This window comes from Pelophylax lessonae (genome assembly GCF_965119305.1).
Source record: "Pelophylax lessonae genome assembly, chromosome: 3".
Taxonomy (NCBI): domain Eukaryota; kingdom Metazoa; phylum Chordata; class Amphibia; order Anura; family Ranidae; genus Pelophylax; species Pelophylax lessonae.
Window position 1 is genome coordinate 434718401 of NC_138770.1, and position 288358 is coordinate 435006758.

At 44.9% G+C, this 288358-nt stretch overlaps 1 protein-coding gene across 2 annotated transcripts; it reads right to left on the minus strand.

Annotated features, from left to right (window-relative positions):
* Window positions 1–6462: 6462 nt before the first annotated feature.
* HBS1L (HBS1 like translational GTPase) lies at window positions 6463–238906 on the minus strand. Of its 2 annotated transcripts, XM_082249434.1 has the most exons (18): window positions 238750–238893; window positions 222170–222235; window positions 196431–196571; window positions 188738–188938; window positions 88078–88186; window positions 75475–75722; window positions 72634–72799; window positions 72272–72389; window positions 70734–70880; window positions 67426–67500; window positions 60699–60816; window positions 58500–58568; window positions 52189–52293; window positions 40203–40293; window positions 19702–19810; window positions 16306–16406; window positions 11456–11600; window positions 6463–7120 (listed from the first exon to the last, which is right to left on the minus strand). In XM_082249434.1, the coding sequence occupies exons 1-18, from the start codon at window positions 238790–238792 to the stop codon at window positions 7109–7111; spliced, it is 2064 nt and encodes a 687-aa protein (XP_082105560.1). In that variant the 5' UTR covers window positions 238793–238893; the 3' UTR covers window positions 6463–7108. The 2 variants fall into 2 exon arrangements, with proteins under 2 accessions (XP_082105560.1, XP_082105561.1); XM_082249435.1 differs by lacking the exons at window positions 6463–7120; window positions 11456–11600; window positions 16306–16406; ... (9 more) ...; window positions 75475–75722; window positions 88078–88186 and adding an exon at window positions 172651–174440 and having other exon boundaries at window positions 238750–238906.
* Between the last annotated feature and the right edge of the window lie 49452 nt (window positions 238907–288358).

A 288358-nucleotide genomic window follows, 5' to 3' on the forward strand; every position in this document is an offset into this window, starting at 1 on the left:
CTTTCTCTCTCTGCTGTGGGAGATCGCGAGTGGCCGGCGGCCGTCGGTCACACGCGCTCGCTCCCCAGGTAATGAGCGGGGGCGGGAGCACGCCGCTGCCGGCGCACGCTCGCCCCTACAGTCTCCTGAGTGAGCGACATAGGGCTACGACGCTTTGCCCAGCAGCGGCAGAGTGCCGCAGTAAATGTATGGTGGGCATGGCTAAAGCGGTTAAACTAATTTTAACCCCTTTGCACCTAAGGGTAAAACTTAATCTAAATGCTTAAGCACAATTTTGCAACTTTGACATGTGTTAGTAAAACCGTACATATCATCACAACTACTTTGTGCATTCAGGTGGAATATACGTTTTGTTTTTTTCAGGACAAATTGGGCTTTCATTTGGTGGTAAATGGTAATGGATATCTCCTGATTTTTTTATCATCAAAGAAAAACTGTCCCAAAATAGTAAAAAAAAAATTGTTTTTTTGTCTTACCGTAAACATTTTTTCTCTGATGTTCATTGACGGACGCAGTCTCTGATCTTCATATCAGTAGGGTTTAACTGCCCCCTACAGGAGTAGGACACTAGGCAGAAAAAAGTTCTGGCTACCCCTATGGGCAGTCCCAGGGGGTATACCCTCTCTCCCTGCTATAGGATGTCAGTTTTGTATCAAAGCAGTGTTAGAGAAAACGATACAAACCCAACTCAATAGAGGGGTGGGTACTGCGTCCGTCAATGAACATCAGAGAAAAGGATTTTACGGTAAGACAAATACCCAATTTTCTCTATCGTTCATTGACGGACGCAGTCTCTGATCTTCATATCGGTAGGGATGTCCCAAAGCAGTGCCATAAAAATGAGGGGTGGCAACAGCAGAAAAATAATTCCCCAAGGCTAAACCAGGCAACATAGGACTCATCGGAAAAAAAGATGAGACCCACCTGAAAAACATTAAACACCCTCAAGGGAGACGAAAAACACCCTTAAACGGCAGCCTGCAAAACTTTGCGGCCAAAAGAGGCATCTGCAGATGCCAGCACATCCACCTTGTGGATGAAAGTGTGAATAGACGACCAGGTAGCCGCCTTGCAAACCTGAAGCACAGATGGCTGATGGTGAAAAGTCCAGGAAGCATAAGCGCCGGAGTAGAATGTGCCTTAACAGGGAAAGGTGGAACCCGACCCTTAATAGAAAAAGCCTGTACAACCGTCTGCCTCATCCATCTGGAAATAGTTGCAGCAGACGCAGGCAGCACTTTCTTCGGGCCATCCGTGAGTACAAAGAGCGAATCTGACTTTCGAAAAGACTCAGTAGACGCCAAGTACACCTTGGGTGCCCGAACCACATCCAAAGTATGTAGTGCAATTTCCTTAGGATTTTTAGGCTTAGGACACAAGGAGGGTAACACAATGTCCTCATTTAAGTGGAAACTGGAAACCACCTTCCGAAGGAATGACGAAAACGGACAAAGCACCACTTTATCCCTGTGAACCACCATATAGGGAGAACGACAGGATAACACCGCCAGTTCCGACACCCTGCGCGCAGAAGTAAAGGGCACCAAGAAGGCCACCTTCTGCAATAAGGTAAGCAGAGGAATCTCCCGAATACTTTCAAAAGAAGGTTTCTGGAAAACCGACAAATTAAGGTCCCAAGGTGGCAACGGAGGTTGCACTGGAGATGCCAAGTGTCGCACCTCCTGGATAAAGTTATGCACCAGGGAATGGGTGGCTATTGGCCTTTGGAAGAAAATTGCCAAGGCCGAAACCAGACCCTTGATAGTACTCAAGGCTAACTTTTGATCAACTCCCCTTTGAAGGAAAGCCAAGATCCGAGCCACCGAGTAAGAGCTAGGAGGAACCCCAAGATACTCACACCACGCAATATACGACTTCCATGTACGATGATAGATCTTCCTAGAAGTCGCTTTCCTCGCTTTAAGCAGAGTAGAAATCACTGAAGCAGACAAACCCCTGTCCTTCAGCACCTGGCTTTCAACAGCCAAGCCATCAAAGCCAGCGACTGTAAAGCAGGATGGAAGATTGGCCCTTGAGACAGTAGATCCTCCCTGAGAGGAAGTCTCCAAGGAGCTTCTGCAACTAGCCTGACATCAGCTGATACTGACCCCACGGGGCCACAGACCTCTTCACTTTCCTGTTGATCCGAGATGCCAACAGATCTACTTCTGGAGTACCCCAACAAAGGCACAACTCCGGATGGAGAGACCATTCCCTTTGATCCAAGGTCTGTCGACTGGGGAAATCCGCCTGCCAATTTTCCACTCCTGGAATGTGAAAAGCGGAGAGAGCTGGAACAAAGCATTCCACCTATCGAAGGATGCCTGCCACTTCCAAGGTCGCAAGGACACTTTTGGTGCCCCCTTGGTGATTCACATAAGCCATGGACGTGGCATTGTCCAACTTAATACGCACTGGACAACCCCGACGGTACTTGGTCTAGTGGACTAGGCAAAGTCTGATCGCTCTCAGCTCCAGTACATTTATAGGTAGCCTGGATTCTTCTAGGGACCAGACTCCTTGAGCAGAAAACCTGCCGAGAACCCCTCCCCATCCGGGCAGACTTGCATCCGTGGTTACAATTGTGCAATATATAGGAAGGATTTCCCTTGTTTGAGCATCGGGGACCGAAGCCACCAGATCAGGGACTCCCTGGTCACCTGGCCCAGCCGGATCTGATTGTCCAGGGAATTTGGATTTTTGTTCCATTTGAGAAGGATTTCCTTCTGAAGGATTCTCATGTGGAATTGAGTGAAGGGGACCGCCTCGAAGGACGACACCATCAGTCCCAGAACTCTCATACAGGTCTGAAGGGAAGACCATTTGTTGGACAGCAACAGCTGAATCGTAGTCTGTAGTTTTCTGAGTTTTTCCTGAGAAGAAACACCCTGGATGCTGACAGGTCCAAAGTCTTACCCAGATAGTCCATTCTCATGGAAGGGACCAGGGACGACTTCTGAAGGTTCAGGATCCACCCGAACTCCTCCAGAGTTTTTATGGTGATCTCCAAATTAGTCACCAGCACCGTGGGAGACTCCGCACAGAGAAACAGATCATCCAGGTAACCCAGAAAGGATATCCCCCGTAGTCGTAAAACAGCGCCAGGACCGGAGCCAACACCTTTGTGAAGACCCAAGGAGCAGACAAAAACGCCACAAACTGATAATGAAATGCCAAACTGATAATGATCCTCTTCCACGGCAAAACACAGAAACTGTTGATGTCCATCACATATTGGGATGTGAAGGTAGGCATCTTTGATGTTTATGGAGGCCAGGAAATCCCCCTGATGTAGGGAAGCCATCACCGCGTGAATGGATTCCATCTTGAACTCGCACAAAGCAATTCAGTGCCTTCAGGTCCAGGAGGACGCACCTTGCCTTCTTTCCAGGGGACCATAAACAGGTTTGAGTAAAAGCCCTGAAAACATTCCGCACACGGAACCGAAAGTATAACGCCCTGTTGGAACAGGTCCTGTTGTATCCGGGATAGCCACACGTCCAGGAACCGGAAAAGATGTCCCCCCACCCCAGATATGGGTGAGGGCGCACCTTCAGGCTGAAGGAGCCTTGTCCTCAGGTCTGGAGAAACTTGATTTTTGTTTGCCAGACCAGGGTCGATTGGAACTACCCAAGGGGGCCTTGAAGGACTTTGCCTTATTAACTGACCCTGAGGGACAAAAAAACGTATGTGCTGAAAAGGTGGGGCCCCGTCTGCGATGCGGGTCCTTACTCTTGTTAGCCTGTGGGAGAAAGGTACTCTTACCCCCTTGTGAGACCTTTGATAATGTCAACCAGGGTAGCCCCAAACAGGCGATCTCCTTGAAAGGGCAGATCAGTCAAGGCCTTCTTTGAGGTCTGATCCGCAGACCAACATTTTAGCAAGACAAGGGCAACAGTAAACACCGGTCTTAGCGCAGACCCCGCCAGGGAGTACATATTGCGGGCCAGAGACTCCGCCTTTCTAACCGCCGGATCCTTAAAAGGACAGGGAATCTTCCACTGGGATCATGGTAACCTTATTCAGTCTTGAGACCGGAGGGTCCACCGTAGGTGGCAAAGCCCACTTCTTTATAAGGGACTCCTCAAAGGGGTAGCATCTAGCAATCCACTTAGGCACCCCAGAGGATTGCTTTGGAGGGTCCCATTCTTTTTTTGAGCATGTTGTCAAAATATGCAGGGAAGGGGAAAACCTTTGCCGCTCTCAATGGCTTGTGAGTGGCAAACGTAACCTACGCCTCTTTTGCAGTTGCAGCTGTGTCCTCCATCTTTAGAGTCTCAAGCACCGATACAACCAGTGCATCCTCCAGTGCCTTTTCTTGCACGGTGGCGGAGGTAGAGATGTCATCCTCACTAACAGGGGAGATAGGGCGTGAGGTAGTAGACCCGGCAGGGGAGACCCACGTCTGTAGTGGCTGAATCAGACTCAGAATCTGACATCAGATGAGGCAGGGGTTAGGCGGAGGGCGTTTTTTGGCACCTCGTCCTTTAAAGGCCACCTCCATCCAGGACACAAAAGATTCCAGGACCGCCGAAAGTGCATCTATGGACAGCTGGGATCCGGAGGGCCCTGTGGCCTCCTTAAGGGGGTCAGGTTTTTTTTTTTTTAAGAATGTCCCACCGCGCTACAGCGCCCCCCAGAGGTCAGGCAGAGCACACTGAAGACCCCCCAGCAGAGAGATAGAGACCCCCCCAGACTCACCACCCTTCACCAAAGATGCACCAGGAGGCCCAGAACGTCTGCACAGCACGTGTCTTCAGCAATCTCAATCCAGAAAGAAAAATCTGAGTATCAGCACTAGGATAAAGGGAGGGGCTCCACCATCAGAAAATACGCCTCCAGGGACTCCCAAAAACTGTCCGTCAGTGATTCCTATTAGAAATCCACCGCAAAATGGCCACCGGGTGTACCAATATGGCCACCGAATCTTGCAGAGCACATGGGCTACAAGAAAATGGTGGCCCCACGCTGCCTGTGGAGCTACTAACGACCCTCGTGGGGACCCCCCAGCCTCCAGGACAGGATCGTCAGGAAAGGGGGCCCTGGGAGTGCAGGTAAACCCCCCCCCCCCGCAATCGTTCGTCCGTCACCGGCGATGCACCCCCCCCCCACCTTCGGGCTAAAACTCAGCCCCAGTCCCCGGGAGTAGTCCCATAGCCCCAGTAGTGAGGGGGGGGGGTGTCAGCCAGGTGAAGGGTGTGTGACAGGACAGAGAAGAACCCGGGGTTGTGAGGGTTTAGACCGCCCTAGGGAGGGGCCCGCGTCCACCCCAAAATCCACCAGGGGAAGAGGGGGGGAACATTTACTCACCATACCAGGAACAGGCGGGCGCCATCTCCTGACAGAACCCCTCTCCCCCAAAGTGAAAGGGCTGTCGGCCAATAGGAACGCTCCGACTCGGGCCTAGGTATGCGACCTGGCGAGATGTTTAACTTGCGGGGCCAGTCCCCGTCCAGTGGGACTATGTCGCGGCTGACCTAGCGAGGAGCTGGGGTCTGCGCGTGCTTGCTGGCCGGCTGGGGTGACCACTGGATCTATATATATATAATATCCAACCAGTCGCTCAGATCTGGCATAGTTGCTTGTAGATCTCACAGGAAAAAGCTAACTAGAAAAAACTATCTAGAAAAAAACTTTTGCCAGGACCAAAGATCCCAGCAAGAAACGAGGTCCTTACTCCTGACTAGGCAGAATAAAACTGACATCCTATAGCAGGGAGAGAGGGTATACCCTCTGGGACTGCCCATAGGCGTAGCATGAACTTTTTTCTGCCTAGTGTCCTACTCCTGTAGGGGGAACTATAACCCTACTGATATGAAGATCAGAGACTGCGTCCGTCAATGAACGATAGAGACATTTTTTTAAATTTAGCTGAATATTTCTTGCTACTACCATAACCTCTCACCAAAGAACAACCCAAATGAAATTCTCCTGCTCCTGACGATCCACGCATGTGTATGCTATTTGTTGTTTGTATCTGTATTACAGTGCAGCACATTTTGCTTGCTTTTTTTTTACCTACCTAAAAACACACTGACACTAATATTAATTAAAAAAAAAAAAAACCTGTCCAAAAAAATACTGACCCTGACCTTTGACCCAAACATCTATTTCCTCCATTCACAGAGAGCAAAAACACGGGGGCGGGCTTCACAGTGGCTGATGAGGTGTTTGTTAGTACGGGGCCGGGGGCTCTCGGTGAGACTCCAGTGTCTGTGCTGGAAGCGTGCCGCACAAAGGGAGATACGCAAATATGGCCCCCCCCACGGACAAAAGCTCAGTCCAGTAGAGCCGGATATTTTCGTACGCTCTGGGCTAAGGGGTTAAATATGTTGGATGATTTTTTATTAATCCACAATTGCATAATCAGAGTTCAGTTTGACTTAAACAAGTAATATTTGGATGCATAATAAAAAATGCCTGAAACACAAAGGAAAAGGAAACAATACATGTATGCTCAAACTAAAGCCTTTTAATTTCTCTATTTTAGATCCATTTTTATAATTGAATAAAATTGGCACATCCCTCACAGCAAATCTAAATACGCACAGCAAACAATCATCTTGTGGGAGGTTCAGTTCTTCTTAATGTTTGGCCATGCTCTAAAACGTAAAATAAAGAGTCCTTCTGTTTTGTTCTGCTTCATATAAGCAATTTATATTTAGAACTAAATATATTAACCTAAGTTATTATAAAGAAAAAAAAAACTGCAGACATTTCAGAAAAACTGTAAACATGTCTGCTATGATCAGAAAAGAATATCATGCCAAGTCAAATATTGTTATTAATATAAATTAATCTTGCGTCTTGCGTGAGAAAAGCTGCGGCATTCATGGCAGATTGAGGACGGTAGAGACACAATAAGGAGCACTTTATCACAGGTTGAACCATGTGAATGAATCACAGACTGAGGTCCTGGTTCTTTGTTCTGTTAGATGGAAGTGGTGGGAAGCAGTTCACAGGTGAGCTCCCGCTGAGGTTCCCTCTAGATTTGGATACGGTTTGTCCTTTAATTGCACTTCATGTCTTTAGCCAGGGCAGTTTAGGTAGAGAACTCTCCACTCTGATTGTGATCAGTTGGTGAAGTCCCTTTCGTAAGACTGTAGTGTCAATCTTTTATCTAAGAAAAAGAAAAGTGAAACGGTGAACCACAGGGTGACTTTAAAATGTCACATATACAGTAGATGTTATCATTTTTCACTATGCAGCAAACGGATTCTATTAACCACTTAAGCCCCGGAAGATTTGGCTGATTAAAGACCAGGCCCTATTTTGCGATTCGGCACTGCGTGACTTTAACGGACAACTGCATGGTCGTGCGACGCTGTTAAACAAAATTGACGTCCTTTTTTTCCCCACAAACAGAGCTTTCTTTTGGTGGTATTTGATCACATGTTCAATTTAAATTTTTTGCGCTATAAACAAAAAAAGAGCGACAATTTTGAAAAAATAATATTTTTCACATTTTTTTTTATATGAAAGTCTCAAAAAAAATGTAAAAATCTAAATTTTTTAACATTTTAGGCCAATTTGTCTTCTGCTACATATTTGGTAAAAAAAAAAAAAATCGCAATAAGTGTATTTTGATTGGTTTGCGCAAAAGTTATTGCGTTTACTAACTACGGGAAAGATTTATGTAATTTTTATTGTTTTTTTTACTAGTATGGCGGCGATCTGCGATTTTTTTTTTGCAGGACTGCGACATTGCGGTGGACAGATCGGACCCCTGACTGACATTTTTTACACTTTTGGGTGTACCAGTGACATTACTACAGTAATCAGTGCTATAAATATGCACTGTTACTGTCAAAATGACACTGGCAGGGAAGGGGTTAACTTTATTGGTGATCAAGGGGTTAAGTGTGTCCCTAGGGGCGTGATTCTACCTGTGGGGGGCGTGGCTTGTGATATAACCACAGAGACATACGATCCTACATAGCAGGATCGTATAGCCTCTGTGCTTACATCAGGGATAATGACAGATGGCTGTGTTTACATTAGCCGTCTGCCTTTCTCCCTCTCCTGCGGGAGATCGCGAGTGACCGGCGGACATCGGAGCCACCGGTCACTCGCGTGGGGATCTCCATAAACGAGCGGGAGCGCGCCTCTGGCGGCGTGCGCTCGCCCCCCCACAGGCGGCTGAGCGAGTGACGTACCCCTACGTCACTTTGCCCAGCAGCGGCTGCCTGCCGCAGTACATCTGCGGTGGGCGGTCGTTATGTGGTTAAAGCAAGACAGTGCACCAGGCAGCCAAGGTTTGTTTATATCATCAACCATTTAGGCTCTGGAAGATTTTATCCCCGTCATGACCAGCCCATTTTTTGCCATTCAACACTGCACTACTTTAACTACCGATTGCATGGTCATACAACACTGTACTCAAACAAAATGTTTATCTTTTTTTTTTTTTTACACAAATAAAGCTTTCTATTGGTGATATTGGGATCATCCCTGGGTTTTGTATTTTTTTTTTTTGCAATCTAAATTAAAAAAAAAAAAAAGACAAAAATTAGAAGAAAAAAAAAACCCCAATATTTTTTACTTTCCGCTATAAAACATATCCAATAAAAGAAAATCTCTTCATAAAGTTTGGCCAAAATGTATTCTGCTATTTTTGATAAAAAAATTCCAATAAGTGTATATTGATTTGTTTGCGTGAAAAAAGGTATAGCACCTAAAAACCATGGTATACTGGAATAATTTTTTTTTTCTATACTACCATTGGCGGCTATCAACGACTTATAACAGGACTGCGATATTGCAGTGGACAATCTGACAATAACTGATGCTGGGGGGAACTAACTGCCACTGACATCACGAGTGCCATTATTACAATGATCAGTGCTAAAAATATATGAGGTCACTGTACTAATGACACTGGCTGGGAAGGGGTTAACATCTAGGGAGATCAAGGAGTTAAATACGTGCCTAACTATGTGTAATGCATGTAAAGTGTGCTGCTTTTTACTAAGGATCTCTCAATTGCAGGGATAAGAAACTGACAGATCCCTTGTTGTGTACAGAACTGTGTGTTGAATTTCAACACAGAGCTCTCAGCTGTGAATGTATACAGCAGATAAGCCCGTGCCAGCCATGAAGCATTAGCTGGGACTTGCTGAAAGGCTCCCGCTGTGTCCAATCACAGTGGGAGCTGGCTGGGGGCGTGCATCCTAAACCTGGAAATGGGCAGCGACGTACCAGTTCATCGCTTTGCCTACAGCAGCTGCCCGTCTGCAGTACAATGCGGGTGGCCAGTCATAAGGTAGTTATTGTCTGTTTGCTACGACAGATTAAGTATTTTTTTTTCCTTGTTCCATCAACAACTTTACAATATTCAGTTTTAAACGTGTCATTGTATACACCCTATGTACCTGCTTCTTCTCTACATTTCTACTTGAACGGTTCTGCAAAGGAGGACGTCAGGAGCAAAAGAAAAAACGTTCTACTCTATACAAAATGAAAAGTTTTGGCTAGTGTTACATGTTCAAGCGGGAACATGTAACACTAAACCTGTCTTTGTAAAATGAAGTTGAATTTATTGCAAGAAATACCTGATACTTGAAATGAAAAAAGTAGGGATGCACCGAAATGAAATTCTTGGCCGAAGCCGAAGCCGAATAATAATGAAATGTTTGGCCGAAGGCCGAATACCGAACGCGGTGTTTCGCATTTTTTCCATTTATTTTGCCAATTTTTTGTCCTCTCTCTTGTCCTCTCATGTCTCTCTCTCTCTCTCTCTCTTGTCCTCTCATGTCTCTCTCTCTCCCTAAATGTTACTGTAGGGAATGGGATTCAGTGCACACTGCAGCCTTGTACCATAGGGTTAATGTTAGTGACACTGTAGGGATTGGGAAGGATGTTGGGAATGGAAATCAGGAAGCATGCAGGCAGCCTTGTAAATTTTAATTGCAGATACAGGGCACTGGGCAGGTCAGGGTTAATGTGGTAACATCAATTACTCAGTGACAGTCAGTCAGTGTGGACTCGATCAGATTATACAGTGACAGACAGGCACACGTGATTGGTTCGCTGTGCAGCTAATCACGGCGTGATTGGCTCCCTGAATGTGCCATTGAAAAAACTAGGGAGGAGAGTAAGGCTGGCCATACACTATACAATTTTCTTGTTCAACTTTCCTTTTGATTTACCAAAACCATGTAATATAGGGTCAAACCTAAACACTTTCAATTTGTATGCAGTCAGGCAGGACCTTGCACTACATAGTTTAAGGTAAATCTAAAGGAAATTGAATAAGAAAATTGTATAGTGTATGGCCAGCCTAAGACTCACTGAATGTGTGGGGCGGCTGCAGTGCACGAGTGAGTAATGTATGTATGCTCACCGCTGAAGTGTCCCGGCTTCACGGAAGTCTGTGAGTCCTCCTCCGAGTCCCTTCCCCCTGCCTATGTAAATATCATGACCTCGGCGATATGAATATCGCCTACGGCCACAGAACGATAGTCGATATCATATCGACTATCGTTCAGCCCTATTGTTCGGCACAAAATTATTCGGCCTTTTGACTTATTCGGCCGAACACCGAAAGTGCTATTTTTTCTATTTTCGGCCGAATAATGTTCGGCCGCCGATTATTCGGTGCATCCCTAGAAAAAAGGTAAAAAACTCCAGCTTTGCTCTCCCCATTTAGATTTTTCCAATAAAATGCCAGTGTCGTTAAGATGTAACTTGTGCCTACAAGTCAAATTAATTTGTTCTAGCAGCACACAAAGTGTCCCGTACTACTGCAGAACACAGCACTGCATGCTGTATGTAGCTAATGCTACTACAGTATTATAAAACACTCACATCCGCCGAATAACTATAATGGAAAACGTTTGTTTGGGCCAGCTTGGTGCAAAAGAACTATTTAAAGCTCCAGAAAAGCTGGACTTTGGCTTTAAAGTGACATTAAACCTTTTTTAAAAAAAAAATTCAAATCATAAGCATGTTATACTTACCAGCTTCGTGCAATGATCCTCCCCCTTCTAGGGTCCCCCGCTGGCGCTCCTGACTCCTCCTCTTTGGCGAGTGCCCCCATAACAAGCTCGCTCCTGAGCCGCCCTGTCTGCGTCTTTTGACACTTTTTTTCCCTCAGTGCTGCTATTCTTCTTTAGTGCCTTGCAGCTACTTTCCATTTACATGCACTTGGTCCAGCCTGTCTCCTTGATATTGACAACAATGACCCAAGCCTGCACAATGTGTGTTCAACATGGCCACTTGCAGTCTTCACCAGGTAAGCATGTGACAGGGTGACACAGAAGCAAGTTGTCACCCTATAACAAGTAGTGCCTGAATGAACAAGGACCTTCATGGCACGATTATCTGGTATTATTTTAACGAAAGCAGATTTAAACCTAACATTAACATATTAAAATTGTTATGAGAATTAAATGCTTGGATTTAGATTTACTGTAAAGAATAAAAGTCAGCAACTTTGAAAATACAAAAGGATTACCTCAGTGACAACTCCAGCAGCTATGGATGACCCACTGTAACGTAACATGAACCTCCCAAGTTCTTTAAAGTCTTTGTATAATTCTAAAGCAACCGGTCTCTGTGTCTGTAGCTCTATTACAGCATTCATTCCTTTTGTTAGACATCTGGGGAAAAAAAAGCATAATTTATTACTGTCAGAGGAGTGACCTAAATTAAAAAACGTACTGTATGCCCATATATTCTTTTAAAGGTAAAAAAAAAACAACTTTTGTTCATGCAGTGTAAAATTTTCTGGGATGCAGAACAACGGTAGCACTGTGTATTCATGGGATGGTTCCTGATTAGCCAGCTGCATGAATCCCAGGCCGGTTCTGCAACATAGTTGTCTGAAGTCCCTATTGAATGAATTTAGCTTCTAACAAGTGTCATTAAAGCAGAAGTCATTTCCTCCCAGCAGGGGATGGTTTATGCTCCCAGCTATACAAAAGTGATGAAAAGGCATTAAACAAGCAGCACCAGATTATCCCTACTGATGATGGGATATTATGATTACATGCAGGCAGGATAGATTCACTTGCCCCATTAAGCAACAGTTCACCCCCTGTTTCAATCATGCCACATCATCATCCAGGTTAACTAATCCCTGTCATAAGTGACAAATCAGGACTGACAACATAGACATATCCATTTATTACAACACCTACAGTATCTCACAAAAGTGAGTACACCCCTCACATTTTTGTTAATATTTTATTACATCTTTCCACGTGACAACACTGAAGAACTGACACTTTGCTACAATGTAAAGTAGTGAGTGTACAGCTTGAATACGTGTGCAAATTTGCTGTCCCCGTAAAATAACACACAGCCATTCATGTCTAAACCGCTGGCAACAAAAGTGAGTACACCCCTAAGTGAAAATTTTGTGTGGCCATCATTATTTTCCAGCACTGCCTTAACCCTCTCGGGCATGGAGTTCACCAGAGCTTCACAGGTTGCCACTGGAGTCCTCTTCCACGACGACACCACGCAGCTAGTGGAGGTTAGAGACCTTGCGCTTCTCCACCTTCCATTTGAGAATGCCCCACAGATGCTCAATAGGGTTTAGGTCTGGAGACATGCTTGGCCATTCCATCACCTTTACCCTCCACTTCTTTAGCAAGACAGTGGTCATCTTGGAGGTGTGTTTGGGGTCGTTATCATGCTGGAATACTGCCCTGAGGCCCAGTCTCCGAAGGGAGGGGATCATGCTCTCCTTCAGTATGTCACAGTAAATGTTGGCATTTATGGTTCCCTCAATGAAGTGTAGCTCCCCAGTGCTGGCAGCACTCATGCAGCCCCAGACCATGACACTCCCACCACAATGCTTGACTGTAGGCAAGACACACGTCTTTGTACTCCTCACCTGGTTGCCACCACACACACTTGGCACCATCTGAACCAAATCAGTTTATCTTGGTCTCATCAGACCACAGGACATGTTTCCATGTAATCCATATACTTAGTCTGCTTTGCCTTCAGCCAACTGTTTGCAGGCTTCCTTGTGCATTATCTTTAGAAGAGGCTTCCTTCTGGGATGACAGCCATGCAGACCAATTTGATGCAGTGTTTGGTCTGAGCACTGACAGGCTGACCCCCCCACTCCTTCAACCTCTCCAGCAATGCTGGCAGCACTCATACGTCTATTTCGCAAAGACAACCTCTGGATAGGATGCTGACAACGTGCACTCAACTTCTTTGGTCGACCACGGCGAGGCCTGTTCTGAGTGGAACCTGTCCTGTTAAACCGCTGTATGGGCTTGGCCACCGTGCTGCAGCTCAGTTTCAGCGTCTTGTCAATCTTCTTATAGCCTAGGCCATCTTTATGTAGAGCAACAATTCTTTTTTTTCACATCCTCAGAGAGTTCTTTGCCATGAGGTGCCATGTTAAACTTCCAGTGACCAGTATGAGAGAGTGAGAGCGATAACACCAAATTTAACACACCTGCTCCCCATTCACACCCGAGACCTTGTAATACTAACCAATCACGACACTGGGGAGGGAAAATGGCTAATTGGGCCCAAATTGAACATTTTCACTTAGGAGTATACTCACTTTTGTTGCCAGCGGTTTAGACATTAATGGCTGTGTGATGAGATATTTTGAGGGGACAACAAATTTACACTGCTATACAAGCTGTACACTCACTTCTTTACATTGTAGCAAAGTGTAATTTCTTCCGTGTTGTCATATGAAAAGATAATAAAATATTTACAAAAAATGTGAGGGGTGCACTCACTCTTGTGAGATACTGTAAATACACCTTGGTGGGTTCCTTCCTAGGTTCTGAGCACTTAAGGCTGACAGGAAATGAAGAGGCAAAGTACACCATTACAAAGTACAGCAAAACAGCTCCAAATGCTCTAATACGTATATGATCCAGTACAAGGGTCCAAATGCATTCACTTTACCTCTTGTCCAGCTTACAAAATGACTAATTAACATGAATATTAATTATAATCATACATGCTGGCTCGGCAGCTGCAATTGCCACCGAGCACCCGCTATTGCTCCCCGCTGAGAGAGAACACCGGTCAGCTGTTGTAAACACAGCCGACCGTTGCTCTCTCTGAAATGATCACAGAGTGCCTGTGATCCTTCTATATAGGATCACAGATCTCTGTGGTCATTTCACAAGTCCCTCCCCCATACAGTTAGAAAATACTCCCCTAGGCTCACACTTAACCCTTTGATCACCACTGTGTTAACCCCTTCCCTGCCAGTGTCATTATTACAGTAACAGTGCATATTTTTAGCACTGATTACTGTAGTAATGTCAGTGGTGCCCCCAAAAGTGTCACAAATGGCAGTTAGGGGTCCGATCTGTCCGCCGCAATGTCGCAGTCCCGCTAAAAATAGCAGATCGCTGCCATTACTAGTAAACAAAACAAAAAAAAAAAAGACAAATCTTTCCCCTATTTTGTAGATGTGATAATTTTTGCACAAACCAATAAACGCTTACTGCAATTTTTTTTACCAAAAATATGTAGCAGAATACAAATTGGCTTAAAAGGATGAAAAATTTAGATTTTTAATTTTTTTGTTTTTGGGAATATTATATAGCAGAATGTGAAAAATCAATTTTTCAGATTTGTCACGCTTTTTTTGTTTATAGCTAAAAAATTTTAATCGCACAGGTGATCAAATACCACCAAAAGAAAGCTCTATTTGTGGGTACAGCGTCACACGACCGCACAATTGTCCGTTAAAGCAACGCAGTGCTGAATCACAAAAAATGGCCTGGCCATTAAGGGGGCAAATCCTTTCCGGTCCAGAAGTGGTTAATACAGGTATTTATGTATGTTCATTTACAAAGCTCCTTAACCACTTAAGCCCCGGAAGATTTTACCCCCTTCCTGACCAGGCCCTATTTTGCGATTCGGCACTGCGTGAATTTAACGGACAATTGCGCGGTCGTGCGACGCTGTACCCAAATGAAATTGATGTCCTTTTTTTCCCACAAACAGAGCTTTCTTTTGGTGGTATTTGATCACCTGTGCGATTTTTACTTTTTGCGCTATAAACAAAAAAAGAGCGACAATTTTGAAAAAATAATATTTTTCACATTTTTTATATGAAATTCCCCCCCAAAAAAATGTAAAAATCTAAATTTTTTAACATTTTAGGCCAATTTGTTTTCTGCTACATATGTTTGGAAAAAAAAAAAAAAATCGCAATAAGCGTATTTTGATTGGTTTGCGCCAAAGTTATTGCGTTTACTAAGGGAAAGATTTCTGTCATTTTTGGGGTTTTTAACGAGTAATGGCGGCGATCTGCGATTTTTTTTTTGCGGGACTGTGACATTGCGGCGGACAGATCGGACCCTTGACACTTTTGGGGGTACCAGTGACATTACTACAGTAATCAGTGCTATACATGTGCACTGTTACTGTAAAAATGACACTGGCAGGGAATGGGGTTAACTTTATTGGTGATGCAGGGGTTAAGTGTGTCCCTAGGGGCGTGCTTCTTACTGTAAAGGGGTGTGGCTAGTAATGTAACCACAGAGACATAAGATCCTACATAGCAGGATCGTATGATCTCTTCAGTTAGATCAGGGAGAATGACAGGCGGCTTTGTTTACATCAGCCGCCTGCCTTTCTCCCTCTCCACAGGGAGATCGGGTCCGCCGGTCACACGCGCTGACTTGTTAGGGAACGAGCGGGTGCGCGCCTCTGGCGGCGCGCGTTTGCCCCCTAGAGGCTCTCAGGCTAGCCACGTAGTACTATGTCACTTTGCCTGTACAGGGCTGACCGCCACAGTAAATAGTCATGCGGCGGTCGGCAAGTGGTTAAGCATGTATATTGTAAATTCACATCAGTTCCTGCCATCAAGGAGCTTGCAATCTAAGGTTCCTAACTCACGTTGATTCATACACATACTAGGGCAAAGTTAGACAGGAGCCAATTAATCTTCCAGCATGTATTTTGAGTGTGGAAGGAAATCGGAGTACCCGGAGGAAACCCATGAAAGCACAGGAATAACATGCAAACTCCATGCAGGTAGTGCCATGTCTAGGGTTGAAACCTACGGCCGTAGAGCTGCTAGGCGAAAGTGCTAACAACTTAGCCACTGGGCTGCCCTCATCCATCTATCACTTTAGATGCCTAAGATGCAAAAGAAATGTATTGGAAGTTAGCTCAACCTCTCTTAATATGACCCAAGACTGCTTATGGCCTTATTTTAGACTTTGATAGAAGACTAAATGTGTTGATTTGGGACATACAAAGGTGAAGTGGTGGCTTCAGACAGTGAGTTACAATTTTTTATATGCAATGTTAATTGAGTCATAGATCACTACAACGTATAGGAAACAAAACCGTTCTCACTTTGGCTTTTTCTTTACAACCTCCCCTGTGCTCTTGTGTAGGACACTGATCAGCTTCCTGATAGTGACAGGCTCACTTACAGTTTGGTAGTGGATGATTACCTGGAATTAAGAAATTAACAATATTAACACAGAAAAATTAAACAAACAAAAACATATGTTTTCTATTCATACACAGTGGGATGTGGTACATTAAAAGTTGAAGTAATATTACATCGAAACAGAGATTCTGTAGAAAACGTCAGGGTCAACGGTTACATCCAAGGCTGCCCACTGTAAACTGATTGAGAAACTTTTTGATATACTAATTGAATTATTTCAATATCATCAAACAGGGATTTGTCTAATCCATTTAAACGTAAAAAACTCAGTAAGTATAAGTGTGCCTTACACCTTGCATTTGGTGCATACACCAAACAGCCAGAACATTATGACTACCAACCTAATAAGCAGGTCCCCCTTTTGCCACCAAAACAGCCTTGACCCGTTCAGGCATGGGCCTATGAAGGTATGCAGTGGTATCTGGCACTAAGCCATCAGTAGCAGATCCATTAAGCCACTACTGACTTGCCTTCTTCCAATAGTGCATCCTAATGCCATCTTTTCCCTTGGTAAGTGAAGCACACATCCACAACACGTAAAAGAAAATGTGATTTATCACACCAGGCCACCTTCTACCATTGCTCCGTGATTCAGTTCTAATGAGCATGTGCCCATTGTAGGCTCTTCTGGTTGTAGACGCTGGTCAGCTTGACCGGTCTGCAACTATACAGACCTATATGCAACAAATTGTGATGCAATTTGTTTTCTGTCACCCTTGTATTTGAACCAGCATTGTTCTTTTCAGCAATTTGAGCTACAGTAGCTCTTCTATTGAATCTGACTACACTGTGCAGCCTTCACTCCCCACGTGCATCGACGACAGCCTTGGCTGGGCAGGACCTTGTCGCCGGTTTGCCTTCCTTGGATCACTTTTAGTAGATCTTGGCCACTGCAGACCAGGATCATCCCACAAGAGCTGCAGTTCTTGAGTTGCTCTGACCCAGTATCTAGTACCTTCAAGCGATTTTGAAAGCCGAAGTATTGAAGAATGAATTTCATTATTGAACAACTACAGCGCTCTCGGTTAATTCAAAATGTTAATAAACCTCAAACCTGAATATTTAGGAAAGTAAAAGTGAGGTTTTGGCTTTCTTAGGAGAATATCTATGTGTGCAAAATTATTTGCCAACTATTAGTGTGCACAATTATTATGCAACTAAATTAAAAAACTAAAATGTTCCCATCTCACTTGTTTATTTTGATCTGTTAAAAAGAGATACCAGTCATAAGCCTTCAATTTGTGGAGTCTGTCAGTTTCTTGATCTGTTGACAATCAACTTTTTGTGCAGCAGCAACCACAGCCCCCCCAGACACTGTTCAGAAAGGAATACTGTGTTCCTTGACCATAAATCTCCCGTTTAAGAAGGGCCCACAAGTTCTTAGTTGGGTTTAGGTCAGGTGAGGAAGGGGGCCATGTCAATATTCTTTCATCTTATAAGGCCTTTACTGGCTATCCATGCAGAGGAGCACTTTGATGCATGCGATGGAGCATTGTCCTGCATAAATATCATGGTCTTCTTGAAAGATGCAGAGTTTTTCCTGTGTACTACTTGAAGAAAGTGTCTTCTAAAAACTGGCAGTAGGTTTGGGATTTTATTTTCAACCCGAAAAGGTCCAAATGGCTAATTTTTAATATTACCAGCACATACCAGTACCCCAACTCCACCTTGCTGGAGTCTGAAGTGAAGCTCCGTGCCCATTACTGATCCAACCACAGGCCCATCCATCTGGTCCGTCAAGAGTCACTCTCACCTCATCAGACCATAAAATCTTTGAAAAATCTATCTTCAGATATTTCTTGGCCCAGTCTTGATGTTTTAAATTGTTTGTCTTATTCAGTGGTGGTCGGGTTTTAGCTTACATTACCTTGGCCATGTCTCTGAGCACTGAACACCTTGTACTTCTGGGCACTCCAGATGGGTTGCAGTTCTGGCATATGACAGCACTGGAGGATAATGGGTTCCTGGTAGTTTCACGTTTGATTAATCTCAAATCTTTGGAAGTTAATTTGCATCTTTTTTTCTCTCAATGCGTTTCTTGTGACTATGTTGATTATTTGCAACAAAACGTTTCATGGTTCTGTGATCACGCCCCAATATCTTAGCAATTTCAGGAGTGTTGCATCCCTTTGAAAGGCTTTTTACAATTTTTGACTTTTCAGAGTCAGTTAAATCTCTTTTTCTGGCCCACTTTGCCTGAGGAAAAGAACCTACCTAATAATTATGCACACCTTAATATAGTGTATTGATCTCCTTAGGTCAAACCCTCCATCATTACACAAATACACAACACCTTTTATGCCTACATCCAATAAGAATTCAAGTTTATACAGCTTGGAGTCGGATAATATGCATAAAAATGATGCACACAGTGTAGATCCTACTCTGTACAGGATAGGTACAAATCATAAAGTGGCAATTGAGTGTATTTTGCTCATTTACAAAGAACTGACAATATTTATGCAATGCTTTAGAAAGCATATAGAAACAAGCACATCAGCCTTTAAGTGAGCTTTTATGCGTCTTACTTAACAGACAGTGTGGGGCCAATATGGGTTAAAGTCAATTAAAGAATTAGTAACAACCTGCTATGTGTGAAAGCACTGTTTTTGGGTTCGACATGGCACTAACAACATTCGTGTAGGCAGTTTAGTTCTACAAAATAGATGAAACCTGGCATCCCCTTTGCTAGATATATTAATGTCCACTTGAGCCACTGGATGGTGCTGTCTAAGCATACAGCAAGCATATGCTAAAGCACTATTTGCACAAGAAAAAAAAAAAAAAAAAAACGCCCTCTAAATTCTGCAATTCACGAATTCACATGCCCCCCTTCTTTCATTTTACTCAGACAATAGCCATGACTCATAACTAATTATTCTGGTTACTGGGTTTTATAGATATAACAATTTTATATGTCTAGTATACTGCATATAGCTAAAACGTTTTTTAAATTTTTTTTTTATCAGGTACATTTTTATTGCAATTTTTCAATTTGTTACATTCAAACTTAAACATTCAGCTATAGCTATTTTTGGTCGAGTCTTGTGTTTCTCTTAAAGGTGTATCGGAGGACACACTCATACAAGTGCAGTTGAGTAAGCAACCTTGGGACACCAGTACTGCAACTGAAAAAAAAAACCAACTACTTAGCAGATATGCAGATTTGTGTTACCAACAGCAAGTGCAGCAATTTTCCTATCAACAACTTTTTACATATGGGAACCAAGTATGATATGCACTTTAGTACTTCCATTTGTTCCAACAGCAAAATGAGCAAGAGATAACATACTTACAGGGAAACCTTGGGTTATAGGGACGTCAAAGTTAAAGATGAGAACTCTGGCTCGGAAACGGGTACAGGCTTTAATAGGTTCACTTTGACTGCAAAATACGTATCCTACACTATTGAGAAAAAAAGAGAATTATTTAGAATTGTCAGATTATTATTATTTCAGCTAACTTATCTATATCTGATGTGATACGTTGCAAGTCTCACAAACAGAACAAAGATTTATAATCAATTTGGATTACAGAATGAGTTTCCCTATGATCCAAAAAATAATAAAATGGAGGATGGAGAGGTGTATTTCTTCTAGACACACACACAAAACATTATGAGATGCTGTTTAACTATTTTTGGTGTAATTGAAGCTTGTACATTACACCCTATTTTATAGGTGAATTGTATTGTTCTAGTATTTTGTGCAGTTATAAGTAATGTCAAAGCAGGAACAAAAACCTACATCAGTTAAAGAACATTACCAACCTGGTGCCCAAGCCAATTCTGACATTCCTTACATGTATCAGCATTTTTTTTTTTGTATAAAAATCACATAGAACCCCCAAACTTTATTTCTTTATTTAAGCAGAAACCACAGAGAATTAAATGTTTTTTTTTTTTTTTTTTTTTTATGTCACAGCCATTTTTAAAATGCAAGTTTTTTTTTTAGGAAAAATACATTTTAATTTTAGCGCGCACAAACACAATATAATACTGCATTTTTTGGTAAAATATAAAAGATGATGCAGCATTGAGTAAATACTGTCGATACCCAACATGCCACAGGTTAAAATTGCGCTTACCAGTGGAATGGTGATAAACTAGGGTACAATAAATTATCCATAGGTGACACTTTAAAAGACTTTACACTAATGTTACCTTGGATCCCTTTCCAATAACGAATGGAACTCACCAGGGGTGCCCTCTATCCCCCATTACCTTTACAATGATAATGGAACCTTTGACCACAGCTATCAGGATGAGCCCTTTAGTGTCTGGGGTGGTGGTCCATGGGACTTTGCATAAAATTTGACTTTTCGCAGACTATGTCATTTTGACTTTGAGAAACCCTCAGGCGTCTCTGCTGAAAGTCCAAAAAGAGCTCCTCAAATTTAGCGAAGTGTCAAATTACAAAGTAAATGTCACTAAATCATCTATACTCCCACTGAATGTAAAATCAACGGCCCTGTCTAAATTAAATTATATATGGGAAAAGCACTCATTAAAATATCTAGGCATAACCCTTACCCATCCGTCGAATAGGACTTATGACCTTAACTTTACTCCCCTCTTGGAAATAATAAAAAAAGACAAATTCCATAGCGTCAAGGGAATTGTCATGGCTGGGAAGAATAGCGGCATTCAAAATGTTGACCTTGCCTAAAATATTGTATTTCTTTAGAACTATTCCTATCTCCCCTACCTAGTAAATTGGAGGATTCAAGACAATATTTAGACGGTGTATGTGACGGTGTGTCCTCTTGGACCCATTTGTCTTGTATCAGGGATAGCCACAGGTCCGGGAATCGGTAAAGACATCCCCCCACCCCAGATACGGGTGAGGGCGCACCTTCAGACCGAGGTGGCCTTGTCCTCAGGTCTGGAGAAAACAGATTTTTGTTTGCCAGACCAGGGCCACTTAGAACCAGCCGAGGGAGTCTTGAAGGGCTTAGCCTTACCGACTGACCCGGAGGGACAAAAAAACTTCTTGTGTGCTGAAAAGGAAGGACCCCATCTGTGAAAAGGGTCCTTACCCTTGCTAGCATGTGGGAGAGAGGTACTCTTACCCCTGTGAGACCTTTTATAATGTCATCCAGGGTAGCCCCAAACAGGCGATCTCCTTGAAAGGGTAGATCAGTCAAGCCCTTCCTTGAAGTCTGATCCACAGACCAGCACTTTAACCAAAGCATACGCCGGAGAACTACTGCCAAAACCTACAGTCGGCTCAATATGGGAGCAGTATCCAGTGCGGCATTGCAAACAAATTGCAGCCCCTGCACCAGCTGGTCCAACAGCTCCGCAAAGGCAGGCAGGACTTATTTCCCCTCCAGGACACGGCGTAATAACTTAGCCCATTCAGTCAATGTTTGCGAGACAAGGGCAACCGTAAACACTGGTCTTAGAGCAGACCCCGCCAGGGAGTACATATTGCGGGCCACAGACTCTGCCTTTCTATCCGCTGGATCCTTAAAGGATGGGGAATCCTCCACTGGGATCATGGTAGCTTTGTTCAATCACGAAACCGGAGGGTCCACCGTTTGTGGCACAGTCCACTTCTTTATAAGGGACTCAAAAGGGTAGCATCTAGCAATCCGCTTAGGCACCCCAGGGGAACGCTTGGGGCATTCCCATTCATTTTTGAGCACGTTGTCAAAGTACGCGGAGAAGGGAAAAACCTTTGCCGCTCTGGGTGGCTTGTGAGTGCCAAACGTAACATGCGTCTCAGTCGTATTTGCAGCTGCGTCCTCCATTTTTAAAGTCTCATGCACAGACACAACCAGTTCGTCTACCAGTGCCTTTTCTTGCACGGTAGTGGAGGTAGAAAAGTCATCCTCACTATCAGAGGAGACAGGGCACGAGGTATCAGGCCCAGCAGGAAGACCCGTGTCTGCGGTGGCTGAGTCAGACTCCGAATCTGAGACATCAGATGAGACAGGGGTAGGCAGAGGGTGTTTTTGAGCACCTCACCCTTTAAAGGCCACCTCCACCCGGGACACAAAAGATTCCACGACCGCCGAAATTGCATCTATGGACAGCTGGTACCCGGGATTGTGAGGGTCCGACCATGCCAGGAACAGGTGGGTGCCAACTCCTGACAGAACCCCTCTCCGCCGAAGTGGGGCCAGTCCCTGTCTGGTGGGACTATGTCTTGGCCAGCCCAGTGCGGAGCTAAGGTCTGCGCGCGCTCGTTCGCCGGCTGGGGTGACCACTGAATCTATATATCCAGCCCGTCGCTCAGATCCAGCATAGTTGCTTGTAGATCTCACAGGACAAAAATCCGGAGAAAAAGATAGCTAGAAAAAAACTATCTAGAAAAAAAAAACTTTTGCCAGGACCAGAGATCCCAGCAAGGAACTAGGTCCTTACTCCTGACTAGGCAGATTAAAACAGACATCTTATAGCAGGAAGAGAGAGGGTATACCCCCTGGGACTGCCCATAGCCATAGCCAGAACTTTTTTCTGCCTAGTGTCTACTCCTGTAGGGGGCAGCATAACCCTACTGATATGAAATCGGAAGACTGCGTCCAGCAATGAACGATAGAGAAAAGTCCCCTTTTCTTTATCGTAGAGACACCACTACCGTGTGGATGGACTCCATTCGAAACTTCTGTACCCGCACAAAGCGGTCCAGAGCCTTGAGGTCCAGAATTGGACGTACTTTGCCTTCATTTCTGGGAACAGTAAACAGATTTGAATAAAATCCCTGAAATCGTTCCCAAGAGGGAACCGTCACAATCGCCCCTAGCGACAACAGGTCTTGTATCGCCTCTCATAGGTCCCTTAACTCGCCTTGAGATAGGCGTATATTTGGACGGGAAGAACCTGTCTGACGGTCGAGACCGGAATTCGATCTTGTAACCCGAATGGATCAGTTTATGAGTTTATGGACCCATTTGTCCTGAATCAAGGCAGTCCATGGTTCCGGAAAGAATCAAAGACGTCCCCCCACACCAGAAACGGGTGAGGGCATCCCTTCATGCAGACGAGGATTTGACCGCAGATCCATACTGGCCTGTTTTTGGCTTACCCGACCATGTCTTCTTGGAACCCCCAGAAGACCAGAATGGCTTTGCTCCTTTCTCCTGCGACCCAGATGTACGAAAGGGCCTATGAGCAGTGAAAGAGGGCCCCCGTCTAGTACGTGGCAAGGGAAGGTCAGAAACCGCCTTTATGGAGGCCTGGTCTGCAGGCCAGCTCTTTAACCACACTATGCGTCTAAAAGCAATACCCACCGCAGACACTCTGGCCACCAGGGGAGCCGCATCCAGCGAGGCATCACATATACAGCAGGGCTTGACCCATCTGGTCCATTAGCTCAATCAGACCCAGAGAGAGCTGCTCCATTTACAAGTCACCTTTTAGTAACTTCACCCATTCTGTAATGGTCTGTGACACAAATGTGATCACAAACACCAGTTTTAATATTGAGCCCACTAACACGTAAATGGCAGGACAGAGACTCAATCCATCTTTCCATGGGGTCAGTAAAAGCCGAGGACTCTTCCACCGGAGCTACCGTAGACTTGTTTAGTCTGGAAAACGGATGATTCACCTTAGGTGGTACAGTCCACCTAGTGGAAACCGCATCCGCGAAGGGGTAACGCAGTTTAAAGCGCTTGGGCACCACTAACATTTGTTTGATGCGCCCTCACTGTTCATGGACAAATGTTGTCAAAAAGTTCCAGACAGGGAAATACCTTGCCCGACTTCTGGGATTTGCAGGTGCCAAAAGACACTTGCGTCTCGGACGCTGTAGACTCATCCACCATTTTTAATGTTTCCCGCACTTATACTATAAGTGCTTCCACCAGCGCGCTTTCCCGCGCAGCGGCTGACGAGGAATGTCCTATTCGCCATCAGAATGCGATGACACAGATCCACCAAGGTGGGGTGCGTCCGTGGCGGCCATATCTGCCTCAGAAACTGAGGATACCACAGAGGGAGGTGAAGGCAAAAGGCGCTTTCGGCTAGTGGCACTCTTTAAAACGAAATCCACTTTTGACAAAAGGCTTTCCAAAACTGATGTAAAAGCAGACAGGGGCTGCGAACCAGAGAGTTCCGCAGCCGCACTGAGGGGGTCTGTAGGTGAAATTTTGTCCTGGGACTCCATTTGCACTAAATGTAAAAAAATGCAGTGTCACTTTAAAAAAGTCACAAAAATGTGATCTGCACCGCTACACCAGCGGTACTACAAGTCCCAGCCTAACACAGCCTGCAGCAGTGAGAGTGAGGAATACCTACAGGGAGCCCAAAAACATTACCACCAAACTGGTCTGGAGAATTAGGAATGTTCCGTGCAGAAGATAAAACAATCTAGCACAGGTAATAAAAAGCACCTGGGTCATGCCTAGAGCCTTTAGTGTCTCCTCTTGCTGTCCAGTGATCGTGGACTACAAGAAAATGTCCGCCGCATTCATTTCTATGGGGAACTATCAAAACATGGCCGCCCATGCATTGCAATGAGAAAACTTTTTACATTAGTGCAGAGCAAAAAGTCTACAGCAAAAAGACGCCGACCCCCCCCCCACCCACGGCGCGCCATGTGGTCTCCAGGACCCCCAGGGGGGTCACCATACAAGAAGGCATCAGAGGGTACCCAGAAGGAGACCCCACCAGGACAGACGCCCCCCGCAGAACCGCCACGGTGGCCGCAATATAACCCCCCCCCCAGGAAGTAGGAACGTGCCGGGGGGGGGGGTTTAGGACAGGTAAGGGGGGCCTAGTATACCCGAGAGGCCAGGGGTGCCGAGGGATACCCGAGGATCCGGCTATTACATGGAGGGGGCCCATGTCTACCCCGAGACCACCAGAGATTTGGGGGGACACTTACTTACGGTATCAGGTGGGCGCCATTCCGAACAGACTACCTCCCACCCGGGGTGGGGATGCTGACAGCCAGGGGGTAACGCTGCGACTCAGGGCATCCCAGGTCGTCCTCGTCCCAGCGAGATGGTCCACTCGCCGACTCGTCCCTGTCCATCGGGGCACTGGCGTGGCGAGGCCTAGTGCTGGACTATAATCTGCTCACACTCGCTGGCCAGCTGGGAAACCTTAAGGATCTAGATTATCCAGTTTGAAACGCAGCCAACTGTTGCTTGCAGTTCTCCAGGAACTCTAACTAAAAGAAATTAATCACAAAAAAAGGTTCCCAAAAATGGACAGCTAAGACTGACGTCAAAGCAGGGAACTAGGTCCTACTCCTAAACTAGGCAGAAACAAACTGAGGGCTATAGCAGAGTGTGTGGGGCTATGCCTGCAGGGACTGCCCCATAGGCATGGTAAAGCTTTTTCCTGCCTAGTGTCCTACTCCTGTAGGGGGCAGCATAACCCAATGGTCAAGAAGATATGGAGCTGCGTCTGTCAATGAACGATAGAGAAAACTGGATTTTTGACTTACCGTAAAATCCATTTTTCTGATTCTTCTTAAACATTGGGTTAGACTGCCCCCTACAGGAGGAGGACACTAGGCAGGAAAAAGCTTGACTACACTTATGGGCAGTCCCAGGGTGTATACACCCACTCTCAACTATAGGCACTCAGTTTTGTTACAAGCAGTGTCAGAAGAAAGCCAACTCCACAGAGGGGTGGGTGCTGTGTCCGTCAATGAACATCAGAGAAATGGATTTTACGGTAAGTCAAAAATCCAATTTTCTTTTTCATTCATTGACGGACACAGCTCCTGATTCTTCTTAACCATTGGGATGTCCCAAAGCAGTGTCAAACATGAGGGGTGGGAAACAGCAGAAAAAAATGTCGAACCATAGCGAACCAGGTAAAACATGGAGCTCAGCCATAAACAACTGGAGCTCACCTGAAAAAACTATACACCCTTAAAGAGGACCAGGTCCTCTTAACAGCAGCCAGCAAAACCTTGCGGCCAAAAGAAGCATTCGCAGATGCCAACACATCCACTTTACAAAAAACTGTGTAAAAGTGTGCACCGACGACCAGGTGGCCGCCTTGCAAACCGGTGTCACTGACGCTGGGTGACGGAAAGCCTGGGAGATACTAAGCGCCCTAGTAGAGTGCGCCTTGACAAGTAAAGGGGGAACCTGACCCTTGATGCAATAGGCCTGAATCACCGTCTGATCCATCTGGAAATGGTAGTAAAAGAAGCGGACAACCCTTTGTAAGGTCCATCTGTGAGCACAAATAAACTGACTTCCTAAAAGACTCCGTAGCTGTCAGGTACACCCTAATTGCCTGAACCACATCCACGGCATGCAAGGCAATTTCCTTCAGATGTTTAGGCCTGGGACACAGGGGAGGCCACACAATGTCTTCATTCAAATGGGAAATGGCGGACAGAGGCAAAGCACCACCATATCCTTGCAAATCACCATAAAGTGAACGACAAGATGACACCACCAGTTCCGACACCCTCCGCACGGAGGTGATAGCCACCAAAGGCGGCCATCTTCTGGGGCAGCGAAGCAGGGAAACCTCCTGAATATTTTCAAAGGGAGGCTTCTGTAGAGTTGAAAGCACCACATTAGGATTGCAGGGCGGTAACGGAGCCCACACTGAAGGAACCAAATGTCGGACACCCTGAAGAAAAGGTATGCACCGGGTGTGTATGGCCAAAGGTCGTTGGAAAAAGACTGCTAAAAAAAACAATATCTGGCCCTTGATGGTACTCAAGGTCAAATACTGTTCAGCCCCCCGTTGAAGTAAGGTTAAGATCCGATCCACCGAGAAGGAGCGAGGATGAACCCTGAGAGACTCCACGCAATGTACATCTTCCACGTATGATAGTAGATTCCCCTAGAAGTAGATTTCCTAGCTTTTAAAGCAGTTGCATCCCCTGTGTAAAAAAAACAACCCTGCAGGACAATGGCATAATGTGCTAGTATTCGTCGCATACTAGTACATTATGAAATACTTCCCTTAGAACGAAGCCCCCACACCGCTGGGGGAGCTGATATGTTCCCTCGGCGTCTCTTCCGGGTTTGGCGGCTCCGGTGCTGTGAGTGGCGGGAGGTACGATGACATCACTCCTGCACTTTTCGGCAAGAAGCTCTGAAGGTCCGGCAAGATACACCGGACCTTTAGAGCACATGCGCCGCTGGGTGTCAGCGGCTGCACGCAGGGTGAATATCTCCTAAACCGTGCAGGTTTAGGAGATATTAATTTTACCTACAGGTAAGCCTTATTATAGGCTTAGCTGTATGTAAAAATTAAAAAACGGAGTATACTACCGACTTAACAGTGTAGGAATCACAGACTCAGACAAACCTCCATCCTTCAGCACCTGGCGTTCAACAGCCAAGCCGTCACAGCCAGTGACTGTAAAGCGGGATGGAAGATTGGTCCTTGGGACAGCAGATACTCCCTGAGAGGAAGTCTCCAAGGAGCATTGGTGACCAGCCGTACCAGATCGGTGTACCAAGACTGGGCAGAAGTTTGAGAGGTTGGAACGAATCATTCAGCCCACCTTAGAATGCCGGCTACTTACCGAGTCACCAGGACACTTGATGCGCCCCCTTGGTGATTGACAAAGACCACGGCCGTGGCCTTGTTCGAATGAATTTGTACCGTATACCCATGAAGAGGAATTGTCCAATGAGATAGACAAAGTCTGATCGCTCGGAGTTCCAGTACATTAATCGGCAGTCTGGACTTTGCCAGAATCCATACTCCCTGAGCATGTCTGTGCTGAGGATGCCTTCCCACCCAGACAGGCTGGCATCCATGGGGACAACCATCTAGTAAAGGGAGAGAAAGTATTTTCCCTGTCAAAGTGCTAGAAAACGAAGCCACCTATAGAGATCGTGGATCCTGTCCCATTTTACCAGAATCTCTTTAGGCGATCCAGGATCTTGCGTGGAATTGTGTAAACAGACCGCCTAAAGGATGGACACCATCAGGCCCAGTACCCGCATGCAAGCCCGGAGGGATGACCGTCTGCTGAACAACAGAAGCTGAACTGCCTCCTGCAAAGTCTGGAGTTTTCCCAGAGGAAGAAACACTCCGGCTGAGGCTGAGTCAGACCCAGATAGACCAGTTTTTGTGGACAGAGCCAAAGCAGACTCTTGAAGGTTTAGAATCCAAACAAACTCCCTCAGAATTTGCAGAGCAATCTCCAGTTGGCGACTCAAACAATGCCAGCACCGGGACCAACAAACCTTAGAAGACATGAGGAGCGGAGGCGAGACCAAGGTCAATGCCACAAACTGATAATATTCCCCGCCCACGGCAAAACAGAGGAAGCGCTGGTGACCGGCACATATTAGAATGTGCAGGTACGCGTCCATCTCGATAGAAGCGAGAAGAAATCCCCCTGGGGAAGGGTTGCCACTACTGTATGAATGGAACTTCTGTACTCTCCCAAAGCAGTTTAGCGCCTTGAGGTCCAGAATTGGACAAACTTTGCCTTCCTTCCCGGGGACTGTAAAGAGGTTTGAATAAAAAACCCTGAAAAGGTTCTGAAGTCGGAACCGGAAGTAACAAGTCTTGCACTGTCCCAAAGAGAAGTGAAGGTTGAAAGGTTAGAACCTTTCCAGAGAAGACACAAACTCGATCTTGTAGCCTGACTGAATAACTTTGTGGACCCACTTGTCCTGTACCAGGGAGATCCATAGATCTGGAAACCAGCGAAGACCTCCGCCCACCCTAGAAACAGGTGAGGGCACCCCTGCATGCAGAGGCAGCCTTGTCCACAGGTCTGAGGGCGCCCCTGCATGCAGAGGCAGCCTTGTCCACAGGTCTGAAAGAGCCTGCTCGTGGCTTGCCAGACCAGATTCTCTTGGAACCTCTGGTGGAGGCCCTGACTTTTGATCCCTTTTCTTGAGACCCTAAGAGACGAAAAGGCCTCTTATGAGCTCCTTGCCCTTGGTAGCCTTCAAAAGAAGAGTACTCTTCCCCCCTGCGAGACGCTTAACCACTTTACCACCGGAGGATTTTCCTGCTAAAAGACCAGGGGTTTTTTTGCGATTTTTTACTGCGTGACTTTAACGGACAATTGCGCGGTCGTGCGACGCTGTACCTAAACAAATTTCATGTCCTTTTTTTCCCACAAACAGAGCTTTCTTTTGGTGGTATTTGATCACCTGTGCGATTTTTTGATCACGCGCTATAAACAAAAAAATAGCGTAATTTTTGCAAAAACAACAATATTTTTCACTTTTTTTTATATGAAATTCCCCCCCAAAAAAATGTAAAAATCAAAATTTTTTAACATTTTCGGCCAATTTGTTTTACGCTAACTATGTTTGGTAAAAAAAAAATCGCAAAAAGCGTATTTTGATTGGTTTGCGCAAAAGTTATCGCGTTTACTAACAAAGGGAAAGATTTTTGTCATTTTTGGTGTTTTTTTTTTTTTAACGAGTAATGGCGGCGATCTGCGATTTTTTTTGCGGTACTGCGACATTGCGGCGGACAGATCGGACCCTTGACTGACATTTTTGACACTTTTGGGGGTACCAGTGACATTACTGCAGTAATCAGTGCTATATATATGCACTGTTACTGCAAAAATGACACTGGCAGTGAAGGGGTTAACAGTATTGGACAGGGAGGGGTTAAGTGTGTCCTAGGGGCGTGATTCTAACTGTGCAGGGACAGGTCTACTAGTGTAAAAACAAAGATCAACAGTTCTACATAGTAGAACTGTCTGATCTTCACTTTTACACAGGGAGAACTGACAGGCGGCTTGTTTACATAAGCCGCTCTGTCTTTCTCCCGCTGTACCGGCGATCGTAGTGTGACCGGCGGACATCGGGTCCGCTAGTCACACTCCCGCACTCCTCCGTGAACGAGCCGAGGCGGGCGCGCGCCTCAGCGGGCGCGCGCCCGCCCGCTATTGGCTCTAGAAGATGTGACAGGCGAGCGACGTAGACCTACGTCACTCTGCCTGGCCGGGGCCGACTGCCGCAGTAGATATACTGTGAGCAGTCAGCAAGCGGTTAACGATGTCATCCAAGGAAGCTCCAAACAGACGATCAGATAAGGCCTACTTAGAAGTCTGGTCCAGAGATGAGCAGTTCAGCCAGATAATACACCTAAGGACCACTGCTGATACTGGCACCCAAAAAGACATCATAGATAAACTGTAGCCCCTGGACCAACTGATCCCCCAGCTCTCCAAAGACAGGGGGAAGTTCTTTCAATTTCAGGTCCCGTCAAACGTTTTGCCCACTCAGTCAGAGTTTGCCACACCAGGGCACAAGTAAATATAGGCCTAAGTGCCAAACCAGCCACAGTGAACATATGGTGGGCCTGAGCCTCTGCCCACCTATCAGCCAGATTTTTTAAGGCCGGGGACTCCTCAACCGTAATTAAGGTAGCTTTATTTAACCGTTAAACAGACGAGTCCACTACAGGTGGGACCGTCCCATGCAGTTATCCTCATAAGGACACTACAAGCAAAAAGCGCTTAGGAACCACTGCGTTTTGGACAACCCCACTGTTTTGTGGCAACGTTGTTAAAGTGAGAAGGAGAGAAAACACCCTCACCACTTTGGAGGGTCTGTGGGTGCCAAAAAGGGATCGGCACCTCCGACGCAGCATCAGCCGCAACCTCCAATTTCAAATTGTCACACTGACACATACAGTGCATCCACCAGCGCCTTTTCATGCGCGGCTAGAGGAGCAGAGGAATCATCCTCACTATCTGAGTACTCAAGGGTGTGTGGACGCAGACGCAGTAGGGTCGTTATATACCAAGCTCACCCCAAAAACATAACATAACTGCGATCCTGCAAAGGGGACGCCGACCAAGGACCCACAAATGGACCACCTACTGGACCCCGCAAAAAAACAAGGGGGTCGCTCTCCGAGCCCTTCATAGAGGGCATAACAGGAAACATCACCCTTAAAAGGTACCCTGATGGTCCTGGGGCAGGTGACCCTCACAATAATGGTGGTAAGGCTGTCATTCACAAATGAAGCGCCCACACAGCGCCACCCGTTCAAAAGGAGGCACAAAGCTGACCAAATGGTATAGCAGACCGCAAGACGCAGCCTAAATGTTTGTGGAGGCCCAGGCACAGTGCACGGATCCGCAGTTCGGCAGATGCCCAAAGGAAGAGCGGGGGCTTCAGCTAAATGCACTGGGGCAGCCCCCCAACAGAGGTGCCAAACTCAGCCACAAAGCTGCCGCCTAAATGTTTGTGGGCGCCCAGTCATTTGGACGCGAGCCCCACCAGAGCCGACCACCCAGCAGCAGCGGAGGGGAAGGCGGATGACCAAACGGGAGGCAGTGGTCTCTGCCACGCTCACAGGGGCCGCCTCACAACTTTTCCAATGAGTGGGCCACAAAGCTACGCTCGCTGGCCAGACTTGGGGGGACCCTAAAGATCTAGATTATTCAGTTCATCGCACAGTCCGGCACTTGATTGTAGATCACAGAAATAATAAAAAGGAGGAAAAAAAATTAAATTTAAAAAGAAAAAATTTCCAGGACCAGAGATTCCAGCAAGGAATTAGGTCCTTACTCCTGACTACAAAGAAAAAAACTGAGTGCCTAAAGCGGAGAGTGGGTGTATACCCCCTGGGACTGCCCATAGGCGTAGTCAATCTTTTTCCTGCCTAGTGTCCTACTCCTGTAGGGGGCAATATAACCCAATGGTTAAGAAGAATCAGGAGCTGTGTCCGTCAACGAACAATAGAGAAAAACTGAATTTTTGTAAAATCTTACCTGTAAAATTCCTTTCTCTGAGTCCTCCGACAGTCGCCGCCTCCTCTAAGTCATCACTGTTGTGTATTGACTTCCGCTCCGTAGGAGTAGCTAGGCATATAGACTTAGTCCAAAGACAAAAGGCATTAGCATATACACACCCATGGGGGCTGTCCCATCTGGTTAATACCCCCCTGCATGACCACTCCCAACTCAATTTGGTAGCATAGCAGTAGGTAATAAGAACCCCAAAAGAGGGGCGGGGCGGCGACTGTCAGAGGACTCAGAGAAAGGAATTTTACAGGTAAGATTTTACATAAATTCAGTTTTCTCTTACGTCCTCCGACAGTCGCCGCCTCCTCCAAGTCATCACTGTTGGGATGTCCCAAAGCAGTATAGACATGAGGGGTGGGAGACGCAACCGTAGAAAAGGCAACGCAGTACCCACAACAGAAAAAAACAATGCTCAACAGGAGCAACAGCCCAGGAAAGCAAATGCCAACCGCCAGGGACCCAGAAAAAAACACAAGGGTCCATCATGGCACTGCCGCACTGAGAATCTTGCGGCCAAAGGAGGCATCAGCTGATGCCAGAATGTCTACTTTGTAGAATTTGGAAAAAGTGTGCACCGACGACCAAGTCGCAGCCTTGCACACCTGGGCCACCGAGTCCCTATGCCAACAGGCCCAGGACGTACTCACAGATCTGGTAGAGTGCGCCTTAACAGGGAAGGGTGGAACCCGTTCCTTCAAAGCGTAAGCCTGTTCAATGGTCTGTCTGATCCATTTGGCGATAGTCGCTGCAGATGCAGCCATGCCCTTCCGAGGTCCCTCAGGAAGGACAAAGAGGGAATCCGTTTTAAAAGATTCCGTGGACGACAGGTAAACCCTGATCGCCCTGACCACATCCAAGGAGTGCAGAGCAACCTCCTTAGGATGCTTAGGCTTCGTACAAAGCGAAGGCAGAACAATATTCTCATTAATGTGGAACCCAGAGACCACCTTAGGAAGAAAGGAGGGCTGCGGAAGCAAAACCACCTTATCCCGGTGAATCACCAAGTATGGAGAACGGCAAGATAACGCTGCCAGTTCCGACACTCTGCGAGCCGAAGTGATCGCCACCAAAAAGGCAACCTTCTTAGACAGCAGAGGCAACGATATCTCCCGGATGTTTTCAAAGGGAGCACGTTGTAATGAGGACAGAACCAAGTTCAAGTCCCACGGAGGTAAAGGCTCCACCCCTGGAGGAGCCAAATGTAGCCACTTCCAGGTGAACAACGTCGGCATACCAGGACCCGCGTGGCCAGTCCGGAGCCACCAGAATCACCAGGTGCGGTTCCGAGGCTAGCCTGCAGAGGAACCTGGACAGCAACTGAATCGGAGTTTCAAGGGCCAAGGGGCCACCAACGCATCCGAGGCGACTGCCAGAGGATCACGTGTTCTTGCCACGAACCTTTCCACCTTTTGGTTTAGTCGAGATGCGAACAGATCCACGTCCGGGGATCCCCACCTCGCACACAGCATTTGGAAGACCTCCGGGTGCAGGGACCATTCCCACTGGTCCAGGGTCTGGCAGCTCAGATAGTCGGCCTGCCAATTCTCCACACCCGGAATGTGAACTGCTGAGATCGCCGGGACAGGAGTCTCGGCCCACGATAGAATGTCGGTCACCTCCCGGGCCGCACTCCCGGTGCCCCCTTGGTGGTTGATGTAAGTCACCGCGGTAGCATTGTCCGTCTGTACTCGGACAGGAAAGCCCTGAAGACGGTCCGACCACTGGAAGAGACAGAGTTTTATCGCCCGCAATTCCAGCACATTAATCGGGAGGGAGGACTCCTCCTCTGACCAAGTGCCATGGGCAGACAGGTTGCCCAGGACTCCACCCCAGCCCGACAGGCTGGCATCCGTGGTAATCACCGTCCACACCAACGGACGGAAGGACTTGCCCTCCGCCACCGACGGGGACTGGAGCCACCACAGAAGAGCCAATCTGGTCTGACGACTCGAGGAGACACTCAGATCCAAGGACTGAGGCAGTCTGTCCCACCTGGCTAGGATCTCCTTCTGGAGAGCCCGCGTGTGAAACTGAGCAAATGGTATCGCCTCGAAGGCGGACACCATCAACCCCAGAGACCTCATACAGGTTCTGAGTGACAAGGACGGGTTGTCCCTGAGGGACCTGATCTCGTCCTGCAAAGTCCGGAGCTTGTTCTCCGGCAAGAACACCCTTGCCTGAGCAGAGTCCAGAATCATTCCCAGATAGGGAATACGAACCGATGGAGACAACGCCGATTTTTGAACGTTGATCGTCCATCCGAACTCCTGGAGCGTCTGTACCGTGGTGGACAGATCACGCACTAGGTCCTGGCTGGCACGTGCCCTCAGAAGGAGATCGTCCAGGTACCCCAAGACCGCAATGCCCTGTGCCCTCAGTAGGCCCAGAACCGGCGTCAGCACCTTGGTAAAAACCCTGGGTGCCGAAGCGAGACCGAAAGGTAACGCCACAAACTGGTAGTGGTCCTCTGCGATAGCAAACCGAAGGTACCGCTGATGACCTTCGAAAATGGGGATGTGCAGATACGCATCCTTCAGATCTATCGAGGCCAGGAATTCCCCTGGACTCAGGGAGGCCACCCCCGAACGGAGAGACTCCATACGGAACTTCCGAACACGCACAAAGCGGTTCAGCGCTTTTAGGCCCAGAATAGGACGCACTTTACCCTCCTTTCTGGGCACAGTGAACAAATTTGAATAAAACCCCCGAAACCTGGGACAATCACCCCCTGAGAAAGAAAGTCCTGTACCGCTTGGTGCAGGTCCTGCAGACGCCCCAGAGACAAGTGAAGATTTGAGGGAAAAAATCTGTCCACCGGCCTGGAAAGGAATTCGATCTTGTACCCCGATCGAATGATTTCCTGAACCCACCTGTCCGATATCCGGAGCAGCCAAGGTTGGAGGAAACGCGAGTGAGGGCGCCCCTTCAGGCAGAGGCAGACTGACCCGCCGAGCCGGCATTGCCGGACTTCTGCTTACCCGCCCAGGGCTTCTTCTGGCCGCCCTGGGACTTGAAGGGCTTGCCCTTGGATTGGTTCCGAAAGGCACCCCGATTGGTTCTAGGCGCAGAACCCCGCTTACCTCGAAAGGACTTGTTCTTCGGGTTCTGGGGCAGCATAGTGCTCTTGCCCCCCGTGACGCCTTTCACCAGGGTATCCAACGCCTTGCCAAAAAGGCGAGAGCCAGCATAGGGAAAATCAGCAACAGTTTTCCGTGAGGACTGGTCGGCCGACCAGCTCTTCAGCCATATCAGTCGCCGGTTAAGCACCGAGACACTAGAGAGGCGTGCCACTAAAGGGGCCTCATTCAAGGCCGCATCACACAAATACATGACTCCTTGGTGGATCTGATCCGCAATTTCCAGCCGGGCAGGCGGAACACCATCAGACACGAGATTGCTCTTAAGCATCTTAGTCCAATCAGCCATCGCCTGAGCCACCAAAACGGACGCGAAAACGGGCTTGAGCAACGAACCCGCCACCGTATAGGAATGGCGGGCTAGAGACTCCAACCGCCGGTCCGTGGGGTCCCGGAACACCGGAGTATCCTCGATAGGAACCAAGATAGCCTTGTTTAACACGGCCACAGTGTGATCCACCTGTGGAGGCACACACCATCGTGATTCCGTAGCCGGCGCAAAAGGATAAAGCAACTTGAACCGACTAGGCACCAGGAATGGACGTTTTAACGTGCGCCACATTTCATTAACAGTGTAATGAAACTCAGCGGGACAGGGAAAAACCTGCGCCGACTTGCGGGTCCTGTGCGTCCCGAATGAGGACACAACGCCCGGAGGACTGGGCTCATCCTCCAAATGTAAAGTTTCCTTAACAGAAACAATTAGCTCATCCATGGTCGCCCGTTCTTCAGGCGACCCCGGGGAGGAGGTATCAACCCCCTCCATCTCAGCCTCCCCCTCAGACCCCGGGGGGGTCCAAGGATGAGCGGGACCCTGAAAAGGGCACGCTCGCAGCAGCATCCATATCACCATCTGAATCAGAGGAGATAGATAATCTAGCCCTCTTTTTTGCAGCACGTTCAGCCATCAGCATTTCCATATTGGACACCAAAGTCGCCACTACAGCGGCCAAATCGGGTCTCAGCGGGGCCACAGGAGAACTGGGAACCCCCACCAGAGCTGGGGGGAATTTGCTATCCTGAGAATCCATTGCCCAAAGTTCACAGAAAAACACAGTGCAATAAAATGTGTACTGCCACTTTAAGATCGCTGCGGAATGCGAAGCCCACCGCTACAGCGACAAAGACCCCCAAAAGGAGAAGAGAAAACTGAGCCAGAAGCGATAATACAGAGGAATATTGAGAGTGATAACCTGCAGAGCCCGCAGAGTGTTGCCACCGATGTCCTGCTGCAGAGGGAAAGGAAGTGCTGCTGAAGTAGGCTGAACTTAAAGACTTAGGGAAAATGGCTGCTCCATAGGATTGCATTGGAGGCTTCACGAAAATGGCCGCCGAACATGCGGTCGGACCGATCATTCTACACCCACAAAAATGGCGGCGGATGGCGCCAAAAGAGCATGCAGTTTCGCCCACAGAGAAGCTTACCATACCTGCCCAAATCAAAGATGTCGGACCGCGCAAATTCACTCCGCTGCGGTCGCCACACAAAGTCTGCACCCCCAACAATGCACCGAAGTGACACAGGGAAAGGGACCCCCACACATACAGAATCTGCACAAGCGATCCCCGCAGGGGCCGCATCAGGGAGTCACACAGGCACAGACATGGGGGACACACAGCAACACAGACTGCCACCCCAGACAGAGGCCCCACACAGAAGTACTTACCTGTACCAGATGGCGTGGGGTGCCTCTATAAACGGAAAACCGCTGTCCTCATCTGACAGGGAGTGCCGTGAGCCAGGGACATGACACTGCAGCATCGCAGATGTGTCCTGTGAGGTAGCCACCTCACGGCTGCATCCCTGCTGCGAGCAGGGATGAGTCGTTCATAATGCCAGGGCGAACCATAACTGAACGCTCGATGGCGGGCTGGGGGTCCATCTGACCCTTCTGCCCTGGAGAACCAGGGTGATCAGTCCGAATCCCAGCACCGCATGATCCATCTTCATCTGAAGAAACGACTAACAACTAAAAGCTGACAAAATAAACAGCTAGTAAAGTAAGAAAAAACTGACATTTTCAAAGAAAATCAGATAAAAGATTAGGAAGGCTGAGACTGAAGACTCAGCACAGGGAAGCCTGACTACTCCTGACGCTAGGCAGATTAAAACTGAGTTGGGAGTGGTCATGCAGGGGGATATTGACCAGATGGGACAGCCCCCATGGGTGTGTATATGCTAATGCCTTTTGTCTTTGGACTAAGTCTATATGCCTAGCTACTCCTACGGAGCGGAAGTCAATACCCAACAGTGATGACTTAGAGGAGGCGGCGACTGTCGGAGGACGTAAGAGAAATATAATTTTTTAAAATGTAGCTGTATATTTCTTGCTACTACAATAATCTTACACCAAAGAACAGCTCAAATTAAATTCTCCTGTCCCAGACGCTCGCAGCAATAGCACATATGTGTATGTTAGCTGTTGTTTGTACCCGTAGTACAGCCCAAAAACAATAGTGCACATTTAGCTGTTTTTTATCCTTCCTAAAACACAGTGACACTGACACAAACTGATACTAATTAAAAAAAATAAAAATAAATCCTGTCTATAAAAATACTGACCCTGACCCAGACACTAAACCTGCCACTGACCTTGATCTAGTTATTTATTATTACTATTTATTTTTTACACACACTTTTTTTTATTTAGGCCCCTTTCACACAGGCTTTCCGATCCGGTCCGCCTGTCAGTTTTTCAGGCAGACCTGATTGGATGCTCCATGTACCTCTATGGAGCAGCCAATGTCAGCAGAGACATGTCCGCTGACACCCGCTGCTATCCCATCCGATCATGCCCGTGTAATCCATATATTTTCCATCCAACTGGAGGATCGGATGAAAATGGACAGGCGGTTCGTTTCCATCCGATCTCCCATAGAGGACAGCGGGGATCTGACAGCTCCGTCTCTGCACACAGAGCGGAGACAGAGCTGTCATCCGCTTGCTCAGCGGGGATCAATCCCCGCTGAGAAAACAGAGTCCCCCGAGCGCACCGCTCATGTGAAAGGACCAGAGCAAGGAGAGAGAGAGAGAGAAAGATATGATGCATCTCTCTTCCATTCATAGAGAAAAAACACGGGGCTGGGCTTCACAGTCACTGATTACTGTGACAACCGATCAAAGGCTATCACAGCGATTATGTGACCCGAAATCTCGAGTTCCAGGTCCTGATCATTAGTACTGGGGCCCGGGGCTCTCCGTGAGACCACGGTCTCTGTGCTGGGAGCTCGTGGTGCGGTGTGCTCTTAGCACAAAGGGGGATACCAAATATGCGACCCCACAGAAAGAAAAGCCTAGCCCAGTGAGGCCGCATATTTGTGTTAGGTTGGCGTGAAGGGGTTAAAGGCTTAGTTGACCTTTTAAAATAAAGGCACATGATTTTGCAAGTAAAAAATGTGCGTTCTTTTTTTAGGCCCCGTTCACAGGATTGAACCGATCTGGTCCGCCTGTCCGTTTTTCAAGCAGACCTGATTGGGCCACCCATTATACTCTATAGGGAGGTGGATGTCAGCGGGCATGTGTCTGCTGACACCCGTCTGGCATCCGATCTGACAAGAGCCGCTGAAAACAGACAGATGCCGATACGTTCGCCATCCGTCCAGCGGGTCAGGTCAGATAGGATCAGATGAAAACGAACACGCTGTTAGTTTTCAAACGATCTTCCCATAGAGGAGAGTGGGACTCTGACACGTCCATCTCTGCACAGTGAGAAGAGATGGACCTGTCATCCGCCTGCTCAGCGGGGATCAAGGGAGCGATCCCCGCTGAGCTAGTGGAGTCCATGAAAACAGATTGGCCCGTGTGAAAGGGGCCTTACACTGGAGCCTGAAAAGCATTCCAGGTTGCAAGGCCAGGCTCCTGTAGACACTCAGTACAGCTGTCTGTCAGTACCTCCATACTAGTAGACAGTTCCTGAAATGCAGGAAGAGTCAATGAACTAGGAGGAGAACTACAGGTAGTCTGCTGCGGTGGAAGATGGGACTTGTAGTTTACAGAAGTACGTGAATGAATAATGCAGCTTTGTAGGTGGAGCCCCACACAGTCACACTGTTTTTAAAATGTGACAGCAGGCACGGTGGATTTGGGGGGATTGCTCCAAAGTGACATGGCACACCCAAATATGGGTATAACATGCCAAAGCTACGTTTTTCATAAATGCATGTTATGGCACCTTCATGGTAGTCTTTTAGGCTCCTTGGTCTATGTTGAAACCAGAAATAAATGATGCCATGCCTGCCAGCCTAAAGCCAGCCTTACATTGTGTTTTTTTTTTTTAATCAAAGAGTGAACCATTAGAAGATTCATTGTTTGCATGTTATGTACATCCCCTATGATGAAGTATAAGTGCCCACAGGCTGTGAATGTGGTTCCAGGTTGTTCCTGTCATGTGACACCATTCATAGTGTGGAACAAAGAATCAGTTTAATCTTTTTAAAGCAACCAATTAATCCATTTTTTCATTTCATTTTCAGATGCACTTTTTTTCATTAAAGTGCATCTGCTATGGTTCCTGGTACAAATGCTATATAATTATCTTACTAATGTTGAAATCCCCACTATCAGATGAAACAGTTGATGCTTGGCCAGCTTAGAGCTACAATCCAAATGCCAATTTCCTCTTGGTGGGCAGAACAATTGGATAGTTAGATCTTATAGCTTTTTTAAAAACTTAGAACACATATGCAAATATATAACCCACTCAAGCAAGACAAAAGATCTAGTAGTGAAAATGGTGCACAGTACTGACAAGGCTACAAAATGCTCACAGCAATTTCGGATGACTGAGCATCTATTGTATTGTGCTAAAAAAAAGGCAGAACACCCTGTGTTCCTGTTTGCTGGAGGTTTGGTTTCAGTCAAAGTTTCATTAATTGACAAATTTGGAGTAACAGTCAAATCGGTGCAAAAATAAAACCACATGGCTGGCAGAGGCTACACCCTTTGACCATCTCTTGAAACTGAGGATGAGTCAGACATTAGCTTACTTGATTTTGATGATATCCATGCCGGTCAAAGTGAGACTAACTTGATCTCCTGCCGCGGCCCAATCGACTGCTTCATCATGTAATGTGATTCCTGGAAATGAGTAAGATCAGAACCTCACTAATGGATGCTAAACATAATTTTTTCTCCACATTAAAGGTGCTATTATATTTTCATGAGTCATCTTATTTCAGTTATATACCAAATCAAAAAAAAAACAAAAAACATTAAGTTAGTAACGTATTTCCTGGAACACACATTGTTAAAGCAAAGAGTGGCATTTAAACATTTAAAGACAGGGATTAAAGTATACCGGAAAAAAAAAAAAACATTTGCAAAAATTAAAAGCTATACATTCACAAAGTATTTGACCTGTCATGCCAACACACAATCGTAAATGCACATTAATGAGTCATTGTCTGTTGCACGGTGCCAACAGTTTCATTTCAAATACTATTAACAAACAGTATGTTTTGGTTTATTTAGCAAATTAACCAAAAGAAAAATGCATTATAGGCAATTTCTAGGTAAGCGGATAAGCAAGCAAATATCTTACACAGATGGAAGGCACAAAAAAATGAAAGCATATTAATTGTGCGAGATAACAGATGCTACCAACGCCTGCCCCTACATGGACAAGCAACTGCAATGGGTATTAAGACATGCATGTCACAAAGCATGAAACCAAGTGAACATATATGATTGCACTGGCTGGATTATTTTGTTTTATTCAAATCATAGTTACTTGTTATTTCTGAGTGTAGCTTATGCATTGACAAGGTTCAGAGGCTCAGCTTTAGGTCCCTTTTACTAATAGGCATGTTACTTTATTGGTGTCTTTATTCAACTTTTGGGCAAAGTTTGCTTACGCTGCATTGGACATGACTTTAACAATAACCTATTAATGTATTTAAAAATATTTTTTAATTTAAAAATCTGCCCCCTGCCAGATGAAAACTGAGCAATCAAACACCACTGATTGCTCAGTTCTCCCTGCTGTTATGAGCAGAGAGCAGGGGACTGTCAGTCATCACTCTCTGCTCTGCCCCCCCCCCCCCCCAGCACTCATTGGAGCACTGGGCTGTGACTCAGGCACTCAGCAGCTCGGTGAGGGGCTGAGCCAGATGTTGGTTCCGGCTCCTAGGTGGATCCCCAGCCTTGACGTTAGCTGACAGCAGGCTTTAGCCCACTGTCAGCTGAAAATGGGTCACACGATTGGCCTGTATTGAGCTGACAGCAGGCTAAAGCCCCCTGTCAACCAATGTCACTCTGCCAGTCCAGGCTCTGGAGAGATCCTGGCTTTAATGTCAGGATCCACCCAGATGCCTGACCACCAGCAGGCTCAGCCTCTCAGCAAGCCGTTGAGAGCCTGAGCCAGCCGCTCCTGCCCTCTCCACAGCCTGGCACTTCAGTGAGTGCTGGAGTGGTAGAGCAGAGAGTCGGTGACCGCTCACTAAAGACAAAAAACTGAGCAATCAGCAGTTCTCAGAGAGGTGGCGGGGGACATATGCAGCATCAGATCAATGCTGCATCCACCTAAGCGAGTATGAATGTTTTTGTTTTGTTTTTTCATATCCTGCACTTCTTTTAAGATTAAAAATGTGCCACTGCCAACATTGGAGCTGCAACTTCCATTTTTCTCATTTTTAGATAAGATACCATTCTTATCCTTATCGGGAACGTGTCCTAAGCATTTACTAGCATGAAGTCAGTGAAAGCTTAGTATGCATGTCCAGTAATCATTTTTAGTGATGAACAGCTAGTGAAGCTAGAAGAAGATGATACCCCTGAAGCATGCACTTTTAAATATGTTTACGTAAGTTATGACAGCTCCTGTTTATTCTATACTACCAGGTTCTCTTTAAGAAATATGCAATACGAAATGTCTGTCCTGTTTGGAAAATGTCCAAAAAATGAATTCAAGGTCAACTAATACTGCTCTACCATATTTTTGGTGCCCTTAGTAGTCATCTGTGGGATCTCAATTTAACTGCCTCAGTCTGGATCAAGTATGGGTTTGGCCACAGATACTTTTAGCTAAGTATGAAAAACCAGAAAGGAAGAGGGGAAGAGGCTAATCTAACCCCACATATATTGGGCTTTTAAATGGTGACTCCCAAATGAAAGTACAAGTACTGCTAGCTAAGACTGCAGGGAAAGCTGGAATTGCACAGGTTAGAAAGCTTTTTCCAATCTCTATACTTTACCTCCTGATACATTAGTGGCAGAGTAGTCGGCAGCACCCCACTCCTGCTTTTGTCCATAGATATAGATATATATAATTGCACATACAATATACTATATCATTCCACCATATACAGGCATCAGTGTATTTGGCTAGGACTAATAAAATGATCAGTTTAATCCAAGTGACCTTTCTCATTTAGCAAACTTTTTGCAGATGCCTGAGGGCACTTGAATTGCCCTTGCAAGTCTGACAACCAAACTGTCTTTGATCATGGTAAAGTGGACCTTCAACCCAGTATTTCAATCTAACCCACTGAACACCTTTCCCACAACCTGTTTTTTTCTTTGTAGCTACCTTGTTGTGTAGCCAACTGGGACTTCTGTTAACTCTTGCCTGGACGACATAGTTCCATCCATGCACAACCTCCTAGGAAACCACACAGCATCACAGGAGGCTTCACAGACAATTAAACCATACTGTGCATGTACAGTGCACATCATGAGAGGGCTGGCTGCAAAAACCCAGAAAAGACATCTGGCCCCCAAAGATGTCAGAAAGTATATTTGCAACTCAGAACCCAGTGTGCGATCAGCAGATCACAGAAGGACAATTTCAGGATTTGCTGGGAGGGTGAATATGCTACTAAAGTTCTACCAAAAGGACAAAGAAGGGGTTGAAGGCAAAATTACCTGTTGGGAATGGGGGAGGCTGAAGTTCCTCTTTATTTTAATTACAGTCATTTATAGAAACCAAACTAATCAGAATTTAACCTGTCCTTGCCTTATTTCAGCAAGAAGGCTTTGCAGAAAGTTTCCCACTCAAGTTGACACTAGCATAGAGCAGATAACTACTGAAAAGGTTTTTCAAAATGCTTCATTGTATAATTCCCTTTCAAGGATGAGTCATGTTTACCATGCTAACTTGCTGGCTCATTTGGCATGCTGCAAAGTGTGTCAAAGTGGAGCATGTTTGCTGAGAGTGCAAAATGCAATAAAAAAGAAAAAAAAAAAAACAGGTAGATGAAACTTAGTTTGAATGCAAAATATTTTGAAAAAGAATAGAGCATTTTAAATTGAAAATGACTTTCAAAATCTCAGCCCGGCATAGTTACACAATCTTTTGTGAGTTGTGCTGCAAGTTCATGGAAGATGTGTGTACATACAAACAAAAGACAGAGCGCATTGGCCTAGTGCATTATCCCACAAAATTCTATTTAAAAATGTAATAATTTAGAACTACTCACAAGCATAGGTAGTATTAGCGCACATTGGGCCACTCACTATGGCTAAAAAATCCCAAACTGGCCAATTACTCTAGTATAGGGGGGACCTCACCAGGGTCCTTGGAGGCTAAAACGTTTAGAAGGTATGTCCTCCATCATTTGGCTCTGATGAAGGACATACCTTTGAAACGTGTTAGCCTGCAGGGACCCTGGGGAGGTCCCCCCTATGCTAGAGTCACCGGGCAGTCTGGGAATGTTTAGCCACAGAGTGGCCCGATGTGCGCTAATACTACCTAGACTTGTGAGTAGCTCTTATTACATTTTTAAGTAAAATTTTGCGGATAATGCACTAGGCTAGTGCGCCCTTTGTCTTGTTTGTTTTCTCAGGGGTTTCAGGACAACCCCAGTCCTAGAGAGCAGCAAGACTTCAAGAAAATTATCCCTTCCCTTATCAAGAATATTTCACTTCCTATTGGTTTATTTCAGTTATGCACAGGAGTTAATTGATGACGTTTTTTAAAGATGTGTGTATACCAAATGTACATACATTGTCAGCTCACAATGCATCATGGATTTTACACTGTACATGTACAAGAACTGTCTGCTATTTTATCTGCACTCAGCAGAGGGTGCTGTGAGAATGTTCAATGCACATGTTCAATGCTTGCATATTACAAACCCACCAATACAGTTCTCTTGTGCAACATAAAACTGACTGAACAAGTGGTTCTCAATGGTATAAGATGTACCATATGGAAAAGCGTGTAACAGCTGTAAATCCCACATTTGAAGCAGTGTGCGATCTATCACAATTAAGTGCTGTAACAAGCTGCTCTGCAGCCTATATGAAAAAGAGGATCATCTGCTTTGTCAGGGATTGATTGCTACCCTTTGCAATTAGTGGCAGATGATTTTGTTCGTGTGACGGGGCTACTGAAAATAGTATTTAGCCTCCACTCACACGGCTGTAGCACGACCTCAGGTTTTGCATGCATGCGCGTGCTCCGCTTATAAGGCAGCCAATGAATTTCAATGAAAAAACAAAACACAGAGCGCTACAAAGACCTCCAGCATATGAAGGGAGAACGATTTTCCAAATTATGTATGCGAGAGACTTTCTGGATCTACACGTTAGATGTTCTCGCTCCTCGAGGGTTAAATGAAGAATTAGACGTGCACACTATCTTATAATTATTATCAGGGTTTTCTGTTGGTCTTTATTTATTATTTTTTCATCACATCATATTAGATGATTTTTTAATATATACACTTTGGCCCTGGTTCTGGTATATAAATCTTTTATACAAACTTTATAAGGTCTTACCTACTGAGCAATCAGAAGGCTTATTTCCCTATATATCATACAGGTGGTACCGTAGTTGGTAATCCATATAAAAATCCTTTATACAGAAAATATAATTATTAGGATATACATATGTACACCTATATATGGGTTATATCCATCCTCCATTTCTTATCCAATATATAAGGCTTTTTTACTCCCCCCTCCCCCCCCCCCTCTTTTTATTGTTTCATTTGCTTATATGTTTCTCCATACCACAGCCTGTATAGGTATTATGCATTAGCTCTTAAAATATACCTTTTAAAGATGCTTTTTATCAACTTTTATATTTTTATAATTGTATCGTTTTAAACCTGGAACGTTTTTACATGTTCTTCATAAGCCTTGATGAACCCGGGCTTATCCCTATTTTACATTTATTATATGTTTTGTATTGCCTAATTGTTTGCTATCACTGTGATAAGCGGTTGTCTAGCCCACATACATGTGTATTAAAAAGGCAGCCGACCGATCACACTCCACTTCTAAGTTGTTTTTAATCTCTCCCATTGCTACAAAAATGTTTGATTGGTTAGGTCATTGCTCAGTGCTGTGGGCGGTTGCCATCCCCTTACTTCAGCTGTGCCTAATTATCCTCTTGTTCAGCACTACATAAAGCCCCACAGAGACTACGGCCCTCTAGCACCTGATGAAAGAGTGTGCCGGGTGTAGAGGACCCCGCGCATGCTCAGAAACGCGTCGTGCATGCCGTAACACATCGGACAGATCCCACCATCCCTGTGGGTGAGAGTGCCTCCATCCATCACTCGTAACACGGAGCCGCAGATCTGAGCCGCTTGACCGCTCACCGCTGATGTTGTGGGAGACAGCCGGCTTTCTTCCCTCCCACCGCCAGTGACAGTACTGCATACGGCTTCCTGTGACCAGAGGACACCCTCCAGAGGATGGCTGCAGGATTGCTTTGACACATACAGCTTTTCAGTCTTCATGTCTAGTGAGTGTATATTACCTGCCTTGTTATCTGCAATAAATTGTCTGCACTTAGAGCGCTTCTCCCCTCTTCTTAATGAATTTCAATGGGCTACCCTACACGTGAAAAACGTGGCAAAGAGGCTTAACAATAAATTAAATGAACGTGTATTCTATGCACTTTGTGAATGTGCACAAAATTGCACAATTCTGCACGCTTTGGCACAATATATTTCAATGTAGGCTTACTGCTAGGATGCCTTGGGGATTAGATGCAATTATCATAGCATTATTCGAGAGAAGGTCAAAGATTTCAAGTTTGGATGCATAAGCCTTGTACATACAAGCTTCATTACTAAAGTGGTACTAAAGGCAAAATCAAAAATGGCATTGTGATGCAGGCTGTCACAAGCAACAACAAAGCAGGTCACCCTGTAACTTCTTCAACTTTTTTTTACTTAGTATTAATTTGGTAACTCTGTACATCTCTTCAAATCATCTTAGGCAATAAAATCCAGATCCTTGTGGATCAGCAACTGGTAAATCATTTCCACAATAAAATGACATGCACATAGTGCACTGATGTGTCCTAGGAGGTTGTGGGCAGGGAGGGAGAACTTCTGCTCCAAACATCTAGGTGGTCAGAGCAGTAGTGGGAGCGGGTGGCTGCTAAAACTAGGTATCATCGCATCTGACATTAGGCCTGCCCCTGGGAAGACGTGACCAATGACGAAATGCATCAGGATTGGCTGTTACTGAAGACATCATGCTTGCTTAGCCATCACTCACGGTGTTCTTTTCTAAATAGCTGACAGTCTGCTGTTTTTTTACTAGTTTGTGCCTGTTTACAACTCATCAAAGGTACTTTTTATAGACTTTAAAAAAGAGGACTTAAATGTTAGCAGGCTCCACTATGCTTGTTAATTTTTTTTTTATTCCCGATCCATTTGGAGCTGCTGCTAACAAGCCACTGCCTTTCTGGGATGCTGGGTTATTTTGTGCTTTTATGACCATTATAATTTATGGTCTATGCTATCTGGTAAGAAGCGTATGCTAAGTGTTGGTGCCACATTATTTACCATATGATTATTCATGACTGCACTATTAGGATTTAGCTCTGCTTCTTTTTTTTTTATTGATTATTTAGTTAAACTAGCCCCCCCCCCCCAAAAAAAAAAAAATGTGTGTGTGTGGGGGGGGGGGGGATGGGGGTTTGCTGCGGCGTCCGAGGTGGAGTGAAGTTCCGCTTTAAATAGAGTATGTAGGGGGCCATAAGGAGTGTTATATTCCTATGGAATAGATGAGTGGCATTCCTTTGTGAACGTGACGTTGCTCCAATAGAACCATTTGCACTGGAAATATTTTTCCAATGTAGGTAAGCTCTAAGGTTTGCCATCCAGAAGACCTCGTTGACCTAAGAAATTTAGTGTCCAATAGAAGGAGGGCCAGCACATTTCCATGTAACTTAGTATTTTTACTTGTTGACATTACTGTTATTTTTTACCTACCTTTAACCCTTTCAATGCAAAGATATTTTACAATCTTTCTTTGGTACATGTTAAAATGCACAGATGATTAGTTAAAACCCCAAAACATAATGCTGAAGGCAGAGACCCTGAAGAATAAAATGATGGCAGCTTTTTTATAATGCAATATTAGCACAAATGGTCTTCAAATGCATATTAAACAATACATTAAAAAGAGACATCTTTTCTACTAGTGGAGTACACTTATCTATAAGTGCCAGGCTGCTCTATCTTTTTCTAATAGGCCAAACATTTTCCAATGTTGTCTGTTTTGCTTCACAGAAAATTGAGTTAATTATTTTAGTGATAACTAAGACTGTGATAAGATTGTTATTTTAGTGATAACTCTTTGTATTCTAACTATTTTGCATAGTTGGTGCACTAGTGATTTGAAGGCATCCCCTGGAATGTGTTTTTATTGGCCATCTATACTTGTAATTGGCATTTTAGTTTTTTCCTCTTTGGTCGAAAATTAAAATAAAGAATTAAAATAAAAACATTTAATTTAGTGCACACAAACACAATACCCAAACACCATAAAAAAGATGACGTTATGCTGAGTAAACCGATACCAAAAATGTTAAGCCGCAAAATTGTGCATGTCTGCGAAATGGTAACAGACTTCGATACCCAAAATTGTCCATAAGTGACAGCTTTAAGAGCCCTAACAAATCAGCGGTTTAGGGCTAGCTGTGAACTATGACTGAATTACTGTTCTTACTCTGGTGCATGTGTTTTTTTCTTCTGAAGGTACCTGCACTCTACATGTTTACATAGGGAAATGGGGATGATTTTTTTTTTTTTTTTTTTTCAAAAGTTTGTTTTTTGTTACTTACTTTACAGCCCTCTTTGTGATAACATATTGCTTGTGTCATGTCCTCTTTAAGATCTAGATGTAAGGTTCTGGCACTCTCAGTGCCTCCTATCACATCATTTCCGGGTGCTTTCCATCTACCTAGATAGATGAAGCACATATAGGTGTGTTTCCCTTTAAGAGTGCTGACATCATCACTGAGCGCCGGACTGAACAGCTATTTAAATCACCAGCTCTCACTCACATGTGTTCGTTCAACCTGCTGTGTGCCTAGATGTGCCTTGATGCTAACCTGTCTTGAAGCTCTCATGCTTGCAAGCCTACCTCACTGTCGGAACCACGCTGCGCTGATCCCTGTATCCCGCTACCGGATCATCCGCTCTTGTCGAACCTCTCCTCTGCTACATTGCTACTAGTGATAAGTACCCCACAGGGGAAACCTCAATAACCTTCATACTAAAGCTTACACTGTCTAGCTCTGCATACTAAGGACTGTTACTACATCTGCACTATCTAGATTGCTAGCTCTTGAGCCTACTATCATCTGCTCTTGCACTGGGTTAGTCTCTCCTGTATGTCATCTGCTATCCTATCATCTACTACCATACATAATTGCTAACCTATCTGTATCCCACCTGTTACTATCTCATTCTCAAGAACATTCCTCTCAAGTGTCTGTCACCTATCGTCTCAACTCAACCTGTCTCTTCAGCCTATCACCTCTATACTACTATATACATAGATCACTCCAGGAACTTCTTATTGAGTGTGTGTATTTACTTGCTGAATTGAGATCATCCACACATGATGAGTCTTTGGGAGTTGGGATTGGTGTCTCAGCGTTTCTCTACATGACTACTGAAGTGGAATATTTCTGCAGCTGTAAATCCACATCATACATAAAACGCAGGAGCGTTACACTAGACCAATAATGTCAACTATGGACCCCAACAAATATGCTCAAGCTCAGAGACAGGAGCCTGGAAAGGTTTGCGGCATTAAAGGGCCACAGAGCAAAAGCCACGCTTCTTCTCCACAGCAATGATTGACAGTGGCCGTGTCCCTCTTACGCTGCCTGCATGTGCAATGTTCTAAACGGTTGAAAATACAGTTGAAGTTCCAAGCACAAGACTCCATAGGTCTTAGAAGAACAGGGGGCAAGGGGGAGTTTGGCAGCATAGCCAGGGGACAGTTTCAAATGGTAGAGAAAATGTAATATTATTTAAAAAAAAAATACATGCAACTTATATTACCACTTGATTTATGAAAAAAAATGCATTTGAAAACCAGATGACAATGGGATCCTGGCTGTCATTTTAAACTAAAATTTGTTTTAACCGTCTCAAAAAAGTCACTTGAAGCTGACTGAAAGCTTTGTAATTGCTTTGGGAGAGCTTGCTGTCCACACTGTTCTTATATAAACTCAAGCACATATGCACAAGGCCTACAGGTCCACACTGAAACTCAGCATCTCTCCTAGAGCTGTGATATTCAAATCTGGCTCTCAATATCCAATATACAAATGGGATTCTGTATGTACAAGGTTTTATATAGCGAAAAAGCAAGACCATAATAATAATTATACTTTTTTAACAAACAGGCTTATTAGCGTAGTTCTATTCATAGGTTCTGCGGTTTGATTTAGGATTGCAATATACAGGTTGTAAACTCCTACAAATTAGAACTTATCAGCTACCAATTTATCTGTTCATTGTAGTCTTCCATTTACACAAAGACCAAGGATTTACAGTTGTGTGTAAAATAGCAGCAGTCCACCATCACTAACCAGATCAATCGTTATTTTTGGTATAAATTATATTTCTACATGGCAATAATTTACTAGTAGGTGTAGTCGAATAATAGAAAACCAACAGACCCAACAGTCATGACATGCATGCTGCTGATTCTGTGTAATTGAATCATTAATTGAAAGGCACATGTTAAAATAATAGCAGTGTGGAGTTCAATTAGTGCGGTCATACTGTCTGTAAAAAAATAGGTGTCAAACAGGTGGCTCTTATTGAAGGACGAAGACAGCAAATGCTGTACATGCTGGGTATAGTGCATTTATTTCGGAGTAAAATGGGTAGCTCCAGAGATTGTTGAGAAGAACTGCGTACTTTGATTAAAAAGTTGATTGGAGAGGAGATAACTTATAAAGAAGTGCAGAAACTGATAGGCTGCTCGGCTAAAATGATCTAAAATGCTTTAAAATGGCAACCAAATTCAGAAAGACGTGGAAGAAAATGGAAAACTACCATTCGAATGGATCGAAGCATAGCCAAAAATGACAAAAAGACTCAACCAATGATTAGCTCCATAGCGATCAAAGGAGGTCTAAAGTTACATGTGAGTACTTAAAAATTTAGAAGATGCCGATGTGAAGCCAAGCTATCGGCAAGAAGCTGCAAAAAGTCCCATTGTTTAAAAAAGGACATGTGCCCCCAAACACTGAATTTAAGCCACAGTACACTGTGAAGACAGTGAATCATGGTAGCACAAGCATCATGATATGGGGATGTTTCTCATTCTATGTGTTGTGGCCTATTTATCGTATACCAGGGATCATGGATCAGTTTGAATATATAAAAATACTTGAAGAGGTCACGTTGCATTATGCTGAAGAGGAAATGTCCTTGAAATGGGTGTTTCAACAAGACAACGTCCCTAAACAAACCAATAAGCAAGCAGCATCTTGGTTCAAGACCAACAAGATTAACATCATGGAGTGGCCAGCCCAAGTCCTGGAGCTTAATCCAATAGAAAACCCGTTGGGGACATCAAAAATGTGGTTTCTGAGGTAAAACCAAGAAATGCAAAGGAATGCATCGCAATCGTCCTGGGTTGGAATACCTGATCACAGATGGCAGAAGTTGGTTGACTCCATGCAACACAGATGTGAAGCAGTTCTCAGAAACAGTGGTTATACAACTAAATATTAGTTCATTGATTCACAGGAAAGCTAAATCAGCAAGCATTTTTCAGTTTATACAGTAAATCTTTGAGTTTGTAAAGAAAAATGCAGACACTGCTATTTTTTGTAAAAGCCTAAGATTTTTTTCTTGACTTTTCATAAAGAAATACCAAATTTGAAATTTTTTTCTTCACATTTTGATTTGGAATAGACTGTGCAGTCTTCTCAATGCATTTGCACGTATGGAAATAAAAGCTATTCTAAGGCATTTGAGCTTTACTCTAATTTTCAAACACACTGCTATTATTTTTAACACAACTGTACATGCATAAACTGACATTTTCAGGGTTGTTTTAAATAAAATACTGTTGCATTTGATCTACTACGTTAATAGCTTAAAATGATGTTCTTAAAATGACCAAGCAAAAAAAAAATGTAAAAATAAAATGCACTAGTAACTATCTTTATTTTAATGGGAGTTGTTTGGGAATATAAAAAATCATCTGTAAAACATATTCTCCCTCTACATATGAGTAATTTCTACAGCGAAAAGAAATCGACATTATGTGAAAACTTGGATTTACTGACGGCACTAGAAACATCAGACTTTCACATACGTAGTGGTCTTATTTTTAGGATTTGAATCCAAAACAAAACCCTCCCGATGCTTGTCTAAACCCTGCGAGACGACATAGTGATGCAAAAGGGTATTACTGATGCACTGCTAAATAAACAAACATGAGTAACAATGTGCAAATCTTTGGTGGCGTGAGAAAACAACCCAAAGTGAGTGTGAGAAGCCTCCCAAACTCTCAACGAGTTACAAGTGAAATGTCTCACACGTTATGAAGTTCATCTCTTTAGACGCACACAGTCACCTGTGAGGAAATTCGTTTCAAGAATCAGGATTCAATATTCAACAGTCAGTATCAGTATGACAACATTACAGTTTCAGGTGCAAACAGAACTTTCAGAAGTGATTGCTGGGCCAAAACACATGCAGCAATAAAAATAAGAAAGATTGTTCTTCGATAGCAAGTCTATTTGCTTACCTTTTACTGTGCATGTTTCGTTAGGAGGCATGGCTAGTATGCGGTCACCTGTTTGTATGTAGCCAGCTTCTATTTTGCCAGTCACACAAAATCCAGAGCCTTGATCTAAGTGAACAAAGATAGGTATAGATAAGGCTGCCTAAATACACCAGAAGTGAATATTCTGAGCATCACTGGAGATAATTTGATCATGTAGAGCAGTGGTCCTCAACCCTGGCCTACAGGGCCCACTAACAGGCCAGGTTTGCAAGATAACTGAAATACATCCCAGGTGATATCATTTGCTGCTCAGTGATTGCAGTACTCTAGTCTGCATCTCCCCTAGGTAATACTTAAAATCTGGCCTGTTAGTGGGCCCTGAGGACCGGAGTTGAGGACCACTAATGTAGAGGAGGAACACAATTATCTAAAGGCTGGTACACATGGGCTGAACCGCGGCCAGTTCAACAGAAACCGTTAAGGCCTCATGCACACTGGGCATAACAAAAAGTTGCTTGTACATGTGTTTGGGGGTTTTCTTTCAACCTGTAAGCCTGGTTCAGACCTATGCAGTTTGCTTTTGATGCGTCTCTACATTGCATTTTTTATGCGTTTTGGCGCTTTTTCTTTTTAGAGCGTATTGCATTTTTTATACTTTTTTTTTTTTTTAAAAAGGGCAGATTAAAAATGCAAACTGCATCAAAACACGCACTACATGCGTTTCCACAGCATGTCCATTGAACCAAAAACGCAGTGTGTTGCGTTTTTAAAAAGTCCCTGACCCTTTCCAAAAACGCAGCAGCTGAAAAACACATAGATGTGAACGAGTCCCATAGGAAACCATGTTAAATGGACTGTAATGTGTTTCTGCAAAATGCACTAAAAAAACGTAACGCACATTTTGGCGTTTACAGGCATATTTATAGAAGAGCGTTTACAGGCTGAAAAAATTAAAAGTGCATTTTTGACAAGCGCTTTCGTGCAGAAATAAAGCTGGAGGTGCCTAAATGGGCCTTTGTCAAGCATTATTAAGTGTACATTTGTTTGGACTGTTTTGGAGGAAAATGCTTATAAATGCAAACATGATTAAACACATGTACAATATGTTTCATAGGCGCATTTTATATGCTGCATTTTTCTGCCAGCAGTTCTGGCATCTTTTCTGCTGCCAAGTGTGCATGGACCTTTAAGAAAATATTTTATGAGGAAAACACATAGGCTGCCATTGCAAATTCACCCTTTAAAGGTGCTGGCTGACTGACTGTTATGTTGATGATTTGCATGAGTTATTAACCCAGAATAATTATAGAGGCTAATAATTTTGACTAACAACAGTTTTATGCTTATGTAATAGGTATACTTAAAGTGATTCTAAGCCTAAACATTTATTTACCTTAATGCATTCCTTGCATTAAGGTAAAAAATGTTTAGGCATCAGTTTTGGCCCCTCAACCCCCCACCCCCTTTACTTACCTGAGCCCTCATTTGATCCAGCGCTTTGCACATCTGCATCTCTTTTCTCCCCTCACTTCTGTGTCTCGATGGCTGTGCTGGGACACCCAGACCTACTGGCTTCTGCTGCTGTCAATCGAAGCAAGGGAGGAGAGAACGGGCCCAAGTCCCATTGTCTGTGACAATGGATGCAGCAGCAGGGCTTGGGAGCAAGCACGCCCCCATGGGAAGCCACTGGACAGAGAGGAGGACCCAGGAGTGCTGGCGGGGTACAGAAGAGGAGGTTCAGGGCCACTAAGCAATTCCATTCCACAGAGCAGGTAAGTATAGAGATGTTAATTTTTTTTATAATCGCTTTAAATCTAACTCAAAACAAGCTGTATAGAATTATAGAAAACAATTGGAAAACTGCAGATCTCCAGGTAAGGTATGATCCCTGTCCCTTTCATAAGTCTATGCTATCTCTGTTCTGTACTATGGAGTCACAGAGTTCTGGCATATTGCCACCATCTGTTAAAAAAAGAGGGGTACCCCACCTATGTTTTTGTGGATCTCCAGATTTCCAAACATTTAGAAAAAGGCTACATAGCCGCTCGGAAAAAGCGAGAACGGGATGGGGAAATATTACAACAGGAAGGGGTCTTACGTGACCTCTTGAGAGAACAGAAGAGGGCTCCAGAGATAGATATTAGACACAGAATTGATGCGGCCCGAGTGGCCCTCAATTTCAGCCTGACCACTAAGGCGGAGAGGTCTCTCCGCTGGACGGGTAACCGTTACTATACTTTGGGAGACAAACCCCACACACTGCTGGCCCGTAAGTTAACTCCAAGGCCTTATTCACCGGCACTTCCTAAACTGAGACTCCGGTCTGGTCTTCGGACACAGAACCCTCAATTAGTGGTAAACGAGTTTTACCACTTTTACTCCAAACTCTACTCACAGCCGCCGCCCCTCCGTCAGCCCCTTTTTGACGATTTTTTTCGAGATATCCCTCTGCCTCGGCTATCCTCCCCCCATGCGGACCTCATGGACAGGGAATTTTCGGACTTAGAGGTACTGGCCGCTATTAAAACCATCCACCCTAATAAAGCGCCTGGCCCCGATGGGTTCTCTGGGCACTATTACAGGAAATTTAGTGAAACCCTAGCCCCTCATCTTTGTTCCTATTTTAACTCTGTTAGGAGGGGTGAGGCTATCCCCAGATATGAAAACAATGCGTTCATTCACGTCATTCCTAAACCGGGCAAGGATCACGGAGACTGCCTTAACTATAGACCGATATCACTCATTAATGTAGACCTCAAAGTAATGGCTAAGGTACTGGCGACCAGGTTGAATTCCTTCCTGGCAGACTACATTCACCCGGATCAATCGGGTTTTGTTCCCGGTAGGCAGGCCCCGGACCAAACCAGGCGCGCACTCAACATTATCTCGGCCCTTCAATCTAACTGGGATGGTGTGGGGGATAGGAAAGGCATGCTGTTATCGTTAGATTTACACAAGGCATTCGATTCCCTGTCATGGGAATATCTAATGCGGACTCTGGAACATTTTGGCTTTGGGCACCACTTTCTTACCCTTATTCGAACACTGTATGATAACCCTATAGCGAGGCTGTCTATTAAGGGCTATGGTTCTGACTTCCTAACAATACGCAGGGGCACGCGTCAAGGCTGCCCCTTGTCGCCTCTTCTCTTCATTCTGGCCTTGGAGCCGTTGGCCTCTAAGATCCGCCTTAACCCGAATATTCGGGGTATACCGTGTGGGGGCATGGAACACAAGTGTGCCCTCTTCGCGGATGATATCTTAATGTTCGTCTCGAGCCCATTACTATCTCTCCCTAACTTGCTTAAGGTCCTGACAGAGTTTGCATCCCTCTCTGGCCTGCGGGTCAACCCCTCCAAGTCCCAGGCATTGAATCTGACGTTAGATGCGCCAACACAGTCGGCCATCAAGGCCAATTTCACCTTCGCATGGCAGGAACGGTCGCTACCATATCTGGGGATACATCTTACATCATCCATTGCCACTTTATACACGCACAATTACCCATCTATATACAAACAACTTCGGGAGGACCTCACTCGCTGGTCGGTCAGCCCTCCATCGTGGTTCGGTAGGTTGAATACAGTCAAAATGAACATCTTGCCTAGACTGCTATATTTGTTTGGCACTATACCTGTGATGCTGCACATGTCGGACCTCAGGGACTTTCAGGGGACACTTCTCCGCTTTATATGGGGGGACAAGAGGCCCAGGGTAAATAGACGTACTCTCTTCACCCCGAAGCTTAGGGGTGGACTGGGGGTCCCTGATTTGGTGAAATACTATCACGCGGCTCAACTTGCTCACCTAATTCGCTTCCATTCCCAGACTCCTCACCCCATTTGGATGCGATTGGAATCGGCCCACCTGTCATTTCCGATACATCACGCACTATGGTTGAGGGCCAAGGATAGACCGGGGGTGCTCTGCCCCACTCTGTCCTTCTCCCTGGGCATATGGGATAGACTTTCGAAAAGACACAGTTTTAAATCCCCCCACGCGCCTCTGGCTCCTCTGTTGGGCAATCGCTCGTTTCCCCCTGGCCTGTGCCCCTCGGCTTTCGAGTGGTGGACAAACAAAGGCCTCCTTCGACTGGCAGATCTCTGTGATCACCGTGGATTGCTCACCAGGGACCAGCTGGAGGAAAAATACTCCCTCCCGAGCGGTGAATGTTACCGCTACACCCAAATTTCTCATTATGTAACCTCCCTAAAAAACAAGAGCGACATCACTACCTCCACGCAAATGGAATTTTTATGTCGCATGGTGGATAAGCAAAAGAGTTACATATCCTCAATCTATAACATGTTGCATGATGACGAAACTAAACTACCGTACATGCTCCGCTGGGAGGAAGATCTAAATGATGACTTAGACCGAGCTGAATGGAATACCCTGGCACAATCTAACTCCAAATCCATCCTCAACACCTCTTTGATAGAGGCTAACTACAAGGTGTTCCTTCGCTGGTACATGGTCCCGGTCAGATTGGCGGCGGCAGTTCGTACTGCGTCCCCCGACTGTTTTCGGGGATGCAGACAAGCGGGCACGGTATTCCACACTTGGTGGACTTGCCCCAAAGTAAGACGCTTCTGGATCCGCACATACAATTTGATCTACTCATTGACGCAAGTCAATTTAGTTAAATCCCCCCAACAAGCCTTATTGGGTGGGCGGATCGAGGGGGAGTCTAAACCCGCTAAGCGCCTTATAGCTTTTATATTTACAGCGGCTAAAATTGCGATAGCCCGCTCCTGGCGCTCGCCGGTTATACCGCTGGAGCTGCTCAAAGCCAAGCTGACGTGGATCATGATAAATGAACGGATGGTGGCGCTGCTTAACGATAAAATGCGCCAGTTTGATAAGACGTGGGACCCTTGGCTCAGATATTTGGCAGGCCCCCATTAAGGGGAAGTGCTATTGGCCCACACGGGAGCTGGGGTGAGCGGGGTGACCTGCTGGGGGTGGACGGACCTGGGCGCGGACGCCCCCCTACCCTCTTGACCCACCGCTACTAACTCTCCTTCCCTCCTTTTCATTGCTATTGCTTGGGCCCTAGTGGACCACTTACCCCCTTCTCTCTTCCCCTTCTTTCACCCTTTGCTTCCCTTCTCTTTGCTCACTTCTACCTTTTTCTATTTTGTTTTGTTCCCCCTTTTTTTTTCTTTCTTTCTTTCTCCTTCTCTTCTCTCTCCCTACTTCTTCGTTCTTACTCATTACAGTGCACTGCCGGAAAGCCGGTGCCCCCCCTCAGTTTAGGGAGGGGGGCCAGGGCCGGGGGTCTGGGGCCTCCTCCCTCCTTGGGCGCAGCGTGTTCCCTTGTGGGGCGCCGGAGGGGGGGGGCTCGGGCCCCTGGCCAACCTGGCGGCCGATTCAGGCTGCCATTCTTAGCATTACTATGTTTCTGTTGCATTTTTTCTTTTATTTTACACCGGCTATATCTGTATCAGTTGTGCCTTGATTTATATTATGGGATGTTATGCTATCCTTGAGATATATGTTTAAGCCTTATGGGCGTAAATTGCACTGTTGTACACTTTGTTTACTTTTTGCAAAACTTTAATAAAAAATATTGGAAATTAGAAAAAGGCTACATTTCTTGATCCAGGTATCCTCGACAACAGAATATGAACCATAGCTGCTAGTTAGAACGAGGCACTCTAGAGTTTATTCTACCTGAATCTTAAGCAGCGCTAAATTATTTTTGCCACAGCTTCACAGGCTGTATGCCACCAATTCAAAACTAATATCCTTAGGCTAAATTTACAAAACTTTAATAGAAAAATAAATCTCTTTTTTTTTTAGCCATGTGATTGTAATCTAAAGTCACATAAACTTTAATTTTATAACATCAGCACTGTAACAGCAATACAAACAATGTCTATTTTTGGCAATCCAATACAAATCTCCTTTCGTTTTGTTGTGATTGTTGTCTGTCTGCTGGCCATCTCTTTCAACAACTGGTTTATGTCAGTAAGTAAAGGCTCTTCATAGGGGTTTTAGATGTAACAAAATGCTGCAAAACAGATCCAGTGGTAGTGGTAAGTTGCATTTAGTACCATATTAAGTTGCCACTGGATCTAGAACTGATGAACCAAGGTAGACCTAAATCAGGACTGCAATTCATGTAGCCCTGGAATTTCATTAGTCACACATACAAATACAAAAACAGGTGATATTTCAATCTGAAGACTTCTTTTAAGCCAGTGCATTGATGCTACCCGACGGACTAAAATTACTTAAAAAGTACTAGTTGGTGGTGCGGTTTCTCTTTACAGCTGGTGGCTTGCCCATACAAGTGGTGTGTGTGTTTAAGAATAAATAAAACTTACCTTTGAAAACATCTGATGCACACAGTCTAAAAGGTTTATCTGTGGAACGTTGTGGGGCTTTAAAAGAATCTGCATTGGAGAAAAAAAACAATTAGTTTTCACATAAGACACAATGATCAATATAACAAAACTAATGCCAGGGTACTGTATTTTATTTACACCAAGACTACTCACTATCTAGAGAAAACATAGCCTACAAGTATTCTCTGAAAATAGGGGGAATAGTAACATCTGCAGGTTTTTACTACTCTCTGACCTTTACTATCATGTGCAGATGTATCTATACAATCGCTGTGTCTTCATAGAATAACATAGGCTGCTACATGTAGCTCCAGACACTTAAAGAAATATCTCATTCACGCGCTACAGCCCATAGTGTGCAAGTGCGTGAGGCCTAAAGAGCCAGTAATACGGAGATAAGTCCACAAAGGATTCCCTGAATAACTAAATGGCTAACACTCACCTAAGAAGTAAGCACCTAACTGTCACTATAAAGCCCCGTACACAAGGGCCAAATATCGGCCAGCTCAACAGAAACTAGACAACATTCAGCCCATGTGTACACCAGCTCGGCCAGCTTCTGGGGAGCGAGAAAACCAGGATTTGATTGACATCTGATCAGCGCTGGCAGCCAATGGGTGCGAGCATTGACCGGTGTGTGTTCTGGAGGGGGGTTCAATGACAGTCCTCCTATCAGAACACAATAGCTCAGCAGGGAGAGAGCTGTACTAACATAGGATAGTTAGTACAGAGGTTCCTCTCGAGCTTTTTTGCAGCCCACTGGGTTGAAAGAAAAAAAAAAAAAAAACAGTGTGTACCTAGCATAAGAATTGAGGGGAAAATCTACTATGGAACACAGACAGCACTAAAACCCTGACACAGGCCTTGGCAAGAGATGCTCTTTAACCACTTCCTGCCCACCGACAAATGACAGCAGAGCGGTGCGGCTCTCATTCTGGGACGGCCTCATATGACGGCGCCCAGTTTAGCCATGATCGTGCGCCCCCGGACACAGCTCGACCCTGATCTCGGCAAAAAGCAGTGGCTCTTTACCCATGTGATCAGCTGTGTCCAATCACATGTAAACAAGGAAGTGCCTTTTATTGGTTTTCCTCTCTCACACTGACAGTGTGTGAGGTGAGGAGAGCTGATAAGCGGCATCTCCTCACAGGGAATACATAAAGAGGTAATCAGGGAACTGATCATCAGTGCCCTGATTACAATGCAGCCCCAACAGTGCCAGGCAGTGATGCCACTCTGTGCCCAGTGACACCAGTCTGTGCCCATCAGTGAGGCCAATTGGTGCCCATTAGTTATGCCAATTAGTACTGGCTTTCAGTGCCGACCCGTGCCTGCCCATCAGTGCGGCCCTTCAGAGCCGCCTATTATTGCCGCCTATCAGTACTGCATAAGTGCTTCCTCATAAGTGCCTATCAGTGCAGCCTCATCAGTGCACATTAATGAAGATGAAAAAGTACTCTTTAACAACCTTTTCTGAAGAAAAACTTTTTTTTTTCCTTTTTCAAAATTTTTGGTCTTAAACCCAGTGGTGATTAAATACCACCAAAAGAAAGCTCTATTTGTGTAAAGAAAATTATAAATGCATTTGGGTACAGTGTTGCATGACCGTGCAAATGTTATTCAAATTGCGACAGCAGTGACAGTTGAAAATTGGCCAGGGCAGGAAGGAGGTGAAAGTGCCCTGTATTGAAGTGGTTAAATAAGCTTCTTTACAGAGCTTTCATGGTGAAAAAAACACCAGTGTAAAAAGGTCTGCCACTCCCACCAGTCAACATATCAGTCATGGAGGTGCAAAGGTAGACATTTATGAATTTTGCTGCATGGCCAGGCAAAGCTAAATGGGAGCAATAAGACAAATTTTAACAAACTTGAGGCAGACATATAATATTTAGGCAGTTTTAGCCATGAATTCCTCCCTTAGCTGCTTGCAAGTAGCAATGTAACAGTATAAAACCTGATCCTGGTCACATCTTAATTGTACATCTGTTTTGAGTGAAGATCTGCCACATCTCCAGTGGCAAATCTTTCACAGATCTGTACAAATCTGGTTCAGTTGGCTGCCCAGAATTACAGGCTCGTGAGTCACAAATGTACATAAAACTATTGCAGAGAATCTGCCTGATTTGCTTCTACATTTGTCCCTAATTTGCTTGATAAATGCCCCTTTGAGGTTCTTACCAATTTGGTCAATAAGGCACGGTCCTTTATACCAGCTTGTCAAATCAGGTATTTGACTACTTTTGGCCAGATTTTCTCCACTGAGCCCACTGGTAGGGACGTAAGACACATCACTGTCCTAAATAGACAGAAAATGATTACTGTTCCTACTGCACTTATTATTTCAAAGAGATAAAGATTTGTTGGTAATAATGTTTTATATCAATGTAAATCCAGTTAGTGCAAAACACAAAATATGACTGACTATATACTGAAAACATTTGCAAAAGGACATTTCCTATATTTTTAGCTTTGTTCTAAAAGGAATATTATAAACACAGAACTAATTGCAAAGTCAGTTACACACTATTGACCACAGTTTATGCATCCAACACCAAACATTAATTAGGATAACCGCTGTTACCATTTTTACAATATGTTATTTTTGTATATGTGATCTCAGTTTTATCTATAGGCTCTCTTTCTCTTATAATGTTTCACTTGTGCATAATTTACCTGCCCAGAAACAAGAAGACCTTTCAATAACAGCTCAGATATACTGTATCTGTATTTCCACTATTTAGCAATCTGTTATTTCTTATTAGGCTAAAACAACTCACAGACTTTAAAAAAAGTTTCCCAATTCAGCAGTCTACAGGACAATGTTCACCAGACACTCTGGGAGGAGAAAAAAACAAAAAAACAGTAAGACAAAACTTGCCCCAATCACTACCATTCAGCATCTGTGCTATTGTCCTTTGAATTGATTTGCACAAATATTCTGCCAAGCAGAACATATGTGGCAATTGTAAAGCTGACCAATCAGATAGGACTGTAGGCGATCTGTTAATTTTTGCTTGGCTAACTGCCCTCATACAGTAGGTGCCCAGGCAACTGTGTACAGCTTGCTGGTAATCTAGTTGGACCGACAAACTCTGAGAGGATAACAAAAACATTTTCATAAGTAAAGCCTGGTTTGCCTTATGATAAATGATTCGTAGGAATTCCTGGAATTTAAATATGATGAGTGCTAGAGGAAGTATACACTGCACAGGTCTTGTACCGACCAAGCTGATTAATTCAATACAGGATGCGGTTCTGTGCAGAATACAGCATATATTACGTCCATTCTTTTTTTTTTTCAACATAAATGTCCAATGCAGTGGGGAAAAATATTTGTATGGCAATAAGAATACATGTGGGGGAAAACTCAGTGTATGGAAGTAAGAACGAAGTGTTGGTGTATTTTATTCATGGGTTATCCCCGGTTCACACTTATGCGAGTGCGGGAAGGCTGCGAATTCGCAGCCTGTTCCCGTATCGTACACGCACCCCCGGCAGTTCACACTGCCATATGTGATACGCTGGGGGTGTCAATGTAATCTTAACGACACCCCCAGTTTGATCGCATATCGCAGTGCGATCGTGCAGTTCGCACAGGATCGGATCGCACAAGTGTGAACCGCTGTGCGATCCGATCCTGATGCAGCTTCCAAAAAAGGGTCCCTGTGCGTGTTTGCTGCGGCTACGGTGCGAATTTAGCCATACAAAGTATATGGCTAAACTCGCACCGCACAGCGATCGCATGTAATGTCGGAGCAGTGCGCTCCGACATTACATGCGAACCCCGCACACGCACAAGTGTGAACCGGAGCTTAATGGGCATGTAAACCCCAACAATGCATTTATCCTAATGCTCCCTTAAAATGTGTTAAGCATACTATTGAAAGAGTTTTGTTATATCTGTTTGATACGTGAAAAAAAAAATTGAATTTTTTCTTACTGTAAAATCCCTTTCTCTGATGTTCACAGCTCCATATCTTCTTTGACTCTTGGGTTATGCTGCTCTCCATAGGAGTAGGACACTTACTACCTGATAAAGGACTTCAGTTTTGTAACAAGCAGTGTCAGAAGAATACATAACCCAACTCAACAGAGGGGTGAGTGCTGCGTCGGTCAATGAACATCAGAGAACAGGATTTTACGGTAAGACAAAAATCCAGTTTTCTCTTTGGTTCATTGATGGACACAGCTCCATATATTCTTTGACCCTTGGGACATCCTAAAGCAGTATGAACATGAGTGGAAAACACAGCAATAACATATTTCCCAAAAAAGCTAAACGCAGCCAACCAGGTAAACCAGGAGCTCAACCTGCAGAAAGAGGGAGCGTTCCCACCCACAGGGACTCAACAACACTGACTCAGGAGGGACACAGAGTGCCAAAATGCAAGCCGCGCAGCGATCAGAGAGGAAAAGGAAGCGCAGACACTATCACTAGAGGCCCACTGCCGAATCACCGCTCCACAATCTACCAGAAAATGGCCACCGCATTAGAATCAATCAGAAACGATCAAAAATGGCCGCCAAGCTACACAAACATGGCAGCCGATATCATTAGGAACCATCCACGGCAAAATGGCGGCGCCTGGTACCCCACAGGACCACCAGGTACATGCAGCTAGCAAGGGGTGTCCTGGCAGGGACCCTCACCAGGACCATCACTCCAGAATTTTTGTGGACTGGTCAGCCGGCGTCACGCCCCCTCGCCCCATCACCGCTGAACCCCCCCTTACATGTAAATTGTATGGCCACCCCAAGGAGGAGGGGGGGCTAGGTGAAAGAGACTGGGCAGGGAGGACCACAATAATGAGGAGCAGCACCGTTGGGGAGAAAGGACACAATGGAGGGGTGTACCAACCCAGGGGGCCCGTGTCCGGGCAGACCACCGCACCATCTTGGAATGGGGGTGCTGTAGGCCAGAGGTACGCTGCGAATCAGGTCATGACCAGGGCTATGCGTCCTCGAGAGACATTTAACTCGCCAGCCCCCTGTCCAGTGGGGCTATGCCGCGGCCGACCTAGCGCACAGCTGCGGTCATGTCACAGCCGACCTAGCGCAGAGCTGCCGTTGGGTCACGCTCGCTGGCTGGACTGGGAAGACTGTAAAGATCTAGGATATCCAGTGTGTCGCCCAGTCCAGCAGTTTATTGTAGTTCTCACTGGAAGAGACTTGATTGTAGTTCAGAAAATAATAAAAGAAAAACTTTCCATTTAAAAAAGAAAAAAATACTAGGACCAACGATCCCAGCAAGGTATTAGGTCCTTACTCCTGACTAGGCAGAAAAAAACTCCTATAGCTGGAAGTGGGAGTATACCCCCCCCCCCCCCCCCCCCCCGAGGACTGCCCTATAGGCGTTGTCAATTCTTTTTTTTCGCCTAGTGTCCTTCTTCTATGGACAGCAGCATAACCCAAGGGTCAAAGAAGATATGGAGATGTGTCCATCAATGAAAAAAAAACAAATTTGATTTTCTTTCTTGTCCATTAAGAAACACAGGAAGTCTTTCACAATGCAACTGTGGGCAACACACCAAACAATCGAGAAACGGGGACTACCGGCAGAGTTACATGAAGGACTTTATATCTGAAGCTAGCATCAGATGGGGCCAGGACATCTATCTGGTAGAGAGAACCTGTGAACAGAAGACCAGGTAGCTGCCTTGTGAATCTGGGAAACAGCTGCTTGATGAAAAGTACAGGAAGCTCTCACAGATCTAGTAGTGTGCACCTTGACAGGAAACGGTGGAAACTGATTCTTAAGACCAAAAGTTTGGATGGTCATAAGCCTTGACAAAAGAACAATGCGCTTGTTGTGAGGTGAAAGGGAGAAACTACCTTAGGCCAGAAGGAAGCCATGACATTCAACACCACCCTATCCCTGTACAAAACCAAAAAGGGTTCTTTGCAGGATATAGCTCCCAATTTAGACACTAGCCTCACAGAAGTTATGGCTTAAATAAAGGACAACGTTTTGGGTGAGAGTAGAGATAGAAATGCCCCTAATAGGTTCAAACGGCAGTTTCTGAAGAGAAGAAAGATGTAGATTCATATACCACAAACTTATTGAGAAACAAAAGGGGGAGCTACATAGGAAACTCCCTTTATAGGTCTTAACCAAGGAGTGAGAGGCCTATGGTCCCTGAAATAAGGGGTTGAAGGAAAAAAAAAAAGGACTTTTGATAGTGCTGAGAGCCAAATGCTTGTCTAGACCTAGTCGCAGGAAAGAGGATTTAATCTATTGAGAAACCTTTGAAGTGGAAGCCTGGAGACACACCAATTGAAGAATGCCTTGCTTGCCAGGTGATCTTGTGTAAAGTAGCCTTCTTAGTTTTTAGCATTGTAAGAATCACACGCTCTCAGTCCCTTACATCCTGGGCTTCGACTACAGCTAAAGCCAGTGATCCTGAAGAAGGATGATGGGACTAAAGATTTCCATGATTTGGCAAAGCCCATGAAGCATCTGCTAGAAGTCTTACCAGGTCAGCATACTATATCCACCATGACCAGTCTGGCGCAAAGAGGATCACTGGAATGCCCTCCTGGAACCTGGAAGCCTAGAGCAGACCATCACAACTGAAGTTTAACACTACAGCCATTTGCTCCATGTGTCCTATAATCAAGGTAACAACCACAGCAGTGGTAAGAGGTCTTTTAAAGCTTATTTCCACTTCGAGAAAACCCCAATATATGTATGTTAAGTGTTTAAAATATTTCATACCTTTTCAATGTTTCTGAAGAGAAGGTATCATGCTGACTGCAAGCATTTCACAGTTAGTTGAGGGTGATTTGTCCCAATTGCTGGGCTGGGGACTACCCAAAGTCCAAACAAAATTAAATTAGGTATAATCACAATTAGGCTGCAAAGGTGGAAATACGCTTTGTATTCTGCTACATATTTTTGGTAAAAAAACTCCCAATAAGTGTATATTGATTGGTTTGCGCAAAATTTATTGCGTCTACAAACTAGGAGAAAGATATATGTCATTTTTATTTTTATTTCTTTTTTACTAGTAATGGTGGCGATCAGCGATTTTTAGCGGGACTGCAACATCTGACATTTTTGACACTTTTGGGGGACCAGTGACATTACTACAGTAATCAGTGCTAAAAATATGCACTGTTACTGTACTAATGACAGGAAGGGGTTAACACCAGGGGTGATCAAAGGGTTAAATGTGTCCCTAGGGGGTGTTTTCTAACTGTGGGGTGGGGGGTGTATTTACTTAATAAACACAGGGACCCGTATTCCTAAATAAGAGGAACACAGGATCCCTGTGTTCATTACTGACAGAATATCGGTCTGCCGTGTTTACAACGGCAGACCGCCGTTCTGTCACCACAGGGAGCGATCGTAGGTGCCCGGCGGCAATTACAGGCGCCGGACTGGCTGATTGCCCCCCCCCCCTGTGGTAAATGGGCGCTCGCGCGCCCCAATTGCAGTCCTGCAAAGCGACAGTCATGCCGTTTCGCAGGACAGAGCTGACCTACCGCAGTATACAGTAAGTACTGCTGGCGGTCAGCAAGTAGTTAAGGACAGCTGTATCCTCTAGTACTTGCAAAACCCAAACGGATAGTAACAGGTGAGGATAGCTGAAGATGACTATTGTAAGCAAGGAATGGACTGAAGATCGATGTTCTATGTGACTCTTTGCAAGCCTAAGCAGCAGTGGGGAGATGATTCCTCAATGTTATACGACAGGATAGAGCGTTCATGTGCAATACTCCACCCAGCAGTTGACATTAGCACTCAGTCTCACAGCATTAATCCTTTCTGTGGCAAAACTGGTGGAAAATGGGGAATTTTGAAGGTGTTCAACATTCTATGTAACTGTGGTAGCTTCTGTTGCTTGACTTACTCACAAAGTGAGTCTTCAGGGACAGGGCATACGCTAAGGAAATGCCAGCTCTGGACCAGTAAAGCGATCTGCGTCCAAATTTTTTTCCAGAAGAGATAGAAAAGGGCCCTTTGTGGAACCCAGTACCCTTGGTCACATCCAAGTTATCTCTGCAACATCCAATCCAGCAGGGTCTAGACGTGGAACTCCAAAAGCCAGGCAGAGGATGGCCTCACCAGACAGCTACAATCAAAGACCGGCTCTAGCAGCAATGTATCAAAGGACACTAGCAAAAAAAAACCTGAGACATGCAGGTAGTAATCCTAGTTTTTCTTGGTTGCCAGTGTCCAATCCTTCTACAGGCTGCAGTATAACTCATAGATGAAGAACTGCCTGTGTCCCCCAATAGAGAAGAAAAAAACCTGTTGACCTTTCCAGAAATCTTAGCTGATAACTTCGTATTCACTGGCTGTACTGCATTTTTGACTGCATTATTGACACCAGATGAAAAAAAAATAGCTACTACCTCCATAGGCAGGTAAGCTGCAATATATTAAATATATAGGTTTAGATATATCTTTTATTTCACAAACATTTTATTGATTTTGTCAAGTTTGATATGATATAAAGCAAATAACAGCATAAACCAGAAAAAAACTTCTCTTACATGCAGAGCTGTGAAGATATACGGTACTATCCTTGTCTCTGGCCTGATGCTCTATGGCTATGCACTATGAAATGACATCAATCGTCACATGATATTACCAAGAAATGTCCAGATGTGCCTAGGATAGCAGCTTTCCTGCACAGCTTTGTTAATAAATAATATGGGGAAAGGGTGTGTTGCCTGTATGAACACCGCCATATTACCGATGGCATGGCAGGACAATTGTACTGTATTACCCACTAAACTCTGCCATATCTATCTCTGAAATAAAACGATCTGTGGGTAAATCATGTGGGAAATATCAAATACAACCAGATCAAGGTCCCACACTCATGAAGTCTGTGCTCTTGCTTTACAAATCAAAAGTATATGATATTTGACAAATTTAAATAAATGTTAATGCTACCTTAAATCCAGCTTGTTTCAGAAAGTGCCCAAGCTTACTAGTAACTTCCCGAAATCGTTCTTGTTGCCAGTTAACCTACAGGTAATATAAGAAAGCTTGTAACAAGGTGGAACAAAAAGCAAAAAGCTGCAGGGGTAAGTGAAAGCATGGTATAGCACGGTAAATTATAATTAATAATAATCTATGCATAAATGCCCATAAATTAGCAATGAATTCTGACAGATGTGGCATAACACAAATGGAGCATCTGAATTTTTAATTTGACAAAAGTCTCCAAAGTAGTCTGTAACTAAAGTAGAACTTCAGCCAAGCTGATGAAATCTATACACAAGGTGGTTTAGGTGACAAAATGTGTGACTTAGCCACTCTTGTGATTCACACACACCTGCCACAGCCTGTACTTTTGTGGCTTCCTGTTTTCTCCCCACAATCAGCAAGGAAACTCGACTATGAATGAAAATCAGCACAGTGGTGAGATTTTCCCTGTGCTCCCTTATCTGGTAAGCCTGAATTGACACCGTTCCCTAAAAATGTAACGTAAAAACTTAATTTTACTGCTTCTGCAATACAGATCAAGGTCTCTGAAGTCAGAATAAGACTGCAAAAAAAAATGACAATGTGTTAAGCAGATGTCAATATAGAGCCATATTAGCTCCTATGCCCCTTTTACACTAGTGGACCGATCAGGCCTGCCTATCAGTTTATAAGGCAGACCCGATCGGAACCTCCAGTCTCATCTATGTAGCCGCGGGTGTAAGTGGACATGGGTCCTTTTACACCTACCGACACTCGATCTGATAAAAACAGATGGATGAGGATCTGTTCCCCATCCGTCTAGCACAGTGGTGTCCAAACTGTGGCCTGGGGGCCAGATGCGGCCCTTTGCTTGTTTTTAACTGACCCCTGATATGAGGCATTATTCCTCCCACTAACACCAACAATGAAGCATTAATTCCTACAACTGATAAAAAATGGGGCATTATTCCTCCCCTAATATCAAAGTTGGGGCACTGTATACTCCCACTGAAGCCAGGACAATTTCTAGCCTCACCGCTCACAGTCTGGTCCTCCTAAAGCCTGAAAGACAGTAAACTAGCCCTCCGTTTATAAAGTTTGGAGACCCCTGGTCTAGCAGATTGGATCGAATGGCAGTCGGGTGTAAACAGACATGCGGTCTGTTTATATGCAGTGGGGAGAACAAGTATTTGATACACTGCCGATTTTGCAGGTTTTCCTACTTACAAAGCATGTAGAGGTCCGCAATTTTTTATCATAAGTACTCTTCAACTGTGAGAGAAGGAATCTAAAACAAAAATCCAGAAAATCACATTGTATGATTTTTATTGCAACATAAGTATTGATTACCTGTCAACCAGTAAGAATTCTGGCTCTCACAAACCTGTTATTTTTTCTTTAAGAAGCCCTCCTGTGCTCCACTCATTACCTGTATTAACTGCACCTGTTTGAACTTGTTACCTGTATAAAAAGACATCTGTCCACACACTCAAAGAGACTCCAAACTCTCCACAATGGCCAAGACCAGAGAGCTGTGTAAGGACATCAGAGATAAAATTGTAGACCGGCACAAGGCTGGAATGGGCTACAGGACAATAGGCAAGCAGCTTGGTGAGAAGGCAACAACTGTTGGTGCAATTATTAGAAAATGGAAGAAGTTCAAGATGACGGTCAATCTCCCTCGGACTGGGGCTCTGTGCAAGATCTCACCTCGTGGGGAATCAATGATCATGAGAAAGGTGAGGGATTAGCCCAGAACTACACGGCAGGACCTGGTCAATGACCTGAAGAGAGCTGGGACTACAGTCTCAAAGAAAACCATTAGTAACACACTACGCCGTCATGGATTAAAAGGTCCCCATGCTCAAGCCAGCGCATGTCCAGGTCCATCTGAAATTTGCCAGTGACCATCTGGTAGATCCAGAGGAGGAATGGGAGAAGGTCATGCGGTCTGATGTTAGTCTAAACTCCACTCGCCGTGTTTGGAGGAATAAGAAGGATGAGTACAACCCCAAGAACACCATCCCAACCATAAAGCATGGAGGTGGAAACATCATTCTTTGGGGATGCTTTTCTGCAAAGGGGACAGGATGACTGCACCATATTGAGGGGAGGATGGATGAGGCCATGTATCGCAATATCTTGGCCAACAACCTCCTTCCCTCAGTAAAAGCATTGAAGATGGGTCGTGGCTGGGTCTTCCAGCATGACAACGACCCGAAACACACAGCCAGGGCAACTAAGGAGTGGCTCCGTAAGAAGCATCTCAAGGTCCTGGAGTGGCCTAGCCAGTCCCCAGACCTGAACCCAATAGAGAATCTTTGGAAGGAGCTGGAAGTCCGTATTGCCCAGCGACAGCCCCGAAACCTGAAGGATCTGGAGAAGCTCTGTATGGAGTGGGCCAAAATCCCTGCTGCAGTGACTGCAAACCTGATCAAGAACTACAGGAAACGTATGATCTCTGTAATTGCAAACAAAGGTTTCTGTACCAAATATAAAGTTCTGCTTTTCTGATGTATCAAATACTTATGTCATGCAATAAAATGCAAATGAATTACTTAAAAATCATACAATGTGATTTTCTGGATTTTTATTTTAGATTCTGTCACTCACAGTTGAAGAGTACCTATGATAACAATTAGACCTCTACATGCTTTGTAAGTAGGAAAACCTGCAAAATCGGCAGTGTATCAAATACTTGTTCACCCCACTGTATAACCACCCATAGAGGAGTCGGATGCAGACCAGCCATCTGCCTGTTCAGCTGGGATCAGCGGCCAGATTCCCCGCTGAGCAGGCAGACTCCAACGGACCCCCCTCCATGTGGAAGGGGCCTTACTGAGTTCAGATATTTGCATGTATTCTGAGGTTTTGGAATAAACAATGCTCCATAGCGTGATGGAATTCTGTACTCTCAAAAATGGGAATACTAAAGCTGAGTACATACGGTCAACGCCAGCGGGCTGAACGGGGAAAAAAATGCCAGATTCCTGCATCCTTACATTTTATTCTGACAGTGGGGACTCTCTGCTGTCAGAACACACTGATCAGCGATTAAGCCAATTGGCTTCCTGCTGAACTATCCAAATTTCGATCTGTGTGTACCCAGCTTTAAGTATGTTCAAAGTACTACAAGATAACCTCCATTTACCAGGCATCAAAACTATGGCTACTGATGGAAACAAGTCATAGTCTTACAGAGTAAGGCATATGCACATGGTTTTTCAAAGATAGGGAAAAATCCAGCAAATAAAGTTTCACATGTATTGATTAATAAATATAAGACAATGTACCTGATCCATTTTGTTGACTGCTACTGCAAGCTGAGTTACACCAAGAGAGCGGACCAGCAGTGCATGCTCACGTGTCTGTCCACCAGCTTCAAAACCTGCTTCAAATTCCCCACGGCTGGCATCTACAACCAAAACGGCCACGTCAGCCTAAAAGACAGGAAACCGTCTATACACAAAGAAATATTATAGAAAAGCAGGTTTATATGCAATAGTACTAACTTGGTAACAGTGGTGTATTTAGGTTTTGTGCTGCCCTAGGCCTGACTAAACCCATGTTTAAAACCCCAATTTAAAAATGACCCACCCCTTCCTGTCAATGCCACACCCCTTCCTGTTTAAGACCCACCCTGCCATCTGTAAACCACACCCTTTTCTTTTTAGGCTCCACCTTTTCCTCTTGGCTGTCGACGCTACTTATTCCAAGAGGAACATCAGGGATGGTGACCAGCCCAACTGTTCCGTTTGATGGTGGTCATGTGACATTCACAAAACAGTTTCATAGTCAAAGAATTAGTACTCAATCAGGCCAAAAATTTCCCCAAAATATGTTGTTAACACACAGACTGAAAGATCTTTAACCTGTGCATTTTGCTTAACAAAACAGGTTTAACTTGCATAAAGATGTTCCTATATAGAAAAACCAAAGACAAATCAGCAGGTTGCAAAAACCATGAGCAAAAAAAAGTATACATTTCAGCTTTGCTTTACTCCAGAAGACAACAAAAGCCTAATATTTTCATTACACCAACTCCGGAGCTCTCAAGATTTAACCCTATTAATTCCAGGATAATAGGTAAGATTCATTAGCGCTGAAAGTATGACTCAAGGAAATAACTTTATATATCTCTTCAAAGTTATCAAGCAGGAAGGAAACTACCTAAAGGCCCTCTTAAGAGTTGTCAGTGAGAATGCAAAGAAAAAAAACCCTCTGCTGCCATACCTGGGGGTTTTCCTCTTCTCTTCACAATTGACACAGAGAGCCCTGGGAGGAAGTTACATTACATATCGTAACTTCCTCACAAAGATGCCCCAGAGGAGGGTAGGTGGAGCATTAGGCTGCTAAGACCTGCTGCCAGTGCCACACTTACTAATATTGGCGGCTGCCAGTTGTATTAAGTGCAGCTCCCAGTCTGTCCAAATGTCAGGCCAGCCAGTATTATCATACCGGCATCAGTGCGGTCGCTTTATGGGGGCGCCAGATTGATTTGCCTCCACCCCATAAGACTGGCGCTACACTGAAAGTGTAGCGAAAGCCAGTGGGGACTCTTCGTGCGGGGGGCGGCTTTTTAAATAAAAAAATAAAGAGATAAAACCTTTTTTTTCTTTCCTTCAATGCCGACTAATCAAAATAACAGCAAATGACAACTTGTCACAGGAAACAGGGACACAGCATTTTAAAGTAGAAGTCTAACAACAATTTTTTGCTTTTAGATTTGAAAATAGTAGTAAACTTCTGCCAGGTTTAAAAAAAAATTTTTACACTTCTAGGTAAATAAATGTAGAGTACATCACTGATAATAGAAACAAACAGAACTTACTTGAGCAGCACCTGTAATCATATTTGGGATAAAATCCTTGTGCCCCGGAGCATCCATTAAAGTAATAACTTTGGACTTTGTTTCAAATTTGGTCATGCCTACATCCATAGTCACTCCTCTACAATAAGGAAAAAAAAATTGCTGGATTATGTACATCGAATATCAGAAAAAATATAAAATTCAAATGACAATGAATGTTGTCTAGGAGACACAGTATTTTTAAGGCAGGAATAGCTTCATACCCCAACAAAACCGGAAATATACAAATGCCTTCCCACAAACTGGTCATAGTGACTTATGGGTTCTAGAAGATTTTATGTAACCAGATATTTAGGACAAGCCACTAATCTCATAAAAAATACCTTTGCCTCTCTTCACCCGTCTCATCGAGTACCCAAGCATATGCAAAAGAAGCTTTTCCTGCTTTCTTGGACTCTTGCTCATATTTGTGCATGGTTCGTTTGTTCACATGTCCCAAGAGATATAATAGATGACCCATAAGTGTGCTTTTCCCAGCATCAACATGGCCTGATTACAAAAAGCAAAAAAAGATAAAAAAAATGTTATTTTCTTGTGTGCAGTAGAAGCTAAAATTCACACACTAATGAATGTTTATTCTTAATTCTGTTGATTTCCCCATTAGGAATATTTTTCTTTTTTTTTTTTTTTTTTTTTTACCTTTTAGATAGATTTTTTTTTATAAAGTTTTTGGGCATATGTAGCATGCCTCATGTCTGCGACTGGTTAAAGGAAACCAGTCCTAACAAAAACAATGAAGCCACCACTGCTAACCTCTCTTTTTCAAGTGTTATTTGACTAGTTTTCCTGTTGAGCTGCTTGCATCCAATACAAATAATATTTATGGATGCATACTTGCCCTAGGTCAGTAACTCCAAAGGCAGAAAATACCAGGCAATCAGTATTTTCTCCAAAGGCAGCTCCCCTACTTTTAAAAAGGACTTAAAGTAATCCTAAATAAATACTTGGTTAAAGACCAAGTTTATGTAAATAAAAAAATACATGAAATAAATAAATAAGCAAGCAAGCCCAAGGGAAATTACTTACCTTCAGTGTGATGTGCTTCTTGTACTGCTGTGCTCTCCTGTAGTAGAAATCTTCCTTCGCCAATGTGCATCCCCTGCCCCCTTCACCGCAATCTTTCAAAACTAAGGCCCCTTTCACTTAGGGTGGACGTTGGCTGTAACTTGTTTGCTCAGCAGGGAGTCTGTCTGCTGATACCCACTAAGCAGGTGGATGACCGGTCTGTGCCCGCTTTGCTTATGCAGAGTGGACACAGGCACAGCCCGCATTCCTCTATAGGCAGTCTGATGTAAACCGACCCCCTTGTCTGTTTACATTGACTGCCATCCGACCCGGCCTAACAGACACATGTCATTTATACCCGCCACTCCATAGAGGAGAATGGAGGTTCTGATCGGGTCTGCCTGAAAAACAGACAGGCGGACCCGATCAGAACATTCGCGTGAAAGAAGCCAAAACGGAGCGCTGTCACAGGCTCTTATCATGAATGCCCGAATATCCCTGCCTTTTCCACCCACCTCCTCCTTTCACAGAAGCCGGTACTAAAGCTTTTAGAAGTGAAACAGGATCTCTGAATAGAGGAGAAGCAGGTGATTGAAGGGTCCACCCCTCCATTCATAGCTCACATTTAATTCATAGAATCTGTAGCACTGGCTTCTATGAATGAAGGAGCAGGACGGAAAGGGTAGACATAGTTGGGCACTCTTGATCGGAACTTGTGACAGCTCCCTTGGTTCTATTACCCCCACCACAAAAAAAAAAAAAAAAAAAAGATTACTACAGCGAGAGTAGGGGGGGGGGGGGTGTCACTGTTAGGAGGATTTCTACTAGGAGAACACAGCAGCACATGGGATGCATCCCACTGAAGAAAAGTAATGTCCCCCTGTGCTTTTTTAGAATTGTATTTTTTAAGGAAGCTTGGGCTTTAAGACAAAGCGTCTACTTGAAAATGGTTATCTTCAGTGAAAACAGCATGCCAAACCATCAAAAGCTACAGGCCAACAGAAAGCCAAATGATATGCTACGTTATGGGGGCTTGGGTGCCAAAATGGGCAGGATAACAAAAATATATACATGAAAACAAAATTATATCATTTTTAAATTGCATACACTGTACGTCAATAGATAATATCTTCAGACCTAGTGATCATTTTGACACTTAAAGCGGAGTTTCACTCGTTTTTGTGTTTATTAAAAGTCAGCAGCTACCAAAAGTGTAGCTGCTGACTTTTATAAACACACACTCACCTGTCCCATGATCCAGCGATGCCCGAAGCCTCGCTCCTCTCGGCAGCGCCGGCATCTCTAGTGTGGGCCCCCAGCTGTGACAGCTTGCAGCTTCATAGCCAGGTGCGCACTGCGCATGCGTGAGTTACGCTGCACGTTGTAAATGGCCGGGCAATCTTCTGGGACCTGGCCATTTATAATGCGCCCCAGAAGATTGCGGGGGGAGGAGAACTTCTGCTTGAGTCGCCTAGGCGGCTCGAGTGGAAGTGGGAGCAGGTACATGTCAAATCTAGGTATCTGTCTCTCCCCCCCCCCCCCCCAAAAAAAAATTACACGCCAAATGTTGCATGTCAGGGGGTCAGGAGTATTTAACGTGGAAGTTCCACTTTTGGGTGGAACTCTGCTTTAAGGTTTCACTAAAGGTAACCCTTGATTATGCATTTATCATCACATGCCTACCTAGGTTTGTGACACGTTTTTATATTAAAGAAAAATATTTAAACCAGCTATTCTCATTCAGAGTTCCATGGAACCCTAGGGTTCCACTGGAAGTTGCTAGGGGTTCTTTGAGCTTTTGCTAACTGACCTCTTTACTTCCTGTCAAGTTCCAGAGCCAACACCACTTGGCAGAGCCAACTTTAAGATACCAATGAGCTTTTTGGTTGTAAAAGTTGCATTCTGACCATCACTTTAAGGGCATTCTTCCTACAGGCCACCAATTTAGGAGGCAATTGTCCCACTGACCTCCAATGAATTGGTTTTAGCAGAAGTTCCCTGAGACCTGAAGAAGGGTTCCGCAAAGGTTTTGTAAAGGCTGGTTAAAACACGTTTTAACATCATAGCAATATAAATGGGCTTTTACAAGAAAACAAAACAATGTCTTATGAATAACACCAACCCAGAACAGCAGGGTGTAGAAAATGCTTACACATTACCTATTACAACGAGGTTTAGCAGGTGTTTTCCTCCTTGTCTCTTTTCTAGCTCTTCTTTAACATTAATTTTCTGTTTGGATTTTCCAGAACCTTTTACTTGGGATATGGCATTAAGTTCATCAGAGACATGTGATGTGTTTATTTGTGTGGGTAATGGAACAGTGCTTTCAGATTCCTCCACAATGTCATCCATAGGCTGGCCTTTTGCCGACAAAGGAACACCCTGTCCATTCACCTCAGATGCTGTGCTATAATATGTGAAAGAACAAAAGTGATTAAATCTTTTGGCTTTTAGACCTCATTTACACTGGCACCGTCAAACCTGTGTTTAGAGGACTTTTCCAGATGCATATAATGTAGGTGCCAGTGTAACTGTTACGATCTGACTAGACACTATAAATTTTTCTAAACACGGCTAAACCTGCTTTAAAGCAGGACCATCTAAAAGCAGGAAAAAGTGATCTGGGAGGCAATAAAAGCAGTTTATATTTCTCAGATAACTTATCCTGCAGTTGGAAAAGCTAAACGCAGAGTGTCAATGTGAATGAAGCCTTACAGTAAAACCGTGTTTATTGCAAAGAAAAGTCTGATGATCAAAACTCATTAGTTGAAATATGCTTAGTTAGACCTTATATGCACACTGGGCATTAAGCCCTAATGCATGAGACTCTGGCATTTAGGTGCAAGTGGAAGGCACAGGCACACTGGCCAGCCTGCTGCCGTCAGCCTGTAAAATTCTATGAGAGGTCGACAGCTGATGAGGCTGAACTGTGCTACTAACTTTGTGCCTGTAAAGTTTGTTCCAGACCTTAGCTGGCATCCTACTCTAACACTATAGCAGCACATGCAAGTCACGATTTTACCCTGATATCTTAATTCGTCCCAAAAGGTGAAAGCAGAGGGAGGCAATAACACATTTGCTTTGTTTTATTAAGACTGTAGGCAGATTGTTAGGTGAAGTGTTAAGTAATTGAACAGTCACTGGAAATAGACAACAGTTTAGGAACAGGAGAGGAGCTAAAGGATAAGTTCTTTTTTAGTAACTACACCCGAATTTAGGTTGAAACATTGAACATGGTACTGTGCACCTTTCCCCGCACTGAGCTGTTTACTTTGCAAAAGAGTTCACACATTGCACAGAATACACATACGCATACAAAAGAAATAAAAAATTTGCTTGCAAATGGTTGGCTAGTGAAAGTAGGAGAACTTTACCTCTTTAACTAAGCTAAGGGAAAATCCCCTGCAAAACAAAGAGCCTACTTGCCTTTAGTAAAGCAGCCCCAATGAGTCAGGCTAAACTTAACTTACAGACTAGTATACGGTGCAGTGGATAAAATGTACAGAAATATTTAAAAAAGTTTCGCTTGTAAAACTAAAGATGCTTGAAATAAAGTTCTGATTATGTGAAAGATATTAGAAAATGCAAAAAGACCAACAAAAAAAACGAAAAAAAAAAAAAAAAAGATCTGGAAAATATGAAAATAGAAGTCTACACAAAGCTACAGAATTCAACAAAAAGTTTTCACACCAAAGTGCAAAACAAGGGTAAAAGAGATGAAGTCTGCAAACAGCTCTGAGAAATTGCTGAGGCTTTAACGGCCACTCAACCTTACGTAAAAAAAAAGCAAAACCCCAAATGATTGAAGAAACGGACACAGATATTACTCATCTTTGCACTTGCTACCTACAGTGTCTATCTGAAGGCTCATTCTCTATAGCGGTATTTAAAACACGTTTGACTCAATTCTCTCCACCTGTTCAAATATGGTACATGGTCTATCATTCTTCATCAGTTATTCTCATATCCTGTTCCTGATAATAACTAAAACATGATGCTGTTTAAACAAAAATAAATGGAGGGAGAGAGAAATCTATGACAAATGACAAATCAATACACTAGGTACTTTTGCTGCACAAAGCACAGTGTGATACATAGCAAGCTTTCCAGCCTTGATAAGGCTTTTCCACTTTCACAGAAGAAGGTGCTCTAACAGACATTGAGGCTGACTTACTGAAGGAGTTGAGAATCTTAATTCAAAATAATAATGTGAATATTCACTTCAATTATCTATTTATTGCAAACATGAGTACATGACTGGGTATTCAAATTAAACAGGCATTTGCTTTTCACATAACTGGATAATTGTAGTTAATAATCGCACTTTTTTGAATGATTCTCAACTCCTTTAATAAATCAGCCCAATTATTAGTAAACATTGCAGATCATATGCTGAATGATTCATTACCCTTACGGCCGGTTCACACTAGGGTGACCTGTGAGGCGACCTGGTCGCCTCACAGGTCGCCTCCCATAGGGAAGCTGCGGACCCGTTCTAATAGGAGCGACACAAGTTGCTCCGACCTAGAAAAAGGGTCCGGAGCTTCTTTGGGGCGACCGCCATAGACTTCAATGTTATGAAGTCCGTGGCGGCCGCTCCGAGGTCGCGTCGCGGTGCGAAGTAGCTTCGCTGCAGTGTGAACCGGCGCTTACGTGTTTCAAAGCTATAAAATGTATTTCAACAAAATTTCTATATAATATATCCCATACGGAATAAAAGTTTTTATAATGACATTTTTGGAGGAAAAAATGCAGGGCCCTCCCACCCCATGGGAGGTTATCAACTAGCCCAGGTAGAAGTTGTAGTTCGAAAATAGAAGGGGCCCAAGGACAGGGCCTTGGCGGAACCCCTACGCAAAGAGTAAGAGGAGAGGAACAGAGAGTACTGATTTGAAACGAAACATTTTTACCTCCAAAAATGTCATTATAAAAACGTTTATTCCGTATGGGATATATAGTATAGAAATTTTGTTGAAATACATTTTATAGCTTATGACGACGACAGCCATATCTATTTCCACTCCTCTGCTTACCCCTTCTGTTTCCCTGCACATCACTAACTTACCTTTTGACATATTCGCATGGATGTTGCACGATTCCCTCAAATTCCTTCTTTCCAATACTGAGCACATAATATTTTGCAAAGCACTGTGCAAACTGTTAGCCCTCTTAAAATCCTGTATAAGAATAACAACCACCATGCCTTTTAATTATGGGTTGTTCCCATGTCAGTTCTGTACATCCTTTTGTTCAAAAGAACTATTTTTTACAAGAATTACTACTTTGGCTCCATAATGGGAACACAGGGTGGTTTGGAAACATTCCTCCTGACAGCAGTGTTTTGACAGAAAAACCGCCAGACGTTTGAAAAAGTATTTGGCGCATTTACAGGTGTGAATCGCTTGGGCATGAATTAATTTCAGTGGCCAGAATAATGATTTATTCTGGCCACTGAAATGAATTAACACGTCCAGCATTAACAAGTGTCAAACGTTTTTTAAGACAAAACTCTACTGCTCCCGAAGGCACTGGCAGTGGTTTTTTTCTGCTTCTTAAAGTCTCTGTCGCTAAAGACTGTTTAAAAGTCTAAGTGTGCATGGACACAGTGGCAGATTTACCAGGGTCGCAGCAGTCGCACTTGCGACTAGGCCCTGGAGTTCCGCCACTATGGGGGTGCCCGCCCGCCCGCCTGTTCCATTACTGTGGGGGGGGCACATTTCCCCCCATTGTAGCTGGGTGGGACGCCCGTTGAAGGGTCGCCCGGCGAAAGGGGGGGGGGGGTTGCTGGCCGCCTATTGCTGCAGAATCCATCCAGTGATGTCGGGAGGCAGAGCAGAAAGTCAGATGACCAGCTAACAGCCAGTAGAGTGTAGGGGGAAGAAGCTCTCCATTCCGCAAGGAGAGGCATCACTTGAGGCACGTGAAGGGAGAAAGAGAGTAGAGACACACTGAGCATGGAGGAGGGGGAATCGACTGACACTGAGAGCAGGTAAGTGCCAGTCACTGATTCCATCGATCCCACCACCATCTCTCTGCCTGATCCCATCCATCCCACCACCATCCCTCTGCCTGATCCCATCCCTTCCACTGCCATCCCTCTGCCTGATCCCATCCCCCCACCATCCCTCTGCCTGATCCCATCCCCCTGCCGTCATCCCTCTGCCTGTTCCTATCCCTCCCACCATCATTCCTCTGCCTGATCCCATCCCTCCCACTGCTATCCCTCTGCCTAATGCCTGATCCCATCCCTCCCACTACCCTCCCCTGCCTTATCCCATCCCTCCCACTGCTATCCCTAAGCCTGATAACACCCCCCCTCCCCATGAGGCAGTGGTGATAGGAGGGGATAGGGATGACATCAGTAGCAGTGGTGGTGGGGATAGGGATGACATCAGTGGCAGTGGACATTGTCATCCCTATACTCACCACTGCCTCTGATGTCACCCATATCCCCACCACTACTGCCACTGATGCCATCCCTATCCCCGCCACCGCTGCCACAGATGTCATCCGTATCCCCGCCACCACTGCCACTGATGTCATCCCCATCCCCACTACCACTGAGGTCATCCCTATCCTCACCATTCCCACTCGTGTAATCCCTATCCTCACCAGCGCCACTAATGTCATCCCTATCCCCACCACTGATGTCATCCCTATCCCAACTGCCACTGATGTCATCCCTATTCCCCTCCACTGCCACTGATGTCACCCATATCCCAACCACTACTGCCACTGATGTCAACCTATCCCCAACACCACTGCCACTGATGTAATCCCTATCCTCACCATTCCCACTCATGTAATCCCTATCCCCGCCACTAATGCCACTGATATCATCCCTATCCCTACCACTGCTACTAATGTCATCCCTATCCCCACTGCCACTGAAGTCACCCCTATCCCCACTGCCTGCCACTGATGTCATCCCAATCCCCTCCACTGTCACTGATGTCATCCCAATCCCCTCCACTGCCACTGATGTCATCCCAATCCCCTCCACTGCCACTGATGTCACCCATATCCCCCACCAATACTGCCACTGATGTCATCCCAATCCCCACCACCACTGCCACAGATGTCATCCCTATCCCCACCACCACTGCCATCCCTATCCCCACTGCCACTGATAAAGAAAAGCCACTCAGGTGAGGCAAAAATGGATTTTTGTAAAATCTTACCGTAAAATCCTTTTCTCTTAAGCTCATTGACAGACGCAGTCCTCTAGATTAATATCAAATTGTGTTATACTGCCCTCTATAGGCAGAAGGAAAAACGTTCTGGCCACACCTTAGGGGCAGTCCCAGAGGGTATAGCCTCTCTCTCTCTGCTACAGGATGTTAGTTATGTCACAAAGCAGTGTCAGAGAATTTAACCCAACCCAACTCAAAAATAGAGGGGCGGGTACTGCGTCTGTCAATGAGCTTAAGAGAAAAGGATTTTACGGTAAGATTTTACAAAAATCCATTTTTCTATGTCGCTCATTGACAGACGCAGTCCTCTTGATTAATATCAAATTGGGACGTCCCAAAGCAGTGCCACAAATGAGGGGTGGGATAACAGAAATCAAAATGTAAATCCAGAAGGCCCAACCGGTGCCGACTAGAAGTCTTAAAGGCTCATCAAACCAAAGGATGAGACTCAACTGAAAACCCAACAGAAAAAAACCCTCGAGGTAGACCAACGGTCTCCTCAAATTGCGGCCTGCAAAACCTTGCGGCCAAAAGAGGCATCCGCCGATGCCAACACATCAACTTTATAAAATTTTGTAAAGGTATGAACCGACGACCAGGTAGCCGCCTTGCAAACCTGGACCACTGACGCCTGATGGCGGAAGGCCCAGGAAGCACTAAGCGCCCGAGTGGAGTGCGCCTTAACAGGGAACGGAGGATTCCGACCCTTAATAGAATAAGCCTGTACCACCGTCTGTCTGATCCATTTGGAGATAGTCGTGGCGGATGCAGGCAACCCCTTTTTGGGGCCATCCGTGATCACAAAAAGTGAATCCGTCTTACGAAACGAGTCCGTAGTTTTCAAGTATACCCTGATTGCCCGAACCACATCCAAGGAATGTAACGCAAACTCCCGAGGATGAATGGGCTTAGGACACAGGGAAGGTAACACAATATCTTCATTCAGATGAAACTCTGAAACCACTTTAGGAAGGAAGGATGGATTCGGACGAAGAACCACCTTATCCCTATGAACCACCAGATATGGGGAACGACAAGATAATGCGGCCAGTTCTGACACCCTACGTGCAGAAGTGATGGCCACCAAGAAGGCCACCTTCTGGGATAACGTAAGCAAGGGAATCTCCCTAATATTTTCAAAGGGAGGTTTCTGAAGAACCGACAACACCAAATTAAGATTTCAGGGCGGTAAAGGCGCGCGCACTGGCGGAGCCAGGTACCGCACCCCCTGGATGAAATTCTGCACCAAGGAATGAGTAGCCAAAGGCTTCTGAAAGAAGATTGCTAATGCTGAAACCTGACCCTTGATAGTACTCAAGGCCAGCTTCTGCTCAACCCCCTGTTGCAGAAAAGCCAAGATTCGGGTCACCGAATAGGCACGTGGAGGAAATCCAAGGGATTCACACCACGCGATATAAGACTTCCATGTGCGATGATAGGTTTTTCTGGAAGTCGCTTTCCTTGCTTTAATTAGAGTAGGAATAACTGAAGTTGACAATCCCTTGTCCTTCAGCACCTGGGTCTCAATAGCCAGGCCATTAAAACCAGCGATCGTAAAGCAGGATGGAAGATCGGTCCCTGAGCCAGCAGATCCTCCCTGAGAGGAAGTCGCCAAGGAGCGTCCGCAACCAGCCTGACCAGGTCGGCGTACCAGGCCCGACGAGGCCAGTCCGGAGCTACCAGGATAACTGGAATTCCCTCCACCTCTATCCTGCGAAGAAGTTTCGGCAGCAACTTGAGAAGAGGGAAGGCATACAGTAGCTGATACTGTCCCCACGGGGCGACCAGCGCGTCTGCTGCGTCCGCTCGAGGATCTCGGGAGCGGGCTACAAACCTCCGCAACTTCCTGTTGAGCTGAGCTGCCAACAGATCCACCTCCGGGGTGCCCCAATGAAGGCACAGCTGGTGAAATACCTCTGGATGAAGAGGCCATACCCCTTGATCCAGAATCTGACGGCTGAGATAATCTGCCTGCCGATCTTCCACCTCCGGAGTGAATACCGCGGAGAGAGCCGGAACAAACCGTTCCACCCAACGAAGAATGCTGGCCACTTAAATGGCCGCCAGGACACTCTAGGTGCCCCCTTGGTGATTGACATAAGCCACGGCCGTGGCATTGTCCGGCTGGATCCGAACCGGGCTGCCCTGGAGCTGCTCGGTCCAGTAAATCAAAGTCTGATCGCTCTCAGTTCCAATACATTTATCGGTAGCCTGGATTCTATCGGAAGAAAAGACTTCCCCTGGCTGAGCATCGGAGACCGAAGCCACCAGACCAGAGACTCCCTGGTCCGCTCGCTCAACCGGATCCGATTGTCCAGAGAATCGGGATTCCGATTCCATTAGAAAAGAATCTCCTTTTGGAGAATTCGGGTATGAGACTGGGCATACGGTACTGCCTCTAAGAAGGCTACCATCAGTCCCAGGATCCTCATGCAAGTCCGAAGGGAAGGCCAGTTGACCGACAGCAACATCCGAATCGTTCACTGAATCTTCCGGAGCTTCTCCGTAAGGAGACACACCCTTGCCAAGGATGTCTCCAAAGTTAGGCCCAGATAGTTCAATCTCCTGGTGGGAACTAGGAATGATCTTTGGGAAAAGTGAAGAAAACGCTGATGTCCTATGAAGCTGTCTCTGGACGCCAGGAAATCCCCCTGATGCAGGGAGGCCACCCCTGTTCAGATGGACTCCATCTTGAATTCTTGTACCAGGACAAAATGATTGAGTGCTCTTAAGTCCAGAATTGGATGCACCTTGCCCTCCTTTCTGGGTATTGTGAATAGGTTCGAATAGAACCCCTGAAAATGTTCTGCTCAAGGAACGGGATCTACCACTCCTTGTTGCATCAAGTCCATTACTGCCCCCCGCAAAGCTTTTAAGCGATCCGGGGATAGTCGAATGTTGGAAGGGAAGAATCGCACCGGTAGAAGTGATCGAAACTCGATCTTGTATCCCGACCGTATGACCCCGCGAACCCCTTTGTCCGGGATTCTGGAAAGCCATGGATCCGGAAACCGGTGAAGACGTCCCCCCACCCCAGAGATGGGTGGGGGCACACCTTCAGGCTGTATTGGTCTTATCTTCAGGTTTGGCTGAGCCGGACTTTTGTTTACCCGACCAGCGCCCTTTGAAACCCCCTGAAGGGGCTTTGGAGGGTTTCCCCTTATCGCCCGCCCCAGCGGAACGAACAAACTTTTTATGAGCGGAAAAGGAAGGTCCTCGCCTGTTACGAGGTCCTTTACCCTTAGCAGTCTGTGGCAAAAAAGTGCTCTTGCCCCCAGTGAGATCCTTTATAATCTCATCCAAGGTGGCCCCAAACAGGCGATCCCCTTGAAAAGGGAGATTAGCCAAAGCTTTTTTGGAACCTCGATCCGCCGACCAGCACTTTAACCACAACACGCGTCTGAGGACCACTGCTGAAACCGATGCACGCCCTAACAAGGGAGTGGCATCCAGGGCGGCGTCACAGATGAACTGTAGCCCTTGTATAATCTGCTCCAGCAAATCTGATACTGCCGGGGGGATACTTCTCCCCTTTAGGTCACGGCGAAACAATTTGGTCCATTCTGTCAATGTTTGTGAAACTAAACCAATGGCAACCACTGGCCTAAAGGTTGACCCTATCAGGGAAAAAATGGAGCGGGATTCCGCTTCCACTTTTCGATCCACCGGATCCCTAAAGGACGGAGCGTCCTCCAACGGGATAACAGTGGCTTTATTTAGTCTGGAAATCGGTGAGTCCACCACTGGTGGTACCGTCCATTTTTTAAGGAGGGATTCCTCAAACGGATAGCGGCTAGCAATGCGTTTGGAAATAGCAGGGGTTCGTTTCGGACGACCCCATTCTTCTTTAATTAGATTACCAAAACATTTTGGTAGGCTTGCTAGTACCAAAAGGAATTTCAGTGTCAGCTACCTCTGCCGGTGTAATCTCAAGACTTAAGGTTTCCCGGACAGACCTAACTAGTGCGTCCACCAACGCTTCTTCTTGCGCTATGGCGGAGGCAGAAACGTCCTCCTCACTGTCTGAGGAGACCGTACCCGAAACAGCAGCCCCAGAAGAGGGACCTGCAGCTGCAGTGACAAGCTCAGAATCCATATCTGAAGTGTCAGATGAAATAGGGGTAGGCGGGGGTCGCTTTCTTGCCCCCCATCCCTGACAGGCCACCTCCACCCGGGATACCAAAGACTCCAAAACTGCCGATAATGCATCAATCATAAGTGGGGCACTGGAGGGTCCTGCGGCCACCTCGAGGGGATCAGGTGGGGATACATGTGTGGCAGGGTCCATGATTAATCCAAGACACTTGCCAGCAAACAAAAAAAAATTGCAAAGAAAAAAGCTTTTTTTTTTGTAATCCCCCAGCGCAACAGCGCCCCTCAGTGTTACCTGCTTCGGACCCCACAGAGAGAGAGAGAGAGAGACCCCAAGGGCTCACCGCCTTGATGCAGAGAAGCTTCTACCAAACTGCTCTCAGCGCTGTCCCTTACAGACAGGAAGTCTTTTGGATCGTTTTCCCGGGTAAAGGAGGCGGCTCCGCCCATTTACACGCCTTCCGGCGCCTCCCCTGCTACTCCTCGAGGTAGCTGGTCATCTCCAAATTGGCCGCCCCCATGCCGGAGACACGAGGCTACACCAAGATGGCGGTCCCGCGCGACCTGCGGGCCCTGTGGAAAGATGGCAGCGGCCTGCTACGTCGTGCGGCCTGCGGAAGGCAGGCATCGGCCTGTGCGGCCTGTGGGAGGATGGTGGTGGCGGATGGCGGTAGTCCAGGCAACTGCAACCTTATGTATAAGGTAGGATCATATCACCCTCTTACATGGCCATCCTAACCGTAATGCCAGCCACTGACTTCAGTCATCTTTACAGTGCTCACTTATACAGTGACTTCCGATAGTCAGCTCCCAAACCAAGCCTCCTGGTTCTTATTCACCAAATCACACTCAAGAGGGAGATCTGTGACACATGCTATAGGATAGAGGAGGGACCCAGGATCAAAAGGGTCCGACCATCCATAGGGGGGCCCGTGTCTATTCCCAAAACCCGACAGGGGAGAGGGGGAACATACTACTTACCATACCGGAACCGGCGGGCACCCCCTCCTGACAGAACCCCTCTCCACCGAGGTGGGGGGGCTGTCGACCAATACGGATGCCGCGACTCAGTTTCCAACTGGTCGTCGGCGTCCCGGCAAAACGTTTAACTCGCAGGGTCAGTCCCCGTCCAGTGGGACTATGTCGCGGCCGACCCAGCGCGGAGCTAGGGCCTGTACGCGCTCGTAGGCTGACTGGGGTGACCACTGGATCTCAACATCCAGCCCGTCGCCCAGCTCCAGCATAATTGCTTCAAGATCTCACAGGAACAACTTTCTAAGAAAAAATCTTGCCAGGACCAAAGATCCAGGCAAGGAACTTAGGTCCTTACTCCTGACTAGACAAAAAAAAAAAACTAACATCCTGTAGCAGAGAGAGAGAGAGGATATACCGTGGCGAACGTCCAGGCGACGGGGCATTCGTCACAGTCGACCCCATCTCCACCACCATTGCTAATGATGTCATCCTATCCCCACCAGCACTGCCACTGATGTCATCCCTATCATCACCATTCCCACTGATGTAATCCCTATCCTCACCCACCTCTACTGATGTCATCCCTATCCCCACCACTAATGTCATCCCTATCCCCTTCACTGTCACTGATGTCACCCAAATCCCCACCACCACTGATGTCATCCCTATCCCCACTGCCACTAATGTCACCTCGATCCCCACCACCACTGCCACTGATGTCATCCCTATTCCCAAACCATTGCCACTGAGGTCATCCCCATCCACCCATCACCACTGCCACTGATGTCATCCATATCCCCACCACCACTGCCACTGATGTCATCCCTTTTCCCACCACCACTGATGTCATCCCTATCCCCACCAGCACTGCCACTGAGGTCATCCCTTTTCCCACCACCACTGCCACTGATGTCATCCCTATCCCACCACCACTACTCATGTCATCCATATCCCCACCAATGCTACTGATGTCATCCCTATCCCTACTACCACCCTTGCTTCTAGTGTAATCCCTATCCTACCACCATTACCACTACTCATGTCATCCCTATTCCCACTACCACCACTGCCACGGATGTCATCCCTATCCCACCACCACCACTGATGTAATCCCTATCCCACCACCACCATCACTACTGATGTCATCCCTATTCCACCACCACTGCCACTGATGCAATCCCTATCCAACCACCACCACTACTGATGTCATCCCTATCCCCGATACAACCACTGCAACTGTCATCCCTATCTCCATCACCACCACTGATCCCATCTCCCCACCACCACCACTGCTGCCACTGATCCAATCCCCACCGCCACCCCCCTCACGACCCCAAGTGGACTGATCCCACCACCCCCCTCCCCCATCACCCCAAGTGGACTGATCTCATCCACCTACCACCCTCATTGGACTGATTCCATCCCTCCTCCACACTTATTGGACTGATTCCATCCCTCCATCACCATCAGTGGATTGATCCCATCCCTTACCACCGCTGTCGCTGACCCAATCCTCCCTACCACAATCAGTGGACTGATCCCATCCCCAAAACCACCGCTGCCACTGATCCATGGGGAGGCCCTTTCTTGCACCAGGGCCCTGAAGGTTCTAATTACACCTCTGCATAAAGACATAGTCTAGGAAGCAGGAATGTTTAGAGGCAGGAAAAAAAAAGTCTGACTCCCATAGGAGTAGCTGTAAAAACGTCCAGTGTGCATGAGGCCTTAATGGTCAGTGAAATTAATCCAACTTGGACTTCCAACAGCAGGGAAACCCTTACTGAGGTAACAACATTGGGGGGTTATCAGTGTAGTGACTATGCAGTAAACACTCTTTCTAGCATACTAGCTACTGGCATATGAAAATTGAAAGCATCTTTCAGTCCCCTCCTCTTCTGGATAGGGACGACAGCAGTACTGCCACAATTACTTCAACCCTGGTGAAAACACTAGAGTAAGCAGTTATCACTCTCATTTATACTCTATTTTAATTTCCCTGAAGATGTTCATCACACATGGAAGATTCCAAAGCGTAACAATATGTAACTTGCAAGTATCGGTAGAGGGTCTGGCCTCCTGGATACAAATTCAACTCCAAAAACAAAAAGTCCTTGCAATTATCAGAGAGCTGGAGCATTAGGTGTATAAAAGGTATGTAAAAATCATGCTAGTGGTCTGCAGGATTCAAAATTGTGAGCTTAGTGGTCTGGGAGGTCTGAAAGGTTGGCAACCATTGTGTACCCTCCTATCAAGGATGTACAAATAAATAAAAAATAGTGGCATGTCCTCTCAGGTTCGAGTACTGCCACCTTTTGCCCCCTGCCACTCTTAGTACCACATCTGCACATCATACTATCATTCATGGCCACCTAAAGCACTTTATCAAAACAAATACATCATGTCCTTTTTGTATGCAGTAACACTTAAGTTGTATCAATAATATTTACAATACTGTCATTTGTACTGTCATTTGTAACTCATAGTTACGGAGCAACAACATACCTTGGAATATCAAATCCCATTGTCTGCTTCTTTCCAGAGACAGTCATCTTGGCAATTTTAGGGACAATTTCATTCTGTGCCTCCACAGAAGTCAAGTCTCTTGACCTGCCTAAAAAAAAAGAAAAAAAAAAAAAAAAAAAGCATCTTTAGAGGAAAAAAAATTAAACCAATAAGGCAAATAACTGAAAACCATTTCCTTCCATGCTAGTTTTACACACAAACTATATTGATGTACAGGGAGTGCAGAATTATTAAATTATTAGGCAAATTAGTATTTTTGAGGATTAATTATTATTATTGAACAACCACCATGTTCTCAATGAACCCACAAAACTCATTAATATCAAAGCTGACTATTTTTGGAAGTAGTTTTTAGTTTGTTTTTAGTTTTAGCTATTTTAGGGGGATATCTGTGTGTGCAGGTGACTATTACTGTGCTTAATTATTAGGCAACTTAACAAAAATCAAATATACAGTATACCCATTTCAATTATTTATTTTTACCAGTGAAACCAATATAATATCTCAACATTCACAAATATACATTTCTGACATTCAAAAACAAAACAAAAACAAATCAGTGACCAATATAGCCACCTTTCTTTGCAAGGACACTCAAAAGCCTGCCATCCATGGATTCTGTCAGTGTTTTGATCTGTTCACCATCAACATTGCGTGCAGCAGCAACCACAGCCTCCCAGACACTGTTCAGAGAGGTGTACTGTTTTCCCTCCTTGTAAATCTCACATTTGATGATGGACCACAGGTTCTCAATGGGGTTCAGATCAGGTGAACAAGGAGGCCATGTCATTAGCTTTTCTTCTTTTATACCCTTTCTTGCCAGCCACGCTGTGGAGTACTTGGACGCGTGTGATGGAGCATTGTCCTGCATGAAAATCATGTTTTTCTTGAAGGATGCAGACTTCTTCCTGTACCACTGCTTGAAGAAGGTGTCTTCCAGAAACTGGCAGTAGGACTGGGAGTTGAGCTTGACTCCATCCTCAACCCGAAAAGGCCCCACAAGCTCATCTTTGATGATACCAGCCCAAACCAGTACTCCACCTCCACCTTGCTGGCGTCTGAGTCGGACTGGAGCTCTCTGCCCTTTACCAATCCAGCCACGGGCCCATCCATCTGGCCCATCAAGACTCACTCTCATTTCATCAGTCCATAAAACCTTTGAAAAATCAGTCTTGAGATATTTCTTGGCCCAGTCTTGACGTTTCAGCTTGTGTGTCTTGTTCAGTGGTGGTCGTCTTTCAGCCTTTCTTACCTTGGCCATGTCTCTGAGTATTGCACACCTTCCAGTGATGTTGCAGCTCTGAAATATGGCCAAACTGGTGGCAAGTGGCATCTTGGCAGCTGCACGCTTGACTTTTCTCAGTTCATGGGCTGTTATTTTGTGCCTTGGTTTTTCCACACGCTTCTTGCGACCCTGTTGACTATTTTGAATGAAATGCTTGATTGTTCGATGATCACGCTTCAGAAGCTTTGCAATTTTAAGAGTGCTGCATCCCTCTGCAAGATATCTCACTATTTTTGACTTTTCTGAGCCTGTCAAGTCCTTCTTTTGACCCATTTTGCCCAAGGAAAGGAAGCTGCCTAATAATTATGCACACCTGATATAGGGTGTTGATGTCATTAGACAACACCCCTTCTCATTACAGAGATGCACATCACCTAATATGCTTAATTGGTAGTAGGCTTTCGAGCCTATACAGCTTGGAGTAAGACAACATGCATAAAGAGGATGATGTGGTCAAAATACTAATTTGCCTAATAATTCTGCACTCCCTGTATTAATTGATGATCACTTTAACAGAAAAACCAAACTCGATATTTCAAGATGTTTACTCTCCATGTCACTAGCAGAACTCAGTCCTGTGAATCAAGACTCAGGTGACATCTTTGCAAATTACCAGTGAGATTTGTTAGAGAAGTCTATTCCTTAAATTTAGTAACTTTACTTACCTGTCCCACACATAGGTTTGTTTGGAGTAATTCCACCTAAGGCCAAAAATTCATGAGAATCTCTGTCAAACCTGAAACCTAAATCCTACATGAAAACAATGTTCACCTACTGACATTCCTTTTCATGGCAGCCAAACAGAATCTTGCTAAAGCATGCAGTCATCACCCCCCACAAAACAAATCCCTCAATGAGAAAATGCCAGTCTCTAAGTTCAAATGCATCTGGACACTCTGGGGGTTATTTACCTGGACACTCTGGGGGTTTATTTACTAAAGCTGCAGCATGCAAAATCTGGTTCACCTTTGCATATAAACCAATCCGCTTGCCAAAGCTCAACTGAACAAACTGAAGCTCAAGTCCAGTGAGAAAGATGTTGACATCACACTTGATTCCCCTTTGACAAAAAATGAGAACAAGGAGGTCCTGGACATATTGGAGGAACTCTATTTGGAGGGGAGATGCGATCAAGACACCCAGGATTCCCCTGAGGTTTGTAGCCAACTCCTGGCACTTGAGAGTGATGTCGTACATATGGACTTTAAGCCTCCCCCCCTACCTTTTTTCCATATTGGGCAAAGGGAAACTTCATCCACACATTCTACGAGGTGGTATTTAGTGGATTCAAAGAGATTTTCTCTAAAAACAACAAGTTTAGGGCTCCATTAAGTGGGACAATAGAAAGTTTAAAAAATAATAAACAAGTAGTATTTGGACAAGTGGATAAAGGAGGGGGGACTAGTTATTCAAGATAGGGAAGACTGTGCTGAAGGCAATGAGACTCTTGGGTGATGTTGACAACTACATAGTACTGAAAAATGATCCTACTCTAGAGTATACTAGAGTGTAAATGCCTTTTGGATTAGGCTTTAAGTAAGAATATACTCACCAAGAGGGAATACGCTTTCTTGTTCAGAAAACATCCTTTGATGCCTCACTTCTACCACATCCCTACGGTTCACAAACGTATGACTAGTCCACTGGGAAGGCCAATCATTGCAGGTATAGTCTTTCGAGTAACCAGGGATGTTACATAGATCATTTCTTGCAAGATATAGTGATAGGGCTCCCTTTATTCGTGAGAGACTTTGGCTATATGCTTGATATTTTATCCACCTATCAGTGGTAGTCCAGTTATAGATGGTTGTCACTTGATGTAGCCTAAATCCCACCCAGGCGCAGTTCATACACGATTGTATTGACTTTGATTTGACCCATAACTATTTTTCCTTTATGGGAAGACACGATTTACAAGTTAAAGGCACCGCCATGGGGGCCAGGCTTACCCTTTAAATGGTCTGCGAAGGAGCTCTACTGCGCACGTTCTGAAATGCGTTACTGCCCCAACGTCACTACACCCCGTGCGGTCCACGAGTTAGGTGTGCATTGCACCGCGACCTCGGATGGAAGGACCTCCCTGTTTAGGCTCTCCACTTCCACCATACCTCCTGTTGCTGGATGGCTGAAGGGGACAGAGCCACAGGGACAGGAACGGAACCCCAGTGATGTCCTGATATATAAAAAAAGTTTGAAATGTCCAATTAATTTAGTTCCACTTTCATGCACCTCTTACAATCCTTCAACCTCATTTTGTGTTTTTCCACTTCATGATTGTGTCCCACTTGTTGTTGATTCTTCACAAAAAAATTACAGTTTTATATCTTTATGTTTGAAGCCTGAAATGTGGCAAAAGGTCGAAAAGTTCAAGGGGGCCGAATACTCTCGCAAAGCACTGTATGTATTTATGATATATATATATACACACACATATACACACACACACACACACACACACACACACACACACACATACATACGTCCATATTTATGGTCCCTCTTTGAGGAAAACTAGTCCTTTTCAAATAACATGATGTCAATATAGGCTGAGTCGTTCCCCCCCCCCTACTTTTGATTGACACCGACTAGCTGGGCATAAAAATACCTTTTCCCCTCCCACTTTGTTTTTGATGTTTGCCCGATTCTGTCCAGTTTTTCTCTTTTCCTGCTTTTAATACAATTTCTCTATACACTTTTAATTTATTTCAGGTAGCTAAATAGCGCCGTCAATTTATGCAGAACTTTGCCTATATATTGTGCATTCACATCAGTCTCTGCCCTTGGGGAGCTTGCAGTCTGGGGCACTGGCGCACATTCGTTCATGCAAGTGCCTTGGGCCAGTATGGACAGGATCCAGTTGACCTACCCGTGTGTCTTTGGAGTGTGGGAGGGGACCACATGGACACGGGGAGAGCTTGCAAGCTCCAGGCAAGGTAGTGTTGTGGTTTGGATTTAAACCGGGGACCCTTTTGCTGCCAGGCGAAAGTGCTAACCGCTACATCACTGTGCTTTTCATTTAAAAAACGTTTCCTATATAACAAGCTTCCAAATATCAGATGTATTCCTTTAGTGGGTTTTTAGTATTTTGATTGTATATCCACTCTTTTAGGCATGAGATCATATTGATAATGCACACATATACTTTACTGTGAAGGTCTTTTTATGTTAGTATGGGTGTAAATACGAGGTGAGAGCCATGTAGCCCTGGTTCAAACTGACACTGGTTAACACATCCATCCCCTACACCCATCCAAGCTCCATGCTTCCCCCCTCACCCATCCCAGCTCCATCCATCCCATCTATCCTTCCCCCTGATCCCATACCAGGCTCCACCCCCCCCCCCTCACCCATATCAGCTCCATCCACCACCCTCACCAATGCTAGCTCCATCCACCCCCCCCCCCCACCCATCCCAGCTCCATCCCCCACACCCACCCAAGCTCCATCTATCCCCCCCCTCACCCATACCGGCTCCATCCACCCCCCCCTCACCCATCCCAGCTCCATCCCCCACACCAACCCAAGCTCCATCTATCCCCCCCCCCCCACCCTCTTCCCCATGTCTCCTTCCTCTGCAAGTCTTATGTACATAGAAGTAATCGCATACCTTTATATCAGCCCTGTTCTGTAGAGTGGTGTGCTGCTCCCCGCCTCCTCCCCAGTGTACAGGAAGGAGGAGGGGTGGGTTCAGTGTACTCCACACTGAACTGTGTGTGAGTGTCAGAGGAACCTGGGGAGAGATGCCGGCTGCCATGTGCTGCTAAGGGCGACAAAGCCACCCCACACCACCGCAGGCATTCTGGGATTAAGCCCAGATTCGCCGGGACACAGACCATTTTCCGGGACAGTCCTGGCGAATCAGGGACAGTTGGGAAGTATGATAGTATATTTACAATACAGTTAATGATGTAGCCACTCATTGCTAGCGTTTGGAGTGTAGTACAGATGTGATGATTTTGACTGTTGGGGGTCCTGTATCATAATGCAGCATGTGCATTTGTCCTTCACTTGGTAGCTGCATTTCTGCCTTGTGTGTGTTTTTGTATTTTTGTCATGTTCATGTGTTTGCTGCACTTCACTTTACCGCTTATCCCTCCCTCATTCCATCCCATGGGAGGGGCCATGGCTCTCAAGTCGTGGGTGTGTCTGTAGGGTAGAAGTACTTTGAATTAAGCCATTTTAAGCTAGACTCTGAAGAAGGCCAGTCCTTTGAAACGTGTCAGCCTGATGGGTCTCATCCAGGACACCCAGGTTCGGCGATTCGAGCAACCGATAAGAGATAGCCACACTTGCAGCCCGAGGAGTGTGTTTTTAACTTATGTGTTTTGTGAGTAGATGATATGATTTTATGCATATCTTTTAATAAATCTGTTGGATAATGCATTAGGCCAGTTTACCCTCTTTTCTTTTTCTATTCTCACAGCACTGTCAAGACGACCCCAGTCCTAGAGGGCAGCATGGCATATATGAGATAATCCATGATTTGACTAGGCAATGTGACACTACACAGTCAGCTGACTCTAGACCAGAAGTGTGTTCTTTTTTCTAAATGTCAAGGCTTACCTTTCCTCCCTTTTTGTTTTGACTCCCTTTGGGAACCTAGCAATTCAATTCACTGATAATTGAGACCTGGGGGACATCTTAACATACAATCATTAATCATCTAAGAATGTTTCTCTTTTTGAAGAGGGTGATTTTTTTTTTTTTTAACAATTCTGTACCAATGTTCAATAAGAAGCCTTGAATTTTGTATCATTGTTTATTACTGTACTGTATGTTCAAAACCTTCAATAAAAAAAAAAAAAAAAAAGACTCTTAGATTGTAGTACTGTAGGGGCAGACTCTTAATTGCTGATAGCTTTTCAGTTGTATATATGCTAGTTAAGATTTTAACCACAGCTGGTTTTAAGGTTAGAGACTGCCTAGTTAATAATTTCTTCTGAACCACAAGCAGGGCTAGGCTCTTGCCACACATCCTTCACATTTTTTTCTTCTGTCTGGCCACAGTTTCAGACATTTTGCAGCATGAGAGTGTAAAGTAAAAGTGAACACTGGTGCTATGCTCCTCTGAATAGACAATGATTACACGCACTTCTATAAAAGTGTGTAATGTGTTAGTGGGGATGCAAATCTGCTAAGCAAAATGAAGGCGGTCTAGACTATGTGCTTTTAAAGGCATTATATAGTTTTTGGATTTACATTTAGGACTATACATTTAGGACTAATACACAATGCCTTTTTTAGTTAGATAAATATAAATATTTTACATTTACCACTTACAGCCAGCAAGTGAATGCTAGCTGCAATAGCATAATAGTACAAGCAGTGTCAGAGTTACCTTGGGGCACAGTAGGTTTCTGCCTATTTTCCAACAATTTTTGTAGAGACATGGTTATCTCCTGCAAGTTTTTATATATATATATATATATATATATGTGTGTATATATATATATATATTTATATATATACACACACACTAATAGCCCATTTAAAACCAGCAGATTATGTTTTTTTTTTTTTTTAAAAAGGGAGATCCTAACAGAGAAGTGTTGCTTGCTCCAACCAGGTCAGGTCAGTCCCCATGAAAAGTAGTAAGAAAGAAATGGAAACAGTTAAACATAGGATAAAATATAAAAGTGCTTTGCAAAAATACATTTACAATGCTCCACCAGGAGAAAAAGTCACAAGACAAAGGAAAAGCAATAGGGACTGACCTGACCACAGTGGTGAGACAGTTTAACAAGGATGCACTGTTTTTTTATTATACCATTTCATATACAGGATTTAGTCAATCACCTTACTATATTTAGCCTTGACCTGGTGACTCTCTGTGTGCCTTCTACTTGGCAGCCTGCTCCATCAACAGCTCCAAGGCAAGACAGATCCAGTGGTGCGTCTCCATGGCACCTGCTATTTGGTGATAACTGGTTCCTGTCCCAAAGATTTACTGATTGGTGTCCGAGTACAGTATAATTACTCAAATATGTACTGGGAAGTGAGCTCTATAGAATTGAATTCATGTATAGTTCTCAATGTGGGCACATATTCTATCATTACATGCTTTAATGACATGGTCTCTCCACAGACGTCTTTATCAATTTGGATTCCATCTCATAAAAAAGGGAACATTGTTTCACAAAACACATCGCAATTAATACCAGTGCCTGTTTATCCTTTTGCTATGAAAACAGCACGTCTTCATGTGAAATATACACCAATGTTCATATATTGCACTTTTTTAATGTATGGTTATACAGTACATCTGGAAATTATTCACGGCGATTCACTTTTTCCACATTTTGTTAGTTTTATTTCACAATGGATTAGATTATTTTCCTCAAAATTCTACAAACAATACCCCATAATGAAAATGTGAAAGAAGTTTGCTTAAAATCTTTGCAAATGTATTAAAAATAAAAAAAATCACATGCACATAAGTCAGGGATCCTCAAACTACGGCCCGCCAGGGTCCTGAACACGGCCCGCTGGCCCGGATGGATGGATGATCCATGTTTTGTGGCGGCCGCGGCTATCGCGGCACCGCGATCCTCCAAGACTCCATCGACTGCCTGTCACTCAGTGTGCAGGCCTCACACAGGATGGACGGGTGCTTCCAGCCAATGAAGTGCTGAGTCAACATGATGTCATTCGTCCCCGCCCACAAGACAGAGGCACCCACAGTCCCTGGCTGTCACACAGACACACATGGTTTGAACTAGAAGAGAAGGTAAGAGAAGAGATGGGGACGGGTGGGCCGGTGTATGATGAGGAAACAGGAGGATATTCTTAAATCAGCAGTATATTATATATAGGCAGCAGTATTAGAAAATTATATATTATAATCCAAATTATTATATGTCAGCAAGAAAATATAATGCATATGAAAGCAGAATTCTTGTGTGATCCCCAATATTATATAGCAGTAAAGTGATGTATAATATACTGTCATATACTGTCAAGTATATATATATATATATATATATATATATACACACACATACATACATACATACATACACACTGCGCTATATAATAATAATACTTTTGTGGATCACACAGGACTGTTGCTTTTGTATATATTATATTTACTGCTGTATATAATAATGGGGATCACACAAGACTGCTGCTTTGTAAATTTTATATTTACTAGTAAATATAATATATACAAAAGCAGCAGTCTTGTGTGATCCCTAATATTATATATCAGCAGTAAATATAATAATATACAAAGCAGCAGTCTTTTAATATATATATATACACACACACTGTATGTATGTATATATATATATATATATATATATATATATACAGTGGGTACGGAAAGTATTCAGACCCCCTTAAATTTTTCACTCTTTGTTATATTGCAGCCATTTGCTAAAATCATTTAGGTTCATTCTTCTTCCTCATGAATGTACACATAGCTCCCCATACTGACAGAAAAACACAGAATTGTTGGCATTGTTGCAGATTTATTAAAAAAGAAAAACTGAAATATCACATGGTCCTAAGTATTCAGACCCTTTGCTCAGTATTTAGTAGAAGCCCCCTTTTGATCTAATACAGCCAGGAGTCTTTTTGGGAAAGATGCAACAAGTCTTTCACACCTGGATTTGGGGATCCTCTGCCATTCCTTCTTGCAGATCCTCTCCAGTTCTGTCAGGTTGGATGGTAAACGTTGGTGGACAGCCATTTTTAGGTCTCTCCAGAGATGCTCAATTGGGTTTAAGTCAGGGCTCTGGCTGGGCCATTCAAGAACAGTCACGGAGTTGTTGTGAAGCCACTCCTTCGTTATTTTAGCTGTGTGCTTAGGGTCATTGTCTTGTTGGAAGGTAAACCTTCGGCCCAGTCTGAGGTCCAGAGCACTCTGGAGAAGGTTTTTGTCCAGGATATCCCTGTACTTGGCCGCATTCATCTTTCCCTCGATTGCAACCAGTCGTCCTGTCCCTGCAGCTGAAAAACACACCCACAGCATGATGCTGCCACCACCATGCTTCACTGTTGGGACTGTATTGGACAGGTGATGAGCAGTGCCTGGTTTTCTCCACACATACCGCTTAGAATTAAGCCAAAAAGTTATATTTTGGTCTCATCAGACCAGAGAATCTTATTTCTCACCATCTTGGAGTCCTTCAGGTGTTTTTTAGCAAACTCCATGCGGGCTTTCATGTGTCTTACACTGAGGAGAGGCTTCCGTCGGGCCACTCTGCCATAAAGCCCCGACTGGTGGAGGGCTGCAGTGATGGTTGACTTTCTACAACTTTCTCCCATCTCCTGACTGCATCTCTGGAGCTCAGCCACAGTGATCTTTGGGTTCTTCTTTACCTCTCTCACCAAGGCTCTTCTACCCCGATAGCTCAGTTTGGCCGGACGGCCAGCTCTAGGAAGGGTTCTGGTCGTCCCAAACGTCTTCCATTTGAGGATTATGGAGGCCAATGTGCTCTTAGGAACCTTAAGTGCAGCAGAAATCTTTTTGTAACCTTGGCCAGATCTGTGCCTTGCCACAATTCTGTCTCTGAGCTCTTCAGGCAGTTCCTTTGACCTCATGATTCTCATTTGCTCTGACATGCATTGTGATCTGGAAGGTCTTATATAGACAGGTGTGTGGCTTTCCTAATCAAGTCCAATCAGTATAATCAAACACAGCTGGACTCAAATGAAGGTGTAGAACCATCTCAAGGATGATCAGAAGAAATGGAAAGCACCCGAGTTAAATATATGAGTGTCACAGCAAAGGGTCTGAATACTTAGGACCATGTGATATTTCAGTTTTTCTTTTTTAATAAATCTGCAACAATGTCAACAATTCTGTGTTTTTCTGTCAGTATGGGGTGCTATGTGTACATTCATGAGGAAGAAGAATGAACCTAAATGATTTTAGCAAATGGCTGCAATATAACAAAGAGTGAAAAATTTAAGGGGGTCTGAATACTTTCCGTACCCACTGTATATATATATATATATATATATATATATATATATATATATATATATTACCAGACTGCTGCTTCTGTTAAGAGTGCTTCTCGAGCCGCAACCTAGAGGAGCCAAGGAGGAGGGACTACTAAGCTCTCCACAGGGCCAGATTAACGTAGGGGCTATTGGAGCTGCAGCTCCAGGCCCCTACCTTTTATATAGGCCCCGGGTTGGCCATATTCACTGTTACCGCTCTTCTGTCACTTGTAAACACAGAAGTCTGGCTTCTATGCTCGCTTCCCCAGGCAGCACCCTCAGAACCTCCCCACACAGCGCGAAGGCCGGACAAGGAGGGACAGTTGCCGATGCATGGATGTGTTTATGGGCTTCAGAGACAGCATCCCATGTTGAATTAGGCATGCATGGCTGCACCCTTCCTCCTCTGGGTGCATGGCAAGGCACGGCCCTTAAGGCCCTTCAAAATCCTCAGCACCAAGCCCATGATGCTCTTAATCCGGCCCTGGCTCTCCACCTCTCCCGCCTTTGGCTGGCGGCTTACGGACACCTGCAAGTGCCGTGCGATCTCCTGGCTGCCGCGGGAGACTTAGGATGTCAGTGACAGAGCCGCTGCTTCCTGTATAGGTCCGGCTCTGTCACAGGCGGAGTGATCTGAAATGCACTCCGCCTGTGACAGGAGCCAATACAGGAGGCAGAGGCTCTGCTGCCGTTGATTTGAATGCGGGGAGTGACCGTGGGCGGCTTCTTCCCTCCGCACTCCTCCTCTTCCCAGTGTGTCAGTGACTGGGAGCTCCTCCTTCCAGGCTGCCGCTCTTCTCACCTGGCTCCCGGGCAGCAGGAAGTGGAGGCGCCGGGTGAGAAGGTACAGGGGACCGGTTGTGGGGGTCTGTCACCGGGGACATTACACCGCCCGTCTAGGGCTAGGCTGACACCCCAGGGGAATGGCTGCATGGGGGGGGGGGTGGATGCACAATTCTCCATCCATCCCATTGTGTGCTGAATGGAGGTCTGGGGAGATATTACTGTACACACGTGTCCTATCTAATAATGTGCAAGGAATAGGGGCTTCTATAGGGGGGAGGGGTGATTAGGTCAACCCTGTCATCACATGCATGCCTTGTGCACTGGGCCAGCACCACCTTCATCCGTCTCCTCCTCATCATCATTGTATGGTGTGCTACCTCTGGGATGAGCAGGGCACAGGATGACAATGACAAATATGGAACCGGATATTGACCATCTCATTAGCCAAAAGCAGGCTCATACTTCCCATTGAAATACCAATAAGTTTATGTTGATTAAAATTGTTCTTCCTTTTAAATATTCTATTGTTTTTCCTGTTTTTTTTGTGCAGTATAAATAAAATATGTGCATTGAAATTCGTTCATATTTTTTTCAAACTATAGTTCGGCCCCCAACAGTGTCTGAGGGACAGTGAACTGGCCCCCGGTTTAAAAAGTTTGAGGACCCCTGACATAAGTATTCAAAGCCTTTGCCATGACACTCAAAATTGGGCTCAGATGTTTAAACTGACCATCTTTAAAATGTTTCGACAACTTGATTGGAGTCCACCTGTGGTAAATTCAGTTGATTGGACATGATTTGGAAAGGCACACACCTGTCTATATAAGGTCCCACAGCTAACAGTGCATGTCAGAGCACAAATCAAACCATGAAGTCCAAGGAATTGTCTTTAGAACTCAGAGACAGGATTGTATTGAGGCACAGATCTGGGGAAGGGTACAGAAAAATGTCTGCAGTGTTGAAGGTCCCAATGAGCACAGTGACCTCCATCATCCGTAAATGGATGAAGTTTGAAACCACCAGGACACTTCCTAGAGTGGGCCACCTGGCCAAACTGAGCGATAAGGGGAAAAGGGTCTTAGTCAGGGAGGTGACCAAGAACCCAATAGTCACTCTGACAGAGCTCCAGTGTTTCTCTATGGAGAGAGGAGAACCTTCCAGAAGAATAATCATCTCTGCAGCACTCCACCAAACTAGGCTTGTGACGGTATCAGATTTTCATGCTGCGATTAATTGATTAAGGTTTTGCCACGGTATAATCACGGTATTCTGTTATTAAATTTAAATTATTAAATTTCCACCTCACTTCAATTTCATTGCTGAATTTAGGGGCTTTGGTTCACTTATGCACATTATTATATAGTCAGTCAGTACAGACTCTGTGAACCAGGCCTAAAATAGGTTATCAAGCAGTGTCTGGCCTAACTGGTGATAACTGGTCCTGGCGCTCGGCTCCGATCCGATGGCCTGGTCATTAAGAGGGCAAATCCTTGTGGTCAAGAAGTGGTTAAACCTGAAGGAGGTGTTGTTTATAAATTACTTTACTATTGCTTTAGGCCTGGTTCACATGTATGCGGGTTGGTGGTTCACATGTATGCGGGTTGGCTGTTCACATGTATGCGGGTTGGCGGCCCACATTTGCACAGGCATAGCAGCCCATTGATTTGAACGGGCTGCTATGCCCTCATTTTCCGCAGAAAAAAGGTGCATGCAGCATTTTTTTAAAATTCAGTGGCCTTGAAATCCATCCTGCTTTTGCACCATGCGACTAACCTGCAGTTCCTGCTCTGGCAAGCTTTCTGCATTTTTTGCATCAATGGGCTGCTATGCCTGTGCAAATGTGGGCCCCCAACCCGCATACATGTGAACCAGGCCTAAAGCAATAGTAAAGTCATTAATTGGTTAAACCTGCAGGAGGACCGGTGTTTTTATCTATTAATGACTTTACTATTGCTTTAGGCCTGGTTCACATGTATGCGGGTTGGGGGCCCACATTTGCACAGGCATAGCAGCCCATTGATGTGAATGGGCTTGAGCTGCTATGCCTGCGTTTTCAGCTGAAAAAAGGTGCATGCAGAATTTAAAAAAATGCAGTGGCCATGAAATCCATCCTTCTTTTGCACCATGCGACTTACCTGCCGTTGCTGCACACGCAAACTGTTTTTAAATGCCGTGCCCACGTATACAAAAAATGCAGAAAGCTTGCCAGAGCAGGAACTGCAGGTAAGTCGCATGGTGCAAAAGCAGGATGGATTTCAAGGCCACTGAATTTTAAAAAAATGCTGCATGCACCTTTTTTCTGCGGAAAATGAGGGCATAGCAGCCCGTTCAAATCAATGGGCTGCTATGCCTGTGCAAATGTGGGCCGCCAACCCGCATACATGTGAACCGCCAACCCGCATACATGTGAACCACCAACCCGCATACATGTGAACCAGGCCTAAAGCAATAGTAAAGTCATTAATAGATAAAAACACCGGTCCTCCTGCAGGTTTAACCACTTCTGGACCGCAAGGATTTGCCCCTTTAAAGACCAGGCCATCGGATCAGAGCGCCAGGACCAGTCATCACCAGGTAGGCCAGACACTGCTTGATGGCTATATAATAATGTAATGTGGGCTGCTATGCGTGTGTGTGTATATATATATATATATATATATATATATATATATATATATATATTAGAGCTGCACGATTCTGGCCAAAATGAGTATCACGATTTTTTAGCTTGGAATAAAGATCACGATTCTCTCACGATTCTCTGTGTAACAAAAAAAAATTGGGATAACTTTACTGTTACGTTTTTTTTTTTTTTTTCATTAAAGTCTATTAATTGCATTTGAAAGACTGCTGCGCAAATACAGTGTGACATAAAATATTACAACAATCGCCATTTTTTTCTGTAGGGTCTCTGCTAAAAAAATATATAAAATGTTTGGGGGTTCTAAGTACTTTTCTAGCAAAAAAAAACTGATTTTAACTTGCAAGCAACGAGTGTCAGAAAAAGGTCCAGTCTTTAAGAGGTTAAACTTCCTTTCTCCCTGGCAGAGGGAAGGAAAAGATACAATGTAATAATTTTTGTTTATAGTTACTGGGAGACTTAATGCTGATAGGCGTTAGCTGTGTGAGTGAAGTCAGACCCAGGAGCAGAGAATCTCGGTATTTTAAAAATGCCACAATAACAATACCGTGGCTATGCAATACCGCGATATATCGAATTACCGAAAACCGGCATATGTCTACACCAAACAGGCCTGTATGGTAGAGTGATCTCAAAGCAATTTTCTTGCCCTCAAGTAATGGGGCTGAGGATGCATAGTACAGGTTGCTTCTTTCTGCGCAAACTGCCCTCCTTCGGACAATGGGTATCCTTTGGAACTGTGCACTTATTTTGCTATTATCCTACTGTATGGTAGAGTGGCCAGACAGAAGCCACTCCTTAGTAAAAGGCACATGACAGCCCGCCTGGAGTTTGCCAAAAGGCACCTAAAGGACTGACGATGAGAAACAAAATTCTCTGGTCTGTTGAAACAAAGATTAAACTCTTTGGCCTGAATGACAAGCATCATGTCTGGAGGAAACCAGGCACTGCTCATCACCTGGCCAATACCATCCCTACAGCGAAGCATGTTGATGGCAGCACCATGCTGTGGGGATGTTTTTTAGTCGGCAGGAACTAGGAGACAAGTCAGAATGGAGGGAAAGACTAATGCAGTAATGTACAGAGACATACATTCTTGATGAAAACGTGCTCCAGAGCGCTGTGGACCTTAGACAGGGACGAAGGTTCATCTTTTAACAGGACAATGACCCTAAGCACACAGCCAAGATAAAAAAGGAGTGGCTACAGGACAACTCAGTTAATGTTCTTGAGTAGCCCAGTCAGAGCCCAGATTTGAACTCAATTAAACATCAGTTGGGAGATCTAAAAATGGCTGTGCACCAACGCTTCCCATCCAACCTGATGGAGCTTGAGAGGTCCTGCAAAGAAGAATGGGAGAAACTGCCTAAAAAAGGTGTGCCAAGCTTGTAGCATCATACTCAAAAAGACTTGAGGCTGTAATTGGTGCCAAAGGTGCTTCAACAAAGTATTGAGCAAAGGATGTGAATACTTATGTGCATGTGATTTTTTTTTGTTTTTAAATTAGCAATGATTTCAAACAAATGTCTTTCACTTTGTCATTATGGGGTATTGTTTTTAGAATTTGGAAGAAAATAATGAATTAAATCCATTTAGTAAAAAGGCTGTAAAATGTGGAAAAAGTGAAGAGCTGTGAATACTTTCTAGATGCACTGTATGTATTTTGCACTTTGTTTTAAATTGTAACATGGAATAAAAAGATATATATTTTTTTATAACATGGTATCATTTTTATGGCGCGACTTTTAAAAAGTACCATGGGCATTCTTTTTAATCTATGCTTACATCTATGCACTATGCATCTATTAACCTATGCTTACATCTTTGCACTCTAGCCATTCTTATAACACATTGTCAAATGAGTGATGATGGTGAGTGCAAATTTAAGGACCAGTTCCCTTAAAACATTTGATCATCCACCAAATGCCATTTAAAGCAGACCTAACATCAGACTGACTTTTTATCAGCCTACCACAAACACAGCTTGTTACTAAAACCTAAAAATGCCTCCCAAATATTTGCCCAAAGGGCACACCTAATGCCATTGGTAAGGGACCAGAAACATGAGAGGAATAGATTCACTGTCTGGCATTCTCAGTTCTGGTCAATCAGGACAGGGATCGACTTGCATGACCTGGAATAAAGGCAACTCGGGGTGACAGGTATTAAAGTTGCCAATACAGTAAAACCTTGGATTGCGAGCATAACTCGTTCTGGAAACATGCTTGTAATCCAAAGCACTCTTATATCAAAGCGAATTTCCCCATAAGAAATAATGGTAACTCAGATGATTTGTTCCACAAGTCCTTCAGTTTATAGTCTATATACAAAGATTATAGCAATGTGAAAGGTTGTGTAACCATAAAATGTCCATCCACAATATGCAGCCTTCCCAAGGGGATTAGAAGCAAAATCTAGCAGAGCTACAGAATATAAGAGAGATGAGAGGCGCCTCTAAGTGTAGCAATATGATTACATTTAATGAAGGTTCAACATTTAGCAACTCACATGGTTGATGATTAAAATAGGCACACCTAAGTATGCAGGCATCCGGGGTAAAGCTGTCCACATAGACCATCTTCTGAACCACCGGCTCTCACCACTGTCAGTCTGCAATCGTGACCGGGAAGAATAGCCTGCAGTAGAGTGATCTGAAAATGAGGCTTTGAATCACTCGTGGAGTGCAGCGGGGAAGGTATGATGAAGATGGCGGTGAGGAAGACGGTCTATGTGGACAGCTTTACCCCAGATGCCTGCATTCTTAGATGTGCCTGTTTTAATCATCAACCATGTGAGTTGCTAAATATTGAACCTTCATTAAATGTAACCATATTGCTACACTTTAGAGGCTCCTCTCTTCTTTTTTATACATGAAGCTACTTGTATATCAAGACATCGCTTGTATATCAAGTCAAAATGTATTTAAAAAATGTGCTCGTCTTGCAAAGCGCTCTCAAACCAAGTTACTCTCAAACCAAGGTTTTACTGTACTCATTTTGCAACATCACATAACATGAAATTCAGGTGGAGCTGAACTCCAATTTGATGTGTCTTGTGTTTCAGGTTAGCAAGACGGAGGGCCCTAGCAGGAGCCCCCAGCACAGACAATTGTCTGGTCACCGGCAGCGCAGCACCCATTGCCAGTTAGCGCCCTGCCCCCACCCCAGGAGGTGGACGAGGCCACCCAAACAGCCCCAGCATATGTGGAGGGAGGTAGGGTGTGGGATACTGGAAAGGGGGGGTGCCTGACGGGAAAGAGGGGAACTTTGTGGTCCAACCATCCCAAGGAGGGGCCCACGTCCACCCCAAAAGAGGGGAAGAGGGGGGGACAGCTACTCACTATAACAGGAAACAGGGGGGGCACCACTCCAGACAGAACCCCTCTCCATCGAAATGGGGTGGCTGTCGGGCCAGGAGGAACGCTGCGACTCGGCCCCGAAACTCATTCGTATGCAACCTTGCAAGGTGTTTAACTCGCAGGCCAGCCCCCGTCCAGTGGGGCTATGTCGCAGCCTGTTGCCCAGACCGGGGTGACCACGGGATCTAAATTTACCAGCTTGTCGCCTAGTCCGGCAGTTGATTGTCAATCTCACAGGAAAAATCCAGGAGAAAAAATGTCCATCTAAAAAGAAAAAAAATTGCCAGGACCAAAGATCCCAGCAAAGAACTAGGTCCTTACTCATGACTCTGCAGAAAAAAAAAACTGAGTGCCTATAGCAGAGAGGGAATATACCCCCTGGAACTGCCCATGGGTGTAGCCAGACTATTTCTGCCTTGTGTCCTGCTCCTGTAGGTGGCAATATAACCCAAGGGTTAAGAATATCAGGAGCTGTGTCTGTTAATGTACGAAAGAGAAAATGAGGATTTCAAGCTACTTGAAAAGTGTCTACCTTTTCATAATTTTCTTCTCAGTCATGCCATTTGTCCTAGTGCCTAAATCTTCAATAGGCTGCGGAAGGGTGTATGCGTGTGTGTGTTTGTGTGTAATGGTGTAGACAGCTTTTACATAAATGTCTATGCCACTTATAAATGGGTCTTTTGTGTGTCCAAAATAACTGTTGACTGTGACTGTGTTTTAACCTAATAAAGATGATTTTCAAGGTACTAGTGGAGTGCCTTGAAAACAGATTTAAAAAATATCAATGAATGGTAAAAAAACAGATATTATTACATGGTTATTACTACCTGAAACAACTAATGTATTATTCATATTTGACTGCAAAGCAAAATTTTCAACAGCCATTTCTCCATTGTCCTAATGCGCAACTTCAGCTCATGCTTATTCAGGTGAATAGATACTAAAAGCATGCTTGATTGAGGAAAACACACTGCTAATGGCCTTCACACCAAGTAAAACCCACTAACTAATCTGTATATGTAATGTTGCGGTGCACTGTTAAATCATAAATTCTGCATTTACATCACTTTGTTTCTTTATATTGGGGTTTGGGCTTTATGTTTTAAAATAAACCAGAAAACTCAGACTTCACTTCAAGAATCTGTTGCAAGACTTAACAACCACTGTCCACTAGCGATCCCAGGCTGGCCTGTCAGAGCTGTAGCAACTTTGCCAACACAAAGTGAAAAAAACTTCATGGTTCTGATGTGTAAATTAAATAGAAACCTACCCCAAAGACTTACAGCTATAACTGTACTTGTAATTTTAGCCAAATATTGAGTTTGGGCTGAGCGGGGCAAGCAGAATATTTAAACAAAAACTGAACAATGACCTTTAAAGCTGAACTCCAGTCAGCTGTACAAAATTACAGTTGTATTCAAAATGATTCAACCCCCCCAATGCTGTAAAGGGTTTTAGGGAATTTAGTGTACATGTATTCAGAATGAAATCCTACAAGGACTTCTTAAAGAACGATATGCAACTAAAATGACATCAATTGGTTTTGTAATACAGTAGTAAATGTTTCTTTTGTGAATTCTTCATTGACACAATTATTCAATCCCTTAAAGACTACCACTCTGAAGAACAGAGGTTCATTGAAGTGTTTTCAATCAGGTATTGAAGACACCTGTGGATGTCAGGGAGCAGCAATAAAGCCTAATAAGCACCAATTAGGCAGCTTTAAAATGACTGTGATACTCAGCTCCTTCGACATTTACTGGTGTGGTTACAAACATGGTGAAGTCAAGAGAATGGTCCAGGAAGACAAGAGAAGAGGTGATTACTCTTCACAGGAAGGGCAATGGCTATAAGAAGATTGCAAAGATGTTAAACATACCAAGAGACACCATAGGAAGCATCGTTCGCAAATTCAAGGCAAAGGGCACTGTTGAAACGCTACCCGGTGGTGGCAGAAAGAAGATGCTGACTTCGACTGCTGTGCGCTACCTGAAGCGTAGAGTGGAGAAAAGTCCCCGTGTGACTGCTGAGGAACTGAGAAAAGATTTGTCAGATGTAGGTACTGAAGTTTCTTCTCAGACAATACGGCGCACACTGCGTAATGAAGGCCTCCATGCCAGAACTCCCAGGCGCACCCCCTTGCTGTCTCCAAAGAATAAGAAGAGTCGACTGCAGTATGCCAAAAGTCATGTGGACAAACCACAGAAGTTTTGGGATAGTGTTCTGTGGACTGATGAAACAAAATTATAACAGTTTGGGTCCATGGATCAACGCTATGTTTGGAGGAGGCAGAACAAGGCCTATGAAGAAAAGAACACCTTGCCAACTGTGAAGCATGGCGGGGGGGTCAATCATGCTTTGGGGCTGTTTTGCTTCTGCAGGTACAGGGAAGCTTCAGCGTGTGCAAGGTACCATGAATTATCTTCAGTACCAGGAGATATTGGATGACAATGTGATGCAGTCCGTCACAAACCTGGGGCTTGGGAGACGTTGGACCTTTCAACAGGACAATGATCCCAAGCATACCTCCAAGTCCACTAGAGCATGGTTGCAGATTAAAGGTTGGAACATTCTGGAGTGGCCATCACAGTCACCAGACTTAAATCCGATTGAGAACCAATGGTGGGGCTTAAAGAAAGCAGTTGCAGTGCACAAGCCTAAGGCTCCATGTACACGGGACGTTGTTAAAAGTCCCTTTGAATGCTGGAATTTTTAGGACGTTTGAAACGTCCGTTCGGTCGCGTTTGTACCCGCGTTTAGCGGCGTTTGCGTTTAGAAGCGTTCCTAGAGGTCAAAAAAATTATTTCCCTTTAAAATGGAAAAACGCGAACGCTAAACGCGGGTCATCGCGTTCAGACGCGTTCGGACGCGTTCAGACGCGTTCGGACGCGTTTGTGCGTTTGAAACGCCGGGAAACACACGTTCGAACGCAAATAATTGCGTTCTAAAAACAGTCCCTGAACGCAACTGCCTGCAAATGACTGTAAACGACCTGGTGTACATGGACAGATAAGATAAAATGTAGATGGGTTCAGGGGCTTCTGAAAAAAACGCCCAACTGCTCCTAAACGGCCATTTCCAGCGTCCCGTGTACATGGAGCCTTAGAATGTGACTGAACTGGAGGCTTTTGCCCATGAAGAATGGGCGAAGATACCCGTAGATCGCTGCAAGACACTTGTGTCAAGTTATGCTTCACGTTTAAAAGCTGTTATAACTGTAAAAGGATGTTGTACTAAGTACTAAGATTGAATGTCACTTGGGGTTGAATAAAAACGGATAATGATGTGAGCACAGAAAAGACATTTGTGGTTATTTCATTATAAATGTTATGTTATATTTGTCTGACCTACACGTGCCTCTTTGATTTAATTGTAAGCAGGATAACTGAATGATCAAAATCAATGTCAAACTGGCCAAAACGATCACTTTCAGTGGGGGTTGAATAATTTTGAATAGAACTGTATGTGCCCCGACTTCCCAGTATAGCAAGGGTTTAACAGCTTTTTATAGGATAGTGTTATAATGGAGGAATACTTCCCTTATTCCACGCTTCCACAGGATTCATCCCTGCCATACATCTGGTCCCACTAAGTGGCTCCCCTACACTACTTTTCTGGTTGAAAGCTCCCAGACATCATCAGGAACACTGAAGATCCAGAATTATACGGTAAATGAAGATGTTCAGGGCAGACCATTGGCTGTCCAAGTGAGTAAAAATAAATGCACAGAACTGTAGTCATAGAAATACTCTGTCCCCATGCCCCCCACCCCAACTTATCTGTTGCAATTTATTTTCTTCTTTTTTAATATACTCACCTTTATTTCAGGCATCACGTCGGGCTGGTCAAGTGACATGCTGCCCACTGGTTTATGATCCTCCATAATGGAGAGAACTGCACTTTTTTTGATGAGGTCAGAACCGTTCTCTGTATTAATACACTGAATGAAGGATTCTGTCCGCCTTGAATTTAAAAGTATTGTTCTCAGTCTACTGGGTTACTGGACATCATTTAACCCAGAAGACCGAGGACAGATTGCACTGCTGGAGGGGAGGGGGAGGAACGACACCTCCAGTGTTTTGGTTTTTATTAACCAGCTGAGCACCTTGTTAAATGCTAGCAACAACCTATGCCTGAAAACCTCTAATAAAAACTGTTCTAAAGGCTCTAATGATGAGTAACACCAAGCATTTCACGAAACAGCTTTGTCATTACAAAGTATCTTATCAATCTTACAGTGGCCTCTGCTTATTTTCTCATACTCTGTAAATAAGGTCAGGTTTTGTTTCCTAGACTTAAAGCAAAAGATAAAAAGGTAGCCACGTACTATTCCATGAGAAATAAAAAATAACCGTTTCATTAGTCTCAAGTCTCTTTTGACTAGACAAGAATTTATAAACCACATTATCAATCGCTGCTTAGGTTAGGTTTTGTGGTTACAGATGTTAGACATTCGTTTCAGGTAAGAAGCAACAAAACCGCAGAATCTCAATGGACACAAGCAAAAACATAAGCAATGCAGCTAAGATACAAAAACAGCTTTCAGCACAAAAGATGGCAAAAACTATGCAAATGTTAGTCAAAAAAAGCAGTCTTCTGAAACACATTTTTTAAATAGAATTTTTCACATTTTCTAACTGTAAGCACCTAATCTGAAGTTGTATAAATTACATTGGTCCAACTTGGATGCATACATGTGCCAAACTTGGTCATCACTGTAATAGATACCGCTATTACAATTATTGCCACTAGCTTGTGGGTCCTGTGCTGAGCTGCTGCGCTGCTATTTAGTGAACAAAGGGAATCACTCACTTGGTATGGGCGTTACTCACAAAACACATTTAATTGTCTCAATAAATGCTGATTGGACAAAGTGAGGAGAATGGCACATGTGCTGAGTGAGCAACTTCCTGCGTTCACTAAGCAGCAGGGCAGCCGCTCGGCACTGGAAGCTAGCAGCAATCACTGTGATACTGGCTCTTGTTAAAGCGATTTTCAGCTTCCACAGCCATGTATGGCACATGCATACTTTCATTGGTGCAAGCTGTATAGTCTAAACATGCCAGTAACTCCTCAGGCATGAAGACATTCTAGAACATTGGTCTCCAAACTGCGCCACTTGTTTGTTTTTATCCAGCCCTGGGGACACTTTCTACTCCTGGCCACAGTCCCCCCCCCCCACCACTACCACCCCCCCCCCCCCACAAAGTCTGAAGGACAGTAAATTTGGCTCTTTGTTTAGAAAGTTTGGAGACTCCTTCTCTAGATTATAAATGGAACCACTACTAGTGGATGATGGGATGTCTGACTTAACATAAAATCCATTTCTCTGATGTTCATTGATGGACAAAGCTCCTAATCTTCCTAATCATTGGGTTATACTGCCCCCTACAGGATTAAGACACTAGGCAGAAAAAAAGTCTGGCTACGCCTATGGGTAGTCCCAGAGGGTATACTTGCTCTCTCTCTGCTATAGGTACTCCGTTTTGTTACAAGCAGTGTCAGAAGAATTATAACTCCACAGAGGGGTGGGTGCTGTGTCCATCAAGGAACATCAGAGAAATGGATTTTACGGTAAGTCAAAAATCCCATTTTATCTTTCGTTCATTGACAGACACAGCTCCTGATATTCTTAACCATTGGGACGTCACAAAGCAGTGTTAAACAAGAGGGGTAGGAACAGCGAAAAATAAACTCCTAAGGCTAACTATAGCCAACCAGGTAAACAGGAGCTCAACCAAAACAACTGGAGCTCACCTGAAAAAAACAATACACCCTCAAAGAGGACCAGGTCCACTAAACAGCAGCCTACAAAACTCTGCGGCCAAAGGAAGCATCTGCAGATGCCAACACATCAATTTATAGAACTTTAAAAGTGTGTACCGACAACAAGGTGGCCGCCTTACAAACCTGCATCACTGATGACGTAAAGCCCAGAAGGCACTGAGCGCCTTGACAGGGAAAGGAGGAACCTGACCCTTGATGGAACAGGCCTGAATCACCGTCTGTCTGATCCATTTGGAAATGGTCGCAGAGGAAGCAGACAACCCTTTCCGAGGTCCATCCATGAGCACAAATAGTGAGTCTGACTTCCTAAAAGACTTCGTAAGTGCCAGGTACATCCTATTTGCCAAGACCACATCCAAGGCATGCAAAGCAATTTCCTTCAGATGTTTTGGCCTGGAACACAGGGAAAGCAACACGTCTTCAGTCAAATGAAAATCAGAGACAACCTGAGGAAGGAACGACGGACAGGGGCGAAGATCACCTTATCTCTGTGAACCAACAAGTAAGGTGAATGACAGAATAACGCTGCCAATTCCAACTCCCTGCATGCAGAGGTGATAGCCACCAAAAAGGCCACCTTCCAGGATTGCGTAAGCAGGGGAAACTCCTGAAGATTCCCAAAAGGAGGCTTCTGGAGGACTGAAAGCACCAAATTGAGGTCCCAAGGCAGCAACAGAGTCTGCACTGGTGGGGTCAAGTGCCTAACTCCCTGAAGAAAAGTACGCACCAGGGAGTATATGGCCAGGGCAGTTGAAAGAAGACAGCTAAGGCTGACACCTGACCCTTGATAGTACTCAAGGCCAGTTTCTGCTCAACCCCCGGTTGAAGGAAGGTCAAGATTCGAGCCACCGAAAAGACAGATGATTAACCCCAAGAGACTCACACCACACAATGTACATCTTCCACGTACAATAGTAGATCATCCTAGAAGTAGATTTCCTAACTTTTAACAGCATTGGAATCACAGACTCAGACCAACTTTTACCCATCAGCACCTGGCGTTCAACAGCCAAGCTGTGAAAGCCAGCCACTGTAATCAGGATGGAAGATCAGTCCTTGGGACAGCAGATCCTCCCTGAGAGGAAACTTCCAAGGAATGTCGGCGACCAGCCGCACCAGATCGGCGTACCAAGCACGGCGAGGCTAGTACAGGGCCACTAAGATGACCGGAGTCCCCTTCTGCCTCGATCCTAAATAGAAGTCTTGGCAAAAGCTTGAGAGGAGGGAAGGGGTTAACCAGACGATACCGACCCCATAGGGCCACCAGCGCGTCAGTGGCGTCCGCTAGAAGATCCTGTGACCGAGTGACAAACCTCTGCACCTTTCTGTTGAGCCGGGACACCAACAGATCCACCTTGGAGATGCCCCAATGGAGACAACTGATGAAGGGACCACTCCCCTTGGTCCAACTCCTACCAACTGAGGTAATCCGCCTGCCAGTTTTTTTTGTGTACGACAGAGAGGACTGGAACAAACCATTCTGCCCAGAGTCAGACCCAGATAGTCCAGCTTTGTGGACGGAGCAAGAGCAGACTTCTGAAAATTCTGAATCCAGCCAAACTCCCTCAAACCTCGTATGGTGATTTCACAATTTTTCCACCAGAGCAGTAGGAGACTCGCAGAAGGAGGTCGTCCAAGTAGCCTAGTACCGCGATCCCCCACTGGCGTAACAATGCTAGCACTGGGGCCAACCCTTTCGTGAAGACCCGTGTAGCAGAGGCAAGATCAAAGGGTAACGTCACAAATTGATAAGGCTTCTCTCCCACGGAAAAGTGGAGGTAGCACTGATTACCGGCAAAAATTGGAATGTGAAGGTAAGCGTCCTTGACATCGTCCTTGATATCGATGGAGGCAAGAAAATCCCTCTGATGCAGGGAGGCCACCACTGTCTAATGGACTCCATTTTGAACTTCTGCAACCCCACAAAGTAGTTCAGCGCCTTGAGGTCCAGAATTGGACGCACCTTGCCTTCCTTCCTGTGGACTGTAAACAGGTTTGAGTAAAACTCCTGAAAACATTCCAAAGTTGGAACCGGGTCAATCAAGCTTTAAAGTAAAAGGTCTTGCAGCGCCCCAAAAAGAGCCTGTAAGCGGACAAGGGACAGTCGCACGTTGGAAGGAAGAACCTTGCCTTGGAGGGTAGGAAAGAAACTCAATCTTGTAGCTGGACCAAATGACCTTGTGGACCCACTTGTCTTGTACCAGGGAAGTCCATGGGTCCAGGAACCAGTAAACATGTCCCCCACCCCAGATACGGGTGAGGGCGCACCTTAATATGCTGAAGGGGCCTTGTCGCGGAAGGGCTTTGATCCCTTGTCAGTCGACCCTGAGGGACGAAAAAAAAACGTATGAGACGAGAAGGAGGGCACACGCCTACTTCTCTCCCTCCTTGCCCTTAGTAGCCTTTGGAAGAAAGGTACTCTTCCCCCTGTGAGACCTTTAATGATGTCATTAAGCGTATCACCAAACATGTGATCTCCCTTAAACGGGAAGATCAGTCAAGGCCTTTTTAGAAGTCAAAAAGACCCCAAATCTATAATTTACCTTTAAAAGCAAAAGATCAAAAAAAAAAAAGCCTAGACCGGAAGTCATGACATCGCTCCAGTCCTCTAAGGCTATAGATTCTACTCTTTGATCGCCTCTGGTGACGAAAATGGTAAGCCCAAAAAATACCAGCACTCATGAGCCGCTCTGAGCGCTTTAAAAAGAAAGCCAGCCACTGGCTGTAAAAAACAATACCGGGGTTATGGCTGATATCTTCAGCCATAATTCTGGTAAACTACTAAAGCGGCAACGTATATATACGTACAGTCAGGGGAAAAAAGTATTTGATTCCCTGCTGACTTTGTACGTTTGTCCACTGACAAAGAAATGATCAGTCTATAATTTTAACAGTAGGTTTATTTTAACAGTGAGAGACGGAATAACAAAAAGAACCAGAAAAACACATTTCTAAAAAGTTTTAAATTGATTTGCATTTAATAAATATTTGACCCCTTCACAAAACATGACTTAGTACTTGGTGACAAAACTCTTGTTGGCAATCACAGAGGTCAGACGTTTCTTGTAGTTGGCCCCCAGGTTTGCACACATCTTGGGAGGATTTTGTCCCACTCCTCTTTGCAACTAATTAAGGTCTTGAGGCTGACGTTTGGTAACTCATACATTCAGCTCCTTCCACATAACTTCTATGGGATTATGGTCTGGAGAATGGCTAGGCCACTCTAGGACCTTGATGTGCTTCTTCTTGAGCCACTCCTTTGTTGCCTTGGCCGTGTGTTTTGGGTAATTGTCATGCTGGAATACCCATCCATGACCCATTTTCAATGCCCTGACTGAGGGAAGGTGGTTCTCACCCAAGATTTGACAGTATATGGCCCCGTCCATCGTCCCTTTGATGCAGTGAAGTTGTCCTGTCCCCTTAACAGAAAAAACATCCCCAAAGCATAATGTTTCCACCTCCATGTTTGAAGGTGGGGGTGGTGTTCTTGGGGTCATAGGCAGCATTCCTCCTCCTTCATAGGCAGCATTCCTCCTCCTTCAAACACGGCGAGTTGAGTTGATAACAAAGAGCTCGATTTTGGTCTCATCTGACTGCAACAATTTCACCCAGTTCTCCTCTGAATCATTCAGATGTTCATTAGCAAACTTCAGATGGGTCTGTACATGTGCTTTCGTGAGCAGGGGGACCTTGTGGGCTCTGCAGGATTTCAGTCCTTAACGGCGTGTGTTACCAATTGTTCTCTTGGTGACAAGCTTCTCCCATGTAGTTCTGGGTTGATTTCTCACTGTTCTTATGATCATTGAAGCTCCACGAGGTGAGATCTTGCATGGAGCCCTAGACCAAGTGAGATTGACAGTTATTTTGTGGTTTTTCCATTTTCGAATAATCGCACCAACTGTTGTCACCCCCTCACCAAGCTGCTTGGCGATGGTCTTGTAACCCATTCCAGGCTTGTATAGGTCTACAATATTGTCCCTCACATCATGGTCTTTACCATGGGGGCAAGATTGGAATCTGATGGATTGCTTCTGTGGACAGGTGTCTTTTATACAGGTAACAAGCTGAGATTAGGAGCACTCCCTTTAAGAGAGAGCTCCTAATCTCAGCTCATTACCTGTAAAGAAGACACCTGGGAGGCATAAATCTTGCTGATTGATAGCGGACCAAATACTTATTTCACTCATTAAAATGCAAATCAATTTATAACTTTTTTGAAAAGCGTTTTTCCTGATATTTTTGTTGGTGTTCTGTCTCTCACTGTTAAAATAAACCTACCTTTAAAATTATAGACTGATCATTTATCGGTCAGTGGGCAAACGTACAAAATCAGCAGGGGAGCAAATACTTTTTTCCCGCACTGTATTGCGGTCTTGAGGAGCCTAATTTGGAACATATCATTCAAATTTCATGGATTTGAAATGGTGGTAAATGTCAATTTGTGTGTGCCATTTGTTCAAGTATTTCATTCTGATCTATAGCCACTGATTGCTTGCTGAAATACGTGAGTAAAAAAAGACAACCATTTCCTTGGGATGTACTTACTTTTTCATACAACTGTATATACACCAGAGGTAGGAGACAAACAAGGAAATAAATTCAGTGGTAATAAAACAGAATACAAACTCACAATACTTTGTATATTATTGAAAAAGGGCAGTCTGTGCTCCACAAAGCAGGCTGTGAGACAACACTGCAGAAGAAGTGCTTCAAATTAAGCAAAAAGCATTCATTTCATTATATGTGCATGGTAATTTCTAGTATTAAATTTTGTAATGTACACTAGAAGGAACAAAATTCTCCTAAAACTCAGGACATCCACAGTTCGTAACTAGCTGGTTTCATATTCAATACTCACCTCTTTAAACTACTGCAGTTCACTGTGAACTATTACTTCCCAATGCCATCTGGTCACTTTCTTTATGCCTGTTATTATGGAAAATTCTTTTTTTCTGTCTTTAAGAAAATATATATATTTTTTAAAACTAAAATATATAAGATTCAGGACATCCGCATAAATAATTTGAAAACAAACATGTACAAGTAATAAAACTGACCAGAAGGTGGTGCTAAAGGTCTTCATTCTGAGAAAGCACCCAAATTAAAATGTATTGTACATAATTTAACGTATAGTATCAACACTACGTGATTTAGTACAACCCAGACTATTTTCTATGAAAATCCTAATAAATGTCTCATGGAAAAACCTATTGATCCTACTAGAAATTAGTGTCGCCCTAGGCTTTCTGTAATGTTATCAGCCTAGCCCACTTCTGCGCACTACAGAACACCTCCCCAAAGATATGGAAATGAGGACGTGGGGAGAAATTATGAAGTCCTAGCACACTTTATGTCCTAGCACACTTTATGCCCATATATACAATACAGTGAGTGAGCATCATCATCCTAGGACAGGAATTGTGTTATTGGTGTGATTACAAAGTACATGAAAATCTGCATTAAAAAAAGGATTTGCTGTCCTCAATATTTTTTCATACACTAACAGTCCTTCAGTTTCAGTGAAATAGGTCATCATATATTTTCTTCCTAACTTACCAAGTCTAGCTTGGCATTCTCCAACTACTCTATGCAGTTCAAAGAATCAGAAAGTAAGGTATATTCAGAGATTGCCCTCCGATTACTGTAGAACAGTATATCCACAGCATCCTCACGTTAAACCCAAAGAATTAAAATTAGGGATGCACCGAAATGAAAATTTTGGGCCGAAACCGAAACCGAAAATGCAGGATGCCCTTGGCCGAAAACCGAAACCGAAAATTACTTTTTCCCCAAAAAAAATTTGAAATGGATAGAACAGGGACATAAACCAAAAACAGGCAGCGACGTACACCTACACCTGTCGCTGCCACCCTGTCACAGTATATGTACTGTGATGGGTTGGCAAGAGGTTAATTTAATTACCAATGGTATTTGTATTATGAGGCATGAGGGGTTAATGTATTGTCACTGCTGGTCACTCATCTATTAGTGACTGACCAGTGGCAGGTAATTAACCCCTTTGTGCTGCATTAGTGCAACCAGTGTTAATTAACACTGACACTGGTTGCACTAATGCAGCACAAAAGGGGTTAATTAACTGCCACTGGTCAGTCACTAATAGATGAGTGACCAGCAGTGACAATACATTAACCCCTCATGCCTCATAATACTAATAGCATTGGTAAGCTGCCTCAGCTCCCCTCCCCCTTCCCCCACTGCCTCAGCGTCCTCCTCCTCGGGTGTCCTCTCCTGCATTCAAAAGTCCCGCCTCTGGCCGGCGGCACCGCCTCTCAATGATGTCCCTACTACTCTGTGCATTATGAATGGACATACTAGGCGGGGGGCGGGGCGAGCGGCCGCTATAGAGAGAACTATTGTGATCCTTCACTGTCAGCTCCTCACGTCTATGTATGAATGAGAACTGAACTGAGCTGACACCGGGCGGGGGGGCGGGCGGAGCGGCCGCTATTAGCTGTGACTATGTGAGAGTTTCACTTCCCTGACAGGCACGTATCTCCGCTGACAAGGAAGAGAAGCTCTCACATAGTCACAGCTAATAGCGGCCGCTCCGCCCGCCCCCCCGCCCGGTGTCAGCTCAGTTCAGTTCTCATTCATACATAGACGTGAGGAGCTGACAGTGAAGGATCACAATAGTTCTCTCTATAGCGGCCGCTCGCCCCGCCCCCCGCCTAGTATGTCCATTCATAATGCACAGAGTAGTAGGGACATCATTGAGAGGCGGTGCCGCCGGCCAGAGGCGGGACTTTTGAAACCTGCCCTGCGCTGCGCTGCGCCCTCCTCCTTCCCCACGGCGGCCATTTTTATTTTCGGCACTGTTAACCCATTATCGGCCGAAATGAGAGAGGCTCATTTTCGGCCGATAATTTCGGTGGCCGAAATTTCGGTGCATCCCTAATTAAAATGAAACTTTGTCTCATTGAAGATTAAATACATGAATGTCATGTACAGCAGACTAAAAACAAGCCTATAAGAATAGAAGGGTAGTCACATTTGTATTTAATTTTTAAGATGTGGAGCACACAAAAAAAAAAAAAACGGAATTTTTGTAAAATCTTACCTGTAAAATTCCTTTCTCTGAGTCCTCCGACAGTCGCCGCCTCTCCATATTCGTCACAATGGGGTAATTGACCTTTTCTCAGTAGGAGTAGCTAGGCAACAGAATATGTCAATATTAAAGCTTTTAGCATATCCCACCCCCAGGGGGTGGTCCCCTCAGTCAATACCCTCCTGCTTCCTGTTCCATACCTCAGTTTCAGTAGAATAGCAGTAGAGTACATAAACAAACCCCAAAAGAGGGGTGGGGGCGGCGACTGTCGGAGGACTCAGAGAAAGGAATTTTACAGGTAAGACTTTACAAAAATTCAGTTTTCTCTTACGTCCTCCGACAGTCGCCGCCTCTCCATATTCGTCACAATGGGGACGTCCCAAAGCAGTGTAAGCATGAGGGGTGGGAAACGCAGCCGCGCCTAAGGCAACGCCGGACCCATATCAAAGAAAGTAACCTTACCAAAGGAAGGAAACCAGCTGGGCAGCATGAAAAAGACTTTGCTCAACAGGAGCAACAACCCAGGAAGAACAAATAACCCAGGGATAAAAACATCCCAAACAACCAAGGGCCCAAAAACAAGGGACCTTAAGGTACTGCCGCACTAAGAACCTTGCGGTCAAAAGAAGCATCTGCCGATGCCTGAACATCCACTTTGTAGAACTTTGAGAAGGTGTGAACGGACGACCAAGTCGCCGCCTTACACACCTGGGCCACAGAAGCCCGATGATGACAGGCCCAAGACCTACTCAGAGATCTGGTAGAGTGCGCCTTCACAGGCATAGGAGGGACTTTCCCCTTCAAAGCATATGCCTGCTCAATGGTCTGTCTGATCCATTTGGCGATGGTAGAAGCCGACGCCGCCATGCCCTTCCGAGGTCCCTCAGGAAGGACAAAAAGAGAATCCGTCTTGCGAAAGGATTTTGTCGAATTCAGGTAAACCCTGATCGCCCGAACAACATCCAAGGAATGTAAGGCCACCTCCCTCGGATGCTTAGGCTCCGCGCAAAGTGAAGGCAAGACAATGTCCTCATTGAGGTGAAATTCCGAAATCCTTTTGGGAAGAAAAGAAGGATTAGGTCGCAAGACCACCTTATCCAAGTGGAGTACCAGATACGGAGACCTGCAGGACAAAGCTGCCAGCTCCGAAACTCTGCGAGCCGAAGTGATCGCCACCAAAAAGGCGACCTTCTTGGACAACAGAGGCAAGGAGATCTCCCTGATCGTTTTAAAAGGAGCATATTGTAACACGGATAGAACGAGGTTCAAGTCCCACGGAGGCAAAGGCTCCCTCCAAGGAGGGACCAGGTGCCGCACCCCGTGAACAAAGGTGCCAACCAGAGAATTAGACGCCACAGGGCGTTGAAAAAGAACGGCCAGAGCAGAAATCTGACCCTTAATCGTGGCCAACGCCAAACGCTGGTCCACGCCCGTTTGAAGGAAAGCCAACACTCTCTATACCGAGTATGAGCGAGGGGAATACCCCCTGGACTCACACCAGGCAAAATAGGCCTTCCAAGTACGGTAGTATATCTTCCCCGAAGAGGCCTTTCTAGCATTGATCAAAGTATGAATGACCTCCGGAGAGAGACCCCTATCCTTCAGGACCTCGGTCTCAACAGCCAGGCTGTCAAAGCCAGCGACTGTAAAGCAGGATGGAATATCGGTCCTTGAGACAGAAGATCTTCCCGAAGAGGCAGACGCCATGGAGCGTCGACCGCCAGATTCACAAGGTCTGCGTACCAAGACCGGCGGGGCCAGTCTGGCGCCACCAGAATCACCGTTTTTGGTTCCGAGGACAACCTGCGAAGGAACCGGGATAGCAACTGAATTGGTGGGAATGCATACATCAGTCAATACTGATGCCACGGAGCCACTAACGCGTCTGCCCGAGGATCGCGCGTCCTTGCCACGAACCTTCCCACCTTGTCGTTCAGACGAGACGCGAACAGGTCCACATCCGGAAGACCCCACTTCGCGCACAACATCTGGAAGACCTCCGGGTGGAGCGACCATTCTCCCTGGTCCAGAGTCTGGCGGCTCAGATAATCCGCTTGCCAGTTCTCCATCCCCGGAATGTGAACTGCCGTTATCGCCGGGACGTGCGTCTCGGCCCAAGACAGAATGTCGGCTACTTCCCGAGCCGCTCGGGCACTCCTGGTGCCCCCTTGGTGGTTGACGTAGGCCACCGCTGTGGCATTGTCCGTCTGCACCCGAACCGGACAGCCCTGAAGCATGTCCGTCCAACGTCGAAGGCAGAGATTTATCGCCCGCAATTCCAGAATGTTGATCGGAAGGGAGGATTCCTCCTCCGACCAAGTACCCTGGGCGGACAGAACACCCAGAACACCACCCCAGCCCAACAGGCTGGCATCCGTGGTGATCACCGTCCAGGAAAGCGGACGAAAAGACTTGCCCCCCGACACCGCCGGGGACTGCAGTCACCACAGAAGATTCCTTCTCGTGCGAAGACTCAACGAGATCTGAAGATCCAGAGATTGTGGTCGCCCGTCCTGGACAGGATCTCCGCCTGGAGACCCCTCGTGTGAAACTGGGCGAAGGGAATCGCCTCGAAGGCCGAGACCATCAAACCTAAACACCTCATGCCCGTCCGGAGGGATGAGTACGGAACGTCCCGAAGGGACCTGACTTCGTCCTGAAGTGTTTTGAGCTTGTCTTCCGGTAGGAAGACTTTCGCCTGAACAGAATCCAGAATCATACCCAGATAGGGAAGACGAACCGACGGGCACAGCGTCGATTTTGGGAAGTTTATCGTCCAACTAAACTCCTGCAGAGTCTGCATCGTGACGGACAGGTCCTTCACCAGACCCTGACTGGTCGCAGACCGAACCAAAATGTCGTCCAGATACCCCAGGATTGAGATACCCTGGGCTCTCAGTAAGGCCAGAACCGGTGCAAGCACCTTGGTGAAAACCCGCGGAGCCGAAGCGAGACCGAAGGGTAACGCCACGAATTGATAATGATCCTCCGCAATGGCGAATCGAAGGTACCTTTGGTGACCCTCGAAAATGGGGATGTGTAGGTACGCATCCTTCAAGTCGATGGAGGCCATGAATTCTCCCGGAACTAGAGCAGCCACCACCGAGCGCAGGGATTCCATGCGGAACTTGCAAACCCGCACAAAGCGGTTCAGAGCTTTCAAGTCCAGAATTGGACTTACCTTGCCCTCCTTTCTGGGCACAGTGAACAGATTTGAATAAAACCCCCGAAATCTGTCCAGAAGAGGCACCGGAACCACCACTCCCTGAGCCCGCAGGTCCTGCACCGCCAGGTGCAGATCCCGCAAACGCTCCAGAGACAGTTGAAGGTTTGAGGGAAAAAACCTGTTCACCGGCCGAGACAGGAACTCGATCTTGTACCCGGACCGAACGATCTCCTGAACCCACCTGTCCCGAACGCGGGCCAGCCAGGGCTGAAGAAAACCAAGCAAATGTCCCCCCACCCCAGAACTGGGTGAGGGCGTCCCTTCAGGTCGCGTTGTTATGGGCAGCGGACCCGGACTGGCCGGACTTCTGCTTACCTGCCCACGGTTTCTTTTGGGAGCCTTGACCCTTGAAGGGCTTGCCCTTATAGTGCGACCGAAAGGCACGAAAGGACCCCTGAGAGGGCCTAAACGAAGCATGCTTCTTACCTTGAGCGCCCTTAGCCTTGTGAGATTGGGGCAAGAGCGTGCTCTTACCCCCAGAAATCCCTTTAATCGGCGTATCCAGTGAGTCGCCAAAAAGGCGAGATCCCGTATAGGGCAAATTAGCCAAAGTCTTGCGAGAAGATTGGTCCACAGACCAACATTTCAGCCAAATCAAACGGCGTGTCAACACCGCCACGCTGTGCACACGTGCAGCCAAAGGAATTACATCTAATTCCGCATCACACAAATACATGACACCCTGATGGATCTGATCCACCATAGCCAATGTTGTCGGCGGGGCAGAATCAGCCACCAGGACGCGCCTGAGTACTTGCGTCCAATCCGCGACAGCCTGAGCTGCCATAAGGGAAGCAAAAATAGCTTTCAACATGGAACCGGTAACCGAGTAAGTATGGCGGGCAAGAGACTCCAGTCTCCTGTCCGTAGGTTCCCGGAACACCGGGGTATCCTCTGCCGGAATCGCAGTGGATTTATTCAAAACCGCCACCGCGTGATCCACCCGAGGTGGAACACACCAGCGTTCATCAGTGGCGGGCGTAAAGGAATAACGCAGCTTGAACCTACTTGGCACAGCAAAAGGCTTTTTTTTAGATTGCGCCATTGTTCACTAACAGCGCGCTGAAAATCCTCAGTGCAAGGAAAAACCTGCGATGTTTTGCATCTCCGCTGTGTCCCATAAGAAGCCAGAACGGCAGGCAGACACGGTTCATCCTGTAAATGCAACGTTTGTTTGATAGAAGCAACCAATTCATCCATGATTGCAAGCTCTTCAGACGAGCCAGGGGGAGAATCATCAACCCCCTCAACCTCTGCATCCCCCTCCGACCCTGAAAAGTCCAGGGACGAACAGGACCCCGATAAGGGGACCCCAGCCATAGCAGCCCCATCACCATCGCCCTCTGAATCAGAGGAGATTGAAACTCTGGGCCGTTTAGTGGATTGAGCAGCCACAAGCATCTGCACCTGAGCAGCCAGGTTAGCCACAACTGTGGCCAAATCGCCCCCCTCAGGGGAAACAGCAGCAGCCCCTTGGCCTCCCAGTAAAGCGGGAGGAAATTTGCTTTCCTGAGAATCTATGCCCCCTAGAAGTGTGCAGGATAAAAAAGGGTAACTGCCCCTTTAAAAGCGCGGCGAGCGCAGCCCACCGCTCACACACACCAGCACAAGTCGACCCCCACAGGGAAAACTACAAACTCAGGCAAGGAACACAGGACTAAAGAGGATAAAAACCTGGAGAGATCACTGCTGCTGCTGTATCGATCGGTGTGCCCAGGGAAAAGGAAGTGATGCAACAGAAGCCGCTCCTATAAAGCCTATGGAAGGCTACAAAAAAATGGCCGCCGGGGGAGGAGGTAAATGCAGTGCTACATGAGGCCGGAGTGATCACCGCCAAAATGGCAGCGCTTGGCGCCAAAAACGCCGCTCCCAGCATACAGAAGAAGCCCTCATATGCCTGCAGCTATTAATAAAATGGCGGACCGCAGCAGCGGCCGCCGCATGTTGCACAAAACATGTACCACAGCATGCCCTACAACATACAGCATGTCACACAGAGAATCACACAGTTGTAACACATAACAGTGTATCACAGCCCCCCTCCTTGCAGCCCACAGCAGCATCCAGACAAGGAGCCCAATAGTGTGAACAGACATGCAGGGTTACACAGTCCCAGACTGACACCCACTAAACAGACAGGTCCCCACACAGAATACACTTACCTTCTGAACGGCGTGGGGAACCTGCACAAGCGATCAAGCCACTGCACATGGGGCAGGGAGAGTCGCAGCCAGGACGCAGCAGAACTGCGGTGCGAAACCGCATGGCGTCCAGTGAGGTAGCCACCTCACCACAGCATCCCTGCAGCGAACAGGGATGGGTCGTTCACCAATGCCAGGAAAAAATACCTGACTGAACGCTCGATGGCAGGCTGGGAAGCCACTGGCCCACAACCTGCGACCAGGGGGGCCAGCCCGAGACCCAGCCCGCATGATCCTCTTCATCAGAAGAACTAACTAAAGCTGACAAAAGTAACAGCTAAGTAAAGAGAGAGAAAAAAACTCAAATAAAACCAAAAAAGATAAAGGCTGAGACAAAATGCCCCAGCACAGAAACAGCCAGCTAACTCCTGAAAAGCTAGACAATGAAACTGAGGTATGGAAAAGGAAGCAGGAGGGTATTGACTGAGGGGACCACCCCCTGGGGGTGGGATATGCTAAAAGCTTTAATATTGACATATTCTGTTGCCTAGCTACTCCTACGGAGCAAAGGTCAATTACCCCATTGTGACGAATATGGAGAGGCGGCGACTGTCGGAGGACGTAAGAGAAATGGGATTTTTGTCTTACCGTAAAATCCATTTCTCTGATGTTCATTGACGGAAACAGCTCTTCATCTTCTTGACCATAGGGTTATACTGCCTCCTACAGGAGTAAAACACTAGGCATAGAAAAATCTTGAACCCGCCTATGGGGCAGTACCCAAGGGTATACCCCCACTTCCTGCTATAGGTATTCAGTTTTGTAACAAGCAGTGCCAGAAGGAAAAACCCAACTCCATAGAGGGGCAGGTCATGTATCTGTCAATGAACAACAGAGAAATGGATTTTACAGTAGGAGAAAAATCCCATTTTCTCTTTCGTTCATTGACAGACACAGCTCTTCATCTTCCCTAAGGATGTCCCTAAGCAGTGTTAAACATAATGGGTGGGAACAACCGAAAAAAAAAAAAAAAACTTCCCCAAGGCTAAACATAGCCAACCAGGTAACTTGGAGTTTAACTGTCAACAACTGGAGCTCACCTGAAAAACCTTTACAAAAGTTTGTGAATGTGTGTAGAGACGACCAGGTAGCCACCTACAAAGTTGCATCACTACGCCGGATGACGGAAAAAGCCCAGTAGGCATGCGCACCCGAGTAGAGTGCGCCTTGACAGGGAAAGGAGAAACATGACCGTTAATAGAATAGGCATAAAACACAGTCTGTCTTCTGATTCATCTGGAAATGGTCGCAGCAGAAGCAGCCAGCTCCTTGCAAGGTCCATCCGTGAGTCTGATTTCCTAAAAGACTCTGTAGCTGCCAGATACACCCTTATTGCCCGAACCACATCCAGGGAGTGCAAGGCAACTTCCTTAGGATGCTTAGGCTTGGGACACAGTCAGGGCAATACAATGTCTTCATTCAGATGAAAGTCAGAGATCACCTTTGGAAGGAACGATGGACATGGACACAGAACCCCCTTATCTCTGTGAACCACCAGGTAAGGTGAACGACAAGACAACGCCGCCAGTTCAGACACCCTGCATGCCGAAGTAATGGCCACCAAAAAGGTCACCTTCTGAGACAACATAAGCAGGAGGGGAATCTCCCAAATATTTTCAAAGGGAGGCTTCTGGAGAACAGGCAACACCAAATTTAGGTCTCCAGGCGGCAAAGGGCGTTGAAAGAAAACCATCAAGGCCGAGACCTGGCCCTTGATGGTACTCAAGGCCAGGCACTGCACAACCCCTCAGAGGAAAGCCAAGATCCGAGTCCCTGAAAAGGAACGAGGGTGAACCCAGAGGGATTCACACCAGGATATATACGTCTTCCATGTACGATGGTAAATCTTCCTAAAAGTAGATTTTCTAGCTTTTAACAGCATAGAAATCACCGAGTCAGACAACCCTCTGTCCTTCAGCACCTGGCTTTTAACAGCCAAGCTGTCAAAGCCAGTGACGGTAAAGCAGGATGGAAGATTGGCCCTTGGGACAGGAGATCTTCCCCGAGAGAGAGTCTCCAAGGAGCATTGGCGACCAGCCTTACCCAATCGGCATACCAAGACGGACCAGGCCAGTCTGGAGTCACTAGGATGACCGGCATCCCTTCTGCCTCGATCCTGCATAGTAGTCTCGGCAGAAGCTAAAGAGGAGGAAAGGCGTAAATTAGAAGATAATGACTCCAAGGAGCTACTAAAGCATCTGTAGCGATGGCTAGAGGATCCCGAGACCATGCCACAAACCTCTGAACCTTCCCGTTGAAGCCAGAGGCCAACAGATCCACCTCTGGAGTACCCCACCAGAGACACAACTGATAAAACACCTCCGGATGAAAAGACCATTCTAACACCTGTCGACTGAGATAGTCCGCTTGCCAACTTTCCACGCCAGGAATGTGCACAGCAGAAAGGGCTGAATGAATCTTTGCCCACCTTAGAATGCCAGCTACTTCCCGAGCAACCAGGACACTTCTTGTGCCCCCTTGGTGATTGACAAAGGCCACGGTTATGGTATTGTCTGATTGAATCTGCACCGGACACCCCTGGAGACGACTTGTCCAATGATCCAGACAAAGTCTAATCGCTAGCAGCTCCAGTACATCGATCGGTAGTCTGGACTCTTCCTGAGACCAGACCCCCTGAGCACAATCTGTGCCGAGGATGCCTCCCCACCCGGACAAGCGCATGCAAGCCTGAAGAGACGACCGTCGGCTGGTCAGTCAGCTAAAGCCGAATTGCCTCCTGCAACTTTTGAAATTTCAACCAAGGAAGAAACACTCTGGCTGAGGACGAGTCCAGAGTCAGACCCAGATGGACTAGGCTTTTGGACGGAACCAGGGCAGACTTCTGAAGATTCAGAATTCAACCAAACTTCCTCAGCGTTTTCAGAGGAATCTCCAAGTTGTCCAACAAGGCGGACAAAGACTCTGCTCGTAAAGGCAGATAGTCCAGGGACCCCAATACCCCGCTGACGTAGTAATGCTAGAACCGGGGCCAATACTTTCGTGAAGACCCAGGGAGTGGAAGCGAGACCAAGGGGTAATGCCACAAATTGATAACGTTGATGGGCAACACATATTGGGATGTGAAGGTAGGAAACCTTGATGTCGATGGAGCGAAGAAATCCCCCTGATGTAGGGATGCCACCACCGTGCACATGGACTCCATGCAGAACTTGTGTACCCGCACAAAGCGGTTTAGCGCCTTGAGGTCCAGTATTGGACCTTGCCCTCCTTCCTGGGAACTGTAAACCGGTTTGAGTAAAAACCTTGAAAACGTTCCGACTTTGGAGCCAGAACATTCACCATGAAGTAACAAATCTTGCACTGCCCCATGGAGATCCTTTATGCATCTGGGGATAAGTGCAGGTTGGAAGGGAAAAACCTTTCAGAGCATAATATCGAAACTTGATCTTGTAGAAGAAGCAAATTACTTTGTGGACCCAACATGTCCTGGATCAGGGAGGTCCATGGATCCGGAAAGCAGTGAAGAAAACGTCCACCTGTAACGCAGTTAATCCTCAAAAGGATACTGCAAGCAAAAAAAAAAAAAAAACACTGCGTTTTGTACAACCCCACTGTTTTGTGGCAATGAAGTCAAGGTAAGCGGAAAGAGGAACACCCTTGCCGCTTTTGAGGGCCTGTGGGTGCCAAAAGGAACAGGTGCCTCCAATGCGACATCAGCCACAACCTTAATTTTAAAAGTTTCACGCACTGACACAAACCGTACATCCACCAGCGCCTATTCAAAAGCAGCTAGAGGAGCAGAGGAATCATCCTCACTATCTGAGCACTCAGGATGTGTGGATGCAGACACAGTAGGGTCGCTATATAATAAGCTCACCCCAAAAAACAATCAGGGGAGGCTGCTGACTGCAATCCTGTAAAGGGGACCCTGGCCAAGGCCCCACAAGGGACCTCCTATCAGACCCCACAAAAAAACAATGTGGTCGCCCTCCGAGCCCTCCATAGAGGACATAATAGGACCTAGCCCCCTTAAAAGGGGGCCGCCCACCGTGACGCGAAGGAGCAGGCAGGGTACCCTCATTAAAACAGGGCAGATGTCCCACACAATAAGGCGGTCATTAAAAAAAATGAAGAGCCCCCCACAGCACTACCCATTCCAAGGGAGGTGCCAAGCTGACCACATGGCCTAGCAGGCCCAGCCACAATTGCACGAATCCTCAGCCCGGCAGGTGCCCAAAAGAAGAGTGGGGGTATATATATACAGTACAGACCAAAAGTTTGGACACACCTTCTCATTCAAAGAGTTTTCTTTATTTTCATGACTATGGAAATTGAGGATTCACACTGAAGGCATCAAAACTATGAATTAACACATGTGGAATTATATACATAACAAAAAAGTGTGAAACAACTGAAAATATGTCATATTCTAGGTTCTTCAAAGTAGCCACCTTTTGCTTTGATTACTGCTTTGCACACTCTTGGCATTCTCTTGATGAGCTTCAAGAGGTAGTCACCTGAAATGGTCTTCAAAAAGTCTTGAAGGAGTTCCCAGAGATGCTTAGCACTTGTTGGCCCTTTTGCCTTCACTCTGCGGTCCAGCTCACCCCAAACCATCTCGATTGGGTTCAGGTCCGGTGCCTGTGGAGGCCAGGTCATCTGGCGCGGCACCCCATCGCTCTCTTCTTGGTCAAATAGCCCTTACACAGGCTGGAGGTGGGTTTGGGGTCATTGTCCTGTTGCAAAATAAATGATGGTCCAACTAAACGCAAACCGGATGGAATAGCATGCCGCTGCAAGATGCTGCGGTAGCCATGCTGGTTCAGTATGCCTTCAATTTTGAATAAATCCCCCAACAGTGTGACCAGGAAAGCACCTCCACACCATCACGGTGGGAACCAGGCATGTAGAGTCCATCCGTTCACCTTTTCTGCGTCGCACAAAGACATGGTGGTTGGAACCAAAGATCTCAAATTTGGACTCATCAGACCAAAGCCCAGATTTCCACTAGTCTAATGTCCATTCCTTGTGTTCTTTAGCCCAAACAAGTCTCTTCTGCTTGTTGCCTTTCTTTAGCAGTGGTTTCCTCGCAGATATTCTACCATGAAGGCCTGATTCACAGAGTCTCCTCTTAACAGTTGTTCTAGAGATGTGTCTGCTGCTAGAACTCCGTGTGCCATTGACCTGGTCTCTAATCTGAGCTGCTGTTAACCTGCGATTTCTGAGGCTGGTGACCCGGATTAACTTCTCCTCTGCAGCAGAGGTGACTCTTGGTCTTCCTTTCCTGGGGCGGTCCGCATGCGAGTCAGTTTCTTTGTAGTGCTTGATGGTTTTTGTGACTGCACTTGGGGACACTTTCAAAGTTTTCCCAATTTTTCGGACTGACTGACCTTCATTTCTTAAAGTAATGATGGCCACTCGTTTTCCTGTACTTAGCTGCTTAGGCAAGAAATCACACTTATTAAACCTGACAGGGCACACCTGTGAAGTGAAAACCATTTCAGGTGACAACCCCTTGAAGTGTGACTCTACAATTTTCATAGTCATGAAAATAAAGAAAACTATTTGAATGAGAAGGTGTGTCCAAACTTTTGGTCTGTACTGTATATACATACATATATATATATATATATATGTATATAAAATATATAATATAAAGTACAGTAAAACTGCAGACAAGGGCACTGGGGGGGGCAAACTAAGGTCAATTTATTTTATTTACTAATATAATCCAATAGGATAACAATATATCAGTGTGTTTGTGTTTTACTTTTTGAATTTACGGCCGGTTCAATCCCCCCTGCAATGCGGCGCTCGCAGGGAATGGAAGCCGGGGCACACAGCATCAGGCAGAAGATCCGGCCAACGTACACTGCCGGAATACATCGCATGATCCTGGGGACAAGGTAAGTAACCTCTTCCATGATCCAGCAACTTCTCCCTGGCGGTACCCCGAGTGTGGCTCGGGGTTTACCACTAATGGCACTAAAATTCCACCCGAGCCACACTCGGGAATACCACCAGGGAGGTTAAGAGCATGTGGCAACAGCTAGCTCACAACTTTACCCAGGGGGGGGGGGGCCTAAAGACCCACAGTAACCCAAATTTTGAGGGGCTGGGGGGGGAGGGGGGGGGGGAAGATGGGAATTCGGGGATCCTACCATCCCAGGGAGGGGTCCACCTCAACCCCAAAACCCTCCAGGGATAGTGAGGGGACAGCTACTTACTACACTAGGAACAGGGTGGGCACCGCTCAAGGACAGGACAACGCTCCATCGTAATGTGGGTGCTGTCAGCCAGGAGGAAATGCTGCGACTCAGGCCAAAGTCAGTTCGTATGCGCCCTCGAGAGACATTTAACTTGCAAGCCAGCCCCCATCCATGGGGGCCATGTCGGGGGAGGACCCTAAGGATCTATATTATCCAGTTCATCGCCTATTTCAGCATTTGATTGTAGCTTTCACAGGAACAAAATAATAAAAAGAGGAAAAAATTCCATGTAAAAAGAAAAAATTGCCAGGACCAGCAAGGAATTAGGTCCTTACTCCTGACTAGGCAGAAAAAAACTGAATATCTGAAAGTAAGCTTTCAAGGAACGTCAGCAACCGACTGCACCAGATCGGCGTACCAAGCCCAGGGAGGCCAATCCGGAGCCACCAAGATGACTGGAATCCCTTCTGCCTCGATCCTGCGTAGAAGTCTGGGCAGAAGCTTGAGAGGAGGGAAGGCGTAAATCAGCCGATACTGACCCCACGGGGCCACCAGTGTGCCTATGGCGTCCACCAAAAGATCCCTTGACTGAATCACAAACCTCTGCACCTTTCTGTTGAGCCAAAACACCAACAAATCCACCTTGGGCGTGCCCCACCGGAGACACAGCTGATAAAACACCTCCGGATGAAGAGACCACTCCCGTGGTCCAACGCCTGCCGACTGAGGTAATACGCCTGCCAATTTTTCACCCCAGAAATGTGTACGGCGTAGAGGGCTGGAACAAACCATTCTGCCCACCTTAGAATGCCTGCTACCTCCAGAGCCGCCAGGACACTTTTTGTGCCTCCTTGATTGCCATAAACCACGGCTGTGGTATTGTCCGATTAAATGCGAACTGGACAACCCTAAAGACGATCAGTCCAATTATCCAGACAGTCTGATCGCTTGGAGTTCCAATACATTAGTAATCCAGCATCTAGATCCCCTGAGCAGAATGCTTGCCGAGGACGCCTCCCCAGCCGAACCGGCTGGTATCTGTGGTGACCACTGCCCAATACAAGGGGAGAAATAATTTTCCCAGCCGAAGTGCCGGAGAACGAAGCCCCCATATCTCCCTCGTTCCCCAATTTAGCCAGATCAGATATTCCAGAGAATGGAGAGTCTTGTCCCATTTGGTCAGAATCGCCCTTTGCAGGGACCTTGTATGGAACTGTGCAAACCTAAGTGTAGACACCATCAGGCCCAGCACCCGCATTCAAGTCCGGAGGGTTAACCATCTGTTGGACAGCAGGAGATAAATTGCAGCCTGGAATTTCTGGAGTTTGTCCAGAGGAAGGAGCATTCTGGCTAAGGCTGAGTCCAGAGTCAGGCCCAGATAGTCCAGCTTCGTGGATGGAACCAGAGCAGACTTCTGAAAGTTCAGAACACAGCCGAACTTCCGCAGAGTCTGTATTGTGATCTCCAGGTCATCCACCAGAGCAGAGGGAGAATCGTCCAAGTAGCCCAGTAACGCGAACCCCCTGTTATAATAGCAAGGCTAGCACCGGGGCTAACACTTTTGTAAAGACCGGAGGAGCAGAGGCAAGATCAAAGGGTAATGCCACAAACTGATAATGCTCCTCTCCCACAACCAAGCGGGGAAAACGCTGGTGACAGGCAAGTATTGGAATGTGAAGGTAGGCATCCTTGATATCGATAGAGGCAAGGAAATACCCCTGATGCAGGGATGCCACCACCGTTCGTATGGACTCCATTCTGAACTTCTGCCCCTGCACAAAGCAGTTTAGTGCCTTGAGGTCCAGGATTGGATGCCCTCCTTCCTGGGGACTGTGAACAAGTTTGAGCAAAAACCTGAAAACTTTCCAAAGTCAGAACTGGGACAATCACCCCTTGAAGGAACAGGTCTTGTACTGCCCCAAACAGGCCCTGTAAGACGTCTGGGGACAGGCATAAGTTGGAAGGAAAAAAACAGTCCAGGGGACAAGAGTGAAACTCGATCTTGTAGCTGGACCGAATTACTTCATGGACCCACTTGTCTTGCACTAGGGAAGTCCACGGTCCGGAAAACAGCAAAGACATCCCCCCACCCCCAATATGGATGAGGGCGCACCTTTATGCTGAAAAAGATTTGTCCACGGGTCTGGAGAAGCTCAATCTTGGCTTGCCAGACCAGGTTCCTTTGGATCCTCCTGAAAAGGCCCTGAAAGGCTTCAAGCTCTTGTTAGTCGACCCTGAGGGATGAAAAAACTTCTTATGCTATACTTCTTAACCCCCCCCCCCCCCCGTGAGAACTTTAATGATTTCATCCAGGGTAGCTCCAAACAAGCAATCTCCTTGGAAAGGAAGATCAGTCAAGGCCCACTGCCAAAACAGAGAGGCGAGCCATCAAGGGAGCCGCATCCACAGAGGCATCACAGATAAACTGCAGCCCCTGGACCAGCTGATGCGCCAGCTTGGCAAAGGCAGGGGGGAGCTGTTCCCCCTCCAGGTCACGGCTTTAGAGCTTAGCCCACTTGATCAGAGTTTGTGACACTAGGGCAATGGTGAATACTGACCTCATTGCCGAACCAGCCAGAGTGTACATATGGCAGGACACAGCCCATGTCTTCCGGTCAGCTGGATCCTTAAAGGCCGGGGACTCTTTAACCAGAATCGTGGTTGCCTTGTTTAATCTGGAAACCGGTGGCACAGTCTACTTCTTAAGAAGGGACTCCTCATAAGAGTAGCACCTAATAAAGTGCTTATAGACCCCGCAGGGACGCTTTGGTCGTCCACACTCGTTAGTGACAGTTCTGTCAAGATGGGCAGGGAAAGGAAACACCTTTGCCGCTCTTGGTGGCATCTGAGTGCCAAAGGGTACCTGCGCCTCTGTTGCAGCTTCAGCTGTGTCCTCCATCTTCAGGATCTCACGCACAGATACAATCAGTGCATCCACCAGCGCCTTTTCGTGTGCGGTCGCAGAAGTGGAGGAATCATCCCCACTATCAGAGGATTCCAGGCGCATGGTTTCAGACCCAGCAGGGTGACGCACGTCTGCGGTGGCCGAATCAGATTCAAGAACAATGAGGCAGGGGAAGGCGGGGAACGTTTTTTGCTAGCCCGTCTCCCACAAGCCACCTCCACCCGGTACACAAGGGACTCCAGGACCACCGTCAGTGCATAGATGGATGGTTGGGACCCAGAGGGCCCCACAGTCTCAGAGAGGGGCTCAGGTGGGGAAAAGTGTTCCAAAGACTCCATGAGTCACTAGGGGACCCCACAAAAAACTGTAAAACGCTAAGGGACAACCCCCACCGTGCTAGCAGCACCACCACCCGGCCGCCAAGCACAAAGAACCAAGCGATCATCAGCAGAGAGGGAAAGGACCCCACCAGATTCCCCACCGCAGAGAAGAGCACCTGCAGCCACTAGGATAATCTGCACTACATGCGCAGTGATCAGGAAGTACAATGATCCAAGAGTCAGTACCAGGGGATGAGGAAGGGCTCCCACCGCCAAAATCGCCGTCCACAGGGCTCCACTGTCATGGCTGCCGCTATTTTCAATGGTAAAGCACAGCAAAATGGCCGCCGAACTACACAAACATGGCCATCATGTATGGAACACACAGGCCACAACAAAATGGCGGTACCATGAGGCTTACAGGGACCCAGGATTGGGAGACCAGGCCTCAAGGACATATCCAGGCAGGATGGGGGGGGGCCTGGCAGGAGCCCCCACCAGGTACAACCCTCCCGCGCAGTCAATCGTCTGGTTGCCTGCAGCACACCCCCCATCGCTAGTCAGAGCCCTGTCCCTACCCCAGGAAAGTGGCCAGACCAAGGGGAGGTGGCTGAGGAAAGAAGGGGAACCCGGTGGTCCGACCATCCCAAGGAGGGGCCCACGTCCACCCCAAAACCTTCCCGGGGGAGAGGGAGGACAGCTACTCCCCATACAAGGATCCGGGCAGGCACCGCTCCAGACAGAACTCCTCTCCATCAAAATGGGGGGCTGTCGGCCAGGAGGACCCGGTCGTATGCGACCTCGCAAGGCATTTATCTTGCAGACCAGCCCCCGTCCAGTGGGGCTATGTCGAGGCCGACCTAGCACGGAGCTGCGGTCTGTGTGCGCTTGCTGGCCAGACTGGGGTGACCACTGGATCTAGATTATTCAGCCCGTCAGTTGATTGTAGATTTCACAGGAAAAATCCAGGAGGAAAACATTTTCTATCTAAAAGATTTTGCCAGGACCAAAGATCCCAACAAGGAACTAGGTTCTTACCCCAGGCTGGGCAGAAAAAAAAACGGAGTGCAATAAAAATACCTGCAGATTCTCTTTTAGAACTTCAATCAGCTCATTCGTTTTCTGTAGTGTTAAAGTGTTATTAATATAAAAACACATACATGTAAGCGCTAAAGTTCATCCAGCATAAAATTATAAATAATGATAAAAAAATCAGTCCAAATAAAATTGTATGGAAAGTCCATATAAAAAAGTCCAATATAGGTAGGTAATAACTGCACCAAGCAGCTCTTCTCATGAGTGAGGAAAAACTCTGGAGAGGATACAAGAAGCACAGAAAAGCGCTCTAAGTGCAGATTGATTTAATGGGATATTAAAAACAAATGTAACAACTCACAAGATCCAAGGGATGAAAGGCTAGTATCACAATAGAGTTGGTTCTCCTCTTGGTGGTGCCATCCATCCACATAAGGTAAAACATCCGGGGTCCGTCATAGGAAGAAGGAAGCCGGCAGCCTTCTGTGGATATCCGGGTCCCGGGCAGAGCTGTAGTACAGAAGAGTCCTCAGAAGCTCCACGGTGATGCCGCATACTGCGCTCCACCTCCACTTCCGTACTACAGCTCTGCCCCGGACCCGGATATCCACAGGAGGCAGCCGGCTTCCTTCTTCCTGTGACGGACGGTTCACCTCAGATGTTTTACCTTATGTGGATGGACGGCACCACCAGGAGGAGAACCGACTCTATTGTGACACTAGCCTTTCATCCCTTGGCTCTTGTGAGTTGTTACATTTGTTTCTAATATCCCATTAAAGTGGTTGTAAACTAACTTTGATTACTTTTACCTATAGGTAAGCCTATAATAAGGCTTACCTATAGGTGCTGTTTAGGAGATTTTATAGGTGCTGTTTAGGAGATTTTTACATTTCATGAAGCCGATGACGTCATCGGCGCATGTGCTCTGAAGAAACGGCCGCCCGTGCCGTTTCTTCAGAGCCCTGTGCCGTGACCGGCGGCTCCTACGCGCATGCGCGGGAGTGACGTCACGCGGCTCCGGCCAGTAACACAGCCGGAGTCTGCAGACCCGGAAGGAAGGCAGACGAAGATGGATGCAGCCGGCAGTGGGGACATTGTGGGCTTTGTTGCAGGTGTCACATAATGTGCTAGTATACTAGCACATTATGCATTTACTTTGCAGGGGAAAAAGAAAAAAAGGAAGAGTTTACTTCCTCTTTAAATCAATCTGCACTTAGAGCGCTTTTCTGTGCTTCTTTTAAAGTGTTATTAAAGGCTTAGCTATTAAAAAATAAAAAAATAACAAACATGTTCTACTTATCTGCTCTATGCAGTTAAGGCCCTCCATTTTACACAACTTCATGGGGGACATGGCAAAAAGACATTTCTTTTTAATATTTTTACTAATACTTTCTAATGCTTAGGGATGCCTTTAAGCTGAATGGGTTGTTAAAGTGATAAGGGTCAGTTTTTTATTTTATAAAAATAACATATTTACTGGCTCAGTGGAATAGTTTTACACAGAGCAGCCCAGATCCTAATCTTTTGGGGGCCCCTGACGGCGCTCCTGGCTCCTCCCTCATGCCAAGTGCCCTCAGAGCAAGCAGCTTTCTCTGGGGCACCCGAGCAGGCTCGCTCACAAGCAGCTGCTCTGCGTCTCCATTCACACGTGAATTCATTTTTCATCCTCTACAGGTTTGTGGCACCATGATATGTAGGCCCCCCCCCCATCCATCCCCAAACCAGTTATTCACATTCCCTTGAATGGGACCAGTTTTACCAGAGACACAATTTTTGGAAAAAAATTTGCCCTGAAAACTCAGAATGTTTTAAGATGAATATTAACTTTTTACTGAACTGTTTTCCATTTAAAAAAAAAAAAAAATACCACATTGTTCCGAGACTATGATAAACAAATCAACCCAGTTAAAAGCATATGAAAAGTCCACACCTGTATAACCGCTTAGCTGTAAATATAATTTAAAAAAAAAAATCGAAAAACCTTTACACTTACAAAAAATATATATTTTTTAAATATCTAGTAAAAGCAGTGAAATGTGTGTAGGCACCTAGACCATCCTAAAAAAGGAGAAAAGAACACTTTCAGTTTCCTGTCAACAATTCTAAGGAAGTCTTGCATACATTAAAGAAAACCTGAACCCAAAGAAGAACGAGGGCTGCCAATGTTAACCTCCTTCTTAAATTGCTAGTTGCTTGGCAGGCTGGGGCTCTGCCTTTGGTACTTTTCTGTGTTAATCTGGAACATCTTGTGAAATCAAAGTGAATTTGAACACTTTGTATACCTGTTGCAAGTCATTTCTCTAAATCCAAATAAAAAGGCTGCCATTGCTGGCCTTCTTACATAGTTACATAGTTAGTGAGGTTGAAAAAAGACATCAGTCCATCCAGTTCAACCTATGATGTGTGTGTGTGTGTGTGTGTGTGTGTGTGTTTGCGGTTAACCGTACATTGTATACCCCTGTATGTTGTGGTCTGTAAGGTGCCCATCTAATAGTTTTTTGAAACTATCAATGCTCCCTGCTGATACGACTGCTTGCGGAAGAGAATTCCACATCCTTACTGCTCTTACAGTGAAGAACCCCCTGCGTATTTTAAGGTTAAACCGCCTTTCCTCTAGTTTTAGTGAGTGGCCACGTGTCTTATTGTATTCCCTTTCTCTGCATAGGTTTTTCCATATGCTAGGGTTGTCAGTACAGTATTTGTACATTGATATCATATCCCCCCTCAATCGTCTCTTCCCCAGAGAGAATAAGTTCAGTGCTTGTAGTCTTTCCTCATAGCGGATGTCCTCCATTCCCCTAATTATTTTTGTTGCCCTTCTCTGGACTTTCTCCAGTTCCAGCACATCCTTCCTGAGGACCGGTGCCCAGAACTGGACAGCATACTCCAGACGTGGCCGGACCAGAGTCTTGTAGAGTGGGAGAATAATCTCTTTATTTCTGGAGTGAATCCCCTTTTTTTATACATCCCAGTATTCTGTTGGCTTTGCTTGCAGCGGCTTGGCATTGCATGCCACTGCCAAGCCTGTTGTCTACTAGTACCCCCAAGTCCTTTTCCATCCTAGACTCACCCAGAGGTTCCCCCCCTAATGAGTAGCTTGCTTTCTGGTTTCTGGCACCCAAGTGCATTACTTTACATTTTTCAACATTAAACCTCATCTGCCATGTAGTTGCCCACCCCATTATTTTGTTCAGGTCCGCTTGTAAGGTTTCCACATCCTGCCAAGAAGATATTGGCATGCTTAGTTTAGTACCCTGAATGTGACAGTTGCCTGGCAGGCTGGTACCTTTGGGGAGTTCAAGCCCCCTACCTCTATTACCCTATTCAACTTGTGTTCTTTCTTGGGTGAGCAACTGTTTCAGTAAACATTGTGTGTTGTGTGAACGATCTACCAGCTGCTAGCATACTGTACATACACTGCACCAGCAAAAAGATCATACAGCCCCTTAACACGGGTTGATCGATTACTATTGTGAATGATCAATCAGCACAGGAAGGCCTGCATGATCTTTGATTGCTGCCAATATATTACACAAACCTGCCATAGCACTGTGTGATCTATATGCCACTGATTTTATTTTCTAGTGTCTTGTTTTTATGAATAAAGCCAACTCCTCCCCCCCTGCTGTGCTAAATGACAATGCTCGTCTTTAGTGTGCATCTGCTGCCAGAGATCAGTCAGTGCTCATTAAGTATTGGTTTTCTTGTGAGCAGAGTGGTCAGACAATGGTGGGGATTTATTAGGCTGGGTTCACACTAGTGCAAATTAGATGCAGGTTTCCCCACATCCAATTCACGACAGGCGATTGTGACCAGCTCTAAATGGAGCCGGTTCACCCATCTCCGGAGCGGCTGCGGAGCAAATTGCACAGAAGACCTGTGCGTCTTTGGCTATTTCAGGTCCGAATCCAGCCAAAACTTTGGATCTGATTTGACCCTGAAACAGAGAACAGGGACACACCGGACCTCTGTTGTCAGCCGCATCTGTCTGCAGTGTGAACCCAGCCTTAAAGATTTTAAGCACGTGGTGATACTTCTTTAGTCTTATTAGCCTAAGGAACCATGCCCTAAAACCCTCTCCCTCTCTTCTAATCACGATCTCCCAGCACACCATTATGGTAGCCATTAAAAATTCAATTTAATTGTATAAAGCTTTTCCTGGCTTACCAAAAACTACATAAAGTGAGGGCCCCACTAAAAGAGGAATTTTGACTTGCCTATAAATTCTATATCTTGGAGTATAGTATAGGATACAGGCAAAGTATTCACAGACCCTGGGTTAAAGGTGCGCATCTTCAGGTGACTGAACAATTGGAAAGCCTTCAAGGATATGACCCTGGGTGCCTCCCTTATAACTCTACCCCACTCGGAGTCCTCAGTTTTGTAGCAAGTAACGCAGAGTAACCAAGGAATGGAAGGGCAGGGTGTCCCGCGTCCTGTACCCTATTCCAAGATATAGAATTTACAGGATTCCTCTTTTCTTAACCGTACAGTACAGGACACAGGCAAGTATTCGTAGCCCTTCGGCCGTTCCCAACCAATGAATGAGAAAAGGTGGGCAACAACCAGGCAAAGAGAACTGTCCAACTGGACCAACAAGAGTCAACAGACCCAACTTCAGAGTTCTACTACAAGAACTTTGCCACCGAAAGCTGAATCCACAGAAGACTGAACATCCAATTGGAGGAACTTTGAGAAGGTATTCGCAGAGAACAAGGTGGTGGCCTTTACAAAGCTGGACTACAGAGATCTGTTGCCAGAATGCTCTGGAAACTCTCACCAATCTGGTGGAATGGGTGCGTAAAAGCACCAGAGGAGATTTGTTCTTGAGAGTTTAAGCTCTAATGTTAAGATTTCTTATCCATTGAGTGACGGTGGACTTTGAAGTAGGGTGTCCCTGGCAAGGTCCTGAGGACAGGACAATTAGGGACCTCCCTGGTCAAAGCTGCTGCTTTGAGTAAGACTCTCATGGCTCTGACTACATCAGGCATTGCAGAAAAATTTCCTTTGTGTGCTTTGGAGCAAGACAAAAAAGATGGAAGGAAGGACAATATCTTTATTGAGGAGCAAGAGGCTAAGCCTCGAATAAGATCAGCCAGTCCAATTGAGGACATCACATCTGTTATGCGAGACACTGGATGCTATAGTTGTATAGAGTTGATGTGCCTTTGTCAAGCATATGTTTGGGAGTATACATTTTTATCAAATAAAGTTAGTTCTATTGGGGATAATGCACTATGCCGGTGCGCCCTCTGTCTATTTTTCAATTGTAGTCTATCCAGACATCCCCAGTCTTGAGAGGGCGGCAAGGTGGCAGTTATACGGATTTGACAAGACTAAGAGTCTAGAGCGATACCTTTGTGGGGCCCACCTCTAAGCGCAGGAGAGTGGTTTGTTGTACTTGTTAGAGAGACTAATACCACCTTAGGGAGAAAGTATGGTCTTGGGCAAGGGACTACCTTTGTCATTGCGAAGAATGAAGAAAGGCTTCGTACAAGATGGCGGCTAACTCGATACGTCGAACAAACATAATAATAACCAAAAACTACGCTTGCAAGAGAGGTCCTCTAAGGGGATACCCCTGATTGATGGTTTCTGCAGGGCAGAGAGAACCAAGTTGAGATCCCATGAAAGCACAGGGTACAGCAAGAGGGGCATGATCCAAGATATGCCTTAAATACAAGTTTTGACGAGAGAGAGCAAAAATAATAGACAAGGCAGAAAACTGTTCTTTCAGAGTGCTCAAGACCGGATAGTAGGAAGGCCAGAATGCAAGGCACAGAGTAAGAGAAGTACTGTGTTCACACCAGGCAAAAAAGGATTTCCAGGTATAATTAATTGTAGGTCTTTCTGGGTGTGTTTTTTCTTGCTTTTAACAAGGTAGGAATGACAGACTCAGAGAGACCCCCCCTGAAATGGTTGTAAAGGCTCAAGGTTTTTTACCTTCATTCATTCTATGCAAGAAGGTAAAAAAAACTTCTCCCAGCCCCCCTAATACCTACCTTAGCCCCATCTCAATCCAGAAATGTGCATGAGAGCAGCGGCTCTCTTGGGTCTTTTCCTCATTGGCTGAGGCAGCAGTGGGAGCCACTGGCTACCACTACTGTCAATCACAGCCAGCAAGCCAATGAGGAGTGGGGGTGGGGCCGAGCTGTGCTCTGTGTGTGAATGGACACAGAGCAGCGGCTCGGGAGCTGCTTTCTGTTGGGGCACTCCGCAGGAGGGAGGGGCCAGGAGCAACAGTGCGGGACTCGAGAAAAGGAGGATTGGGGCTGCCCTGTGCAAAACCACTGCACATGACATATTTGTTTTTTTAAATATCTACCCTAAATATCACTTTAAGACCTAAGCTTCAACAGCCATGCAGTTAAAGACCGAGAAGCAGGATGGAGCAGAAGGCCCTGGGTCAGGTGGTCTAGATGCTAGGAAGAAGGCAGGGCTTGTTTCCTAGTAGTCTGAGCATATCTATATCCAATAATTATCTGGACCAGGGTGCAATGAGAATGGCTGGCTTCTTCTTCTGCTCTATGTTGTGGAGCAGATAGGTAGAATTCACACTGGTGGCAAAGCACAGATCCGCCTGAAATGAGACCAGGAGATTATCAAGGCATCCAATGACAGCACTGTCCTGACCACAAAGGCAATTTGTTGTTAAATCAGGAGGCCAGGATGTCTGCAGTCAGGGTTCCCCATCTTTGACATATCAGATTGAAGACGACTTGATCCAGGTAGTGGTAGCGGAGGTAATTCCAGTTTGCCGACTGCTGGGATGTGGACTGCAGAGTTCCATGGACAGTGAGTCTCTGTCCAAGAGTTTATCTGGCTTGTTTTCTTCAAGGCCGCATGACTACTGTAAACAAAAAATGCCGTGTGAGATAGGCCCTTACCCCTGTTGAAGATTAGTGGAGAACATTGGGATAGAAAAGGCGGGGCTTTGCGGGCCAGTGGGAGTAGAAGGATCAGAAACCAAAACCAATTATAAAATCAAAAATACATTTTATTATAGAAAGTAAAAAACAAGCATGGGTTACCATGCATGTATAATAGCACCGAAATAACATACAAAGTTGTTAAAACCAAATTCTAACATCACTGTTTAAATAGAAACAAATCCCACAGGGGATTAGAGCGAACAACAAAGCCTGTGTAGGTGGATGATGGGTCTCAAAGCTGAATTCGGTCACGGTAGGTCCCCAGCAAGCCGACGCGTTTCACTTATGGCTTCCTCAGGGCCTGAGAGACCATAACAGACCGAGTGTTTCCTTTTTGAACAGTGACTTGTGTTAGGCGACAGGGCTATAGCGATGCATAGGCTGTTTGGAAGATAATATCTCCGTGTTCACCATATATACATTGTATAGGCATCAAACAGAAGTTTCTTGCATAAAATCTGATATATTAGATCCCAACTGTGTCATCAAGGTCAAGGCTTCTAAATACGACTCCACTTAAGCCTCTTGGGGTATAATGACCCCTCAGCGAATAGGTATCCTCTTCCTAGGTTTGTTCATCCATATGTGCGTTCACCCCCAGATCCAATCAATCTAGTGTATTATATTGCAACAACTTAAGCCAAGCTCAAGGGACCTTTTTCTGTGTAGTTAGTAGGGAGTATATCCCCAACCTTGTCCTAAATGACCTCTACTTAGATTAAACAGTACCTCAGGCAGGTAACAAGGGGCTCTATGTACATCTATCCAAATATATGGACCTGTAGTCCAGGGCTATCCAAGCCCTCTGTATGGTCATATGCTCGCCTCCTGCCTACCTGCTCAGGTACTGTTTAATCTAAGTAGAGGTCATTTAGGACAAGGTTGGGGATATACTCCCTACTAACTACACAGAAAAAGGTCCCTTGAGCTTGGCTTAAGTTGTTGCAATATAATACACTAGATTGATTGGATCTGGGGGTGAACGCACATATGGATGAACAAACCTAGGAAGAGGATACCTATTCGCTGAGGGGTCATTATACCCCAAGAGGCTTAAGTGGAGTCGTATTTAGAAGCCTTGACCTTGATGACACAGTTGGGATCTAATATATCAGATTTTATGCAAGAAACTTCTGTTTGATGCCTATACAATGTATATATGGTGAACACGGAGATATTATCTTCCAAACAGCCTATGCATCGCTATAGCCCTGTCGCCTAACACAAGTCACTGTTCAAAAAGGAAACACTCGGTCTGTTATGGTCTCTCAGGCCCTGAGGAAGCCATAAGCGAAACGCGTCGGCTTGCTGGGGACCTACCGTGACCGAATTCAGCTTTGAGACCCATCATCCACCTACACAGGCTTTGTTGTTCGCTCTAATCCCCTGTGGGATTTGTTTCTATTTAAACAGTGATGTTAGAATTTGGTTTTAACAACTTTGTATGTTATTTCGGTGCTATTATACATGCATGGTAACCCATGCTTGTTTTTTGTTTTTTACTTTCTATAATAAAATGTATTTTTGATTTTATAATTGGTTTTGGTTTCTGATCCTTCTACTCCCACTGGCCCGCAAAGCCCCGCCTTTTCTATCCCAATGTTCGCCGCATGACTACTGGTGTCTCTTGATGGTGGATGAATAATGGCATTGTTTAATTAACCACTTAAGCCCCGGAAGATTTTACCCCCTTCCTGACCAGGGGGTATTTTGCGATTCGGCACTGCGTGACTTTAACGGACAATTGCGCGGTCGTGCGACGCTGTACCTAAACAAATTTGACGTCCTTTTTTTTCCACAAACAGAGCTTTCTTTTGGTGGTATTTGATCACCTGTGCGATTTTTTGATCATGTGCTATAAACAAAAAAAGAGCGTAGATTTTGCAAAAATATCATTTTTCACATTTTTTTAATATGAAATTCCAAAAAAAAAAAAAAAAAAATGTAAAAATCTAAATTTTTTAACATTTTCGGCCAATTTGTTTTATGCTACATATGTTTGGTAAAAAAAAAAAAAAAAAAAAAAAAGCGTATTTTGATTGGTTTGCGCAAAAGTTATTGCGTTTACTAACCAAGGGAAAGATTTTTGTCATTTTTGTTTTTTTTTTTTAAACGTGTAATGGTGGCGATCTGCGATTTTTTTTTGCGGTACTGCGACATTGGGGCGGACAGATCGGACCCTTGACTGACATTTGACACTTTTGGGGTTACCAGTGACATTACTGCAGTAATCAGTGCTATACATATGCACTGTTACTGTAAAAATACACTGGTAGTGAAGGGGTTAACTTTGAGAGGGAGGGGCTGTGTGTGTCCCTAGGGGCATGATTCTGTGATTGGCTGTGGCTTGAAGTGTAGGAACAATGATCAACGGTCCTACATAGTAGAACCGTATGATCACTGTTTCTACACAGGGGAGAATGACAGGCGGCTTGTTTACACTAGCCGCCTGCCTTTCTCCCGCTGTCACGGACGATCGTGAGTGAGCGGCGGACATCGGGTCCGCCACTCACACGCGTGGGGGGGTCCTCCGGCGGCACGTGCTCGCTCCCCAGAGCCTCACAGGCTAGTGACGTACTGATACATCACTTTGCCTGTGAGGGGCTGACCGCCGCAGTATATGTACTTGCGGCGGTTGGCAAGTGGTTAACTGCATCATGATTGAGTGTCCTTGCAGAAAGGGAGTCCAGTGCTGCAAAGCCATTTTTCTTACTCTAAGCTCCATGATACTGATGGGGAGCTTGGATTCCACTACTCACCATGTTTCCTGGACCCTGAGGGACTGGAACAATCCTCCTCAGCCTAAAAGATTGATATCGGTTGTTGTTTTTTTCCCAGTTATAAGGAAGAAAAGTCTTCCCTATTGTTAAGGCTGAGTTAGAGATGCACCAAGATAGGGAATTCTCTGCTTGGCTGCATAGGAGCCTGGGTAGGTTGAGAGAAGGAGCATGTTTATCCCAGGTTGAAAAGAACTGCTGAAGAGGACTTTAAAGAAATTGGGCAAATGGTACAATTTGCAGCCAAAATCCTAGGGCATCTGAATTGTACTAAGGATGTTTGTAGACAGCTGGAAAGGAGAAGGTCATCTAGATTAGTGTCTCTCAACCTTTTTTCAGTCAAGGTGCCCTTTACAATTATGCACAATCTCAAAGCTCTCTTCATTCTAAGATGTAAAAAATAAACCAATAATTTTACATAAAGCAGCAACATCCACACAAATAGGACATCTAACGTCAGAGGGTGATTTATCCTTTCAAAACAAATACACCTTTAGACACTCTTCTCCCTTCTCTCCCCCTCACTCAGGTAATGTGACCCCATTACTGATGGAGGGGCAGAGAAGGTACAAACAAGGATTCTGTGCAAGTTCCTGATGTCCTCCCTATAAGCCAATGAGGTCATTGGTTGTTAGGATGCTGGCGGCTGGAAGGTTGTAACGGTGCACAATGAAAAGCTTGATCCACGGCACTGGCTTGTATACAATTTTGGGCAATTTTTATAGATTTTGCCAAGCCATCCCTGAAGAAACCTAAAGGCACGCTGGTTGAAAAAGGCTGCTCTGGGTAATCTGTGAGCTGGATGCCCCGAGTTTTGAGAAGGACAAGAAATATTCAGAAGAGGACAAGTCAACAGACTGCAAAGAACTGTCTGCCACTGCAAAGCGCAGATGTGCTAATGAGGTGGATAGTTGGAATATGCAGATAGGCATCTTGAATGTCTACATATGCTAAGTATTTCCTGGTCTCAGAAAGACCACTGACCTTGCAAATTTAATGCAAAATTTAAGGTATATGCTGAGGGATTTTAAATTGAGATTTGGCACTGGGAACAAGTTGGAATAGAAACCTTTGAACCTGTCTTCTGGGGATACTGGCACAACTACTCCCTGGGATGAGAGATGGTTCTGGGCATTCTGCAAATCTGTCTTTGGACAGTTTTCAGTTGATTTGAGAGAGGAAATTGGTGGAGTAGAGTTTTAAACTATGTTGTACCCTTTTGAAACCACAGATTCGGGACATCTGTGCCCAAAGAGAGGCAAACTGTAAACAGACGTCCCCCCCATTCTTAGGATTGAGGGTGTAACTTTATTGGGAAGTAGGTTTTCGGGAATATTTGGTGTGCTTTGTGGCCCAAGTGTTGTCCTGAAAGGAAGGGCTGGTAAGCCTGGGTAGGTTTCCTGCATTTAGAGGAAATACAGACTACTGTGGGGGGGGGGGGGGAGCTTGCAGTGTTCCATTGAGGAAGTAAAACTTTCCCTTCTTTGACATATTTGATGAATTGGTCAAGTGCCTCCCCAACAAGACATCTTGCCTTGAAATGGGCATCTTCTGCTGTCAAGGCGTTTAGCCACAAGATTCTGCACATGTGAACTGAGATTAGAGCCATTCAGGAACTTTGCGTCAACGCATTTTAAGGTAGCCATACAAATGAGCAGACATACTGATATTGCAGCAACAGCTAGTTGCAGAGACTGCAAGAGCAAAGAGAGCTTTTAGGAGTGTCTCAAAATTTGTATCTGCTAAATCTTTGGAGTAGAGCAATTTCATAATTTACAAGATCAATTACAGGATCAATTACAAGAATAGTAAAGTAAACTTCCTTTCCACTAGACAGAGTTCGTCAAGAAAATTCAAAGAAGTGTACATTTTTTCAAGGATTGTCTTTATAGATTTTGCAGGTCTCTTTGTACCCAAAAGGGGCACAGTGAGATGGAGGAGAATTAAAAATTCTACAATACCTAGACTTTGCGGCACATCATGGTTAACCTTACTATTATTAGTAAGAATGCTCCATTAAGTTCACTACAGGTGTAAGTGTGGGGAGAAAAATCTTCCACAGCCTACTTTAACAGTGCCTCTTTATACTTCTTATCACCTTCTGTGTCAGTCTCATTTAGGCATAGAACATTATTCCCAACGCATACATTCCTGGAAGTGGCTGAAGAGTAAATGGGTGCTGTAGCGACTACCATCAGGGAACCAGAACTCAGAAGAAGGAATTTGTCACTAGCACACCATAGAACTCCATAAAAGTGTCCAATATTTTACTAAATGAACACAGCAAATAGTCACATTTGGAAGCCACACAGGACCTCTTCATTTATTTTTCCAGACCAAAAATGAAGGTGTACAGATGTAGAACTATGCACAGTATAAGACTCAAATTACTGTAAACGAAGACCAGACTGAAAAAGGAAGCAATAGGAAGAGTTTGTTTCCTATTGAGTTGTAGCATTATAAATTATTTTATTTAGATCACAGAAAACAAAACCTTAAAAAGACTCCTTTCATAAACAGGTAAGCATTTGCCAGTTCCTCATAAAAACATTGATAGCAAAGCATATCAGGCAGGTATGCTGTCACTTTAGAGGTAGCAATATTTGTATTTCCTCCATGGAAACAGCCAGAGTAATAAATGTGGATCAACTGCTTAAGCACAAATACGAACGTTGATTAGCCTATTTAAAAAAAATGAGGATAAACAGTCTATAGATGTGACATTTCTATACAAACAGTGAAAAATATGACAAAGCACAATCGATCAGTGTTTTGCCGACTCCTCTGGTACCTGGGATACCTGAAAACAAATACAGATACCATCTCAACACTAAAAGAACAGTTAAAGGGTTCTATTTTTACCCAAGTTAATAAGAATTATTTCCTGCAGACTTAGCTAGAGCTACTTAGCTACTTCACCCTGTGATAAAATATTTTTTTCGTTTTCCAGGTAGTAGGAAAGGATTAGAACTCCGGTAATCTTTATTTCGGTTTGTGTCACCCCTGATGAAATTTATGATATTCCCTAGTGATCATTGTCACCTGAACTGAAACTGATGGGAAAATCCAATATTTTGAGTGGCCATTGGAATAGAATAGGTATACCTGTTCCAGCAGCAGCTGTCTGAAGCTGACTACAGATAGGTAGAATTTCACACAAAATTTGGAGACAGAATATTCTAAGGAAGTCTTGTTCGTTTTTCTAATCATTAGTGGGGTCAAATGAGCGTTCGTTTCTGATCGTAACAACAAGTAAATTCGAAGGGCTGGGTTGTAAAAATTTTCATGAACGAATTTGTAATTGTGTATGTGGTTTTAATTTGGTAAAGCCCATTCATTCTAAAAGCTAATGTTAAAAACAAATGAAATCTTTCGAACAAATGTTCTGAGAATTTTTATATAAACTTTCCAAAGACTTTCCCTACTAATTTTCGTTTAAATTCTATCCATCTATGGCCATCTTATGCAGGCCAAAGACGAGCCAAAAACAAAAGTTCTGTTGATCAAAAAAAACAAAAATAGCTTATACGATTGTGCCACCAATTGTTTAAAAAAAAAAAACAAGAAACATGTTAGATCAGGCATTTTCAATTGCGGCACAAAGATTGCGTGTCGCAGATGGCACATTAATGATGTGAAAAACAAATGATTAAAAGATAGACACAAAATTTATAAATTTTTCATCTCGTCAATGGATTGCTTTAAGAAGGTGTTTCCCCATCTGTTGGAAAGGTATCTTCTGACTGTCCACTGTGTCTACAGGAGAGGAAGTTAACACGGATTTTACAAAAAGTGACAGGTGTTTTATCCAGTTTGCAGCTTTTTCAAAGCAAAAAGAAGAGTTAGGTTTAGTTATTATTGAAGTTATATTCATTTTACAGCTAAAATTAGGCACTGGTATAAAGGTTATGTAAGTATTGATAGCACTTCTGTTGTCATCATCTGCCTCCTATGATATTACACAGGAAACCGGTATGGTCAAGTAGCACAGCTGCTGCGGATAAGGCCTAGAAATGTCTAGCACAGCCCTGCCGAGGATAGAGAAGCAACTTTACTAAATGGAACCAGAGAATCCAATCCCACCCAAAATTCAATTCATTTTGGGTGGATATAACCTTTAAAAAGGGAATTTACATGAAGATTACAATATGGACAAAATATTTTTAAATATTGCTTTCAACCAATAACTGTGCAAGGTCCACACCACTACTTTGGGAGGTAAGGTCAGCGATAGTTTAAGTGTATCTATGGTCAAAGTCTAAATGTCAATTATATATAGCCTATTCCTATTCTATTCTGAATAATCCTGAAAAAGTTTGTAAACTTACTCTGTAAATATCCCCACACATTTACTTATTCACTATGCCCTGTGAATAGGCACTGCTGTGTCACATATTTCACAGAGCCTACCTTGTGAAATATGCTGGGGGGGGGGGGGGGGAGTTTCAGAAGGGGGAGTCTGTACAGGAATAACTGCTTGCCATCAGCAAGGTACCATGGGAAAAGTAAACAGCAGAGGAAAAGCTGAAAAGCATGCAAGGAGTCCACAAACTTGTGGAAAGAAATGGCCAGCAGATAGGCAGCCCTCACAATATGAAAGTGCCTCGAAAAAGTATTCATACCCTTTGAAATTTTCCACATTTTGTCATGTTACAACCAAAAACGTAAATTTATTTTTGGGGGATTTTATGTGATAGACCAGTGTTTCTCAACTTTTTTCCAGTTGGGGCGCCCTTGAAAAGTATTTTTAGTCTTGAGGCACCCCTGTCCAAGGTTCAGTTCACGTTACTGTATGTAGCGGAACAAGCCCAAAACCGTGCTCGTTCCTGACACACAGACAAATGCTCTGTTCTTAAGGGATGCCAATAATTCTTAATAGTACACCACACATTAGAAAACATGGGGTGCTTTTGGTGCGGCGTAATTTAAAAAAAAAAGGGTCAGGGACTTCTTTCACTGCATTTCTGCGGGTAGGGAATCCTATTGAAATTAATTTGCTGCCCTACACGCAGCACGCAGTCATGCAGATGTGAACCAAGGGCTTGTTCACATGTCAGGTTGGTGGGGTGGTAAAACCCAATGGTTGATCTGTTTCTACCACCTCCCAACTCCTCCCCCTTTAGCTGCAGAAGCAGCAGCTGGGGGTGTACACATGCTGTGGCGGCAGCTAGAGGTATACCCAGGGTGAATGGGGCTGCACTGCAACTACCCCGCAACTTTGTGCATTGCATGGTTGCGTGTAGTGATGCTACATTTACAGGATTAAAACAGGCGGTGAGGAGGCAACATATTGCTTCTTTACCACCTGCCAAATGTCTCTGAAAAGCAATCTGAGCATGGATTGCTTTTCAGAGGAGCAGAAGTCCTTGCTACTATCACAAACAAGCCCTATAAAAAGCATTTCTGATGGTATAGGTGGGGTCAGGACTAAAGGAACATACATACATATACTCACACATATGTACACAGACACATGTATATATGCACATATACAGACACAGATAGACAGGTGCACACACACACACATATATATACAGACACACGTGTACACAAATACAGGCACATGTACACACACAGACACGTACGAACACACATGCACACATGAACACACATGTATAAAGCCATTTTAAAATGTTCTAGCACAATACTTTTTTCTCATTCAGCCGGGTACTGCACTGTAGGGGGAAGCAGAGAGCACAGAACACTCCTTCCTCCCTTTACTTTCACTTTTGAAGCTGACGGAGCTCCCTCGCAGTGCCAATGTACAGTTTGGCAGGGGATCCGGAGATAGGGCTCAACTGACAGCACTACTCTCCCACTATTCCGCGGCACACCTCAGGACCTCTGGCGGCACACCTGGGTGCCGCGGCACACTGGTTGAGAAAGGCTGTGATAGACCAAAACAAAGTGGCACATAATTTGTGAAGTGGAAATGATAAATGGTTTTCAAAATTTTTTAGAAATAAATATCTGAAAAGTGTGGCTTGCATTTGTATTTAGCCTACGCCCCTCCCCCCCAAATCAATACTTTGTAGAACCACCTTTCACTGCAATTACAGCTGCAATACTGGGTATGTCTCCACATCTAGAGAATTAAATTTTTGTCCATACTTCTTTGCAAAATAGCTCAAGCTCTGTCAGATTGGATAGAGAGAGTCTGTGAACAGCAATTCTCAAGTCTTGCCACAGATTCCCATTTGGATTAAGGTCTGCACTTTGACTGGGCCATTCAAACACATGAATATGCTTTGATCTAAACCATTCCATTGTAGCTCAGGCAATATGTTTAGGGTTGTGTCCTGCTGGAAGGTGAACTTCCACCCGAGTCTCAAGTCTTTTGCAGACTAACAGATTTTCTTCTAAGATTGCTCTGTATTCGGTTCCATTCATCTTCCAATCAACTTTGACCAGCTTCCCAGTCCCTGCTAAAGAAAAGAATCCCCACAACATGATGCTGTCACCACCATGTTTCACGGTGGGGATGGTAGGTTCAGGGTGATGTGCAGTGTTATTTTTTCTGCCACACATAGCGTTTTGCTTTAAGGCTTAAAAGTTTAATTTTGGGCTCATCTGACCAGAGCACCTTCTTACACATGCATGCTGTGCCCCCCACATGGCTTCTCGCAAACTGAAAATGGGACTTATTGCTTTCTTTCAACAATGACTTTCTTCTTGCCACTCTTGCATAAAGGCGAGATTTTCCCACATGAGTTGTGGATCTCTGCAATTCCTCCAGTTACCATGGGCCTCTTGGCTGTTTCTCTGATTATTGCTCTCCTTGCCCGGCCTTTCCAGTTTGGGTGGACAGCCATGTCTTGGTAGGTTTGCAGTTGTGCTATGCTCTTTCCATTTTTGGATGATGGTTTGAACCATTCTCCGTGAGATGTTCAAAGCTTGAGAGATTTTGTTATTACTTAAGCCTGCTTTAAACTTCTTCACAACTTTATCCCTGACCTGTCTGGTGTATTCTGTGGCCTTCGTGATGCTGTTTGTTCACTAAGGTTCTCTAACAAATCTCTGAGGGGTTTACAGAACAGCTGTAGAATAAAAAACACACAGGATGACTATTTACGAATTAGGTGACTTCTGAAGGTTATTAATTTCATTAGAGTTTAGTTATCAGAGTAAAGGGGCTGAATACAAATGCATGCCACACTTCACATATTTGGAAAAAAATGTGGAAACCATTTATCATTCTCTTTCCACTTCACAATCAAGTTTTTGGTTATAACATGAAAAAAAAAAAAAAAAGGAAAATTGCAAGGGGTATGAATACTTTTTCAAGGCACTATAATTGAAATCAGAATATATTCGATGGTTAAAATAATTGTTTATATTGCTATATCAATACGAATATGAAATGAATGCACATGCTGTGACCATAGATCCGCTTTATATTTCTAATGTTTGCAGTCAGTGAGTGCGTGAGTGATTTTTTAAATACAATGGAACTGTAAATATGTATGATATGTTAAAAATGTTGTATAATATGGAATATTAATGATACTATACTTCTTGATAGACAGGATATTCCCTATACGTCTGGGAAAATGCTTCAAGAAAAACACCATCCAGTTACTGTTTAATCATCAGCGTTATTCTGGAAGGAAGAAGCTCTGCTCTCCATAGAATATAAATAGTTGGAGAGAATAGTGAATGAGGTTAATGTATGAGAGAATACATCCTCTGAATCATGTATCACACAGTGGGAGCAGAGTCATTTTATTTTTGGGGGCATAATCTATTTTGAATGTTTTTATTGTTGTTTAACTGACACAGATCCCAGAGCGAGGCTTAAATAAAAATGGATTTTTGTCTTTGTCATAAAATCCTTTTCCTGAGGTTCACTGACTGACACAGCTCCATATCTTCTTAGACCCTTGGGCTTATGCTGCTCTCTCTTCAGGAGTAGGACTAGGCGAAAACAAATTTGGCTACGCCCTTGAGGCAGTCCCAGGGGGTATACCCTGACTTCCTGCTATAGGACTTCAGTTTGTAACAAGCAGTGTCAGAAGAATACATAACTCAACCCAACATAGGGGCGGGTGCTGTGGCCGTCAGTGAACCTCAGAGAAAAGGATTTTAAGGTAAGACAAAAATCAATTTTTCTCTTTCGTTCACTAACGGACACAGCTCCATATCTTCTTAGACCCTTGGGACGTCCCAAAGCAGTGTCATTATGAGGGATGGGGAAAACACAATAGATATAATTCCCAACAAGGGCTAAACAGAGCCAACCAGGTAAAACAGGAGCTCAATCGGGAACATCTGGAGCTCACCACCAGGAAAAAATACACCCTCAAGGAGGCAGGAGCCTCTACAACTGCAGCCTGCAAAACTTTGCAGCCGAACGCGGCATCCAAAGATGCAAGGACATCCACCTTATAAAACTTTGTGAATGTGTGTACAGACAACCACGTAGCTGCCTTGCACACCTGAACCACTGACGACTGATGAGGGAGGCCCAGGAGGCACCAAGCGCCCTCGTAAAATGTGCCTTGACAGGCAAAGGAGGAAACTGACCCTTAATAGAATAGGCTTGCACCAACGTCTGTCTGATCCATCTGGAAATGGTCACCTTGCCCCTTACGGGATCCAAACGTAAGGACAAACAACGTATTAGATTTACGAATCGACTCCGTCGCCGCCAGGTACACTCTAGTTGCACGAACCACATCCAAGGAGTGTAGGGCAATTTCTTTAAGGTGTGTCGGCTTAGGACACAAAGACGGCAACACAATATCCTCATTTAAATGAAACCCCGAGACGACCTTAGGAAGGAACGCCTGACAGGGTCGTAACACCACTTTATCCCTGTGAACCACCAGGTAAGGTGAACGACAGGACAATGCAGCCAACTCCGACACCCTACGCGTAGAAGCAATAGCCACCAAAAAGGTCACTTTCTGTGACAAAGTGAGCAGAGGAAGTTCACAAATATTTTCAAAAGGAGGCTTTTAAAGTACCGACAGTACCAAATTGAGATCCCACGGTGGTACAAGGGATCTCCCCGGAGGAGCCAGATGGCGAACCCCTCTGCACGAAAGTGTGAACCAAGGAATTCGCAGCCAATGGCATTTGAAAAAATATGGCCAAGGCGGAAATCTGGCCCATGATGGTGCCCAGAGCCAAAGGTTAATCTACACCTAGTTGTACACCCCCCCCCCCGAGACTCACACCAAGTAATGTATACCCTCCAAACTCGATGATAAACCTTCCTGGAAGTAGATTTCCTAGCTTTCAACAGCGTAGGAATCACCGACGACTTCCGACAGCCCTCTGTCCTTCAGCAGCCGCCTCTCAAGAGCCATGCCGTTAAAGCCAACGACCGTAAAGCAGGATGGAAGATCAGTCCTTGGGACAGAAGATCCCCTCTGAGAGTAAAGTTTCCAAGAAGCGTCGGCTACCAGCCTTACTAGGCCTGTGTACCAAGACCGGGGAGGTCAGTCTGGGGCCAACAAAATGACTGCAATCCCTTCCACCTCGTTTCTGCGTAGCAGTCTCAACAGAAGTTGTATTGGAGGAAAATCGTAAATATGATGATACTGACCCCAAGGAGCCATCAGGGCGTCTGCCAGAGGATCCCGAGACCTTGAAACGAACCCCTGCACCTTCCTGTTGAGGCGGGAGGCCAACAGGTCAACATCGGGAGTCCCCCACCAGAGACACAGCTCAAGAAATGCCTTCGGATGGAGAGACCATTCTCCCTGATCCAACGTCTGCCGACTGAGGTAGTCCGCCTGCCAATTCTCTACACCCGGAATGTGCACAGCAGAGAGGGCCGGAAAATATCATCCTGCCCACCTTAGGATGCCGGCAACTTCCCCGGCCTCCAGGGAACTTTTTGTGCCCCCCTTGATGATTGAAATATGTCACAGCTGTGCAATTGTCCAATTGTATCCTTACCGGGCACCCCTGCAGGCGATCCATCCACTGGGACAAAGCCTGATCGCCCGAATCTTTAGGATGTTGATCGGCAGACTGGACTCCTCCAGAGTCCAAACTCCTTGAGCCGAGTAAATGCCCAAGACACCACCCCACCTGGACAGGCTGGCATTCATGGAAATCACTGTCCAATACAGGGGGAGAAAGGACTTCCCTAGATGAAGAGCCGGAGAGCGAAGCCACCAGGTCAGAGACCCTCCTGTACCCCAGCTTAAAAGGATCAGATTGTCTAGTGACTGTGGATCCTTGTTCCATTTCGCAAGAATCTCCCTTTGCAGAGGTCTGGTATGGAACTGCGCAAACAGAACCGCTTCAAAGGTGGAAACCATCAGGGCCTGAACTTGCATGCAAGTCCTGAGAGACGACCGACGGTTGGACAACAGGAGTTGAATCGCATCCTGCAACTTCAGCAGTTTCACATGCAGAACACCCAGGCTGAGGCTGAATCCAGTCAGGGCTAATTTTTGTGTCCAGCCGAACTCTTGCAGAGTTCGTACAGTAATGTCCAAATCGACTTCTAGAGCCGGTGAAGACCCTGCACGCAGAAGCAGGTTGTCTAGGTATCCCAACACCGTGATGCCCTTCTGCCTGAGCAAGGCCAACACTGGGACCAACACTTCACACGGCAAGGCAAAGAAAACGCTGGTGCCCAACATATATTGGGATATGAAGGTAAGCGTCCTTGATATCGAAGTCTGAGATACCAAGGTGATAGCAAACACCGGCCTCAAAATTGAACCCGCCACGGTGAAAAGGTATTGGACCAGAGCCTCTGCTCTTTTGTCCACAGGGTCCTTAAAGGACGGGGAATCTTTCACCGGTAGAAGTGTGGCCTTATCCAACCTGAAAATCTGAGAGTCCACAGTCGGTGGAACTGTCAACTTCTTAAAGAGAGACTCCTCAAATGAATATATCCTAGCAAAAAGCTTAGGTATTTCAACCATGCGTTTCGGGGATCCCCACTGACTAACAACAATCTCGTTAAAATAGGCAGGAATAGAAAATACCTTATTCACCTTGGATGATCTGCAGGTGCCAAACTGCACTGGCGTAAGCGACTCAGCATCAACTCCTCCAACTTTAAAGTTTCCCGCACTGAAACAATCAGTGCCTCCACCAGTGCCTTTTCATGCGCGGCTGCACTGGAAGAGGAGTTGTCCTCACTTTTAGAGCACTCAGGGTGTGTAGACGCAGACCCAGTGGGTTGAATTGCGTCAGCCAAATCCATCTCAAACTCTGAGGAGGCAGAGGATGCAGGTGAAGGCGGGGGTGCTTCTTGCTAGGCCGCTTTTGCAGGGCCATATCAACCTTTGACACAAGTGACTGCAGGGCCGCTGTCCGCTGTCATGGCCGCCAGGGCAGACTGAGACCCAGAGGATCCCGCAGCTTCTGAGAGTGGGTCAGGTGGCGATACTCACTACAGGTGCTCCATGATTAAATCAGAGGTCGCACTGTGTACGAGAAACTTTTTTTTTTCCTTCCCGGCAAAAAAAACCCCCTCACCCCGCTACCACTGTGGTACCACAAGGATCAGCACACCAGCGGCGCTGCTAAAGCAGGGAAGGGGCTGTATACCCGCAGGGATTTACATACACTCAGAACTAGATACAGAGCGCCAAACTGCCTGCCACACTTCAATTAAAAAGGAAGAGGAAGCACTGACACTGTCACTAGAGCCCCCGGCCGCATGTCACTGCTTCAGACTTCAAGAAAATGGCAGCCGCATTGACTATAATGGGTAACTCCAAAAACATGGCCGCGGGACTAAACAAACATGGCCGCCGAGGCTGAATACAGCCATCCACAACACAATGGCAGCGCCACACGGCAACCAGGACCCCTCTGGACCCCAAGGTACTTGAAGCCCACCAGGGGGGAGCCCCCACAGGGACCCCCGCACAGCCATTACTGCAGAGGCACACCAGAAAGGAGCCGCCAGCGGCGCGCTCCCACCACCCTCCAGCCCATTTCCAAAAAGGGACACCCCTCACCCAGAAACACCCATGCACCCCAAAAAGGGACTAAGGGGGGAAGAGGGGGGTAGGCGACGATGATCATTACAGGGGAACCCAGCCAGTGAGGGGGGGGGGATCTCGAGGGAAGAAAGGGCACAGAAGGGACCTACCAACCTGAGGAAGGGCCCACGACCACCCCAGCATTCCCCAGAGAAGAGAGGGGGGGAACACTACTCACCACACTTGGGAACCAAGGGGGCACCACTCCTGGCAGTCAGCGGGAGCCAGGTACCCTCCCTGACTAGGCAGAAAAAACTGAAGTCCTATAGCAGGAAGTGGAAGTATACCCCCTGGGACTGCCTCAGGGGCGTAGCCAAATTTGTTTCTGCCTAGTCCTACTCCTGAAGAGAGAGCGGCATAAGCCCAAGGGCCTAGGAAGATATGGAGCTGTGTCCGTTAGTGAACAAAAGCGAAAAGTAAATAGCCCTAAAAGACATGTTTAGCGTGTAATTGAAGACCAAAGCACCACAGGAAAAGATAATCTAAAAAAATATACTAGCAACAGGTATAAAGAACAACAGTAAAAATTGAACTTCTAAGGTGCAAAGTCACAATTCTATTCTGCTTACAACACAGTAGTGGAAGTCAAGAAATGATATTAACACCGTTACTTTCTTTATCAATCATGATATTAACACCGTTACTTTCTTTATCAATCAGCCGCTCGTGTCAATCATTTGCTGGCACTAACACCAGTGCATACTCATCTCATTAGTCCTTGCCCAATACGAGAACTCAAACACGGCACAACAGCCACATCAGCACATTTATATGGTTGTGGATCAACTGTTTTTATTACCACCAGCATGATCTTCAAAAATGAACAGGAGTGGCAACTACCCATTTGTGTGCACAGAATAATATAACCTAGAACCAAGATCAGCCAGAATTCCAGCATAAACTATTTCTTGTTTGTTGCTGTAGTTTAAACAGCAGCCCCTCTCGTCCAGATGTAAAGTTATGAATTCAGCTATGTGTATAAAGAATAGAAAGCAACAAAAATTCAGAACTCAATTCACAAAGATAACAGTAAACAGGACTGGAAAATAATACTAAAACTGCTGCAAAGCACACAGATATTTATCTGTTGAGGTTTTGTCAAAACTTTAACCTGTAGCTACGTATAGGCTACTCAGTATGCTTATGTATGTTCACATGAAAGCTGGAGTGTCATAGACTTTCCAGAGTAGGTGTATTGGTATATAAAAAGTGAACTGCTCACTGCTAACACAACAGAGAAGCCACATCCTTTAGAGAATACCTACAAAGCAAAATAATATAATTTAAGTAAAAGTTCACATGTAGGGGAACAAGAAAGGTACCTTCAAAAAAGCAATTGCCATAAATAAATATTGCCAAAGGACCATATCTACTGAAAGGTAACAATAATCTGGAGCTCTCTTGCACTCTGTCATTTGTTAACGGTAGGGATAAGAGAACTGCCTTCAGTTCAAGAATATGTATTCATAGTTAAACTACCTGAAGCTACATTCAGATGCAAGTTTAGAAGCCTTAGGCCTCATGCACACTGGACGTTTTTGGAGCTGCTGTTAGCAGCGTCAAGACTTTTTTTTTTGCAGCTGCAGAACGCCCATCCATGTTATTCTATGGCCTCATGCACACATAGAGCTTTTAGGAGCTCCAAGTGGCATAGGCGTTTTACAGCTCCGAAAAAAACCCAGGAACTGTGCGTTCTAGAGCTGCAGCGTCAAGCTGTAAAAACGGCTGACGCTGTTAAAGGCTGAATAACGTTGCTTAACATGCGTTAAGCCACGTTATACGTTTTTTTTCTTCCATTCAAAATCAATGGTTCCCTATGGGAGCCTATTGATTTGAATGGAAGTCGCACCGCAAGTCGGATCAGGATGAGACCGGAGACTGGCATAATCACCGGTGACAGCGTTGGAGGAGGACCGGAGGAAGAAGACGACCAGAGGAGGCAAAAGAGCAGAAGAGCGGAGGGCAGAAGAGAGGAGCAGAGAAGACCGGATGAAGATTTTTAATAAACTTTTCAAAACGTCTCCTGTCATTATTACATACACTGCCTTTTATGGGGTGAATAGGTAGGGGTACAGTGTACCCCATACCCATTCACATAGGGAGGGGGTCCGGGATCTGGGGGGCCCCCTTGTTAAAGGGGGCTTCCAGATTCCAATGAGCCCCCGGCCCGAAGACCCCCACAACCACCGGCTAGGGTTGTGGGGATGAGGCCCTTGTCCTCATCAACATGGGGGCAAGGTGCTTTGAGGTGGGGGGTGCAGAGCACCCACACCCCCCCATGTTGAGGGCGTGTGGCCTGGTATGGTCCGGGGGGGGGGGCGCTCGTCCCCTCCCCTTTCCTGGCCTGCATGCTCGGATAAGGGTCTGATATGGAACCTGGGGGGGGGGGGGGACCCCACGCCGTTTTTTTCCCCCATTTTGGCGTGGAGTTCCCCCTCAAGATTCTCACAGCGCAAGTCGCATCATCCTGATCCGACTTGCGGTGCGACTTCCATTCAAATCAATAGGCTCCCATAGGGAACCACTGATTTTGAATGGAGGCAGAAAAAAACGCTGCTAAAAGCTACGTGGCCAAACGTGCAATAACACTAATGGAAAAAGCTACTGAAAGCACGTTTTTACAGCTGCTTTTTCCCATTGTCAAGAAACAGCTTTGGGGCTTGTTTTTATGACGCCCTGTGTGCATGGAGCCTAAGTTGTTCTAGCGCACCCTAGGAGAAAAAAAACATGAGTGCATCAGCATGCAAATCTTGACATTAACTTTAATTCAGTGAGCCAAACATTACAATTTCGTAGTTTAGGTTGGAAAATTTTGCAAATAAAGAATCTTTTTTCATAAATTTAGGCCAAAATGTATTTTGCTACATTTCTTTGGTAAAACATATTTGTGAAAGATATAGTATACAAACAATAGTATGTACGCTATATTGTCAAAAGTATTGGGCTGTCTGCCTTTACACGTACATGAACTTCAATGGCATCACAGTCTTAGTCCACAGAGTTCAATATTGAGTTGGCCCACCCCTTGCTTTGTGCACTGGTCGAGATCATTTGGTGGAGGGGGGGGGATTATGGTGTGGGGTTGTTTTTCAGGGGTTGGACTAGGCCCCTTAGTTTCAGTGAAGGAGACTCTGAAGGTGTCAGAATACCAAGACAATTTCATGCTCCCAGCTTTTTGGCAACATTTTGGGAATGGCCCCTTCCTGTTCCAGCATTACTGCACACCAGTGAGCAAAGCAAGGTCCATAAAGACATAAGCGAGTTTGGGGTGGAGGAAATTGACTGGCCTGCAAAGATTCCTGACCTCAACCCTTTGGGATGAATTCGAGGGGAGACTGTGAGCCAGGCCTTCTCGTCCAACATCAGTGCCTGACCTAACAAATACGCTTTTGGAAGAATGGTCAAACATTTAAATAGAGACACTCCTAAACCTTGTGGACAGCCTTCTCAGAAGAGTTTAAGCAGTTAGCTGCAAAGGGTGGGCCAACTCCATATTGAACCCTACAGACTAAGACTGGGATTCAAGTTCATGTGCGTGTAAAGGCAGGTGTCCCAATACTTTTGACAATATAGTGTATATTTTAAAATTGATCAGTACTGATGTACTGACTGCCTATCTTATTTTCTGAGGTGCTAAAATATCAGGACAGTACAAATACCCCATAAATTACCTTTTTTTTTTTTTTTTTTAAGTAGACGGTCCAAAGTATTTAGTAAGAGGCATGTGAGCTTTTTTTGAAGTAATAATTTTTTTGTCATAATTCTTTGGAAAAATAAATTAAATACACTGCTTTAAAAACTGCAGCAACTCAAAATGGTACTCATAGTTTGTATGGCCCCCATGTGCTTATATTGTATGCATGCCTGACAACATCGGGGCATGCTGCTAATGAGACGACAGATGGTGTACTGGGGTATTTCCTTCCAGATCTGGGCCAGGGCATCAAATGAGGCTGGGCATTGTCACGCACCAGGAGGAACCTAGGACCCACCGCACCAGCGTAGGGTCTGACAATGGGTCCAAGGATTTCACCCCGATACCCTAATAGCAGTCAGGGTGCCATTGTCTATCTTGTAGAGGTCTGTGCGTCCCTCCACGGATATGCCTCCCCAGACCATTACTGACCCACCACCAAACTGGTCATGTTGAACTATGTTACAGACAGCATAACGTTCTCCACAGCTTCTCCAGACCCTTTGACATTTGTCACATGTGCTCAGGGTGAATCTGCTCTCATCTGTGAAAAGCACAGGGCACCCAGTTGCCAACCTGCCAATTCTGGTGTTCAATGGCAAATGCCAATAGAGCTCCACAGTGCCGGGCAGTGACTACAGGACCCACTAGAGCAGGCATGTCCAACCTGCAGCCCAGAACCACAGGCAATGCGGCCCACTGCCACCTGACAATTTTTTTTTTTTTTGCTGGGGAGGAAGGAAGTCGAGTCAGGGGCATGGCCACAAAGGTTTCCAACTAACTGTAGGCAGTGGCTGCCTCGGAGAGGATCATCCACTAGTTGTGTTAAATTAGTGCTGGGGGGCACGGCAGCACGGGAAGGGTGCAGCAGCGTTTTATTACTTGTATACCTTAAATATAGTATATATTTTATGTGCGGCCCGAGAAAATTTCTCTACACTCAATGTGGCCCAGAGAAGCCAAAAGGTTGGACACCCATGCACTAGAGGATGTTGGGCCCTCAGGCCACCCTCAAAGTCTGTTTCTATTTGGTCAGAGACTTTCACAACAGTGGCCTGCTGCAGGTAATTTTGTAGGGCTCTGTCAGTGCTCATCCTGTTCCTCTCTTGCATAAAGGAGCAGATACCAGTCCTGCAGATGAGTTGAGGACCTTCTACGGCCCTGTCCAGCTCTCCTAGAGTAACCGCCTGTCTCCTGGAATCTCCTACATGCTCTTGAGACCATGCTGGGAGACACACCAAACCTTCTGGCAATGGCACGTATCAATGTGCCATCCTAAAGGAAATGGACTGCCTGTGCAACCTCTATGGGATCCAGGTATCGACTCATGCTATAAGTAGTGACACTGACCCTAGCCAAATGCAAAACTAGTTAAAGAAAAGACAAGGGAAAAAAAATGTCAGTGGCTTCCACCTGTAAAACCATTCCTGTTTTGGCGGTCGTCTCACTGTTGCCCATCTAGTGCACCTGTTGGTAATTTTTATTAACACCAAAGCAGCTGAAACTGATTATCAACCCCCTTTGCTATTTAACTGACCAGATCAATATCCCAGGAGTTTAATTGACTTGATGCTATACTCTGATTAATAGTGTTCCCTTAATTTTTTGGAGTGTGTATATTTTCCCAAAGTTGTCATTTTAACAAGGTAGGTCCCACACACAGCATAGTCATACTTAAAATTACACCCCTAAACACATTCTGCTACTCCTCCCGAGATTGCGGATACCACAAAATTTACAAAATGTGGAATGAAAATTTAAGTTAATTTTTTTTTTATACACAAAGTTGCCAATTTGGAATACTCTGTTCACCAGCCAGGAAGTACATGAGGGAAAAGAAAGGAAGAACAAAAGAGTTCCTGTGGTTTCAGGAGGGTAATTGTCCACAGGAGATGGCTAGGACTGGTGTCCCACAGGAATACATTTAGACCTGCAGATGGGTCAGTTCAGAAACAGGCAGAGACATGGTCAGCAAACAAGCAAAGGACCAGTCCAGGCAACAGGCAGAAACATGGTCAGTAAACAGGCCAGGGTTAGTACAAGTGGCAGGCAGAGGGAACACTGCCCTGGTGTGGCAGCAATCAGAAACACTTCTGCAGATTTATCCTGGTCTGGTGACACTGGGACTGGTGTGTTGACAATCCGAGACATGATTGCTGGCATACACTGGTGTGGGGACACTGCAACTAGTGTGGCGGTGATAAAGAACACTGTTGCAGGCATACACTGGTCAGGAAAACTGTTGCTTGCTACACAGGTCTGGCAACACTGTGGCTGGTGTAGTAGTGATTCGAGAATCTGTGACTTGCTGCACTATTGGGGCTCATTAACAAGTGAGGTTAGGGGTGGTAAAACCTTGCAGCTGAGCAGTGATTTTACCTCACTTCATCCACTCTTAGCTGCAGAGGCAGTGGCTGGGGGTGTACACATGCTGCAGTTGTGATCCTTTGGTTCACAGCTGTGACAGAAATGATACCCTCTGTACTCCTGCTGATTTTGACCCATTCAAGTGAATTTGGTTGATTGTGCAGGGTGCAGGGGGTCAAAGCAGGTGCTGAGGAGGCAATACAATGCCTCCTCACTGCCTGTCAATTGCCCTCTAAAGAGTGATCCAAACATGAATGGCTCTTCAGAGAGCATTGCACATGTGAACAGATCCTTTTGTGGACACTGTGACTGGTGGGGCAGTGATCAGTGATCAGGGAAACTGTGAATGGTGATCAGGGACAATATGACTGGTGTGGCAGTGATCAGGGACAATATGACTGGTGTGGCAGTGATCAGGGACAATATGACTGGGTAGCAGTGGTTAGGGACACTGACTGGTGACAGTACTTAATAAAAAAAAATATATATATATATATATATATATATATATATATATATATATAATTTTTTTTTTTTTTTTTACAGTCAGCAGAGTTGTGCAATGTCACCATAGAGAGGGGGAAGTAACCGTGATTTATTTTTTATTTTTTTTTCAATATACTGTGGTTATTACCAGGGCCGACTCCGACTCCTCTGTATTAATATGCAAATGTATTTTATACATTCCTTGAAGGAAAGAAAGGAGCCAAAATGGCTCCTTTTCCTGCACGTCTTTTCAAAATTGCATCTGTTTTTGGGGCCCTGGCTGCAACAGTTACTTGCCGTAATTTGCCAATTAGTGTAGCTGCATGGCGATTAGGGATGATCGAACGGTTCGGGTCGACCATCGGTTTGACCCGAACATTGACTGTTCGAGGTTCGGCCGATTTACGAACTTCGGAATTCGGCAACCAGAACCGACCAAAATGCAATGGGACAGGAACTGGGCTTTAAAAGCCCGTGATTGGACCAGAACCATCAGTAAAAGCCAATTGAGGGGGCAGGAGAATGCTAGGAATGTGATTGGAGTGACTAGGGGGTCCAGAGGCCAATCATTAGTGAATACGCCCCTCAGTATATAAGATAGCCCCGCCAAATCTCTACCATTTTAATACAGGGCTGTGGAAGAGAGTGGAAGCAGTTCTGTTACTTCTGCTCTCAAAGTGTCATTTAGCAATTATTAGTGTGAGGAAAGGGATATCTAGTGTAGTTAGGGTAATATTTTCTACTATAGTTAGATTTAATAATCTAGTTTCTGTAGGGAAAGTGTTAAGTGTAAGGGGACCGTAGTGTAGTGTAGGGTTAACTGACTCTGACTGCTATGGCAGGGTGACAAAACCCTTCCATGTCAGGGTGACCGGCTGACCGATATAGAGAAAAGATTGTTTCTCTTAGAACACTTATAGAACTGGATAGTGGCTTCGCCCCTGTCACCCTGCTTTTTGTTGCAGGCGTTTATAGGGCTTTTTTGAGGACATGTTTGGAGTCAGGCATGACATCTGAACTTCTGTGTAGGGGTGTATATACACACACACATGTATGTATATATACACATACACATATATAGGTGTGAAAGTAGCAGAAACCTATGCTTGCGCTAATGAAACAATTAACACCCTTATGGCTTCTCTGCTATAACACCTATATATGTGTATAAATACATATAAGTGTGTGTGTGTGTATATATATATATATATATATCTATATAGATATATATATATATATATATATACAGGGCTCGACAAATTTGCTATGAATCTAGGAGCCAGCTAAAAAAGTTAGGAGCCAGTTTTTTTTTTGGTAGCGTGGGTTGTCAGGGCAAGTAATTTGCGCCCCCTAACTCACTTACAGCAGAGTGGTCAGTCAATAACTCCAATGTAACGCATTACGTCAAGGTTATGGGCTGGCCAGAAAGAATGACATTAAAAACCTGTTATAGGGGAAACTCCTTTTTATGCTAATGCATCATGACTGCGGCATGTAAAATACCCTCATCTGCTGCCTATTGTAGCTTAAAGTGGAGTTCCACCCTATTTTTATACTTACCTCCATCTTCTCGCTCCGGGTCACCTGAAAAAGAAATGGATAATCGCATATTTTTTTTTTTTTTTTACTTACCTCGTAGCGAAGAAAAAATACTTACCTTACTTCCTTCTTCCTCCTTCCTCGGCCGCGGCCCGTCGTCACTTCCTGGCTCTGCAATGATTCCTGGGAGCTGAACGTCATCGCTCCCAGGAATCATTGCGCCTGCACCGGCCCCGACGTCAGTTCCGGGTCGCGCGCGTCATCCCCTTCTAAACAGCTTCTGGGCATGCCCAGAAGCTGTAGAGGGATGACGCGCGCGACCCGGAAGTGACGTCGGGGCCGGCGCAGAGCATCGTGGGACCAAAGAAGGCGGAAGAGGACGCAGAAGAGGATCTCGCTGGCTTCAAGCTGCCCACATCTGAGATGGCAGCGCTGGACAAGACGTTTGCAAGGTAAGTATTTGTCCTAACAGGTAAGTGCAACCCGGGACAGATCAGAGGCTATCCATTGTGGAATGCACTAGCCCTGACTGTCCCGGGGGTATTAAAAAAAAAAAAAAAAAAATCCAGGGTGGAACTCCGCTTTAAGGGTGGCTGTTGGTGGGTGGCAAAAACATGTCTTTACAGCACCCAACTGCACATCTAAATAAAGCCTTTGTGACATTTTAAATAAAACAAACACAGAAAAGGATGAAAGAAGTATTCCAGCGCTGCTGATCTTCTGTTGCCTCTTTGCAGCTACTTCCTGCCTGTGTGTGTCCCCCTGTGGTGATTGTTGATAATACACAGGGCTTTATCAGAGGACATAAAAAGATCATTTTAAAGCATGCCAGCCTCATCTCCCCTCCTCCACCTCACAGCCCACCTTAAACAACTTTGCACTATTAGAACAGCGGCTCAGTGTGTCACAGCATGGAAACATGAACACACACACAGGCAGCCCCCGTGCTCTATCCTCCACCAGAACTCTCCCCCCCTCCCTCATAGTAGTTACTGTGACAGTCTGCCTGCTAGGTCAGGTAAAGGGCACACAGGCTGCCGGGTCCCCCTCCTCCTCCTCCTCACTCTTCTCCAAGGTCTGAACTCCCGCTGTGGTCCCTGGGGGGAGGAAGACCAGCCTGATAAGGACGCTACGGGCAGCAGAAGAGAGCTCAGAGAGCAGCCATTCCGGACCATGCTCTGGCAGAGGAGAAGAGGCCGGCCCCCTCCCCTCTCATGTTACACACAGCCGGACTTCAGATTACTGCACGGCTCCAGGGAAAACACGGAGACCAGGGAGGGGGGAGAGCGAAGCATCGGCTGCCTGACACTCTGAGCTGCGTGTCCGGGCAGTCAGTCAGGAGTTGCAGAGAGTGGGCTGGCCGCAAATCAGGAGCCAGGACGCGGTTTCTGGTCGCCATGGCGACCTGGCGACCGGGGTTTGTCGAACCCTGTATATATATATATATACATATACATACATACACACACACATACATGTATGTGTAATGGCCATTTTTTGGGGGTCTTTGGAGGCAGGCAAAACATCTGAAATTCTGTATAGGGGTATATATACACACACACTTATATGTATTTATACACATACACATATATATATATATATATATATATATATAATATATATATATATGTGTATGTGTATAAATACATATAAGTGTGTGTGTATATATACACCCCTATACAGAATTTCAGATGTTTTGCCTGCCTCCAAAGACCCCCAAAAAATGGCCATTACACATACATGTATGTGTGTGTGTATGTATGTATATGTATGTATATATATATATATATATATATATATATATCTATATAGATATATATATATATATATATATATACACACACACACACACACACACACACACACACACACACACACACACTTATATGTATTTATACACATATATAGGTGTTATAGCAGAGAAGCCATATGGGTGTTAATTATTTCATTAGCGCAAGCATAGGTTTCTGCTACATACATGTGTGTGTGTGTATATATATACACCCCTACACAGAAGTTCTGATGTTATGCCTGCCTCCAAAGACCCCCAAAAAAACACCTGCTACAAAACCGGCAAGGTGTGAAAATAGCGGAGCCACTATCCTGTTCTATTGCAATTTTTTTCTGGTTCTGGACATGCTACAGAGCTGAAACTTCACAGGTACACCTTTCAGACCCCCCAGACACTAAATCCAAAGAAATCTCTTTTTTTTTTTTTTTTACAATTTTTAAGAACTTTTTTTTGTGTGATTAATAGTCCCTGGGGCATGACCCAGAACCCTAGGCACTTTTTAGGGGCATTTATTGGGTTTTAGGGCTTCAAAATTGTGTTTTTTGATTACCGAAGTTCGGGTCCCATTGATTTCAATGGGGTTCTGAAATCTGGGCCGAACTTTCGGAAAGTTCGGGTGTTCATGGTCGAACCGAACTTTTGGAAAGTTCAATCATCCCTAATGGCGATCTTTTAATCCATCTCTTATGGCAAGTTGCAGTGTATGAACAGCACATCGCATATGATCAATAGTAGCAAGCTTCAATGCTTCTTCAACAAAGTTGTCTAAAAAAAATGTCAGCATTCTCTTCAGTTTCTAAACTTTCTCCAATACTTGCAGAGCTGTCTTCCTCTAACTCTAATATCTGTTTGTTACCTTCTTCATCTGCGTTCATCTTCTCAATTGTGCTCAACATGCTAAAAGCGTTATCTGTCTCAACACATAAAATCTGTTCCTTTATAATTTCAAAATCTTCTAGAACACCCTCCACTAACTTCTGAAGGTAATCACTGGTGTGATGTGCCTGAGAGTCCTTTAATACGAGGGTCCGTGTTATTGTTTTGTTATTTTCATCCACAAATCTAACATTAATAGCAAAATAATTGAGACTGTGACGTGGACATGCATCCATTTTAAGGAAGACAAAACGTCCTTTCAGAACTTTCTTTAGTTCTTCCTTTTTACATTTGGCCTCCTCAATTATAAGTTTCCTTATACTAAGTCATTAATTATAACTTTTTGTGAATTGGGACATTTAAACTTGCTTTTTTTTTTAATTCCAGCTTAAATTTAGTAGGAGTCAGAGCATTGTTTGCCGACTCCAGGTACCCAAAATTTCCTCCAACTCCGACTTCACAGCCCTGGTTATTAGAGTGATGATTAATGAAAAACCGATCATTTTAACTGTCAAGAATAGCTTCCATTTATGATTCATTGTGACTGGCCACAGCTATTACGTGTTACGATTGTCCCTGTACTAGGTGATCACTATGACCAATTACAGAGATAATAGCAGCAAATAATGCCATCATGGATGCCATTCATGACAGTTGTTTACAAGTGGTCATGTGATTGCTCACAGAGATCACATGGTACCTGGGCCAATCACAGCGGCCCAGTACCCAGAGCTGTGATCCAGTGTGCCACAGATCACGCCGTGTATGGGCATGTCCTCCCGGGACAACCGAGCACCCACCCGCGCATTTATACACATTTGCTAGGTGGGAAGCAGTTAATGAAATTGGCAGTTTAACAGATTTACCATGAGTACAGGTACATTGTCAAACCCTGCTGCCAGAAGCCTGCAAAGCTCTAGGAGAGGCTGAAAGATGCTGTGGTTGAGCAGTACTAACGATTAGGGCAGTATGCGTCCAGGGACAACAGCAGGTTCTGTGTTCTAAGCATTCATCCCTGGGTGTATACTGCCCCTAAAGGTTAGTACTACTCATTGCACTGTCCACCCACAGCAGCTTTAGGCCTCTCAGAGTTTTGGAGGCTGTCAGCGGCAGGGCTACATGGTGCGCCTGTGCCTTCTTTCTGCACAAAAAACACCAGCATCTCATGCAGAAGGGCTAAACAACCCAGTTTGCATGAGGCCTAATCGGTTCATTCATTTATGTGCACTTTATGAACACTATAGGTACCACAAATTGCACTGAAAGCAGCAACAGGAAGAAAAAACAAAAACAAATTATCAAACAACTTTCATTGTATATGAAAAATTGGAAATTTCTTCGCACCTTTTATTAAGTGTGTATTTCCTTAGCAAACAAGGATCACATTTATTTTAAAAAATACATTCAGTCATTAAAATCGATATGCCTAAAGGGTGTAAGATCAGTTTTGTTATATTTATAATTTTAAAAACTGTATGCAAGCTCAAAGGGTAGATATACTGTTGAATATGAAAGTCGTGTCTGTCTCATGGACTGACATTTCCAATGATTCAAACGCATAGCTACACTTAAGACAGTTCACATTCAATGCATACCATTATATACATCCATGCTTAAAACAAGACTTTAAAAACAAGCCTATAATTAATTTTACAAAGTTGCATCATTTAATTCCTGATACGTCATATATTCAGCAACAGTATACATTTGTAAGGAAAAAAACACTATTAAAAAGCAGTAATTAAGCTTCAGTTATGCGACTGTTCCTAGGCTTAAAAGTGCAGTGTGGCAGAATGTCACTAGTTTTCTACAGGAAACTAGAAAGCAATCCTCAGTCTACCCTCATCCAGTACCCACTTGCTTGGCTGATATGTGAGTGATATGTGTATATAGTGTCAGGAATATAGTGACTACTACACAGGCAATTACATGATTGTGCCAGCCATGAAGCTTCTAGGATGTTTCCTGAACAAAGATGACACCATCCTTCTGTGTTAAAAAAAGAAAAAAGACAGACGACAACAATGGTCTTTACCATGTCTTCCTTATTCCAAGTTCACTTTCAGGTAGTATTACGCCAAAAACCAAAAATGTAATATGTTGCAGCTTTCCAATCCTTAGATAAGATGGCTAATCAGCTTTCTTTTTTTTCCTCCTGTTTTCACCTGGTGATCTGGCCAGTAACACAACTCCTGTATGAGAGTGCCCCCGCTCTGGATGAAGGCGCACAGGGGCCCCTTTGGACAACACCATGGTCAGGCTGGGGGGAGGGGATGTTAGATGTACTAGCAGATTTAGATACACTAACCAATTAAAGCCAAACTCCAATTAACACTTTATAAGCAACTACAGCAGTTTTTCCTTTTGAGATAAATAAAATACATAAATAAAAAATGATCATTGGAAGAACTCCTGTCAGTGTTAAATGGGTTGTCTAATCCCTGGAACTTGATATTTCTGCAGGAAAGCTAGTTATTTGGAAAAACAAAAAATGCTTACTGGCCAGATCACCAAATCAAATAAGAAGAAAGCCTAAAAAAAGAAAACAAATGTAGCTAACACATCTTATAATTTATAACTATACACTTAAAGTTGAACTTCACCTAAAAGGGGGAGGTTTCACTCTTCCTCCTTATATTGCAACATACTGATTTTAGAGGTGGTGGCTGCTTTAGCTTTCTTTGCTTTATTTTCACCTGGTGATCCAGCCAGTAAGACTGTTGTCTTTCAACAGAACAAGCTGTACCACTGACAGGGGTGCTTACACTTATCAGTTTTATTAATTTATGTAACCCCTTTATCCCAAAAGGGAAAAAAAAAAAACAGTTTGCCTATAAAGTATGAGCTGGAGTATCTGGTAGTTCATACAACACTACCTATCCCGGTGCACCCTTACCCAGCGTGGGGGAACTCTTACAGGAGGTGTGCTACTAGACAGATCACCAGGTAAAAACAGAGGTGAAAAAAGCCTAAAAAAGAAAACTGATGCAGCTATCACATCTAATGATAGGGAAGCTGCAATATAGTACATTTTTGGTTTTGCGTTTATTACTACTTCAAAAGTCTTTTGTCAAATAAAACACAGCCAAAAAACTAGTTATGCTCATATGCTCAACCAGCTGTTTCTTAAATCTTCACTTTATGGAAGATCAAAGCCACTGGCAGAGTTATTAACATCCAAAACACTTCCAAGTGTCAGAGGCCTGGTCCCCAACTGTGCACTGTGGTTCCACCTGCAAGTTGCTACATCCCTACTGTGCCCCATGGTGGCATATCAGCCAGCAGTATAAACCACAGTACAGGCAGACCAAAAACCAGACATCACATATCTAAAGCGTGTTGGATGTTGAACATTCTGAAACAGAGCAAAGACCTGAAGAACAACCATCTGGACAAGTATAAGCAGTCTTCTTTTTCAGGTTGTATGTATTTTTTTCTTTTAATAAACCAGCAAAAAAAGGTATTTTTAAGTAAAGAAGTGTTAGTTCTGAGTTAAGACAGGTATTCACTTAGCCAAGATTATTAATCAAATTACTTGTCCAAAACCAGGTAAAATCACATGGGCAGTTGTGGTTATTTGAGGACCATAGTTAAACACTATAAAGCATTCAACCAAATGGAGCCTTTCCAATGCAGCAAGGGATTTGTTGCCACCAATGGGTAACTTACCCATTTAAGCTCTAGGTTTTTTTTTTGTTTTTGTTTTTTAGCAGCTTTGTCTAGATCATTCAAAAAACAAACATTGATAATGGCTAATCTAAATTTGTGTAATTTTAGTCCCACATTACCCCCAATATTATATCACACCAAAATATCTTCCAGCATTTTAAATACAATATTGCTGGTTTGGACAACCACTGCAAACTGACTACATTAAAGCGGTAGTAAAGTCAGCTTTGTGATTTTTACCTACATGTAAGCCTCACCTGCAGGTAAAATTAATATCTCCTAAATTTGCACGGTTTAGGAAATATTCACCCTGGAAGCAGCCGGTGATGACCCTAACACATGTGCTGTGAAGGTCCGGCATACTGCCTCGTAACCAATGCACGCGGGAGTGACATCAACGCGGCTCCAGCCAGTCACACAGCCGGAGTCTGCAAACCCGTAAGGAAGATGGAGGGAAGATGGAAGCCACTGCAGTGGTGACAGAGCGCCACTGGAGGGCTTAAATTTAAGGTAAGTATTTTATAATGTGCTATTATGCAATGCATACTATCACATTATGATATTTCATAGAGGAAAGTTTTAATTTTTATTGCAGCGATTTACTACTGCTTTAAAACGGTAGTAAAAAAAAAAAAAAAAAGGCAATATCATAATGTGTTAGTATGCATGGCATACTGGCACATAAAAAAGAACTTACCTTAAAACAAAGCCCTCCAGTGGTGCGATGTTACCGCTGCAGAGGCTTCCATCTTCACCCAGTCTTTCCTCCGACTGTCAGAGCCAGGATGGCTTCAATCCCACGGCATACAGCTTTGAAGGAAAGTTACAGGTATTGTATTGATATTCATTCAGAGCGCATGCACCGGTGACGTTGCCGCCTGCTGCTCGCTTGAATATCTCCTAAACAGTGCACGCTTAGGAGATAGTGCACATTTAGGAGATATTCATTTTAGGAGATATTCATTTTACCTACAAGTAATCTTTATTATAAGCTTACCTGAAGGTAAAATATATATATATATATATATATATATATATATATATATATATATATATATATATATATATATATTATTGATCGACCAATATCGGTTTTTCGTTGCCGATACTGATATTTTGGCCAATACATGTTGGTATTGGCCGACATTTTTGTACATTTTAAAAAAAAAATTTTGACAGGTACTTTTGTGGAGGGATCTGGGGGGTCTAAAAGACCCCAAACCCCCTCCTTTGCACTTAAAACCATTCAAAATGCCAAGTTTGGCTGTTTTAAATGCTGTCATTTTTTTTAAACTGGCGCGAGACAGTACCCGGAAGTGATGTCGTGATCTTTATTCTAAGCAAAAGAATCCTGATTCTCATTTTATTTTATCCAGAATCATGCAGCTCTAAACTGATTGTAAAGTAACTTAAAGTGGTATTAAAGGTTCAGCTTTTTAAAAAAAAAAAAATACCAAACATGTCATACATGCTCTGTGCAAAGGTTTTGCAGCGCAGCCCCGATCATCTTCTTCTGGGGTCCCCCGTCGACGCTCCTTGCTTCTTCTCCACAACCAGTGCCCCTACCAAGCCAATTGCTATGGGGGCACTGGTGCATGCTCCCATCCATGTCCATAAGACACAGAGCTGCTGCTCAGGCCCCGATCCCCCCCCCCCCCCCCACGCACACACTCACTCTCAACTCATTTGCCCACTGGCTGTGATTGACAACGGTTCCCTCTGCTGTCTCAGCCAATGGAGAAAGAGTTCTGGGAAAGCCAAGGCTCTGGTGCAAGTCGCTGGATCGAAAGGGGGCTCAGGTGCATATTAGGATGGCTGTAGAAGGACCAGCACACACTAGGTTTTTTACCTTCATGCATAGAATGTGTGAAGGTAAAAAAAACATTCAGCCTTTACAACCACTTTACCACTAGACTGAATATTCTGCCCCAGGGTACATGTCATGCACCCCATTTAGTTAAAATCATCAAACATTCTACATATCTGCATGGCCAGAAATGAAACCCTGTGCACAAAGCTGTAAATTAAAGCTGAACTGTAGGCATATATGCAAAAACACAATTTAATATGGTTAAATATTTTTTTTTAAAAAAAATCAGAGGTATTTCAAATACAAATACCCACATTTTGCAAGTATTATGCCTCATGTATTCTTTTGTACAACAGTCCTGCTGCTCCATCGCTGTCCAATCACAGACTAGGGTGAAAAGAAGTGACCTTGTTGGGTTTCTTAACTGCATAAGGTAAATGTCAGGTCACATAGCTGGCTGTGCTATATGGCAGGACTGTGTATGGTGCCTCACAAATATGTATAGTTAATGTATTTTGCCATTTGCTTGGAGTTCAGCTTTAACAGACATTACTAATAGCGAAGTCTATTAAAAGGAGAAAGTAATTACCGTATTTTCCGGCTTATAAGACGACTGGGCGTATAAGACGACCCCCCTTTTACATGATCTACCGGTAATACTTATACTTAGGTTACCTTGGAAATATTATACTCGGCGTATAAGACGACCTCCCATTTTTGGGGGATTTTTTTGAGGTTTTAAAAGTAGTCTTATACGCCAGAAAATACAGTATATGAAAAAAAATCACTAAATCAAAACAATTCTAGGTGCATAAAAAAACAATTTTAACATGTCAAGCAACTGCTATTAAAAAGGTACATATGGGAAGAAAACACTTTGTTAAAATGCTATTACCTATTAATAATGTGCTTTTGTATTAAAATAATTTTATTTCAAATATGACCATTCAGTAAAATGTAACTTTCAATACTGAAATTAGAATACAAGCATATGTTCACAAAATTCTTCATCAGTAAAACTGCTGGTTTAAAATGAGCGGAGCTTTTTTATGAAGAACGTCTCAGGAAAAATATGCTTATGTAGCAGAGTTCAGTCAGCATATATTATTCGGTTTAAGGGTTTGGGTCCAAAATACCAGCAAGCACCATCTATTGCCTCGGCAAACCAATACAGATTGAATATCTAAAAGTAGCACTTAAAAATCCCTGCTGAAAATGATCAAATACAAAAATAAAAATACTTTCTAAAATATAATTAGACATTATCGTCCCCTTTTTGGAAAACTGTACATAAAACCACTGTAAAATTGATAGCAACAGTGAAAAAAAAAGTAAGAAAATAGTTTTTGAAGGAAAATGCTTGCTTTATCTTGCAAAGGCCTTTTTTTGGCGCTCTTTCACAATGTCATCAGGGGAAGGCGTTTGAAAATCAAAAGGGATCAGTGCTGGGTGACCCAGGTCACCAATTACAGCTGATGAATTATGCTGGTGGTCCTGATGAAGCATTAAGACAGTGTTTCTGCATGGTTTTGGAATGTATCTATAACATAAACTTAAAGCAAACGCAGAAGGTCTGGCTTTTAAAGTCTTTACACAATGGGTACGTTTTTTAAGATTCTTAGAAAATGTTTGAGGGTAAGAATTTCTGGAACTAGAATGTTTTGACTTTAGAGGTACTGAAGCTGCTGACTGCATGCTAAGACTAGGAGGATAAGCGTCAACAGGTTTACTAATGAGAGAGCGGAGATCAATATTTGAATCAGTTTCAGTCAAAGGCATAGAAAACAAATTGAAGTCACCAAAAACAGGCTTGTCAACTTCAGCAATTAGATCAGACAGAGAAATCTGTGGCTCCTTAACAGCAGTCGGCTGAGTAACAGCCAGCGATGACAAGGATGTTGTCAATGATGGGACATCACTTAATATATCACACAGATCTGACAACTGAGAAATCGGTGCAATAGAGCCAGCCTGCAATTCTACATCTGGATTCCTCTGTGGAGTTTCAATACAAAGGTCTTGAAGGACATTCCTCTCTTTATGCTCCAGGATCAGATCTGTCAGTGATGGACTTCCAAATTTGGGGACAGACAAATTTTCTCCATCAGAAGACATACTATCCTCAGAATGTAAAAATGAACTTAGACTGCCAAATAAATGTATCTGTTCATTTAAGATAGGATTTTCTGGTGCATGTTTTGGAAGTTTAGGAACAGAAGATGCTTGGTAACTGTTCAAGACACCCAAAGAGTCATGGTTTAAAGAATCTTTATGGTCTGACCCCTTTACAGATCCACTTTTTGATTGGTCTAGTTGCAATTCCATTAAATTTGGAATATCGGCTGTATGTTTAGAGTGTTTGGCTATTTCAACAGCTTTTGTTGCCAACAGACCTGAACCCTCTGACATTTTTGGATGTGAAAGTAATTCAGACAGACTCATTTCAGAAAAAGCAGGCTTTGAACTACAAAGGTTTGAATGTGAACTTTCATTTATCAGGTCAGATAAAGACAGACAAGAAGCAAAGTCAGAAATTAGACTTTCCTTCCCATTGTCAGTCTGGTCAAGAATGGTTTTTAATGGTTTTTTCACTGTGACAAAATTGTTGGACTCTGTTGGTACTGAAATATCGGTATACTGTGAACTGTGTTGAACACGACAACAAAAAACGTGGTCACTAGATAGGTTGTGTTTAGAAGAATATATGGCTTCTTACCTTACAAAGGCCAACATTTTTCATGATAACAAGATTAAAATAAAGGGTCCGGGGCACATGTTCAACAGCACAAAGAGAAGGGAAAAAAAACACAAAAGGCATTTATTTGCCAAATATCAAAATAAAACTTGTGGCACAATTCATTTAAAACTAGCCTTCAAGGATGAAAAAATACATTTTTTTTAAAGTTTTGGATAGAGTGCATAAGGGTTAAACTTTTTTCAAGTTAATCTCTGGTCTTTTTTCCCCACTGGGGATATCTCCCTTAATTTCCTGCCCTGGAGATCAGAAAAAAACAAAACAGGAAATCAGAAGAAATCCCACCAAAGTGGGGGGAATACCCATATTAAGCTGGCCATACGCTAGCAGATTTCTTAAAATAAACAGAAAAAAGCACCTAACAAAATATAAGTGAAATATTAAAGTGATGTCGCTGCCCCTTTAAGTGTCTGGCAACACTCAAAACAATGAATTTATGAAAAAGGCAGAGCGCTGACCATTGGATTAATGTGCAGACAATGTAAAATAAAAAAAAAATAAAAAAAAAAAACATCAACGCATGCAAAATCTATATGCAGTTATACATAAACATCCTATTAAACAAAAAAAAAAAAAAAAAAAAAAAACATAATGTCAATAAACATGGGTGAATAAATTACATCCCAAAACCGTGCAGATGATGATGAAATACTTGTGTCTTCTTTCTATATTGACATGTGCTCCACCTCGTGTAGTATAAATGCAAACTTAACAAATAAAAGTGATCAAAAATGGCCCAATCAGCATGTATCACAATAGTTCCTCTAGAGATGTGGTAAAGGATCCTCAACACCTTCCAGCAGTACACAGACATCAGAAACCTCTTTCCGTTATAAATAGTGGCAGATGCCATGCAAAGAAAAGGTCATCTAGTATAGTAATTATTCAATCATCCAACAAGTAAAATATATAGCAATGCACTTACATAATATGGTGCCAAAAAGCACCAATGTAAGCAGCCTGTGTATCACAGAAGAGGAGTGCACCGCCGCTCCTAATTTCAGAGTCGACGTGTGTTGCACGTACGGGAATTACCGCCAAGGCATAAAAAGGCACATAGAGGAATCTGCACAAATACTTTCTTTTTTATGTGTTCATGCAATGTAAATGACAACAACTATTACTAGCAGCATGCTATTTCATCACCATCATTATACTCTAAGAAAAATGGGATTTTTGACTTACCGTTAAAAAAACAATTTCTCTGATGCTCATTGTCGGACACAGCTCCTGATATTCTTAACTACTGGGTTATACTGCCCCCTACAGGAGTAGGACATTAGGCAGAAAAAAAGTCTGGCTACGCCTATGGGCAGTCCCAGGGGGTATACTCCCTCTCTTGGCTACACCTATGAGCAGTCACAGGGGGGTATACTACCTCTCTCTGCTTTAGGTACTCAGTTTTGTTACAAGCAGTGTCAGAGAAAATACAACTCCACAGAGGGGTGAGTGTGGTGTCCGTCAATGAACATCCGCAAAATGGATTTTACAGTAAGTCAAAAATCCCATTTTCTCTTTCATTCATTGACAGACACAGCTCCTGATATTCTTAACCACTGGGACGTCCCAAAGCAGTGTCAAACATGAGGGGTGGGAACAGCAAGAAAAAATTCCCAAGGCTAAACCAAAGCCAACAAGGCAACAGCGGCTCAACCAAAACAACTGGAGCCAACCTGAAAAAAAAAAATAATGCAACCTCAAAGAGGACCAAGTCCCCTAAACAGCAGCCTGCAAAACCTTGCGACCAAAAGAGGCATACGCAAATGCCAACACATCCATTTTATAGAACTTTGTGGAAGTCTGCACCGAGGACCAGGTGGCCACCTTGCAAACCTGTGTCACCGACGCCTAATGACGGAAGTCCCAGGAGGCACATAGCGTCCAAGTAGATTGTGCCTTGATAGGGAAAGGAGGAACCTGATCCCTGATGAAATAGGCCTGAATTACCCTCTATCTGGAATTGGTCGCAGAGGAAGCGGGCAACTCAGTACGAGACCCATCCATAAGCACAAATAGTGAGTCTGACTTCCTTAAAGACTCCATAGCTGCGAGGTACACCCCCTAATTGCCCGAACCACATCCAAGGCATGCAAGGCAATTTCCTTAGGATTTCTTTGCCTGGGACACAGGGAAGGCAATACAATGTCTTCATTCAATTGGAAATCAGAGACAACCATTATCTCTGTGAACCACCAAGTAAGGCGAATGACAGGATAATGCCGCAATCAACACAATGTCTTAATTTCCATCTTCTGAGACAGCGTAAACAGGGGAAATCTCCCGAAGAATCTCAACCGTAAACTTCTGGGGGACCAAAAGCACCAAATTGAGGTCCCAAGGCGGCAACGGAGACAGCACTGGAGGAACCAAATGGCAAACACCCTGAAGAAAAGTACACACCAGGGAGTGTGTGGCCAAGGGTCGTTGAAAGAAGACCGCCAAAACCCACATCTGGCGTTTGGTGGTACTCCAAGCCAATTTCTGTTCAACCCCCCATGAAGGAAGGTCAAGATTCGAGCCACAGAGAAGGAGCAAGGATGAACCCCAAGGGACTCACACCACAAGATGTACATCTTTTCCACATACAATGGTAGATCTTCCTAGAAGTAGATTTTCTAGCTTTTAACAGCGTTGGAATCCCCGATTCAGACCATCCCCTATCCTTCAGTACCTGGCTTTCAACAGCCAAGCCGCGAAAGCCAGCGACTGTAAAACCAAGTGGAAGATTGGCCCTTGGGACAACAGATCCTCCCTGAGAGGAAGCTTCCAAGGAACCAGACCAGTGTGCCAAGCCCGGCGAGGCCAGTCTGAGGCCACTAAGGTGACCAGAATCCATTCTGCCTTGATCCTGCGTAGAAGTCTTGGCAGAAGCTTGAGAGGAGGGAAGGCGTAAATCAGACGATACTGACCCCACAGGGCCACCAGCGCATCTGTGGCATCCGCCAGAGGATCCCGTGATCGTGCAATGAACCTCTGCACCCTTCTGTTGAGCCGAGACACCAACAGATCCACCATGAGGGTGCTCCACCAGAGACACAACTGATGAAACACCTCCGGATGAAGAGACCATTCCCCCTGGTCCAACGCCTGCTGACTGAGGTAATCTGCCTGCCAGTTTTCCACTCCCGTATGTGTACAGCAGAAAGAGCGGGAACAAAGGTTCTGCCCACCTGAGAATGCCGGCTACCTCCAAAGCCGCCAGGACACTTCTTGTGCCCCCTTAGTGATTGGCAGAAGCCACGACTGTGGCATTGATTGTCTGATTAAATGCGCACTGGACATCCTTGGAGATGATCCGTCCAATAATCCAGGCACAGTCTGATCGCTCAGAGCTCCAGGATATTGATCGGTAGTCTGGACTCTTCCAGGATTCAGACCCCCTGAGCAGAATTTCTGTCAAGAACGCCTCCCCACCCAGACAGGCTGGCATCCGTGGTGACCACCGTCCAATACAAGGGAAGGATTTGCCCTGCCAGAGCACCGAAGAACAAAGCCACCACATCAGGGACCCTTTTGCACCCCGGCTCAGCTGGATTTGGTTGGCCAGAGACTGCGGAGTCTTGTCCCATTTGATCAAAATCTCCCTTGCAGGGACCTTGTACAGAACCATGCAAACAGGACCGCCTCAAAAGGTAGACACCATCAGGCTCAGAACTCACATGCAAGTTCGGAGGAATGACCGTCTGCAGGACAGCAGGAGGAGAGTTGTAGCCTGCAGTTTCTGGAGTTTATCCAGAGAAAGGAGTACTCTGGCTAAGGCCGAGTTCAGAGTCAGACCCAGATAGTCGTTTCGTGGAAGGAACCAAGGCAGACTTCTGAAGATTCAGAATCCAGCCAAACATCCTCAGGGTTCGTATGGAAATCTCCAGATTTTCCACCAGCAGAGTAGGAGACTCTTCTCGCAGAAAAGGGTCATCCAAGAAGCCCAGGACAGCGATCCCCTGCTGACGTAACAATGCTAGCACAGGGGCCAACACTTTCGTGAAGACCCGAGGAGCGGAGGCAAGACCAAATGGTAAAGCCACAAACTGATAATGCTGCTCTCCCACGGCAAAGCGGAGGAAGCGTTGGTGACCGACCCATATTGGAATGTGAAGGTAAGCATCTTTGATGTCGATATAGGCAAGAAAATCCCCTTGATGCAGGGAAGCCACCACCATGCGAACAAACTCCATTCTGAACTTCTGCACCTGCACAAGCAGTTCAGAACCTTGAGGTCCAGGATTGGACGCACCTTGACCTCCTTTTTGGGGACTGTAAACAGGTTTGAGTAAAACCCCTGAAAACATTCCGAAGTCGGAACAGGACAATCACCACTTGAAGTAAAAGGTCTTGCAATGCCCCAAAGAGAGCCTGTAGGCGGACCGGGGTCAGTTGCACGTTGGAAGGAAAGAATCTTTCCGTAGGGTAAAATACGAAACTCGATTTTGTAGCTGGACCGTATGACTTTGTGGGCCCACTGATCTTGTACCGGTGAAGTCCATGAGTCCAGGAACCAACAAAGATGTCCCCCACCCCAGATACAGGTGAGGGCGCACCTTCAAAATGAAGGGGCCTTGTCCTCAGGTCTGGAAAAGCCCACTCGTGACTTGCCAGACCAAGTTCGCTTGGATTCTCCAGAGGTGGCCCTGAAGGGCTTCGATTCCTTGTCAGTTGACCAAGGGACGTAAAAAAAATTTTTGAGCCGAGGAGGGGGGCCCTTGCCCTTAGTAGCCTGTGGAAGACAGGTACTCTTTCCCCCTGTGAGACCTTTAATGAGGTCCTCCAAGGTAGCACCAAACAGGCGATCTCCTTAAACAGGAAGATCAGTCAAGGCCTTTTAAGAAGTCTGGTCCACACACCAGCATTTGAGCCGAAAGACACGCCGAAGGACCACTGTCGAAACCGAGAGCCGAGCCACTAGGGGAGCCGCATCCAAAGTGGCATTACAGATAAACTGCAGCCCCTAGACCAGCCGGTCCGCCAGCTCAGCAAAGGCAGGGGGAGCTGTTCCCCCTCCAGGTAACGGCGCAAGTGCTTAGCCCACTCGGTCAGAGTTTGCGAACCTAGAGAAATAGTAAATACCAGCCTCATTGTTGAACCAGCCAGCGTTTACATATGGCCCACCCCCAAAACCCCCAAGGGGGAGAGGGGGGGGCAGCTGTTCCCCCTCCAGGTCACGGCATAAAAGCTTAGCCCACTCAGTCAGAGTTTGCGACACCAGGGTAATGGTGAATATCGGCCTCAGTGCCAAACCAGCCAGGGTGTACATATTGCGGGCCACAGCCTCCGCCTTCCTATCAGCCGGGTCCTTAAAGGCCAGGGACTCTTCAGCTGGAATCATGGTTGCCTTGTTTAAGGTGGAACAGTCCACTTCTTAAAGCGGTTGTATACCCACCCCAAAAAAAAAAACAAACCCTGCAGGACAATTGCATAATGTGTTAGTATGCATCGCATACTAGCACATTATGAAATACTTACCTTCGAATGAAGCCACGACACGGTCGCCCAGACACCGCTGAGGCAGCTGACATGTTCCCTCGGCAGCTCCGGCGCTGAGTGGCCAGAGCCGCGATGAGGTCACTACCTTATTATAGGCTTACCTGTAGGTAAAAGTTAAAAAGCGGAGTATAGTACCGCTTTAAGAAGGGACTCCTTATAGGGGTATGGCCTAGCAAAGCGCTTAGGGACCCCAAGGGACACTTTGGCCGTCCCCACTCTGTAGTGACAATTCTGTAAAAATAGGAGGGGAAAGAGAACACCTTTGCCACTCTTGAGTGGCTTGTGAGTGCAAAAGGGGACCTGTGCCTCCATCGCAGCTGCGTCCTCCCATCTTTAGGGTCTCACGCACAGATACAATCAGTGCATCCCCCAGTGCATTTTCGTGCACGGTTGCAGAAGTGAAGAAATCCTCCTCACTATCTGTGGATTCAGGGTGCATGGTCGCAGACCCATGCAGGGTGACTCGCATCCACGGCCAAATCAGATTCAGGATCTGAGGGGACAGATGAGGCAGGTGGGAGGCAGGGGGCGCTTTTTATTTTTGCCAGTCCGTCGCCCAAAAGCCAACTCCACCCGGGACACAAAGGACTCCATGACCGCCGTCAGTACGTTGATGGATGGATCGGACCCGGAGGGTCCTGCGGTCTCAAGAGAGGGGATCAGGTGGGGAGATGTGCTCTAAAAGACCCCATCAGTCACCAGGGGGACCCTACAAAAAAGTGTAAAACACTACTTAGAGACACCCTCACCGCTCGGGCAGCAAACCCGGTTGCCAGTCACAAAGCCCCAATCAATCCTCAGCAGAGAGGGAGAGGAGCCCACCAGACTCACTACTACAGAAACAAGGCACCGCATGCACCAGGAGAATTTACACTGCAAGTACGGTGATTCGGAAAGGATCCAGGAGTCAGCACCAGGGGATGAGGAGGGGCTGCCGCCGCCAAAATCGACGCCCATAGGGCTCAACTGTCATGGCTGCTGCTGTTTTCTATGGTAAACCACAGCAAAATGGCCGCCGGACTACAAACATGGCCGCAGTGCATTTCAGCACAAAGGCTACAAGAAAATGGCAGCACCACAAGGCTCCCAGGGACTCAGGAGTGATACTTAGGCCTCAAGACAGGCACAGGTAGGACGGGGGGCACTGGCAGGAGCCCCCACCAGGTACAATACCCCCCCGCGTGCAGCCGATTGTCCAGCCGCCGCCAGCATAGCGCCCAGACCACCCATACAGCCCCAGCATTAGTGGGGGGGATGCCAAATGGGAGGGAGGGGGACCCGGGGGTCTGACCGTCCCATTGAGGGGCCCGCATCCACCCCAAAACTTTCAAGGGGGACAGCTAGTCACCATATCAGGACTCGGGCCGAGACCCGGTCGTATGCGACCTCACGAGGCATTTAACTCGCAGGCCAGCCCCCGTCCAGAGCGAAGCTGAGGTCTGCGCGTGCCCGATGGCCAGACTGGGGTGACCACTGGATCTAGTTTAGCTAGCCCGTCACCCAGTCTAGCCGTTGATTGCAGATCTCACAGGAAAAACTAGGAGAAAAAATCCATCTAAAAGAAAACATTTTGCCAGGACCAGAGATTGTGACAAAGCACCACTTTATCTCTTATGAATCACAAAGTAAGGTGAACGACAAGACAAGCTGCCACCCTACGCGGAGAAGAAAAAACCACCAAGAAGGCTATCTTCTGGGACAATGTAAGCAGAGGAATCTCGCAAATATTTTCCAACAGCGGTTACTGAAGAACCGACAGCACCAAAGTGAGATCCCTTGAGGGCAATGGAGACCTCACTGGGGGAGCCAAGTGGCGAACCCCCTGAACAAAGGTGCGAACCACAGAAAGTGTAGCCAAAGAACGATTAAAGAAAACCGTTTTACCCGAGGCCAGACGCTGCTCCACACCTCGTCGGAGAAAAACCAAACTCCGAGTCACCGAAAAGGAGCAGGGGTGAACCCCAAGAGAGTCACATCCGCAAAGTACGCTCTTCAAACACGATGGTAAATCTACAAAGAAGTAGATTTACTAGCTTACAGAGAGTGGGAATCACTGATTCAGACAACCCTCTAGCCTTCAGCACCTGGCTTCCGATAGCCAAGCCGTTAAAGCCAGTGAATGTAAAGCAAGATGGAAGGTAAGCGTCCTTACTATCAATAGAGGCCAGAAGATCCCCCTGACATAGGGATGCCACTACCGTATGTATGGACTCCATTCAAAACATCTGTATCCGCACAAAGTGGTTCAGAGCTTGGTCCAAGATTGGACGCACCTCGTTTTCCTTCCTGGGACCTGCAAAACATGAAACAAACATTCCGATTCTGAGACCGGAACCATCCCCCCTTGTAGTAGCAACCTCTCTGGAGAAGACCAAAGGCTCGATCTTGTAGCCGGACCAAATCAGCCCGTGGACCAACTTGTCTTGAATCAGGGAGATCCACGGGTCCAGAAAGAAGCGAACACGTCCTCCCCTACCCCAGATACAGGTGAGAGCGCCCTTTCAGGCAGAAGGGGTGTCTGTCACACCATGGGACCAGGTAGGCACCACTCCGGGCAGACCACCCCCCCATCTTGGAATAGGGGGTGCTGCAGGCCAGAAGTAAGCTGCGACTCAGGTCGTGACCAGGGCTATGCGCCCTCACAAGGCATTTTAACTCGCCGGCCAGTCCCCTTCCAGTGGGGCTGTGTCGCGGACGACCTAGCGCGGAGCTGAGGCCTGCGCTCCTTCGCTGGCCACACTGGGAATACTGTAGGGATCTAGGATATCCAGTCCGTCGCCCAGTCCGGCAGTTGATTGTAGTTCTCACAGGAACCAAATTGATTGTAGTTCTCACAGGAACCCAGTTGATTGTAGTTCTCACAGAAACAAAAAGTAATAAAAGAAAAAACTTGGTTTAAAAAAGAAAAAATGCCAGAACCAGAGATCCCAGCAAGGAACTAGAACCTTACTCCTGACTAGGCAGAAAAAAAACTGAAGAGCTAGAGCAGGAGGTGGGAGTATACCCCCTGGGACTCAAACTCTTAACCTATTTCCGGCTAGTGTCCTACTCCTAGGAAGAGCAGCATAACCCAAGGGTCAAAGAAGATATGGAGCTGTGTCTGTCAATGAACAAAAGAGAAAATAAGTTTATCACAAAAGTGATTCATGTATATGTGTACCCATCACACCAGCATTTCCAATTCTGGGCACCTCAATTTTGGTACAACTCTAAAATCTAATATCTGCGTTACGGCTAGCATTGGCCCATGATTTAAGTATAGCCCAATATCTAGATAGTTCATGTGATAGGATAGTTGACGGTTAAGTTACTTTGGCTTAGAGTCACAGGGGGACCCTTCAGCCCTTTTGCTGTCTGAGCCATTTTTTTTTGCACAAAACAAAATGAGCATTTTAAGCCTGAAGGTTGCTTAAAACCCTTAAAACATTATATTGTTTCTAAAAGCAGAGACCCTGTAGAATAAATTGTGACAGCACTGTATTATGCCACATGCTATATTTGCTACTGTATATGAAGAATATATCTTCATGAAAATATACACTTAAATTAATTTTAGTCCATTAAAAAAAAAAAAAAAACACACACCTGCTTTGCTCCCTTGCTCAAAGCTCAACAGCTGGCTTTTACTGCGCCCCAATCACAAGTGTAAACGAGCCCGTATACCCCAATTTTTTGGTGCAACCTAACCAATGAGTATAGTGCATCCGGAAAGTATTCACAGCGTTTCACTTTTTCCACATTTTGTTATGCTACAACCTTATTCCAAAATGGAATAAATGTATTATTTTCCTCAAAATTCTACAAACAATACCCCATAATGACAATGTAAAAAGTTTGTTTAAAATCTTTGCAAATTTATTAATAAATAAAAAACAAAAATCACATGTATATAAGTATTCACTTTGTTGAAGCACCTTTGGCACCAATTACAGCCTCAAGTCTTTTTGAGTATAATGCTAAAAGCTTGGCACACCTTTTTTTTTTAGACCTTATCTCCCAATCTTCTTTGCAGAACCTCTCAAGATCCATCAGGTTGGATGGGGAGCGTTGGTGCACAGCCATTTTTAGATCTCTCCAGAGATGTTCAATCGGGTTCAAGTCTGGGCTGCGGCTGGGCCACTCAAGGACATTGTTGGGAGGAGTGGTCCTGTAGTCACTCCTTTGTTATCTTGGCTGTATACTTGGGGTCGTTGTCCTGTTGCAAGATGAACCTTTCCCCCAGTTTGAGGTCCCGAGCGCTCTGGAGCAAATTTTTATCAAGGATGTCTCCAAGTATATTGCTGCATTGATTTTTCTCTCAATCCGGACTATTCTCCCAGTTTCTGCTGCTGAAAAACATCCCCACAGCATGATGCTGCCACCGCCATGCTTCACTGTATGGATGGTATTGCCAAGGTGATGAGCGGTGCCTGGTTTCCTCCAGACATGATGACGCTTGCCATTCAAGCCCAAGAGTTCAAACTTTGTTTCATCATACCAGAGAATTTTGTTTCTCATGGTCAGAGTCGTTCCTTTTGGCAAACTCCTGGAGGGCCATCATGTGCCTTTTAATGAGGCGTGGCTTCTGTTTGGCCACTATACCATACAGGCCTTATTGGTGGAGTGCTGCAGAGATGGTTGTTCTTCTGGAAGGTTCTCCTCTCTCCACAGACAAACGCTGGGGCTCTGTCAGTGACCATCAGGTTCTTGGTCACCTCCCTGACTAAGCCCTTCTCCCCCCGATTGCGCAGTTTGGCCGGGTGGCACGCTCTAGGAAGAATTCTGGTGGTTTCAAACTTCTTCCATTTACGGATAATGAAGGCCACTGTGCTCATTGGAACCTTCAATTCTGCAGAAAGTTTCCTGTACCCTTCCCCAGATTTTTGCCTCGATACAATCCTGTCTCGGATTCGACTTCATGGCTTGGTTTTTGCTCTGACATGCAGTGTTAACTGTGGGACCTTATATAGACAGGTGTGTGCATTTTCAAATCATGTCCAAACAACAAAAAGGTGAACTCAAATCAAGTTGTAGAAACCTCTCAAGGGTGATCAGTAGAAACAGGATGCACCTGATCTCAATTTTGAGTGTCATGGCAAAGGCTGTAAATACTTACGTACGTTTGATTTGTTTTTTAATCTTAATAAATTTGCAAGATTTCAAACAAACTTCTTTTTACCTTGTCATTTTTGGGGCATTGTTTGTAGAATTTTGATAAAAATAATGAATTGAATTAATTTTAGAATAAGGCTGTAACAACGTTAAGCGCTGTGAATACTATCTGGATGCGCTGTAAACAGGTAACAAATGTGTTGAGCCTCAAAAATGTAGTTAGTTAACAGTGAATGATGTCCCTAGAATTTTTACTCTCAATTTAGTGTGCATAGCAATACCCAGTACGTGTGGCACAATCATAATTTTCATACAGATACACATTTGAGGTTTTTGATCATGTTTGTGTACTTGGGGCGGATGGGCAATAAATAATTTAGGGTATTTTTTTCTAATTACCTTGATTAAGATCTAAAAATTTTTTATTGTTATCACAAGTGGGCTGATAAGCCTGCAGTATCTCACAAAAGTGAGTACACCCCTCACATTTTTGTAAATATATTATATTTTCATGTGACAACACTGAAGAAATTACACTTTGCTACAATGTAAGGTAGAGAGTTTACAGCTTGTATAACAGTGGAAATTTGCTGTCCCCTCAAAATAATTAAACAAACAGCCAAAAATGTCTAAACCGCTGGCAACAAAAGTGTGTACACCCCTAAGTGAAAATGTTCTAATTGGGCCCAAAGTGTCAATATTTTGTGAGGCCATCATTATTTTCCAGTACTGCCTTAATCCTCTTGGACATTGGAGTTCACCAGAGCTTCACAGGTTGCCACTGGAGTCCTCTTCTACTCCTTCATGACGACATCACAGTGCTGGTGGATGTTAGAGACCTTGTGCTCCTCCACCTTCTGTTTGAGGATGTCCCACAGATGCTCAATAGGGTTTAGGTCTAGAGACATGCTTGGATAGTCCATCACCTTTACCCTTAGCTTCTTTAGAAAGGCAGTGGTCGTCTTGGAGGTGTGTTTGGGGTTGTTATCATGTAAATATCATGTGAATACTGCCTCACTGCTCAGTCTCCGAAGGGAGGGGATTGTGCCCTTCTTCAGTATGTCACAGTACATGTTGGCATCCATGGTTCCCTAAAACTGTAGCTTCCCAGTGCAGGCAGCACTCATGCAGCCCCAGAACTTGACACTCCCACCACCATGCTTGACTGTAGGCAAGATACACTTGTGTTTGTACTCCTCACATGGTTGCCGCCACACACGCTTGACACCACCTGAACCAAATACGTTTATTTTGGTCTCGTCAGACAACAGGACATGGTTCCAGCAATCCATGTCCTTAGTCTGCTTGTCTTCTGCATCATCTTTAGAAGAGGCTTTCTTCTGGGACAACAGCCATGCAGACCAATTTGATGCAGTGTGCGGCGTATGGTCTAAGCACTGACAGTCTAACCCTCCTTTTTTCAGATCCTCAGAAAGTTCTTTGCCATGAGGTGCCATGTTGAAATTCCAGTGACCAGTATGAGAGAGTGAGAGCGATAACACCAAATTTAACACACCTGCTCCCCATTCACACCTGAGACCTTGTAACACTAACGAGGTCACATGACACCGGGGAGGGAAAATGGCTAATTGGGCGCAGTTTGGAAACTTTCACTTAGGGGTGTACTCACTTCTGTTGCCAGCAGTTTACACATTAATGGCTGTGTGTTGAGTTATTTTGAGGGGACTCCAAATGGACACTGTTATACAAGCTGTAAACTCACTACGTTATATTGTAGCAAATTGAAATTTCTTTAGTGTTGTCACATGAAAAGATATAATAAAATATTTACAAAAATGTGAGATACTGTATGCAATAGCACAGTATAGGGGACAGGTTCTTTTTAACTCCTTGTCTACAAAAGTTACCTTTATAAATGTGCTAATATTTAAAGAGTTAAAGCAAGTGCTTAATAAGCTACAAATAGAATGGATCCCTGATAAAGAGCATCCATCACCTGCTCATGCTTCCACACAGGAGTCTTGATAAAAATAAGAAAGAAAAGTGTTAAAAATAATGAACTATTAAGAAGAACCATTCACTAATGGGAATCTCCAGTTTATACATTTACTGAAAGAGGAGACCCTGTAGAATAAAATGGTGGCAGTTGCAATTTTTAGGTTGCATATTGTTGATATTTCAGCAACTAATTATCAAACATGTGGTTTTATGACGAACTACACTAAATTAAATTTCAGTGCTAACAAAAACAACATAATACCCAAATTGTTGGTAAAATTTAAAAGAAGGAATTGTGTTGAGTAAATAGATACCAAACATGCCAAGCCTTAAAATTGTGTGTGCCTGTGAAATCATGAAAGATTATGGTACCCAAAATTGTCCATAGGCAACAGTTTAAAAGTCTTTACAGATAATCAGTTTGGAGTTTACTATGAATTATGGCTCTAGAATTATTGTTTTCAACCTGATGTTCTCCTCACATATTTGTGGCTCAATTTATGTTTATATACATATCTGCTATGCACACTTTTGCATTTGAGTGTGTACAGGGGCTACATGGTTGCTTTTATTTTTTTATTTTAGTAATTGTATTTATTTTATTTTCAGTAACATATTAGGGGTCAGTGTTAGATGGTTGGCTAAGTGTTAGACCTCTGTTAGTTCCATATTTGCAGTTCACAGTCTGCATAACTACTATGCAGGATCCTGTGTGATGTCTTTAGGATAAATTTGACATCTTGAATATTTAACATCCTGGGGGCCCTGAATACTGGAGTGCTCTGAGGAGCAAAGTTAGACCCTTTAACCACTTGCCGACCAGCCGCCATACATATACAGCAGCAGGTTGGCACGTTCCCGCGAAACGACGTACCTGCCCACATCATGTGATTGCCAAAAAAATAAAATAAATTGAACAGTGTTTTTTTAGTATCACTTTTAATAAGATATTTCTGCAGTATATCCTGCAGTGCTAACAATAACAGGGTTTGGCAACCTTCCCTAAAGCTTGAAAGCAGCACAGAACATAAGGAGAGGATTGTGCCCATTATACAATAATTCATATATTATAATATTGCATTCTTTAATTAATGCTATGCAACAAAATGGACAATGGCCTGGGAAATTGGTGTAACTGTATTATGAAGTCCATAGATGGCTGCTGTGGACATCTATGGCGCTGACCAATCAGAATCTATCTGGTCCTCCTGCCGGAGAAGAGCAGGGATTTTAAATCACCAAATGGCTGGAGTGCCAACAGCTCAGCAACCCCAGAGGTAAGCAGAGCGAGAACCAGGGTGGTGGTGTTTTTCTGTAAAGGTAAACTAACCCTTTAAGTGGTATGGGCTTTTTTTCATGATGATCTTCCTTTAAAACTGTGATAATCCAGCCTGTGATTTTACAATGTTGGAATCTTGTCTTTTGCAACTCAAATTTGTACAAATAAAGAGATATTCTAACTACGAGGACACGTCTCAATTGCATATCATTGTGGCACCTGAAGTCTTAGTCATAGATAATACATACTTGTTACTTTGACTGTTTAACTATGTATCTTTCAGCTACCTATATAATCATATGCAGGTTGCGTAGCACCGGTTCCTGGGTTTTTAAGAATGGATTCCAGTTCCGAGTGAGATTTGTTCAAGCATGATTTTGTGATCTCTATCTAATCTTTACATAAACAAAAAATGAATTAAAAAAAAAAAAAAAAAAAACTACCTTTTGCTGGTTTCCCAGAAGAGGGCAAGTCTTGGCTCACAGGTTTGGTGCTTGTGTTGGTGTTGCAGTCCTGTTTGAACACAAGATCGAGGGCCTTGGAGACCTCAAACTGACATTTCAATGCCGCGTCAATCATAACTTGCTCTGAAACAGTCTCTCCCAGGACTTCCCTCATGTGCTCCAGGCATGAGAATAAACGAGCTAGAAGATAGAAAAATTACATTTATATAATACCCAAGGATTTGTAAATCAGAGAAAATCGCACTTTAGTAGTTACTCTTCGTGTTAAACGAAAAGCACAGAAACCGTTATATGTTTATGTAAAAAAGGATAAGTTCACCTTTGGGAACATGTAACATGTTCCTACTGCTGCATCCTTTCCCCAATCTGTTGCCTCTAGTGACAGCGAGCCAAGGACCTTCTCCACAAACTTGCTGTCATAATTCAATCATTCACGCAGTGCTGTGAATGGTAAAACTACAACTACAGTCAGTCTTTGCAGCAGACGGCTTGCAGATTTCAACAAAACAAGGACGCATGCATAAGGTCCCCTGTGCTCAACCATCCCCAAGTCTCCCACAGTATGCCTGTATTTCGACATCTCACCCCACTGACCCACAAGATCGGGACTCTGCGTCACTTCTGGGATGGCACGTGGCGTCACTTCTGGTCACCAGCATTTTGTCAATCTGACTTATTCGATATTTGATGGATCACTGAATGGGAAGTTTTTGGATTAAGAGGAATACCAATAGGTGCATCTATATCTGGTGAGTTATTCACACAACGGGGGATTGGTGGAGCACTTTGGGTGATTACTGAAATGAGAGATCAGCACCCTGGGCCTTTTTTCACATCACTTTCATCCTCACCATTTTGTCTTTGGGACTATTTGGGACCTTTTATACTTTAAGAGACACTAACATCCAGCGCCTCTGAAATCTATGGACTTTAATGATTTCTTAATTTGGTGATATTATTGTATTAGGAGGTTGCGAAAAGAATCATTTTTATTATTGTTACTGCTTTTAAATGGTGATTATAATGATTTAAGCGGTGTGGTTTTGAGATATATTTTATAGCACAGTGGTACAGTTATGTCTGTGAATGTCAGAGTTTTACAATGCCTCATGGGACGTGTAGTTCGGCAACAGCTGGAGGCCTGTAGTTTGGAGATCCCTGCTTAAGGGAATGTTAGCTGTACTCAGACCCCATTATCCAAGTGTTTAAAAAACATCACACCGATCCTGCATCCATGATTGGCTACTTGGAGACCTGTTAAAATGTGGTCAGTCACTGTGGCTCCACCCCCAGAAGTCCTCATTGCTATTTAAAGTGGACCCATCAGTAACTCTATAATCTTGAACAAAGTCTTGATATCTTCCAATTATACAGTACCAGGTCTTCCTCCTATTATTCAAAAACAGTTCTTGGGCTCTAGTTCGGTGACTGCGCCTAGACAAAATATTTTAGAGCCCATTCACACCAGGAATTGCATGTGAATCGCACAGGATCAAGCTGCGTGCTCCTGTGTGATTAACATGCAGTTCTGCACAGTGAGACAGTAATGGATTTTACACTGGTAAGAGACATGCTGGTAGGGTGTGTGAGTGAGGTGGATGTTTACACTTAAAGGAGTTGTAAAGTCAGAAGGTTTTTTATCTTTATGCATTAAGATAAAAAGCCTTCTGTGTGTAGCAGCCGTCCCAGCACCCCCTAATACTTACCTGCAGCTGTCAAAGTCAGTTAGCCAATCAGGAGAGAGGGGTGGGGCCAAACTGCAGCCCAGTGTCTGAATGGACACACTGAGCTGCAGCTCAGCTTGGGTGCCCCCTTAGCAAGCTGCTTGCTGTGGTGGCACTCGATAGGAGGGAAGGGCCAGGAGCTGGGACGGGGGATTCGAGAAGAGGATGATCTGGGCTGCCCTGTGCAAAACCACTGCACAGAAGAGGTAAGTATAACATGTTTATTTAACCACTTCAATACAGGGCAGTTACACCCCCTTCCTTCCCAGGCCAATTTTCAGCGTTTAGCGCTGTTGCATTTTGAATGACAATTGCGCGGTCATGCAACACTGTACCTAAACCAAATTTGGGTCATTTTTCCCCACAAATAGAGCTTTCTTTTGGTGGTATTTGATCACCGCAAGGTTTTTTATTTTTTGGTGCACAAATAAAAAAAGGCAGAAAAGTTTGAAAAAAAAAAAAAAGTTTTTTGTTTAGGTTATAAAATTTTGTAAATAGATACGTTTTTTCCTGCACTGATGAGCACTGATGAGGCCGCACTGACAGGCACTGATGGGGTGGCACTGATATGCAGCACTGATGGGCACTGATATGCAGCCCTGATGGGCACTGATATGTGGCACTGATGGGTAGCACTGATATGCAGCATTGGTGGGCACTGATGGGCACTAATAGGCAGCACTGGTGGGCAATAATGGGCACTGGTGGGCGGCAGTGATAGGTGGCAATGGTGGGCAGCACTGATAGGGAGAGCACCACTGGCAGGCTCTCTGAGCTCTGATTGCCATCCCTGGTGGCCATCCCTGGTCATCATGGGTGGGCATCCCTGGTGGCTCTAGTGGCAGCCCCCCCCCCCAGGGATGCACTGGTAATCAATGTTCTGATTACCAGCACAGACCCCCCCCCCTGTGATCAGTGAGTAATTAGCAAAAAAAAACGCTTCAAATTCACTGATCCCCTGGCTGCAGCACAGATCCTCTCTTCTCCTCACTGACAGGATCTGAAGAGATCAAAGCCGTTACAACGGCTGTATTTACATTACATGACGGCTGTGATTGGACACAGCCATCATGTGATCAGGAGGGCCAATCACAGGGCCTTCCTGCCAAAACTTGTTGCTATGTGTCCGAGGGACACAAGCACATCGAGATCGCGCTGTTATGTACAGTGGCCGGGTGGGAGGTGGTTAAATAAAAAAAAATTAAAAAAAAGAGAGCTTACAATCACTTTAACAATTTGTGAATAGGAGAAATGATTGCACCACCAAGAATGAGATCCAGATGGCAATTAAGACCTCAGCCTACAACAATACCCCTTACCAGTATCAGTCCAATCCAGTACAGTGCCAACACTATTAAAATCCAACAATCTTTTGGTCATTCACCCTCTCCTCAACCTCCTATTGCATCCCCTATATTGCCATCAGGAGATGTTAGCCTTCATCAAGCCTTAACACAGGTCCCTTTGAAAATGCTGTTGGGATTTTATTAACACCATTTGCTCAAGCCCTGAGGAAGGAGGCGAGGCTTTTTCCCCCCCATTTTTTCCACTGTATTCAATGCGCTTAACTGGGCCTCAAAGTAAGATGAACTTTTGTGTCAGGAACTACTCCATTCACATTCAAGAATCTATCATATGGTGAGTATTTTCTTGTGTGGCTATTAGAGAGGTAGCAGCCTAGAACCAGAACAAGGTCCACCCATGCTATATTTCAATCAGAGATTAGCTTTAGAGAATAGATCCACTGGAACCAATGTTTATATCTATTGGTCCAGCTCTATTGCACACACACCAGGCTTTCCTATGTGTCAGCACTATCCGGTCTCTGATTTGACCTGTATATTAACCCCTGATCTACCTTATCTTTCAAACCTATATATTAACCCCCACATCACCCTTCTCCCATTGTATATGACTTGTACAATAACTCTTTTCACCTTCTGTTCCCTCTATGCACCTGTCCATGTACCCAAGTGCACCACTACCAAGTGTTCGGTTTAACCACTCAAAACCAGTATACTTCTTAATTTCCAAATAATTGCAGTCAAAAAAAAAAAAAACACAAAAATGAGTGGAACTCCGCTTTAAAGTTGTTGTAAACCTCAGACATAAAATATGAACAAAGCCTATCCCTCTCTAGTGTGTACTTGCTTCAATTAAGAGCACAAAATGTCACTTTTGTCTGCTGCTTTGTTCCTCTGCTATTAGCATGAATCACTTCTGACAAGTTTTCCTGACACCAATAGAAAAATAGTGACAGGGGAGGGTGCTCCAGCTGACTGACAGCCTCAGCTCTGTTCCTGTGTGAAGAAGGGTGTGTCCCTTCCCTCTGATCAGTTTACAGACTTTTCCACACATAGCTGTGGTGTATCAACTTAAGCTCTCCGACCTTTTTTTTTTTTTTTTTTCCAACTCTCAGAAAACATTTGTAGCAGGATTTCCAGCCTTTGTGCTGGATGTGGGTCTGCCAGGGTTACCGCTAGTAACAACAGCACATTTAAGCATGTTCTCCATCTCCAAGTGTGAGCACTGAGACAAGAAACAGTCCAGCATCTTTGGTTTTTGTATTTATTTTAGGAACTTGGATGGGAGACGGGAATAAGTGGGATACTCCTCTGGCTCGACTATACACAATGTAATAGGACAACTGAGAAAACACCTTCGACGCTGACTTGACGCCAGCTAAATACCGGTCAACGCCGGATGGCGCTTGTTTACACTGACTTGCTGTCTGTGAACTTGAACTGACTTCTGAAACTTCTTTGTGGCTCAAAAGTCCTTTGTACTGCTCCCTTTAGCCTTCCTGGCTGAGGTAGCCATTTGTAATAACTGCTGCAACTCTTAACTCTTCAGGGCCCACACACACTGGCACCCTCTTTCTCTTCAGGGTCTAGACACATAGAAAGGGGGTGCACAACTGCTGCACAGACTAGCTGGCTCCTGGATCCCTCTGACCTTCCGGAGTGGTCCCCTATCCTAGGCAGACCCCGGGACAGTTTACAGTACTCACGGAACTGCTTTCCTGGAAACTCCACCCCCCACATCTCCGCTTGGTCCTCAGCACACTGGATCCTTCTCTGCAGCTCAGCTCAACCTTCAGCCCACTAGGCCAGCCTCCCAGGACATCCGTTCCACATAACAGGAGAGACAGCCGTCACCTCCCTCCTGTGACTCTGCTTCCTGCCAAAGACCCCTGTCATGTGCTCCACTCAGACTTATATCCCCCCTCCCAGGATGCATTGCGGCAGAATCTGCCCTCTGGGATGGATACAAGTCCTGGTGTGCTATTGGTCAGGTTTCCTCCACTGTCCAATAAGAGCCCTCATTGGCTACAGTGGGGAGACTTCCCAACTCAACATTCACACCTGAGAACACATGACAGCCTGACTGATTAATTGGACCCTGCTGATAAGCAGACAAGGTCTCCCCTATAGGTTACCTAGCACCTACCTAGGAGGGTGCTACACATTTATAATTTAGGATTTTGAACAGATGTAAAGGAGAGAGGGCTTAGCACTGTGGAAGGGTGTGTACCCCCGAAACACGTCAGTTTGCCAGTATAGTGGGGTGTCTGCGTATGTGCATCCTGCACCACAAGGCATCTTCTGGTTTACATACTGTCACTTGCTGCACTTTTGTGAATATAAATTTTTACCAATTTAATATCTTCCCAATACATTTTTGATAATGCACCCGGTGATTACACCTTCTCTGTTTGTTTTCCCCCATCCTCTGCATTTGCCATGCATTCCAGCTAAGTCTGATCTCTCTGTAGAGGACCTCTGAGCACTTGGAGTGACTGCTTTTTCTTGTGTTATTTATTTTATTTTTTTTTAATTCTGATTATTGTAAATTCTGTATATTGTAGGCTCCGTTCACATGTAGGCGTTTTGGGGCGTTTTTGGGGAGTTTTTCTGCTCTAGGATCAGCTCTCAAAACGCCCAACAAGACAAATCCTATTCATTTCAATGGCCCCTGTTCACATCTGAGCGTTTTGACGCTGTAAGCAAAACGCCCAATGCTCAAAAAAGTACATGAGCTTCTTTTTGGGCAGATTACAGGCGTTTTCCATTGGTCTCTATTCAATCTAAAAACGCCTGCACAAAAATCGCGGTAAAAACTGCGCAAAAACGCTACGCTCAGGTGTGAATGTAGCCTTATTGTATATTGTAGCAACTCCAAATCCGCCGGGGACAGGTCAAGAGGGGCACTCCCAAACTGGACCCGGAAGGCGTGGCGGAACTGCAGGAACCGGAAAAAGTATGAGTTGGGCAGAGAAAATTTTGATTTTAATTGATGAAAGGTCATAAGTTCATCCCCCTGGCATATGTGGGATAATTGCCAAATTCCTTTGGTGGCCCAGATGGACGGATCCAGGATGGAGAAAAATTCAGGAAGCTCTGGGTTCCACCACAAGGGAGGAATTCGGAGAAAACCGATTGGGCCAGACTTGGCATAGGGGGACACCAGGGAACAAGCCTTCATAACCGCCTTCATGGAGATGGTAGTGGGATATGGGGCCCTAGGCCCCCGGAAAAGGCCGTTACGCAGTGCCTCATATGACTCAAGAAGGGCTGCTTCGAGTGCCACTGCAGAATTAGTGGAGTCAGATATCAGCAAATTATGGGCATGGATCAACAAACCAGCAACAAAGTACATGAAAAAAAAATCAGTGCAGGCAAGGCCCCCATGAGTCCAGGGACGCTGCAGCAGCGACAGTCGGAATCGTGGAGGGCGAGCTCCCCACAGGAACATGGTGATTTGCAAATTAAATTGTTTAAACACTTGTCTTGGGATCCACACCGGGGATTGACGCAGGATATATAGGAGAGGGGGCAATCATTTCATTTTGACAAGGTTAATTTTCTCAAAAATCAATGTCTTCTTGTGTTATTTTTATGTTATTTGGGTTTCGATGAAAGGAAAATGTTTAATATTTTCTATTAGGAGTTATTTACATAAGGCCAAAAATTGCAGTAAAAACAAACATGATTTGAGAGTTTGTCATAAAAAGAACAGCATTGCCGGGAAATAAACACATTTTGTGGTGATAGTGGCTAACTTCAAAACCATGACTTTAGGATTTTAACTGATAAGCACTCCAAAGGTTATCAATAGTCAGAAAAAAAAAAAAAAGTGGAGATGACGGACAGACCTACCTTGTTCCTTCTAAGTATCAGGAAAGTGTTAGAATGGAAGCCAGACTGTCAAATACACAATATTGTCAAAAGTATTGGGACACCTGACTTTACGTGTACATAAACTTTGCGTCCAAATCAATTTGTGGAGGGGGGGATTACGGTATGGGGTTTTGTTTTAGGTGTTGGGCTTGGCCCCTTAGTTCCAGTGAAGGGAACTCTTAAGGCGTCAGCATTCCAAGACATTTTGGACAATTTCATGCTCCCAACTTTGTGGGAACAGTTTGGAGATGACCCCTTCCTCTTCCAAAATGACTGCACACCAGTGCACAAAGCAAGGTCCATAAAGACATAGATGAGCGAGTTTCGGGTGAAGGAACTTGTCTGGCCTGCACAGAGTCCTGACCGCAACCCGATAGAACACCTTTGGAATGGATTAGATCAGAGACTGCGAGCCAGGCCTTCTCGTCCAACATCAGTGCCTGACCTCACAAATGCGTTTCTGGAAGAATGATCAACCATTCCCATAGACACACTCCTTAACCTTGTGAACAGCCTTCCCAGAAGAGTTGAAGCTGTTATAGCTGCAAAGGGTGAGCCAACTCAGTGTTGAACCCTACGGCCTAAGACTGGGATGCCATTAAAGTTCATGTGCATGTAAAGGCAGGTGTGCCAACATGTTTAACAATATTGTGTACTTGGGGTTTGCAGTATAGTGCTTGCTCCTAAGTAGCGAGATTGTTGATTAATTCGCATTTTGCAAGTATGTAAAATAGGGATTCCTTATAAATGATTTGGTAATAACAATACCTTGGTCTAATGAACTTAAAGCAATATTCGCAGCCCTTTGTTTTTCCAGTTCTTCATCTTCATGTTCCTCTTCCTCCTCCTCTTCTAAGGGCTCAGTAAAGCTTGAGTGTCTGTCCCGCTTAGAATATATGAACTGAGCAGCTGCAGAAAAAATAAATAAATAAGTAAACAGGGCATACATATACATGTAGTTAACAATAAGTGGGCCAAACCCAAACAATAATTGGCATTATAAAAGGATGTTTGATACGCGCTGTGCTGATAGAGCACACATGCATAAGTATAGACTAGCTGGAAGAGAATTGTCAAGAGAAAAAAAAAATACGATTCAACATGAAATCATTTCTTTGCATTCAGTGCAGGAGACATCACTGCTTTATTACTATAATTATTATACAGGATTTGTATAGCCCAAATGTCTGTACAATACTTTACAAAATAAAGTGTGACAGTACAGTTACGATTCAATTCAATACAGGATGGTCCTACTTGTGAGAGCTTTAAGAGGCTCTAAAGTCTAACCATTTTTTACCTCAACATATTCCCCTGCATTAAAGTGGTTGTAAAGCCACTTTGTTCTATACATACAATCCCGTGTCCAATAACATTATGTGTTTTATTTAAAAAATGCAGTTTTATATCTTATTTCAGAGCGCCGCTCAGGGCTCTCCTGAGTGCCTGCCGCTGTCCTCTCCAGATCTGACTGCTACAGCTGGAGGGGCTGAGAATTCTCCGCTAACATAAGCCAGGACAGGAAAAGGGGAGGAGAGGAGGGTGGCAGGCAGTCACGTGAGCCCTGAGTGGCACTCTGAAATAAGGTATAAAACAGCATTTTTTTTTGTAAAAGACATAAGCTCGGCACATAATGTTATGAAACACAGGGGATTGTATTAACCACTTAAGCCCCGGAAGATTTTACCCCCTTCCTGACCAGGGCCTATTTTGCGATTCGGCACTGCGTGATTTTAACGGACAATTGCGCAGTCGTGCGACGATGTACTTAAATGAAATGGACGTCCCTTTTTTCCCCACAAACAGAGCTTTCTTTTGGTGGTATTTGATCACCTGTGCGATTTTTTGATCATGCGCTATAAACAAAAGAAAAGAGTGACAATTTTGCAAAAATAACAATATTTTTCAAATTTTTTTATATGAAATTGCCCAAAAAAAAATGTAAAAATCTAATTTTTTAAAAATTTTAGGCCAATTTGTTTTCTGCTACATATGTTTGGTAAAAAAAATAAAAGAAAATCGTAAAAAGCGTATTTTGATTGGTTTGCGCAAAAGTTATTGCGTTTACTAACTAAGGGAAAGATTTTTGTCGTTTTTATTGTTTGTTTTTTTAACGAGTAATGGCGGCGATCTGCGATTTTCTTTTGCGGTACTGCGACATTGCGGCGGACAGATCGGACCCTTGACTGACATTTTTGACACTTTTGGGGTTACCAGTGACATTACTACAGTAATCAGTGCTATACATATGCACTTACTGTAAAAATGACACTGGGAGGGAAGGGGTTAACTTTATTGGAGAGGGAGGGGTTAAGTGGGTCCCTAGGGGCGGGTTTCTTACTGTGATTGGATGTGGCTTTGTGTGTAACAGCACAGATCAACGGTCCTACACAGCAGGACCGAGTGATCTGTGCTTTTACACAGGGGAGAATGACAGGCGGCTTTGTTTACATTAGCCGCCTGCCTTTCTCCCTCTCCACCCGACGATCGCGAGTGACCGGCGGACATCGGGTCCGCCGGTCATACACGCGGACTTCTTCAGGTACGAGCGGGGGCGGGAGTGCGCCTCCGGCGGCGCGCGCTCGCCCCCTATTCGCTCCAAGGCTAGTGACGTACCGGTTCGTCACTTTGCCTGGGAGGGGCTGACCGGGCGGCGGTCAGCAAGTGGTTAAAGTAGCCAAGTAATTTTAGCAGTAGCAGCAGGAGGGGCGGGAGCTGACCACTGACACAAACTGACAGGCGGGAGGGGGGGGGCAAAGGAGGAAAGCGAGAGACAACAGATGACAGGGGCATGTACACTTCACCACAGGGTCAGGGCTCAGCAGCCATGATAAACGTAGTCAGTAACAACCGCTTTAATGTTAATAAACACTCCAATACACGCTATGTGTGTGTATGGATGCACACACCCAAGCTCAAGAGCGCGCCCGCAGAGGTATTTGCTGAGGGGGCACTCGAAAGAAGGAGCAGACAGCACCAGTGGGAACTCCAGAAGAGGAGGTAAGCCACCACTCTGTACAATACAACACCATTTTTATTTTAATGAAGAAAAACTGGCATTAGAATTACTTTAACCACTTGCCAACTGCCAGCAGTACATACTGCAGCAAGTCAGCTTTGTCCCACGAAACAACGTAACTGTACGTCGTTCCATGGGACTGCTGGTGGGGCGCACGCACACGCCGATTGTCTACAGGGGGGAGCCAATCAGCAGGTCTGGCGGGCGCAATGTCCACCGGGCACCCTTGATCGCTCCCCGTGGAAACAGAACGGTGGTCTGCCATTGTAAGCACGGCAGACTGCTGTTCTGTCAGTAACAAACACAGGGATCCTGTGTTCCTCTTATTTAGGAACAAAGGTCTCTGTGTTCATTCAGCAAGCCCATTCCCCAAACAGTTAGAAAGCACCCCCTAGGGATACATTTAACCCTTTGATCACCCCTGGTGCTAACCCCTTCCCTGCCAGTGCCATTAGTACAGTAACAGTGCATATGTTTAGCACTGACTACTGTAGTAATGTCACTGGTCCCCCCAAAAGTGTCAAAAATGTCAGTTACGTGTCTGATCTGTCCGCCACAATGTTGCAGTCCCGCTAAAAAAAAAAAAAAATCGCTGATCGCCGCCATTACTAGTAAAAAAATAAATAAAAAATGATATAAATCTTTCCCATAGTATGTAGACGCGATAGCTTTTACACAAACCAATCAATATGCACGTATTGGGATTTTTTTTTTTTACCAAAAATATGCAGTAGAATACATATTGACCTAAAATGATTAAAATGATCGATTTTAAAATTTTTCTTATTGGGAATGTTTTATAGCAGAAAGTTATATATTTATTTTTATTTGTGTCTTTTTTTGCTTATAGGGCAAAAAGAAAGAAAATTGCAGAAGTGATCAAATACCACCAAAAGAAACTCTTACCTGTGGAAAAAAATTGCAACCATATGGAGCCTGGCACCTGGCTCAGCCTTTCAAGTAAGCCGCTGAGAGCCTTAGCCAGCCACTTTCGCTCCCTCCACAGCCCAGTGCTCCAATGAGTGCTGGGGGCAGAGCAGAGAGTGGTGACTGATCGTCACCAGCTCTCTGCTCAGATCGGCTGGGGGAACTGGGCAATCAGTGGTGTTTGATTTAAAAATGCATCCAAGTCGCATATATGGGAACCCAGCTTTAGAGTCTGCGGAGGATCGACGCTGAATCAACCTAGGCAAGTATGATTTCATAAAAAAGAAAAAATCGAATACTTCTCTTTTAAATGACGAATGGATGAGGATTTTAGTGACTGACAGACAAACCGAGTGTGAGTACCACACGGTGAACTTTTTTTTTTTTTTTTCCTTTGGATATACAAGAGAATAGGGCTAACAACACTCCACTAAAAGGACTCGGGAGCAGAGTGCATTCCTGACAGATTACCAGATCACTTGCAGGGTCTTTAAAGGGACAAAACATGAGGTAACGTGTATTGCAGGGATGTACTGCATATGTATATAAAGGCTTTACATATCTGTGTTTGTGGATATTTTGTTACACTTTCTTCTTCACTCACCACTTTTCATGAGGAGACTTTGTTCATAGTTTAGTATTCTCCCAGATTTCTCTTGAATATGGTTTTCTATATAAACTCAGGTTTCGGTTTACTGTTACTGAATACAGCTAGCTTCAAGATATGCACATAAAATGCCAAGGGATTAAACACTTCCAAAACTTAAATCCTATACAACTATCATAAAGCCACTGTTAAGTTATTCTTATATAATGCACATTTCAAAACAAGATCCATACTAAAAATACTGTTTGAATGCACTATTGACATGGCCTTAAGGTGTAGAGCCAAAAAACTGGATTTTTGTCTTACCGTAAAATCCATTTCTCTGATGTTCATTTAAAGACACAGCTCCAGGTCTTCAAAAACAAAACAAAAACATATACTGCCCCCTACAGGAGTAGGACATTAGGCAGAAAAAAATACTGACTACGCCTATGGGCAGTCCCAGGGGGTAAAATTCCCCTCTGCTATAGGTACAAACAGTGTCAGAAGAATTACAACTCCACAGAGGGGTGGGTGTTGCAGAGAAATGGATTATATGGGAAGTCAAAAATCACATTTCCTCTTTCGTTCATTAACGGACACAGCTCCTGATATTCAAAACCATTGGGACATCCCAAAGCAGTGTAAAAACATGAGGGGTGAGAACAGCCAAAAAATTCCTACGGCTAAACATTAGCCAACCAGGCAACAGGGGATCAACCAAACAACCGAAGCCCACCTAAAAAACAAAAAACAAATACACCCTCAAAAAGGATCAGGTCCTTTTAAAACAGCAGCCTGAAAAAACCTTGCGGCCAAAATAAAGCATCAGCAGATGCCAACACATCCACTTTGTAAAACTTTCTAAAAGTGTGCACCGACGACCAGGTGGCTGCCTTGCAGACCTGCGTCACTGACGCCTGATGACCGAAGGCCCAGTAAGCACTAAGCGCCCTAGTAGAGTGAGCCTCGACAGGAAAAACTGAATTTTTGTAAAATCTTACCTGTAAAATTCCTTTCTCTGAGTCCTCAGACAGTCGCCGCCTCTCCATATTCGTCACTATGGGGGTAATTGACCTTTGCTCCGTAGGAGTAGCTAGGCAACAGAATATGTCAATATTAAAAGCTTTTAGCATATCCCACCCCCAGGGGGTGGTCCCTTCAGTCAATACCCTCCTGCTTCCTGTATCCATACCTCAGTTTCATTAGAATAGCAGTAGAGTACATAAACCCCAAAAGAGGGGCGGGGGCGGCGACTGTCGGAGGACTCAGAGAAAGGAATTTTACAGGTAAGATTTTACAAAAATTCCGTTTTCTCTTACGTCCTCCGACAGTCGCCGCCTCTCCATATTCGTCACTATGTGGACGTCCCAAAGCAGTGCATACATGAGGGGTGGGAAACGCAGCCGCGCCTAAGGCAACGCAGGACCCACATCGGAGAAAGGAACCTTACCAAAAAGGAAGGAAACCAGTTGGGCAGCATGAAAGAAACTTTGCTCAACAGGAGCAACAACCCAGGAAAAACAAATAACCTAGGGATAAAAACATCCAAAACAGCCAAGGGCCCAAAAAAACAAGGGACCCTAAGGTACTGCCGCACTAAGAACCTTGCGGCCAAAGGAAGCATCTGCCGATGCCTGAACATCCACTTTGTAGAACTTTGAGAAGGTGTGAACGGACGACCAAGTCGCCGCCTTACACACCTGGGCCACAGAAGCCCGATGATGACAGGCCCAAGACGTACTCAGAGATCTGGTAGAGTGCGCCTTCACAGGCATAGGGGGAACTTTTCCCTTCAAAGCATATGCCTGCTCAATAGTCTGTCTGATCCATTTGGCGATGGTAGAAGCCGACGCCGCCATGCCCTTCCGAGGTCCCTCAGGAAGGACAAAGAGAGAATCCGTCTTGCAAAAAGATTTAGTCGCTGACAGGTAAACCCCGATCGCCCGAACAACATCCAAGGAATGTAAGGCCACCTCCTTCGGATGCTTAGGCTTTGCGCAAAGTGAAGGCAAGACAATGTCCTCATTGAGGTGAAATTCCGAGATCCTTTTCGGAAGAAAAGAAGGATTAGGTCACAAGACCACCTTATCTAAGTGAAGCACCAGATACGGAGACCTGCAGGACAAAGCTGCCAGCTCCGACACTCTGCGAGCCGAAGTGATCGCCACCAAAAAGACGACCTTCTTAGACAACAGAGGCAATGAGATCTCCCTGATCTTTTCAAAGGTAGCATGTTGTAACACGGACAGAACAAGGTTCAAGTCCCATGGAGGCAAAGGCTCCCTCCGAGGAGGGACCAGGTGTCGCACCCCTTGAACAAAAGTGCCAACCAGAGAATTAGACGCCACAGGGCGTTGAAAGAGAACGGCCAGTGCAGAAATCTGACCCTTAATCGTGGCCAATGCCAAACGCTGGTCCACACCCGTTTGAAGGAAAGACAACACCCTAGACACCGAGTATGAGCGGGGGGACTCACACCAGGCAAAATAGGCCTTCCAAGTACGGTAGTAAATCTTCCCCGAAGAGGCCTTTCTAGCGTTGATCAAAGTATGAATGACCTCCGGGGAGAGACCCCTATCCTTCAGGACCTCGGTTTCAACAGCCAGGCCGTCAAAGCCAGCGACTGTAAAGCAGGATGGAATATCGGTCCTTGAGACAGAAGATCTTCTCGAAGAGGCAGACGCCATGGAGCGTCGACCGCCAGATTCACGAGGCCTGCGTACCAAGACCGGCGGGGCCAGTCCGGCGCCACCAGAATCACCGTGAACGGTTCCGAGGACAACCTGCGAAGGAACCGGGATAGCAACTGAATCGGTGGGAATGCATACATCAGTCGATACTGATGCCACGGAGCCACTAACGCGTCTGACGCGTCTGCCCGAGGATCGCGCGTCCGTGCCACGAACCTTTCCACCTTGTTGTTCAGACGAGACGCGAACAGGTCCACATCTGGGAGACCCCACTTCGCGCACAACATCTGGAAGACATCCGGGTGGAGCGACCATTCCCCCTGGTCCAGAGACTGGCGACTCAGATAATCCGCTTGCCAGTTCTCCACCCCCGGAATGTGAACCGCGGACGAAAAGACTTGCCCCCCGACACCGCCGGGGACTGGAGCCACCACAGAAGATCCCTTCTGGTGCGAGGACTCAACGAGATCTGAAGATCCAGAGATTGTGGTTGCCCGTCCCACCTGGACAGATCTCCGCCTGGAGACCCCTCGTGTGAAACTGGGCAAAGGGAATCGCCTTGAAAGCCGAGACCATCAAACCTAGACACCGCATGCCCGTCGGGAGGGATGAGCACGGAACGTCCCGAAGGGACCTGACTTCGTCCTGAAGTGCCCTGAGCTTGACTTCCGGTAGGAAGACCTTTGCCTGAACAGAGTCCAGGATCATTCCCAGATAGGGAAGACGAACCGACGGGCACAGCGTCGATTTTGGGAAGTTTATCGTCCAACCAAACTCCTGCAGAGACTGCATCGTGACGGACAGGTCCTTCACCAGACCCTGACTGGTCGCAGACCGAACCAGAATGTCGTCCAGATACCCCAGGATTGAGATACCCTGGGCTCTCAATAAGGCCAGAACCGGTGCAAGCACCTTGGTGAACACCCGCGGAGCCGAAGCGAGACCGAAGGGTAACGCCAAGAATTGGTGACCCTCGAAATCTGTCCCGATGAGGCACCGGAACCACCACTCCCTGAGCCCGCACCGCCAGGTGCAGATCCCGCAAACGTTCCGGAGACAGTTGAAGATTTGAGGGAAAAAACCTGTTCGCCGGCCGAGACAGGAACTCGATCTTGTACCCGGACCGAACGATCTCCTGAACCCACCTGTCCCGAACGCGGGCCAGCCAGGGTTGAAGAAAACCGAGCAAACGTCCCCCCACCCCAGAACTGGGTGAGGGCGTCCCTTCAGGCCGCGTGGTTATGGGCAGCGGACCCGGACTGGCCGGACTTCTGCTTACCTGTCCACGGTTTCTTTTGGGAGCCTTGACCCTTGAAGGGCTTGCCCTTATAGTGCGATCGAAAGGCACGAAAGGACCCCTGAGAGGGCCTAAACAAAGCATGCTTCTTACCTTGAGCACCCTTAGCCTTGTGAGATTGGGGCAAGAGCGTGCTCTTACCCCCAGAGATCCCCTTAATCAGCGTATCCAGTGAGTCGCCAAAAAGGCGAGATCCCGTATAGGGCAAATTGGCCAAAGTCTTGCGAGAAGATTGGTCCACCGACCAACATTTCAGCCAAATCAAACGGCGTGTCAACACCGCCACGCTGTGCACACGTGCAGCCAAAGGAATTACATCTAATTCCGCATCACACAAATACATGACACCCTGATGAATCTGATCCACCATAGCCAACGTTGTCGGCGGGGCAGAATCAGCCACCAGGACGCGCCTGAGTACCTGCGTCCAATCCGCGACAGCCTGAGCTGCCATAAGGGAAGCAAAAATAGCTGTTAGCATGGAACCGGTAACCAAGTATGGCGGGCGAGAGACTCCAGTCTCCTGTCCGTAGGGTCCCGGAACACCAGGGTATCCTCTGCCGGAATCGCAGTGGATTTATTCAAAACCGCCACCGCGTGATCCACCGGAGGTGGTACACACCAGCGTTCATCAGTGGCGGGCGTGAAAGGATAACGCAGCTTGAACCTAGTGCAAGGGAAAACCTGCGATGTTTTGCGTCTCCGCTGCGTCCCATAAGAAGCCAGAACGGCAGGCGGACATGGTTCATCCTGTAAATGCAGCGTTTGTTTGATAGAAGCAACCAATTCATCCATGATTGCAAGCTCTTCAGACGAGCCAGGGGGGGGAATTATTAACCCCTTCAACCTCTGCCTCCCCTTCCGACCCTGCAAGGTCCAGGGACGAACGGGACCCCGATAAGGCGACCCCAGCCATAGCAGCCCCATCACCATCGCCCTCTGAATCAGAGGAGATTGAAACTCTGGGCCGTTTTGTGGATTGAGCAGCCACAAGCATCTGTACCTGAGCAGCCAGGTTAGCCACAATGGTAGCCAAATCGCCCCCATCAGGGGGAACAGCAGCAGCCCCTTGGCCTCCCATTAAAGAGGGAGGAAATTTGCTTTCCTGAGAATCCATGCCCCCAAAAGTTTGTAGGAGAAAAAAAAAGGGTAACTGCCCCTTTAAAAGCACGGCGAGCGCAGCCCACCGCACACACACACACCGCACACGCCGACCCCCACAGGGAAAGGCAGAAACTTCAGGCAATGAATACAGGAATAGGATAAGGTAAAACCTGGAGAGATCACTGCTGCTGCTGCCTCGATCGGTGCGCCCAGGAAAAAGGAAGTAATGCAATAACAGCCGCTCCTATAAAGCCTATGGAAGGCTACAAAAAAATGGCCGCCGGGGAGGAAGTAAAGGCAGAGAACATGCAGTACTGACATGAGGCTGGAGCGATCGCCGCCAAAATGGCGGCGCTTGGCGCCAAAAGCGCCGCTCCCCGCATATAGCAATCGCCATCACACGCCTGCAGTATAATAAAATAATGGCGGACCGCAGCAGCGGCCGCCGCATGTATGCCCAAACACGATCAAATCATGCCCCACAGCATACAGCCTGTCACACAGTAAAGAATGCACACAGTCTGAACACAGAAACAGTGCAGGATGGCCCCCCTCCTTGCAGCCCACAGAATGCAGCCAAAACAGACAGGGAGCCCAATAGTGTGTACAGAAGCAGGGTTACACAGTCCCAGACTGACACCCACTAAACAGACAGGTCCCCACACAGATACACTTACCTTCTGAATGGCGTGGGGAGCCCGCCCAAGCGATCAAGCCGCTGCACAGAGGACAGGGAGAGTCGCAGCCAGGACGCAGCAGAACTGCGGTGCGAAACTGCATGGCGTCCAGTGAGGTAGCCACCTCACCGCAGCATCCCTGCAGCGAACAGGGATGGGTCGTTCACACATGCCAGGGGAAAAACCTGACTGAACGCTCGATGGCAGGCTGGGAAGCCACTGACCCACAACCTGCGACCAGGGGGGCCAGCCCGAGACCCAGCCCGCACGATCCTCTTCATCAGAAGAACTAACTAAAGCTGAAGAAAACAAACAGCTAAGTAAAGATAGAGAAAAAAACACTCAAATAAAAAAGAAGATAAAGGCTGAGGCAAAAAGCCCCAGCACAGAAACAGCCTGCTAACTCCTGAAAGCTAGACAATGAAACTGAGGTATGGATACAGGAAGCAGGAGGGTATTGACTGAGGGGACCACCCCCTGGGGGTGGGATATGCTAAAAGCTTTTAATATTGACATATCCTGTTGCCTAGCTACTCCTACGGAGCAAAGGTCAATTACCCCCATAGTGACGAATATGGAGAGGCGGCGACTGTCGGAGGACGTAAGAGAAAGGAGGAATTTGACCCGTGATGGAATAGGCCTGAACCACCATCTGTCTGATCCATCTGGATATGGTCACAGAGGAAGCGGACAACCCTTAAGGTCCATCCATGAGCACAAATAGTGAGTCTGACAGGAATTCCTGAAAGACTCTGTAGCTGCCAGGTACTCCCTAACTGCCCAGACCACATCCAAGGCATGCAAGGCAATTTCCTTTGGATGGGTAGAGACCTGGGACACGGAAGGCAACACAATGTCTTAATTTAAATGAAAATCAGAGACAACCTTTGGAAGGAACGACGGACAGGGGCGAAGAACCACCTTATCCCTGTGAATCACCTGGTAAGGTGGACAGGATAACTACGCCAGAGAAGACTTCTGAAAGTTGAGAATCCAGCCGAACTCCCGCAGAGTCTGATCTCCAGGATGTCCACCGGAGCAGAGAGAGACTCCGCTTGCAGAAGGAGGTCATCCAGGAAGGTCTGCAATTCCCCGTTGGCATAGCAAGGCTAGCACCGGGACTAACACTTTTGTGAAGACCCGAGAAGCAAAGACGAGACAAAGGGTGACACCACAAATTGATAATGCTCCTCTCCCACAGCAAAGCGGAGAAAATGCTGGTGACTGGCACATATTGAAATGTGAAGGTAAGCATCCTTGATATCGATAGAGGCGAGGAAATCCCAGACGCAGGGATGCCACCACAGTTCGAATAGACTCCATGCTGAACTTCTGTACCTGCACAAAGCAGTTAAGCTCCTTGAGATCCTGGATTGAACACACTTTGCCTTTCTTCCTGGGGACTGTAAACCGGTTTGAGTAAAAACCCTGAAAACCCCATGAAGGAACAGGTCTTGTACCGTCCCAAACAGGCCCTGTAAGCAGTCTGGGGACAGGCGCAATTTGGAAGGAAAAAACTTTGCCGGGGGAAAAGTGTGAAACTCGATCTTGTAGCCGGACCGAATGACTTTGTGGACCCACTTGTCTTGCACTAGGGAAGTCCACGGTTCTGGAAACCAGAGAAGATATCCCCCCATCCCCGATAAGGGGAGGGCGCACCTTCATGCTGAAGGAGTCTTGTCCACGGGTCTGGAGAAGCTCGATCTTGGCTTGCAGACCAGGTTCGTTTGGATCCTCCTGAAGAGGCCCTGAAAGACATCGAGCCCTTGTCAGTCGACTCTGAGGGACGAAAAAACTTCTTATGAGCTGAGAAGGAAGGCCTACGTCTACGACAAGGTTTCTTGCTCTTAGTAGCCTGTGAAAGAAAAGTACTCTTCCCCCTGTGAGACCTTTAATGATGTCATCTAGGGTAGCTCCAAACAGGTGATCTCCCTGGAAAGGAAGATCAGTCAAGACCTTTTTAGAAGTGTGATCAGCAGACTAGCACTTGAGCCAAAGGGCACGCCAAAGGGCCACTGCCAAAACAGAGGCAAGCCATCAGGGGAGCCACATCCAAAGAGGCATCACAGATAAACTGCAGGCCCTGGACCAGCTGATCCGCCAGCTCGGCAAACGCAGGGGGAGCGGTTACCCCTCCAGGTAACGGTGTAAGAGCTTAGCCCACAAAGTCAGAGTTTGCGAAACTAGGGAAATGGTGAATACCAGCCTCATTGCCGAACCAGCCAGCGTGTACATATAGTCCACCCCAAAACCCTCCAGGGGGAGAGGGGGGACAGCTACTCACCATACCAGAAACTAGACGGGCACCGCTCCAGACAGAACCCCTCTCCATTGAAATGGGGGGGGCTGTCGGCCAGGAGGAATGCAGCGACTTGGGCCGAGACCCGGTCGTATGCGACGTCACAAGGTGTTTAACTCGCAGGTCAGCCCCTAGTCCAGTGGGGCTATGTCACGGCCAACCTAGCACGGAGCTGAAGTATGCATGCGCTGGCCAGACTGGGGTGACCGCTAGATCTAGATTTTCCAGACCCTCGCCCAGTCTGGCAGTTGATTGTAGATCTCACAGGAAAAATCCAGGAGTGAAAAAAATTTCTATCTAAAAAATTTTGCCAGGACCAAAACATCCCAGCAAGGATGCAAAGCAACTCCTGACAAGGCTATAGCAGAGAGGAAGTATACTCCCTGGGACTGCCCATGCGTGTAGCCAGACTTTTTATCTGCCTCGTGTCTTACTCCTGTAGTGTGCAGTATAACCCAATGGTAAAGAAGAAGATCAGGAACAAAAGAGAAAAGTAAATGGGGTAAACTTCAAGAGGGATCTGGGGTCCCTGTAGTTTGCCTGAAGTGTACCTGTCACTGCCTATTACTGTCACAAGGGATGTTTACATTCCTTGTGAAAGCAATAAAAAAAAAACAATTTTTTTTATTAAAAAGGGACAGTGTAAAATAAAAAAAATAAACATTTTTAAAGCACCCTGTCCCTCCATGCTCACGCGCAGAAGCGAATCCATAAACATTGTTCAAACCACAAATGTGAGGCATTACCACGATCGTTAGAGTGAGAGCAATAATTCTAGCACAAGATCCCCCTCTGTAACTCAGATCAGGTAACCATTAAATTTTTAAAGCGCCGCCTATAGAGATTTTTAGGTACCGTCGCCATTCCACAAGTGTGCGCAATTTTAAAGCACGATGTGTTAACATGTTAGGTATCTATTTTCTCAGCGCAACATCATCTTTCACATTATACAAAAAAGTTAGGTTAACTCTTCTGTTTTTTTTTTATTCATGCAAGTGTATTTCTTCTAAAAAAATTGCACTTAAAAGACCACTGCACAAAGACCCTGTAACATAACATATTTCAACGATCGCCATTTTATTCTCTAGGGTCACTGATAAAAATATATATATATATATATATATATATATATATAATGTTTGGGGGGTTCTAAGTAATTTACTAACAAAAAATACTGATTTTAACTTGTAAACAACAAGTTTTAGAAATAGGCCTGGTCCCAAAGTGGTTAAGGTGAAAAACATTCTGTGCTGCAGTTGCCGCCTCCTTTTTCTTACTTGAGCCCGATTAGATCCAGTGATGTGCTCGAGTTCAGCGGCTCCTGCCCCTGTGTCGCTCCTCATTGGGCAGATCCATTAGCAGTGGCAAATGGTTAAATACACTGATAATGATAAACTATTTTCATAATAGACTAGTTGGTCAGCCGATTAGTTGGCTTGCATACAGAATGCATTATTTATTTACATATCAGAAGACACAATGCAGCACACATACAGCTCAGTACAACGTCCATTGAGGACAGTAAGTGCCTTAGAACTTGTGAATGTGTGAGGAGCAATGCTTCATGGGACATGTAGTCCTGGGCAGGAAGTGAGTGGTTCTAAAGGCAGAAGTTTTTTTACCTGGCTATAGGGGCACTTTATACTAAACTTTGCAGCTTGCTATTGTGGCACTCTGAAGGCAGGAGGAGCCAGAAGCATCAGTGGGGGACCCCAGAAGAGGAGAATCAGGGCTGCTCTGTGCAAAACCATTCCAGAGTAGGCAAGTATAACATGTTTGTTGTGTTTTTTTAACCACCTAACAACAAATTGGCCAAAAAAAGCATTAAAAAATGCAGCAAAATCGCGTGCGCAAAAAGCATTAAAATAAAAATGCATTGGTGTGAAACGCGCCTTATACTGGCCATACACCGATTTTCGGACAAGAATATTCATATGAAAAATCTTTGTACATTCACTGAATGAAAGAATGTCGTTTGAAAATTTCACTTACCGTTTAACATTCAGTTTTAAAATCAATGTCATTTCTGAACGAAAACCATACTTTGTCTGAAAATTCCTTTGACCAAAAAGTTTTCTATTCTTCTCTTTTTGAATCTTCCCCATCACTGTGGTCGAAAACAAAACGTCGATTTGACCCCACTAACGATTTGAAAATCAGACAAATATTCTTAAAATTAAATGTTTTTTGAAGGAAGGCATTGTTTTTGTATGGCCGCATAAGTGACAGCAGGTACAGGGAGCTTTTATCAAGCCACCTGCCTATGATCAGGGAGTCTGTCATACATAATATATTCTGTCTGAAAATCTTCAAAAAAAAACAAACAGTCTTTCATATTTTTTTTTTTTTAATATTTGATCTCTTGAGTCTGATGATATTTAGCAGATTCAACCTCTAATAGTATATACAGTATATCTCTGTCTGTTATTCTCAGAGTGGATTAGAGATTTTAATCTCGGCCAAGTAATCGATTATGAAAATAATCGTTAGTTGCAGCCGTGTCTCTTTTTAGAGCTGCACGATTCTGGATAAAACGAGAATCACTATTTTTTTGCTTAGAATAAAGATCACAATTCTCGGCGTAGCATCATCTTTCACATTATATGAAAAAATTGGGCTAAATTTACAGTTTAGTTTTTTTTAAATTCATTAAAAAGTGTATTTTTGTCCCCAAAAATTGCGTTTAAAAGACCGCTGCACAAATACGGTGTGACATAAAATATTACAATGATCCCCATTTTATTCTCTAGGGTCTCTGCTAAAAAAATAATTTTAACTTGTAAACAAAAATAAAAACACCCTCTAATGATAATGGTGCCTAAAACATTTTAAACCCTAAAAAATATGTACAGAAGCAAAAAAATATACGTGTAATGACAATTACTACCCTTTTCACCATAAAACATGTGCAAAAATGACAGTGCAAGTGAAGTGATAAAAGTCCTAACAAGCGCCCCTGACTACATAATTCCCAATGAAATGTGTAAGGTGTGGCTACAGCGTGACATTGCACCGGCCAGAGGACGACACGCCTGCTATTATGGGACAATTGTGGTGTTTACAAGACTTGTGCTTTTTTTATGAAAGCAACTCATGGATTTTAATTAAAGATAAACATTTTTAACATACTTCACTATGGAGCTGTATTTTTCCTTTTGGTGTTGTGTTGACATCCGGAGGTGCTTCACACAGCTCTGACCAAGATGCTACTGCATTAATATTCCACCTAAGCATGTTTGACCATTTATAACCTAATGGTCCACACTATTTGGTAAGGGGTTTCTCAGAATGGTGACACACGGTGGTTGAAGCACTTTGGTTACTTGGATGTGAATGCACATTGGGTCATTGCATGGACTGTTGCTGTTTACATGGGCTTATTGGGACTTTTATATTTTCACTTGCACTGTCATTTTTGTACATTTTAAAGCCTAAACAAATGTAATAATTGCCATTACACATGTATTTATTTGCATCTTTAAGGCTCCATGTACACGGGACGCTGGAAATGGCTGTTTAGGAGCAGTTGGGCGTTTTTTTTAGAAGCCCCTGAACCCATCTACATTTTATCTTATCTGTCCATGTACACCAGGTCGTTTGCGGGCAGTTGCGTTCAGGGACTATTTTTAGAATGCAATTATTTGCGTTCGAACGTGTGTTTCCCGGCATTTCAAACGCAAAAACGCGACCGAACGCTTCCGAACGCGATGACCCGCGTTTGGCGATCGCGTTTTTCCATTTTAAAGGGGAATAATTTTTTTGACCTCTAGGAACGGTTCTAAACGCAAACGCCCGCTAAACGCGGGTACAAACGCAACCGAACGGACGTTTCAAACGTCCTAAAAATTCCAGCATTCAAAGGGACTTTTAACAACGTCCCGTGTACATGGACCCTTAGTGTTTGGAATGTTTTAAGCCCCATTTTCATTAGAGGGTTTATTATGGTTTGTCATTGGTGGCTTTAGTGCTGCTTCGATTGTCTGTCTATAATTTGTTACAATTGGTATCAAAATTGCACAGCAGCAGCTTTCTTCTGTACACAAGTTTTTTTGTTTATTTTTGACATAACGCGGCTTATTTTTGATTTTTCTCAAATATATACGATTTAAAAAGCTGGTATAAACACAAGCTGGAATTTCATTAACCACTCAAAGGATTATGAGGTCACTAAATTGTCAATATACATCTGCATTTAGAGCTAATGCTACAAATGGTAAACTCCTGTATGAACTACTCCTATTACTGAGTGCTGCATTGAAGGTTATCCTAACAGAAGCACATTTAATCTAGGCTCTTTAAATAGGTGAGGTCAGACCTCATAACATCCCCCCGAGCTCAGTTCTCTTCCCCAATCAATGTTGGATAGAAGGGCAGAGAATAAAAACCTGATAGAAAATAAAATACATTTTAGCCAGTGACACCACCATAAAATAAAAATCCAGCAACTTTGAAAAAAAGTTACGTATTTCAACATACTATAACAGTGACCTCTTGTTTGAGGACAATTGTAGACATACAGCTATGAAAAGGAAGCCAAGTGATAGAACATCTTCTCAAACTGCACGCCAAACGTCAAAGATTTTTTTATCCAGACATGTGTCAACAGGCAGCTTTTATCGAGGGAGTTAATGCAACCAGCACAAAGCTTTTATTTATTAGGTCAAATAAGTTAAATGTAAACTTTTCATACTCAAGGGTATATATTACCAAAATGTAAATAAATGAAAGATAGGGTATAAAAAAACCAGAACAAGTGCCTGGCAGCGAAAATCCCAGGTAATGTTTCATAATTGAAGGATTTCTTCAAATGTCTTACCTGAGCCGCTCTATAAAGACTTCAATCAATGTTCATTTTAATAGAGCCAAAATGTTTTCAAACACCTGCTCAGAGAACACTTACAAAGCACACATGTGCCGCCTGTCACTCTGGGAAAGGTGCAAACTGAACGCCTGCAGCTCTGGGAAATTACCGGAGTGCATTAACAGCAAGCAAATCATATACAGCATTTTGGGTGTCAAGGTGTGCTATTCTGATATTAATGATCTGCAAATCTACAGAAAATAATGTGATTATTTGAAAGAAGAAAAAATGTAATTAAGTGCAATGTTTTTCTGAACACACTGAGCGAAACACATTGCTACAAGCACAGAATGTTTTGTAGCATGATGCAAAAAACACAACCGTTTCCTTAAAAATGTAAAAGCCATAAAATGACATGAAAGTAGTAATGATCTACAGTATATTGTTACATTACCAATTGTAAACATTGGACCCTAGCTAGAAATGCACAAAAAAAAAAAATTAAAAAAGTGTTACTAAACCCACAACAGTAAAACATGCTTGTTATACTCACTGTGGAACCCAAGGGGTTAATCCTGAGCATTGTGTAAAAAGGCTGTTTGATCCTGTCTTCTCTGATCCTCCCCTTTTACTGTCCCCAATCCCATCTCCTGATAGTAAAGAGCCTTGGAGGCACTCTGCACATGCTCAGTTTATTGTGTATTGCTAGAGGTTTTTTTCAGGAGGGTGCATGTAATAAGCACAGGGCCAATCAGCACTGTCCAGACAGTTACAGTCAGGGTCAGGGATTAGAAGTTTATATTTACTAAAATAGTTGCATTTCCATGTTCTGTGTACTGTGAGTACTGTGTACTCTACAGATATAGTGAATGCAGGGTCCTGGGTTTAGGAACACTTTAAGTGCCGGTTCACATTATTGCGGCTTGCGAGATCGCATGTAAATACATGCGATCTCATGTGCGGATGCGAATTCAGCCATACACTTTGTATGGCTGAATTCGCACTGTATCCGCACCAAACACGCACAGGACCCTTTTTTTCAGCCGCATCAGGATCGGATCGCACAGTGGTTCACACTTGTGCGATCCGATCCTGTGCCAACTGGCAGATCGCACTGCGATATGTGATCAAACTGGGGGATCGTTAACATTTAATTGACACCCCCAGCGTATTGCATATGGCAGTGTGAACTGCCAGATGTGCGGATGCGATGCGGGAACAGACTGCGTATTCGCAGCCTTCCCGCATCGCACAAGTGTGAACCGGCACTTAATCAAAGAACACAGGGCTTTCCTTTGCAAATGCTCTTTGCTGTCAAAAACTAGACCTTCTGACACAGTGTTTATAAATACAATTCAGACATACAAAGTAATATTTTGGTATTTTGGTATCTATCCTTGGTGTCTACAAATCATCTACAGACAAAGGGGTTAGCTTGAATATACATATGATGTATGTTAAAGCATATTAAACCCATTATATTGCAGCACACTAATTCCTTAATGTGGTGGCTGCATTCGTTTTCATTTTTTTAGACTTTTATTTTCACCTGGTGATCTGGCCATTAAGTCTGTTTTTTCAACAGAACAAGCTCTCCTGCAAATGTATGTATGTATGTATGTATGTATGTGTTGAGGAGACAAACCATTTACCACTGACAGAGGTGCTTATAATGATCAGCTTTTATTTATACATGTAAAACCTTTATCACAAATGATACAAAATCTGTTGCTGTAACTGCTTGTGTAACTGCAGTGTGTGCCAGAGTTTGGCTTCAATTACTTAAGTGTATTTAAATCTGCTAGGACATCCAACACTCTCCTCCCTCCCAGACTGACAATGCTGCTGTCCAGAAGTGCCTTCTGTGCTCCTTCATCCAGAGTGGGGGCACTCTACTACAGGAGGTAGGTCACTGGCCAGCTCACCAGGTGAAAACAGAGGGGAAAAAATACAGCCACTACATCTAATGATTGGTAAGCTTCAATATATAACATTTTTGGTTTTGGGCTTAATATCACTTTAAAGCTGGTTGCCAAATTAAAAAAAATATATAATTTTATTTTTTATTAAATGTATTGAAAATGTATTTAAAATAAAATGTGTTCCTATATAACCTATTCTATGCCATCTATGTAGGTTATAGGGGGTGTGATAGGTACGGTGTATAATAATCAGTTGGGTGAGTTTTTGGGCCAATGAGAGTGACACTTTAAGTACATTATCCAGAATACTGGTCCACTCATCACTCGAGATTTGACCTATATCTTCCGACCAACTAACCCTACATTTAAATGACATAGCTTTGGAGATCTGACCTATAAAGGAACCATATAGGGTTGAAATCTGTCCCTTTATGGTTGATGATGTCATAAGTTGTGTAAGTATCGCAGGTTTAATTGTTTCCCACCTGGATCCAGCAGAGATGGCGTGCCTTTGTTGTAAGTATTGGAAGAATAGGTTTTTTGGTAGGCCATATTCCTCTCTCAGCGATTGAAAGTCCTTTAATAGACTTCCACGATACAATTGTGATATATACAGTGCTTTGCGAAAGTATTCGTCCCCCTTGAACTTTTTGACCTTTTGCCACTTTTTGACCTTTTGCCACATTTCAGGCTTCAAACATAAAGATATAAAACTGTATTTTTTTGTGAAGAATCAACAAGTGGGACACAATCATGAAGTGGAACAAAATTTATTGGATATTTCAAACTTTTTTAACAAATAAACTGAAAAATTGGGCGTGCAAAACTATTCAGCCCCCTTAAGTTAATACTTTGTAGCGCCACCTTTTGCTGCGATTACAGCTGTAAGTCGCTTGGGGTATGTCTCTATCAGTTTTGCACATCGAGAGACTGAAATTTTTGCCCATTCCTCCTTGCAAAACAGCTCAAGCTCAGTGAGGTTGGATGGAGAGCGTTGTGAAAAGCAGTTTTCAGTTCATTCCACAGATTCTCGATTGGATTCAGGACTGGACTTTGACTTGGCCATTCTAACACCTGGATATGTTTATTTGTGAACCATTCCATTGTAGATTTTGCTTTATGTTTTGGATCGTTGTCTTGTTGGAAGACAAATCTCCGTCCAAGATTTAGGTCTTTTGCAGACTCCATCAGGTTTTCTTCCAGAATGGCCCTGTATTTGGCTCCATCCATCTTCCCATCAATTTTAACCATCTTCCCTGTCCCTGCTGAAGAAAAGCAGGCCCAAACCATGATGCTGCCACCACCATGTTTGACAGTGGGGATGGTGTGATCAGGGTGATGAGCTGTGGTGCTTTTACGCCAAACATAACATTTTGCATTGTTGCCAAAAAGTTCGATTTTGGTTTCATCTGACCAGAGCACCTTCTTCCACATGTTTGGTGTGTCTCCCAGGTGGCTTGTGGCAAACTTTAAATGACACTTTTTATGGATATCTTTAAGAAATGTCTTTCTTCTTGCCACTCTTCCATAAAGGCCACATTTGTGCAGTATACGACTGATTGCTGTCCTATGGACAGAGTCTCCCACCTCAGCTGTAGATCTCTGCAGTTCATCCAGAGTGATCATGGGCCTCTTGGCTGCATCTCTGATCAGTCTTCTCCTTGTATGAGCTGAAAGTTTAGAGGGACGGCCAGGTCTTCGTAGATTTGCAGTGGTCTGATACTCCTTCCATTTCAATATTATCGCTTGCACAGTGCTCATTGGGATGTTTAAAGCTTGGGAAATCTTTTTGTATCCAAATCTGGCTTTAAACTTCTCCACAACAGTATCTCGGACCTGACTGGTGTGTTCCTTGTTCTTCATGATGCTCTCTGAGCTTTAAACGGACCTCTGAGACTATCACAGTGCAGGTGCATTTATACTGAGACTTGATTACACACAGGTGGATTCTATTTATCATCATTAGTCATTTAGGTCAACATTGGATCATTCAGAGATCCTCACTGAACTTCTGGAGAGAGTTTGCTGCACTGAAAGTAAAGGGGCTGAATAATTTTGCACGCCCAATTTTTCAGTTTTTTATTTGTTAACAAAGTTTGAAATATCCAATAAATTTCGTTCCACTTCATGATTGTGTCCCACTTGTTGATTCTTCACAAAAAATTACAGTTTTATATCTTTATGTTTGAAGCCTGAAATGTGGCGAAAGGTTGCAAAGTTCAAGGGGGCCGAATACTCGCAAAGCACTGTAAATCAGCCCATGCTTAGACCAACTTGAAGTCTTTTAGCTTATCCAGTTCAGAATAATTATTATTATTATTATGTGAATAGTTAGAGTAGCCATATACTGAAAATGTTGTCTAGTTCTATACCAGATTCTATCCCTTAACACTAACGTGGGGTATTGGGACAGTTTTCCAAGTTCGCCTACTTCTATACATTCTATAATATTGTTGTTAGAAAGCAGTGATATAATAATATTTCTAACTGGATCAGAGAACTCAGGGTTAAGCCAGCCCGTAATATGCTGTAATTGAGCTGCTAGATAATAGTAATAGGGGTTAGGTACTGCTAGTCCCCCCGAGTACCCTGCTTCCTGTAACGTTTCCAGTTTGGTATGGGGAGTTTGTTTCCTCCAAATCAAGAGTACGGAATATGGTATTGCATTTTTTTGAAATATGAATTGGAGCATGGGGAAGCGCATATAATAGCTGTGGACTCCATATAATTTTGAATAAATTACAACGTCCCATTACTGATAGTGGTAATTTAATCCAGCTAGTTGTTTTTTCTTGAAATTTTTGTAGCATGGGTTAATGTTTAGCTTAACATATGTGTCTAGGTTGGGGTGAAGAACTATTCCCAAGTTATGAAATTTCTCCACTATTTTGATCTGCAATGCCATATATGGCAAGGTTAGAGCAAGAGGATCCAGTGGTAACAGAGTAGATTTGTCCCAATTTAGTTTTGAAGCCTGAGAAGGATCCAAACCTTTGTATTAAATGTCATGAGACTCATTGGAGAACCAGATGTATCGTCCAGAAACAGAAGAGCCTCATCGGCATATAAATGTTTTTTTTCCTCTGTCTCCTCTTTTAAATCCACAGATGTTAGGGTTCCCTCTAATGGCAGCCGCCAAGGGCTCCACCGCCAAAGTGAAAAGTAGTGGGAACAAGGGGCAACCCTACCTCGTACCTCTGTATATTGCAAAGGAGGGAGATAGCATGTTGTTTATCCTAATGCGAGCAATCGCTGCCTTGTAAAGTAACAATCCATGATGTGCTTCCTAAATTAAATTTCTCTAGTATCAGCCATAAATTTTGCTATTCTAGGATATTGAATGCTTTGGCAGCATCGAGTGAAAGAATAGCTCTGTGTCCCTAATTATCTATAGAGATCTGCATATTAAAATACAACCTATGGAGGTTGTTAGCTGTGGATGGTTAAGTATAAACCCTGATCGGTCTTGATGAACAATTTTGGTTATAACTTGGAGAGCCGCAATGTGAGAACTTTAGTAAGCAATCTCAGATCAGTTGACAAAAGGCAGATAGGTCTATAGAACTCAGGTTGATCAGGATCCTTCCCAGGCTTCAGCAAAACAACCACCACCGCTTCATACATGGATGATGGTAAGGAGCTCCTGTGCATTGATAATTGTTTGGAGTAGTTCTGGTAAAAGCACTCCACTAAATTTTTTATATATAGTTAAATTGGGATTTGTCAATTCCCGGGGCTTTAGAATTGGGGTACGTGGCCATGGCACTTTTCAACTCCTCTAAAGGTAAGGGGTGCGTTCAATTGTTTTTGGTCTGCTCCCTTAAGTCTTGGGAGTTGAATCACTTTTGATGAACAGACATCCATAAAGGAAAAGCGAAACCCTTGCAGAATTGAGAGGGTATCAGTGACAACCTGGCTTGGGGAGATTGCCCTTCTATGTATGGCTGATGGTGGCTGCTGTGCTCTAGTTATCATGGATAGCATATGTTCTTTTTTTTTCCCCTTCTTCAAAAAAATGATTGAGAAGTAAAAAACCTTTTGTTATCTGCTTGTTGGTGTAGTATAGTACGGGATAATTGCTGTGCATTTATCCATTTATTTTTGGTTTCAGTGTTAGGTCTCTGTACAAATTCAGCCTGAAGCTTTTTTACCTTCCTGCATAGAACCTTTGGTTTGCAGCTACCCCAACCCCTACCCCCTCCAATACTTCCCTGAGCACAATTCAAATCCAGCAATGTGCTCAAGAGTTGCTGCTGTCCTGCTTCCCTGACCCCTTATTGGCTCAGAGACAGCATTGGCTCATGCTGCTGTCAATCACAGCCAGTGATGAGGGGGCGGGGCTCAGGAGCGAGTCAGCATGAGTGCCCCCCCATAGTGTGGATTGCTATGGGGGAACTCAGCAGAGAGGAGCACAGAGCACCAGTGGGGGACCAGAGAAGAGGAAGAACAGGGTTGCTCTGAGCAAAACCCTAGCACAGAGGAGGTAAGTATGAGATGATTGTTTTTCTGTTTTTATTTAAAGTGGTTGTAAAGGAATAAGGTTTTTTTATCCTAATGCATTCTATCCATTAGGATAAAAAAAAAAAAAAAAAAACATACTGTGTGCAGCAGCAGCTCCCCCCCCCCCCCAATACTTACCTGAGCCCTTCTCTATCCTACGATGTTGCAGGAGAGATTCGGCTGCCCGGGACTCTCCCTCCTGACTGGCTGAGACAATAGCGGAGCACTATTGGCTCCCATTGCTGTCAAAGTCAGTGAGACAAAGAGGATAGAGAGGGGGGGTGGGGCCTAGCCATGGCTCCATGTCTGAATGAACATGCGGAGCTGCTGCTTTGCTCAGGTGCCCCAATAGCAAGCTGCTTGCTGTGGGGGCACTCGGCAGGAGGGAAGGGCCAGGAGCGCTGGCGGAGGACCAAAGAAAAGGATACTAAAGTCCTTTTTTGGGTTTAAAAATAATAAACATGTTATACTTGCCTGCTCTGTGCAGTCAGTGTTGCACAGAGCAGGTAAGTACAACATGTTTATTATTTTTAAGCACAAAAAAAAAAACAAGACTTTAGTATCAATTTAACCACTTGCCGACCGCCGCAAGTAGATTTACTGCGGCGGTCAGCACCTCACAGGCAAAGTGACGTTAATTAACGTCACTAGCCTGGGAGGGTCTGGGGAGCGAGCGCGCGGCGCCGGAGGCGCGCTCCCGCGCGGTCACGGACCCCCCCCCCGGCGTGTGACCGGCGGACCCGATGTCCGACGGTCACTCGGCGATCGTCGGGGGAGAGGGAGAAAGTCAGGCAGCTTGTGTAAACAAGCCACCTGTCATTTTCCTCGGTGTAAAAACACTGATCACACGGTTCTACTATGTAGAACCGTTGATCAGTGTCCTTACACCTCAAGTCACAGCCAATCACAGTAAGAATCACACCCCTAGGGACACACACAGCCCCTCCCTCTCAAATAAAGTTAACCCCTTCACTACCAGTGTATTTTTACAGTAACAGTGCATATATATAGCACTGATTACTGTAGTAATGTCACTGGTAACCCCAAAAGTGTCAAAAATGTCAGTCAAGGGTCCGATCTGTCCGCCCCAATGTCACAGTACCGCAAAAAAAAAAAAAAAAAAAAATCGCAGATCGCCGCCATTACGCGTTAAAAAAAAAACAACAAAAAATGACAAAAATCTTTCCCTTTGTTAGTGAACGCGATAACTTTTGCGCAAACCAATAAAAATACGCTTTTTGCGATTTTTTTTTACCAAACATATGTAGCATAAAACAAATTGGCCGAAAATGTTAAAAAATTTTGATTTTTACATTTTTTTTGGGGGGAATTTCATATAAAAAAATGTGAAAAATATTGTTATTTTTGCAAAATTTACGCTCTTTTTTTGTTTATAGCACAAAAAGTAAAAAGCGCACAGGTGATCAAATACCACCAAAAGAAAGGTCTGTTTGTGGGAAAAAAAGGACGTCAAATTTGTTTAGGTACAGCGTCGCACGACCGCGCAATTGTCCGTTAAAGTCACGCAGTGCCGAATCGCAAAATACCCCCTGGTCGTTTAGCAGCCAAATCCTCCGGGGCTTAACCACTTTACCACCGGAGGATTTTGCTGTCTTCCGTCCAGGCCACTTTTTGCGATTCGGCGCTGTGCGACTTTAACTGACAATTGCGCGGTCGTGCGACGCCATACCCAAACTAAATTTACTTCCTTTTTTTCCCACAAACAGAGCTTTCTTTTGGTGGTATTTGATCACCTGTGCAATTTTTACTTTTTGCGCTATAAACAAAAAAAGAGCGTTTATTTTGAAAAAATAACAATATTTTTCACATTTTTTTTATATGAAATTCCCCCCAAAAAAAATGTAAAAATCAAAAATTTTTTTTAAATTTTTGGCCAATTTGTTTTATGCTACATATGTTTAGTAAACAAAATCGCAATAAGCGTATTTTGATTGGTTTGCGCAAAAGTTATTGCGTTTACTAACTAAGGGAAAGATTTCTGTCTTTTTTGGTGTTTTTTTAACGAGTAATGGCGGTGATCTGCGATTTTTTTTGCGGGACTGCGACATTGCGGCGGACAGATCAGACCCTTGACTGACATTTTTGACACTTTTGGGGTTACCAGTGACATTTCTACAGTAATCAGTGCTATATATATGCACTGTTACTGTAAAAATGACACTGGCAGGGAAGGGGTTAATTTTATTGGAGAGGGAGGGGTTAATGTATGCCTGGTGCTTACGGACGTGTGGGGGGGGGGGAGGTGACTGTGTGACAGAAGGACAGATCGGATGTCCAGCTATGCTGAACACTCCGATCTGTCAGTCCCTGTCAGTATGGAGATCCGCCCGCTGTGTTTACACACAGGGGGCGGATCTCCAGACCCGATCCCCGACGATCGGGGCAGAGCAGCGGCAATCGCCGCTGCTCCTCCCCTGGCCCGACTCCCGATGTGAATGAACATAGCGGGAGCGAGCCTCCGGCGGCGCGTGAGCGCCGCCCACAAGGGGCGGAGTCCAGCGACGTAGGTCTACGTCGCTGGACGGGATCGCGGCACTTTGCCGCAGTAGCCTCCGTGTGAGCGGGGCTAAAGTGGTTAAGTGGTTAAGGACCACTTTCACGACAAACGTCAAAAATGCATATCTCCCAATACCTCCAACATTTTTCAATTGAATAACAAACCTGTGGCTGGTGAAATACAATAGTCATCTTCAACAGACTGTCCAAACATATCTTCATCCTCAAAATCTGAAAGAAAAAAAAAAGTTTTTAATATCACACACTTAAATGACCAGAGGAAAAGTTATAATGCATTAAAGTGAGCCAGTTGTAAACATGTGTCATCAGAAAGCAAATAACTAAAAATGCACATTATACTCCCTGGCACCTTTAACCTCCATTTGTTATCTGTCTCGTGGCTGTGCAACAAATCATGAAACTTGTGACAGATCATGTATGTGCTGGTAAGGTGTATATGAATCTGTTGCAGAATTGTTGTGGAAGTATTTTTTTGAAAAATTGTCTCAAAGATGTGACTTCATACTTACACGTGACACAATGGAGGAATTAATAAAAATGGACAGGGACAAACCTAGTCTTAAAGCAGTATTAAATGCAAAACCAAAAAATTGAATATATTGCAGATTACCAATCATTCGATGTGATGGCTGCATTAGCTTTTTGTTAGCCTTTCCTCCCCTCTGCTTTCACCTGGTGATCTATCCAGTAACTCACCTCCTGTATTAGAGTGCCCCCCACTCTGGATGAAAGAGCATGGTCAGTCTGGGGGGAGGGGAGTGTTAGATGCACTAGTAGATTTAGATACATTGAAACCACACTCTGGCTAACGCTTTATAAGCAGTTACAACAGATTTGTTGGATTTGAGGGACTTTGACAAGGCTTAAAATTGTAATGGCAGGAAGACTGGGCCAGAGTAACTCCAAAACTGCAACTCTTGTGGGGATGGTCCTGGTCTACAGTGGTCAGGACCTACCTAAAGTGGTCCAGGAAAGTAAAACCTGTGAACAGATGGCAAGATTATGGGCGACCAAAGCTCACATGGGGAGCAAAGTATGACCGGTGTAGTCCAATCCAATAGCTACTGTAGCTCAAACTTGAAAGAGTTAATGCTGGTTCCTATAGAAAGGTGTCACAACACACAGTGCAGCTCAATTTGTTGTGTATGGGGTTGCGTAGCCACAGGCCAGTCAGGGTGCGAATGCTGACCTGTGTCAACAGCCAAAAGCACCTACAATGGGCACACGAGCATCAGAACTGGACCACAGAGCAATGGAAGAAGGTGGTCTGATAAATTCAAGAATGGTTTGAAGAACACAACGAGTTTGAGGTGTTGACTTGGTCTCAAAACTCTCCAGATTTCAATCCAATCGAACATGTGTGGCAACAAAATAATCTGGCTACAACTACGGGCAGTCCCAGGAGGTATACTCCCTCTCTCTGCTATAGGTACTCAGTTTAGTTACAAGCAGTGTCAGAAGAATTACAATTCCACAGGGGGTGGGTGCAGTGTCCGTTAATGAACATCAGAGAAATGTTTTTTATGTTAAGTCAAAAATCCCATTTTCTTTTGCGTTCATTGACGGACAAAACTCTTGATCTTCATACCATTGGGACATCCTAAAGCAGTGTAAAACATGAGGGGTGGAAACAACCACAAAAATTCCCAAGGCTAAAACAGTAGACAACCAGGCAACAGAGGCTTAACAAAAACAACTGGAGCCCACCTGAAAAAAACAATACACCCTCGATCTAAACAGCAGCCTGCAAAACCTTGCACCCAAAAGAAGCAACCGCAGATACCAACTAGAGCTGCACGATTAATCGTATGAAAATCGCGATCTCGATTCACCCCTCCTGACGATCAAACCCTGAAATATGCTCGATTCTTTGCATAGCTGCATAGCAGAGAGAACAGCTGTGGAAAAAAAAAGCCTCCCACAAAGGGCTATCAGCAAAGTCTCCCAGTAACTATAAACAAAAATGATTACATTGTATCTTTTCCTTCCCTCTGCCAGGGAGAAAGGAAGTTTAACCTCTTAAAGACTGGATCTTTTTCTGACATTTGTTGCTTGCAAGTTAAAATCAGTTTTTTTTGCTAGAAAAGTACTTAGAACCCCCAAACATTTTATATATTTTTTTTAGCAGAGACCCTACAGAATAAAATGGCGATTGTTGTAATATTTTATGTCACACTGTATTTGCGCAGCAGTCTTTCAAACGCAATTAATAGACTTTAATGAATAAAAAAAAAAACGTAACAGTAAAGTTATCCCAATTTTTTTTTGTTACACAGAGAATCGTGATCTTTATTCCAAGCTAAAAAATCGTGATTCTCATTTTGGCCAGAATCGTGCAGCTCTAATACCAACACCACTTTATAAAACCAGGTGGCCGCCTTGCAAACCTGCGACAATAACGCCTGATGATGGAAGGCCCAGGAGGCACTAAGCGCCCGAGTAGAGTGCAACTTAACAGGGAAAGGAGGAACCTGACCCTTGATGGAATAGGCCTTAATCACTGTGTCTGTCTGATCCATCTGGAAATGGTCTCCGAAGAAGCGGACAACCCTTTCCAAGGCCCATCCATGAGCACAAATAGTGAGTCTGACTTCTTGAAAGACTCCGTAGCTACCAGGTACACCCTAATTGCCCAGACCACATTCAAGGCATGCAAGGCAATTTCCTTCAGATGTTTAGGCCTGGGACACAGGGAAGGCAACACAATGTCTTCATTCAAATGAAATTCAGAGACAAACTTTGGGAGGAACGACAAACAGGGGCGAGGCACGACGGACAGGGGAGAAGAACCGCCTTATCTCTGAATTACCAGATAAGGTGAACAACAGGATAGCGCAGCCAGTTCCGACACTACACACAGAGTTAAAAGCCACCAAAAAAAAAAAAAAAAAGCAACCTTCTGAGACAGTGCAAGCAAGGGAATCTCCCAAAGGTTCTCAAAAGGAAGGCTTCTGGAGGACCGAAAGCACCAAATTGGAGGTCCAAAGGCGGCTACGGAGACCGCACTGGAGGAACCAAATGTCGAACACCCTGAAAAAAGTACCCACCAGGGAATGTGTGGCCAAGGGTCATAGGAAGAAGACCGCCAAAGCCGACACCTGGCCTTTTAATGATACTTAAGGCAAATTTCTGTTCAACCCCCTATTGAAAGAAGGTCAAGATCTGAGCCACCAAGAAGGATGAACCTCAAGAAACTCACACCACGCAATGGACGTCTTCTGCGTACGATTATAGATCTTCCTAGAAGTAGATTTCCTAGCTTTTAACAGCGTAGGAATCACCGACCCAGACAAACCTCTATCCTTCAGCACCTGGCATTCAACAGCCAAGCCGTCAAAGCCAGAGACTGTAAAGCAGGATGGAAGATTGGTCCTTGGGACAGCAGATGCTTACTGAGAGGAAGCTTCCAAGGAACGTCGGCGACCAGCCGCACAAGATCCGCATACCAAGCCCGGAGAGGCCAGTCCGGAGCCACCAACATGACCGGAATCCTTTTTGCTCGATCTTGCGAAGAAGTCTTGACAGAAGCTTGAGAGGAGGGAAGGCATAAATCGGACAATACTAACCCCACAGGGCCAGCAGTGCATCTGTGGCATCCGCCAGAGGATCCCGTGACCGTGCCACAAACCTCTGCACCTTTCTGTTGAGCCGAGACACCAACAGATCCACCATGGGGATGCTCCACAAGAGACACATTTGATGAATGGTCCAACGCCTGCTGACTGAGGTTATCCACCTGCCAGATTTTCACCCCGGGAATGTGTACAGCGGAGAGGCCTGGAACGAACCGTTCTGCCCATCTTAGAATGCCCGCTACCTCCAGAGCTGCCAGGACACTTCTTGTGCTCCCCTCGTGACTGAAATAAGCCACGGCCGTGGCACTGTCCGATTGAATGAGCACTGGGCCTCCCAGTGTACATATTGTGGGCCACAGCCTCCGCCTTCCTGTCAGCCGAATCCTTAAAGGTCGTTGACTCCTTAACCGGAATCATGGTTGCCTTGTTCAAACTGGAAACTAGAGGGTCCACTTACGGTGAAACAGTCCACTTCTTAATAAGGGACACCTCATAGGGAGTAACCCCTAGAAAATCACCTCATAGGTGTAGAGTAACCCCTAGAAAAGACACCTCATAGGGAGTGACCCCAAGGGGACGATTTGGTCGTCCCCACTCTTTAGCGACAATTTTGTGAAAATAGGTGGGGAAAGGAAACACCTTTCCTGCTCTGGGTGGCTTGTGAGTGCCACAGGGAACCCACGCCTCCGTGGCATCTGCTTCCTCCATCTTCAAGGTCTCACGCCCACAAACAATCAATGCGTCCACCAGCACCTTTTCGCGCGCAGTTGCAGATGTGGAGGAATCATCCTCACTATCAAAGAATTCCGGACGTGTGATCGCAGACCCAGCAGGGTGACCAACATCCGTGGCGGCTAATTCAGATTCAGGATCTGAGGATGCAGGGGAAGGCGGGGGGGCGCTTGCTGCTAGCCCGTCGCCCAAAAGCCACCTCCATCCAGGACACAAAGGACTCCAGGACTGCCGTCAGTGCATCGATGGATGGTTGTGACCCGGAGGGCCCCACAGCCTCAGAGAGGGGATCAGGTGGGGATATGTGCTCCAAAAACTCCATGAGTCACCAGGGGGACCCCACAAAAAAGGTGTAAAGCCCTGCAAGGAACAACCCTCACCACGCTGGCAGCACCACCCGGGCGCCAGGCACAAAGCACCAAGCGATCCTCAGCAGGAAGAGAACCTTACCAGACTCACCACCCAGCAGAAACAGGCACCTGCAGCCACCAGGATATGTGGAGGGGCTCCCACCACCGAAATCGCCACCCATAGGGCATAAACATGGCAGCCGTGTATAGAAACACACAGGCTACAACAAAATGGTGTCACCACTGGGCTTCCAGGGACCCAGGAGGGATCCATTCCCTAGGCCTCAAGGACAGGCCCAGGCAGAACAGGGGGCCCTGGCAAGAGCCTCCTATAGGTACAAGCCCCCCCTCCCCTCGCACAGCTGATCGTCCAGTTAATTTTATCATCATATTAAAAAGGCAATTTTTTTAAGCCTTTATTTACTTTATAACAGTATCATATTTTTATTATTAATTTAAACAGGACAAATTATAGAATGAAATGTATATTTCTAAATGCATATAATGATTTTTACTAGTTTGACAATTTGACCTCTGGAAGATTTCCCCCCCCCCCCCCGGCCATTATTTGCTATACAACGCATTACTTTACCTGACAACTGCACAGTCATGCAACACTGTCTATAAATGGAAAAAATTTTCCCCACAAATAGAGCTTTTGTTGGTATTTGATCACCACTGCATTTTTTATTTTTGCGCTATAAACAAAAAAAAGACCAACAATTTTGCAAAAAATAATATATATTTTACTTTCTGCTATAAAATATATCCAATAAAAAAATCACATTTCCTCATAAATTTAGGCTAAAATGTATTCTGCTACATATTTTTTGTAAAAAAAATCCCAATAAGCATAGATTGGCTTGCACAAAAGTTATAGCGTCCACTAACAATGATATATATACTGAAATGTTTATTTTTTATACTAGCAACGATGGCGATCAGCGACTTATAGCGGGACAGCGATATTGCGGCGGGCAATCTGACACTTTGCGGGAACCAGTGACATTAATACAGTGATCAGTGCTAAAAAATATGCACTGTCACTGTACTAATGGGAAGGGGTTAAACATCTAGGGTGATCTAGGGTGCAATTAAACATCTAAATACATCTATACAAAGCAGCTTGATCTGGGAAGTCCAAAGTTTATGTATGCTTCCAAGATAATTTTATTGCGTTTGAAGTTTAGTAGACCTGCAGACAGCTGCTTCTGCTGAAATATTTTCCCTGCACTGCTTACTTCACAGTCGTCAGATAGGGCTGTCTTCCAGCACTGTGAGAGATAACAGCCTCCGCTGACACTTAAGCCCCGTACACACACGCAGATCGTCGTCATACAAATGTTCGTCTTTTCTCCCCGGGATGTCGGTGTCTGTTGCACAAGGACAGCACAAGAATTTTGTCTGCAGACTTCAGCTGACTGCAGAAGTGATGTCATGTAATGGTTAACTTTCCCTGTGTTTTTAATTTTCTGAGCATGCCCAGTCTTGCAAATCTGCGGTCTGTCGGCCGAATTCTGTACTGACAGGCGAACAATCGTCCGTTCTGGTGTCCGCAGACAAAAATTTTCATGTTTGCACGAAAGACTTTTGTCCGCGGATTGTGCGCAGACATCTGTCGGAGGCACCATACTAACACGCGTACAATCGGCAGATCTTTCGTCCGCCGACGTTTGTATGCCGACGATCGGTACGTGTGTACGGGCCTTAAGAGTAGTTGTGCCACTCATCTGTCCCCTTCTGCCCTATCAACTATTAACAGAACTCCCATCATTGTCCCACAATGCAGCACCCCCCTGTGAATGGAGGGGAAGAAATTGAATGATAGGATCTCCTCTATCTATTTACCGAACACAATGCACAGTAGGAATATAGTAATAACAGTTCAGTTAGCGCATCTTTTCCCTGTAACAACTAAAGAGGTAATATGATATACAGTGCCTTGCGAAAGTATTCGGCCCCCTTGAACTTTCCGACGTTTTGCCACATTTCAGGCTTCAAACAAAGATATAAAACTGTCATTTTTTGTGACGAATCAACAACAAGTGGGACACAATCATGAAACGAAGTGATGCTGTCCCAAGTGAAACGAAATTTATTTGGATATTTCAAACTCTCCAGACGTTCAGTGAGGATCTCTGAGGCTCCATTCACATGTAGGCGTTTTGGGGCGTTTTTGGGGCGTTTTTCTGCTCTAGGATCAGCTCTCAAAACGCCCAACAAGACAAATCCTATTCATTTCAATGGCCCCTGTTCACATCTGAGCGTTTTGAGGCTGTATACAAAACGCCCAACGCTCAAAAAAGTACATGAGCTTCTTTTTGGGCAGATTACAGGCGTTTTCCATTGATCTCTATTCAATCTAAAAACGCCTGCACAAAAATCGCGGTAAAAAACGCCGCAAAAATCGCGGTAAAATCGTGGTAAAAAAACGCGCGAAAAACGCTACGCTCAGGTGTAAATGTAGCCTTAATGATCCAATGTTGACCTAAATGACTAATGATGATAAATAGAATCCACCAGTGTGTAATCAAATCTCCGTATAAATGCACCTGCACTGTTATAGTCTCAGAGGTCCGTTTAAAGCGCAGAGAGCATCATGAAGAAGAACAAGGAACACACCAGGCAGGTCGGAGATACTGTTGTGGAGAAGTTTAAAGCCGGATTTGGATACAAAAAGATTTCCCAAGCTTTAAACATCCAAAGAAGCACTGTGCAAGCCATAATATTGAAATGGAAGGAGTATCAGACCACTGCAAATCTACGAAGACCTGGCCGTCCCTCTAAACTTTCAGCTCATACAAGGAGAAGACTGATCAGAGATGCAGCCAAGAGGCCCATGATCACTCTGGATGAACTGCAGAGATCTACAGCTGAGGTGGGAGACTCTGTCCATAGGACAACAATCAGTCGTATACTGCACAAATCTGGCCTTTATGGAAGAGTGGCAAGAAGAAAGCCATTTCTTAAAGATATTCATAAAAAGTGTCATTTAAAGTTTGCCACAAGCCATCTGGGAGACACACCAAACATGTGGAAGAAGGTGCTCTGGTCAGATGAAACCAAAATCGAACTTTTTGGCAACAATGCAAAACATTATGTTTGGCGTAAAAGCAACACAGCTCATCACCCTGAACACACCATCCCCACTGTCAAACATGGTGGTGGCAGCATCATAGTTTGGGCCTGCTTTTCTTCAGCAGGGACAGGGAAGATGGTTAAAATTGATGGGAAGATGGATGGAGCCAAATACAGGACCATTCTGGAAGAAAACCTGATGGAGTCTGCAAAAGACCTGAGACTGGGACGGAGATTTGTCTTCCAACAAGACAATGATCCAAAACATAAAGCAAAATTTACAATGGAATGGTTCCCAAATAAACATATCCAGGTGTTAGAATGGCCAAGCCAAAGTCCAGACCTGAATCCAATCGAGAATCTATGGAAAGAACTGAAAACTGTTGTTCACAAACGCTCTCCATCCAACCTCACTGAGCTCGAGCTGTTTTGCATGGAGGAATGGGCAAAAATTTCAGTCTCTCGATGTGCAAAACTGATAGAGACATACCCCAAGCGACTTACAGCTGTAATCGCAGCAAAAGGTGGCACTACAAAGTATTAACTTAAGGGGGCTGAATAATTTTGCACGCCCAATTTTTTAGTTTTTTATTTGTTAACAAAGTTTGAAATATCCAATAAATTTCGTTCCACTTCATGATTGTGTCCCACTTGTTGTCGATTCTTCACAAAAAATTACAGTTTAACATCTTTATGTTTGAAGCCTGAAATGTGGCAAACGGTCGCAAAGTTCAAGGGGGCCGAATACTTTCGCAAGGCACTGTACATCATTACACACACTTCAAACGTGTATGGTGCTGCATTCCAATAAGAAAAAAAAAATTCTTCAGCTTTAACCAGTTCTGGACCAGAAGGATTTGCCCCCTTAATTACCAGGCCATTTTTTGCAATTCGGTACTGCATTATGTTAACGAAAAATTGCGCGGTTGTGTGAAGCTGTACCTAAATAAAATTGATGTCCTTTTTACCCCCACAAATAGAGCTTTCTTTTGGTGGTAATTGATCACATTCACATATGCGATTTTTATTTTTGCGCTATAAACAAAAAAAGAGCGACATTTTTGAAAAAAAAAAAAAAAAATTTATATATATATATATATATATATATATATATATATATATATATATATATATATATATATATATATATATATATGTATGTATATATATATATATATATATATATATATATATATATATATATATATATATATATATATATATATATATATATATATATATATATTTTTTTTTTTTTCCCCCCACTTTCTGCTATATAACATTCCCATAATAACATTCATCCTTTTAGGTAAATTTGTATCCCCCCCGGCACGCTCCCACGGATTGCTGACAGCTGCTTTAGTGGTCCATGGGTGTTTGGGTAAAATTGCACATGGAGTGATTAACTGCAGTTAGGGACAGATGGTCACCCCTGGAAGTAATCTGTTTGCGTCCAGGGGCAATCATCTGTCCTCAGCGGCAGGTAACCAACACTAAATGAAACAAAAAAAAAAAGTAACAAATTTCTGGGTTCCAATATTCAGCCGTTTTGGTTGACAGGGCTGAGAGGATGTCACACCTGCATATACGTGGAGGTTCATTCATCTCAACAGAATCCAAAATTGTGCACCAAACTGTGTGTGCGCAGCTCAGTGGACAGGCAGGTAAGAAACTTCAATGCAGAAGGGACATACTGGGGTTGATTTACTAAAACCAGAGAGTGCAAAATCTTAGTTTTGGATAGAAAGGAGATGGAATAGAACTTCTGTCGTTTTTTATCGCTGTCTATTCTTTGATCAGCACATGCTTGGCATAATATCATTGGAGCATTATATCTGGTATATACTTCATGGTGGCCGTGGTAAGATCTGGTCTGATGGATACAGTGGGAACCAACTATTAACCCTGTCTATACCTATGAGAAAGGTCCTTATTGACCCCTTATAATTTAGGGGTCCACCATATCCGGTAAGCAGCCTGACTCACTGGTTGACCCTGTAATTTGGTGGAGGTGTCTTTCTGCTGGAAGAAGCACAATTTAGGACTCTTCAGCTTTTCCATCTATGTTGGACTGTCTGCAGTGATTTGTATATATTCCTTTGTTGAGATTATTTATCACGATTTATTGATCACAAATTTTTGGCATTGTATATATATATATATATATATATATATATATATATATATATATATATATGTATATGGTCTATTGATTTAAACACAGTTTAAACACATACTCACCTAAAAATACCAATTATTTGGGTATTGTTATATAGTTTATTGTTTGTTCGCACAGATTCACAGCACATGATATTGCACAATTTATTAGATATATAATTTTATTGGGTGAGCGCAGCTATTATATTTCACTATATAAAATTTTGTCACATTCTTGTACAAACCACATGCGATTCTGCAGCAGTGTGTTTTGAGCCATTGCATATGGCTCAAGTCGTACCACATCTGCACCAAAATCATGCAGAACCCTTTTTTTGCAGCACCAGAATCAAATTGCATCAGTGTTCAGATCCGTGTGATCCGATTCTGCAAATCGCACTGCATTTTGAAAACTGATTTCAGGGTCTCATTAGCTTAACATTCACACCTGCAGCAGTTCACATAAACGAGTTGCAATTTTGATGCGGTGCAGAAACCAAACAGCATTCGCTAGGAATTCTGCACCACATCAGTGTGAACAGGGCCTTCAAGCGGAGCTCCACCCACAAGGAAAAGCTCTGCTTATCTGCCTCCTCCCCACCTCCGCTGCCACATTTGGCACCTTTTGGGGGCGAGGGGGGAGCGGGTATCTGGTTTTGACAGGTACCTGCTCCCACTTTCGACTCAGTTCGCCACGGTATGAATGAATGCAAAACATTCTCTGATTGGTCTAGGTGGAGAGTGTGGCATCCCCTCCCTGCCTCTGAAATGTCTACTTCAGTTACTTTCAGCTTCTGGGGGAATCAACCAGCAATGGTATATTCATTGGTCAAAGCTAGGCCAATGTAACTATATAATAACATACCATACCGGGAATTCAGCTATACCAACCAGCTGACAGCGGCTGTAGCCATCTGCAGATGTTCGGATGTAATCACACATGGAGCGATTACCTGCAGTTAGGGACAGATAACCCCCCGTGGACACAAACTGTTTCTATCCAGGGGCATTTATCTGCCCGTTAACCAACACTGATGGAAGAAAAAAAAAAAAAAAAAGTTTTAATTGTATGTTTTTTTTGCTTTACGGATCTGGTGCTGTGTCATCAGCAGGCCAGCCACAGGAGCCAGAAAAGGACAGCCAGCTCCAGATGGTGTAGAAAACAAAAATGACAGCGCAAGTTGACATGTGCAGCAGGCAATCTGAGGTCCACTCGGGATCTGCTGGGCTGGTCAATATGTTTATGCTGGATAAATGAGCAAGAAAAGTAACAAAATATTTTGTAGTTTAAGTGAAAGTGGAAAATTCAAACTGCGCTGTCTAAAAAAAAAAAAAAAGCTGCTAGCACAATCAACTGACGTCTGAATACTTCACTTCCGGTCTAGCTCCGGAAGTGACGTTGTGTTGATGACGGATCTATGGGAAAGAGAGGCTTGGGCCGCAAGCCATCGCCATCTTGGACGACATGGCGGTGCCAGGCAGTTTTACAAAGGGGGATCCATTTTATTACTATATATATATATATATATATATATATATATATATATACACACATATACATACACATACACACACACACAGTATCTCACGAAAGTGAGTACACCCCTCACATTTGTGTAAATATTTTTATTATATCTTCATGTGACAACACCGAAGAAATTACACTTTGCTACAATGTAAAGTAGTGAGTGTACAGCTTGTATAACTGTCAATTTGATGTCCCCTCAAAATAACTCAACACACAGCCATTAATGTCTAAACCGCTGGCAACAAAAGTGAGTACACCCCTAAGTAAAAATGTCCACGTTGGGCCCAATTAGCTATTTTCCCTCCCCAGTGTCATGTTTTTTGTTAGTGTTACAAGGTCTCAGGTGTGAATGGGGAGCAGGTGTGTTAAATTTGGGGTTATCACTCTCACTCTCTTACAGTGGGTACGGAAAGTATTCAGACCCCCTTAAATTTTTCACTCTTTGTTATATTGCAGCCATTTGCTAAAATCATTTAGGTTCATTCTTCTTCCTCATAAATGTACACATAGCACCCCATACTGACAGAAAAACACAGAATTGTTGACATTGTTGCAGATTTATTAAAAAAGAAAAACTGAAATATCACATGGTCCTAAGTATTCAGACCCTTTGCTCAGTATTTAGTAGAAGCCCCCTTTTGATCTAATACAGCCAGGAGTCTTTTTGGGAAAGATGCAACAAGTCTTTCACACCTGGATTTGGGGATCCTCTGCCATTCCTCCTTGCAGATCCTCTCCAGTTCTGTCAGGTTGGATGGTAAACCTTGGTGGACAGACATTTTTAGGTCTCTCCAGAGATGCTCAATTGGGTTTAAGTCAGGGCTCTGGCTGGGCCATTCAAGAACAGTCAAGGAGTTGTTGTGAAGCCACTCCTTCGTTATTTTAGCTGTGTGCTTAGGGTCATTGTCTTGTTGGAAGGTAAACCTTCGGCCCAGTCTGAGGTCCAGAGCACTCTGGAGAAGGTTTTTGTCCAGGATATCCCTGTACTTGGCCGCATTCATCTTTCCCTCGATTGCAACCAGTCGTCCTGTCCCTGCAGCTGAAAAACACCCCCACAGCATGATGCTGCCACCACCATGCTTCACTGTTGGGACTGTATTGGACAGGTGATGAGCAGTGCCTGGTTTTCTCCACACATACCGCTTAGAATTAAGGCCAAAAAGTTCTATTTTGGTCTCATCAGACCAGAGAATCTTATTTCTCACCATCTTGGAGTCCTTCAGGTGTTTTTTAGCAAACTCCATGCGGGCTTTCATGTGTCTTACACTGAGGAGAGGCTTCCGTCGGGCCACTCTGCCATAAAGCCCCGACTGGTGGAGGGCTGCAGTGATGGTTGACTTTCTACAACTTTCTCCCATCTCCTGACTGCATCTCTGGAGCTCAGCCACAGTGATCTTTGGGTTCTTCTTTACCTCTCTCACCAAGGCTCTTCTCCCCCGATAGCTCAGTTGGGCCGGACGGCCAGCTCTAGGAAGGGTTCTGGTCGTCCCAAACGTCTTCCATTTGAAGATTATGGAGGCCACTGTGCTCTTAGGAACCTTAAGTGCAGCAGAAATCTTTTTGTAACCTTGGCCAGATCTGTGCCTTGCCACAATTCTGTCTCTGAGCTCTTCAGGCAGTTCCTTTGACCTCATGATTCTCATTTGCTCTGACATGCATTGTGATCTGGAAGGTCTTATATAGACAGGTGTGTGGCTTTCCTAATCAAGTCCAATCAGTATAATCAAACACAGCTGGACTCAAATGAAGGTGTAGAACCATCTCAAGGATGATCAGAAGAAATGGAAAGCACCTGAGTTAAATATATGAGTGTCACAGCAAAGGGTCTGAATACTTAGGACCATGTGATATTTCAGTTTTTCTTTTTGTACATTCATGAGGAAGAAGAATGAACTTAAATGATTTTAGCAAATGGCTGCAATATAACAGAGTGAAAAATTTAAGGGGGTCTGAATACTTTCCGTACCCACTGTATACTGGTCAATGGAAGTTCAACATGGCAAAGAACTCTCTGAGGATCTGCAAAAAAAGAATTGTTGCTCTACATAAAGATGGCCTAGGCTATAAGAAGATTGCCAAGACCCTGAAACTGAACTGCAGCACGGTGGCCAAGACCATACAGCGGTTTATCAGGACAGGTTCCACTCAGAACGATGTTGAAAAAAGAGAGAGCAACAGATAGTGTTCTATTAAGGGCTCATTTAGGGTTCACTAAAAATATAGTGCACACCTCATAAATGATAAATAATAAACCTCAGTAGATTACACTGTCCTGACTAGTGACCGTTGGTATATAGGCATATAAACAAAAAGAACCCAACCCCTTCTTTCTTTTTGTTCCACTCAGAACAAGTCTCGCCATGGTCGACCAAAGAAGTTGAGTGCACGTGCTCAGCGTCATATCCAGAAGTGGTCCTTGGGAAATAGACGTATGAGTGCTACCAGCATTGCTGCAGAGGCTGAAGGGGTGAGTCCTCTGTGGGTGGAATTAGACCCCTCTCTGAGAGTAGTACTGCACACCTTTCTGTGGGTGGAATTAGACCCCTCTCTGAGGGTAGTATTGCACCCCTTTCTGTGGGTGGAATAGTATCCCTTCCTGTGGATAGAATTAGACCCCTCTCTGAGGGTAGTACTGCACCCCTTCCTGTGTGAATTAGACTCTAGGTGGGTGGAATGCCCTTTTCTGAGGGTTTGAATAGGCCCCTCTTTCTGGTATCACACTGGTTACCCCCTTCCTGGGGGTGGAATTAGACCCCTCTATGAGGGTAGTATTGCACCACTTTCTGTAGGTGGAATAGCACCCCCTTCCGGTGGGTGGAGTTAGACCCCTCTCTGAGGGTAGTACTGCTCCCCTTACTGTGGGTGGAATTAGACCCCTCTCTGAGGGTAGTATTGCTCCCCTTTCTGTGGGTGGAATTAGACCCCTCTCTAAGGGGAAATATTGCACCCCTTTTTGTGGGTAGAATAATACCCCTCCCTGTGGGTGGAATTAGACCCCTCTCTGAGGATAGTATTGCACCTTTCTGTAGGTGGAATAGTACGCCTTCCTGTGGGGTTTCTGTGGGTGGAATTAGACCCCTCTCTGAGGCAGTGTTAATTTTGGCAGCAAATTTCAATTTAGTTTTAGTCTTAGTCTTAGGACTAAAATGGCATTTTAGTTTTAGTCCTATTTTAGTCTTCTGCAAGTGTTTTAGTTTTAGTCGTATTTAGTCGACTAAAACTCCAGTACATTTTAGTCGACTAAAACGCCCTACATTTTAGTCGACTAAAACTCATTTTAGTCATCTATAATCAAATGGGTGTAGTTCAATTGTAATTTGTAATGCATTATTTAAGCATTTCTCTACAATTTCCAAACTCATTATATACTACTGCTGGTCCTGGAGTGAAAAATCTAATATGTTATTATTTATGCTTTGAGCATGCACCAGTGTTAACTTTTGGCAGCAAATTTCAATTTAGTTTTAGTTATAGTCTTTTGACTAAAATGCCATTTTAGTTTTAGTCGTATTTTAGTCTTAAGACTAAAATGCCATTTTAGTTTTAGTCGTATTTTAGTCATCTGAATTGTGTTAGTCGACGAAAACGTTTTAGTCGGTTTTAGTCGACGAAATTAACACTGCTCTGAGGGTAGTATTGCACCCCTTTCTGTGGGTGGAATTAGACCCCTCTATGAGGGTAGTACTGCACCACTTTCTGTAGGTGGAATAGCACCCCTTTCTGTGGATGTAAAAGAACCCCTTCCTGTGGGTGGAATTAGACCCCTCGCTGAGGGTAGTACTGCTCCCCTTTCTGTTCGTGGAATTAGACCCCTAGCTGAGGGTAGTAATGCTCCCCTTTCTGTGGGTGGAGTTAGACCCCTCTCTGAGGGTAGTATTGCTCCCCTTTCTGTTCGTGGAATTAGACCCCTAGCTGAGGGTAGTAATGCTCCCCTTTCTGTGGGTGGAATTAGACCCCTCTCTGAGGGTAGTACTGCTCCCCTTTCTGTGGGTGGAATTAGACCCCTCGCTGAGGGTAGTACTGCTCCCCTTTCTGAGGGTGGAATTAGACCCCTCTATGAGGGTAGTACTGCACCACTTTCTGTAGGTGGAATAGTACCACCTTCCTGTGGGTGGAATTAGACCCCTCTCTGAGGGTAGTATTGCTCCCCTTTCTGTTCGTGGAATTAGACCCCTAGCTGAGGGTAGTAATGCTCCCCTTTCTGTGGGTGGAATTAGACCCCTCTCTGAGGGTAGTATTGCTCCCCTTTCTGTGGGTGGAATTAGACCCCTCGCTGAGGGTAGTACTGCTCCCCTTTCTGAGGGTGGAATTAGACCCCTCTATGAGGGTAGTACTGCACCACTTTCTGTAGGTGGAATAGTACCACCTTCCTGTGGGTGGAATTAGACCCCTCTCTGAGGGTAGTATTGCTCCCCTTTCTGTGGGTGGAATTAGACCCCTCGCTGAGGGTAGTATTGCACCCCTTTCTGTGGGTGGAATTAGACCCCTCGCTGAGGGTAGTATTGCACCCCTTTCTGTGGGTGGAATTAGACCCCTCTCTGAGGGTAGTATTGCACCCCTTTCTGTGGGTTGAATTAGACCCCTCTCTGAGGGTAGTATTGCACCCCTTTCTGTGGGTGGAATTAGACCCCTCTCTGAGGGTAGTATTGCACCCCTTTCTGTGGGTTGAATTAGACCCCTCTCTGAGGGTAGTATTGCACCCCTTTCTGTGGGTGGAATTAGACCCCTCTCTGAGAGTAGTACTGCTCCCCTTTCTGAGGGTGGAATTAGACCCCTCTCTGAGGGTAGTATTGTACCCCTTCCTGTGTGAATTAGGCTCTAGGTGGGTGGAATGCCCTTTTCTGAGGGTTTGAATAGGCCCCTCTTTCTGGTATCACACTGGTTACCTCCCCTAAGAGGGTGGTGTTAAATATCGCACCTTTTTTTTAGTTCCTATTTCATTTATGAATTTAACTTAACAGATTTTTTCCCCGTTGTTTACTACAGAATCAATATTTGTTTTTTTAATGAGTTGGACTTTATTTACCGCATGCGATAATTTATGCGAACAAGTAACATAATACCCTTACCGCATGTGGTAAAGCTTAGTGAATTGACCCCATAGAGTCTTGTTAGTGCACTCAGCACCCTCTACAGTTCTCTTGGTTGAATTCAATCTTCCCCATAAACCCTTCCCCCAGTCTCAGGGTAGCTGTGGCCCTTTAGACACAGCTAGGGTAAGCTCCCATATGCTTCCTTGGAGCAGTAGACGAAGGCCCTTATCAGAGCCCGCCCCCTTTAAGGACCACGAGATCATGTCCTCACCCTCATCGTAGTTGTACCCCCGCACGTTCCGGTGTCTGGCCATGTTCCCCGCTGCTACGTGCCGCTCACTCCGCCCTCACCACCTGCACGTCATATCTCTGTCCACCGGTGCCACGATTCCGCCAACCGAGCAGGCTCTGCCGCACTAAGAGGTGCCGCCACTAGAGAGCCACCAAACATTGACACATACTCGAAACATTGTCTCCTAAGGAAATACACGTGTTAAAGCAGCAGCCATGTTCTCGAAGACCAAAACTCCCAGTGTTCACGTAGAGGTCTGCAGGAACCATTAGAGAAGACAATATACTGTGAGGATGAAACTTCCGATCCGGACTTTTTTTTTTTTTTTCAATTCGTTTTATTTGGTGAAACAAAATAACAATTGCATGCGTATTATGACCCAACATATGGTAAAATGTGAAAAAAGGAGATAGAGACTGCGCTAATTTAACCACTTCAGCCCCGGAAGGATTTACCCCCCTTCATGACCAGGCCATTTTTTGTAATAGAGCACTACGTTATTTTAACTGACAGTTGCGCGGATAGCTGGATATGCGACGCTGTACCCAAATAAAGTTGATGTCCTTTGTTCACACAAATAAGAGCTTTCTTTTGGTGGTGTTCTATCAGAATAGCGCTACCTATCAGATTCTGCAATTGGAAGTGACGTGTGAACTAGAACAATTTACTGCGCATGCGCCATGCGTTCCAACATGGCCGCTATGCGTTCCAATAGGTTTCCTAATGTGACAGAACATGAAGCAGAGGCGGACATCTTCTTACACCCACGAAAGTCCTGAATTTTACATTTATTTTAGCAGTAAACTCTCCTTATATACTGAAATAGACTATTTCACCGCGACCGAGTAAATAGTCAATTTCACTATATAATCAGTTTGTCGCTGAGCAGTGCGGGGTGTACCAAGATGGCCGTCGCCACCCTCTACCTGCAGGTTTCTCACTATACTTACTAGAATACAATAATAATAGAAATGTATTATTCAGTATATAAGGTGAGTTTACTGCTAAAATAAATGCAAAATTCAAGGCTTGTGTGGGTGTAAGAAGATGTCCGCCTCCTGCTTCGTGTTCTGTCACATTAGGAAACCTATTGGAGCGCATAGCAGCCATGTTGGAGCGCACGCGCAGTAAGTTGTTCTGTCACTTCCGGTTGCAGAATCAGATAGGTAGCAGTATTCTGATAGAACATTGGTATTTGGTCAGCTCTGCTGTTTTGTTTTTTTTTGCGCTATAAACAAAAAAAGACAGATAATTTTGAAAAAAAAACAATATTTTTTGCTGTATGCTATAAACACACCCAATAAAAAATGAAAAAAAATATCACATTTCTTCATCAATATAGGCTAAAATGTATTCTGCTACATATTTTTGGTTGAAAAAAAATCCCAATAAGCGTATACTGATTGGTTTGTGCAAAAGTTATTGCGTCTACAAACTACAGGATATTTTTTTATGGAATTTATTTTTTATTTTTTTTAGCAACTAGTAATGGTGGCGATCAACAATTTTTAGCAGGACTGTGAAACTGCGGCGGACCAATTGAACACCTAACTGACACTTTTGACAGTTTTTTGCAGACCCGTGACACCAATACAGTGATCAGTGCTAAAAAAATGCACTGTCACTGTACTAATGACACTGGCAGGGAAGGGGTTAACATCAGGGGCGATCAAAGGGTTAAAGCGGAGTTCCGGCCTCAAAATCGACCAAATCGATTTAGGGCCATCCGCTTGCTCTAGGTCACCTGAAAAAGAAATGGATAATTAAGATTATTTTTTTTTATTTACTTACCTTGTTATTAAAGAAAATATACTCACCTTTCTTCCACTTCCTCCCTCTGCAGCCGCGGCCGGCGCCGTCACTTCCTCCTTGCATTGATTCCTGGGAGCTGAACGTCATCGCTCCCAGGAGTCAATGCGCCTGCTCCGGCCCCCGCTCGTCAGTTCCGGTGCGGGCGCGTCATTCCCTGCTAAACAGCTTCTGGGCATGCCCAGAAGCTGTGGAGGGATGATGCGCCCGCATCTGAAGTGACGAGCGGGGCCGGAGCAGGCGCATTCTGGGAGAAGAGGATGCAGAAGAGGACGCGCTGGCTTCAGCTGCCCACATCCGAGATGGCAGCGCTGGAGAAGAAATTTTCAAGGTAAGCATTTCTTCTAAAAGGTAAGTGCGACCCGGGAGAGTTCAGAGGCTATCCATTGTGGAATGTACTAGCCCTGACTGTCCCGGGGGTATTTTTAATCTAAATTTCACCCCCGTGGCCAGAACTCCGCTTTAAGTGTGCTCCTTGGGAGTGCTTGCTAACTGTGTGGGGGATGCTTAACTGGAGGAAGACAGAAATCCGTTTTCCTGCTTAGCAGAAACACAAGATCCTCATCTTCCTCTCTGACAGAAGTACAGTCTGCCTTGTTTACATTGGCAGACTGCTGTTCTGCCTCTCCAGTGAACGATTGATGAGTCCTGGTGAACATCACGTCTGCCAGACCCTCTGATTGACTTACGCTGTGTCCAATCACAGCAGGAGCGGGTCGCCAGCGGTGTGCATGCGAGCCCTGGACCCTGTGCACAAAATTACGTACAGGTACGTGATTTTACCCAGGAGGGCTGCCCTGTGGCAGTATATCTGCATGGGGTGGTCCATAAGAGGTTAAACAAAGATCAAAGCAGCAACTTTTCTGTGAGATGTAGACACGGTCCCAAACGTGATAAGCAATTTTGAAGTTGCTCTGTTTTGCTGAATAAATTATCAGTGACAAAAGTCCAAGAAGATAAAAAAGTGTAGATAAACTTCTACATTCCTCATCCTAATTCCTTGTCACCAACCTCCACCTGGAAAGTGTGATCTCTTAAAGCACCACCACCAACTCAAATAAAAGTGCTCGCTTACCAGCTCACACAGACCTCCTATTACGGTAGGTCAGTGACACTTGTGGCTTTATACCCAGCCTGGGCCTTTGCTATTGTAGCACCCTCCTAGTCAGGTGCTAGATAGGTAGCATAGTTTTGATTCTGGCTGCTTATCAGCAGAATTACAGGCTAAAGTTATGTGCTTCCTGCTTATCAGGGAGCAGGATTTACAGTTAGGACTGTTGCATGTGTACAGGGTGTGATTCATCTGGGCTGAGGGAGTGTTCCCACTGTATCCAATAGGGAGGCCTGTTGGACAGTGGAGGAAACCCAGCCAGGGATACACAGGCTTTTGTAACTATCTCAGTGGGTTGGCACAGATGGTGATGCATCCTGGGATATGTTATAAATGCCAAGGACACACGTGGCAGGGTGTCTTTGGGCAGGGAGCCAAGTCCCAGACGGTGAGTACGTCTGTTTCTCCTTCTGCAGCTGGGAAAGGTGGTCACAGGCAGTCAGCTTGGTAACCCTGAAGGTTTTGCTGAACGCAGAGGTCCAGTGGATGCTGACAAGTGGAGTATGTAGGCAACAGTGTCCGTGAGTACAGAAAAACTTGCCCAGGGGTCTGCCAGGAAGGGGGCCACTCCAGAAGCTAGGGTCAGCGGACAGGCGTTAGCACACCAGTGTTGAGAGGAAAGGGGGTGCCAGTTACAGAAACCTGAAGAGAATAACTAAAACAGGAACCTTCAAAACTATCTTCACTTCAGTGGCAAGGCGATGCAGCGGCCTTGCCGCACACTACAGCTAGTTGTCCTCAAGATTGTGCATAGTTCACAGTTGGAGTATCTCACTCATCCCTTATCCTATCCCAGTTCTCAATAAAAACACAAAAACCAACATCCCCTGGATTGATTATTGACTGAGCCAAGGACTTTCAATGCTGTTTGTCTGCTGTCCGTTACTAAGGGTAACCCAGGGGAATCCAGAAAGCGTAATTCTCAGCAGTCCTCTAGGGGGGCAGTGATACACTATCTTTAGAGTGATTCCTGTACCATCCGACCGAATGTCCGGGAAGTGATGTCATAGACCAAAAACACAGAAGGCGTCTGTGACAGAACCCACTGTCACTGTGTGTTTTGGAGGGGACTGTGCGCAAGCCTCCTACCGACAGACTATGGGCCAGAAGCTACTGGAGTTTGGCGCTGCAGCCTTTTGACTTTACCATCCACTACTGCCCTGGGAAGCAACGCCGACGAATTATCCAGGCAAACAGACATTGACTCTTTTTGGGATTTGTTACCCGACTAATTCAGGCACAGACCAGTTGGAGGTCTAGTACCTGGATTAGTCTACCTTTGGGGGGGAAGAGATGTGACGGTACTAGCCGTCACTATGAGTGACGGATCACCCTGTCCCTGGATTGTAAACCCCTTTGTGTCATTTTCTTATGAGTTTGGGACATTGCATTTTATTTTCCCTTTATTCATCCTCTGAACAACTGACTCATGGCACTGAGTTAATGTAATGTAATGTTACAACCCATCCCCCCCCCTTCCTGTTTCTGTGTCTAAGTGTGTGGATTCATGGCAGACAATGGTCTGAGTTGGAGACATCTCTCCGCAGGGGGTGTGTATTAAGACTGCATGTTTCAAATGTACAAATGTTCAGTTCTCATTGGTTGGTTCCCTTCCCCCCCTTCTGTGGAAAGGCTAAGGGGAGTTTCCCTAACTGTATGTAAAACTGTTGTCTTGGAATGTAATAAACAGTTTAAGCTCTGCATGTTTAACCCTCAACACCTGTGTGGATTGTCTCGTGATTGAGGGGTTAAGGGCTGATATTGACTTCTCCGCAGGCTGTGGGTGCGTTTGGAGGACAGGAGACACAGATTCGGCGGATGTGCCCAGCTGGGGTACAAAGATCCGTCACAGCGTCCACATAGTGCCCCAGACGACGTCATTGTATAACGAAATACACATGACGGAGCGACATGCTGACATCATCGCGGTCCACGAGTCCCAGAAGGATGGGTTGTTTTGACTGATTTGCCGGCCGGCGAATTTGTTTTAAAAAGTAAATTTTGCTTCTACTAATGTAAGTGCAATTTATAAGCTTTTGAAATAAAGTTTTTCAGGATTTTACACTATGTGGAGCATAGTCAGTGGGATGGTACGAGGAATCCCTCTGATGATAGCAAAGGCCCAGGCTGGGTATGAAGCCAAAAGTGTCACTGACCTTCCCTAAAAGGAGGCCTGCGTGAGCTGGTAAGTGAGCACTTTTATTTGAGTCGGTGGTGGTGCTTCAAGAGGTCACACTTTCTAGGTGGTGGTTGAAGATGAGGAATAAGAAGTTTATCTACACTTCTATATCTTCTTGGACGTTTGTCACTGATGGTTTATTCACTGTAACAGTGCAACTTTAACCACTTGCCAACTGCCTGCCACATATGGACGCCGTCTCCTCTGGTCGCAGAACCCCCTGCGACAAAGTCGGAAGTGACGAAACACGTCGGGGCGTGACCAGAGGAGAAACCGGCATGTGCATCTGACAGTGTCCATCGGTGGTCAGATAGGATATGACAGAAGTTGTTTATGTGATCCACTTGTGTAAACGCCTGAATTGTTTTAAAGAATGTGAGCAGCTCTTTTATAATTTAAAAAAAATTTGATGGTTTTTGGTTACTATGCCATTGGAGGTTTCTCTTTTATTTTCGCATGACACTTGACCCACTACATTGTGCGAGTGAGGACTCTGACATCTACCTTGGAGGGGATCAACCATAGCTGGTTTGCCGACCATGAGAGTGAAGGCATTTGTAGTTGATGAGTTTTCATCCATGGGGAGAGGGATCACCTATTGCACGTGAGGCGGTGTTTGGAAGTGGAAATTTTGAATAAGGAGGATTTCACTTACTTTATGATTTATAAAGCTTTGGCACAACACCAGCACGAAGAACAGCACTAGGTGTTTCACACTACATGGACTTTATTTAATATCACAACAGTTCTAATAAATATCATTTTTGTTTTTATCACAGCGCTACCTGTTAAGAACTGCAATATTGCGGCGAACAAATCGGACCCTAACTGACACTTTTCGTGGACCAGTTACACTAATACAGTGATCAGTGCTAAAAATATGCACTGTCACTGTACTAATGACACTGGCTGGGAAGGGGTTAACATCAGTGGCGATCAAAGGATTAACTGTGTGCCTGGCCAGTGCTTTCTCACTGTGTGGAAATTGCTTCTACTATGGGAAGGCATTGATCCATGTTCCTGCTTTGCTGAGACACAGGATCTATAGCTTCACTTCTGACAGAATGGCGATCTGTCTTGTTTACATAGGCAAATCGCTGTTCTTTCTGTGTACTGTGCCCAGCTGGGGTACAAAGATCCGTCACAGCGTCCACATAGTGCCCCAGACGACGTCATTGTATAACGAAATACACATGACGGAGCGACATGCTGACATCATCGCGGTCCACGAGTCCCAGAAGGATGGGTTGTTTTGACTGATTTGCCGGCCGGCGAATTTGTTTTAAAAAGTAAATTTTGCTTCTACTAATGTAAGTGCAATTTATAAGCTTTTGAAATAAAGTTTTTCAGGATTTTACACTATGTGGAGCATAGTCAGTGGGATGGTACGAGGAATCCCTCTGATGATAGCAAAGGCCCAGGCTGGGTATGAAGCCAAAAGTGTCACTGACCTTCCCTAAAAGGAGGCCTGCGTGAGCTGGTAAGTGAGCACTTTTATTTGAGTCGGTGGTGGTGCTTCAAGAGGTCACACTTTCTAGGTGGTGGTTGAAGATGAGGAATAAGAAGTTTATCTACACTTCTATATCTTCTTGGACGTTTGTCACTGATGGTTTATTCACTGTAACAGTGCAACTTTAACCACTTGCCAACTGCCTGCCACATATGGACGCCGTCTCCTCTGGTCGCAGAACCCCCTGCGACAAAGTCGGAAGTGACGAAACACGTCGGGGCGTGACCAGAGGAGAAACCGGGATGTGCATCTGACAGTGTCCATCGGTGGTCAGATAGGATATGACAGAAGTTGTTTATGTGATCCACTTGTGTAAACGCCTGAATTGTTTTAAAGAATGTGAGCAGCTCTTTTATAATTTAAAAAAAATTTGATGGTTTTTGGTTACTATGCCATTGGAGGTTTCTCTTTTATTTTCGCATGACACTTGACCCACTACATTGTGCGAGTGAGGACTCTGACATCTACCTTGGAGGGGATCAACCATAGCTGGTTTGCCGACCATGAGAGTGAAGGCATTTGTAGTTGATGAGTTTTCATCCATGGGGAGAGGGATCACCTATTGCACGTGAGGCGGTGTTTGGAAGTGGAAATTTTGAATAAGGAGGATTTCACTTACTTTATGATTTATAAAGCTTTGGCACAACACCAGCACGAAGAACAGCACTAGGTGTTTCACACTACATGGACTTTATTTAATATCACAACAGTTCTAATAAATATCATTTTTGTTTTTATCACAGCGCTACCTGTTAAGAACTGCAATATTGCGGCGAACAAATCGGACCCTAACTGACACTTTTCGGGGACCAGTTACACTAATACAGTGATCAGTGCTAAAAATATGCACTGTCACTGTACTAATGACACTGGCTGGGAAGGGGTTAACATCAGTGGCGATCAAAGGATTAACTGTGTGCCTGGCCAGTGCTTTCTCACTGTGTGGAAATTGCTTCTACTATGGGAAGGCATTGATCCATGTTCCTGCTTTGCTGAGACACAGGATCTATAGCTTCACTTCTGACAGAATGGCGATCTGTCTTGTTTACATAGGCAAATCGCTGTTCTTTCTGTGTACTGTACAATCGGTGGGTGCCAGCGGACATCCAGTCCACGGTACCTCCCGCTGGGCTCCCGCTGTGTGTGGCCGGCGGCCCACGTGTGCGCCCCATACCTGGAAGTGTCAGGTCACCTACTAGGTACATGATCTGGCACAGAGCAGCCGCCCTGCTGCAGTATATGTGTGGTGGGCAGTCGGGAAGTGGTTAAACTGGTATTAAACCAAAAAGGGTTATTATATTATCCAGGCCAATTCTGGCATTTCTCTCGTACATGTAAAAATCATCTTTTTTTTTGCTAGAACATTATTTAGAACCCCCGAACATTATATGTCTTTTGAGCAGAGGCCCTATAGAATAAAATGGTGGGTGTTGCATTTTATTATGTCACACGGTATCAAATGCAATTTTTTTGAAAGAATACACGTTAATGAATTTTAATGCAAAAAAAAAAATACAATTTATAACACAGTTTTTTGGTAAAATCTAAAAGAGGATGTTACACCAGGTAAATAAATATCTAACATTTGCGTATGATCGTGGAATGGTGCCAAACTACGGTACCTAAATATCTCCATGCATTTTTTACAGGTTACCAGTTTAGCGTTACAGAAGTTGTATAGTGCTAGAATTATTGCTCTCACTATAACATTTGCAGCAATATCTCTCATGTGTGGTGCAAACACTGTTTGCATATGCAGGTGCGACCTATGTATGCGTTCGCTTCTGGACGCAAGGGAATGGGGACACTTTAAAAAAAAATAAAAATGACACTGTCCCTTTCATTTTTTTTTTTTGGATCACTTTTATTCCTATCACAAAAGTATAAACATCCCTTGAGATAGAGATAAGGCATGACAGGTCCTCTTTATGGAGAGATCTGGAGTCTAAGACCCCCAGATCTCTCCTCTACCCTGGAATGCATAAGATCAAAAAAACTAAAAACTTTGATCTCTGCTTTCCAGGAAACGAAAATGGCAGCTTTTACATATGCCAGAGCCAGTGTTCTGTCGAAATAGCCAACTCGTCAAAATTTCCAATTATGTTAATTCCGGTGACTCTCCAGCAGCAGATTTTGACAAGTTGGCCTTACTGCCCATGCGCACGCATGCACCAGACAGAATAACAGAAACCTCGTTGGATCTTCCAATTGCCGCAGTGCGCATGCGCAAGGTAGGTCACTAACCTTTTTTGAAAACTTGTTGAGTTCTCCAACAGCTGCCAGTGCAGCAATTGGAAGATCTGACGAGATTTCTGTTATTCTGTCGGGCGCTCGTGCACACATGGTCAGTAGAGCAAACTCGTCTAAATCTGCTGCTGGAGAGTCACCGCAAGTGACGTAATTGGAGATTTTAACAAGTGGGATATTTTTACAGAACACTAAAGTTACTTCCTGACGTTGCCTCCGGCCTTCCAGGATCATAGAGACAGCCAGATACCATTGGGTCTACGGACAGCTCTGTGGTAACCTGGAGTTGTCACCAGATCAGATCCTGGGCTCCCCAAGCATTTGGGAGAGCCCAGAGAGGCGCCGGTGGGTGGTGGGGGGGGGGCGTTCCCTCCCGCTGCCTGTAAAAGCAATCCAGCAGCTGATCAGCCACTAGGATGGCTTTTACATTGTAGGGAATCACCAGCTGAAAACAAAGATACCCTGTAGCTGCAGGCAACAACCCAATATCTCCACTTCAAGTCCAGGACGTTATATGACGTCCTATGGGCAGAAAGTGGTTATATTGCAGCCTACCAATTCTTAGATGTGCTGACTGCATTTGTTTTCTTTCTTCTATTTTATTCTGGTGATCCAGCTAGCAAGTCTGTTATTTCTCAAAAGAACAAATTCTCCTGTGCATAGCTCCCAACTGTCCCTGACTGCGAGGCACTGTCCCTGATTTGGAACAAAATCTCTCTGTCCCCCTTTCCTTCTCATTTTGGTCTGATACACTGAACAAAATTATAAACGCAACACTTTTTGCCCCCATTTTTCATGAGCTGAACTCAAAGATCTAAGACTTTTTCTATGTACACAAAAGGCCTATTTCTCTCCAATATTGTTCACAAATCTGTCTAATGCCCCATACACACGTTCCGATTATCGTACGATAATCGTACGACTAAAGTTTCGCAATTGTTGTATGTTACTAAAATCGAAAGCAACTCTGCCTAGAAACCATCCGACTTTCTTTGTACGATTCACTGACCGAGTGTATTTTTCATAGCTACGTAACGGAAGTGATGTATATACGTCTGACCACTTTGGAATATCTTACTGTTTCCGATCATGTGTGGTATTTGTCGATCGACTTTTAGCGTACGAATACTGTACTGACGAAACGATTATCGTTGGAGAAGATGTCGTACGACAGAAGTTTTCAGGTTTATCCCTTCGGATTTTGTTGGACCAACTGTCGTGATCGGCTGTCGAAAGCTGTGTACTAACGATCCGATTATCGTAAGACTAGGTCGAAAGCGAGGTTTGTCGTACGATAATCTGAACGTGTGTACGGGGCATAAGTCTGTGTTAGTGAGCACTTCTCCTATGCCGAGATAATCCATCCACCTCACAGGTGTGGCATATCAAGATGCTGATTAGACAGCATGATTATTGCACAGGTGTGCCTTAGGCTGGCCACAATAAAGGCCACTCTAAAATGTGTAGTTTTATCACACAGCACAATGCCATTGATGTCGCACGTTTTGGGGGAGCATGTAATTGGCATGCTGACTGCAGGAATGTCCATCAGAGCTTTTGCCCGTGAATTGAATGTTTATTTCTCTACCATAAGCTGTCTCTAAAGGTGTTTCAGAGAATTTGGCAGTACATCCAACCGGCCTCACAACCGCAGACCACGCGTAACCACACCAGCCAAGGTACTCCACATCCAGCATCTTCATCTCCAAGATCGTCTGAGACCAGCCACCCGGACAGCTGAGACCAGCCACCAAAGGAAAGGTCTATTTGTTGGAAAAAAAAGGACATTTTATTTGGGTACAGCGTTGCACAACCGCGCTATTGTCAGTTAAAGTAACGCAGTGCCGTATCACATAAAATGGACTGAAGGAGGGTAAATCTTCCAGAACTAAAGTTGTACAGTAGAATTGTACAAAGAAAATGATTGGTTAAACCCACAAGTGTTTTTTGTTTTTGTTTTTACCACTACTATTTCTTTATACTGGCTTTTGGAAGTTACAAATGCAAAAAAAAAAAAAAAACACAGAAATAATCAAATACCACCAAAAGAAAGCTCTATTTGTGGGAAAAAATGGACATGAATTTTATTTGGGTTCAGTGTGCACGACCGAGTAATTGTCCGTTAAAGTAACGCAGTGTCGTATCGCAAAAAATGGCCTGGTAATGAAAGGGGGTAAACCTTCCAGAGCTGAAGTGGATAAAGTAGAATTGTACAAAGAAAATGATTGGTTAAACCCACATGTGCTTTTTTTTTACCATTACTATTCCTTTATATTGGCTGTTGGAAATGACGAATACAGCAATTTAGAAATTTGATGAAAGGTTTAGCACTGAAAAAAACTTTTTGATACGTTAACCACTTTAAGACTGGAAGGATTTGCCCCCTTCCTGACCAGGCCCTATTTTGCGATTTGGCACTGCATTAATTTAACGGACAATTGAGCGGTCGTGCGACGCTGTACCCAAACAAAATTGACGTCCTTTTTTTCTCATAAACAGAGCTTTCTTTTGGTGGTATTTGATCACCTGTGCAATTTTTATTTTTTGCGCTAAAAACAAAAAAAGAGCTACAATTTAAAAAAAAAAAACAATATTTTTTACATTCTGCTATATGACATTCCCCAAAAAAATTTTTTTTTAACATTTTACGCCAATTTGTTTTCTGATACATATTTTTGGTAAAAAAAAATCCTAATAAGCGTATTTTGATTGGTTTTGCGCAAAAGTTATCGCGTCTACTAACTACAGGAAAGATTTATGTCATTTTTATTGTTTTTTTGTACTAGTAATGGCGGCGACCTCTGATTTTTTGTGGGACTGCGACATTGCGGCGGACAGATCGGACCCCTATAGCAGGATCACATAATCTCTATGATCATCCCAGGGAGAAGAACGGTCGGCTGTGTTTACAACAGCCGACCGTCCTTCTCTCTCAGCGGGGAACGATTGCGGGTGTCAGGCGGCAATCAGAGCCGCCTGACTCAGGCATTGGCTCCCCTGCTGACGAGCGGGGGCGGGAGCCCGCTGGTGGCAGTGCGCGCTCACCCCCTAGACACCCGAGAGCGAGCTCCGTACATGTACGGAGATTCGCCCAGGAGTAGCTGCCTGCCGCAGTACATCTGCGGCGAGCGGTCTTAAAGTGATCAATAGTGCATTTCATATACAATTATATAGATCAGGCCAATATGAGGGACAAATGAGGAGAAAAGAGGGACAGAAGGACTTTGTTCCAAATCAGGGACAGTACCTCTAAATCAAGGACAGTTGGGAGGTATGCTCTAATAAAGGAGGTGTGTTACTGGCCAGATCACCAGATGAAAACAGAGGGAAAAAAGCCTATAAAAAGAACATCAAAGCAGCCACCACATCTAATAATTGGTAAGCTGCAATAAATTACATTTAATACTGCTTTAATTGCGCACCCTGCAGATGTAAAGGGAGAAGAACGTGCATCCCACCCACAGTTCTCTCCTCTTCAAATGTTCTAGGTAACTTTTCCATTACTTGCTACAAGTAACAACACTGTTATTATCACTATGGGTAATAGCCATTTTAGCACTTTAAAGCGGAGTTCCACCCAAAAGTGGAACTTCCGCTTTAGGTATTCTAACCCCCTGACATGCCACATTTGGCATGTCATTTTTTTTGGGGGGGGGGGAGCGGGTACCTAGTTTTGACAGGTACCCGCTCCCACTTCCGCTCGGAGCGCCGCGGCGCCCTGAACGGAAGTTCTCCTCTCCCCCTCCCTCCCTGCAATCTTCTGGGACATGTCAGAGGTCCCAGAAGATTACCGGCCAATCAAGACGCGCAGCGCGACTCGCGCATGCGCAGTGGGTACCCGGCTGTGAAGCCGCAAACTGTCACAGCCAGGTGCCCACAGCAGTGATGTCGGCGCCGCCGAGACCAGAGGGAGAGGATCGAGGCTTCGGGCGGCCACATCCCTGGACCGTTGGACAGGTGAGTGAAAAGGCTGGAACTCCGCTTTAAGTCTCGGTTCACATTGGTGCTATGCAAGTTTCGGCATCGCACCCGACCCTGCCATATGTGAACTGGTGTGAGTGTCAATACAAAGTTAATGACACCCCCAGATTAGTTTGCATATCGCAGTGCAAACTGTCAATTCGCACAGGAATTGTATCGCAAAGGTGTGAACACCCACCCAAAAAAAGGGTCCTGCACGACTTTGGGCCGAATGCGATGCGAATTCAGTCATACAACAGACTTGGCATGTAATTTGCATAAAATGAGGAAAATAGGTGCGCGAACCTAGTGGCAGGATAAAAAAGGTGAAAGCAGCACTGCAAGAAAAATTGGTTGTGAAGGGGTAGTAATATATGAAACATAAATTACAAAAGTGCGCTAAACAAAATGAAGAGAACACAAATGTTCATGTGGAATGTCTGCTGTGCCAGCAGTAAGTGCACAACCTGTATATCCAAAAGAATATAAAAAATATGAAAAAATATAAAAAGTCTTTCAGTCCAAAAATGGTGAAGGTTGGGGAGTGATGGGAGGTGGGTGGGGCCTCTTCCCAAACTGTGATCCAAAGTGAATGAAAGTGAACTCAAATGCACTGTGAACTGTGAACACCCAGTGATAGGAGTGGACTCTTACCACAATGTGGAGAGATGTGAGTATATACTGTATTTATCCGGAGGTCCAAACTGCTCAAATAGATGATACGATTCTCAGGAGGAATGGATCAGCTAACTGCTTCCAGATTAAGGGGATCTGTAGGCTTCCAAGCAGGGGGATAATGCAATTTCCAGATGAAAAAACAGCGTGTACAGGATAGTCCCGGACGTCTGCAGTACGATCCGAGACTGGTGACAACACGGCTAGGTCCCCCCGACGCGTTTCCACTGATGAGTCGGCTTCTGGGACTGGAGCTGTAGCCGTGCTGTCTACATCTCTCATAAATAGTTTGGCTGGTGGAGACTTCCGGTGCGGCCGCGGCGGGGACCCGGAAGTGTAATGACGTACTTCCGGTCACGGGGTCAACCAATCAAGATGGATCAACCCGAGGACCCGGAAATATTATGACGTCCTTCCGGTGTCCTCCCTGGCCAATAGCAGCGGATGTAAACAAGACACCTTGTCAGTGACACCGGGATATGGAAAGAGCAAACTTTTACAATCTTTCGGTGCTCAAAGTGTCTTTTCTAAAGCGAAGGCAAGCAATGTAGCCATATCTTACCTTCTTAATTAAGCTCTTAAGGAAATATTTTATTTTTATTAAAAGGCAAAAATTGTATATATTTAGATAAAAGCACGAACTGTAAAAAAATTAAAAGAGTATAGTTTTAAAATATTAAAAAATCATCCTTAGGGAATTACCTCAAAGGAATGGTTTATGATATGGCCACAAAGTTATATATAGACACTATGTAAAACAATAGTCCAAATATTAAAATTTATTTAAAAAATTAAAAATATAAAGATATAAAAGGCCATAAAATTTGGGCAATTTGTTGGAATGGGTCGCAATGAAAATCTCCACCCACCAACTATTGTATATATCACTAGCATTGGAATTCCAGTGATAAAGATCACAAACATCAATGCATAAACATATACAAAAACGCCACTAGTTATGGTTTAATTGTCTTAAAGGAGAAAGGAACGGGAAAAAAAGGAAAGGTAACCAGAAGAAAGACAGTGGGTAAAAAATGTTATCATGCCCAATGTGTATAAGGGGACTAGTCATTATTGATGTGGGCATTAATGTCCCATTCCACATTCATACCCCAGGGCTGGTAACATTTTAATTCATGTATCCAAAACGTTTCACGCCTAGAAATGGTTCTCTTCATGTCACTTCCCCTCCAATGGGGGGAGTAACCCTCAATCACGACGGCTTTCAATTGTGAATAGCTTTGTTGATGGCATTTGTCGTGATGAGCTGAGAGACTATGTCCAGGGAAACCTGTTGATATGTTGGTGAGGTGCTCCCCAATTCTAATACTTGGAGTCCTGATGGTTCTCCCAACGTATTGCAAACCACATCCACATGTTAGGAGATATACAACTCCTTTACTGTGGCAGGTGACAAAGTTTTGGATGTCATATTCCTTCTTGGTTACTGTCGAGTTAAAAGTTTTGGTTCTTTGGGTTTTTAACTCTTTGCATACACAGCATTTCTTACAAGGGAAAAAACCTTTTAGATTAGAAAACATTTTAGGGATGGCAGGCTTTTCGACTGGAGTAGGGGCAATAAGATGATGTCTTACTTCTGTGGAAAGGTGACATCTCTTCCCTTAAACTTTTTATGGACCGACTGAACTGTAATGACTGGGGTATTCGCCTCACCTACCAGTTCAGTGAGGTCTCCATCAACTTCCTAGATCTCATCATCTATAGGATAGGATGTAAGTTCGGCACTAAGACATTCTTCAAACCCACCGATAAAAACGGGTTTATCCCCCTTGATAGCTGCCATCATCCCAATTGGCTAACCTCGGTTCCCACCAGCCAGTTTAGGAGGATCCGCCGTAATTGCACGGATCCCCATGACTTTGAGGTACAGAGTAATATACTGAAGGATAGATTCTTGGAAAAAGGATTTAAGAAAGAAACTTTGGAACAAAATATCCTTCAAGTTAAAGATCTACCACAAGGAGAACTGGTGGTTCCCAAACCTAAACAAAAAGTGGCCTTTTCCAAATTTGAATACGCCTTTATCACCTCGTTTTCTACTGGATATAGATGGGTCAATCACACTTTCCGGAAGTATTGGCATATTCTCAGGGGAGACAAAATATTGGGACCCAATCTTCCCGAAAGACCTCCCATCATTTACAAAAGGGCCAGGAACCTAAAAGACCTGATTGCTCCTACTCCAGTCGAAAAGCCTGCCATCCCTAAAATGTTTTCTAATCTAAAAGGTTTTTTCCCTTGTAAGAAATGCCGTGTATGCAAAGAGTTAAAAACCCAAAGAACCAAAACTTTCAACTCGACAGTAACCAAGAAGGAATATGACATCCAAAACTTTGTCACCTGCCACAGTAAAGGAGTTGTATATCTCCTAACATGTGGATGTGGTTTGCAATACGTTGGGAGAACCATCAGGACTCCAAGTATTAGAATTGGGGAGCACCTCACCAACATATCAACAGGTTTCCCTGGACATAGTCTCTCAGCTCATCACGACAAATGCCATCAACAAAGCTATTCACAATTGAAAGCCGTCGTGATTGAGGGTTACTCCCCCCATTGGAGGGGAAGTGACATGAAGAGAACCATTTCTAGGCGTGAAACGTTTTGGATACATGAATTAAAATGTTACCAGCCCTGGGGTATGAATGTGGAATGGGACATTAATGCCCACATCAATAATGACTAGTCCCCTTATACACATTGGGCATGATAACATTTTTTACCCACTGTCTTTCTTCTGGTTACCTTTCCTTTTTTTCCCGTTCCTTTCTCCTTTAAGACAATTAAACCATAACTAGTGGCGTTTTTGTATATGTTTATACATTGATGTTTGTGATCTTTATCACTGGAATTCCAATGCTAGTGATATATACAATAGTTGGTGGGTGGAGATTTTCATTGCGACCCATTCCAACAAATTGCCCAAATTTTATGGCCTTTTATATCTTTATATTTTTAATTTTTTAAATAAATTTTAATATTTGGACTATTGTTTTACATAGTGTCTATATATAACTTTGTGGCCATATCATAAACCATTCCTTTGAGGTAATTCCCTAAGGATGATTTTTTAATATTTTAAAACTATACTCTTTTAATTTTTTTACAGTTCGTGCTTTTATCTAAATATATACAATTTTTGCCTTTTAATAAAAATAAAATATTTCCTTAAGAGCTTAATTAAGAAGGTAAGATATGGCTACATTGCTTGCCTTCGCTTTAGAAAAGACACTTTGAGCACCGAAAGATTGTAAAAGTTTGCTCTTTCCATATCCCGGTGTCACTGACAAGGTGTCTTGTTTACATCCGCTGCTATTGGCCAGGGAGGACACCGGAAGGACGTCATAATATTTCCGGGTCCTCGGGTTGATCCATCTTGATTGGTTGACCCCGTGACCGGAAGTACGTCATTACACTTCCGGGTCCCCGCCGCGGCCGCACCGGAAGTCTCCACCAGCCAAACTATTTATGAGAGATGTAGACAGCACGGCTACAGCTCCAGTCCCAGAAGCCGACTCATCAGTGGAAACGCGTCGGGGGGAGCTAGCCGTGTTGTCACCAGTCTCGGATTGTACTGCAGACGTCTGGGACTATCCTGTACACGCTGTTTTTTCATCTGGAAATTGCATTATCCCCCTGCTTGGAAGCCTACAGATCCCCTTAATCTGGAAGCAGTTAGCTGATCCATTCCTCCTGAGAATCGTATCATCTATTTGAGCAGTTTGGACCTCCGGATAAATACAGTATATACTCACATCTCTCCACATTGTGGTAAGAGTCCACTCCTATCACTGGGTGTTCACAGTTCACAGTGCATTTGAGTTTACTTTCATTCACTTTGGATCACAGTTTGGGAAGAGGCCCCACCCACCTCCCATCACTCCCCAACCTTCACCATTTTTGGACTGAAAGACTTTTTATATTTTTTCATATTTTTTATATTCTTTTGGATATACAGGTTGTGCACTTACTGCTGGCACAGCAGACATTCCACATGAACATTTGTGTTCTCTTCATTTTGTTTAGCGCACTTTTGTAATTTATGTTTCATATATTACTACCCCTTCACATGTAATTTGCATAGCAGTACGGTACGAATCACATGCGATGTCTGACATCGCTATAGTGTGAACCGTCACTTAGTCACATCCAAAGTTTTGTCACACTCCCCATTTTGCATTAACCCCCCTTGCCCCCCAGGAAATTCCCAGGCTGTGAGCATTGTATTAGTTCCCAGGTAAAATCATATCTACACAAAAGTACACCCCTCACATTTTTGTAAATATTTTATATCTTTTCATGTGACAACACTGAAGAAATGACACTTTGCTTCAATGTAAAGTAGTGAGTGTACAGCTTGTATAACAGTGTAAATTTGCTGTCCCCTCAAAATAACTCCACACACAGCCATTAATGTCTAAACTTCTGGCAATAAAAGTGAGTACACCCAAGTCAAAATGTCCAAATAGGGCCCAAAGTGTCAATATTTTGTGTGGCCACCATTATTTTCCAGCAGAGCTTCACAGGTTGCAACTGGAGTCCTCTTCCACTCCTCCATGACGACATCACAGTGCTGGTGGATGTTAGAGACCTTGCGCTCCTCCACCTTTCATTTGAGGATGCCCCACAGATGCTCAATAGGGTTTAGGTCTAGAGACATGCTTGGCCAGTCCATCACCTTTACCCTCAATTTCTTTAGCAAGGCAGTGGTGGTCTTGGAGGTTTGTTTGGGGTTGTTATCATGTGAATATCATGTGAATACTGCCTAGCGGCCCAGTCTCCAATGGGAGGGGATTATGCTCTTCTTCAGTATGTCACAGTACATGTTGGCATTCATGGTTCCCTTAATGAACTGTAGCTCCCCAGTGTTGGCAGCACTCATGCAGCTCCAGACCATGACACTCCCATCACCATGCTTGACTGTAGGCAAGACACACTTGTCTTTGTATTCCTCACCTGGTTGCTACCACACACGCTTTACACCATCTGAACCAAACAAGTTTTTCTTGGTCTCATCAGAACACAGGACAGTAATCCATGTTCTTAGTCTGATTGTCTTTAGTAAACATAGTGTATCATCTTTAGAACAGGCTTCCTTCTGGGACGACAGCCATGCAGACCAATTTGATGCAGTGTGCGGTGAATGGTCTGAGCACTGACAGGCTGCTCCCCTCCCCCCCCCCACCCCTTCAACCTCTGCAGCAATGCTGGCAGCACTCATATATCTATTCTCAAAGACAATCTCTGGATATGATGCTGAGCACATGAACTCAATTTCTTTGGTCGACGATGGCAAGGCCTGTTCTGAGTGGAACCTGTCTCGTTAGACCGCTGTATGGTCTTGACCACCTTGCTGCAGCTCAGTTACAGGGTCTTAGCAATCTTCCTTTAGCCTAGGGCATCTTTATATAGAGGAACAATTCTTTTTATTCAGATCCTCATAGAGTTCTTTGCCATGAGGTGCCATGTTGAATTTCCAGTGACCAGTATGAGAGAGCGATAACACCAAATTTAACACACCTGCTCCCTATTCACACCTGAGACCTTGTACCCCTGAGATGGACTTGGGGATGTGGACTATTGGATTTGTAGTGTGCATAGAGTATATAGATGACAAGGTGCACTACTCTATGGAAGTGAGAAGGAAAATTAGAGGTTTGGGAGCTCATGGAAGCAGGGCCGGACTGGGTATGAAAACCAGCCCTGGAAAAAATTACATACCAGCCCCATAGCATTGCGTCGTCATACCAGCACAACGTCAATTTCTTGTTCATAAAAGGTAAAATCATGCATTTTAAAGCACATTTAATGAGTGAATTATTTATAGATAAGAGATATAAAAGCACCCCCTCCCCCTAATACAATGCTGTTTCCCCCCAGCCCCCTCCTCCCTAATACAATGCTGACCCCCCTCCCCCTAATAACATGCTGATCCCCCCCCGGCCCCCTCCCTCTAATACGATTCTGATTCCCCCCCTCCCCTAATACAATGCTGTCCCCCCCCAGCCCCCTCTCCCTAATACAATGCTGACTCCTCCCTCCCCCTAATACACTGCTGTCCCCCCTGGCCCCTCCTCCTAATACAATTCTGACCCCCCTCCCCCTAATACAATGCTGTTCCCCCCCCAGCCCCCTCCTCCTAATACAATGCTGACCCCCCTCCCCCTAATGACATGCTGACCCCCCCGCCCCCTCCCCCTAATACAATGCTGATTCTCCCCCTCCCCCTAATACAATGCTGTTCCACCCAGCCCCCTCCTCCTAATACAATGCTGACTCCTCCCTCCCCCTAATACACTGCTGTCTCCCCTGCCCCCTCCCCCTAATACAATGCTTGTCCCCCCCTCCCCCTAATACAATGCTGTTCCCCCCAGCCCCTCCTCCTAATACAATGCTGACCCCCCTCCCCCGGCCCCTTCCCTCTAATACGATGCTGATTCCCCCCTCCCCCTAATACAATGCTGACTCCTCCCTCCCCCTAATACACTGCTGTCCCCCTGGCCCCCTCCCTCTAATACAATGCTGGTCCCCCCTCCCCCTAATACAATGCTGGTCCCCCCCGTAATACAATGCTGTTTCCCCCCAGCCCCCTCCTCCTAATACAATGCTGACCCCCCTCCCCTGGCCCCTTCCCTCTAATACGATTCTGATTCCCGCCCTCCCCCTAATACAATGCTGTTCCCCCCAGCCCCCTTTCCCTAATACAATGCTGACTCCTCCCTCCCCCTAATACACTGCTGTCCCCCTTGGCCCCCTCCCTGTCCCCCCTGGCCCACTCCCCCTAATACAATGCTAGTCCACCCTCCCCCTAATGCAATGCTGTTCCCCCCCAGCCCCCTCCTCCTAATACAATGCTGACCCCCCTCCCCCTAATACAATGCTGTTCCCCCCCAGCCCCCTCATACTAAAACAATGCTGACCCCCCTCCCCCTAATACAATGCTGTTTCCCCCCTCCCCCTAAATTGGGGGGGGGGAATCAGCATAGTATAAGGGAGAGAGGGCCAGGAGGGGATGGCAGATAAGCATTGTATTAAGGGGCGGGGAGGCAGGTCAGCGATGTATTAGGGGGAGGGGGGTCAGCTTTGTATTAGGGGCCCTAATATGCTGATTTCCCCCCCCCAGCCCAGCCCATTTACTCTTACCTGGCTGGCTTCTACACGTGCAAGGCTCTGCTCCGCTCGCTCAGTCTGACCTGCTGCGCTGCTGTGTGGAGGAGGGATCGGCGCCATGACCGTCTTGCAGTCAGATGATCCACCGCCGCGCAGACGCCGCCCACCGGATGTGACATCATGCCGCTCACAGCGGCTGACGTAGGAAAGCATAGGACCGTCGGTGGAGCGCAGCGGTGGCCGGGGCTGCAGCGGCTATCATCACAGCAGACCCAATGCTTAAAGTGGCCCACCGGGAAATTTCCCGGTATCCAGGTAGGCCAGTCCGGCCCTGCATGGAAGACATTACAAGGAGGCAGAAAAACCCAGTAGGAAAGATTTCATTGAAAAAATGGATTACGGGGCCATTAGGTAGTGGATGTATATGGATTATTTTTGGAGAATAGGGATATCGTTTAGTGTTTCTTTAATAAAAACTTAACAACAATTCTTATTGTTCTGATCTCTATCAAAAAATAGAAACATTTTTGCCAGATTTTGTTTTTTTTAATCCCTTTAAACACATTTTTTAATTTCTAAAGTTCCTTAACATCCAAAATACATGCAGTAAAACCTTGTATTGCGAGCATAATTCATTCCGGAAAGATGCTTGTAATCCAAAGCACTTGTATATCAAAGCGAATTTCCCCATAAGAAATAATGGAAAATCAGAGGATTCGTTCCACAACCATTTATTCATAAATCCTTCAGTTTATAGCCCATATAAAAAGATTATAGCAATGTGATAGGTTGTGTAACCATAAAATGTTTATCCACAAATGGCAGCCTCCACAAGGGGATTAGAAGCAAAATCCAGCAGGAGCTACAGAGAATAAAATAGAAGCGAGGCGCCTCTAAGTGTAGCAATATGGTTACATTTAATGAAAGTTCAAAATTTAGCAATTCACATGGTTGTATGTTAAAACAGGCACAAGTATGCAGGCATCTGGGGTAAAGCTGTCTACGTAAACCATCCTCCGTACTGCCGGCTCTCACGAGGCTTGAATCGCAAGTGGAGCGCAGCATGGAAGGGATGACGTTGATGGTAGTATGGAGGACGGCCTATGTTGACAGCTTTACTTCAGATGCCTGCATACTTAGATGTGCCTGTTTTAATCATCAACCTTGTGAGATGCTAAATATTGTACCTTCATTAAATGTAACCATATTGCTACACTTAGAGGTGCCTCTCTTCTCTTTTATACTCAGTTGTGACGTGACGCTACTTATATATCAAGACATCGCTTGTTTATCAAGTCAAAGTTTTTAAAAAAAAACTTGTCTTGCAAAATGGTCTTAAACCAAGTTACTCTCAATCCAATGTTTTACTGTATGTCAGGGGTCTCTATGGCCCTCCAGTTGTTCAGGGACTACAATTCCCATCATGCCTGGTCATGTCTTTGAACGTCAGAGTTTTACGATGCCTCATGGGACTTGTAGTTCGGCAACAGCTGGAGGGCCGTGGTTTGGAGATCCCTGCTGTATGTGAAAAAAGCGACAAGCAGTGAAAAGTTATTAAAAACAAACTTCCTCAGACAGTTTTTAATATTGGCCCTTCTTAAGCCAGCTGCATGAGTACATGGGAACCAGCAAGAACACAAACACAATGGACGGTTAATTTAATATTGTAAATTAATGCTGTGGGGGTGTGAGAGGCAACAAAGGCTCTACAACTTTGAATAAATAAAATAATTTGTGGTCTAACCATAACTTTGCTGTAGGCAGAGGTTTGCTACCTATAGCAGCAGCTCTAGGCAAAATTAAAAAAAACTTTAAATAGGAAAAGACCTATTGTAAAATAAAACACAAAGGCCCGGCTATACACAGTCTTGGCCCATTAAAGAACCAGCATCTGTTTTGCTTTTTATCAGTAGCAGTGACTCAGTAAAAAAAACTCCCCCTGGCTAATTCACAGTACAGAGTTCACAAAGAAACATTTATGCAGTGTAATTGCACAATTTACCTCCAGAAAGCTTTCTTCTCTGGTGATGAAGTTTGGAGGATTTGGCATATTGTGTGATGGGAATCACCAGTGAGAAGGATGTTCGAATCGTAACAATTTGTCCTTATCTGCCCTACCTGCACCATAGCCATGATGAGTTACATGTACCAAAACATAGATCCATTTGGCTGTTCTGCTAAAATGAAATGGAACCAAAGAAAAGGGTCATCATTTAAAGCGGAGTTCCACCCAAAAGTGGAAGCACCGTTTATCTGCTCCCCCCCCCCCCCTCCGGTGCATTCTATGCATTAAGTTAAAAAACATTCTGTGTGCAGCAGCCTCCCCAGCACCCCTAATACTTACTTTAGCCCCCTCCCTGTCCAGCAATATCCACGAGTGTCTCGGCCATCCGAGACTTTCCCTCCTGATTGGATGAGACACAGCAGCGATGCCATTAGCTCCCACTGCTCTCAGTCAAAGTCAGTCAGCCAATGGACACACGGAGATGTGACTTGGCTCGGGTGTCCCCATAGCAAGCTGCTATCTGTGGGGGCACTCAACAGGGGGGAGGGACCAGGAGAGCAGGGAAGAGGGACCCAAGAAGAGAAGGATCCAGGCTGCCGTGTGCAAAACTACTGCACAGAGGAGGTAAGTATAACATGTTTTGCTATTTTTATTGAAAAAAAAGGAGACTTTACAATCACTTTAGGCTGGCCATAGATGGATCGAAATTTACCTGGTTTAGCAGGGGCCAGACTAATTTCAATCCATCTATGGTCATTCTAGATTGTTAGTCGATCAAACATCTGCTAACTGTCAAAGGTATTGTTGGAAAGTGTTTGTCGATCAATGGCACGTCGAAGAGGATTCCTCCATCTACCTTGCTTGTGTGGATGGGGGAGTCAGTTCTTTTTTTTTTTTCTTTTATAAGCCCGCTGGCTGATCGAAAAAAAAAAAAAAAAAAACCAAGTCATCCTTGGCTAGCCTTAGCCTTTTTTTGCAGTGGACATATCATATATCAATCTCCTTTATACTTTTCCACTGGGTGTTCTGTAATAATCAATTGGAGCTGTATGTACTGTCGACAGTATGCAGCAAACAATAGCCATATTTATTCTTTAACATGAATGGTAAAAATAGACTTATATACTAACATCAGGCTTTTATGCTACATTTGCAGTCCATGAGCACTATTCCTTGATTTTAAGCTAATCCTATTTTAAAATGATCTATTTATGCTTCCATACCTTTAGGCCAGTGTTCTCCAAACTGCGGCTCTTTGCTTGCTTTTATCTGGCCCTTGGGGCACTATTCCTTCTACTAACATCATTAATGGGGGCATAATTCTTGCCACTAACACCAAAAAGAACTATACCTCCCACTGATACCAATGATGGGCACCCTTCCACCCACTGACACCAATGATGGTGTACTATTCCTCCAACTGACACCCTTGATGGGGCACTATTCCTCCTACTAACACCAATGATGGAGCACTATTCCTGCCACAGACACCAATGATGGGGTACGATTCCTCCCACTGATACCAACAATGGGGCATTATTCCTCCCACTGATACCAGTGATGGAGAATTATTCCTGTGCTCTCCACTAAGCAGTTGAGCTCAGCAGCTGCAATCAGAGAGAGAGAGAGAGAGAGTGCTGCCGCTGCTGACAAGAGATAGTGCTTCCCGTTTGCAGGGTACAGAAGGACAGCAATCACTACTGTACCACAAGAGAGGAACTCGCTCTAATGGCTGGTATGTCCTAATGAAGAATATGTGTGGTATAGGAAGAACATAAGTAGATATTTGTAAAATCAAAAAGTGTTTGTGGACTGCAGTATTAGAAGGGTGAATTAACCCTGGAAAGCTAAGTATGGACTATTTTTCATAGCAAGATTGGCCCATCTTGAACCAATGTAATTGTAGCACCCTCCTAGATAGATGCTAGAGAGAGAGAGTATAGTTTTTGAATCCTGTCTGCTTACCAGAGGGATTGCAGGTAAATCTATATTGTTCTCTGCCTACCAGAGAGCAGGGTCGGTTAGTGAGGTCTGCTCAATGTGCTCATGTGCAACTCAGTATGTCTGCAGAGTGTTTCACACTGGTCCAATAGGGAGGCATATTTGACAGTGGGAGGAAACCTGACAAATGCACAGGCATTTAGTACAGCCCTGGTGATTGGCAGAGGAAAGTGCCTAGGTGCATGCTGGGATACTGTATAAAACCAGGAGCACATGTGCTCGGGGTCTTTCATCTGGATAGCGGAGTCCCGGAGGGAAGAGGTCGGCTGCCTCCTCCTGGTTAGAGGTGCCATGTGGTCTCAGGTAGTCAACCTGAGGGCCTAGAGAGAGCTATAGAGGAACTGAACTCAGAGGTCCTGTGAAGCTGACTGGAGGGCGAGACACTGGAGGATCTGATTCTGCAGTACATTGAGTACAGATCTGTGTCAAGTGACCTGACCTGAGGGGGCCACCCCTGCAGCTAGAAGAGTCAGTGGACGGGTGTCAATAAAGGGGAAGCTAGTAAGTGTCCTGAACAGAATGTAATTTACCAAGTCTATTGCTGGAGAGAAAAGAGCAAGGAGACTTAACCCTTTTCATACATGTGGCAGTATAGTTCAAGCAGTGCAGCTGCTTCCACAAGCAACCTGGTGAGGCCAAGTGAGAGTTGTCCTTATCCATTGTGAATAGTTACAGTTGGAGTATCTCACTATTCCCTTCTCTCATCCAAGTTCCATAATAAACATTAAAAAACCAATACCCCTGGACTGTTTATTGAGTGACGAGACATCGGGAGTAAGGAGGTATGTGTGACCTTTACCCTTAGTGACTGTGTGCTTGTAATCAGAGGAGGCCTAACAAGTCATCATACATCAAGCCCAAGGGGACAGTACTACATAAGTATGTATGTGCCAGACCTGGCTCTGGAAAACTGTAAATAACTGTAGTAAGTACTACTATAGTGATTACCACTAGATTCTGAATCCTATGCCTAGCAAATGCGCTGCTGCTTAGAGAACACAGGAGGTCACTTACTTGACCGCATTTAGAGAACACTTTCTCACATTCTCCCAGTAAATACAAAGCATTCTCTGATTGGATGAAGTGGAGATCATGACGTCAGCCTACTAGAGCCATACTGTAATATACTATTTTCCATCATACTGTGCAATTGTAAAGCATTGAATACAGCATATTAAAAGGAGTTCTATGGTCATAGCATACACATTCATTTTCTAACTTAAGCATTGTAATGCCAATCCAAACAATAATTATATTGGACAATCCAATCTATAAGCTTACTTGAAAGATCTAATTTAATGTTGTAAGTACTGCCTGCCTGCCGACAGTCTCTTTCCACATCTTCCTGGATTCTGTTCATGTTTTGCTGCTTCTCCTCTGCTATTCACTTTCAGGTTTTAAGGACTACATATCCCATGGTATTTTGCTGCCTGCAAGCTGTGATTTCTGAAGTGACTCTTTATCTCAGGATTGATGTAGGTGAGAAGGCAAGCTCTGGGAATTCTGTGACATAGCAGTGTCTATCAGCAGGGCATGGTAAATATGCGTCACAAAATTCTAGGAAGTAAATGTGTGGGGATCTTCACAAAGTAAGTTCACAGACTTCAAGCCCATTCGGATTATAAGGAATAGGCTGGAAATAATTGAAATACAATGTGGAAATTAATATACTGTATATGTAGCTCTCTTTTGGTGGGGTGGGGGTCATGAGAGATGGCCCTCCCTAAACAGGATATGGCACTAAATTTGTAGTTAAATAGGAGAACCAGAACCTTTGCTAAGTGGAAGAGGGGATTTGATAATAAAGTTGACATTGCCTCCAGCCAGGACAGGGCCTCTGTGAACAGAGGAGATTCCCTTTCTGGGAAATTAAGCTTAAAGTGCTACTAAACCCAGGACCCTGAATTCACTAAATCTGGTCTCCCACAATACACAGAGCATGGATATGCAATTATTTTAGTAAATTTACACTGCTAAATACTTTTTCTTATCAGCAGTATATACAGTATCTCACAAAAGTGAGTACACCCCTCACATCTTTGTAAATATTTTATTATATCTTTTCATGTGACAACACTGAAGAAATTACACTTTGCTACAATGTAAAATAGTGAGTGTACAGCTTGTATAACAGTGTAAATATGCTGCCCTCTCAGAATAACTCAATTTCCAGGGAGCTTTCCGCAAGGTAGCACTGGGCCGCACCTCCAAGTAAAGTACTAGGGTAGAGTGGTCGGAAACACCCCGCAGGTCATACCTAATACCCGAGACATATCTGAGCGCGGCCGTTGAGCAGAGGCACAGGTCTTAGAAAAGCATGAAAAAACCTTGTCATCTGGGTGTCTTAACCGCCATGGGTCTATCCACCCCAACTCCTCAGCAAGTTTTGCCAGGGTCGTACGACCTGGGCCCCCGCCGCAGCAGAGTGCCTATCCAGAGTATCCCACTGTGGAACAGTGGTGGCACATAGACGAAGGCTAACATACAGTGCAAAGTATACAGTTTGCAGTATAAGAAAACAAACCTCCCCTCCCCATCAATCAGGCAGTGATGTTCCTGGAAATCCAGGGACCGATGGATCGACACGTTTACCCCCCTAGAGTAAGAAGTATGAGTGGAGTGGTACTCCCACCCCACCCAGGCAAAGTGCAGACAGGACCGTGAGTCAGCAGTAAGATTAGTTTTTTGCAGAGAACAGATGGCAGGTAAGTGTCTATGCAAGGCCGAAGACACCATTGTCCTTTTAAGCGGGTCATGCAATCCCCGCACATTCCACGAAATGATAGGTACCGCCGTCATGGTAGCCGGAATGAGATCAATGCAAACAGGGACAAGTCGTCAGGGGTCACTGCAGGCCATGGTACGGATACACTAGGGTGTGTAGAAGGTAGTAAACAGTATTCTCCAATGCAGGTAAAGTAGCTAGGGCAAACCACTTCTGGACTCATACACATAGTGGCCAACAGGGCCAGTAGATAGAACAGTACACATAGGAACACAGGGGCGCCGGAGGGCATGAACCCCGGGCTGCAATGCAGACCATCACTCACAGGGCCCATCCCACCCAGAACCAAGACAAACAGGTCTGGAGAACTCTCCAAAGCAGACTGCACCCCACCACTGAGGACAACTGGTCGCAGCAGTCGCAGGGTGAAGGTAGAGTAATGGTAACAGTTAAGGGGGTAAACTGTAACAGTTTGATGAACCAAAGGTCGGCGGTATGGTCAGATCCTTTGAGCTCTAAGTCCTCCAGAATGATTGGAAATTCCCAACAGGTCTCCGCAGCAGTATCAGCAAGAGGGTCAGTGTCGCACCACTTCAGCTCCACAGCAGCCAGCAGGAGAGACATCAGCCTTAATCATCACCCTCCAATGGAGGCGGGCGAGGGCGTAGAATGTGGTCATTTCAGTCTATCCAGGAGGATACCTCAGTAGGGTTTTCAAAAAAGTGGCTCTGTCCCCCTGCAGTGATCCGAAGTTTTGCTGTGTACAACATAGCATAGCATTGCCGCAGGCGTTTTTTGACTGCAGAAAACTTTGCTATGTTCTTCTGGACGTCAGCCGAGAAGTCAGGGTAGAAGGAGACTCACACTCCATTAAATTGGATATCACGGCGCTCCCTGGCCAGCCGCAGTATATTCTCTTTGTCTTTATAGTTAAGCAAGCAGGCCAGCATGGTGCGTGGAGGGCGGCCCGGCTGCAGGGGACAAGGGGGGAGCCTGTGGGTCCTCTCAACAGCATAGATAGGGGAAAAGGCATCCTTGCCAAAAACGTCTTTCAGCCACATCTCAACAAAGTCAGTGGGGTCTCTACCCTCCACCTTCTCAGGGAGACCCACAATTCTGACATTGTTTCGCCTGAGGCGATTCTCCATATCTTCAGCCCGCGCTTCCAGGGCCCTGGTCAGCCATTCAGTGTCTTGAGATTCCCTGGTCAGGGGGGGTAACTGATCCTCCAGATCACTAATCCTGCCCTCCGCCGCAGTGGTGCGCTCTCTGACTTTTTGGAGGTCCTGTCGGATCAGAGACAACGCTTCAGTCATGCTGCCAAACTGTTCCTTTAAGTGATCAACAGAGGCATTGCACTTGTAGATAGCCCTTAAAATGTCTGCCAGGGTAGGCTGATCAATATCCCCAGGGTCCCCCTTCATCTCTCCCAAGGCCTCAGAGTCATGGTTAATGTCCACAGGCTCACTCCCTCCCAGCGAGGAAACCCCCACTACACCGGGGCTGTGCACCGTGCCTGCACCCACCTCTTTCCCCGTTGGAGCTGGGGACTTCTGTGTAAAGAAGCGCATGTCGCGCTGGGACTCCTTAGGAGCGAGTTTGGGCAGTTTACTGGTCTTGCTGGAGGAGGCCGGCTTGTCCGTCCCTCCAGCAGGCCACTGTGTCAAGCCCGCCGCGGCGCCATCTTGTAAGATCCTGGTACCTGCGGTACCCTTCCAGCCCATTATTTGTACATTACGTTCCACCATATAGATAGGTGGAACGCATCTAGTACCTGTCCCTTTAAATTCCATGACCTCATCAGTGAGTGCCGCTCTGAGCGGCTATTTCAACTGCCGGCATTCACTCACATGTGTTCGTGCAAACCGCTTGCTACAGCATTACCTAACGCTGCCGAATCCTCCAGCTATTCCCTAATACCTGGATTGACCGAAGACTTGCTACAACATCTTGTATCTCGCTACAAGATCATTACCTCACCGCCGGAACCCTCTCCTTACAAACCTACCAGTGATAAGTACCCCACAGGGGAATACCTTCCTAATCTACTTTCACTACTACTCTGCTTACTAAAGACTATTGCTACTCTAAGAACTATACTGTTACATCTAACATCTGCACCGCTACTTAGATTGCAAGCTCTTGAGCCTATTACCATCTTGTCACTGCACTAGCCTAGCATCTCCTGTACACTTCATCTGCTCTTCACTACCACCTGTTACCTGTACATGATTGCTATCCTAAGTACTTACTATCACCATCTGTTACCTCTTACCATTGCTATCACTATCCACGCCTGTCCCCTCAGTATCACCTCTATACTTTCACATATAAACATATCACTCCAGGAACATCTTTAATGAGTGTCTGTGTTTGTGTATGTGCTTGCTGAGACAGGCTGATGCACAATGATGAGTCTTGAGAGTTGGATATGGTAGTTCAACACATCTCTACATGACTACTGAGTGTAACTTCCGCAGCTGCAAATCCACACCACACAAATAAACGCCGGAGCGTTACACATCTTGGGTCCAAGGCATCCCAGAGTCTTCCTGTGGCTTGCGGCGCTGCATCTCCCGGGAGTTGAAAACAGTGAGCTCTGGGTGCTCACAGGGCAGCAGGGCGGCGGTGGTGACCGGATGGCAGGAAAAGGAGACTGGGAACAGGATCACTGGACGGATGAGTACGGGAGCTCAGTGAGACGTGTCTTCTCACATGCTGCTCTTTGCCACGCCCTCCCTCTCAGAAAAACTCAACACACAGCCATTAATGTCTAAACCGCTGGCAACAAAAGTGAGTAAACCCCTAAATGACAATGTCCAAATTGGGCCCAAAGTGTCAATATTTTGTGTGGCCACCATTATTTCCCAGCACTGCCTTAACCCTCTTGGGCATAGAGTTCACCAGAGCTTTACAGGTTGCCACTGGAGTCCTCTTCCACTCTATGACTACTTTATGGAGCTGGTGGATGTTAGAGACCTTGTGCTCCTCCATGTTCCATTTGAGGATGCCCCACAGATGCTCAATAGGGTTTAGGTCTGGAGACATGCTTGGCTAGTCCATCACCTTTACCCTCAGCTTCTTTAGCAAGACAGTGGTCGTCTTGGAGGTGTGTTTGGGGTCATTATCATGTGGATTACTGGCCTGCGGCCCAGTCTCTGAAATTAGGGGATCATGCTCTGCTTTAGTATTTCACAGTACATGTTGGCATTCATGGTTCCCTCAATGAACTGTAGCTCCCCAATGCCGATAGCACTCATGCAGCCCCAGACCATGACACTCCCACCCCCATGCTTGACTGTAGGCAAGACACACTTGTCTTTGTATTCCTCACCTGGTTGCCACCACACACGCTTGACACCATCTGAACCAAATAAGTTTATCTTGGTCTCATCAGACCACAGGACATGGTTTTAGTAATCCATGTCTTTAGTCTGCTTGTCTGCAGCAGACTGTTTGTGGGCTTTCTTGTGCATCATCTTTAGAAGAAGCTTTCTTCTGGGACAACAGCCACGCAGACCAATTTGATGCAGTGTGCGGCGTATGGTCTGAGCACTGACAGGCTGACCCCCCACCCCACCCCTTCAACCTCTGCAGCATTGCTGGCAGCACTCATACGTCTATTCCCAAAGACAACCTCTGGATATGATGCTAAGCATGTACACTCAACTTCTTTGGTTAACCTGTTCTGAGTGGAACCTGTCCTGTTAAACCACTGTATGGTCTTGGCCATCGTGCTGCAGCTCAGTTTCAGGATATTGGCCATCTTCTTATAGCCTAGGCCATCTTTATATAGAGCAATAATTCTTTTTTTCAGATCCTCAGAGAGTTTTTTGCCATGAAGTGCCATGTTGAACTTCCAGTGACCAGTAACAGAGAGTGAGAGCGATAACACCAAATTTAACACACCTGCTCCCCATTCACACCTGAGACCTTGTAACACTAACGAGTGACATGACACCGGGGAGGGAAAATGGCAAATGGTGCCCAATTTGGAAATTTTCACTTAGGGGTGTACTCACTTTTGTTGCCAGCAGTTTAGACATTAATGGTTGTGTGCTGAGTTATTTGGAGGGGACAGCACATTTAAACTGATATACAAGCTGTACACTCACTACTTTACTTTGTAGCAAAATGTAATTTCTTCAGTGTTGTCACATGAAAAGATATACCGGTAATAAAATATTTACAAAAATGCGAGGGTAGTATTGACTTTTGTGAGATAATGTAAGTAAGCAAAGGATTAAGTCAATCACAGTTTACTAGATAATATATTCACTAGACTATATCAGCATAAAATAGAGTTACGTATATGCAGCTAAATTGAAGTCAACCCAGTATTCCACAAAATCAGCAATTAGGAATGGCATTAGAAAAATAGTAACTGCAATCATAATCAATACTGCGACAACCCCTCTATAAACAGAAGGCTATAACTGCATTGGCAACAATTAATGTAAGACTCCCTAAAGAAGTACTATAGACAATAGGAAAAGTTCTTGCGAAGCAGCTTTCTGACTGTTGGAATCCAGTCTTTACAGTGGTGCATATGAGTACAGTCCCAGTAAAGTCTGCATGAAGTTAGTAAGGCTACTAGATATGCAGCCAGTCCCTAAGGGTTCAGTCTCTGTTAGCAGCAATGGGCTAATGGCAGCAAAGCACTAGTCTCTGTGACACATTGGTAGTGGTCCTTCCGGTCAGATGTCCACCACGGTCCTAAGCACAGCAAAAACCTATCCTCACAGTGGCCAAGCCTCACAGCACACAGTTTACAGCTGTTAACTCTCTGATTGTCTGCATCATCCAGGAGGAGATGGGCGGCTGCACCAACAACTTTCCTCCCTTGTGTGTATCACTGCCGCTGCTGACGATGGCCAGTGGCCTGTAGGCAGGTGCAGTCTACTTTCTACACTGCAGGTGGCGCTCACCTGCAGTGGCCTTCTAGCTGGAGAAGAAGTCAAGAGGAACACAGTTCCTCTATGGTTACCTGGGTCACTGATGAAGAATCCGGTTGGATCCTCCAGCCCCATGTGACTCTGCCAGTTATCTTGGGTAAGGCAGAGTCTATTTGAGGCACAAGCTTGGCATGCTTTTTGCGAGTTGGTAAAGTACGGACAGGTACCCTGTCCGTACTTTAGCGAAGAGCAGGCACAGAAGTCTATAGCCTCCTCCTGCTGGCAAAGCAGCACCTGACTACACACTAATATACTGCAAGATGACTACTACAAACATACAATAGCACTGACCTAACTATCTGGCACTGTGCATATGATAGAATAACAATAGAACAGAGACTTGTCTGTTACTAGGATTCAGATCAAGAAGTTATGAGCAGTTACAATTAACCGCATTAAAAGCAAATTTACTGCGGCAGGCTGCCTCTTCTGCGAGAACCGAAGTAGCCCTTAGTCGGTCGCATGCGTGGTGCTGGGGGGCGAGCGTGAGCCACCGCCGGCGTGTTTCTGCTCCCACTTGGCAGCGGGGATGCCAATGCACGGGGCCGGTGGCCGCGATTGCTGCTGGGCACCCGCAATCGCTCCCCGCTGAGAGAGAAGGACGCTCAGCTGTTGTATACACAGCTGACCATTATTTTCTCTGAAATGATCACAGAGCACCTGTGAACCTTCTACATAGAATCACAGGTCTCTGTGGTAATTTCAAAAGTCCCTCCCCCCACAGTTAGAAACACTCCCCTAGGCTCACACTTTGCAACCCTTTGATAACCCCTACCTTAACTCCTTCCTTGCCAATGTCATTATTACAGTAACAGTGCATATTTTTAGCACTGATTACTATAGTAATGTCACTGGTCCCCCCAAAGGTGTCAAAAATGTCAGTTAGGGGTCTGATCTGCCCGCCGCAATGTCCCAGTCCCGCTAAAAATCGCAGATCGCCGCCATTACTATTAAAAAAATAAAATAAATAAAAATTACATGAATCTTTCCCCTAGTTTGTATAACTTTTGCGCAAACCAATCAAAATATGCTCATTGCGATTGTTTTACCATAAATATGTAGCAGATTATAAATTTGTTTTTTTTTTGTTTTTTTTTCAGAAATGTCGCTCTTTTGTTGTTATAGCTCAAAAAATAAAAATCGCGCAGGTGATCAAATACCACCAAAAGAGAAGCTCTATTTGTGGGTAAAAATGGACATTTTAATTCGATACAGCGCTGCAGGACCGTGCAATTTTCCATTAAAATACTGCAGTGCCGAATCGCAAAAAAATGGCCTGGTCATTAAGGGGACAAATCCTTCCGGTCCAGAAGTGGTTAAATAGTCAGAACACAAGGACAATTACTTAAAGTGGTTGTTAACCCACTTTAACAACTTTATATAATCCTCTCTGTACACTGATTACAAGTGCACCTGTCTCTGTGTTTTTCAAAGCGTTTTCCCGGCAATCACGTGACCGGCTGGCTCTCTCGTCTCCCCATCTGACAGATGTAGTGGGCAGGGCCAAGATTCCCCTGCTGACGTCAGGCGGGGCAAGAGGAGGAGAGGAGAGAGAGAGAGTCACGTGATTGCCGGGAATTGCTCTGAAATATGGTAAAGGCATCATTTCTTTTATAAAACACAGAGACAAGAGCACTTGTAATCAGTGTCCAGAGAGGACTATATAAGATAATAAAAATTGTAATAGCAGCAGGAGGGGAGGGGGCGGGCACTGACACAGGAGCAGAAATGCAGGGAGGGAGGGGGAGAGAGAACAGAGAGCTGCGAATGATGGAAGCGCGTAAACTGACCACGGTGTCAGGGCTCAGCAGACATGATAAAACGTGGTCAGTTTACAGGGGGGAGGGTAGAAACTGGCAGGATCAGCCAGGTTTTTGGGTGATAGAAGGGGCCAAATGACACAGAACAAGCACTGTGCTGTATATCATGCTTTTAAGGGAATAGGATCTTTTATCTTTGGTTGGGTAACAAACGCTTTAATAGCCACCGCTTCTGAGCTGGATAAAATATAGTATTGCAGCAATGTAGCTCCTGTATGTGGACATGTGGTGTCAGCCACTTCCTCCTTCTAGGTGTTTTAAAGCCAGCCTCCAAGAGACAGGAAGTGCTAATACTGTAAGTGAACGGGGATCCCCCACCCTGCACAGCCAGGCACACCGAATTTTCACTTCAGAGACAGAAAACAGTCCAGTACTTTGTTTTTTTGTTATTTATTGGACGAATCAGAACTTGGATGGGAATTGGGAATTATGGGATGCCCATTTTACTTCAGAACAATTCCAGGGACAACTTTTCCTCTGCTTCCTCCAGCACTATCTTGCTTGCAACTCTCCGTTGGCACACTGAAATGGGATCTGACACAGCACTCGGTCAGATTTTAAGCAATAGCCTCTTATAGGCAGGAACCCGAGTCTCCTTTGGTATGTAGAGAAAAAGTCAGTGTCCAGCATACATGCCTGTGGCTACTGATCCTAGCACCACCTCTTTGGACACTGCCAGTCCACCTGGCTGCAGCTGCCTGTTTCACTAGCCCTCCTGGCTAACTTCTCCCCAGTCCTCCCTGACTTACACTCTCTCCACAATCTTCCCAGACTCCCAGACTGAACACTCACCAGCCCACCCAGGTGACTTCTCAGGAGATCTCCCAGATGCGCTGATCTGCTCCCGCTGTCCTCTCCTTGCTCCCGTGCCTCCAGGAAGGGGTTCCTCTGTGGGTTGTGGGGGACCCTTTCAGCACCAGAGCTCCAAGCCCGAGGTCATCCCCCCTCAGACTTGGGAGCACCCTCAAGGGCCACCGACAGCCTCCTCAGCACTCCATCTTCATCTTCCACCCCGACTGCCCCTGCTGGAATGACTCATGCCCATTGATGAGGTGGCCTGCCCCTGTCAGCCCATTTTCTGGGGATTGGCTGGGTAGCTCATAAATATGCCAAGCACGCCCGAAAAAGTTTGATAAGATTTTGGCTGCATGGGTTATAGTGAGACAGCTGACTCTGGAGAAGGGTTCGGACCTTTTTGGGTATATTGTTTTTTTTTTATATATCACTAGGGGATCCCCTTTTAGCTGCTCTACTGACCATTTCTTTCTTCTTCTTCTCTTATACTTCTGAACAGGCAAATGTTTGGCTCATCACATGACATCAGAAGGGGGCAGTGCCACCAGATGATGTAGCCAGGTGGCCCCCACCCTTGCCTATATAAGAAATGTCAAAGCATGGAGCGGACATACAGTGGGAGGCCTTCCAGGAGCGAAAGCAATTTTATTTTTTTCCATTTTTTGGGTCCGGCGGGCATCGAGATTGACGATGGATTTAAATCAAGGGACACTTTTTTAAATTTTTTAATAAAAGGACTTATCAAAAACTGTTTCTTGTGTTTACCGCGAGTCATTTTAAATGGGATTTGACTAGGTTTTTTTTCTTTAGAAATGTCATTTTTGCTGTAGCATGTTTTATGCATGCTACAGATGCGCTACTTTACAAGCACATTAGGGGAACCCCCAGTCACTATTTTGAAAGTAATTTTTCATTTTTATTGTTGCACTTTAAGCATAATTAATATCACTGCTTCTGAAAATTTGATAATTTTTCTATTTTTTCCATTTTTTGGGTCCGGTGGGCATCGTGATTGATGATGGATTTAAATCAAGGGACACTATTTTTAATTTTTTAATAAAAGGACTTATCAAAAACTGTTTCTTGTGTTTAATACTTTTTGACACTTTTTTGGTGAATGGGTATGGGTACAATGATAATACCCGATACACATTTACATGGGGGGGGTTGAAATATGGGGGCCCCTTGTTTAAGGGGCTTCCAGATTCCGATAAGCCCCCCGCCCCCAGACCTGACAACCACAGCCCAGGGTTGTCGGGAAGAGGCCCCTGTCCCCATCAACATGGGGAGGGCATGTGGCCTGGTATGGTTCAGGAAGTGGGGAGGCTCCCTTTCCTGACCTGCTGGGCTGCATGCTGCTTTGTTTTTTTTTATTTTTCCTTTAAAATCTATACCAGACCTGAAGGGCCTGGTATGGACTGGGTGGGGGGGTTCTTTTTTTTTTCAATAGCCGGGTGTCTGCAATAGTAACCGTGAGTCATTTTAAATGGGATTTGACTATTTTTTTTTTTTTAGAAATTTCATTTTTGCTGTAGCATGTTTTATGCATGCTACAGATGCGCCACTTTACAAGCACATTAGGGGAACCCCCAGTCACTATTTTGATAATATTTTTTTATTTTTTTTGTTGTACTTTAAGCATAGTTTATCAATCACTAGCAATCACTGCTTCTGAAAATGTGATTGCTTTACATTTTTTTTTATTGATACATGTCCCCCAGGGCAGTACCCAAACTTCCAGACCTGTTTTATGGCCAATTACTTGCATATAAGCCTTCAAAATGGGCACTTTTGATTTTTCCTGTTCGGCTTCCATAGACTTCAATGGGGTTCACTGTTCGGGTTAGAAAATTTCCCCTGTTTGGGAGTTCTACTGCGAACTGAACAGGGGGGTGTTCGGCCCATTACTACTAACAAACCTATTTACATCTAGCACACTAGCTAGAGGGTGCTACACATAATTATATATGACACTGTGACATTAACAGCTAACAGTAGAAAGCAGCAGATCCCTACATATGACTTGCATTTTGACCATATACAGTATATAAAAGTAGAGGTCTGCACAAAGATTATTGATTTGGATAGAGTAAAAACGAGTTACAGTAAAACCCCTGTCAGACATTTCTCACTGTCTGTGGCCATGTTGGGAAGATTTAATTTTACTTTCTGTTGACTGACTGGTTGAACCAAAATAATCTAGATTCTCCTACCCACACAAACGGCATGGTAGGACAAATCTCCACTTTTAGTCTACTGTAGTCTCAAACCATACAGAAAGGAGCACCACACCAAGGCAGTTTTAAGAATCCAAGATAATTTAATTGATGGTAAATAAGTCATATAAAACATGTAATGCATTTGGGGGGCAAGAACACTCCCCCTTCATCTTAACTCAGCACAGGATAAAACACGGGTGGATTCAGAGAAAACAAAGACGTCACAGATTCATATTAGAACCAGTATTGAACTCTCCACATGCAAAACAGCAGGCACTCTTTTAAGTATTTCTTTGGTTTGATCTACTGTCCATTGCCCAATGAGGGAAGCCAAGCTGTGTCGGAGCTGCCTTCCCAGGGCTATTGAGCTTGTTTGAAGTTTCCTTCATATGACTTTCCGTGAAAGTTTGAAATTTCCCAGTGGCTCTTTGACTATGTTTTTCTGGGACTATTGTATTCTGACAGCCTCCAGCATTAGAATACCCGAATATGGCCTGCATTTGACTGTCTGCAGGCACTGTTTAGCCAGAAATTAAAGGTCTGGCTTCTTCAACCAAACTTGATTGAGTAATTAACTTTTGTTGAGCTGGCAGGGCCACCCACTGTTAGAATTTCAACAAATACCTCTGAATCAGACAAAACTCGTGGCTGGGCAGAGGTAAAAGGAACCACCATGAATCACTACCTATGGCCAGCTTTGAAAAGTAAACGAACAGACAGCAATAAAAACACAATTTTAGAAGCATGGATAAAAGTAACAGAATGATAATAAAACACCCTTTTAGAAAAACTGGGAAGAGTGACAACCTCTGTCAGTTTTTCTAGCTGTCTGCGACTCTAGGCTGCCACCTGGCACTTGCACAAGGCTAAGATCTCTCCATTGGGCAATCAAAACCCATGTTACAGTGTTGGGCGTTTGAGTGTCCCATAACCAACATTAGTGCTGTCATGGGGGTTAGAGGGGAGTGAGTCACATGCTCCCCCAAAACTAGAAGCATTGGGTAGTTTTCTTTGCTATGGCAACTATTAGACAGGTGGGGGAAAGAAAGGAAGGTGACAATGGGATGCTGATAGGCCACCATTAAAGTGAACATGTTACTTTAATTTGCATGCACAAAGCACAGGTTCACATGAAATTAAACCTGTAGCACATTCTAGCAGTCATTTTTACAATAATTTTTATGGCACAAGGTGCTGAGCTTGTAGCAAAAGGGCTTCATTACTAGTTCCTAACTTGCAGACTTGTTGCTGGTCAGTTGCTCAAAGTCTTGAAACCACCAGACCAGACTGACAGTCGAAAAATTACTATTTTCAGAAGAGGAAGTCAACAATTGCAGCCATCATACTTCCTCACTAAGCGTTGAGCGCCAATAGTGGCAATAACATATAAATGAATAGTGTTCAATATGAAAAATTCCTATCCCAACTTTGCTTCTCATTTCACAGCTTGACAGGCCACATGGGGTAATCATACACCCTATCTTCCATCTCTATAACCACTTTCACACGTTTAATCAGTCTCCTATTGATTTCATCCATACATCTTTTTACATTAGTATGGCTATATAAAACAACTTTTCTATGCTTTATTATAAAGCTTATCTTAATTAACTTTTTTACTCAAGTATGTGTTTACAATTACTTCAAGCTTAAATACTATATTTTTTATTAAATTTATCAAATATGCTTGCAGATCCCTATTACTACAGGTACTTGCTCAGTCCTAGTGTGGTATAAAATATTGCAAACTCAGCAACCCTTAGATGCACTGTGCACGTATTTTCTCAAAGATTTAAAGCATAGAAAGCATGTGGTATCATGCGGTTTTGTGGGCACAAATGCTTGCATTTTTTAGATGCCCCTGGGGTGCCAATAACAAATAATGGTGCCTCTAACAAGGGCATCATATCCCCATGCAGTGAGTTCTTGTGTAAAGGGCCCTAAACAGAGCCGGTGCTAGACTATTTCGCACCCTAGGCAAGACCAGCTCCTTGCACCCCCCCCCCCCCGAAAAAAAAAAAAAACTGTACACATTGCCCCCCTTCCTGTACATAATGCCTCCCCTTCCCCCCTTTTCTCCCCTTCCTGTATACACTGCCCCCTTTAATCCTACACCCCCCTTCCTGCGCACACTGCCCTTCTTTAATGCTACACCCCCTTCCTGCACACACTGCCCCCCTTTATCCCTACACCCACTTCATATACACACTGCCCCCCTTTAATCCTACACCCTGTTCATTTACACACTGCCCCCCCCTTTTAACCCTACACCCCCTTCATATACACACTGCCCGCCTTTAACCTTACACATCCCTTCATATACAAAGTGCCCCCCCTTTAACCCTACACACTCCTTCTTGTACACACTGTCCCTTCCCCCTTCCTTCCCACACTGCCCTTATTTAATGCTACACCCCCTTCCTGCACACACTGCCCCCCTTTAACCCTACACCCCCTTCCTGCACACACTGCCCCCCTTTGACCCTGCACACCCCTTCATATACAAAGTGCCCCCCTCTCCTGGGGATGAGGAGGTGACAGGAGAGGAATGGGGCACTGGCCATGGCTGCGCCCTAGGGGTGGCAGTGCGCCCTAGGCGGCCGCCTAGTTTGCCTAGTGGTAGCACCGGCCCTGGCCCTAAAGCCAGGTTTACAAATGTGTGCATACATTGCAGGTACAGCAGCTACCCATTCATTTTATAGGAGACATGAGAAATAAGGACATCCATTCTGGTTAAAGCTGTCTAACAAAGGGTTTCTGCTGGGACATAAAGTGCAGGGAAATCTCACAGCAGGAACATAGGAGGTACAAAAGACAAATGACTCCTGCGCTTGAGGGGTTATCTTGAAACGGGTATCCTGAGAATGCGATTCAGGTTAAATGGACGTAGTCCCGGCTGTGCTGCCACTCTCAACAGGTCGTGGTAACCCAAATAGACTCTAAAAAAGGAACGGACAGAGGGCGCACGAGCCTAGCGCATTATCTTTAAAACAATTTATTAAAATAAAAAAGCATACACATTGTACTCACAAAACAAGTTGGAACACGGGCAAACATGTGCAATCAAGGACCACCAAGACTTTCCACTGGGCTTCCTCTACTGATGCAGGCCATGGTGGGATGTGGACCTCCAAAAAAACGCTTACGCGTTTCGGGGTGTCCCCCCTTCATCAGAGCTCTGTATTGCCAGCCTTTATTCATTTATATAAAACTTAATTTATATAAAATGTACATTCATTTATATAAAACTATTATACCAAAAGGAAAAAAAACTGTTGATGTAACTGCTTAAAAAAAAGCGTTAGTAGCTGTTTGGCTTTAATTTGTTTGCAAAGTCCATCTAACGCTACCTTCTCCAACGGCTATCAGCTCTGCTGTCCAAATGTGACTCTGTTGCTCCTCCATCCAGAATGGATACACTCTAAGTCAAAAAGTGTATAGCTGGCCAGATCACCAGAGGAAACTAAAGGGGAAAAAAACCTTAAAAAAAGAAAAATTAGGCAGCCACCACATTTAAAGTAGAAGTTCAGTCAAAAACTAACTTTAAATCGACTTGCAGCCATATTCTAAAACTAATCTATCTAACCCTGTAAAGCAAAAATCGCTATACATACCTTTTCTGAAGCCGATCCAGTCGGGTCTCCAGCGGCGGATGGGAAATGCCTAGGGAGTGATTTCACTTATAGAGCTACTATGGGGCTTCTGTTGTCTGCGGCTTCTCCCGCACACTCCTACACACTGAAGCTGCTGCTTACAGCTCAGCATGAGACCGGATCGGCTGCAGTAAAGGTAAGTATAGAGATTTTTGCTTTACAGGGCTTGATAGAAAAGTCTTGGAATGTGGCTGCTAGCAGATTTAGGGCCCTTTTACATGGGTTTTCTGATCAGATCCGCCTGCCAGTTTTTTCAGGCGGACCTGATCGGATGCTCCATGCAGCCCTATGTAGCAGTGGATGTCAGCGGTGACATGTCCGCTGACACCTGCTACTATCCGATCTGATCCTGTCCGTGAAATCCAGACAGATGGAAACCCTATTTTCCATCCATCTGGAGGATCGGATTGGATAGGATGAGATGAAAACAGACAGGCAGCCCGTTTTCATCCGATCTCCCATAGAGGAGAGCGGGGATCTGACAGTTCCGTCTCTGAACACAGAGAGGGAACAGAGCTGTCATCCGCCTGCTCAGCAGGAATCGACAGAACGATCCCCCGCTGAGCAAAACGGAGTCCGCCGGGCAGAAAGCCCGTGTGAAAGGACCCATAGAGTTAGTTAGTTTTTGGCTGAGCATCTGTTTTTAAGGATTGGTAAACAGCAATATATACAGTAAGTGTCCGTTAACACTAGGTCGGATCCGACTTCTGGGGGACCTGTGAAGTCGCGTGCAGTGCGACTTCGGCGCAACTTGCACGGACTTCATAAAATGAGTGTCTATGCAAGTCGCTCCAGGTCGCCCCGAAGTAGTACAGGACCCTTTTTCTAAGTCAGAGCGACTTGTGTTGCTCCTATTAGAACGGCTCCTGTAGCAGTCAATGCACTGCGACAGTGCACGACTTGTCAGGCTGACCAAGTTGCCTGACAAGTCGTGCTAGTGTGAATGGAGACTTACATTTTTGTTTTGGGCTTTCAGACCACTTTATTTGGGCTTTCAAACCACTTTAAAAATATTTGAAGAAAAGTGCTTGTAACAATCGCTGAATTAAAGTAGCTAAATTAGAACATATAAAACAGTGGGTTTGGACATCAATAAGTATTTATATATGCCTATATGTGTAAACATATTTTGATTTTTACAAAACTTATATGCATTTAAAGCATGAATTAGCAAACAAAATAATCTTTCACAGCCTTTTCATGGACAACCAGCTGGTTGCCATCAGCAGATAAATCATAGATTTGTTTAGTATGCAGCTCTTCAGTCAAGTACAAGTAAAAGATTTGGACATGTGGTACATTGCATATAACTAGTTCTTAAAGTGATTGTAAAGGCTAAATGTTTTTTAAATTCAAATAAAAAAAGAGGTTTATACTTGTCTGCTCTGTGCAGGATATTGCACAGAGTGGCCTTTTACCACTTCTGTGGCGTTCCTCCACTGGTGCTGTCCTCTTCTTCTTCCTGTGGATGCCCCCATAGCAAGCTTTGTGTTATGCGGGATCCCAAGCGAGCACGCTCCTGAGCCAGGCTGTGTGTGTCCATAGACACACACACAGCGCAGTTCGGTTCCGGTCCTCCACTCCCTCTTCACACGATTTGGCTGACAGCAGTAGGATCCAATGGCTTTGCTTTAAGTGATCGATGCATTTGTAGTGGAGTCCCTCTTTACTAATCATGAGTTTGGGTTTTAGTTTGGGTTCACTCTAAACCCAAGTTCCTCTGAACCCAGAAGTAATTCATGGGCCAATGAGCTGCCACAGGAGAATTCCTTGCCCACTGCTGTCATACACAGCTGACAAAAAAGGATGTAATTGAAATAATATGGTCATGTGGCCATATTAGTTCCATGATGTCACAAGCATTCCTACCCCTTTGTACATGTGCAGCTTTTTTTTTTTTTTTTCCCTTTACTTTGTTTTTGTTCGTTTTTTGGCTTCTACCAGCTGTCTTTTTATATTATCACTACTGTTTTTTCCTTATTTTTATTGAAAGCTTTTTCGCATATGCATTTATAGAACTTTTTTGCTATGCGTTTTTGGACAAAAGGTGAAGCAAAAACAAACATACAATTCCTGCTGGGCTGTTTGTGTGCCCTTAATTGGGATTTAGTATCTGCAGCTGTTTGGGCTCAATCAAGCACATTCTGGGAGGTACATGTTAGTTGAAATGCCTTTTCCTCTATATATAGCAGTGTCTTGTATTGTACAGCATGGTTACGACTAAGCGGAAGACTCCGTGAAACGCGTCAACCGCCGTGCTCCCCTTTTCCCCCCCATGTCTCTGACTGTTTTGGTTTCATCTTGGATGATTTTATCTTTTTGCCTGCAAAATAAATTTGGATTTTAACTTTTTGCATCTTCAACCGGTTGTGCGGCTTTTTGTGCTCTTCCATTTGCTGCTATCAGGACTGCGGATCCGTGCCTGCACCTGGGTTGGATGTGTTTGGAACTATCCCCTCACTTGAGCGGTTCTTTCCCTCTTGACCGTTTGCAGCTGCAGGGCACAAAATGTCCTACAATGCAATGACAATGTCCTACAATGCAATGGAATGTCCTTGCAATGACAGCTAACTCCTGAGTTTGAACCAAACCCAAGCTCATCTCTACTCTTTACCCAGCTCTTTCATCAGAAGGTGCAGGCCCCTTAACTTTCTTTTTCCACAATCCAGTGGGCTCCATAAAACCGCAAGACTCCTGGGCACATACGAGAGATATAAATTCCACTGTTTCCCACCCTCAGCCTGATGGGACAGCAGTGACTGGGTTCTTTACATGTCATCATTTGGGGGGTTGTTATTCCCGGTATGTGAGCAGCTGGATGAGAGTGCTGGAGATTAATTTTAAGCCCCAGTCAATGTGGTGGGCACTGTGCTAGCTGGCCCTAAAATACTGCATTTCCAGTACGGGGCCCTTTATCTTCAACCGCCTCCTTGTACACTCATCCCTGGTATGTGGAGCCTTTCCTGTGATCCCTGTGGTGGACTACCTGAGCTACCAGCTACAGCCAGCCTCCTTCTGAGGAAAGTGTTATCCCCCATGGAACCACAAGTATTTGTGTATGCGCCAGACTGAACTGTACTGTCCTGGTTAGTGTTGAGCGAACAGGGACTGTATTATTCGTGTTCGTACCGAATAATTGGATTTTTGTTACCCGAACACGGACCCGAAAACTTTACTGTATGTTCGGGTTTAAAATCCGTGTTCGGTCATTTTATTTCCGTGTTTGTATGTATTGGCGTGCTTTTAATGGCGGGCTTTCAACAGCCAATAAACAAGCGTTTAACTCGTGTGCCTTAAGCCATCCCAGCCATGCCTACAAATGTATTAGTAGCTGTGATTGGCCATCTGAAGCATGTGACCAAGTCTTTATAAGTTCGAGACCGAGCGCCACTGCGTCATTCTGCTGTAGTACAGGGACAGAGCACACATCATACGTGCTGGCTGCTGATTAGGGACAGACAGTCAAAAATTATATTGTGTCCGAAAAGAATTCAGGGACAGGTCGGAGTGCAGGCAGGGCGAGATATTAGGGCATTTTAGGGCGAGGCTGGAGATAGGCAGGGTCAGTGTTCTACAATCGATTTTGCTGTGTGTGGGGTGGTGTGAACACAATCTTTTTGCCCGCTGAAGAGGAGTGAGAAAAAAATCTTTTTTATCAGTCAGTTGTGTGCAGCGTTTTTCCTTCAGTGCTGCTGACTGTGATAATACACTGCTGTGTTCACATGTGCTATTATTGAGTGATTTCAAAATTTATACACTTTCTTCTATTCCACTATTCAATATACACCCTTTTGGGTTAAAAAAATTAAATTCTGGCATAGTCTGTACTAATCTATTTAACAATTACAAACTTAAAAGGGGAATTTTCTTTTTTTTTCCCCTCCATAGCCTGCAGCAGAGCTGACTGATATAAGACACTGCTGTTCATATGTGCTATTGAAAAATCACCAATTTTATATCATATTTTCTATTCCGCTATTCAATCTACACCCTTGGGGTAAAAACAATTAAATTGCGGGATAGTCTGTATCGGTACGTGTGAGATACACCTTTCCAATTTTTGGGGCGCATCTCATACCGCTGAGGATTGCAGGGTGCTTCAGTCTGCCTCCTGCCTGTTCCGAACTCCTCCTACTCCTTATCCTGCCTTTGGGGGTACAAAAAATAGTAATTTGGGCCTAGTCTGGGTCTGTACGTGTGAGATACATACACCTTTTGATATCATATTTTCTATTCCGCTATTAAATCTACACTATTGGGGTAAAAACAATTAAATTGCGGGATAGTCTGTATCGGTACGTGTGAGATACACCTTTCTAATTTTTGGGGCGCATCTCATACCGCCGAGGATTGCAGGGTGCTTCAGTCTGCCTCCTGCCTGTTCCGAACTCCTCCTACTCCTCATCCTGCCTTTGGAGGTACAAAAAATAGTAATTTGGGCCTAGTCTGAGTCTGTACGTGTGAGATACATACACCTTTTGATATCATATTTTCTATTCCGCTATTCAATCTACACCCTTGGGGTAAAAACAATTAAATTGCGGAATAGTCTGTATCGGTACGTGTGAGATACACCTTTCCTATTTTTGGGGCGCATCTCATACCGCCGAGCATTGCAGGGTGCTTCAGTTTGCCTCCTGTTTGGACCTCCTCCTACTCCTCATCCTGCCTTTGGGGGTACAAAAAATAGTAATCGGGGCCTAGTCTGGGTCTGTACGTGTGAGATACATACACCTTTTGATATCATATTTTCTATTCGGCTATTCAATCTACACCCTTGGGGTAAAAACAATTAAATTGCAGGATAGTCTGTATCGGTACGTGTGAGATACACCTTTCTAATTTTTGGGGCGCATCTCATACCGCAGAGGATTGCAGGGTGCTTCATTTTGCCTCCTGTTCGGACCTTAAATTAAATTACGGCATAGTCTGTATCGGTACATGTGAGATACACCTTTTTAAATTTGTTTGGCGCATCTCCTTCCACCGCCGAGGATTGCAGGGCGCTTCAGTTTGCCTCCTGTTCCGAACTCCTCCTACTCCTCTTCCTCATCCTGCCTTTAGGGTACAAAAAATTGTAATTGGTTCCTAGTCTGTGTTTGTACGTGTTAGATACACCATATTATAAAATTTTTCCTATTCCGCTATTCAATATACGCCCTTTTGGAGTGTAAAAAATTAAATTACGGCATAGTCTGTATCAGTACGTGTGAGATACACCTTTTAAATTTGTTTGGCGCATCTCCTTCCACCGCCAAGGATTGCAGGGCGCTTCAGTTTGCCTCCTGTTCCGAACTCCTCCTACTCCTCTTCCTCATCCTCCCTTTAGGGTACAAAAAATTTTAATCGGGGCCTAGTCTGTGTTTGTACGTGTGAGATACACCGTTTTTTATCCTTTTTTCTATTCCGCTATTCAATATACACCCTTTTGGGGTAAAAAAAATTAAATTGCGGCATAGTTTGCATATTTGACTGTGAGATACACCCGTGCGATACTGTTGTTGTTTTGTTCCGCTATTCAATAAACACCTTTCTAGGGCAAGATCATAAATGACAGAAATATGAGGAGACCGTCAAATAGGGGCTGTGGCCTGGGTCGTGGTGCTGCTGGTAGAGCTCCTGTTGCAAGGAGAGGACGTGGTCGATCTGTGCCAGCTACACGCACAAGTGAAACACCTTCCTCCATTGTGAGTAGGCGACAGAACCTGCAGCAGTATTTGGTAGGGCATCATACGCCTCTAGAAGTGATGAGGCCAGAAGAAGTAGAGGCGATAGTAGGTTGGGTTGCTGACAGTGCCTCCAGTTCCTTCACATTGTCTCCCACCCAGTCTACTGCAGAAAGGTCAGAGTTGGCACCTGCAGCCAATGTCCAACCGTCTTTCACCTCACCCCCTTGCAAATCAGGCAAGCAGTCTGAGCCCCAAGTCATGCAGCAGTCTCTTCTTCTTTTTGATGACTCTGTCAGCAGGGTTTCCCAGGGCCATCCACCTAGCCCTGCCCCAGAAGTGGAAGAGATTGAGTGCAGCGATGCCCAACCACTTATTTCTCAAGATGAGTACATGGAAGGACCATCGCAGCACGTCTCAGATGATGACGAAATTCAGGTGCCAACTGCTGCGGCATTCAGAATTGTGGAGACCGACAAGGAGGGCAGGGGTGAAGACTGGGTGGAAGATGATGTGGAGGACGATGAGGTCCTCGACCCCACATGGAATGAGTGTCATGCAGGTGACCTGAGTAGTTTGGAGGAAGAGGCGGTGGTCGCACAGAGCCACCAGCACAGCAGAAGAGGGAGCAGGGTGCAGAAGCGGAGCGGCCGTGCCCTAGACACTATGCCTGCTACTGCCCAACGCAGCAAGGGAACGAGCGCACCAAAGCGAGCTCAAAGGAGTTCTCTAGCGTGGAAGTTCTTCAGAAAATGTGCTGATGACAGGACACGAGTGGTTTGCACCCTGTGCAATCAGAGCCTGAAGCGAGGCATAAACCTTCTCAACCTGAGCACAACCTGCATGATCAGGCATCTAAGTGCAAAGCACGAGCTGCAGTGGAGTAGACACCTTCAAAACCAAGAAAGGTCTCTGGCTCCTCCTGCTTCCTCTTCTGCTGCAGTCTCGGCCTCTCCATCCACATCTGTAGTGATACCGGCACCTGCCACCCCGCAAACAGACGATCTGTCAGCAACACCACCACCTGGGTCACCAACCATCTCCACAATGTCCCGTGGAAGCGTTCAGCTTTCCATCTCCCAAACACTTCTTGGCCTTTGAAATGCTGTCATTCCGTCTGGTGGAGACGCACAGTTTTAAAAGCCATATGTCGGTGGCTGTCCCACAGTACGTCGTGCCCAGCCGCCACTACTTTTCCAGGCAAGCCATCCCTTCCCTGCACAACCAAGTGGGGGAAAAAATCAGGTGTGCACTGCGCAACGCCATCTGTGCCAAGGTCCACCTAACTACCGATACGTGGACCAGTAAGCACGGTCAGGGGCGTTATATCTCCCTAACGGCACACTGGGTAAATGCAGTGGCGGATGGGCCTGAGGCGGATAGCAATTTGGCGCACTTCCTTCCACCACCGAGGATTGCAGGGCGCTTCAGTTTGCCTCCTGTTCCTAACTCCTCCTACTCCGCCTCCTCATCCTCTACCGCCTCCTCATCCGGTCAGCGTAACACCTTCACCACCAACTTCAGCACAGCCAGGGGTAAACGACAGCAGGCAGTTTTAAAACTTGCCTGTTTGGGGGAAAAAAACACACACCGCGCAGGAGTTGTGGAGGAGCATGGAACAGCAGACAAATGAGTGGTTGCTGCCAGCGAGCCTCAAGCCTGGCCTGGTGGTGTGCGATAACGGGCGAAATCTCATAGCAGCTCTGGGTCTAGCCGGTTTGATGCACATCCCTTGCCTGGTGCATGTGCTGAATTTGGTGGTGCAGAGGTTCCTTAAAAATGACCCCGATATGTCAGAGCTGCTGCAGAAAGTGCGGGCCGTCTGTGCGCACTTTCGTCATTCTCACCCTGCTGCTGCTCGCCTGTCAGCGCTGAAGCGTAACTTCGGCCTTCCCGCTCACCCCCTCATATGTGACATGCCCACAAGGTGGAACTCCACCTTGCACATGCTGGAAAGACTGTGCGAGCAGCAGCAGGCCATAGTGGAGTTTCAGCTGCAGCACGCACGCGTGAGTCACTCTGCGGAACAGCACCACTTCACCACCAATAACTGGGCCTCCATGCGAGACCTGTGTGCCTTGTTGCGCTGTTTTGAGTACTCCACCAACATGGCCAGTGCCGATGACGCCGTTGTCAGCTTAACTATCCCACTTCTATGCCTCCTTCCAAAAACGATTCGGGCAATGATGGAAGAGGATGTGGCACAGGATGAGGAGGAGGAGGAGGATGAAGAGGTAACATTTCCAAGGCTTTCAGGGCAGTCATTTGCAAGGGGCTCCAAGGGTAGGTTCCTGCACACACAAACGCCAGGGACACAATTGTCCAGCAGGGGCACAGTTCTGGAGGATGAGGAGATGGAGGAGGAGATGGAACCATGTTCACAGCAGGGTGGCACCCAGGCCAGCTCATGGCCATCACTGGTGCGTGGCTGGGGGGATACAGAGGACACAGACGATACACCTCCCACAGAGGACAGCCTTTCATTGCCTCTGGGCAGCCTGGCACACATGAGCAATTACATGCTGCAGTGTCTCCACAACGACCGCCGAGTTGCCCACATTCTAACTTGTGCTGATTACTGGGTGGCCACGCTGCTGGATCCCCGTTACAAGGACAACGTACCATCCTTAATTCACTCACTGGAGTGCGATCGCAAGATGCGCGAGTACAAGCGCACGCTGGTAGACGCAATGCTGCTGGCATTCCCACCTGACAGCGGGGCCACAGTGGAAGCACAAGGCCAAGGCAGAGGAGGAGGAGGAGGAGTAAGAGGTCGCCAACGCAACCAGGGCACCGCCAGCACCTTAGAAGGCAGGGTTAGCATGGCCGAAATATGGAAAAGCTTTGTCAGCACGCCACAACAAACAGCAGCACCAGCAGCTCATATGGAACGTCTTAGCAGGAGGCAGCATTTCACCAACATGGTGGAGTAGTATGTGTGCACACGCCTACATGTAGTGAATGACGGGTCTGCCCCCTTCAACTTCTGGGTCTCCAAATTGGGCACATGGCCTGAGCTTGCCCTTTACGCCTTGGAGGTGCTGGCGTGCCCTGCAGCCAGTGTATTATCTGAACGTGTATTTAGCACGGCTGGGGGCGTTATCACAGACAAGCGCAGCCGCCTGTC

What these genes read in the sequence shown, in the direction of transcription:
- HBS1L (XM_082249434.1), bottom strand. Translation starts at nt 238,792, where the DNA reads ATGGCCAGACACCGGAACGTGCGGGGGTACAACTACGATGAGG. An exon ending in TTCTGGGAAACCAGCAAAAG is followed by an intron (nt 88,187 to 188,737) that starts GTAGTTTTTTTT and finishes CTTTTTTTTTAG; the next exon opens with GCAGGTCAAGAGACTTGACT. An exon ending in GCTAAACCTCGTTGTAATAG is followed by an intron (nt 72,800 to 75,474) that starts GTAATGTGTAAG and finishes TTTTGTAATCAG; the next exon opens with GCCATGTTGATGCTGGGAAA.